We start from the raw sequence: 288,358 nt of genomic DNA, 5'->3' as shown, positions 1-288,358 counted from the left end.
GCAGACACTAGTGCACCTGTGATGAATAATATTTGTCAATACTATGTTTGTTTTTCAAACCTAGCTAATACTATCATTACCTGTTGATGGTTTTTTGGGAGCAGCATGTTTTTTACGTTGAGGTGGTTGAATTTCTACAGATCTCTGTGTTGAATCACTTGGTTTTCGGCTACTGCATCTTGATCCCTATATAACGTAGAACATGCATACATTATAGTCGTATTTCAATCATTAAATAGGTGCAAATTTGTATCCAGTTACTTTTGTTGGCGTTTGTCGGGAGTCCATATATGACATGGCTTTTTGTTCCGGACCAAAAGTTGACATAGTCAATATGGATGGTGGTGCTTGTTGAGGAGCTGGTCGGTATTTAGCTCTTGGGATCATTACAGTAAGACTTCTATCTCGTTGTTCTAATCCACTTCGCATAGTGCTGCCCCCGTGACTAGATGGAGAAGGAGGTTTCATTTGGGAATGGACGTGAGCGTGAGTTTGTCTCTGCATGTTTATAACCTATTCATATAGCCATAATGATTTAATGTGTTCCATATTAATTTATATGACACTTACTTGTTTAACATATGGAGGAGGTGTATGGTCAATGCTTGTTTCACTACCTGTATCGACACTGATCATTGCTCTTTTGTCACCTCTTGTCGTGGCTATCATATTTTTATAACGTCTAAAGCCTATTACTGGACGCTGAGGTTGGTATAAGCCCACGACAGACTCTCTGGATTGCTTTTTACAACAAGCCATTAACAGACATGCAATAAGAAGCGATAATAACATCACTCCAATGGCAATCAGTCCCAATAATAAAACTGAAAATATCATGATATTGAAGAATATTATTAACTAATAAAAAATAATTAGTCAGATAATTTAACAATTTACCTTTTAAGTTAAACTGACAGTGTTTACCAGCATACCATTGAAAACATTCACAAATCGTTTCATCTTGATTGCTTAAATAGCATGTTCCATGATAGTTACATAAGTCACATCCAATAAGTTCAGCTAATGAACAAATTATAAAATAGTTTAAGTCAATGCGTTTATTAAAAAGTATAAAAAAAAACTTACATGAACAAACTCTGCCAGGAAATTGAGTGTTATGTGAAAGGTCAGAAAATCCATCTTTGCAGCTACATGTATACGTCCCATGTAAATTAAAACATTGTGCATTATCTGAACAGTCGTGGAATTTTGAATCACTACATTCATTAAAGTCTAAACATAAAACATTTTAAGTTTTTGTTATAAAATTAGTATAAATTATTTATAATTGTTTACCCTCTGCTGATAATTGTTGTAACTGGTCTCGTGCAACAAATATGTCAGTTCCTCCTAAACTATAGTTTGTGGCTCTGAGTGATTTTTTTGTTGCTTCCCACAATTTAATGTCTTCTGCATTTTCAGATAGCTTAAAAAATATATATTTTAACAATTTAAAAAATAGTTAATTAATCAAAAATAATATTATTATAAATGAAATATTACTTGTATTATATATGATACGACTGCTTTATCACTTTTTCCATCAGGTTCAAAACCTCCAACTATAACACCATGATAAATATCTCTTAGATCTGACTGCATTGACATACGATTTAATCCTTCTTTAGTGGCTTCGGTCAGTTTTTGATATTGATTTGAACTAGGGTCATCTAATTGTGTGGAATATTTAATGGGCTCTTTACGGAATTTGTCCAATACTAACTTCATAGTATACGTATAAGTAGCTAGAACACATATTATAGATGCAATTTAATAAATGTGAAAAATATTATGATCATAGAACATATTTTTATCTTAAGACAAATTACTTACGTTTACAAGGTCTGTCCATAAACATTCTTGCAAAACCTGGTCTACACACGCATCGCATTATATTTTCTACTCTCTGACAGATTTCATTTTTAGACGCTTTGCATTCAGGTCGACATTCTGTGTCTGATGAGTGAGTTAGAATGCCACTTAGTAATACATCACTCGGTCCTATTTCATTTGTTTCATCAGGAACTTGTATTTCGGGTGGTATTCCACTGTTTCCTCCTTTTTTATCGGTCATAACTACTAATAATGTTTCATTTTCATCTGGGGGTATACTAATTGTTTTTGTTTTCGTGCCTTCCACTACTGGCGCTTGAAGAACAGGGTCAGAACGTATTGGTGCGGGAACTGTAGTTGTAACCGTAGACAGGACTTGCGTAGGTTTCAACAATGTATGAAATTCAGTTACTGTGTCTACTAATGTAGACGTTTGGGTTTTAGTAAGAACTAGTGTATGAGTAGAAGGTTCGAAACCATCACTTTGTAAAACTGTTGTTTCTGTTATAGTTACTGACAATGTTTGGGTATGTGTGACAAACCTCGTTGGAAGTGATGAGCCTTGATGTAATTGCTTGTGAAATTCATCCATGAACGATGGTCTTTCTGGAAGTTGTAAGATTGTAACTTGGGGTCTCATTTGTGATTTTTGCTTGGGCGTTGTAGGATTTTCAACTATATCTACATTAGATTTATCTTCTGGCTTTTCTTCGTTCTTGACAATAACACTTATAACACTATGATAATCAGTTGTCTTACTTGTTGGTTTACTCGGTGTTGTATGCGACTTTATAGTTCCAATAGTAATTGAAGTCAGTGCTGGAGTTTCTGTTGTGGATTGAACTGTTTCTATTTTACTCTCTGTACTTGAAATAGGGCTGTATTCATACCATTTAGTTGTATCTTGAGTGACAACGGTAGGTATTACCTGTGTTACAGGATCACTAAAAATAACCGTATTTTCTTTAGTTTTTTCTTGTAATTGTGATTTTATACTCGAACCTTGGCTGAAAACTTTACTTTCTGCTTTTATTATTTCAGGTTTTTCTTCTTTATAAGTAGGTCTGTATTCAGGTCTTGGATTTAACGAAACCTCCCACTTTTTAACAGGTTCAATTTTTGCAGTAGTAGACAATGGTTTTAGAATCATTTCTTCTTGATTATTATGTGGAATCGATGGTCTTCTATTCGGAGGCCTTTCAAATTGGTATGGAGGAGTTGTTGACGGTTTTGGTTTTGGACGATAAGGTCTCCTAGACACTTGAGGGTTTTGTGTAAAATTGTCATATTTTAATGAATGTGTAATAACTGGAGGAGGGGATAAGCCTAAAACTTCATTATCACTATTTGGTTTCACTATAGATGGCTGTGGTGTACTTCCTTGGCTGTCCAAATCATTATTATCATGCTTAATTGTCGGCAAAGGTGGTAATTTTTCATCCATATTCATCGCTTGTTGAATGTCATCTCTTGGAGGAAGATTATTTACATGTTTATTTTGTTTCATTGTGTTATTCGCCATTTGTTCATGAGAGTGTTGAATGTTGTACTGTAAATCTGGACGATTTTCATTCGGTACAACAAAATTTCCGGGCCTTAATTCTGTTGGTTCTTTGTTATTTACAGGTTGTCCGATCGATAAAGTTTGTTCTTCACCTTTAAAATTACCGACAATAGGTTTTCCAGTAATTATTGGGGTTCTATCTTCATCTGACTCACTGCTGTGTACTCCAAATGGTAATTCTCCGGGTCTCAAAGGCGTTTTTTTAGATTCTTGAGTTACTTCACCATCTTCGAATTGTAATAAATCATCTTCGACTGATAATTCAGCATCAGGTCGCCTTACAAATGAGTTAACTTGTAAGATTGTTGGGGGTGTTAGGTATTGATTGCTTGAGTTTTGTGGTTTTAAAACATGTACAGGTCTTGTTTTAACTTCTCCTGTTTCGTTATCATATAATACTACATGATGTGATTCTGAATCACCCACAGTAATACCAGCTGGAGAAACTGGGATATCAAAGTGCATTGCATTTGCTGGTATTTTTGATTCAACATTATTCGTTGGGTTTAAAGTACCATAAATTTCTAATCCCACGAAACCTGGATTAACATGATTTTCAGGGTATGGCTGCGGGTCATTAAAAATTTCTCCTTTTGGACCATGACCAACTGCTGGTTGATCACTGTATATTAATGCAGTTTGGCTACCATGTGGAATCACAACCTGAGCAACTTGAGATGGTTGTATATTTACTAATAATGGATCAACAGCAGATTGCTCCAAAAAGGATGGTTGATTTGATGTAATTATATGCTGGTTTCCATAATTAACTTGAGGTTGAATATCTGGGTTTTTCAAGACCAATGGTTGAACATCAGTTACGAACTTTGTTGGCCAAGGATCTGGCTTCCTTAGTGGTATAATATTAACTTCTGATTTAATTGGTGCATTAGTTAGCTGATATTGAGCTTGTACTCTGTTTTCTTGATATCGAATAGGTTGAGTATTTTTTCTATCAGTATGTGGTAATGAATGTTTTATATGCTCTCTCGCGATATTATTAGGAACTGAAATTTTATCTTTGAACTGTAAGGGGGGAGGAGGTGGTGGTCTCATACCAAAAGGTATTTCTTCTTTTTTTAAATTTTCCATTGGTGGTCTTGGACCTAAAACTGAAGGTTTACCAATAATTACATCGCTATTTGTCGTTATTACTTCACCAGGACTTATAGGAATTCCTCCTGATAATAAAGACGCCTCTACAGGTGGTCTTGCTGGTCCAACATGTGGGTGTCTTTGATCAGTGTCTGGATATTGTTGGCTTTCTGATCCATCAGAATCTGCTAGTCCACCTACTGGTATATAAATTGGAGCCCGGCTTGTTGTTTCTGGTTTCACTGGTTTTGGTGTTGATTTTTGTAGCACATGAACATTTTTAGTTTTTTGGTCATTTTTCAAATTATTTTGAATAATACCAGCAACAGCGCTGATAACCGGCTTAAGAGCTGTTAAGCTACTTCCTATTGTTCCAAAATCAATTAGTCCTCCAACATTAGTGTTATCTGGCTTAACAGGTATTGGATTTATAGGAATTTTTTGTTCCGACTTTGGTGGAGTGTTTTTTTTTGGTGGCTTTTGAATTTCAGTTTTTTGTGAAACTTTACTAACACTTGATGGTTTAATTGTTTCTTTAAGTTTTTCATTTGGTTTATAAGTGTTTTCATTAATAATCGGTTTTTGAGTTTCTTGAGTTTGAATATCATGAGTTGGGCTTATTTCACTTTGCATAGTTGGCAATAAATCATTCATAGCAGTGAATTCTATTCGTTGACCATTATCTAAAGTGGCAGTAGCAGTTATAGGTATTTTTTCATTTTGTACTGAAGAGCTTATTGAAGATAAATAATTTGCATTAAATATTGAAGTATTTAATGATTCAGTTACTATATTCTGAACAATTTTAGTTCTGGATTTAACTTGAGTAATTGATGGATTTTTACCGTCATTATTTTTCAATAATGTTGTAAAATAAGTAAAAGTTGTTAGATAGGTTTTAGTTGCATACAAATGAAATGGTAATTTATCAACAGTAGGCGTTGGCTGTATTTCTTCAATTTTAGTTGGTATTAGATACTTTTCCGTAACTATATCAGATGATACAGAAATATCTGATTTTACAATAGTGTGATCTCCATCTTGAATTGTATTAAAATATGTGTAAGTAACATAATACGTTTTAGTTACATCCGTTATCGTACTTTCTTCGTTTAATTTGGATGTATCCATTGTTGGCGTATTGTCTGTTTGGGTTATTATCACTTGTGTTAATATATCTTCTGTACTTACGACAGTATAATCAGGCCCATCGCTCAAAGTTTTGGTGAACGAAACTAAAAAAAAAACAAAATATTATTATTATTGTCATACAAATGCAAATATTTAATTATTCTTACCTGTGTTAAGGTAGGTGTTAGTGTTATGATAGGCAGGTTCAGATGGCTGTAAAGGAGTGAGAAACTCATGAGGAGCTGTCACTGTGTTAGCCACAGTTTTTTGACTTGTCATTACTAGTGGAATATCACCATCAACAATAGTATTTAAATATGTATATGTTGTGTGATAAATGCCTGTTTCTAAACTCGGACTAGCTGTTAATGTAACTTGACTAAGAGTTGAAGTAGGAGTAATTTTATTCACTTCATCGGTTACAACGTTAGATACAACCTTTTCTCGACTGGATACTACAGTAGCTTCTCCGTCCAGAAATGTAGTTAAATATGTATATGTAGTAAGATATGTCTTGGTAACAAATTGGTTATTCATGCTCTAAAATAAAATTTACTTAATGAAATAAAACACTGCAGTATGTTAAAATATTATTTGGAAACAAACTTGTTTGATAGGGTGGGGTAGCATCATAAGCATGTGATCAGTTAATGTGCTCGGAGCAAGTGTTATGGGTTTAGCTTGCGATGTAGGTAATACTCTTAGTACATTGGCTTGGCCTGGATATGTACTTTTATCTCCGGCAACGATTACTTCAACACCATTACTCATTTTTTTTGTAGCAAAATTAAAGCGCCTTTCGTCAAATGCCCTTTGTTCATCAACTGTAAAATGAAAAATAAAGCATTAAATCAAATTCATCTCAAGGATTATTATAAAATAACATCTTACCTTTGGTGTCAATATTATATTCTTGTGGAATTTTTGATAAAGTAAAAGAAGAATTTTCCCTATCACCAACATTATACAAAATGCTTTGGGTTAAGTTTTTGTTCGGTTTTTTTGGAAAATCAAACAGAAATACGTCCTTAGTGGGTAGAAAATTAGGCGTGTTTCTTTTTGTTCGATTTTGTGAACTCCAGATTTTGGATTTTACGACTTCCCGCTGAACTGGAGTATCAGCGGAGCCTTTCAATAAAAAATGACCGGTAGTTTCTTGATTTTGCTGAGAAGATGACTCAACAAGTACTGCGTTTACTTTCGTAGCTCTGTTTTCAATTTTTACATTTTTACTCACGTCACCTAATATACTCTCTAAGCTTTGAGTTTCTTCTTCGTTATATTTTTGGATTTGATCATCGTCAGTAGATGATAAAAGAATATCATCATATTCAGTCGCCATTAAATCCATTACTGATGAAGGCTCTACTTCACGTTTTCGAACGGTTGCTGTTTCATCATAATTTACAGTAGATAACACAGTACTAAATTCTCCCGGTCTTTTACCAGATACATATAATGTCACAACACTTGCTTCCGCGGGATGTATAGCGGGGTCTGGTGGTTTTTTGGTAACAATTTTTTTTTTCGATGGTTTAGTTTCATCTTTTGATGAGGAATCTTCATACTTTGGAGTTGGTTCAATTAACTCTTGAAGAAGTTCCTCTTGTGTAGAATCAATACTGCCAATTAAAGTATTTGCAGTAGTGACTTGTCCTAGTAATTGAGCTTGAAGTAAAGCAGGTAATAATAATGTATTTAGTTGATTATTGGTTTGATGGACCGTAGGAGTAGTAACTATTGTTTCAGTAATATATTCAGTTGCCGTTATAACATTTGTAGAACTGTCAATCACTGTTGTAGATATGACTTTTCCTCTAAAAGTTATTGGCAATACTGTTGATGTGGAGTGAGTAACTGTAGTCACATAAGTTGTGCTTTTCGTCTTAAACTCAGTTGTGGGTAACTGAGGTGTAGCCATAGCTGAATTTAAAGCTAATAATGGATTTACTGTTTGCTGAATTCCTAAGTTACCTAATAGTAGTTGTGACAACAATAAATTGGCTAATGGTGCATTAGCTAATTGTTGTGGCTGAATCGTGTTTACTTCCGGTTTAACTTCATATATAGTACTCGGAATTATATGAGAATAAGATGTTTTTCTTCCTCTTATATAAGTGGGAGTAAACGTTATACTACTTGTTGGTTGTTCATAAATAACAAATTTAGTTATTTCGGTAGCTCCATTTGGTAATGTTTCAGTAACTTCCCTAACAAGTTGAATTGTTGGATAACCATTTTTACCCGCTACAGTACTATATTGATGCGGTCCAAGTATCTCAATGCTGGGTTTAGCCGTCAACACTTGTTTGTATTCTGTATTTTTTCCAATAACTATAGGTATTGTTAATTCTGTTGGTATCTTATGTGTAACTGTGATTGAACCATCAAAAATAGTTTGAGTATTAGAAAATGTGTTTGCATCTTCTCTGAATCTCGTTCGTGTGTTTTGTCTACGAGCTGAAGGTGTATAACGACGGTTGTTTCGGACTGGTTCTGGTGTTGTAGTTGGATATCTTAATCTAGATAATCTTTTGGACGTAGTTGTTTCTTGTGGTACAGGTGGTCGCGTTCTTCTGAAATTCGATGACCTTGATGTAGTTGCTGGAGCCATTGTTGTTGGAGTCTTTTCTCGTAAAGTAAACTGTGATCTTCCAACATTAGAAGAAGATGTGGTAGGCGTTAATCTTTGTTGTTGTTGCTGTTGTTGTTGCCTAGATCGACTTGGCTGTCTTCTTGTTGGAGGAGGTGTTCTTATTGGTGCGGGAGTTTCTTGTTCCACATATTCATCTTCATAATAATAATCAACAGCTGTATTTTTAGCTGGTTGTCTACTTCTATAACTTCTGCTATTGTCATTTTTGTTTCCAAACTCTACTTGTCTTTTTGTTCTACTTCTTCTACTATTAAAGGGCCTGATTTGAACTTGGTTATTATTAAAAGTTCGACTTCCCCTTGATGGTCGCTCAGTTTCTGATACTGCATTTGACTGTGTTTCAACTTGTGTTACAGCACTATCTATATTATCGTCAAAATCGTCGACAGTTTTTTCTTCTTGCTGTAGTTTTTCTTCGTCGAGATTTGATTCACTTGTTACTTCTGGCTCTTGTTCCTTTTTACCGAATCCTCTAGATGGGAATAATCCATTAACTGGCTTAGGCCGATTACGTGTAATTAATGGACTTGGTGTTTTTGGTCTTTGAGGTCTAGGTGTAGTAGTAGTTGTACTTGTCGTTGTTCTTACTGTTGTTCTTGCCAGATTTCGTCGTGGTGGTTGTGTTGTTATAGAAGTTTTTTGTAACGGAGGTCGTCGAAGTTTCAGCAATGGATTATTTCCTCTTCTTGATGACTCTGTTGATGTTGTTGAAGGCACAGTAATACTTTCATCTTCCTCGTTATTAGAAACTAACAAAGTTTCATCAGGTACCAATGATGTGCTTACTTCGTTGTTATCTGGCACTTCTTCCGTACTTGTTGTTAAAGTACTTGAAAATCGATTAAAATTAGATGATACTGTTGGTCGTATTCTAAACCGTGATGGTGTTGAGGAGGTTCTTGTTATTGATTCTGGTAGTTTTGAACTTGTTTGTCGTTGACTCAAACTGCTTCTTCGAGCACCACCAAAACTAGACGCAGAAGCTGTTGCGGATATTTTCAAAGTCGATGAAGGTGTTCTACTTTTAAAACTAACTGAGGCAGACACTATTGGTGTATTAGCACTCTTAGACCTAGAATATTTTCGACTATTAGATGGTGATGGTGTTATTTCAGATACTTGTGATGTACTAGATTTTCTGACACCAGAAAATCGATTTCTGCTGGACGGTCCTAAACCCTTTTCATTTGTTTTCAACGCTGGAGTTGCAACTATTGTTGGTGTTATACTCCTATTTATAGTAGCAGCTCCCAAACTATCGGTAGATTTCTTTTTTGGTTGAAAAGTTGGTCTAGGTCTCGATGCAAATGGTCTGATAACGGGGAATGTTTTCTTCTTAGGTGAGTTTTCGTCATCTGTTTCTTCACTTTTTTCTGTTGTAGATCCGTTTTCCCCTTGTGAACTTTCAATTGTTGCAGGTGATGGTGATATTGGAATTTCACTTTGAAAGATTTCATTAAGTTGGGTAGAAGATGCTTTTATTTCTTGAACCGCAGTCGGTTGAACTCCTATTTTAACTTTAGAATCACTTTCAAATTCTTGTGTATATTTTCCATCAATAACTTTTCCAATTACTTTCGTTTCGTAATATGTTGTACTTATATCCTTAACACTTGTACCTTCAATTAAACTTATTAAACCAGTACGATATGTTTTAGTACCTAGAATTGTTGTCGAAGGTTCACCAATTTTTTTTTTGTCATTAACCTTGATTGACGATGTACTTTCAATAACTTGAGCATAAAGTTGATCAATATAAGTACCAAGTGCTTTTGTTGTATAAAATGTAGTACTTACTCCGTCGGCATCAATGATTTTACCTTCATTTAATGCCACAACCCCAGTACTTTTACCAGTAGGTTTTACATCGCTTGGTGATGTGTTTTTAATAATATTTGACTTACTTTCAAGTATTTGAACATATAACCCATCAATGTAAGTACCATAAACATCTGTGGAGAATAAAGTAGTTTCTCCGTTATTAACTTTAAGTGTTGTAATTGATGACAATGATCCTGTTGGTTTTAAAACTGTAATTGGTATACTCTTATTTAATGGTTTCCCTGGCATGGTTTTAATAACACTACCTTCACTTTCAGAATCATCGTTATTCATATTCTCTTCGGATTTTGTTGTATTTAATACATTAGTTACAGTCTCCAATCTACTATTTACTACTGTCTCGTTATCAAGATAAGACGTTGTAAAATAAGTAAATGTAGTGAAGAACGTTGTAGGTGTGGTTGGATTCAGTGTTTCCACGTCTATTAATTTAGTAGTAGATGAAGGTTTTATTGTGGGTGTTATTAAAATGCTATCAGAAACAGAAGATGATACAATATTAGTTGAAGTATCTTCTCGACTAGTTACTAATGTACTTCCATCTTTATATAGGGTAGTCCAATAGGTGTAAGTTGTGAAAAAAGTTACTGGTAATGTAGTTTCTTCGTTGTTTGAAGTATCTACTTCTGTTGGTTCTACTACCGGAGAAGCAACATTTGTTATAGTTTCAAATCGACTGACAACTTCACTAGAAGAACTCCCTTTATAAATTGTTGTGAAATATGTATATGTCGTGAAACTAGTTTGTAATTGATGTGTTGGAGATGATTCAATATTTTCATTGGTTTCAGAACTTTCCATATCTTCATCTTCGTCAGTTGAAACTTTTCGCTTAATATTATTTGATGAGATAGACTTTGTATCTGTAATCACCGATTCACCAATCACGTCGTTCAAACCTTTTTCATCGGTTATGGCATTGTAATTAGTGCGGTTTCTTGTTATTGTCATATCATATTTATAAGATGGTGTAATTAATGTTTCATTGTTTTGATCTTTCTTTTTATCAATTTCTTCTTTTGCTGTTTCCTCGATTACGGCTTCTGGATCATCCATTGGTTCTGGTGTTGTGTTCGGTACTTTTAATAATGTAGGTTTGATTTTATTTTTCACTACTGTGGGTTGAATGATTTGCGAAAATGGAATATTAGATGGTTTAATAACATTAGTGTATACTTCAATGTGACTTTTAAGGTTAGTCGATCCATCTGATGAAAGTGTTGTAAAGTATGTATATGTTTTTGAAAATGTTTTGACAATATTATCATCTAATGGAGGTGTGGCTAACTCTCTTTTGAAGTCTACAGAGTCTAATGTAGAAGCAAATAAATCATCAACTGGCTTATGCAGAAAAGCAGACGATGGTCTTCCCGAACCGACGCGTGTAGCTAATACTCTTGGATTTCTTGCTGTCTCATGTACCATTGTATTCAGTAAGCTACCTTCTTCTCTGTCAAAAAGGCCAGCTACTGCAGGATCTGTGGCCAAAAAATCTTTTTCTAAAGTGGATGTAATAATATTTGTTACAACTTCTTCTCTACTTAAAACACTAGTAGTTGATTCTTGGAAAAAGGTTGTTAAGTACGTGTAGGTTGTGTATAATGTTTTAAACAACAATTCCACTTCTTCTTCTTCTTCGTCTTGTGGTTTTATAGTTATAGGACTCATTTCAGTTACCATTTCATCGTTAGATTCTTTAATAATCGGTTTTTCTGTTGTTACTTCCTCTTTCATTGGAATAGTTGTTAACTCCGAAATCTCTTTATCTTCAGACTCTTTTTCAGTTGTAATTGTAATCTCCTCTGTTGTAGTGTATTTATTATCGTCTTCTTCAGGAGTAGTTGTAGGAATACTTTCAGTTGTAGTTGAAGGAATACTTTCAGTTGCAGTTGTAGTGGTCGTTGTGATTGTACTCATTGTATTTTCAGTTAAATGGGTAGGTTCTGGTGATAGTACAACCCTTGACTTAACAGATGTAGTTGTTAAACTGTCATCTACAGGTATAAAGAATGTTGTTAAATATGTGTATGTTTTATACAATATGTCTTCGGTAGATAAAGTTGGCGATACCGTTTCTTCTTCTGGTGTAGTGGAAATTTCTTCTTCAGATTCAGTTGTCATTTCATTCATATTTTTTTCTGTTGTCACCTGAGACTCGGTTGTTGTAGGAATTTTGGTCATCGGTATTTCAATTTTGGATGGCTTAGTTGTTTGTGATGGTTTTGATAACAACGTTGATACGGTTTGTTCTAGCTGTGTATATTTACCATTAATATACGTACCGTAAAAGAACGTAGTGAGCCTAGTAGTCTTACTATCGATAACATCCACACCTCCAATTGTTTTCAATAATCCTAATGCTTCTTGTTCATTGTTAAACACTCTTGTTGTTTCTGAAATGCGACGAGATAGCGGTTCTGTTGGTAAGGCTATCGTCTCTTCTGTTGTTGCGATACTAGATTCTAGTATACTACTATATTCGGATTTCTCCGTAGTAAGTTCTAATGTTTTAGTGGACAGTAATGTTACAGATTTGGTTGGATTTATTATATCTTCCGGTCGAAGTGTTGCTTCACCTTTAATGCTTGTTATACCTGTGGCTTCAGGTATAGCTGGAGTTTTGGGCATAAATATTATAACTGTATTGCCAACTGTAGTCATAAAATCTGCAAATCCAAAATACGTGACGGTTTCATATTTCTTTATTTCTACTGGTTTGAGCCCATTTCTAAACAAATTCTTTGATGATCTCAATTTATTTCGAAATGAGTCTTCACGCTTGGTTGTTAGTTCTAATGCTGGCAAATAGTCTTCATCATTATTTTTTACCGTAAAGGTTGGCAATCCATTTTTTGTATTCACCTTTGATGGTTTAATGGAATCAGGAGTAAAATGTTTTCTGATTGATATTTCCTGTCTAACAGATACATTTAATTTGTCAATCGGTTCTGGAGTGGTTGACAATTCAAGTTTTCTTCCTTTAATTAAATTTGTTTCTTCCTCTTTGGTATTTTCAAATACCTGTGGATGTCCAAGGTTATCTAATATTGTTTGCAAGTTAATTTCTGGGGTGTCATGTCGGTTCGTTGGTTTAATATTGTCATAAAATACCCTTGAACCAGTACTGACTATATGTGCATAACGGTCACCAACGGTGGTTCCAATAACGTGGGTTGCATACTCAGTAGTAACACCGTCCTGGACAAATGTTCGTGCCATGGAAGACAATAGTCCAAGTGTCGGGGATGTCTTTTTCTTGCCATTGTCGTCCACCAACAGGACAGTCACATCTAAACCATAGGGGGGTAGCAAAGTTAGAGCGACAGAACAGACAAGAAATTACACATACATCAGTAGGTACATAATATGATATTCATATATACAAAAGTAAAGCAGCAATTATTGGAACGAGTGAATCATATAAATATATATTTATTTGAATTTGAATTATTGTTTTTTAAATTATTTGAAATCAAAGTTAAAAAATAAAGAATTTTAAATTTCTAATTGATCAATACTTACATTGGTATTAATATATTTACTTTTTTCAATTTTTGACGTGATGTTTCCATATTTTTAAAAAATATAAGAATACTTACTTTTTAAATTATATCAATTTATTACATATTTTTATCAAATCAATACGTTTTATAGCATTTGGAACAATATGACATGAAAATATCTAGTTATTTTAGTGAAAATCAAACAAGCTATTATTTATTTAATTTTTGTTTATTTTAACATTTATTTTTTAATTAGGTTATCAATTAAAAGTTATTACGTTACATTTTGTTTATATTATAGTAATCGTAGGTATATTCACTATGGGTCAAGATTAAAATCTTAAGATAGGTGTTCAAATAAAATTGAACATTACTTGAATTATTACATGGTAAATATTATAAATATAATTTTTTTAAATAGTTTTTGAAGCCTCGGCAACTATTGCCATCAAAATTTTGTGGGAGAAGGGGAGGGGTACTTTTATATATGGTGAGAGTTAGCGACGACGTACGATGCTCGACCGCAGCACATATTAGCGACGGTGGCCAAACCACAGCGCCATACCAGACCCCTATTATTTTTATTATAGTTATTATTATATATTACATTTTAATAAATAATTACATTTTATCGTATGTACTTAATTAAAATATATATCCTTCAAAGTTTAAACAATAATTCTACTATAATGATACCTATTATGTACCATAAATGCTCAATTTCTGATCAATGGAACAACATTTTAACTGACAATGATAAAAAAAATACGATACTATTTTAAAACACTACAATTTCTAAAAATATATAAGATTTTAAGTACGTATACAAAAATTTTGTTTTGTTCGGTTATTACTTACGATATTATTATAATTATTATTATTACTCGTATTATACAAGTTTAATTAATTTTCACTCGTTCCATAAAATGGCTTAACGAACCTCTACCAATGTTATTATTATTTTCATAATTATTTTATAATTAATTTACATTAATATGTACAAACAGTTTTAAATCTGATAAAAACTTACCACCATCTCTTTTGATCCTTTCAAGATTTTTATCTTTTTCATTGAGCAATATATCACCTAAAACATAAATACCACCAAATACATAGAATATTAATTAATTACTTTACACAAATATTTATATTTCTACTGTTATTCGTCATTGTGGTGTACCTATATTTTTGTAAGTAACGTAAGCTGTAAAAGTTGTTATACCTATATGGTTTTGCTTTTATTGTTTCTAAAATAATTACAAGTATACAATTATACCTACTTTTACTGATATTAATTAATTATGTATTTTTAAATTTATTTGCCAACGATTGCTTTCAAATAGATTTTAATTTCATAATGTCCTTTACATGTGTAGGGGCTTAGGCTTATATTGCCGTATTAGTTTAAGTACTAGACAAGTTTTTAAATTTAATCCTTTTGCGCTTCCTATTTGAATTCCATATTGTATTTTCCTAGACTGAAAATAAGAACGATGCAGTGTGTTGGATTTGCATATGATGATTTTCAGTTGGGAAATCGACAATGTCACAATAATATTCATAGTAAAAACTAAAAAATAAGTGCAAATAATTATTTGAAATATGGAACACAATATAAATAGTCATGTATTATGTATACCGTACATTTAATTTGACTAATACTGTAGGCTCCATGAGTAAGGTTTGGATAAATCCATTACGCCCCATTATCAATGAATGATACAATGAAAAATCGCCAACGAGAATATTTTGTTTTGAAACATTTTAGATAATGATGTTAAAAGAAAAAAAAATAGGTGTCCGTTGAGAGTTGATTTGTGGCTTAATACACCAATGCATGTTGGCCTAATTTATTTGGACCGGTAATTGCGCTGATTATTTTAGAACCGTAAATGGTACTTACATTTCTTCATAGATTGTTTATTTCTTTATTTTTTATAATATCTTACTAATAAATTATATTTCTTTCCCATGTTGAGCTACAATCATTTTTTTTAAAAAATGTTAATTATTTTCGTTATAGAACGACATAATAATAAATATAATATTATGTGACATTTATATGTTGAAATAATATCTTTTAAAAAATAAGAAATGTCCCATGAGTGTGGGGATGAAATATGGCAATCTTTAGGATACATAAATAGAATAGGGACATGAAAAATTCTGCAGTTGAAAGTAATGTAGATACGGTTTTGATAGGTAGGTAGGATATGTCAATTATATACGAGTATAATATAATACATACACGTTCTCAGGGGACGATGTAGAAAAGGTACTAATGGACATGACAGCGGATTGGAAAGGCCGATAGTTGAAATAATGAAAATAAGTTCATGTGCCTAGGGAGATTTTAATGCAATAATTACCAGGGTGGCAGGGTATAATTGTTCTATTTTTGGGGGGAGGAGGCAAAGTACTTATGAACCCATACGTCGATGGTTCCAAATTAATATTGTTCTGTAAGCAACATTTTCAGTGAATAGATGTATGATATGGCAGCTAATTGAAACCTAAATACTGATAAATAAATTATTAATTATACGAATAATAGCATAATATAGTGGTTTCTGGCAGTAAAAAATAAGTTATAATTATTTACTATTTTGTCAATCTAATGATCATCACATTATAATATTCAATTTAAATTATAAGTATATTCCGTCGTTTCTATGTACATAACCAACTCGAACGGGTTTTAGAAAAAAAGTTTAAATTGAAAAGTGGAACTAACGCCATAGCTCTGAAAGTCCGAAGGTAGGTATCTAACCTTATTTAATTTGGCTTTAGAAGGAATCGCAGGGTTCATTGCATGATATGAATTCATCACTCCTAAGGCCCTAACTTACTAAAAAGTATCTAGGTACCTATTTTATGAATATAGTTACTAAATACATGGAAAACAACATATATTATGTAATATTTTTTTTGTGCACGTCAACAATGCTATATGTATAATATAATATACTATATACATACCTATATGAATAATATTATATCAAGGAAGCTGGACTGCAATTATATTTTTAATATTTATTATGCATATAACTAAAGAAATTAATTAATTTTAATAGTTTCAGTAGCTTATCTGTACTTAAATGGCACTAATTTAAGTAGGCGATACTGAAAAAATAACGATGATCGTTACTGTAGTGAAATATTTTGTATTATATACCAATTTTAATAGCAAGCGTATACTTTGAATTAAGAACTGTATTTATTTACGGAATCAGTATTCGATCGGAGTGGCCAAAAATGGTCACCAACCTTAATGAGATTTGAGCGCTCAAATTATCCTTTATAGAACGGTATGTTTCGTTCGTCACGCACCGGTGGTGCCAACGATTTCCGGGAACTGGGTCGAACGGCGATGTCGTAACGACAGAATCGAGTCATGTTGAATTGAATTACCATAAAATAACACTATACCTGTCTATACCTATATTTAACTAAGAACATTTGTAAGTGCGTACACAAAATAATAGTAATTTAGGTGAGAGAGCAGTGAACGGGGGGCAATAATCGGTTTTCCTAGGGGTTTTGCGTGCGTAGATACAACCTGCAGCACCATCAACAGCCGCCGTGTTTGCCGTTAATTATGACGTTATCGAAATGATATTCCACCGTTTAACGACCGTTTGTGAAAGAAAACACACACACACATGTATCACACACCTCGCTTTATGCCGTGAGCTTAAATATTCAAGCAATACTTTGTTAATTTATTTAGGTCGCATCTGGGTCGGGCCGCAGTGGATCATAAATCGCGAGCATTCCTCGATCGCCCTTCCCAAGAGCCGGAGCAGGAGCAGCCAACCGGTAGGGTCATTCATAAGATTGCCAACGATTTAAGCGCCACAAGTCCTTCCATCGACCAACAGTGGACAATATTATTACAATATGTTATGTTACGTGCATCATATAATGTAATAGTGAGGAGTCATTGCAGTGTACGCCGACGGGCTAAGTTTCATCTCCGACCTATAATACAATATGTATAGCCGTCAGCTGTAGGTAAATAGATGTGTAAATCGTAGTAAAAACTTAAAATCGTCGACAAGTATTACAGTAATAATATTATAATAATATAATATACGACGCCTAAAATGACTAATAAACTCAAGAGTCGTGTTAATATCGACGACCGATATGTAGGTATCTTGCGCCGAATTATGCCGAAGTCTTAAATAATTGTGCTGCTGCGAATAACACAACATTCGTCTGTAACATATTTTCGTTTTGTTTTTGATTTTAGTTTTGTCTGAAAATAAGGAAAAAAGCAATCATGTTCGTATACGATAGGTTTGCGGTACTCGAACAAAAATCAACGTCAAAACCTTCGGGACATCACGTCTCCGACCAAACTGTGATGTCTTAAGAAAATCACGGATCGAGATCGCCACCGACTTAATATATAGATATAACATTACATATTATATAATAAATATATAGCTGTGCAATACAATTTTCTCGAATCGTACGTGGTGTATAATATGATAAATATTTTCTTGGGATTTTCAATATCCGAACACCATCAAATTCCTCATTTCTTCTACACGTTTCACGGTTTGTTTTTATTTCAGTCGACTAACAAACAATAACATTGAACTGCCAGTCTACGTCGTCTGCAAGTCGCGCGTACTCGTGGTGTCACGTCCTAACACCATCGCGACAATGTTTTTTTCGTCTTTCATCAAAACAAAAAAGAAAAACTTTAATTTAACGCCAAGACTCGGCCAGAGGCTAAGACTACTCTAAGAGACGCCGCACGCAAATCGAATGTATACACTCTGCGTGTGGCCTCCGGTAATATTGTCTCTGGTCCGTGGTTATTTATTTTTGTTGTTTGGTATAAAATGATAAATGTTTCTCTGCAGCCTCAGCACATTGATCATCATCGCCGTCGGTTTATGTGGGTTAGTGTGCGACTGCCGGCAAGCCGACAGTCATTGCAGCAGTGTACCCTTTTTTTAGCAGCGGCGAGTGTGCAATACACGCAGGTAAATTATTTTAATATATGTAGGTATACACAATAATATAATAATATATATGTTGGTCGGGGTACGCGAAATCGTTATCGGCGACCGGTTCGTGTTGCCAGACTCTTCGTCCGCCAGGTTATTATATTATTATTATTATGCGTCCATCATGCGTTCGTGTGTATAATATGCAGTGAAACAACAATAATAAAAATAATAATAACATACTTTTGGTATTATCATGAATTATATGGCCGCAATAATAAATAGCCGTGTACGGTGGAGTAGAGGAGGCCACCGGTTGATTGTTGTGGCCCCGTGGGTTGGATTAGGATAGGTTTGGTTAAGTGTCTGACGACTTACTGCAATCGAGTCTTCCGATCCCTAGTCCAACGGATCCGGAAAAAAATATCGCCATTCACTGTACAATACAACTCCCGGAAATGCAAGTGACGAGTTGGTCCTAGGCTGCAACAAACGTCGGCACTCGGCACCCGTATGTATGACTGACCGTTTGAGTGTACGAGACGTCTTCGGCCTGACAAATTCAATCTAACGAGTGGTGACGACAAATACGTATCGTCTGCAGGTTTTTTCAGATTCTTACGAACAGCAGTGGCGAATTCGGAATTGGTCAATATAATAAAGATCAAATGGCTAATACTTTTTTCGTTTTTCGAAGTTTTTGGTAGTGAAGTATTTAACATTTCATTTGCCATGTTTAGATAAATCTCAAGAAAAAATGTTGAAGGAGAGCAGAGGTATAAACTATCGTGACACTATGAATCATTTTTTCAATGTCTTGATTTATCGTTTTTTATAAACTTCAAGACTTCACTGATAGTTCCTGTAGCGGCACTGTAACAAATTCAAGTCCGAACTAATGTATTGGGACATCTTTGATATCACGTAATATTTTCAAAAACATGTCCTGTCCAACGTGATTAACTTGTCCTAACCTAACCTAACTGCATATTATACACATTACTCCGACCAACCTATATATTCACAATGAAAATCGAACACACTAATACTGACTTTTTCTTGTTTACTTTTCGTTATTTTGTCTTATGCGAAATAGTCACGCTAGAGGTGTACACTATCATACGTGTGACATGTGTCTCACAAACAGGTTCTTGTTGTTTTATTAAAATCGAATGAAATATCATGTCTTGTGGACTGTGTATCCATGTAGTATATTATATAGATAAGTATATTTTGGGTCAAATGTTTCAAAAAAAAAAAATGTTTAGCACTCGTGAATCAGAATGCAAAATCTTATTTATTTTTTCACGAGTAGAAATAATCGTGACCTATGTTTATTCGCAAACCGCAAAATTATGTTCATCTACTTATACAAGTGATTTGCTGAATATGAAAGTCTTATACACCAATATAGACATATAGTATAATATATACCATCTATATACTATAAGTCTATAACCAGGTATAAATTACCTACTGTGTAAAAATAATAATAAGATAATATTTATAATAATCTGTCTTTTACCAACTGCTTGGTATTAAATATGACCCAAATACATTTTTTTTCGATCTAAAACAAAGATTAGATTGAATAACGAAAATCCGATTACAACCAAACTATACTAATCAAAATTGAAAATATTAAAATCACTCTACAAATTATGATTGCACTAAGTACTTATGTACCTACACGTAATATGGCCCCATCAGTCACAATTGAATAATTCAGATGGACCACATGTTTTAACGTCGTCAACAGTACCTAAAATAAATGGACGGCAAACTAACCAGTCATTGCCTCCGAGTAACAACAATAATATTTTGTTGCGAATAAAGTGGCTGTTAAATTTACCGTGCTTTGTGCAACGGTGAAGATGAATTTATCAAAGGATGACATCTATGTATGAATGACGGGTCGACCATAAATGGTGGTAACTGCGCTTACACGCGTGTATGTGCAAACCACCTGTGTTTTCTCTTATAAAAATGTTCCGCTTTTTGAAGTATGTTTTGGAATATTATATCCATGTTTGCACAGAGTTGTATTCATGTTCACGCTAAAACGTGCGAGAAATGTGTGCAGACTTTCCCGTGCATTTATTGCAATATCGTTTTGAAAATATAAACGTTATACAATATAGTATAATATACATATTATTGTGTTTTATCAAAACATTTTTTTTTTTTTAAATAACTTTTATTATTCATTTATAATTTTAATAAATAAAACACGTTTAAAATAATTTTAGTTCTACAATAACAATTGTATTTCAACATTTATAAAAGTAAATGCGTTGTAAAAGGCACATATTAATTGACTGTTGAAATATAAGGATTTATTTTGTTAGATGTATTGTTGTATACACAACTACGTTATAATTTCGGTGGTTTAAGATCATTAAGTCTTATGAACTAGTTGAAGTAACTCAAACGGAATAAATGAAAACTTTTAGCCGTATCGCGAATTATAATATAGTAAAATGATGTAGAAAATAATATATAATAATTAATAATGCATTGTTTAAAGTAACCTAAACAATTATTTAAGAGTGATTTTAATTTGAAACGAGTCGTAATATAATGACCTACAATCGTAACGTCGACAGACGTTATTGCAGTCGATATTTTGATGAAATAAATTTATAGAAGCTCGTGAGTATACAGTATATTACAAAATATAAATTAAAATAGTACATAGGTATCTATTGCACATTAAGTGAAGCTATACCAGCTAGGTAGTCAATAAGTCAAAAATTGCATTTGTAATTGAAACTTTTACTACGGATTCAAATTACGAATGTTTATTAATATATCAATAATAAATGTACCAATACGTATACTATTACAGTCGTTGTATTATAAAATTTAAAAAAAAAAACCATATAAGAATCACACGATTCACAGAACAATCGTAAGCTATATGCGAAAAATTAACTATACCAACACAATGTGTGTCTTACGAGTCATATATGAATAATGTAGCCTAGAGTTAAATCATATTATATCCTAACGATATTAAATTTATGTATAGTGTATAAGATTAAACATATAAAATAATTTTTATCTTAAAACGATTTTTTTACTATTTGAGTTAAACATTTTCTATTTATCTGTCTACCATCTCGCTACACCAAACTGTTGAACTCGCAGACAATTACATCGAAATTCTCTATTATTCAACAGTACCTACATTATTCGATTGATTCATTTCACTATAATCAATCACGACAAATAATCTAATCATTATTATCAGTGGCGGACCTAGGATTTTGTTTGGGGGGGGGGGGGCCAATATTTTTTTTGTTCATTTCAGATAAGATATTTGACACTGGCTGCAAGTTATGTCGTTTTACGTCAATCTAATAGGCGATAAGATATACATTACAAAATTAGAAACCTGAATTTTTCGTGAATTGTAATTATAAGTTTTATGTCACAGTTATATTCTTACACATCTTATGGGCCAAGGGGGGGCCCAGGCCCCTCTGCCCCCCCTTAAATCCGCCACTGATTATTATATAGGTGTACTGCCTAATTGATTTTTTCTTTGTCGTATTACGAGTTGACCAGCCCACAGATGTAATCCGTGTCACATTAAAATACATAATTTCTGCACCTCCGAGGCCCACTTGTTGTGAAATTCTTAGTAAAAAATGTACCATTTTTAATAATTTGAAAGTTTTGAGTCAAAATTCCCCGGAAATCCGTCACCATCGTGTAATAATAACATGTACCTATGCATGTACACACACGCACGTTTGTAGGTATATCTACTATCTACATAATATTATAATAGTTCCTGACACCTATGCACATTCTCTTTACTCACAGCCGCGTGAGCTACGATTAAATCCATTACGTGATTGAATAATATTTTAGAGATACTTGTTTTCAACCGCAAACGCCCCGTGGAGTCATAGCCATATATACATAACTTATATGGGTGTTATTACCGTTCGTTTGTCATTTTGTTTAACGCTTTTTCTTCCTACACAATATATAAATAAGCTTCTTCGTTAAACCAATACTGCACAATACATAAGACATTAAGACATCTATGTATAACATAGTATCGTATACCTAAGTATGTTTAGAGTGTTTAAACGCGTCCAACAGCCCCGACTATAGTATAGGTCGTATACTCAGGTACGTATATTACACCGACGAGATATATTAAGATGTACAAAATGTTCTGTGTTTAGAAGTAGATGAGTTCATAATAGATATGTACTAGGATTTTCTAAAAAAAATTGTCAACTTTTTTATTATTTGAGCGACTTTTACAGTTTTATGTAATTGTACTTGAAGTATTATCGATTTGAATTGTTGTGTGTGTGAGTGCGTGCGAATTTCTTTCTGTTCTTGCACGAGTACTCGAAGTTAACATCAGATGTCTCTGTAGGAATTGAAATTATCCGGATGTGATATTTACAATGCAATATTATGTACCCGTGGTTACGTATTATAAACATTTTTAAATGGTTCATTATGTAATATTAGCCATTTTAGTACCAATGAAACCTGACAATATTTTATTATAATGTAAATTATCGTATAATGTTAATCCGACATTAAGATTGACGATTATTAAAATTCAATTTTTTTTCGTACTTATATTATTTTTCTTTTAAAACGTATTGGTATTGGTATTGGTACCTATATATAAAAATGTGATGTAAATTGTTAATTAATTTTTTTTATATACCCACATCAGAATAATAGTCATCAAAAATATTATAAAATAATTGTATGATTGCTATAAATTATTATAGGGGAAGTATTAATGTTTATATGTCGTTTGGGAGAAATTAAAAAGTCGATCTTTAATAAAATCATAGATACATATATTGCATAACAATATTACTATGTAAAATACTAAAATATATGGTCCAAAAGCGCCGAAATTCAGTTTTAACTACCTACCTATATTATGACATTTAACATGTGTCAAAGGTAATGTTAAACGGGTGTACTGTATAGTCGGATTATTAATTTATAGCAAAATATAGAATAATTTAATCGGACATGTGGTTCCGCAGTGGTGGTGGACATTTTATCCTTTTATGTGGTTCCGATTTCCGGTACCTTTAGGGTATTCACATAATATCATTTTATCATGTTGTGTCTGTGTGGCAACGGTTGATAACGAATCTTCTTCTCCCGCTCTCAGTAACTATTTACAATTAAATAATGGTTAATAGTCCTGGATTTGATGTCAGGATTTTGGTGACGCCAACGCCAGCGTGTTCCACCTTTCTTTTCTCCTTTCATTCGAATTAAAATTTAATACAACACGTGCCTCATCTCAGCCACTATTTTAATGCTCACACACACATAGGAGGTATACTTATGGCTATTGACCACGAATTAACCCGTCGGCCGTCCAGTCACGTGTCACGATTAGATTACACGGTCGATTAAACCCACGGATTACAATAACTATATACATAGGTATACGTATATGCAGTACACTGAAGTCTGCTCAGCCGGTAAGACGCTCCAAACATCGTTAGTTCGCATGTCGCCCGGAGACGCACGCATATTATTAGGTATATTATATTTTATTCACTATTCGTTCGCAATGATAATAATATTTAGGCGGTAGGTGTATAATATTGTGATTTTGTCGGAATCCGATTAAACACTTTCTACTTTAATTCTATTCCTAAGATTGATATAAAAAATGTATATACATATTACATATATATTATACACAAAATTAGTCGCTTATAAATATTCCTGCGGAATTGTGGGTCTTCTATAATTTGTTGAAACAAGTTATTTAAATTAAATTTTTTTTCTCAATAAGTCATACCATATCAATATATTATAATATACGGTGAACAAAAATAAATAAGTAATGTGCTACCTAACCGTCTTTTAAAAATTCGAAAGTAATGGGAAATATTTTAAAGGACGTAAATTAGGTTTTTATTTTATGATTATTGTCTGAAATTAGGTAAAAATTATCTGACCTTCCTGGGACTCATGAGAACTATTAAAAACGTGTGCGTAACAAAAAGAGTCTACATCCACAGTTTTAGGTTAATTAGTTGTAATTAACACATTATGTCCAGGGTTAAGTATTTGTGAAACTAAACCGAATTATTTATTTCATTATTATTATATAACACTGCATACAGCGTTCATAGTAGCACATGGTAATATAAACATTTATCCTCAACTTAATAATCAATAATTCAACGTGTTGAATCTATTTGTATTTTACAGAACCCGTACAAAGTTCCTATTTTAATCAAAAACATCCAAATTGAGACATTTTACCTGGTGCACTACCTGCAGTAGTTGTATATAACTCTGTAACGGATAAACTGTGTAGCCATTTTTATCATCTTTTCAAACACTGAATTAACATTTTTAACAATTATTTTAGTTTTAATTTTTTGATGCCTATAATTTTTAGCCAGTGCATAATATATAGAGATTACATTGTATAGTAAATTTAAAAACATATTATTTTTTTATCCCAAAGAGTAAAATAGGTATTGTATTTGCTTGGATTAAGTATCCCTAATAAGTACTAATAATTATGAATAAAATATGTTAATATTAAAAAATTTCGATTTTTGGAAGTTTTTCATTGTCTTGGCTGAAATACATAATATTATTAATAATAATAATATGATGTTATATTAGTCGCCTAGTCGGTTTATTACCGACTAAACGATTTATGAAGTGTTAGCTTATATATAATACAGTCGAAACTGTGGTTATCTCCTTATATGAGTCCACGTAATGGTTTCATCAATACTCGCCGACTGTGTCAAACGATTATCGTCCAGCAGTTTATATTACATAATTCGCAGTGTTTGAATAGATCGTGCCAAATCGTCTTATTATAGGTACAAAGAATTTATCGAATTCCCGCAGCCATTTGACGTGCACCCGAAAAACCAAAACGGTGTCTGTCATGTAACGGATATTTACATATTATTATATTATAAAATAATATGATGACTGTCGATAGATTATATTACACATATATACCTATACTGTTAACAGATGGACGAGAAGAGTTAATAAACCATTCATAAATGTAATTATCCAATTATTCATGGCTAGTTACTAATTCACAATATTATATTATACATCTAGTACCTAGCCAATAATTTCGTGTTGAACGCCGTCCAAGTTAATTATAAATTCGAATTAAATTAAAGCTTATTAATTTACAAATGCGTTTCCCGTCGTACTCACGAAAAAACAATACATATGCTTGCGTTTGTCAATTTACATTATTTGATTTGCCGCCTGATGGCACGAAATCATAATAACAACATTTACGAAAGTTGAGTCACCGCCCGTTGTATGACCTGCATCAGATTCGTTAAATGTGGTATTTTACTCCTTAGAAATTGAAAAAAATTGAGTAAAACGTATAAGCTCGAAGAGACGTCGTTTTCGTGGTAAACTCGGAACGATATTCGCTGAATATTCTGACCTTAATATAGTGTCCTAATTACTGCGGCGATACTTCGTGCATATAGGTTGAAGTAACTGACAATTTAGAGTACTTAGAGCGTTACTAAGTTCAAACATCTCTCAGATTAAGAATAGTACTAACCTATTCTTAATCTGAGAGATCACAATTTACTACAAAGAATCAATTATTGTACATCAGGTGTATTATTAATATTTCTGATACGTATAAAATATAATCACAAACCAATCGTGAAGACTATAATCAAAATAATATTTATCACTTACATTAATTGAACTTTGTGTATCACAAAGAGTGTCCAACATTGCCTGCGCTAGCTGTTGGATCGCTCGCCATCAATCATCATTCATCGTGTCTGTTATACAGTGAAACCATGGATCACGTAATACATTTTCAGAGGCGATAATTTTTTTTTCCTATCGGTTCACCGACAATCACGCTCCTACTACCCCGCCCGACGGCCACGGAAATATTGAAAATAAAAATACGTTTGTGCGGACGGAGAGGGAGTCACGACCGCGGCCAATTAGTGGAGCTGCTACCTCCTCTCAAATGCCTTTCCTGCCTGCACATCATGTCACTCCGGTAAACTCTACGCGTGGGTGTGTTTATTATATGAATAAATAATTATTATAATTGTTATTAAAGAACCGACGATGACAGGGGAGAACAAGTGAGGAACATTTTCCGATGGGTGTTTTGCGGTCTGCGCACGACACGGCCGGCGAGAAAAGCGCTCATCGGCCGTTGCGTAATATTATCATTATTATTATACGTCACGCCATTACCGGTCACGATGCTGTGCACACATTTTTGCAGTCATCGCTTATGAATAGTATTTTTAATAATAAATTATTGACATAATCACAGCTATTATAGGTATTGCACAACGTCGTAAGACGCAAGAGCTGTAAGTACAAACCGGTATTATACTTGGACAATTTAATATTGTAATAGGTGTATTATCCAAGCCGTATTATTTTGATTTAATAATTGGCACTCTTGAAAGTTTTTTGAAAGTAGGTGGCAAAGGCGGATTGGACTGTAACTCAAAACGGCTTATACTTATTATTGGAAACAGTTTACACGATATGGGTTTAAAGCATTTTCACATTATATAATATAGTTTTACGTCTTGTATTATAATATGTCAACTGCCTCTGTGGTAATACTATGCGTTTTATCCAATAGTCTGAATCAAACAGCATATTTGTTATGTTGACTATTGTTCGACCCACGATTTTTCACACTTCGAAAATGTTATAAAGATCACCCCACTCGACACCCCGACTGCACCACACGTCTACGGCTGGTTATATATCATATTGTGGAGTGCAGTTGACAAGATCATCTGCACTGATGAGACTGATGAGAGTACTACTGGCTACGCATTTGGTAGGCACTCTGTACCGAATCGCGGCAAACAATCAAAATGGACACATAAAAATAGCACCGATAACACCTATAATTATATTAATAATAATAGTGAATACATCTTGGGAATATTTTGAGTTTCTATAACAGGTACTTTGAGGTAATAATAATAAAGCCGAATTCGTCAATATATAGTAACTGCAGGTATGATGTGGATCACTTTTGGGCGGCCGACCTGGATTTTACTTGATTTAAATTTGTTTTAATTAAAAACAATGCGCGGAATCCATGCATTAAAAATAAAATATTTACTATACACTTTCAACGCCTCAGTTTTTTTCTTCAAATTCCTGTAGTATGACGTGTCCAGTGGAAAGGTTATAGATAATTACGTTCTAAACGATTGTCTGCGATTAATGGCCAGTTTAGGCACTTTCACGGTCACGAGGTCAAGATAATACTTGTAGATAGATAGGTAGGTAGTTTTTAATAGCACTATTCAAAAGTTTAAATTAATGTACGATTAATATTCGCGTGCCATACACATACTTGAACTGTTTTATTTTTATTATTGTCGTAACGAATAAATCTTATAATATTTGTAATTGGGTACAATTATTGCCATATAAGAGTGGTTAGCGAGTGGTCAAAAACGAATGCTTCTATGCGTACAGTGAATAATTATTAATACAAAAATACACGAGTGTACCTATCGATTTTTAGCACAGAAAAACATATTGATATTATGTAATTGATTAATATACCTATATAAACGAGTTTGGTGTCGGCTTTTTTTATGCCAATAATAATTCGTAACCGTCGTAATTACTTAAGCTGCGTTGTAATATTATACAGCCATAAATAGGTAGTCTGCGGTGTTCGAATAGTTTCAAAATTAGCCTAACGATATGGACAGCAAAAAATTGTTTATCTCGTAATACATAACTGTCTGACTTTGTACCAGTTATTGGGATATTAAAAAAGTTTTAGTTCTAATAATAGTCATCATATTATTTGTCAGGGATATATAATATCTAACTGTTATAAATGCTGAATACGACTATAAATATTGCTAAAAGATGTTTATAAACTATAAGCAATATGATTTTTAAAAAATGAGTGATTTATTGGCTTCAAATAACAACTTTTGAAAATATAGTTTCCAATCCAGCTGATCGACCCGAATATTATTAAGTCATCTTCCTTAAAAATAATAAAAAAAATATCGAAATCTATGACTATTCCACGAGGCTTGAGAGTTTTTCTGGTCAGGCAAGTTTTTGAACTAAAAACAAGTCAGCTCTGACACTCGTACACAATCAATAATCATAAACGTCTTTTCCTATCGAATTTTATTTTAATGGTTCAATATATGATGACCACGAATTAAAATTTACTATTACAAATGTGCATTGAAATGAAAAACAAAGAAGTTTTTCTTATTATCAAACAATAACACCACGTACGCCATTCGTCCGTCGGGAAATGTGTGCAATTTTTCTTTATAATACAATATAATATTTTATTATTTTTCGCTCAGCAGACACATTGGACTATTATTATTATTACCATGCGGATAGACATAGACAGACGGGCCATAAACGATTTAGCACACAGTATTTTATATTACACATATATATCATACCCGTCGGATACGGAACGGGCACGCGTGCGAACCCGTGTTATTAATTAAACGTATTACTCGTCTCTCTCGTCTGTGACCGCGATTTATTTTCTGGTAGGTTCTTGTGTTGGGGGGGGAGGGGGGAGCGCATAACCGCGTGTTGGAATCCAACCGGTTGCGCATTGTGTGCCACCGTCGTAGATAGTAATAAATAATAATAATAATTTATAGGAATTGAAAACGATAATAATAATTACAAATTTATTACAAATGTATTCGTCTATTATAATATGCATGGACAAAACCCATGGGTGGCCGATTTAGGTAAATACTATTATTATTACAAATTTTCATCTGATGTTATTCGTCAGTAATAACGTAAGTGTAGATTTAAGATTGTAGTTTACACTTTACAACAATGCGGCGATTTGCGATTCTGAGTTGTATTTCAACAAAAACTATAAAAAGTGAATCTGCACATTCAATGATAAGACGAAGTTGGGTTCACAAGAAAAAAGTAATAACATCTTAACCTAAAAAAGAACGTTTACTCACTAAATTATTGCTTTAATGTAATTACTGAGAAATTAAAAGATTTATGTCTATAAAGTCGTAACTCGTAAGTAATATATTATGCACGTTTTATATACAGTCCATAAAGAGTTGCTATGTACACAAAACCTATTGAACTTTTTTACAGTTCAAAATCGTGCTTTCTAAAAACCAGTAACAAATAACACGCATCATTATAAAATCAATCACCGGTCAATTTGATAAATGATTGAAGACGGAAGGACATCTCTATGCACTTATTCCGAGAAACACATTCCAGCATGTTGCTGTATTGCCTTAATAATATAATATGCAGTTATTTTCAAAGAAATGAGTGTACACATAACATATATATGCATGTTATTATGTACATCCGAATATCAATGACCTGAGTATTCGCAGAACTTATGATACGTAAGATACAGTTTTGACAATTTTAGTATTTATTACTAACCATTATTTGAGTAATAAATTGTTCTGAAAAGGTTTGTTCGTATTTCATATCGAATATGATACAAATCACAGTATTGTGTACATTATAGGCATAATATATGTATACATAAATAATATAAGCTCACATAATATCATGAATATACGTTATAGATACGTCGTCAGTGAACTTTAATTCAACAGTATTACTTAATAACATATCATATTATGTAGATATGACTGATATAAGTGCTTCGCAATTTGAAAATGCCAATGGAACTTTCTATAAACCTCTAAGGTATTTTAAGGACATTCACTTTGAAGCTTATCAGCTATTACGTCGAAAACAAACACACGTGGGATTTCGAAATAATGTATATAATATTTAAATAACCAATGCCTTCATATAATATAAAATATAAACGGATAGCACACCGATACTGCCGTTGTGTTAGGTCCCAATACAGACGATATTGTAGGTTGCATAAAATATAATAAGAATAATATGGTATTTACTAATTATTCAGTTCAGTCAAGAATATAATATAGCTACCTACCTACGCCATACTGAAATAGTTCACATGCATCTGATCCCCAAACACAAGAGGTCAGTATTTACAAAATTATATTTTTTTCTAATTACATTAACTAACTACTTTCTACAGTTGTAAAATAATGAAAATAAAGTGCACCTTATATGCACAATAATCGCATTCATTCTAGATTTAATAACACATAAATAATACGATGCATTGTTACCTGTGGTCCGTAATTTTTACATGTGTTTACTACAAAGCACACAATATATAATATTGTTTCTAAAGCAATTAGTTTTAGAACCGAAACTACGCGATAACAACAAGAATTATGCAGAATTATTAAAATTCTTGTGTACTTCCACGATTTAAAATTATTACACGGCAATAACATATGGAATACATTGACCTTTCTTAGTGTACCCATCCATAGTGCCTTACACAATTAAACCGCTTTCCTATAGTCATAAAATACTTAATTTGGCTTACAGTATCAGTTAAGGTCGGTGGTAGTACTTGGTATAGTGGGTAAGTACCTATACATAATATTATATAGGTGTAACAAGTTTTAAATAACTACAATAATTAATAGTTTTAGAGCGCAGTGCTCATACAATATTTAAATTTTAAATTCCATTTTGATAGTGGAGTCGTTTATCTGCGAACGCATTGCATCAAAAGTGGTAGGTATGCAGTGGCGGACCTAGGATTTTGTTTTGAGGGGGGGGGGCCCAATATTTTTTTGTTCATTTCAGATAAGATATTTGACACTGGCTGCAAGTTATGTCGTTTTACGTCAATCTAATAGGCGATAAGATATACATTACAAAATTAGAAACCTGAATTTTTCGTGAATTGTAATTATAAGTTTTATGTCACAGTTATATTCTTACACATCTTATGGGCCAAGGGGGGGGGGGCAGGCCCCTCTGCCACCCCTTAAATCCGCCACTGTAGGTATGCATGAGAACGTAAACATACGAAAGTATTATAACGCTGACGTGTAAAGTAATAATCTATGCCCAAGTTTTGTACATCATATTACAAGTCGAAAGGATAATGTATTGTGGGTATAGGCACTTAAGTAGGTACATATAAATTATGTACATAGCATACGGTATGTCAATGTCATTATCATAGAATCTGTACCCTTAAAAGGTTTATAGGTATGATAAGGTCTTAAGCGATTTAATCAACTGAAATATCTCATTTCGTATTGATTACTATACATTATATTATACATTAGTGTATTCGGCTATTGAATTTATGGTTTTTTTTCAGTCAAAACGTACATAAAATGTTTACAGTTAAGTTTTTAAGTCTACGCCATATATAGGTTTGAAATACATAGAACCCACCCACGTTCGATTTTTATTTGAAACTATCCACATCCTTTAAATTATTATGTTCTCTGAAATAATCATAACTAACATTATTAATTTATAATATAGGTAATGCAATTTATTCGTAAATAAGTATATTTCCTTCAAAACAGGTATGATTGATCACTTTCAAATTGAAGGCCACATTCACCTATAAACACCACCTGCCATAATATCTTCGTGTGCGACATGCTGTCCATGAATGGAATAAAACCAATAACCAAATATGGCAGATTTTCTTTTAAATAGTAAATTTAATAAGAAATGCGCTGTACCTATATCATAATAGTACTGCATTACTAACGAACAACGATGATGGATAATTATTATGATAGGATGTCAAATTTGTTTATTCGGGTAGGTATCCGTATAATTACTAATTAGAAGTTTTAAAATAAACAATATACAGAGATAATAGGTTAACCTGTTAATTAAATAACGGCATAATTATATTATTATCCATTGCAAGGTAAATTGTCTGTAATTATTGTTCCTTGTCACTTTCGACATTTTGATTTATCACACGTGTATTTCGTAATTTTAATTACTTTTATTAGTTCATATTATGTACATCATTGATCAAAATTTGGTGAGTACCTATTCATGTTTATTAAATATTTACTGAAATTATATATAATTTGAAAAATTATCGTATTCATAAAAATGTTAGTTCATCAAGTATAAACCCTTTCAAGCAACAATCATTAAACTGTAAAGTTCTGTTGGCTAATACAGAAAAACAGTTTTCTAGAACTTGGAAACTAACTTGGCGCTTCTAAACTTATATTGTCGGACAAAACCCTGTTGTTATGATGGCTACGTTACATAGTCAAAAAGAGCATATTATTTGGCTAAGAAAACTGCCTTCGAGTTGTAGATAGGTACTCGTAAAGGAAAATCAATATTGTGACTGATCTCGAGTTAATTTAATAATGTGAAGAAATTGTTAATTAAATATGGGTTTAAATGCATTTCTGTGGCTTGGTGAGGCGTGGTCGTTGCTAGCACTCAGATAGTCAGATAGATGACCACCCTGGTTTTTAGCAACTGTATAATCGATATATACATGTTAATATGTTATATAACTATTAACATGTTTCAAAAAATGAAAAATTGCTACAATTGTTATGAAATAATGGTTATAGCATTAATCAAAAATAAGTTTGATTCATTAATGTCAATCAAATAATGTATCAAATTATATAAATATAACTAAGATTTAACTAATTAAGACCTAAATCATTGGATTATATATTTTTTTCAATAATGTTATTGCGTGAAAGGAAACTACGACAACGAAAATTGTGATGGACTGACTACAACTTAGACGAGTATAGTGGTACCTATACCTATAGGTATCGAGTGAGATGACTGCTATAATATTATATTGGTTATAATAAAAGATATTTTGTACACAAAGACAGTTACACATTTACATTGAGGAAATCTAAAAATAAGTTTCGTTATCATTCAACAGATTGTAATCGAAACACGGGAAATGTTTTTAGTATTTTTAGTGATATTGCACGATTGATTAAACCAATAAAAATAAGTAAGTATACAATCAAGTGTTAAATAAAAAGAGGTTTTTTTTGAAATCATTAATGTCAATATATCGCTGTATAATATATCACTACAATGCATATACATGATGGTTTAATTTTCAAAATAAATTATCAACCTTAAATTAATATCCCGGATACGAAAAAATGTATATTTTAATAGGTATGTCTTTTTGGTTTGCATTATAGTATAATTAAGTAATTATGCGTGTAAAAAGTCGTTTGAACCACCTATAGAAACGATTTAAGAAAACATATAATATTGTGTAGCACAAATATAAAGGCACGCGTATAACTAACACAAACAATATTGGATAAGCCATTATATCCAGACTTTGTTTAAGAACTTTCTACAGGTAGTTAATAATCGACGATGTCTTGTTGGAATTTGTCGGAAATTGTTTATTTATGATATTTCGTTTCGAAGAACTAGTTGTCCCGTTATCACGGTTACGAGACCACTTCGGAGGTAACCTTTACAGAATATAGGTACATCTATATAGGTATTTTTTTTTCCAGTTTTGACCGCACCACTGCAGTTAAAGGAAGATGCTGTTAACGGTAAGAGAGGTTAAGGGCAGGAGACGAATAAACGGAGGTAAGTTGTTGGTATTACTAGTACAACCGTGTGTGACACGCAAACAGCCTGCAACCAACCGGTTACCTCATTATTGGTTTTAAATTGTCAACTGGTTTATGGTGCATATAATATACGTACCTACCTACGGGTATTTTTATTTTTAATACATTTTTTTTCCTGAAGCTGAATCTCCATACATTATTTGATCTGACCGCGTCGATCTCTTGCAAATATATATATATATTTTAATTAGTATAAATAATAACATACATAATACCAGCCGTATTATAATCTCAGGCACCTGTCAGTTACACTACGGCAGCTGACCTCTTGCATCACCCCTCGCATATCGAAAGCATTTTTGAACGATGGTTTTTGGATTGCGACAAGCGATCAGTGAATGAGGAAAATACTGAATAGTAATAATAGGAAGACTGCACGGACAAGACGACGAACGGCGTTCGGTTGAGATTGACAAAATGTCAAAACATTTGACGTCCTTTGGTGTAAATATTAAGTAATATGTTACAGGCTAACATTAAACAAATCAAAATATTATTGTTTTCCTTAAATATACACCCAAAGCCAATCAAATGTTTTCATATTTTGTGAACAAATTTATAGAAAAACAATGGCGCAATCTTTTAAAATCTCAGAAGATGTTTTCCCAATTTTGTCGTTCTTATATTTTAGGTACATAAAAATAACTAAAAAGTACCTCGAGGCTCGAGTATAGGTATTATAATAATATAATACCTATATATATATATATATATATAAGTGATCCATGTAAAGGGTACAATTAAGGTTTATTTGTAAATTAATACCCAGACTGTGAAGAATTGTTTTAGTTTTTACTATACACAGTTGAAAGTAAAACGCTTTTTGAGATTAGCTCGTTTGGGATTTTATGACATCTATATTTTGTTACGCATTTATTAGATTTCAAACTTTCCATGGACCTACCGTAAACGAGTTTTAATTAAAATATCCAAGCACAAAAGATACTTTATTCAAATCTATAATAATTGTTTTTGAGCAATTTCAGGAATGATTATTTTGAAAGTCGTATCTCAAGTCTATGTATTTTTTATGAATCCAACTCACACAAAATGAAACTATACCATACTTGAGCTATTTATAAGAAATAATTGTAAGTAATACTACCGAAAAAATATCATACCACAATGGTCGGTCGAATAACAATGGCAAATCAATGAAATTATATCTTACCTGAAACAAACAAAATTAAAAATTAATTAAATACATTATTTTGTTTTTTTTTTCAAAACATAAAATAGTTTATTTAAGAGATGATTTAACTCTATATAACAACTGTTTTCAGTCACGTTGATGACATTAAACAAGTTGACAACATTATTTATTATAATAATTATACACTGATAAAACTCTTTTGTGAATCTAAGATTGTATAAATTCACGTTAAATATAGGATTTTTATTTCTATGTACCTATATACAGTAAACACATTTTTCAAACAATAATTATTGAATAGTAGAAACTCAGGTGGTTTTCACCTTATTGTTTTGTGAAATCAAATAGTCTCACTATTATAGTCTCAGCAGCTTAAGCGATACGAAATCTCGTTAACCTGGGTGCAGATATTGACACCATGACGATCGTATACTCGTATACCATACCGTGTAGGTGCTATACCTATCATCGAAATATAGACGTCTATACCATAAACATAAATACATAATGGTAGGTAGGTATAACACAAATGTCACGTTTTTCGTGTGAATGCAATTATCTACTTGACGAGACAATGGTGTGAAAAAAGCGACCGTATACGTATATCATGTGTTGATAACAAGCGATGACAAATCGTTTTTGAAAAAAATAAATAATGTACACTGCAATTACTTTTGTAATTATGTATGAATGTCTGGAAAAAAAAATGATCAATAAAAGCAATGCGCAGAACTAAAACAGTATAACGTCAAAAAAACCGTTCAATTTCCATCCAAAATTTGTAGGTGTGGCATTACTTTTATGTATGAGAGAAAAGTACACTATAGGAAAAGAAATAATAAATTAGTGAATGTTTATTCCTATAGGAACCTATTTATCGATACAATTTCGTGTAGCTTATCGAAAAAATTCGTTTATAATACGTTTACTTACGATTATAAAAAATTAACCAGTTGCCCATATAGTAGCCAAAACATAAAATACATTATCGTCGATGTATTTAAACTATACGTTGATCAGTTTTATCACAAGTATATTGATTTTCACATGTTTTTGGAAAGTAGATTTTCGATAAAAAATAAAGAAATCAAGGAAACATAATTGCATCATGTGAGATTCGATTGAAAAAAAGAACTAATAATTATACTACTCCTGCAATGGACGTTATTCGCTGTTTAAATATCACTTGATATGATTGCGAAGCTGCTCGTAAAATATTCGTAGACGATTTAGCGGTAAAACTCGTAAAACTGAAATCGCGAATACTGTAGAGGTACCTACATAATAATATATTATAGTATAAAATATATATATATATTAGGTATACCGCGATTTCTATACCGTTATTGTGCATGGTTCACGGATTTTTTCCAATCTCACTCTCTCTCTCTCTCTCTCTCTCTCTCTCTCTCTCTCTTTGTAGTATATCTTACTCACTCGTACAATATAGACGCAATTTAAAATATATATATATATATATGTATATACTATATAATCTAGGAGACGGTACATGTACTGTACACAAAAATATATAATTTGAACGTGTGCTTAATGGCCCTCTTTTCAACAGTCGAGTGAACCCGCAAGTACAACCTAGGTACACACAAATGTTGTAGGTTCAATGTGATATACATTATAAACACGCATATGAAACATGTATGTATGTAAATGTTTTGTTTGAGACGTGGAACGTAATCTATAATAGGTATTATACAATTTTTTTACGGCCTTAAATCATCACTCGTCAATAATTTATTGTTACCCTCATGTACGAGCACACCGCTTAAATCGACATAATATGAAAGTATTGGCCCCAGTTATAGCAGGATAAGACAGTTATTTGGATATTTGGCGCCCTAGGCAAAGTTTCGATGTTACCCTTGTTGAATATTACCGACCATCCCTCAACCTTAGAAATATAGGTCAACGGCAACCATTTGGAAATGTTCATGTCTCTAGATGGACGATGGATGATGGACGATGAACCTACTACCACTTCTAGATTCCTTATCAATTATCACCCTGAATTGGATAACCAACATCTGTATAAGACATAAGTTGTCTTGCACGACTGTCACACGCGTATTATTACGATCGTGAAGGAGGCGCAATCGTTGTATACGCTCTTAGTTTTTTATTTCGTCGATCATTTATAATGACGACGGACTGTAAGTTCGAGATGTTTTTTACACGTCACAAAACTTCGACGGTCAAGTGACTGGTATGCACTTGTAGATTAAGAAACGTACATAATATTTAAATATTATAAACTTTAGGCTGATTGGGTTTGACGGAAAATAGTTTGGAATCACGAAACACGTACAATAATAACTATATTGTGATATTTTTCCGATACTTTACTGCAGATTTCTAAAATAATTTATTCACCGAGGGTCTGTATTAACCATCAATTTATATAGACTAACGAAAACGTTAGATTCAAATGAGTCAAAGAATGGTTACAACGATCGATGATAGTAATGACTATATATTATCTATACATATTAGTCATTAGTTATTATTATTCTGTAATATAGGTACCTATATCAGGTGGTCTGGAGTTTGTGCAATATTATTATCATAATATATACTGCCATGTACGTCGTATATGAACCATATCCGTGTTATTATTATAAAACATTTACGCAACTCGAACCTTCACGTGGCAACGACTTTTTGTCGTTCACTTTGGCGTAATAAGTTTCCACTGTTTTTCGTCCGTTCCTTCGTATACACGAGTATACAGCCTAACCTAACATAATATTATAGTATATTAATATCTGTATATGAATTCATTATACATAATATGCAATTATACGCGTTTTTAGGAAAATCGTATATTATTTTATATTTCTGTAATAATATCATGGTGAGTCGCGGTCGTGCATATCATACAACCGGCTGAAATGATTCACAGAAATCGCAGCTTTCAGCCTCATGGATGACAGCAGACATCGTTACAACTGAGTGTATTCAAAGTGCAGAAACACGTGCATAATGTACGTGCCGGACTAACAACTCGAGTTAGGTTCAATCCGAAGTATATTGCGTGTTTCAATACGATATCATATCGAATTACCATAATAATAAATTGGCAAATACAGGCTTATCTAAAAATTGTGTACTCGTGCAATATTTTACGATCTGTATCGATCAAAGTCAAAGCGTATCTCTGTTTTCGAACACAAGACTGCAAATACACGGTTGTTATTATGTAGGTATTCGTAAAATGGATTTGTCATACTATATATAATATATATATATATATTTGTTGTACTAGGAGTTGTACAAACGTCCGATTTGTATAATATAATATCAATATGTATTATGATGATGACGAGTATACGGAGCCATACGGAAACCGGAACTGGAGTATCAAAGGGCACACGTATTCTTTCACGCATATATTATAATATAACATTATTATTACTAAATAAAAGGTGATCCATCTGAGTTTCTCCACTCAATATTTTGAAAAGTTTCAACATTTTTGAAAATTAACCGAAACAGAGTATTTTTCGGAGTACTTGTTTCGATACATTAACATCTTATTTCGAACGAATATTTTATAGTACTTATAGTTAATATTTTATACACATCTTATAAGTATTTAAGGAAGTTTAGATGGGCAGAGTGTAAGTGGTACAGGGATATAAGTGGTATACCCTGAACAACGTTGGTAGCTACTTATCTAAACTTTAAATATTTATAATTCAATAATTATATACTGATGTCTACTCGTGCAAAATTCAATTTGTATTGATCGAAGTACTCAGAAAAATACCTTGTTTTGAAGTATGCGTTTACAAATGAATATTGTCGTTAAAAACAGTAAATAATTAAAAATAATAACGATAACAAATATATTTTTTTTTCTATGTATATTGTGTACCAATCATTATAATTTTTGTCGGAAATTGGATTTCCGTTCGTTGACTTGGACAGACATGACGCTGCAGTGACAATATAATATTATACCAACTGCAGCTATAATTATATTATTGTGCCTATATCTACAAGACGTACATGCCTAATGCATTAACGTGTTCAACTGACGACAATCCCGTTTCTCGTCATCTACGTTCGACATATTATCATCATCGTCATCATATTATACCTCACCAGGGCATAAGGCACGCGCTTCCGGCCGCCGGTCAATCGTTGTTATTGCGCTTCGGCCACCGATGACCGTCATCGGCGGTGGCAGCTACAGGTTTCTTATTATTACTATTATTGTTGTCGCCACGGCATATATATATATATATAGCTGATGCAGCCGTTGACCCTCCCCTCCCCTATACTTTTATTATGTATAAGCTCTTATACGGAAAATTCGATATAATCGTCGCCGTCGACCAAACGGAAAAAAAACGGTAATAAAACACGGGTATTAACCGTACATAATATTATACGCACATACGACCGAACGGGTATTTATTATTTGCCCGTGCGGCTTAATATAATAATGTATAATAAATAATAATAATATACGACCGGAAATATTTTGCCGTGACAGACGCTAATGCATAAACAGTGCAGATTCTCTAATTATTTGCAACGCATGCGCAGATGAAGTGGTCGTTGGAGGTACACACTCGCGCCTTTCGGCATTTAGATGTCACCTATCCTCGGCGCAAGACACCTCTATAACTGGACACGGTGAATTTTTACCGAAATAGCAAAATGTACGTGAGAGTGAGAGAGATATTCTGCTGGATCGACGTCACAGATATCCAATATACATAATAATAATATTAGTACTGGCAAGACACATGATATTTTATGTATAACATACTTTGTCGCGGTTTTTTATCAGATTTTTTTTATCATTTGGTGTAGCACTTTCTCCGGCAAAATGCACGCGGGTAGAATATCATATTTTATAATAATAGGTATGATGTGTTTATAATGTTTATATATGTATATATAGGTGGGTACGATGAGGCACCTTTACACGTCATATTGTATTCTGCGACATATATATTATGTATTCAGATATAAGACTTTTACTCATAAACATTGTACTATCAAAAGATTTGTATAGGTAAATTTGTACTTAACAATAAAATATTGAGGTGTGTACATTTTTATACTCTAATTCTAATATATCATTATGTTTATATGTACAATATATTGCTTCAAAATATGTATTTATTATCATTTACGATGGTCACACCGACGGTGAGAGATACAATCGCGATCCACCAAGTACATAGGTACTTAACATGCTTGTATAGTATATACGTAAATTATACATTATTTGTATATGTATTCGATTTGAATAATTATTAAAACGAATGTTCTGCTGATTTTATCAATCGGAGGCTGATTAAATTATTATTATTATTATTCGTTTGTTAGACGCATTCACTTTCTTGCACGCCACACCCGTGTGTTGATGGTTTTCACAGGTTAGACATATTATAGTATGTGTAATGTATATTATAGACGTATAAATATATATAAATAAATGCGCACACGGGCTTAAGTCGAGTATATTCGGTAAGGACTTACAGGTACACGGACATAGTTCTTATACCGCATACGCATCACACCACGACAGACGGCCGCGGTCTTTGGGAAAGAGAAGAACGTGCGGTTTCCATACGAATAATATATACATAGTATGTGCATTACATACATATACTATTATATTTTAATATGTCGTCTGTACATTGTGATAATATGAGAAACTCACAACCGGAGTCGGTCAAATCATCGTACATTACACATGCGATTTTCGGGATGAAAATATTGTCAAACGATCGCATCCACGTATATGATTGTGTCCGCATACCTAATAATAATATTATATATTATACGTTTCCGCGAAAACCCGTTTCGAAAATATACATCGTCGTCTGTCAATTTCCACGACGGCGTCCCGCGCGTATACATAGTATATAATATAGGTACATAATATATTATACAAAGGCGAACTACTATAGCTGAGCTGTGTGACTCGGCTATTCGCCGGTTGTAAATAATATAATCCGTGGCGATGCGTTTCTCCGATACGATTCTGGCGGATTATAATATACCATAGGTGTATACATGTACATCATACGCATGTATAGTATATTATATTGCGGGAGCAGTCAGCGAGCGGCGGCGTATATAGAAAAAAAAAATCTATAATAATAATAATAAAAAATTTTTAAAAAATTACACGGCATAATAGAAATCGCCTATGTGTGCAGTGTCCATTGTATGCGAATCCAGTCACGACGGAATCCTTGTTTAACGGTTGTCAATGGTGCACGGTTGTGTGTGTGTGTGTGTGTGTGTGTGTGTGTGTGTGTGTGTGTGTGTGCGAGAGAGAGCGTGGGTGTGTGCTAGTGTGCGAGTGTGTGCATTGTATACATAATAAACGCCTTAAGGAAATGAGTCAGTGGGTCGTCGTCGGCGGACACTGTTTACGTTTTGGCTCTCCGATATACTCGTCAGTGAAGTACTTATAATAATATACTTCATCGAGCCGCAGAGGACCGGGGAACGGGTTTTTGGCGGGCGGGCGGACGTGTTATGGTCGTAAGTCATATAATGGATAGGAGGACCCCCTCGACAGGAAACTGACCACTGCGGCTCCGAGTGTGGTTAAAAACGCATTAAATGTCGCTTTGCCGATTCACACGCGCGCGGGCACATAATCTTGTTATTATTATGTTGTATAATAAAAGTACATTTTCTGATGTGTGTTTTCCGACCGTAAATACTTAAATCGTTAACATAATGTATAATGTTATTTATTTATTCGGTGTCCGCCAACGCCGACGACCTATGTGTATATTTGTTTTAGGTTTTATGGTTTTTTTTTTTACTTATATGGTCAAATTGTTACGTACCTATAAATTATGACGCTTTGAAAACCGACGAACCACAATATTATTGTTATTGTTAGATTATTATTATGATAGTTTTTGTACATATAGGTGCCTACTACCTGTTACCAATTTTCAACATCAATAATGAAATAACTTTTATGGTTATGCGGTCGTATGGCGATAAAAGTACCAAAAGTATCACTATATATAATATGTACACGTTTGTAATAAATTGTCATCACGTCTATTGTATTTTAATCCAGCGTTTAATTGAATTATTCCTTGTTTTTTTTTTTAACAAAATGTGACGAGCCATCAATCTTTTTTATGGTATCCATTAAAATTGATTTAAGTCGTTCTAGAATAATTGTGTTAATACTATTATTATTATTTTTTTGTAAAACGGTTTGGTCTGCTAAGTTTTTTCAAATAATACCTATTAGGAAACGTGGGTTTTTACGATTACCTACTTCAAAAATCTTTTTGATAATTTTAGGCGAATATTTTTTATTGCAGTATAATAGGAATAACTGGAATGTTAGTATGTATGTACGAACAAAAATTGCCAGTAATATGAAATAATAGTTAACTTTACAATAAATTTCATATAAGTGTTAATCTTTTTCGAACATTTAATTTATCTTCAAAAAAAGCCAATAATAATAATAAAAATAATTGGTATCTTATAGGTACTCTAATATTTAATGAATCTCAGGTACTAATTGCACTAAGTACATTCAAACATTTAAATCGTATTGATATAACATAATATATGCTTTCAAGATTATTTCGACATACCCTACATTAACGTGTACTATATTATTATGTTTGAAGGCATTAGTGGTTTCCACGAAATCAATATAATTTGATGTGATATTTCAATATTTGTTAAGCTTACTAACATGGTATGTGGATGTCTTGAGAACGGCAGTGGAATTGATAAGTCTACAATAATGACGTACAACTGACATTTGTACCTTCCCACATAATATAAGTACGTGTTATAACCAATCTATTATATTGTCTATATAGTACTTACAATTTGTAAGTATATATTATAATAGTTATTAGTTATTATTATAGTTTGTGTAAAAACCTTTTTCGAAAAATGTCCCAATCATATTTCTCGGTTGACTGCATCAGTACAAATTTGTACTTTGTTAATAATATATATGTAGGTATGTTACAGACAAAAAATAAAAAATACTATAGTATGGATAGGTACCTACATACTATAGTTTCGACATTATGACGAATGACGATTGCCAAAACCTACTATCCGCTGATGCGCAAATAGATGTAGGAGAAAATTTAACGGACAGTAGAGGGACCATCAGGTTGAACCACTACAGCTAGAGTGCATTCGTATTGCACGTGCAATGTGCATCGCGCATGTCTGATACAAAATTCATATATAACACCACATTATATGTATAGCGATCTCTTGTATGAATATAGGTACCTACTATATATATATATTGAAATCTCGTGCAGTTTTCGCAAGCGCGGGTTGTCCTTGCCTCGCGCGTTTCCGATGATGTGATATTAATTAATTATTAGATTAAACACGAAAGCACGGGCAATCAATCGGCTCGGTGATTATCAGACATAGAAATATATAGTATGGGCAGAAACGGCACAGTGCAGTTGCAACTATAGTGCAGTGAGCTTTATGTTTATGCTAGATGTTATATTATGTCTATGTATAATATGAATTCTTCAGTGCATTACTATAATAATATATTATATTTTATAATAATACGAGTACTATATTATTTTATAACAGGATTTTGTATCGGCGAAATGTACCTGAACGCGTGTATAAAATGTAAAATATATAACATAGGTATAGGTAATATATGTGGACTAATATATAATAATCAGATGCACGCAACGGACGATGAGGTGATGGTTGCTGAGCGTGTGTAGGCGATGGGCTGAGAGAATGAGGGAGAGGAGAGAAGTGGACCGATATATCGTGTTGATATGGCCAATCAATTGGATTCGACACGGTCGCGCAGTTGGTTTTTATTCATGTATATAAGTTTTTTTTTTTATTCACGTTCACTCTGCTCACGTTATATTACTCCTCAAGAACCGTACACTCGAAATATTATGATAATAATATAATATAATATGTCGAATTACTACTCGGCAATTGAGTTAAACTGTTTCGGACGAATTTAAATTTCTGCATAGAGGAACAAAAGTAAAGAATTCGTATTCTGACTCACACTGTATACATCTGCGGGACGAGTACCTATGTATATATACACGTAATATAATAACATAATATATTATTATTATATACACACTCTGAACCGTTGTTGTTGGTCGCGCGCGCAAATTGATCGAAGCGGATGCGAACGCGAGCCAGGTAGGTACTTATATGTTTACACATACCATTGTCGCATGGTTATATCAAAAACCAATGTAGGAATGCCGTTGACATAGATCGGCAAACGAATTTGCGGACGGCGGCTAGTCAATGAGAAATTTTTGTTGCCCATCAAAAGTAACGACTTCCGCGACGTATATTTTGTATTGATAATATTTATTTTATATGTACACAATACAAGACTATAGGTGAATAAAAGAAAAAAAATTAATTATACGAGAAGTCAAATACTCAAATGTCAACATCTGTATTTATTTATTCGTAAATTTTGTCTGAAAAGTGAAAACTTAACACTTGAATTCGTTTTAATAATAATTTTAGCTCGGACTTCCATTGTACGTCAAGCGACAGGAACTATATATATACTGTCACAAATCACAATACTATAACGATATAGTTAAGGTTTATTTCGAAATCGAAATATTAAATAATCAACTATTGTATGAATAAGAATTTATGATAAATATTCAAAAATAATTGTTTCTAATTATTTTAGATTCGAACAGGAATTACGTTGTGTCATAAAGACGATAAACAGTAAACAGTTCTCTGCTTTCAACTCGTAACCATAAATGTCATAGTTTCTTAACTCACTACGCCTTCTCTCTTCAAAATAATAAAGCTTTGTGGAAAATATTTAGAAAGTTTAAATTAAATAATACCATATTATGCACCATACCGTCATATATATTATATATATTAAGTTTGTTTAAAGATCCGTTTATACGTTTTCAAATAGGTATTAATAGGTATACGAGCAACTAGTAACTACTAAGTACTTAATTAACTTCTTAGGAAACTATAATTTAATAATAACATCAAAAGATAATAGATTATTCTTATTTATAAATAAAGAACAAAAGTATAATTTGGCTTTTAAAAGATCGGTGTTTTGATGAAATGACTTATATGGGAACTATTTTACGTATCTAGGTAGTAAGTTTACGATTTTTTTTAAAGAACATATAAGATCGACACATGGTCAAAGTTTTTTTTATGTAATTAACAAACCATAATTTTTCGCATTAAAATATTATTTTTATATTAACCGAAATAACTAAAGTGTTATAACTACTTAAAAGTTGAAATGTGTTAAAAAAAATATTGACTAGTGACTACAAAATATTTGCTAAAATAAATATTTATGACTTTCGTACACAAATTCATGAGCAAGTTGCATTTTCAAATATAACTTTTGCCTGGTGAAGTTTCATATACTCAAAAATAATTTTTTTTTAAGTTCAAAAAATCCCTTAAAGACATGTTTTTACAACGAAAAAATTTGAAAGTGTTTAATAATATGATTAATTGTGGTTAATTTCGTTCATATTGGTTATGTCATTAACAGATAAAAAACAAGTTATACCTACGCTCATATTAATCAGTGTACATCAGACTGAAACCAATACAAATCTAGACAATTAATTACTATTGGGCGTATAAGGAAGCATACTTGGTAAACGAAAATTGCCAGTGGCACAATTTGATTTTATTGGAGTGTGAAAGGAATTAATTTGCAGTACCTACCTCAGCTTCCGAGAATTATTTTTTTTAAGGGAGAATGTATAACCAACTATTGAAGGTCTACTCGTCGAAGATCTTTAAAAAGTGTTTTTTTTTGTACGTCTGTCTATCAAAATGTCATTATCATACCGACCTTGAAGTTAAAATTACAAGTGATTAAGCAAAAAAAAAAGGGTGCCTTGTTAATAATATAATTGAATACCTACACGTTTTACTCGGAAATTTACTTAAGTATATTTTATAGACCAATTTAGATGCGTATTCACCGTTTGCATTATGCATTTTATATCATAATACCCACATAATTATATAGTAATATAATATAATTTATATTATTGAGCCATAAACACGGAAACAGGTTTGGAATAACTTTCGCAAAATGCAAAAAAAAGTAATATTCAGCATACCTAATATTATAATATTTCTGATTTAAAATTCAAATGTCCCGAACACAGTTTGTTACTGAAACAGTGAAATATTATATTCCTACGTCGTCATCTCTGCATGCTGTTGAATGCGCATAGTTATTCGCATATTTCTCTCGTTGATTTATAAGGTTCGATAAAAGACGTTTTAAATGCAATCGTGTTCTGTTTACCGTGTACCTAACACGCGTATTATTGTTATAACTTATATTATAACGCTGATCAATATTGTTTTACCAATGGTCGGTTTTTCTCGAATTCCCACGTTGTCTGATCGATACCTGCTGCATTCCTACGTATGCCTTCCTATTCTAGCTAATGTAACGTATCGCGTGTAAACACTGTAACGGTGGCGGCTATATTATGCGTTTATAAAATACAGTTTGGTTGCCGATAGTTCCGTTTCGTATGGTAGGTAATAATATCGCTCAGGTTATTCTGCTGGCGTCCAAATAATAACAAATTGACTCAAATGTTCGGGTGCTGCAAACACGCAGCCGCGACGGCCTGCGTCGTGCATTCGATTTACAGTTAAAGAAAAAGAAACCAAACAAGCAAATCGTCGAGTCGAGTTTATACTCAAAAACATCTTATGCATGTATTGTATATATTATTACGTCGTTAGCTCGTTAAAATATGCTAAGTAAGTAAGTGAGGAACGAGCAGGACTCCGCAGGAACTGCTGTTCGTCTCAGAAGGAAACGTCTTAATACATACATACATATTGTATGCGATGACCATAACCAAGGTATAGTGTCGCGGAAGCACAAGCACAAGAGTTTTTCGTACGGTCGCAAGTCCACATCGGTCATGGTTCGACGGTGCAACTCTTCGCACCGTCGTAATTGGCGCGGTGACCAACGAACGCGACGAGATATTTTATCTTGTGGTTCGCGGCTGCAAAATATATCCTACATAGTCATATACATATTTAACAAATTGTATGATGACATTCATATATATGCGTGTGCGTGTTTATTCTACACTTGTTTTCTTCGCAGACGAGAAGGAGCCGAGTGGGCATATTACAAGACAGAATTGGCCAAGAAAAACTGTAATATATTAGGAAGTATGCGTAATTTTCGTTTTAGAGAAGTACTTTTAAGCGTGCATCGGAGTATTATTTATATAGGCATTATATTATTTATTTATTTTAAACATACTATTTGGAACATTAAAAATAATTGTTTTTTTTCTTATGTATATAGTATACCTATGTTTAATCTAAATTTATTTTTTAATTTAATAATTTAAATAATTTAATGTATAGTTGCGTAAGAAATTATTAAGAAAACGGTGCCAACTGTTTCGTCAGTTTCCCCTAGGAGGAAGAATAATACTTTTTCACCCTCTTGACTCTCTGCAGATACATCGCCCATGAAAGTATCTCTACGTGATGTGATACGAGCAAAGGCACTCTGGAAAACTATCACCAGATCACAATACTATATAATATCCTCAGAATTCATAATAGTTTTTTTTTTAAATAATATCGACTGCGATAATAAAATATATTATTATAAGTGCCTGCAGCACGGATCGGTGCGGCAGCGGTCGTGGAAAACGGTATACAGTCATGGAGTTTGTTGGGCTGCGCGCGGGGAGGAGCAGGTGATCGACAACTGCGAGGTAAAGGAGTGCAGACTGCAGATGCTGTGCCCGTCGACCGAGAGAATTTCACGGATCGGCTGGCGCGTTCGACGACATCGTTTGCCACCGGTTCCGTAGTTTGACCTTTGATCATCGCGCACTCGGCGTCACAGTGTTCGATGCGTTTGTTGAGCAAAAAAATAATTATATTATCTAAATATTATATACACGACATGGTATCTATCACAGAAATCTGTGTACCTATGCAGATCGATCCACACTATCTCATGGCCAGAAATGTATTACAATTCCGAGGGAGGGGTGGAGATTATATTTTTACCATACATGTATTAGTAATGCTACACCTCCCCACGTCACGTTATTAGTCGACAAAAACTAAAATAATTTTTATTATATTATCATCATTTTTTTTTCTTATATCGTAACAGGTAGGTTACGCGTAGGTTACGTAGGTACCTATAACAATATTATTTCATAAAATAGTTAAAAGCAAATAGGTATATTTAAAAAAAATAAAGATTTGCTTATTTATGTATATAAGCTTTATATTTACAATTTTTTGTTATTGAGTATATTGGAGAACTAGATACTGTTGATTCTGTTAAGAGATTGTTCGATTTTTACGAACAAAAATTCACCTAATCATTGATTATTTTACCGTTTGGTGTTGTTTTTATCTGCAATTTTTTTAATTTTATTATGACTTTAAAACTTTCTAAAGCGAATAATATGAAATTATATTACATATTTTATACCTGTAGGTTTGATGGTTATAAAAATATTGGTGAAGCACGACTGACGGATTTACCCACTGAAAATCTGTTTGTAATTATTGAAATGTGTTGTGGAATTAACTACTAGGCACTATAAATTCTAAATTGCCCAGTAATATTTAGAATACATGACCTATATATGTTGACAAGATTTCCGGTATTCGTCATCGAGTCTCTCATAAAAAAAAAACACTTGATTGGCATCCAACTCCAAGTGTATTAGCCGTTTACTATTTTTTTTTTAGTAAATCTGTGTACCTACGTATCTCATATATCATTTAATTTATGTACGAAATCGATTTAAATTTTATTTCAATAGCTACGGGTCGTTCCCATTTGTATACTGTCGAACATTCATTAATGATTAAACGAGAAATTATGAGAACTATAACTCTACCGGAGAGTAGATGCGATGCTTTCGGTGCGTTATATTATAATAATATATTCCACTGTTATCAGTTTGGCACACTGCAGTACGGTAAGCTAATTTCCCGATTCTATTCAATCGAACAATATATTATGTTATATAGTTTGAATACGAGGCGAGAAATGTTGGAGAATAGTTCCTCAAAATATGATGGTAAATTATTAGTATTCCAAATACATGTCCCGTTTTGAATCACATGTTCGCATTATAAGGAAATAACGATGAGAGATATTTTAGTTTTTGCCAAAGAATTGAATAACACACATACGTCATACCTGCGTAACGTTCATATTTCTTCTATAATATATATTAAACAATAGTTTGAAAATCAATTCATAGCGTATATATAAGAGGAACGTAGTAACATTGCATATGTTATATTATTTTATATTATAAAATGTTATTGGCCAACAATTATTATAAAATTGTCTGTCGTTTAAATCAACTTATTTTTGTTTTTACTTATAAAAATGATTTTTAACTGTTTGACTTCACACTACCGCAACTTGTGAAACGAATATTTTAACCGATAATCATAATAATTAGCACGTTATAACCGATCGAAAACTTTGATTGGCGCTTCCAATGACCTATCTTTGGATCACATTACGTTTTTATCAAAAACAAAAACGCTCCTCACTATATATTCGGCGCTTTGCTACGTAATATTGTTATTAGGTGTTATCATAAATTGTAATCACATAGGTTGTGAACGGAGGCGTGCGACCGTACAACTCGAGGCGGTTCGGTTTCCACCGAAACGGAAACGGGTAATAATTTCAGAAACGGAAATGGGTAATAATTCCCGAAATGCGAATAGGTGTTGGAGGAGACCGACTGATGCAATATTACGTAGAATATACCATCCGAGCACTCAATTCATGTTGAAATGACAATATAATTATTGTGGTCTTTTGATGCAAGTATATACACAATATTATGCTATTATGAAATGTATTTAGTATTATATACCTACTCACCTTAAGTGATGGGTATCTAAATAGTATAAACTCAAAAGTCCATTATATGGCTGAAATCGATTTAGCTATTTTGGAAAAACTATTAATTATACTCTCCAAAATAATACCACTGCCCTGTATCATCACCTACTCTTCAACTATGCCGCGGTCCTTCAGTAATTACTAACTATGTCCGTTTAGCATATTATAATGAGAAAATCCGAAATCGTATATTGTGTTTTATACTTATAAATATTATTATGTTAATAAGCTAGTATAAGTGAAATCTTCGTTTTCATATTTTTTGGAACCAAGCCACGGGATTGTTGTTACTATATTTACTATTACTCTATCCGTGTACATTAGCTGTACCTACCTACAACAGACATTCCATTCAGTTTAAGACCACTTCGATAACATTATACATTACACATTGCTATGCCCATCTAATATATAATTTCTAGGCACCACTTCTCGTTGTCTGGATGATATTCCTTATATTATTATGTAAACGTGAAATCAAAAAACTAACCCCATCCCCGAAATAGTAATATCCTGACATCCTGTCGTGCACATGGTCCACGCACTAACAATATACTAATAATATTACAACACTCGACATTTGGAGTAGTTAAGTACATATTTTGTGTTGTGCAAAAACGTTCTGTGGTTATTATAGATTTTGTGTTCCAACTCATTTTCCTCGCGCTCTTTAACGGCGGCGGTCCGCGGCGTAACGGAAAATGTGTGGACGGGATTATTCGCAAATCGCGGGACGATATTATTATAATAATAGTTCGTGTTCACGGAAAGTGGCTGCGGCGAGTTAACGGGTTAGCATCGTCGTATAGTATTTACTAGCATTATGTATATTTATAAGCATAATATAGCAAAACTGCCGATGCTCGACCGCGAAGAGATGACGAGACGCGCGTGGCATTCCATCATCGACGGCTGTATAATAATAATGCCTACGCCGATTTGTTGGCCTGCATAATTTTCACTCCGTGTCGCGATCTACATTTATATTATGCAGTCAAGAGGTAGAATGTAGAATAAATATATGATAATAATTCATCACATGCACTGTCCGTGTATTTACCCTCCTCCTTCTCGTCATCGCCACGACGAGTTATGCCTAACCTATATATTATTATACCCATTATGTGTATCTACAGGTACTTTAAGATCGGTTCATTCTTAAACTTTTTTCAGGATGAGTCATCGCGGTGCACACTTACTGCAACAGCCGCCCCTTCACTCATCTACACAAAAATCACGTCGAATCTATTCGGTTTAACTCTATAATAAGGGCCAAGTGCAAGTGACGTTTTTAAACAAACATTTTATTGCGACGTGCAGTCGATATGGAACATTTAATATTTATGTTACAATTATAATATCGCCGGTTTCGTGGACGTGCGACCGAAAACAATAGCTCTACTGCTATAATTATTCAATCGTTTGTTATTGTTCGGGTTGTTGCCGTATTTCAGTGAACGCCACCATTGGAGTTTTCGTTCAAATTTTAACCGTGTACAAACGATAAATTTCCTCGATAAAAAAACGTGATTTATAAATACGTATAATATTATATTGCTTATGCATGCGACTCGACTAAACGCGCGAATCATAAATCCGTCGAAAACCACCAGCTGCATATTATTCAATATTTTATCCTGTGGATCATAATATATGTATAAATATATTAATTTTATTGTCCTCGTCGTCGGACTGTCGATCATAAAAAACTCGTTTAATATTATGTTCGTTATTTATTTATTTACTATGATTTTATATATTTTTTACTGCGAAATTATCGCTATTTTTTTCATCGCTATACAAATTTGTTTTATTACACACCGTGGTCAGATTTCGTTGAGCTCGTCGTGTCACTCGTAAGAGCCGCGATAATTATTGTTTGGACAATCCGGGTTAGTTTACAGTTGTTTATAATGTTTTCGCATAAAACCGCGATGTAGAGGAGTGTCCTGCATACATGCTGCAGTCACGGCGGCACTGGTTACCGATGGAACGCGTTTCAAAAAAGAAAAAAAATTCTGCTTCCAGAGATTTGAATAAAATTTGTTCGTTTAAACGTAATCGAGTATAACGACAGAATCGCAGCCGACCCACTGATGATGCGGTGACCCGCTGCGTTACGTCTCCGCGGGTGGTGGTCTCGAGCCAAAACCGTGTGAGTGTGCAAGTGTGTTTTTAAGCGCGTGCGTGTAATCGATGATTTACTATAATTATTATTTTCAGCGGGTCTCGTCTGAATCATCCACGAATCATCGTCGGTCACTGGAGTGCATAATAATAATAACAACAACAACATCATAGTAGGACGCCACAACGTCTCAATCGACGGCCGTGTAATAAACACACGCTGTTTGAAACGGACTTCTCGGACGGCGTGTTTTTTTTTCTAAGCGACGATCGTTATAACTTATAATTATAATAATAACGAGATATCGGTTGATCGGCGTGTACCTATTGTAGAGGTAGAGGTACCAGATATACGATTGTTTTTCGACGGGCAGCTGATGTGCATTCGTCGTCTTCGTTGTCGTTGTAGTCTCGACGTCGTTGTGTAATTGCTGAATCCAATCGCTCACCACCGACTGACGGTATAGTGTGCACCGATGAGTACCGTTAAACGGTGACGTTACTAAAAATCACTAGCAAACAGCCGTTTTTTGTTTGGTTTTGTTTTGTATTTACTTGTTGGTTTTTTTTTCTTTATGTTATTATTATTATTATTATTGACAGACAGTGTGTACCCGTGGAGTATTATTACACGGCAAAACGCGTTTTTCGAATGACAGATCGATGACTTCGGCAGAACAGCAGTTTTCTAAACACGGAGCCTCGCGCGTGCAAAACGATTACTTGCCGCCGCGCCACAGAGACACCGGTCGGTCGCAAGCCACTGCGGGCGCAGTCATATAGTAATATTATAATATAAGTACCTACTACACAGGCTTCAGCGTAATAATTATCCATCACAGTCATTAAAATAATATTTTCGCTATTACAGTAAGACCGTCGCGTGTCGGTACCTACAAGATAAATACAACGTCGAGATGTATAAGAGCGCGAGCGTGTGTATGTCATGTGTGAGTTCGCAGGAAATCCGTTAATAAGATCAGTCGATCGACTTGTGGATTATAATATATATTATTATGTACGATATGTTACGTGTATACACGTGCAGAGCATCCGGAAACGGAAGAAACCGATAAAATAATAATAATTATTATTATTATTGCGGTTGTAGTACTATTATTATAGGTACCTATGACGTCTATTCTCGACTTCTCGTTGAGCTTGTCGCCAAGAAATATTATGAGATTTCGAACAGCTAGTATTCGTTACTAAACTTTTAATAATATATAATATGTAATATGTAGGTACCTCCTATACTTCGACGACCGGACGACTGGACATTGATCGATTTTATGATAGTCGTGGGTGGTTTTAAATTATTATAATCTATTAAAACATTTTCCCCAGCAAATAATATATCATGTATGCATAGGTCGTTACTCGTTAGTATGAATTTTCGTTTGTGTGTCTGTCAGTCTGCACCAAACGGTCCAAACGTATCTCACTCACTCTCATTCTCTCTCTCTCTCTCTTTCTGTCTCTCTAGTTGTATACAATATAATAAGCAATAATCGTGTACACGTAGTTGATCATATTTATCGATATTCTATAAAACTGAAAACGTTTACAGTAAACTTACATTACAGACCCCGTCGGCTTTGCGAGTACATCCTACATAAGTGAACGATGATATTTGAATTCACTGAGCGTTTTATCGATGCTCGTTCATATGTATACATATATATATATAGCTACTGAATCAGTCACATGGCAATTGGTCTCTCGTTACGCACCGGTACACTACCGTAATATACCGTATAGTCGATTTGCTCGTTGAAAAACACATGGGACGGAAAATTCCCGTTTACCGCGCATTTTCCGACGTGAATTTCAAAGACCTGTGTCCACTCATCGGGCACGCCGTTATTATTTGTTCTTCAGACGAAATATGTCAACATCCGGACCACCGTACATAATGCGCGCACGGTGAAATCCGAATACATGTACATTTTACGTGTGAGGGAAACGCGTTTCGATAGCCACGGGAAAAAATGTGAAATAAAACTTCTCTGACATCGGTCGAGATGGAAAAGGATAAATAGAAAAATAATTACACGATTGATTTCGGGGAAATTGTGGTTTATTCTGTCTACCTAACAGACACTACTATACCTATATGTGCGCATATTTGGAATATTTGCATAGAAAATGTGTTCATGATATCTAAAGTAATGAACAAGAAATCGCATCGATATTAATACAGGGCGATGCTTGAACCGGTCAATATCTTGGGAGATACAAGGAAATTCAAAATTATTTATTAATTTTAAATTTGAGAAATAAAACATATGTAGGCGCTGATAATCACAGAAAAACATAAAATAGAATGCAATTGAACGCGTAGTAGAATAAATTCACTGAGATTTTACCCGTGGTTTGCGATAAACTCATTATGTCGTGTACACCGTACATACCTATAGGTACTCGATATTATACCATAATTGCCGTGTGTGATTCTGACACGACTGAATTTTTGTTCAAACAAATTGCACACACTCGAGCTTACGCACGCATATCAATGGGCCTATTCCTATAAGTTTTCGGTGAACGTTGTGTGGAAATGCCGGATGTCTCGAAGTAGGTCCCGAATTCCGATAACCGGTTGGTGGAGAGAACAGAGAAATCAAAGCCTTCCGGCAGCATCGCCGACGATGCCGCTGCCGCCGTCGCCGCCAATAATTTATCACGTGCCCGACTCGGTGGACGTTGATCGATGTCCGCAAAAAGGGCTATCTACGCGTATCGCCTGCTCGTCTGAGCGGCAGCCCGACGAAAAACGAAACAAAAAAATCCTTTTACCGCCGACTCGTCTTCGCAACGGGTCGGTGTTAGCAGTTCGTCAAAACATGCGCCGATGAGACCTATCCCAATACATATATTGCCCACTCTGCGATATTGTATGTGTACCAGCTGATACGATATACTGCAGCGCACGTCGACCGTTATAATGATAATATATTGTGGACAGTGTGTTGTTGGTACCTATATAGGTATCGTCGTCGAGCATTGCGCAGAAATACACGGTACGGTACGAAAACACTTGAAAAATAAAAACAGAAACCGTTTGGCCGAAAATGAAAAAAATCTCGTGGAAAGTCGCATGGAAAATTGGTCATTTGTTTTTGTCGACCAAAATATTATTATAATAGTACTGGAAGGTAAAATAATATATGTTTTCATCGTCCGATTGTTGGATATTGTGCAAAGTCGCATTTGCGTTGGCGGGTTTTTGCCGCACACGAACCGCGAGAGGGTCGGTCGTAGGTATTTCATTAAGCTGGGCCAGCAACAGAGCTATCAAAGAGATTGTGCGCTATGGCCATACATGTATATACACATGATGCGAAATAAGCACTTTTTTATACATGCATTATTGTTATTGGCTCTACAACAGCAGGTTTGGATGGGCGTGGGGCCATACACACTCGTATATTATTACTATATGCTCGAATAATAATTGTGTGGATCGGTATCACGAATTATTGTTTTTCAATCAAATTATAATGATTATAATTAATCGACGCAAAATTAAAACGCGCTTTCCATTCAATCGGCTGCACATTTGAATATCGCATACGCATATTGTAGCTGAGGTACTTGTATACTATGATATTATTATATATAGGAACCTCGTACTGTTGCCGATAACGATCTTAACAATGTTACCATGGGTAAACTTGGTCAGTTGGTCGTCGATCTTGCCTATTTATAATATTATAATATAAATTAATTTGCTATCATATAGAAAAGCCTCGGGGCACACCCTATGATTCCATATGACTTATGAGCATTGAGCAGTCATACTCACGATTAATTGCAGGCATACGGTGTGCAGGCGTGTTCTCTTTTCGTATACGTATCGCCGACGAATTTCACCCGACTCAAACGTATAACGGTTTTATGATCTTTATTATAATATATAATATTATATATATTGTATTATTGCTTTCGGACAATAATATTAGTATAAATATAAAATATATTATATATTTCACAGTATTAAAACACACACAATGGTTTTGTGGGTAAAATAATTATAACGTGTGACAAATAACACAATAGTCAACGCATACCTAGATAGTAAATGTAATATTGTAATATAACATACAATTTATGAGTATAGGTACATAACCAATTAACCTTCACTAACGGTGCTTCAGACGGTTAAGGATTGTAAAAATTAAAATCAACTTGGTTTCCCAAATCCTTTAAGTGCCGCCCGAAATTATCCTATCCCATTAAATACCATATCTCCCGTTATATGGTATATTATATTGATCTATAGTCCAAATCCGTGGAGACTTCAATATCTTCCTAAGGCTATTCGTGCTTAATTTAGAATATTTTTTAATGCACAGGCGCCAGACTTGCTGTATACGAGTGGTTTGAGGTTTAGATCCCCCTCCTCAAAATTGTTTAAAAAAACATTTTAAATTTATATTGGCTATGACTTATGATTTACACATCTTTTCCAATTTTTTTCGTGTACCTTTCGAATTATTCATCTCACATAAATAAGCAGTACCTATCAATACATTCAGTATAATAAAATATACAAATAGTTCTGTTATCTAGCCATACTATTACAGTGTACCAAAATAGACCAACTTTCTTTAATTTAGATTAAATAAACATAGTTACTCGTTAGTACTTCGTAACAGATTTTTGGAAATATTTATGGTTAATGGTAATTCTTCACGACCATCTAAATATACATACATGACTCGTGGGAACTATGTAAAATAGTCGGTACATTAATTGTGGACATGCTGTGTATCTCGTGTATACGATCAGAAAAAAAACTCAACGTTTCGTTAAACTGCATCCATGACTATCTTCGCTGTTTAATTTATTATCCTTATTTATGTATATATTTTTTTGTCGTTAAAAACTAATCAGATCGATTCCGTGGTTATGAAAACGTGTTAATTTTAAATCTCGTCGTTTGTTTTCGCGGCGGGCACAACACAAACGAAAAATATGAAAGTTTATTCAAAAAAGAGTTAATTACCGTTATTAAAATTATTAATGGTAAAAAATATCTCTTGGATAGTTTAGAGATAATTATTTCATATTATAATAAAGTTGTATACTGCAGTCTGCAGGTAATTATTATACATCCATTATATCTATACATTATGAAATAGCGTCCGCTCTGGGTATTTACACTGACAACAGTTCATAAAACACTGTTTATCGAAAAAAAACCACCTTATCCAGGAAAACCATGTCATCGATGGTACATGGCAGCATCCGCAGCGTATATTAGGGGAAACATATTACGGTGTATATATAAAATACTATATTAATATACCTACTAACAGATAGAAACATTATAAATATTAAATTATCCGCAGCCGTTTAATATGAATAGGTATAGGCATACGAAGCCGAAATTTATGACCCCCGAGAACCACACGGTTCTGACCGCAGCACCGTTGTGCCAAGTACCTATATCTTCATCGTCGCCACCACCGATGCGTCTCATTATATTATTATTATAATAATATTATGTACGGGGGAAACACGGCGCCGTAGTGTACCGACAAACCGGTCCGGTAGTTAAAAACAGTCCTACATTATCGTCGGATTGAACAAAATGCACAAAAATAAAATAAAGAACTCACCGTTGTCCTTACGATTTTCGCGTCATTTCGATAACGGTATTATATGCTAATGACGCATAGGTACCACGAATATAATTATACCAAGAATTACTGCAACTGGACGATTTTAGAGAGCCAATTTTTATAATTATATGTTTTTAAAATATATTTTAGCAGTTGGGTAAATCACTAGGAGATAATATTATATAAAGTAGATTAAAATGTATTGAATTAATTCCATGCGAGCTCGTATATCATGAGATGGGGGGAGTAGTGATTTTCAAACAAATGTCATTTTACGAACGACTCATTCCGAGGAAACTGGTCGAAAATATGATTCACGAGCCCTGCTGACTTCGCCACTCAGCCCACCTAATAAATCCGTTTGATTTATGCTAACATCGAATTTTTGGTCGAACACGCATCGTTTTGAGCACCTGCATCGTTTTGAGCATCTGCTTGGGTTGAATAATAACAATATAATTGCTGACGCTGTACGATTTCGGAAACGTTTCCGGCGTGTACTTACTGGACTATTTTATACATATTATGTTGTATAGGTACACGCAACAGCTGTCAACTTTCGATAAATCAAACTATTACTGCAGCGGATCAATATTATAACGAAATAAAAAAGATCGCTTTTAAATACATTCATAATAGTTATAATACGGACACTTGTGTTTTTGGTAACCTAGTTGGAATATTCCTACATGAAATAAAATTTTTTTCATTCTGTTTGAACTTATAGTATCGTGAAGTACTATTATAATTTATAGATTTAGCTGTATATTTTGTTTTTTTCATAAGTGTCTATATACGTGTGGACTCAAAAACAAGAAATTAAAACCGTTTTTACCTCCTGCACCCTTCGGTATAGGATAGACGTGTCCTGAAGCAGAGGTCTTTTAGATACTATAATAATACATATTTTATATAAATTACATTAAAATTATATCGTAGCCCGTAGATACAGCGGTGAAAGCGATACGTGTACTGGCGTGAGTGAGTGCGTGACAATACACTGTACCCGTCTTCGAGTCTTCGGGTGTTTAAGACTCGCGTAAAAGTCATCGTCGCAAAATTCAGTATACAATATTATAATTACTAACCCGTTTTCGTTCACCTCTAACCAATCTACCTGATATTACTATAATTCGCGAAAGCGGTGCGTTTTCATCGTGTCCTGTTCGGTCGTGGTTATAGTATGTTATGTGCACGCACTCGCGCGAATATATTGGGTGAATATTTATTATAATGATTTGATAATCTCCGGGCCGGCTCATTCGGTTTCCCCAATAGCCCTCCACTCCACAACGTCTTTACAATGAACTATATTATTATTTTTACTGTCGAATTTATTATAATAATACAATATTGTTGGCCCGCTCGGAACTTTTTTTTCCCCGCTCGCGTCCCGCCGAATTCAAGCGAGGTTCGCGGTTCGACTGAACTCTGTTTTTATACATTATAATAATGTTATATAATAGAGTATAAGTATTATTTATGTATATTAAGCATATTTTTTTTATTTTTTTATTTTTTTTTTTTTTGCTATCAATTCGTTATAGGTAAAACTACTAAAACTATACATAAACGAGTACTCGAAACTAACAGTTTTTAGTGAAAAAGAAAACGAGGGAAAAAATCACAACGCGGTGTCGGGTCAAAAGTGTATAGAATAATATATATTATATATACATTATAAGTATATATTTGTTTAAAAATTATATTTTTTTTTATTTTAAATTACAGTCCAGATACTGTTTAATATAACTATTCTGAACAGGTCTTGTGGTAATAACGGAACGGAACTATTATTATTAATTGCGCCACTTACGCTATTCGATGAACTATAAACATTTTATTGTATATTGCCGATTTAAAAAAAAAATCTAGATTTATGCTTACTGACGAAAGTTTTTATCCAAAATTGTAATCACTTCTAAGAAGTTAAAATAATATGGGTAACAATAGAATCATATTATTCACCTAGGTATATTTTTTCATTTTTTCAATTTAATTTAGTTTTTGCAAATAACTATTGTTTATTATACAATATTATAAAAAAAAATTAAAAGATCGTCATAAGTCATAACTTTTTCAGTGAAACACGTATAGTGGTCACTATAAATACATTTGCCTGATGGCGTTATGTTACTATACTTATTATAATATGGATACTAATTTATGGAGAGTTACATTATACATGAATCCTCGAAAGGATTTGTTGAGACATTTACATTTTCAGAGATAAGACCGGGTAATGGCTGAATAATTTTAGCATATTTTTCATATAATTATTTTGATAAAACGTCAAGCCAGGTATAAAACATATGATTAATCTCAAATTTTGTTTTGCGTTGTTAAGAAGCGAAATTCGAAATAATTCAATGCTAATTTTTAAATCTCACAGGTATCACTTTTTCAGTTACCTTTTTAACTGTTTTATTTTATTTTTTTGTTTTATCGTCACAAGCCAAGACAAATATATTACACTAGGCTATAGGTGTATTTTCAGTGTGACTGTAACGCAAACAATAATAATAATTGTTCAGATAATCACTTCGTATTAACACGCGACCAGCTATGTTTTTACTGCATTGCATGCACACACCACGGGAACAAAAAAAAAAAACAAATAAAAAAAAAATTATGGTCGTTGCTGGTCATTATTCTGTGCAATCGTGCTACTGTCTCTAGTCTAAACGCTCTTCAAGTCGTTTCCCGGATGGCGTCCAAAAAACCGCGACGTCGCATCAGCGTATTATTATCATACACCTATTATATGTGACGTAAACACAGTCGTCATACTGGGGCCGGGGGTTCTAATACACTACCATCGTTACTATTACGATGGGCACTAGTATAATAATAAAATGGAATAAAAAAAATTTTATGTCGACTACGCGTATAATACTACCACAACGGACGACGTACACTATAAAACTGGTTTCATTCGCCTAATTATATTCTGCCTGCCGCAACAATATTAATGCGAGTACGACTGTGCGTATATTATATAGGTATAATATGGACGACGACGTGTGCGCGTTGCTCGCCGAATGGCAAAATGGTGAATAAACAAACAAACAAACAAACAGACAGACAAACCGACGGACGAAACAACCGTTACCGGCAACACCTTGACCCACAAGAATAAAATGTAAAACGTTTCCTCTGTACTTCGTACGACGTGCTTAATTGACGTAAAAACACACACAAATATAGTCACGCACACAAGCACACACACATACGGTGTTATGATGGGATTGGTTTCTGTTCGCACGGGCAACGGAAACGAAAAAAACAATTTAAATTTTGTGACTTTTCGCGCGCGGACTGATTCAAGTGCAACTAACCCCCGCGCCCACTCCTACACGTTGCACGCCCGACTAAATGTTGTACACGACAGTGGGACATAATATCATCGGCACAGTGTATTACGGCCATTGTTGTGGGAAGAAATTATATCTAAATCTTTATCGGGATAAGGATAGGTAAACAATCATTAATATAATAAATTAATAACATATAGACGGTTATCCAGATATAAAGATAAATTAAGTACGACGAATTAAAAAGTATAAAACGATAAAAGATAATTATTTTGTTTTTAACTAAAGCGTGTAGATCGCAAATAAAGATCAATAATTATAGGCGTTTGTTGAACTACATGATATACCATTGTATCTATAAATTACATTAGCGAAAAAGAATGTCATGCATCACACAAAAATGGGACTCTCTGGCTCTGGCCTGATTATTATAGTATATAATATATTATTATAATGCATAATATATAGGATGGTTCATCGAGCATGCGAACTCAAATTTTTGCATTGATGATGAATTTATTATTTACTGTGTTATATTAAAAATTTCACTTTTCGATATCTCTGCGCCTCGCCGTGTTAACGATTATTATTGTAATATTGGTCGCCGACGCGTATCACGCATAATATTATTATCATAGGTACGGTCGTACGGAGCTGCGCAGCAATGATATCGCGTACCCGGATCTAGCTGACAGCTTTTTTTTTTATTAACCCTTTGGGTGATCGGTGACGGCGGAGCAGGTTTCACTTTCTTATCGGCATACAATAATAGTCATATATTGGTGTATATATATACATAATACGATAATACACGTGATACCGCCGATACCGGTTTGAAATTCGCCCGTGCGAGTATATAACACAACTGGACACTCTGACAGCGGAGAAACAAACGAGACGCGGCGCTATGGTAATGTACGTGTGGTATGAACGTATAATAATACATGTGTGGGAATATATTATTATCATATCATAAGGCGTATGCGCTATGGTATAAAGACGGCCCTATTAAAATTTATAATATTATAATGTATGTACGTTTCGATCATAACGCACCGAGCTCGAAACACAAGCAAGCGCTATAATACTTTAGTGGTTAATATTTTATTCCGTTCGCGGATTGCATCGTGGGCAGGGGTGGTCTCTTCAAGACATCGTGGGCGCAAGTGCGCTTTTCGAAACGACATCGCTCACGCCGCGGGTGCAGAAGGGAGAACATCATCACCATTATTATTATTATTATTATTATTATTATTATAAGATTCGAGGCTGTCAGCTGCGTATAATAATAATATCATTAGGATAAAGTGGGTAGGTAGTTGTGTTGTATAGGTAAAGGTTAGGGCGCGAGAGGGATCATCGTCGTGTCGGAGACGAACGTTTTCCGCTGCTCGCTGTGGTTTGTATCGATTGCCTCACGAACCGGGGTTGACGAATCTCGTCATAATCTCGGCACATCAATAAAATATTATACAGTGCGAGGTCGATCGACTCGTTTCGTTGCAGACACACACGAACGATAAGTTATTATTAATACCTATAATTTTAAGAACACGGCGCACCGTGGTTAGCGTATACGCGGATATACGATTCGAGAGACACGAACTCCGTTTTCGGTCCCGACGATTTTCCGATAATATTTTTTCCATCATTAAATCATATCTATATAATTGCTAAATCCATCCGGTCGTGCCATAGTACATTATTAATCCTTACGGTCGGCAAGACGCCAAAACGTCACTGACAGGGTCCCGCTATAGAAACTACCAGTCGTCCGAGAGGCTTATTACGTCTATTTAATTTGGTCGTACAACTATATGTTGTGGAAAACTTACGCGATGACTTTTATTTTCGAAATCGATTCTGACGCTTTTCCCAACCACAACCAGACGAGTCGGCGAATTCGGTCCGACACCGTGTACAAAAATACTATAATGTAATATTTAGGTACAGTTATTGTCATTACAATATTTTAACGAATATACTAATTCTATTTTATACGATGGCAGTTCGCATATATACTATTATTATATATTTCAGTACACATATATATATATAAGTGTCCCCGCGGTCGAGTACCATGATATACGTATATTTATATACGACGAATCAATTTCCAGCGGTCCGCTGAACCCAGTAATGACCGACGAGGTTATAATATGACATAATATTGCGTTGTACACAATAGAAACATATTTTATACTATTTCGTCGAGTGCGTGACACGAGTATTTCGTTTCAAACAAGTCGTCTGTAGTGGCCTATACGATATCACGTGTATTATGATTATCGTACACCATGTTGTATTATTTGATTCAAAATTATGCATAAAATAAGCGATCGATCGGCACTGTTTTTAATTATTGTGAGCTATAATAATGAATAATTTAAGTACAGAAATATCTAAATTACAGGTAGGTAAACTGTTAAGTTGTGTAAAGTGCACTGCAGGCTATTCTGTGCACCCACTTGCTTATGAGAATAATAATTTTTCAGAAATTCAAATAAAAATAATAGGTAATCAATAAGTCATTTAAACAGGCAATTAAAACATAAATATTTTATACTCTAATGCAAACAACAAACAAGATAAACTTTTTTTGCGAGTTGGACATTTAAAAAAAAAATTGAACAGAATATGGTCCGCATAATATATGTATGTGATCTGTTGATTATTATTGACTTCAGTGATAATAATAGATTTAATTTAAATATTTTATGTTTGGCTGCAATTTCACCCAAGATTAGTCATTAAGATATTAGTATAATATTTCGCCAAGAATTTCTTCAAATCGTTTATTCCTCTGATGTTTTTGCAGTATACCATATAATTATTATACTTTCTTACTGGATAATTCGTTGGACCTATATTATTCAGTGTAAACCATTTTTTTTTTTTTTTAATAACAATCTGAGATACGGCGCAATAATCACTGTGTTTATTAGGTTTATGGCAACTCTACCCACCACAACAAATTATACGTACACAATAATAGTTTTATAATGGTATATTTCACATTGCAGTGTACGCGCAAGCTGCATCCCTTATTTTGTGCGCAAACGTGTTCGAGACCAGATTAGAAATCATTTCGTCCGGAATGAAAATAATAACCAGTTGTGGCCTGCAGCCCTTATAATATACACATTATACACGTCTTGTGTATTATAAACATTCATAGTATAATATACGCGCAGCATCAACACGAAACATTATCACGGGTGGGACTTTCTCTGCAGTCACTCTTGCTTTCGTCGCGATCACGATAGAAAGTTCTAAATGCGCTACCGACCCGACCCGACCCCGACACACACACACACGCGCGTAGATTGTATATAATAATATATAATATATATATATATTGTAATGTATAGCAATATAAGCAGCCGGACGTTTCATCACACGTTTCGAACTTGACCTTACGACCGCAGAGGCGCTTGGCTCGTAATAATGCGTTACATATATATATAGCATAACCTATGTTGTATTGTTCGCACGATAGCCAATAAATCGACGTCGAAAAATACACATAATAATATAATAAGTGTGTTTGTGTGTGTGGATTATATTGTGTCGCTACGCTATTGTTTCCGCTGCGGTTTGTTCTACGGCGGTGGTGTTTATAGGATAAGATTATAGAATAGCTCCAAAAGCAAATAAAATAATAAATATTCCACAGCCCGTAGTCGACGAACCGTAGTCCGATTGAGTTTGCGTGAAAAACGCGCCGCGGTGAGTGTAATACAATATGCAAAATATTATGTGGTTTATGTAGGTACAAAATATATAATAATTGTCGATATTTTGTCACTCGGTGTCGTTTTCAAATCGATGTCTTCATCAATTCATATATTATAACCCGCAGCTATAAAGGTAATTGTGAGTGTTAAGCATGTTATATTTTATTTGATGATGATATCATATAATACGTTTCATGTGGTTTGTATCATTATTATTGTTGTATAATATATTCGTGAATGTTTTTTTTTTTTCTTAAAGTATTATGATATCATATGTTTTTCTTATAGTGTGTACAGGCAGGCCGACAATAATCAAGATGTAAATCCATCCAACGTTCTAAACTGCTCTATCTGGGATGAGAAAAAAAACAAAAAACCCGATACGGATAATATACTAATATACACACGATTGGTGGATGCTTTTATAAAATATACGATACAATATACAGGTATATGTTTATAGGTAACCGGGTATCAGTAAATTACGATGATGGATGATGTAATTACAATATATGTTCGAGGGAAAGGACGCTGACAATGATGACGGCCAAGAATACACGATGAAAGTAACAAATGGAATTTGATCGTCATTATATATTATGTTGATTTCGTTTTCTTGTTATTATTATTAGTAGGATTGTGTTTCACGGCGTGTAAGCATACGGACAAACGTGGAGATTTCTCCGATCAACGCTTGTTCGGGTGATGTACCAAGCCCGTAATAGGTAGGTATGTTGAGAAAAAAATTGTTAATGGTCACTCGGAACGATCAAGAGGAGACCGATATTCATTATATTTTACTACACACACCCACGTATAACTAACCACACATGGAATTCGACGAAAGTTAGACAACATTTTATGCTTTGACCTTCTTTAACGGATCTCTTGGTTTTGAATCATTGACCAATAATTATTGTTTATTTATTTTGTTATAAGTACAATTTTATTTATAATACTGTGTTCAAGGTGAAAACAACCACTATATTTTATCCAATAATAATAAACGGTTGATAATGCCATGAAGTGAACCTACTTAAAAAAGTTGAGGTGCCAAGTAACTACCAACATTTTATAACATACAATAATTATTGTTAATGTATATATTTTGCACACATTTTTAAACACTTATCATCTATAGTTATCTCTAAATTAGTTACTGCGATATAAAAAATTTAGTCAGTTGATAAAATATACTTATCATAAATTATTTTAAAACTAATTCATTACATAGTGTTTTAAATGTGATATTTGTGTGAAATAAAAGAAAAGAAACAAAATAAAATAAATAATGTAACAATGTACAATGTAAAATAAACAATTAATATTATGTTTATTGATGACTGCTTATATTACTGTCTGTATTTTATAGACATTAGACATTCTAATAAATTGAATAATATGCTCATGTCTCATTTTAACGACCTTATAGAAAGTTAACTCATGTTCATGATACCTTTATAATTTAAATAAATTAATATTTCTCTAAAAATATTATAAAAGCAACTAAAAATTATTTTCAAAACGGAATGCTCATCTAAATGTCTGATGAATAATAATTTTTAAATAAAAATTTCTGTAAAAAGGCATTTTATATAATATTGTTCAAAAACTATGTTGTAAAAACAGCTAAGTGTAATTAAAAGAAGAATGTATTGTTTGAAAATATAATAATATCATATTATATAGGTATGTATAATATATATACATGGCTATGTCGGTAAAATTTAAATAGCCACGTATGGAATCGTTGTAAAAAAAAATATAGAAGTCGTGGGCGGAAATTTTTTGTTTCGTCTGTGACCAAACATCTTCTGTGTGCAGCTTACGAGCAACGACAGCGTACCTATAGAAATACCTCGTTAACGTGTTATAGTTACGTCAATTTTTTTTCTGTTTTGAAAAAAATCTTTCGTATGGTATGGTAATATAATATATAACAGCTTATCCGACAACAGGTGTGTGTAAAGGAATAGGACATGTCTTGTCCACTCGACAATATTATTTGCACAGGTCGCAATAATTATTACTATTATTAGGAGGTTGCAGGTATAGCTATTAGTGTGCGTTATATATTTATAATAATATGTTATGTACGAAAACCCATTTACAGGTGCGGTCTGGCCGGGGTTGTGTCGTTATATAAAAGGGCGGGGCCGGTCGATCTTGTTAAACTTCTTACGAACGAATTTGCCGGTTCTTAATACGGCGATATAATTTTGTATTATGTGCACTGTACTACTGTGTGTGATTGTATTTTAGACGTTCGTGCGGAAACAAAAAGGCAACTGCCCATAAGCGGGTATACGCGTTGTCGTTTTGCGGGTTAGCCACCGAGCTAAACTTTCCACTGTCAATCGAGCCTGCTGACCATCTATCGACAGAACTTCATTAATAATAATAATATACCCCGAGAACGTCGCACGCCGTACAGGTATACCCAAACTATACCCGTATTCGTATTTGACGTATGTATAATTATTATTGTATATAGTACATATTTTACTATAGGTATGTTACGTCTAACACAATTGTATTTGGTATGGTCAGCAAGTCAACGCATCGTTGACACTGCAGTGAAGAAATCGCACGTCTTTCGCTCACTTACGAATGATATCAGTGTACGCGAGAAGTCAGATAGATACCGGCTGCAGCCCACACTTTCTTCGCAGCGCGAAACTATCGACATGTCTTGAAAACGGGTTGCATTCGATGTCGTGGTCGGGTCGCCGACGCCCGAATAATTAACTCGCGTTATGTGAAATCACGATTACCTGGCTGTCAATTTCAGGATGCATTTATACGAAACGATTAAATGAATAAATAAACGGTTGAACGATTGAACGCCGTACCTACTGAAAATGTGGTACCAACCGGCTACTATACCGATGTAAATATTATAATAATATTATCATATGCATAACGTCATAATAATATTATACGAACATAATATATTATACTATATACTCTGCTCGAGTGTCGGAGATATTATTAGCTTGCGTTTAACGATTTTTATGTAATCACTTTCAAAGTTTGTCGTATGCGCGCCAGCCGCCAAACGTACCTATAATGCTGCAGTCTAGTACATACCTATATGCATAATAGTCATTAAAATAGGACAATCCAGTTTGTTGTTAACACACTCGACAAACCTTGAAACACCCGGACCCCGGTATGATGTAGGTATAATAATAATATAATATTTATTAAAATACGATGCGTGTTGCGCAATGGCTTATCGGTTCAGCCATGCGCAAGTATAGATATACGTATGGTACAGGTCGGCTAGCTCCGAACGCGCTTAACCATTACCGACGAGGTCGCCCGAGTTCTTCGGTACTTATATTTTTAATATAATTATGTTAAATATTGAAGCGATGTTCAAATCTGTTTTCGAAACCAACCTCACAAATATTGTATTCATATGAATATAATAACACTCCGGGAAAGATGATAATATTACGTAATAACATAACACTGCTGCTATAATGTTTTATATTTTTTCCTTTTCTTGCCGACGAAGACGACTGCGACGTTTGAGGCGTCTATCGTAGGCGTTGATACACAACATAAAAAATGTATTTAATTTATAGGCGCGAGTGTTGAATATTAAGTTTGCGGTGTATGAGTATGCGCCTACTGAGTTTTCCAAAACAACATTTAATATCGTAACAGTCTTGTAAAATAATTATATTATAGAGTTGCAGAAATAAAACAGCTAGCAACATAAAACATGACGACAAGTAGCGTCAAGAGTATTATATTTATATTATGGTATGCATAATATTATCATATTATATTATGACTTATATTATTAAGATGAGACATCGCGGTGCCCGGCTGATGGATATCTTCAATGGGCGAGATTTGAAAAACCGTCAACACGGTGGGGTGATTATACTGTTTACCATCCGCGACTGTCACGACCACGATTTTCGCCCACAACATCGACTGTAACAACTCGTAAGTTTTGCGACGAAAATGTAGAGGCAGCCGCGAGCAGGCTTTATACCGCTCGAAGCGTGTGAACCAGTTCGGACGACGGCCACACGCGCGTTTCTGCGTTATAATAGTACTCGTACATATGAGTATAAATTTATGCAAATCGGTCGTCCGCGGTTTCTATAATATTATGTGCTTTTGATTCGAGTTTTTCGTGTGCCACCTCCCACGCTGTCACTTGTTTTTCATCGATCGCGGGGGCTTTGGTTTCTCGACGATATTATAATAATATTCAATAAGTATAGTACGTATATATTTACGCATCTCCTACATGGTTGTTTCCTTACTAGTCAGTACAGTCACTGACGACTTGTCCAATGTCCACGATACATTTGAAGTTTGTAGCAACTAGCAGCTGGTATATTATAATATTGTGTGTGTCATATTGTTATTAAATAGTTGTAGTAGGTACATATAATTTCTTTTTTCTTCTTATTTTTTTCGCGCAGTCCGAAAGTGAAATGAAAAGTGATCTGTAATAAACACGCGCATCATCGTGTTATGGACATGTGAAAACCGAATTTGTTCACACGATTTTGCAGCGCCACCGTTTTTCCGGAAAACTATTGAAATTTCGTCGACTTTTATGTTAAAATATATTATTATTATTAAACTGTTGCAACGATAATAATAACATACCTATCGTTCAACGACGCCGCCGTGTAGGTATACGCTTTCGTCTCGGTCCGGACAATAATATTATGTCCCCCGCGGATCTCTATCTGACACGAACAGCATAATTGACACGCATAATAATAATAATAATAATAAAATATAATATATAAAACACGTCGTTTAAACGTAGTGTGTAAATTGTTTCCGCTAGTCTCCTCTTACAGCGCATCGATTAACCACGCCGAAAAATATGTAATGTCGTATATACACGTCATTATTACAATATTATATTACATTGTGTAGGTACCTTATAAACTGTACGGTATATATTATTTTCATCTCGCTCAATTACTGAAATCAGTTATATTCAATTACCTATACGGCTATACAACAAATAATTATGTATGCGAGAAAATCGATCATTTTTTTTTCAACTCGATGTCAACGTGTAAATATTATTTCATCGTGTTGTCACTTCCAGTATATGTGGGCAGCTGTGATGTATATTATAACCTATTTACGTAGGCATAATAATGACATATCGTTCTAGAAAAACCGAGTAAACACAGCACTGTATGCACACTGCAACGTGCAGTACTGTATACTAGGTCTCTAATACGCACAATATACGATTTTCCGAAGCTTCTTTGCTCCGAGATCCCGAGTGATCGGAATTCGATTGACCGTTCACGATATAGTATAGATTGCAGTGTGTGACCATTTTTCGAGTTCTGGTTTGAAAATCGTTTAATTTTTTAGAAAATCGATAGTTAGCAATGACCGTCGCTCTTGTGACTGGACAACTATTATTATGATAATAGTAATAATAATAATATATACTACACTCATGTTGTCATCTGTATATTATTATAATATAGTTAGAATACATAATATGTATTAAATAGGTAAGACAGCCGACAGGTATAGATAGGTAAACTGAATGTTGTTTTCTTTATTTCACAAATTTCAAATATTAGTCATGACATGTTTGCATGTATATAATATACAAATAAACTCGAATGACACTGTATATGTGCCTCTTTAGTGGAACCGTGACAAGAAAACCATCGATTTGGAAAGGAAATATTATGTTTACTGTGACCCCGCCGTTTTCGGTTAAAGTATTTTTCAATAATCGATTCGCTGTTAAACATCATCGTGAGACGGAAACGCCCGCCGTTTGACTATCATATTTTATACGACGATAATGATAATTATAATACGTTTATTAAAACATTATATTATATTATGCGACACGAAGGTAGACAGACAAGAATTCGATTATGGCGATCGCATCAAGGTTGTTTGGCATTTACACATTGAACACAGAAAATCGACCGCGGGTATCGTCGTTCACTTCAAATGAGGTTTTCAAAAGTGTATATTATCTAATTTCAAGTGATAAATATTAAAATAATAATATAATATAGTACCAACAAGTCATTACACTGTATGACGTCTAACCGGTATCTAATGGTATATCGATATAATGCCGTTTTCCTTTCACTCTCGCACCCGTTGCATACAATAATAATAATAATAATAATAATTATAAATGTATATTATGAATCCATCATATATACGCCGTTACGGGGCTACGATATAACATAGTTTTCGAGTGACGATATCTTATCGTTTGTTACAAATTGCGATTATGATTAGCTGTCGGTGACGAAAATCGCACATGTCTGCAACCCGCAGTGTATTGGGATAATATTACATTGTGCCTCGATGGGAGGTAAACGCGACGGAAAACCACACTAAATCCGGCGGACGTTCCTAGTTATAATAATATTGTGTGCGGTAGGTATACGAGCAATTCGTCAAACGACGGCGATGACGATTGTTGTCAATGAAGTGGTTTGTGACGATTAACTCCTGATTTACTGCGATTACGATTTTATTCATCCCGTAACGATCTCAATCAGAGATACGCACACTAAAAGAAAGAAAAAAATGGTTCACAAAAATGTAGGTCGTTCGCGTACCTATATATAATGAGGCATGTATACTATATGGAGGTTACGACATATTGTTAATTGTCAGGCGTTCGGCGATCGACAATAATAAAGAAAAATGTTATAACGTCCAAACCTAAAGCACATAATAATAATATAATGTTATTATCCACTATATATGCACCGCTGTCGTGTTTCATATTTTCGTTTAATTGTATTAAAGACACGACAGCGACAGCGACGACGAGGACGTTGTGTAACACAATTTTTGTTTTCTATTCGCAAACCAATAATTTTGTCATCACGTAATATGCGAAGAACCGACCGTAATATACACGCGGGAATGGTAATTATGGTTCGACGTTCGCTGGTCGTAGACTTTGAAAAAACCGCATTGTCGGTTTGTCCTCATGAAAAATTTCGTCATGTGTATAGGCGTACTATATTTATACGTCTTGTTATGTTTCCGAAATTCCGTCAAACACTGCCGGTATTTTAAGAGTGATATAATGTTATTTAGACATTAAATAAATAAATAAATTCTCATAATCGACTCACTGGCCGTTATTATTGTTATAATCCTATGAATATTTACAGTTCTCGTGCACGTTATTCGTCTCCGCATAATATTCGAACACCGTGCACTGCGCTGCAAGACGGCAGCGCCAACAACACTTTTGAAAATGGATCTGACACCATTCCGCACATTTTTCGAAAACGATTAATTTGTATATCAACATTATATGCCGCCCTATATATTAATATATTATTTATTTATATATATACCGTGTACGCTACGAGACATCAACATAATATTATATACTAGTATATATATATATGTATAATAAGACTTACACGGGCGGCGTAGAAGTTCTTGTGGGCAGTCCTCCCTGCGGGCTACTATAATATTATACTACACTGGTATAATATGGGTATATGCACTGCTCAAGAGTATGTTATAATATATAAACTATAATATTTTATATTATATACGTGTACCGCGATGCGTATACATTGTCCGCGGTCGGTGCTTATAAACCTAAACATATTATTATACACATTTATTGGATCCGTTTCGGGAATATCTGCATAATTTCTAATATAGGTACATACTTACCTACATTATAATAGTGGACATAAGTTGGGGAGGGGTCGTGGTGTGCAGTTGCACCCCTTGGATTTAAAAAAGTTCCAAAACTGGCCGGTTATACGGTGTACACAAAATAATACACCAATATGTATATTGTATATTATTATATTAATAAAATATTTTATAATATGATTAATTAATAACCCTTCGTTTTCATACTTAGAATGCATCTATTATACAATTTATTTGTTTTAATTTTATTATTTAAAAAATATATTTTTACTTTACTTTTTCAAATACATTTTAAAACCTTTGGGAGTTCATTCGTGCCTATGTAGGTAAATTTAAAAGTTAAATTAATTAAAAACAAGAGAAAATTGGTTTTTTTTAAGTCAGGAGAAATTTAAAAATGGATTTCTTAAGATCTTGCACCCCAGCAGAAACTGAAACGACACCCAAGAATTTCACAACTGCCAATTAAGTATAATAAGAATCATATGACCTGTATTATATCCATTTAAACCTATATGACGTATAATATATTTAGATGCAAATATTCGTGTGTAAGGTGAGTGTTATCTAAAGTCCGTGGCGATCGAAAACTTCTATAATTTGATATGTTACTTGGACCTGTATATCGGAAAATATAGGTACACCTGCAACTTTTCATATATGGTATATGGTTAACACGTGTCTTCGGAATTTTGTCGGCACACAAACGTGTATTTATATATACTATATAATACATATAGGTGTAATATTATTTTATAGAACGATATAGGTATATAGTCGATATTATAGGTATTTATACATACACATATATATATATACCAGCTCTAGTATACCTATACAGTGTTTAATCCATATATATATGCTGATACGCGTTGAATATATATATTATATATATATATAATATATATACCTATATATATGTTTCAGTCGCCGCCGCCGCCAGAAAGAACGATAGCGCGAAAATCGAGTGTGGTCTGACTGGTTTTCGTATCTGTGTGTATAATAATAATAATAATAATAATAATAATAATATATCTAGTAATGGCTGGTAGTCGTGTATAGTATTGCTGGGAGGCTTCCGGCTCCGGCCGGCCGGAGGAATTGTGTCAGACTCGCCGTCGTTCGTGGTAACCCACGACCATACGCCGCCGTCATCCGGCGATTATTTCCCCCCTTCTCACACCCGTCGTTGTGCCACATTGTCTTCACGACGAAACCGCCAAATCTTCTTTCCCGGACAAATCTGTTCCTTCTTCTTCGTATTATTATCATCGTTATTATTATTTTACTGCGTCTCGTTTTTTTTTATTCGCTACGAATCGCATTGACCGAGAATCGTCATATCGTCGTAACCCATCGTAATGCTCGCCATTCAATAGAATCGTGAAAAACAGAGTATATATATATTATATACATATATACCTATAGGTACACTTATTGTAATAATATTATTTGCGTGATTGTAAATATACTGATAAATATTTCTAACATTTTAAACTTATATTTGACCTTTTTCCTCTCTATATTCGTTATTATTATACATTTTTTTGGCAAGACTTTCGAGATTTACGGTTCACCGTAATCCGTATAATATTATATTCCCTCTGGAGTTACTTGGTGGTTTTTTATTTTATTTCAATTTATGATAGCTGCTACCTACCTGTAGGTACATTTAAATTTCGAACGACACGTGTGTTATTTGGTCGAGGTGTCTGGAGGGGAGATGAGAGACACCGTATACTAACGAGGTATATGAGTTCTCACAAAACTGTCTAACGTCTCCGACGGATTTCACCTGGAACCGCTATGGCTGGTCGCGCCAACAGGTTCAGTATCTTTTACATCAAGAATACAATCACAAAAAAAACCAATTGGGTACATTGATCTGTTCTTATTCATTTGATAAGTATTTTGGAACGTGATTACGTGAAATTTGACAATAAAACACTATGCCGATTACAAACAGTATATATAGGTATAATAACGTAATAACGTTATACATTATATAAGTAGTAATAATAAGTAATAACTAATAAAAATGTATTATTATTAGTGTTGCGATGATATTAAACACAAACTTAAATTTCACTACATTAATATAATTATGTTGTACTATTACATTGAAAAGGAATCAAATGAATAATTTGAACGTTGTATTGCAGAAATACCTATGTCCTCTTAGGTGACGAGTAAAAAAATGCAATTATTTTGGTTCTCTAGAGTTGATTCCGAGTTATTTATATATGCCACCAAATCGGTAGTATGAGAATCATTGAAATAGCCGTCGGGAATAAAATATGCGCAACCACTTTCGCCGCCAACGGGGAATACGATTTTTAAGCACGAAAAACCTATCATTGAAAGACGAATGCTATTATATTTATGTACATACACACATGCCTCAATTCGTGTTTAAACGCAATAAACTAAAACCATATTCATACGAAGAAAGTATTTATGTGATGAAAAAAAAAAAATGCGAAACAAAATGCGGGTGGAGGAGGCTGCAATTACGTTATATATACGCGAAGACTTCAACGCCCTATCGCAAATAACTCTTCCTGGATTATACGCAGCTCACACTCTCATTTTGATTAATTAATTTCGATCACTATTATTTGGATTACAATAATAATAATATTAATAATACAATGAACTTTTACTTTTCAGCACGTGACAAACACCGACGGCGCTCCTGAGAATGAGTTTTTTTACATACAACACACCCGCTAGTGATTATGTGATAATGGTGAGGAGATAAAGCAAGTGTCATCTCTTCGATAATAATCTAATATAATATAATATATATGGTCTGTTAACTATTATCAAATAACAACTATAGCCAGCTCTATATAGTGGAAAAACAATAGCTGAAAACGATCGGTGTTTCGCAAACAGTATATTATCATAGAAAAAACAACCGTTGTTCAATATTATATATTATGATCGTATAATATTATGCTAATGACAAATTTAATATTATTATTTGTACACGAATGAAAGTATGTTTTTCAATTTACGTGTTTTTTTTTCCCCCATTGTATTTAATTTATTTCAAATAGTATCCGACCTTCATCGTCTACTATTCGCTATTGTTCGTCCCGCGTGTGAGTATATATATGTATCGTTTACCATAGCGCCCCGGCGGCGCTCCAATAGAATACACCGAACAATGATAATAATATACCATTTCGAAAGAAAGGGAAGACGGAAAACGAGTAAATCGCGAGTAAATAAGATGTATGGATTTGTACTTTTATACGAATTTTATCGGATCAGAGAGTTTACAACAGAAATATAATATATTTGTTACTACAAAATATATCATCACTTATTCGGAAAACAAATAACGACTATGTGACTTTTGGTGACTTTAACGCTAGAGTGAATGACATCATGGCAGGCGCATTGCGTATCAAACAAAATATTAACAAGTATCATGAGTTATATTATGATGATTATACACTTTGTTTGATTTTGTCAAAAAACATTTTTTAGGAACAAAATTAGAGATTAGACAATAATTTAAAAATGTGCAAACGGCTAATTTGAACACAATTTCTTAGCATTTAAAACAATGCGCCAAACAAGTCAGTATAATGACTCAGATTAAAATATCTAAATTAATTAATATTTCATTACATACATTTCTGATTAATAATAACTGTTTTTATAGTATATTCCAAAAACTAATTGGTATAGTACAAGTGTATCCATCCAATATGCAGTTAATGTCTTAAAGCTCAAAGCTGAAAAAATAGTGCCATATTTCAGTAAATTAGAGGTATTAGAACTTTTAAATATTCAAAACGAGCAAACATTTTTTGTCTATAGACAATGAAATAATGTGAGATATTGACATTAAATATTATGTTGATTTATAGATTGCTGCACAAATTAGTCATTACTAATTATAAGTACATCTATAGTTAAAAATACAATTTGAACATTACTGAAATAGACTATATGTAACCGAACCAATAAAGTTAAATAATTACTTAATTACAATAAAGTTCACTCACCTTCACTTAAAGCTAAACAGTCAAAAACAAATAAGCTGGCCAGTAACAGGGCCAGAGTTCTGGCGGGCAAGAGCTTCTTGCGCCTCGTAGCCATTATAGCGCGTTCGTTAATTTCGCGGTAAATCCAAATTCTAAACTGACACTACGACGATAGAGTAAACAGCGAGCTCGTAATCCTTTGACACGCCGAACATTTCGTACAAAGTTCACAACATATTAATCTTACGCACGCCAAAAAAAAAAAATAGTAAACTTAAAAACAGTTAAAGGGTTTTAAAAAAATACTAAAATTAAACAAAATACATAGAACAAACAAAACGGACTGAAACGATATAAAATATAAAAATCTTAAACAAACACTGTCGGGAACAACCGGAAATGTTTAAACTTGTATATGCACGTAAGAAATATACGCGTGCGTTTATATGTGTATTAAATCGTAAAATTGTCGGCGAAACCACTGTGTTTCACTCACGCGATTCGGACATGGTGCCGCGGTCTGTGCCAACGAACGAATGAGGTTAACCTCAATCCACTACCGCGCGCTGGCACAACAGATCTTTCACCACGTTTCCTTCTTCTTCTTCTTCTTTTTCTTCTTCTAAACACAGCGCTATACTCGAACTATTACTACTATTACTACTACTACTACTACTACTATTACTACTACTACTACTACTACTACTACTACTTCTACAACTACTATAATAATATGTCTATATAGGTACCTACTATTATACTATATAGTAGTCACTATACTACCGCCGCCACTACTTCCCTCCCAGGAGAAGGGCACGAAATAACAATAATAGTAATAATAATAATGTTCCATCTATATTTCTAGTCGTCGCGGTCGTCGCCGCAACAGTGTAAGTTGTAGTCCTATAAAGTCACCGTTTCTGTCATTAATTAAAAACTCACCGCCGCTGACGGTATTTGCTCGTTGACCTCTGCTGCGATACGTCGACCAAATGACCCGTAACCGAGCACACACATATCCGCAGTTATGCACACTTGCACACGAACACATTCACACACTCATACGTGCGCGCAATTGTTCAAATCAAGTGCAGACTGCCCTAATGCGGCGGTGATGACCGTTCCGGAAGATCCCGCGGACGACCCAATGACCGCCGCCGCCGCCGTCGATGACGGTGGTTTGTTGTCGGTCCATAACACATACGACCGTGCACGACCATAATATGAACTAAGACTGAACTAAATACATGCGTTTGCTGATAATATGACGGTTTACTATGATAACGCAATTTGTACCTGTTATATATTATACTGTGTATGCATACATTGTGTGTGTATGCCGTAAGGGTTAGTACTGCTTAGTAGTAAACTCTGATAAGTACCAACCCGATGATATTTTAAATCAATTTTCAACAGCCCGATTCGTATATAATATGTGTAGATATAAATAGGTACGCTTACATGAAAATGCAACCAGATATTACCAGATACGCCACGTAGACATTTTCTACGGTTTAATGTTTTACACGATTTCAGTTTTGAAATTACTCAAAATGTGAAACATTCATTTATCACATTTTGTATATACAGTAGAGTACACACCTATGTATATAATATTATATAGGTGCAATGACCATTTTAATATTATAATGAGTAATAAAACGAACAAGTTTTTTTGGAAACACGGCTATATAAGAATGTTGTTGAACGACATTTACCGTCGTAAATTGTGTCCGAAAACCATGGCCGTCTTAAAGAGGGGAGGCAAGGCGGAGATAGCTCAAAGATGACCAAAATTACCTTTTTTAATTACTGTTTTCAGTGGTTATTAAAGCTAAATATCCCGATTACGGCTTACGTATTTGTACAAAAATGTCATAATAAAACGAGAGCTAAAAACATTTGGCAAGAGTAGTGATTTCTGTTCCTTTAAAGATAAGGAAGCAGGTGAACTGCAATTTGCAAGATTAAAAACCTAGTTGTACACGGCTGTACTATTATAGTTTAAATTACTAAAGTTGGTACATATTATAGGTATAAAAAAACTGATACTAATATTAACCTCCTTGATAAAACATTATAAGTTGATTTTTTATTCATTTTATACAATAAATGCCATTAACTAATTTGTCTAGGTGAACCATTCATACTTTTATACCTATATTATTACTTTGTTTCATAAAAATTAATTTTCGTTTGTTTTTCTATTCAGTACTTTTATTTTTTATTTAATTATAATATTTAAGAAGTAATTTATAAATAGAAACATTCATTTGATGTTATTTGATGTTTTTTAATACCTACGTAATTCAGTCAAATTAAGAACATCAATATTTACAATTGTTGACTTTTGTATTACTAAAAAATACATGCATAAATTACAGCTATATAAACCATATAGGTACTATATGTAATTTTTGTAGCATTAAAAGTCCATATATATGTATTATGGATGCAATTAAATAAATAACCAAGGGTGACGTATTTTCTTATCAGAAAAATAGAGGATCTAATAAAACGTTTACCCGACTTAGTTTACTTAAATTTTATTATAATATATTAAATAGTTTAAAATAATACAAATATAAATACAAAGCTAGATACATATTACAGAGTATTTTATATTTTGAATATAATCACAATAAAGTTCGAAAATCGGAAAATTAAAGCCTATAGGTCGTACGAATAACATGTAACTACCCGAGAAACAAGTTTCGTACTATCCAACGAGACAAGTAAATTTACCTATGTCGAAATATTTTTTTAATTGCAGCAATAGAATTTATAGGTACCAGCCACAATAATAGTCATTATACTGGCAAGAATGGAGTTTTTCACGAGTTTTGATGTCTCATAAGTCATGACGAATCACGTGGCGACCTATGTATCGCGAATCACGTCGTTTTAGATTTTAGTATACGATGAACAGTTTCAACAAGCAAGAGCTGCATACTAAAACGTACCTGTTATTTTGTTTGAAAATCAAGTCCTCGTCGCATTGTTTATTTCGTACGGGACCGTTCGGAATGCGATCTCGTTTTCAATTAGTATTTACTATTTTGATTATAATACACGAACAACGTATAAATAATATTTTGCATTCCCAGACATCCATAGGCGTAACTACTGGCTTGTGGGTGATGAGGGGCTAGATAACAATACCACCTTCCACCCCCAAAAAAAAACAAAAACTAAAAGGCTGAATAGTTTTTATAACTTGATTGATTTGTTTATTTAAGTCACCATAAAAATATATTATTTTGTTAAAAAGTATTTAACCATCAAACATAAAAAAAAAATCGAAAATTAAAATCAACTACACTCAGTAGCCCAGTAACAGGTGCACCTTCAGTGCCTGCAATCATACATAAGAGGATGTCAGAGAAATATTTGTTTTCTTTCTCAGACCCAAGCTCAATATAGAGAAAATTGCTTTCACATAAAATCATTTTCAAGAAATCTTAGGGTAAAATCACTACTTACAAAAATTATAGAAGATAATATTTTTGAAGGTTTGATCATACCTTTTTTATATTTTATTATTTTTTTGACTTTATATTGGACTTTCAAAATAAATAAACAATTTGTGTATATAAATTATATTTAAATTGTTTTGAGACAATATTTAGAAAAGTCATTTTGTCATACCCTCAAAAATATATTATTCTCTTTTTGTAACTACTGATTTTACACTAAGGGATTACTTAAAAATATAAAAACATGATTTTAGGTGAATGCACTTTGTCTATGTTCCCGTGGGTGTTCGGCATAAAAGACAACAAACAGTGTGCTGATATATTCTTAACACTCTGATCTTCACATATACACCATATCCAAAATTGTATTCATTTTCTATATATAATTCCTATCCGGTTTGACTAACAACCCAAACCACCTCATTAGAGATTTCAACTCAAGTAACATCCCCAGAAATCCACTTAAACAATTAGCTGCAATGGTGCAGCTGACATCTATTAAATCCAAAAAATTAATTAATTCTTTATTGACATCAGGCATCCGCTTTTTTTATTATCTAATTCATGCTAACGCGTATTACCTATTGTCCACTCATAAGCTTAATGTAAAAAAACAAACATTTATGGATTGTACATATTATTATATAATATTTAAAAAATAGATTAAGAAACATAGTAAAAATGATCAAAAATATTTTATTGAATTGAGCTTTGGCTGTACTTTTTATAAATTACAACTATATAATTTGGTGCATATCTTCACATTTTTACACGATATTTCACAGACAATTTTCAAATTACCAAGTGTTTTATTCATACAACCATTATATTATATCATTGCATACACATTTTTACTGCTATTTACAATTTAATGTACAACTGCAGGTAAACATTCCTATAACGGAATATTAAGCAAATGTATAAAAAATAATAGTATCAAATATAATGTATATGTAATAATAATAATATGTACTTGTGTGTATATTGTATATAATAAATGTAGTAATAGTTATTTCATAAACTTAATGATATTACACTATTATTACTATTTATTACTATAGTCTATTAATTTTGCAAGAAACGCTGTTTCACAATAACAAAAAATGAAAAGAATATTGTTTTAATTTGATTCATGGTAAACGTATTCTCTATTTAATATTATATTATATTATTATTATACGACTTAAAATACAAACAGAAAGGTTAAGACTGAAACTGTATACCGTATGATATCTTAACTAAAACATAATAATGTTATTCGACACTTTAGTAATAAAAAAGTTGGTTAGTGAATTGTCACTATGCTGTACAGTAGGTTTTAAGTTGGTCACAGTAATGGATAGTGTTAAATTCGAGTTCAATCTTAAATTATGTAAAACTATTGTATACGAAAAACGATTCTGAGTGAAGACAGTCTGTCAATTCTGAATTCAAACTCTTATAAAAGATTATTGTGGATTTATGCTAAATTTTTTATTTCCACTTAGAAACACTTACGAAGGACCTAAGAACTATTACATTTTCAAATGTTTGACCAAATTTTTCTTCGACTTGAGTTTAAAAAAAACTAATAATAATCGAACATTTTATATACCTGTAAATAGTTCAACACGAGTCAAAATATTTTGAAAAATATATGATGTATAGACGGATATAAACATTCAGTGCAAATTGCATGTATGAAAGGAATATTTTTTATAGCAGTTACATCAAAAACCAAAATAGATTTTGTCGAAAACTGTGTTTTCTTAAAATTTTAGTTTTTTCTTAATTTTTTGTTTGTTTTCCCTGCGGCCTTTGAAAATTATCTGGAATTTTTTACTTTTAACCCCTTCAAGATACCAACTAGATTCACTTTCTTACCAGAAAAGAAGCTTATGAAGACAATCGAAGCATTTTTACGGCCTCAAAAGGTAATGACGACACATAAAAAAAAAATAATACACATCGTTGTAAAATAATTTCATTCATTGCTCAGATCACAATCTAAAATTAAAACAATAGGTTCTTACATTTAGGTTTATTATCTGTTATTTTTGTTTAATGCATATTTTGAATTTCAAAGAAAGAAGAACATATTTTATTTATTAACATATACCTATACATAATACCTCAGTATAATTAAGATTTTAATACTTAAATCCGTAGGTATTAAAATATCAAAAATATTTAATTACTGTTATTTTTCATTATATTGTGCGCGGGACATTATTAATTTTGGTTTCATTTGGAAATAGAATTTTAATCAACGTTATACAAATATTTTATTAAATATTATTATATTTTAGTTAATTTTAATTATAATGAAATATTATATAGTACAATAATAAATAAAAATGTGTCATCGCTGCAGGAAAGACTTAAGCCAATTATATGTATATAAGTATTAATTATATTATACAAAAATGAGAATCGTTTTGTATGTTAATTAAAACTACGCGTGTAGTATTACATAATACCATGTAAAACAAATTACTATTTTAAAAAATGTCAAATAAAATCATTCTGTTTTATAATATTTATATAGATAAATAGTCTTATTAGTACGATTGAAGTTATTCAAAAGGTATTAATATCATGTATATTTAATATTCTGAGTATAAATTTATTCTATTGTAAGAAATTATTAAAGAATGGAAAAACCCTATTATGAGCACCTTTTGTCAGTATCGATGACTACTTTTGATCCTAATCGAATAGTCCATCCTAGACCATAATTATTCCATTAGGTAAACACCGAGTGACAAATTCTGCAAATCACTCGAATAGTAGAATACTTTATGGTGTTTAGTTAAGTATTTCAAAGTTTCAAAATTATGGCGAGAAAAGTAATAGATGAAGTAAAACAAAACTTAAATTCAAAATAATGATCAAATTCAAATATAATATTTTTAAATTCATATTTCACAATGAGCAAGCAAAATATAAGCTATGCTTAAAGTTTATGTTTAAAGTATATTCTATTTAAATCAGTACTAATTATATGACAATTATATGGTATTATTACCAATACATTTTAAATAGTCAATTATTTTTTATTATACATGAAATTTGCCTCGAGCAAACAGAAGTTAGTATAACGTACATTAAAAATCGAATATAACGAATAACGATATACGTTTTAATATTTTTCTTTTTACTAAAAAAAATATAATAAAATCAATATTTGATAAATTATAAAAAATTTATATTATTATATAGTAATAAGGAAATCAGTTTCACACAGAGTATTACAATTAATAAAATTGTATTACCTATAATATTTGGTTTGAATTATTAAAAATATCTATACCTACAAGGACCGTCTGTTTATGAATGCATTGACCTTATTTGTTTTTAAAGATATTGAGCGTGGCCTTAATATTCACTAAATTCAATCGAAATGAAAGTAATGCACACCCAAGACATCTAAATGAAAAAATAAATAGTTATCTTTGTGAACGGTCGATTTCATTAGTTCACAGTCATAACATTCATTAATTGGGTTAGAATTAACAATAACTGAATACCTACTTCAGTCAATTGTATGTTCACACTAAACATGTTAATATAATTTAAACTAGTCAAATGGTTCAAACTTTGGAGTATATTATAAAATACTGATCAATGATCCTTGTGCAAGGTATATACATTTATATTGCGGTTAGCTTCAAACGCCTACGTGAATAATATTTACCATAATTAATATGGTTTGTGGGATATTTAAACATATTATAATTCAAAAACATAATATCATGTATATGTCATATGTTGTACGACTACTGACCTACCAAAATAATAAATTTAGAAGACTTAGGCGACGGCGGAGCGCAGGTCGTTCACTATGGTCGAATTGGAAACGAGTTAGCCAGTTAAGGTACAGGTAATCTAATCCCGCAAGCATATCCTGCACGTGAAAAACAATTTTAATTTGTTAAACTTTGCCTTGCTTCGTTCTTGTTTCTTAACATATTTAAGATACGCTCAGAAAAAATTTGGAGATGTCGTCCTCAATGGACTCAAATAGGGTTGAATTTCATAATTAAAGTTTTATTTTAATAATATTGTAAACGGTATTGTCACGTATATTTTAGGTGCGTAAAATAATACTTAGGTAACATAATATTATTATCATCGCGTACGTCGGTGGCGTATCTAAGAACTTGGTTTGGTGGAGGAGGAAAAATGTCCTCTAACGATTTTAACTCGGATCCGGAAAACTGTGACCGTTTGGGCAAAAAGTACCTACTTATGAAACTTTCCGAGGACTAGAAGTTCTTATCATGACGTTATACCATTTATCATCATAATATATGGTTTTATGTGGACGGCTTTACTTTTTTACATATTTTTTATTTATTTAGGTTGATATTATTATAAGTTAACAACAATATTAAATATGATATGAGTTTATTAAATCACGAGTCTAAAAAGTGTACTAATTTTTACGGATGAAAATATAATAATATAGTCGTCACGTGAACGCCGCGCCGAGTTCTTCGACATAAACCACTCTGCGGTGCCGTACACAAGCACGGCCAACAAGAATAATAATTATTCAGAACTTTAAAGCTGATTTTCCTATTATAATAGCGAACGCAATTCGCTTAGACATGTATAATATATATATATATGTATACATATACAGTATTTAGCATATTATTATACTTACATAATATACATTGATTGTGGGCAAGTTGTGGTGTGCCCGATGACGACCTTACATTATATGGATTCGTTACAAATAAATAATAACGAAACCAGTAAAATTGTATTATACATATAACGTGTTTTGTATGGCCGCGGTTGTAATTTTCTACATTATGTATATGTTGGCAAACACATATATAATAATACACTTGACTAATATATGTATAATGAATACAGGTACACATTATACTCGTTGGTCTGTATACAGTGTCAATTAAAAATTTAGTTGGCTGGCGCACACTATGCAGCCCGCAGTAGCCAGATATCCTGCTTCTATACCTACGCGTTCCCACGAATCATTGTTTGAGTTCGCAACGAAATTGGGTCGTAGAAATTATTGGCCCGAAATTATTGTTTTCTACCATTTCAAGCTCATTCATCAACAAAAAAAAAACCAACAACAACAACAATTCGCGACGGATTAACATCATATTATTATCATCGTCACGTTTAATGGGGTGCCGCTTATAGCGATAACAAATTAACAACACTGCAACACTGCAATAATACGAATTATTATGTAATATGATATTATCATTATTACTATAATATTATTATAATATATTGTTTTATAGGGGTACACACTTTTTTGCTGTGGCCGTTTGATTTAGCTCATCGGTATGCACAATCCTACTTATAATCGACATAGTTTTTATTATTATTGTACATTGTAACTATTTAACTTTTATCACGACATTTATACTCGTTATATTTTATAACATCATCACATATAAATATTCAATTCGGACGTTCTGTGTAGAATTATAATTATTAATAAAGAACAGATGTGACAAGCCTGTAACACGCGTCGCACGTTTTCCACATTTTAACGGCACTCGATAATATTTCATTGCAATATGCATTATTGAAAATTATTGAAGATTATTGGCGAAAAAAGTTTACTTTTATTTTTAAATAATGATAAAGTTACTGTTAATAAAATCCTAAAAGTTTGAAACTCATCACTTCCAGACGTATTTCGTACGCTGAAAAAAAAATGGTTAATTCCATTGTCTCAATACTCAAGTCGACAGACATCAGTGACAATTTATTTTACACTATAATGCAATTGGATCAAAAAAATACTAACATAATAATATATACTTGATATTCAATGATTATTCAATAATATTATACATATAATAACATGAATCACATTAAAAATGTAATGCGAAGTTCAGTTAACAGTTAGGACATGTTAGACAGAGATAATATACAAATATTTAAAAAATATACCTCAAGTTTGTAAATTTTCTTAACAAATCTCAAATGCAAGCTTCTTTTTCGGGCTTGCCATCCTTTATGTAATATATAATACTAAGATATTTTGTATTTATTTTACACTACGAATGGACAATTTCAAATCAATTTTTTATTCATTTAACTGAAATCTAAAGTATAAATTAATTTGTCTTGAAACCCAGCTGTGGAATTCAATGGATTTTGTCCATGGAATATCGGAATAACACTTAAGATAATTCGTAATTTTTAAATCGATCTTATATTAATATGTACATAATACCTATATTGGACTACTAATGATCATTGATAAGCAGGGCATTGGGGAAGGTACGTAATTTAGTTTGTCAGATCGGTTTATGTTAACATAAAGTTTGTCACAGTATAGAACACAGCAATTGTGTTTAGTAATGATAAATATTAAAATATGTAATTAAATTGGATTAAACCAACGTTAGTTCATAAAATGTCTGAATGCTTGAAATACGATATTATAATTAATGCAATAATTCCAGCTACATACATTATGAATTAGTTATTGTTCGTAAAACCAAATAATAAAAACATTCTATTAAAACGTTATTCGGAAATATGATAGGCTTAAGAATTAGGATACAGTAGATACAATATTCAATTATTGTTTAAACGTTTTAATATTAATTTATACGCTTAATAGTTTTATTCATATGCAACATGAAATTGACAATTGAACAAATTATATTTTTCTGCTTGTCGTTTTTGTTATTATTGTTAATACACAATAGCTTAATATTATTTAATGCATGAATGCACCAACGTAGAATTCAACGATTATAGTCGATTGGTTTTTAGTGTCACCAAATCATAGGTAAGTATTAAGGTTATACTACTGTTGAAATTGTATTACGAATAAATAAACTTTTTTGTAGCAACTTTGCGTCACTATCACGATAGTAAACTTTCAAGAAACAAAAAATAAAAATATAACAATATGTAGCATGTAGCCATGTAGGTTATGACATTATTATATATTAAGTATACCTATTTAATGAAAATTTAAACTAGCAGTGTTTGAGTTATTTTAGAGGACGTTGCACTTACAATATAAAACAAATGTAATAAATAGTCTATAGTCGGTTCTTATATACCTCGTACGATTTAAAAATAAAGTTAGATGTTAAATTAATAAAATTAGTTGCTATAATTTTAATATCATCAAAGTCTCCATATATACTTTGAACCTTATGTCGCACGGATAGATATATATTATATACATTCATATATATATATTCTAGTTCAGTATATTATACTATATATGTAATGTTTAATACATCGAAAAGTAGGTACTCGCTGTATAGATGTATCCGTATTTAGATTGAACATTTTTTAAATAAATCATGATTGAAGTAAAAATTGTGGTTGCGCATCCTTGATGAACGCATAAGTGTACAATATATTCCATATGTGCTACGACAATAGTGCACTGATACTACATGATGACGTCTCTATCGTTACCGCAGTCGATCATTTGCGCGACGCTTGGTTTTAGTATAATTTTTATTATAATAATAGTAATTATAATTATTAGTATTACACAGTGTAGCAATATTATAATGTCTAACCCACACACATACATTATTATAATATTATATAGATAATAATAATATAAACGACTATACGAGTAGTATATTATACCCAATATTAACAAGATAGTGGTTTTTTCCTGTTATCGAAACCCGCAGACGGAAAACGACCGCTATTAAAATAATTTTTAATAACGTCGACCAACCTACTTCGTTAAACATCGTCGGGAAATTTCACTCGTAGTATTCAGACGGTGCGCCGGCTACGAGGAAAGCCAACCATATATAATAATAGTCATATGCGTGTGAGTGTGTGTGTGTGTGTGTGTGTGTGTGTGTGTGTGTGTGTGTGTGTGCATATGTATTATTGTTAAAATGTTAATTGGACAGAATTTGCGGTCGCAACCATAATGGAACTGGCGCGAAATGATAATTTTCATGTTTGCAATGATATTATTATGAGTGCTGTGTATTTACATAGGAATTTCATTATAATAATAATAAAATACAAGCAATAATATGTAATATCGATTTACAATGTTTTAATTGTACGTACCTATATATCATGTTATCATATTACTGTGGTCGCGGGGTCCACAATGGTGCAGTGGTAAACGTATTACTTCAGCCGTACGCTTTCGTATCGTTTCGACACCTGTAAGCATACTGTATACATATTACATATTACATATTATATAATATATATAAGGATAATATTTAGATTAATATGTATATTATAAATTTTTGTGTGTACTATTGGTACAAAGATCCGACAAAGACAATTAATTCCGAACCATTAATGATATGGAAAGGAATGTGATTTTTTAGGGAAACATAAAAATATAATATTGAATTAAATATTAAATTATTATTTATTATAATTATTATACAGTTATTATTTAATTATTATTTATTATTATAAAATATTACAGCTATTTAATATTATACACGAGACGTGGACAGTAAAGATATAGTTGTCGATACCACAGTAATTTGTTAAGTCGGGTTCTCAGGATGATGATAGTTGTATAACGCGATAGTTATAATTGTGGCAGTTGAAAATATAATTTATCTAAATATTTAATTGATCAGCATAGGCGTAGGCTTTTGAAAAAAAGGAATCTTGGGTCCCACCTGAAATTGTTTTTTGTGTAAACATCATGAAGGGATTTTTTAAAGATAATTGTAAATAGGTATTTTAAAATTCAATAGGTATTAACTTTACAAAATGTTATGGAACAAAATTAATGTAAACGGATTGCATAATTGTGGACAAATTAAAGACAGTTTCATAATTTATACTATTATATAGGTACAAACAGTTCAAATACTTCAGGAGATTATCATTTTAAATTTTTAAAGTTTTTAATGTTATCACACGACGCAGCGGCAGTATCATTTAAATATAATACACATGAACCATTAGAGCAGCGATTCTCAACCTTTTTGAGTTCGCGACCCCCTATAATGTCATCAAGATGTCCAACAACCTTTTTATAATGTAAGCATTAAAAAATTGAACCAACTGTTATTATTGTATTTATTTGTGTATATATATTTCACAAAAAAAGGTATATTATGTACACTTCAATGAACGTTTTTATCGACTACCGAACTATCCAAATATATATATATATATATTATAACACTTACTATTAATTATAGGATTTTAAGTGAAACAATTTTTTTCCCACATGGATTGACGACCCTAAAATAATTGTTGGCTACCCCCCGGTTGAGAATCGCTGCATTAGAGAAATCGTCTATGTTCGTGATAATATATAAGGTCTTCAAGTTGTATGATAAAAATAGTTGACAACCATAAATCAACATAGTCTCCACCGTTATTTATTAAAAAATATATTAACAATAAAAAATATTATTGCAAACAATAACGGTGGAGACTATCGATTTATCGTTGTTAACTATTTTTATCACACAACTTGAAGAACTTATATATTATCATTTATCACGAACATAGACGATTTCTCTAATGGTTCATGTGTATTATATTTAAATGATACTGACTCTGCGTCGTGTGATAACATTAAGAACTTTAAAATGATAATCTCATGAAGTATTTGAACTGTTTGTACCTATATAAATATAGTAGTATAAATTATGATACTGTCTTTAATTTGTTTACAATTATGCAATCCGTAAGATGTTATATTAGTTATGACAAAATGTAGCGTATCCCTTGAATAATGCGCAACGAACTCATTAACACATTAGTAATGGTAAGAAAGACATTTCTAACTATAGTATAACATTATGACTGCTTTCTTCAAGGCTAAAGATAAAATGTATTAAAATTTAATAACTATATTCATGTTTGCAGCATCTTGCAAGTATATTATAATGGTTATCCTTCAAAGGTAATTTTTTCTTTGAATAAACTTATAAGAATGGGTACCTATCTCTTATTCTCCTCTATAGTATAACAAGATTAATTTGAATATTGATACGGGCATACGGTTTTGTATTATTATAATATGGTCACAAAGGAGAATCGATTATTTAGGTACGTAGGTACTGAATTAAATTAAACATTTTTTTTTCTGATCTTACTTACCTATACTAGAATTGTAGATTCAAATGATTGAATTTGTATTTCAAAGTAATGTCAATACGTCAGTAATTTAACGTTAAGTATCATAATATTTGACATTGAATGTATATATGCTATTTGTAGGTAATAATAGGTATTATGATAATATCATCATCATATTATGCACCATCATATAGTATCATTGATATTCGTTAGTGCAATTAAAGTGCATCCTAAATTATCATTAACATTGTTATTTAGATAATTGATAATGCCTTAAATCATAATATTATGTAAAATTTTGCTATTAAAATCTACAACCAAAATTATGTTTTAAATAATTAATCATTCGTTGTTTTGGTAAACATAATAAAATAAATGTTTTTATTTTTCATTTTGAATTATACGTTCGAATACACATTCCTCTGCAGTGCATGTACAATATATTAGTAAATTCCACATTATTATTATACGCAGAAGGCAGAACAGTTCAGGTAAACGATTTATTGTGTGTTCGTTTAAGCACATTTAAATTCTATCAAAATACACTTAGGCAAGTTCGTTATTGTGTTTACTTTGTTTGTGTTTATTGAATTTAGAATTTAACTACTGGTTTGCACAACTCCTAGGATCTGTTTTAATCAACTACGGAATATTAATACCTACATATAATATTGCTCTTACAACCGACCCTTTCAATTTACCTTGAAGTACATTTATAAATTATGTAACTTATTACATTGATTGGAATTAGCTTTTATGTTTCAAAATATATCGTTATAATTTAAAATGTTATTATTTATTTTTATACATTGTTTTAATTTTAACATAATAACTACTATAATTTCAAATTAAACAATACGATTTCTAGGTTAACTGATAATTATTATTTGAATATCTGTCGACTGTCGTGCTGTAAGTTCTTCACAGTTTTTGTCAACTCAGAAATCACGGAAACAATGTTCAGCGAATCCGAGAGACCCAGTACTGATCGTAATTAATTACATGTCATTAATCAGAATTCAACAGGATCAAGCACTACCAACTCGACATAAGACCACCGCTCCAACGCTGCCTTAGACGTGGACGCCCTCACGACCTAATTGTTTAAATAAACGCTAACTTTGCCACTACTTACTACTCCATAATAATTATCGCACTTTGCAAAACTAAACATGTACAATATTGTCATTACTAGATATATATAGTGCAGACTAAGAATATCTTACTGTTGTTTTTATAAATGAAAAAAAATATGTCGTTTAATTCGATCAGTGGGTATAGTAAACAGTGTGTTTATGATTAATAGAGTGTAAGATTTATTTTTTTAAATAGCCGATTTGTTAGATGTTTATCATCACTGTTGACCTTTTAAAACAATATATCAATCAATACTATTTTCATCGATTAAGCAGAGGGGAACGATTCTACGGTCTCCAACGTTACTGCTTTTTTTTTTTTTTTTACAAGAAAACTTCATTTATTACTCTGCCGTGGTGACAATACAATAGTTCATTATGGAAATTCTTTCGATTTGATCATATCAAATCCTAACATCAGGACATTCAAATTGGATAAGCGTTTTTAACAGAAGTCATGCCTATCGCAGCGGACACTCCTGATGATGACGATGACGATGACAATGACGGAGACATGCAGGTTTGGTTTTACCGATAATAAGATTGGCGAGATGATCAACAACTCGATTATAAAATATGCATTATAATTACATTAATACCTACTTTACAGTTAATTTAATAAAATAAATGTAATTTTTCAAATAGTATGAAAAAAGAAATATTTTTAATATTATTTTTCCGGTTGAATTTAAAATGCTCCAATTCTAATTTGTTAATAATGTAAATTAAGTAAGTGCAAAATAACGTGGGAAGTTGATATATAATCAAAAACATGAAAGTTAAATACGGAACTAAATATATATATATATATATGTGTGTAATATAGACATTTGCTTATAATATTTGCGGTTTTTAAACACCAATTAAAACAAGTACCTAGTTCAAAACAATTCTAAAATAATTATTTCTATAACATTATAAAACGACTCACTTGTTTTTATCAACTATTAATTTAACCCACAAAATAAAATTTTCTAAATAATTATAAAATTATATGAAAATTATAAAAATTATTATTATTAACAATATTGGTTATTACTGTAGCTCATAAAAAAAGGTATTAGTAATAATACAAAGTATTTTATTTATAAAAAAAATGCTTGCTATTAAATATTAAAAAATTTTTTTTTAAATTTTTCATGATTTTTGCCCTAGCCATAATTATTTGTTAAATGTATAAACTATAACCAAAGAGTTATTAAGATAAATAAATAATTTTTTTTTAGAGACGCGAGGTCGATGACATTTTGCCAATATATTATTATTATTAGAATACTAAAATTATGATCAACTTTAATATCTACGCCTCACTATTATGTTATTATTAAAACCACTAAAAAATGTGTGACTTTAAAATTACATTTTAAATCCCGACCGATCAAAATAAACCAAGCTGTAATATAATCAAATACAAAATTAATATTTACCGCATCACTAAATGATAGGCGATTAACTATGTATGTACAACTATACTACATATTATTAACATCTTAAAAATGTAGTCAAAAATAAATCAATAAATAAATTAATGAAATATTGAAATTTTAGGTGCATAAAGACATTCATTGTGATAGGTAGCATCGTTAGAATAATATTTTAAAATAATAATCTCATTTTATAGATTTCATCAATGCAATTAGACTATGTAACTATGTATGTTCTAAACAATGTTTCCATTATAGATAGGTATGAGATAGCTGTTGTTCTGGCCTAAAGATAGAGCATAATGACCGCACCAAGACAACACAATATATCTTATTAGTAAAATAGCATAGAACATAATTAATATTAAAACATTATGATAGAATCAGAATCTATAGACACCCCGATGTTCATCATACACACATCTCTCATGTTTTAATGACGTGCCGTTCTCTCGAGAATGATCGATAATAATCTGGGAGGTAAGACGAATTATCAGATAGGTACTCGTATTATATTCTTAAACACCTAATAATAATAATTTATATTTGTGAAAGTAAAACACATTCCGGAACTAGTTTCTTGTATGATACATATACTTATGCAGATAGATGAATAAAAACTCTGAGGTGACTCAACGATAGTGTGTAAAAAGAATCGCACATAGTAATATAATTATCTGTGTGTGTAAAAAATTATTAAAACGAAATGATAAAAAAACGACCACGTTGGAGTGAGTCATTCCCAACGTTTGTGGCTGAAATTGCCAAGCAACGATAGCGTATTTTGTTCGCAATAGATTTCAGCGGGTTGGACTCGACTGCGATAAAATCGTAGCGTCGATATTAAATTCTCCTGTGCTTAATTTAGATTACAATTGATGTATTTTCTGTAGCATAAGTCCTACCTCCCAATAATAATGACCATCGGTATCATAATATTAGTTTACTCTCCGGCAGACGCAGACCAACCGTTCGTCTGTAGAATATGATATAATGGGTGTTTTCGCAGGGTTTATTGTTGGCTGTTTTAGCAGTTGCAGCGTGGCCGTTGACGACTGGGTGGGGAAACGTGCCGGGTGGTAGTCACGTGCGGGCACTGAACGAAACGAATTTCCAAGAGACGATGGAAGAAAATTGCTGCGTCCTGGTGTTTTTCCACGCTGAATGTGAGTAGAATTCACGTAGAACGTTCCGAAAATCAATGTGATACCTTGCGACGTAATAACACTGCAGGACACATTCTCTAGCGAAAACGGTCGTATGTCTTTTGTAGGTATAGGTCTGAAGTGGTGGCATGTTTACGTATTTATAAGGCGGGTAATGTACTAGATGCTAAACATCTTCTACCTAGCCCACCCACCCCTCAAAAAAAAAAGATGAATTCTCACTTAAATCCTACTAAACATTGATTAGTAATGTACAATTATATTATACATAGTCGTTAATCGTTAGTGATCATATTATCCTGATAATTAGTGTATAGTATCCATATGAATATAATGTGTTACGCCAAATTCGTGAAATTGCCGAGTTCACGAAATCAGCAAATAGCCGTTGCCAATCGTTGAATACTTGAAATCGGCATTTACAAGGGCATAATACCTATACTACCGTCGTCTGCCGATTGAGTGCAAAATGGATGCGTATACACAGGTATAATAGTTTAGGTACACCGTATAGATACTGTTCATACGTCCTGTCACGACGTCATAATATATAATGTGATGTGTATATTATTATATATAGGCAACTATACCTATATAATACCTGCGACGAATGTATCATTTTTATGGGAGTTCCCACGCGCACAAAAGCGTTAACGAATAGAAATCCTCCTCTCGGTACACCAGTGGTATATCCGTAGTGAAATTATAGCTTTTTTCGTATGTTATTATAATATTAAATTATAATTGTCAGTGAGGTACCTATATACTATTATAGTATTATAATATGATGTGTTTAATAGTTATTATAATCGAGTAGTCAACTGTTGTTACGCGTTCGGCAGACACGTCGATTATCGGGGTTATAAGATAAAATCGAAACGATGTCGCAGTAAAATATTAGAAAGCTCGTCGTTTAATACGTTTTTATTGGCGCTACGGCCGTAGAAATCTATGCTTCGGAAAATCATATACGTTTTGTATTGTTAACAGGGCGTTCTAACTTATAATATTATGTTATAATAGTGTAACGTTTTCTACAAAAAATCTATTAATAGGATTAACAATTATTCTATTGTATGAGTGTACTGCGTGTGTAGGTGCAATATGGTACATATAATATAATACATCTATACATGTATATATATTTTGAATACAATATAGTACGTTGATACAAACGAATAGTACCCACGTAAAATAGAAGTGGGTACTTATTAAAGTAATGGCATTTTTCGGAAACAACCTTTGGATTTAATGAAAGCAATGAAATTAATTATTTAATAACAAATTTACAAATCGTACCTATAAAGTTTAATAAAAAAAAGTGGAGTAAAAATAATTCCATACCAAAAAAGTATATTATAATTTTTATTACGTGTATTAAATTTAAGCTTTGAGACCGAATTCGTCGACAATATAAAATTAGAACGATTTCACTAGTACCTAACTATATCTAAAAAAAAAACACATTAGCTGGCTTTACACGAATATCACGTATCTAAATTTTAAATTGTATTTTGAGCAACAAAAATTACATTCATCCATGAAAACGTTTTTAGTTCTTATAAAGAAAATAAAGATTGCACACCTACCTTTTACCAATCTACCTGAATTGTTGTGTCATTGTATTACTAATACATCCATGACTGTTGTGCCAGCTCTCGAGTTATTGTGGTAAGAATCGTCTAGTTTATCAGAACATTTAGTGCGTTTGTACATTAAAAAACGTACATCAAATATATTATAATATATACGTATACCTGCCATGTATGTGTTACTCTAAAGCAAGTTGAAATGTCATTGTACAATTTTAATGACAACTTCAAATCGATCGTTTATAGAAATGAAAATAGAACAGGTTAATGAAAATATTCATTTTTTTTTTTTTAATGTCAATAAAATAAAACTGTCCGATTATATTATTTTATAATATTATCACTGAAGTATTTTCACTTGCTCGGAGCCATTATAATAATATAGGTATGCGTAGTGATTAAGAAAACATATTTCATATAAATGTCCAAGTGTAATTATAAGAAAACGTATACACACAATCGGAATGCAAATAGGCAACGCAATAATATTATCAACATATAAATAATTTCCCACGAACAACGGGCCTTGATTGATGTGACTCTCTCTTGTGGCCCAAGAGTTCATGAATAGGTAATATCGAAGTTGTTTTTTTCTTTAAATATTTATTGCGTAGTACTGCTTTTCTGATACAGGTATTATTAGAATATGGTTGGCCACATAATAATTAAGAAGAGGTTATGCGCATGAGGTCAAAATAAACACTAACACTTTTAGAATGTCTCATCTACACTTCGTTACCGTCGAGGTCGGATTCGACAATATTTGTTATCGTGCAGTATGTTGTGGGTGACTGACCATTATTTTGATGCATTCGTGTCGGCACCATACCGCGTGTCATGCATGTAGAAGATTTACAATAATATTATATTTTAGACCATAGACGTACTGTGGTGATTCCTACAAAATAATATGTTAAAATGTCACATTATTGGAGAAATTATTATGTTTATCTCGTTTCTCCAAGTATGCCGATCACCACACAACATTTCATAATGTGCTTAAAATTGTGTGAAAGGATACGCGGCTTAGGCCTTACATTATGTGTTTGTTTTGGGCTGTGGCCACTATAATATAGGTATAATCTCAGCTATTAAACTATTTCACGTAACAACTTTACCGACCGAAAAAAAATCCATGATACTTAGACAAGTTTTTATTTTTATTATTTTAGGGTTTGAAGAAATCGATTTTTTTTTAACTTGATAGTTTATTACTTATCACAATTTTGGGTACTTACTAGCACGAGAGATGAAAACATAATATTGTACATTGGATTTGAAGAAATAGTTGATTTTATACAGGAATCATTAGGATGGATTAGTTTTGGTAGAGAGCGACGACAGGGGCGTAAATGGAAGGGGGGGGGGTATGCTTCAACTTTTTTTTAAATTCCTTCTTTGGCCTGCCAACAATATATATAAGCGCCGGTATACCTAAATATTTCATATTATTTATTTATTTATTTTTATACTTTTTAGTATTTAAAAATAAAATATTTTGTGCTAATGTGTTTTATTTCAAAAAATATTCAATGTGATCCGAAAATATTATAACTGATCGACAACCAAGAGAAAAACGATAACTAAATCAATATTGTCCATGGCAAAATATATCTAAAGCCAGCCTGAGCAATAATGTAATATTAAAAATGTTGGAGCAGACACGTCTTGATAAAAAGCTATTCGGCTTCTAGCGCCGAACAATAATAATATATTGATTATGTTTTTAGACAATAGTCCAGAGAGAAAACCCTCAATTTTTGCGCATTGTTTTGGCCTGAGGGGCTCCCTCCAAGATACCTCTAATCTATAATCATCGTCCGTGGATTGTTGGAACTTTATAATATTGGCTACTCGTTGTATTGCAATAATAAAAAAGCTCATAAAATAAATAATAATATAATTTACATTAACAAAATAAATTATACAAATATCCTATAGTTTTTGTTCAAACCCCCTCCCCCAAAAAAGGTACCTATGTGGTTTCATAATGATTTGAAATGACCTGAAAAAACTTTGGCACAAACAAAAAAGTTGAAAAGACACCCCTACGAGGGTGGACTACAAGTAATAAAGAGCAGGTGGAAGTAAATATCACAATTTGTCCCTAAATAACGAATGCAATTGGATGGGGAGGAGGTCGTCGAGCGAATACTCGTAATAAACTAGTATGTGTGTTGAGAGACGGAAGTAGGTTATCTATGTTTCAATCCGAGCCACAAACAGGTGGACATTTCTTTGCTAGACACACGTTGTCATACCACAGTTTATTGGAGGGGTAGAATTAGTATCAACAATAATGTTTTTGTTGAAAATAATGTCGGTCATGCACTCGTGCAGGATCAAGAAGACGTAGCTGACACTACGCGTAAGTAGGGAAATATATTTTTTATATTAATCCATTTATTTATTTTAGCGGCTAAGGGCATAGCTAAAGATTTTCAATTCCGACGTTATAATAATAATCGTGTTTCTTATATTTTATATTGTAAGACATCATGAGAACACACATTTTTTAAATACTGTAAGCTCCAACCACTATTATGACTACTACTATGTACCACCCTTAGAGTAAGTATACCTACCATATGTATACTTTGGGTAGTATGGAGAAAACTTCAGGACGAGTTTCTGTTCAAAAATAAACAACAATACACTCAATAGATAACAAATAATTATCGGAAGACGTTTCTACTTTTTCTTCGGGACAAAGTGTGTAGCGACATGCGTTCCTCATAGTCACACGACACAATATTTGTTTGAATATGATAAACGAAGTGTTCTAAACCGGCGCTTCCGAGTTGGGTCCTGAGTACTAGGGGCTAATCGCAGTTATTATACTAGTTGGGTCCCGAATTTTTGTATGTACTAACTAGTTCTTGAATATCAATAATAATAGTAAGTATATGAAGAATTGTATAATTTATATAATAGTATTTGATAGTTAGTTATATATAATATACATGTATATATATTTTATTTTAAATATTAAAAATACTAAAAGCCAAGCATAAAAATAAATATTATATAACATAAATAAACATAAAATAATTTTTTTGAAAAATCACATGTGAGTTGGTAAAAATTTAGTATAGTGTAGTACTTACCAAAAAATATTCAAGAACTAGTGTTGTAGCTAAAATAATTCAGGACCCAACTAGTGTAGTAACTATAAAAATCCTGGACCCAACTAGTGTAGTAATTTTAAATCTGGGACCCAACTCGGATGCAGCCTTCTAAACAACTCATCAACCCATAATTGTAAATTTTAATTATTCGTTCCAATTGGCCGACTACCATATACTATGCTCATAACGATATTAGAGTACATGGACTACACTATATACGCTATTGCTTAGTCTTAGCGACGACATCGTTAGAAATAGATACCAATTTCAGGATAAATGAGATAGGACCTGAACTGTATCTTTGATATTAAGCTTGTCTCTGTATTACACACACATACTATCAAAATGGGTACAAATAAACTTTAAGTTCTATGTTATCTTTATCTAACATTCTAACAATCTGTCTTCTATTTTTCACTCTGATATCAGTTAATTTCTTTAAAAGTCAATGAGTGTAATGCAGTCTTGCGCAGGGTGTCAATATTGCGGGCCGATAAAACCGGTGTTTGCTGAAGTCACCGCCGCGTTGCAGAGTGACCATTGCATCGTGGCCGCTTCCGTGGACTGTACGGATGACCCTGATTTGGCGATACGGTGCAACATCCACGTGCTGCCCTCCATGCTGTTCTTCTGTAACGGTAAACGGAGAAATACGGTGCAGTACCGGGGCAACTGGTCGGCTGAAGATATGAGACTGTTCGCGGTCGAAACGTCCGCCGCTGCGCACAAGCCCAAAAAAGTACGTAAAACCGGCGGAGTGGCAGGCAAGAAATACAGGGGTCAAGGCCAAAAGCAAAAAATTTTAAAATTTATAAAGAAAAAAAAAAAAAAGGTGTCTTGAAACAAAAAATGAAAACTGGCTGATGGAGTGCATTTAAATTTAAACGCGGTAAACAAGGATAATCACATAGCTAAAATAATATGTAACACGTGAGCAACGGTTTTTTAAATCAAATATAACTGCGTATCTATAGTGGTTACAATTTTACAAAGTGGGTAAATATACATTTTGAAAAAATCACCTTAACCCTGCGTAGGTCGCGTGCCTTGATAGTACGCCAGTAGTCGCGCGGATTACAGTTGTAATCCATTATTTTTTTATTTTTTTTTAATAGGTTCTAAGTCTATATTGAAAATTTAAATTATTGTTATATACTAAGTACATATGGAAAAATATATTGCGATAAAGAAAAAATTAAAATTAAAATTTTTTTACCTTAGAATATGAACTTTAACTTAAATGACAATAAATAATAATTTATTAGAATTTGTTTTCTTAAATTGTAATGATACTCAATGTAATTAAATTTTTATAATATTTCTGTATAAACATATTAATATTTAAGTATCTTACATATATTTTAGCTCTCTATATTAATAATTACAAAAAAAACAAGAGTACTTTATAAATTACTGTATAAACTTTACTTATAAACTACAGAAAAAAAACGGGCGTGAAAGATCGTACGGCATACACTGGTAATCCAACACACTTTGAACTCCGATAACAACGACAACTTTTGCGATCAGCATTCGGAAACAAACTAATTATATTAAGCAACATGTTATTCGAAGGTACTGAAAAGAAAAGATAATTCTATCGGTTTTCAATATACGAAAAAACCATTTATTTTTAGATGGATTACAATAGTAATCCGCGCGACCTACGCAGGGTTAACGCGTTCAATATGTATAAGTGTGACACTCTGCTAGATGTCCTGTTGACTACTATTTATAAAAATAATATTGAAGATCATTTTGTTCTATGACTGTATTATGAAGTGATACCTATCGGCGGTGATTATTTGATTATGGTACATAGGTTAGCTATACATTTGATGGTCAGAGAACAGAGTGGTTAGCGGTCAAAATCAATTTTAGTTCTCTATCTTATTCATGTACAGAACCTAAATGTGATTTAGAATACTTGTATTGCCTATGAATATGTATTGTCTTAGACTATATTATTAGCTGACCAACCTGTCGATAATGTCTGCCAAAGCTTTTGAACACACACACACTTGCAATCACTTTTTTGTACACAATATAATTTTCAGGAATTTCAATTTTGAATAACCTCAGCAGATAATTTTTGTATTCCAATTTATCTACAATACTTGTTGTAGTTATAAGATTCATTCCAAAGCTTTAATTTTTCAATTTATTTTAGTGTTCCTGTTGCGTTATATTTTGAACAAAATACAAAACACCGTGCATCCTACGTGATTTGAATTGTGTCAATCAAAATACATCAATAAAAATACTAAGTAATGTCATCACTCATCAAATACCTGTATAATGCAATAAGAAACCATACAAACAATATAAACCACTGTAAATAATGGAAATATGCGGCAGGTTATAATTTTTAAAAATACAACTTGTCACAAAATCATAAACTAAATTTCAAAAGTACTATTATTGTTATACCAACAACAGCTGTAAAAAATTTAATTACTGATTCAAATCTGTGAAGCAGGACACCGCAATTATGTACCTTCACGTCGACGGCAGTATATAATTGTGTAAGAATAATGTTGGAAATATAGAGTTGTGGTGGTTTCATTTCAGTAGTGTGCGACACATTTTATGCGACAGTAATATTTATTTTAGAAAATATACGTATTCTGTTCATTTATTATTTGTTATCAATTATAAAAACAGTAAATTATAATGATAATTCGATTTTTAAAACTTCTTTTTCGTTTTGAATTCGGCATTATGAACGAAATTCGTTACACTTTTTAATCAAATTTGGAAAAAAATATGTAGGAACGTACATATATATATATAAAGTATTTATTAGTATAACTGACAAAAACACATAATAAAAACATGGGTGTGAAATAAATTAAATTATTATTACTTTTGTAAAACTGATTGTGGCAAATTTGTTCACATGCATATATTATAATAAATTACACGTCATTGTAATACCACACTGTCTATATTATCGCAGCTCTATAATATTGTACACATGTTCGACAATAATAATTATTATTGTTCTTTTAAGTCAAGTGAAATGTTAATATTAAACGTCTCGTTAGAGTTTTTGATTACTTCATCAATAATTAGGTTTATTTAGGGGTTTGAATTTGAAATAATTCAATGAAATTATGAAAAATAAAAATGTTTTGTATATCTCATAACTCGTGATATATACCTATATGATTAATAACAATTAATTATTAATGAGTTTACATATGGCAAACATATAAAACTCGTGGTCTTGAAAATGGTTATCATATGTAAATGTATTATTTCAATAAGTATTTTATCGCTTATCAATAATTGGACCTATATTTTTGCTACGTATTTTTTAGCCAAATAATGGCGTTAAGGTTTGTCATTTATATAAATGCATTGCAGCACCTAGGTACTTTGAGTATTTGCATATTTCTCTTTATGTCTCTCTCTCTAATATAAATAACAATAAATCATAACTAATCTCTATAAAATATAACAGTTAATAAAGTTTTTATAACTATAAATAATATTAAGTAACAAATTTCAAATAATTCATTTTATATTATGGTCCAGGAAAAAAAATTAAGGAGGCATTGAAAAACTACATAACGCAGAGAAAGAAGTCATCGTGTTGTTGGAAAATGTAGAACTGCAATTACATCTTAGGGACACTGAAATAATCAACATTTTAATGATTTTAATGATCTTAAAAACTATATTTACCCAGTTAATTTTTGTGTGTTGTTAAACTTTATTTTAATATATACTAGCTGAAATCAACTTGTTGCCATAAGCAACAATAACCAATATGCACAATTTTTACATTATTTGTTTACACAGTTAATTTTTGTTTTATACGATTAAGATACTTTTAAAAATATTCACCGATTTGAAACACCCCTAATATATATAGTACTTGATAACTGGAGATATAAAAAAAACTATTTCATTTGAAATTTGTTTTTATTTTCCGAACGAATGAAATATTTCAAGAAAACAAATGTCATGACATTTTAAATGTCTATAGCTATACTCAGCGTAAAATGTCATCAACAATAAACATAACATAGTATAATTTATAGTCGTACACGCCGAGAGAAAAACGCATGCTAACATTGTGCTGCTGCGTGACTCGCGCATATCTCTTAGCTTATAATAATAATAAAATATACCTCTATATAATGAGTAGTAGGTAATGGTAGTAGTATAATAGTAGTCTGCATGTATTATCGGCGAGTATTTTTTCTCTGCCTCGTTAGACCGTATAGGTACGTACAAATGTATTAAATAATAACGCCACTGCTATATACAGGTACTTATTGTTTCGGCTTGACAGAACGCGCACGGACCGTCATTCATCCGTTCGCCAGTGGTTTTTTCGTCCATTGTATGCGTGTAATATGCAACCGGCGACATTAAATCAGTCCCACTGCGCAGAAGCCGAGCGACCGACGATGTGTGTGGCTGGAAAATAGGCCACGTCGGCTTTTAAACGCCCGCTGAGATGTGACTTCGATTTCGAAAAACTTGGTCCGACGGACCACGGATACCCTTTATGGGGGAGCGTTATACTAATATCGGTGTATAATGCTTGTTGTGAGAACATTGCGTGAATGAAACGACTATTAGGTACCATTGCTCTATTGATAAATAAATTTATACTTCGCGGTGCGATTGTCATGCTAATATTCCCGTAGATATAGAATGGTAAACTCGTGTTTGAAAATATCATGTTTTATTATGTTTGGCCAGGGACAAAAAAAATAACCTGACGAGGGTTTTGGCTCTATACATTAAAACAATAATATTTTATGAACAAAGGAAAGCGACTGGAATAAGCAACAAAAACAAAAAAGGGGAAAATAGATTCCACCTATACAGTTGACAGGTACTTTTGAGAATTAGTTATTTTTTATACGAATTTAGTCACAGTGAATTATTTAAGATAATAAATCGACATTGATAAAATTATACAGACTAATTGCAAAAAATTTAAGAATATCGAATATATTATAGTAACTGTTTTTTAAATGTTAATGCTGTATAATGTAATCTGCACGTTTGGTATAATAAAACACCTACGTAACTACCCGTATTTATCTTTAACTAGTGTATTACAATTTAATTGGTCGGATAATGAAATAAATAGGTGGGGAAAGGAGACTGAGCTTCACTCACCTTGGCACAAGCCAGAATATTGTATTATTATCAAGACTATTATTTTGAAAGTTGTAATAAATCATTGTAATTTTATACATATATACTGATTCTGAGGTGGAGCTCGGGTCTACCCAAAAGTAATCGTCAAGGTTAAAAATTCTTGACGATTCGTTGCTAATTTTTTTGCAGTTTAACCAAATCCGTTATTTGAACAACCGAGAAAATTGAAAAACTACATCTTCAGAGTTCAACCTTATTTTAATAACCAATAGAATACTAATATTTTGGATTAGTTTTCCCCAAGAAAAAACCGGTAATTTTAACACAAAATAAATGTGACTTATTGTAAACAGGATAAAAATGTATTTCTAATAATACGAGTTTTTAACTACTTTTATAGTCTTATCAATTCAAAAATAAATCGCTTTACGATCATTGTTCTCTTAGTTATAAATCAATAGGGTATTGTCGGTCAATCTGACATAATTACTATTAATTACATGATACATAATGTTAAATATCAATGAGGCTAATTTAACTTCTCGGCTGGTCCATATTTTACCACCTAACAAAACAAAACTATACACTATTCTAACCGATTTACTGATTATATCAATGACTCATTATCTAATTATAACAAATTAACGTCTCTATTTATTCTGATTCCACGTCCTTAATGGATCGTGTTTGTTCAACGATTATTTGTGTATTTGACCTCGGAGGCCCGCTGTGCATTTGTCTGCGATCTACAATGCTCGTAAAAGGTATCTACCGACCACGTTGCTCTCTGTAAATCTATTCTATAATTTACCGGTCGATATCGTCTTATCGAGATCACAATAAGCTTTACGCGTATAAACTTTCTCGTGACATATTGCTTATGGTCATACAGTTTCATAACCGTTTCAAGTGCAATTACAAACATTTATAGGTAATACGAAATTTGTAGTTTATTATTGTTATCAATGTACCAGATTATAGGTACCTATATTTGCTATATCACGTTTTCTTGTTAAATCCTAAAACGAGGAGTGCAATATTTTTCTTGCGTATTTACTATTTTCACCCTGTCCCGTTGTCTGTAAGAATGTAGGAAGTGTCCTCTTACCTGTATACAGAAACAATTGAAACAACTATTTCTTAGAAATTTCCACGAACAACCACGTGGAACTTAAATTAACGTAATTCAATTAATTCTTCAAACGACTGTGCTGTAAATCTCAAGACTTCTCATTCAGTCGGATGTGTTAGTATTCAAGTATAAATAACGCAAATATTCGAGTACACTCGAGTGCTTTACAACACAAAACGAAGTGTTTGTAGTTTGGACAATAGTACCACAGAAGTGCTAGGTGCCTTGAGCCTAGTTAGGTAACACATATATATCCACATTATAACATTATAATTCCATTAAACATTTAAACTATAATGAAAAGTTGACGGTAACGTTTATAATAATATTACGAGTTTTATTTAATATACTATTACTGATTAAAATTATATTGTACAGTGTAACGTATTACTATATTAGTCACATAGAACTTCCTATACAAGTGCCACATTTAAAATTTATGTTTACATCTCCTTACTTGCTCGTGTTACTCTCTATTGCAATTTCCTACTAATATAATAATTAATTGCATTAAGCAGAATTGAACTATATCATCATTATACCAACGTGTACATATTGTATCCAGAATTAATATACGATGACTAATCCTGTGAAGAAATATCGAAAAATATTAGTGATAAATCATTTGTTTGATTTTTGTTAATTTCAATAGAACCTTCAAAATCTCGATCAAGTAGGCACACAATAATATACGCTATACAGTACTCTACCTGTACATATACGATATACCTATGTTTGTTGTTGATGTAGTGCATTTTGTCTGCAACCTTCAATGGCGTCACCAAGTTATGTCAGAACGACAATAGTTGGTCTATATTGTATTGTAACTAGGCGAAATTGTTTTTCTGAGCTCTCTAAATAATCATTGAAAACCAATTGTAGACTTTTTTTACACTACAATTGAAAGATCAAAAAGTAAAATTCAACTAATCATTATATTATTTATTTACAATTAATTAAAAGTAGGTTGCTCACCGTGATGTATTTTTTTCTGTATTTTACTATTGGAAGATATTGACAGACAATTGCATTTTATGGCGTCTAATGAAAGTAATTCAATAGAAATAATACATCGAACTCATATTATGATTTATGATACAATTTTCTCATTCGCTTAATATAACGTTCGTAGAATAATACATATTCGTTTTTAGATAACATAAAAAATTAAAAACTAAATATTAATTTGATAATTGGACATTTATGAGAGATGTTATTTTCACATAGTTTGAATGAAAATTTAATACCTATGGCTTGAAGTGGATTTATAAAACAAAAAAAAACTTTGATTTCATTATTTTTATTACTGGGTTTCAGCAGTTTAATTATTTGTTTTTTAGGATTTCGAAATAAATAATTTTTAATTAAAACACAGTTTAAAAATGTTATTATCAAACAATGATACAATTTATATTTTCAGATTTTAGAATATTATAATTCCAAAATATCCTGATAATAAATTTCATTGAAAATCAGCACAATTTTTTATTAGGTAAAAATGCAATTATATTAGTTATACCTATCTGAGTTATTAGATATCCATTACATATTTATATTGTAATAAATTCATATATATTTTTACATACATTATTTTTAAAAACTTTAAGTACAAAACTAATACTCAAGCTACATTTACTTTGGGTTTTTTCATTTCTTTGGTTAGTTATTTTAGTTTTTTTTTTATGTGTTTTTATTTTTTTTAACCAATATTTTAAATTTCAAGTTAATATACGTTCAAGTTATACTACGTTCAATGCAATTATATTTAATCTTGACTAATCTAAATTAGTTTAAAAGCTACTAGCTAATATTATTATTATAATTCTTAAATAAATATTAAAATATGTACTTATATATTATCTCCTCATAATATTTAAAGTTAAAATAAAAATTAATTTTTTTCTCAAATTTAATGAGACTATATTTTGAAACAATTTTACTGTATGTTTCATGTACAACCAAAACGTCAAAAATGTTGAAAGGTTTATTTTATGGTTTTCTATATTTTTTTATAATTTAAAAAAAATATATATTTATCTTAAATTTAATATAAATATTATAATTGGGTAGGTACCTAGCTATCTATGACAGTTATTGTAGTTCACTATCTGGACAATCGGGATAACCTCGAGCTGGGTCCAACATTCCAAGTATGGCATAAGTTGGTCCCCGATGTGTTATATTGAGTTACCCACTAGTTTTTTTCCTATTTATTTATTTGGGAAAACTCGAGTTGGGTTATGGCAGCCTATTAGCTTTACTCAGGAGATATCACGTGGAGGTTGGCTGGATGGTCATCAAAAAAATATAGTTTCTTCATTCTTGTTACTCTGATCTAAATGATTATTCAATATGTTTGTTTCATATTATTTACAATTATATGTAGATTAATTTTATTTTTCCCACAATTTAACTATGAATTTAGAAAATGGCTCATTATTTTAAAAGAAATAAAAATGTCCAGGAAATCAAAAAATTGATTTTTTGTTGAAACGTTTAAACTATTCTACCAATTTGTTACCTAAAAGTATAGACTATAATGTAACGTTATGAACATGTAAAATAATATTTGTGAAGGGAAATCTGATTAAGTAAACAATCGATACAATTTTTAGATGATACGTTTTTTTCAAAATACATCTGAGGATGTTGGTTATTTTAGTATTGACAAGATATGGGTTTTTCTCCCTCATAGAATACCGGCGTCAATGTGTGTATGAAAATAAGCAGCAAAGTCAATTTTGATAAGAATTCGGAGTGAGCTCTTTACGATTTTCACAGTTCAATTAATTTTTGAATTATTACATCTAATATTATTAGTTTTTTCCTAGTATTTCAATTATTTATTTATTATACTAAGCTCAAATTTTTTTGGTCACGTTTAAAGGCAATTCAATTATAAAACAAAACAATCCAACAACTGCACTGCTTCACAAAAGGTAAACCAAAAAGACACTTAAGATAAGGCACCTATAACATTATCTGAACTTTTATAATATGCCTTTGATAGTTGTTGTTACATTTTCACCACCAACGTAGCACTAAGTGAAATCTGGAAGTTTTATTTCAAAGGACACGAGTTGTTACTGGGAACCCAATTCAAGTAGTATCAAATTACTAAGTCATTTACTCAACAAGTGATTAATTTTAGGGTGATCAAATATCTTGGAACACATCTCGAGTTTTCCGAATTATCGTGACAAATATTAGTGAAAACATATTTATTTATTAGTTTTTGAATTGATTTCAAATGTTTATATCAATTCATAAAATAATGAATTTAACAATTAAATTATATTTTACCGCGAATTTGAAGATTGGGTGCACTCTTGATTCTCATAAGACGTAACATATATTTATCATAATGCAACATAGGTAACTACATATCCTAATATTATTATTAATTACCTACCTACGTCCGCCCGCCTCTGATAATCTGTGACACTGGCCCAGTAGGTATTGAAGTATCGTCATCCTAGACCTGTGAAACCTTTCAATATTTTTTGTGGATAATTTTATGAAAAAGGAATATATTGTAGTATTAGATTACTTTTATACTATCATTATTACATTTTGGACATTGGGAAATTCAGAGATTCGAGGTTTATTATAAAAAAGATTAAACACAATTTCAATAAAATGTAATATTTCTTTAATAGTTATAAGTTTAAATATTATGTTATACTCGTTTTATAAACATTATTCACTCCAAAAACCGTACACGAATTTCCATAACCACGTTATTTATTATTAGTAGGTACCTAGTACCTATAGTACTTGGTATTATCATTATTTTATGTATAAAGTATTATTGTTTTTTTAATTCTGCGGTAGAATAGGTATAGTAGCATCTGAGAAAAAAATATTACTCGGAAATTCACGTAAGGCTCAACCTATTTTTTTTTTTAATTTGGTTTAGAGTAGGTAAAGACGTAGAGTAGGTTATCAATTATTGTAATGATGATAATTATAATAAGAATCATACCTAATAATGTTATTATTGAAGTATTAACAAAATAAATTATGACTGTTATTTCCACATAATATATTTATGAGTAATGTTAATCTGCGGAGTAAACAAATACTTTTTTATAGGGAATGTAAAATTTACTTAAATCTAAAATGGAATACAATCAACTACACTAAAAAATCTGTAATCACTAAAATGTATACTAAAGAGTAAAGGTACAATTTGGTTGAAAAAGCACTGGTAAGAATGTAAAATATAAACAAATTAAGGGTCTTACAACGAAGCGAATGATTTTAAATAAGAAGAGTATAATATAACTTCTGATGAAGGTCGCATTTAATTCACATCTGAGTCGTTGTGGTATTCTGCATTTAAGGCGTTCTGAAACAAATTTTAATGAAGGTATAATATTAGAATTTTCGTTTATGTGAAACAAAATAGGTAGGTATTATAACAAGAAATAATATACAATAATGAAACCCAACACGGGCTAACGGAATCACATGGAACAAACAAAAACAATATTTTAAGACAGGTTTTTAGAATGAAAAAGAAAATCTTTCATATCAGACATATTATTTCTGTATGATATATTATTACAACATAAACTATAAAGGTGTTAGTCATTTTTTTGTTTGTTCAATAAAATAAATAAATTATAAAACATTTTGACCGTCAAAATCTATTAAATAATATACTTTTTTAAACAATTACATATAATAGTCACAAGATGACTCAAACACAAGCACAATTCCAAACTATGCTCAAACTCACTTCAATACTATCTCACCGAAACTACCCCCAGTCTACATCAAAGGCGAGAGTAACTTTTCCAGTTTTACCTCAAACTTGTAGTAAATTATTTACTCTACAGAATTCATCTGTAAAACCACACCTTCCTACCCGATCATCCACACTAATTTCTATGAGCATTATCGTTTACTCATTAAATATCTAATCGAAAACAGTTATAGCTTTCATTCATATCAGCATATGATAAACGTTTACTACGCGTAGTGATTCGTAACCTTCACCTTTTCACTTCAAGTGAAGATATTATTTCTTCTCTTTTGGAGGTCATTGGACCACCCGCGTTCATAATATAAAGCGATTTTCCTATAAATTACCGTTGCCACTTTTCTTCTTTAATGTTAAAAAAGCCACCAAAAACTCAGATTCATACAAAATCGAATTTTCGTTGCATACCAAAATAGTTGTCATCCATCCAAAAAACCACCTCACTGTTATCGCTGCCTATCTTATGGGCGCACTCAAAAATTCTGCAATCACGTTCGACTGTGTATCAGATGTGGGGAAGAACACAGCTCTGCCAAATTCACTACGACATCAGACACCCCATATGTGCACTATGCGATGGTAGTCATCCAGCCAACTGGCAACTATAAAGGCTGTTCAGTGTGTAAAAAACTTAAATCTTCAAAAAGTCATACTCGACGAGTAGTGTCACTCCTGCACCCAGAACCAAAGTTAACTTTCCTAAGCCTACTACAAATCCCAATTCCGATGAACCACCGTATGCTCAAGCTACTTCTTCCAACCAAAACTATCCCCACTTTCATTCGTACATCGAAACATTATTTTCTTCTTTTATCTCTGAGTTCACTGCTATCATGAAGCCCATTCTGTCCTTGTTTACAACTTTAAGGTCAATTATAATAATCTATACCATTGTACGTATTTCCATCAATATTGTTATTATTTTATTTTAATTTATTAGCTAATATGATTAGATTCATAATTGTATACACTTATGACTTATTTATCTTAAATTACTTTATCTAAACATTTATACGTACCTATACTACCTAATTTATCAATATCTATCTATATTGTGTTTACATATTTTATTTGTTTTGAATTGTACCCATCTTTTATTATTATTTTAATTGTGGAGCTATATTAATTTATACTAGCAGCTAAGAAAAAAAATGTCAAGTTGATAATATGGCGTGTAACATAATATAAAGATACAATTCCAATTCTAATTCAATTAAATTAAGGTAAAAATGTATTAGTTGTAATGTAATTCTGATTCCATACGTATTTCGAATTAAAATTATAATATAATATTTAGTGTGAATGTTTGTATAAATAATTGAATATTTAAACTTATGGTAAGTAGTGTGATACATAAGACGATTAATTCAATAATAATTTACATTTTTAACATCTAGAAAAAAACAAATTTATTATTTATATTCATGTTTTTTTATTTCAAACAACACCTATAATATTAATATGGAATAAATATGATGATAATTAATTGGAAAGAGTTGAAAAAAAGTTACATTCATTAATAAATATTTTCTCTAAAATTTTCCTCTGTACATAGGTACATAATATAATAATATTATACATTTTTAAAGATTATTTTCAAAGTGAACATAAAGCAAAATAGAGTGATATATTACACTAAAGTGTTTACTGATATTGATGTCAGTTTAATTTTTTAATTTTATTTAGAGTTAACTCAATATAAATTGAAATCCCTTGAGCAATTATAACATGTCTAGGTACGAAATATGACTGACGACGGTGGCACTCCGTTTTAGAATTTCGTGCGAAATACAAGCACGATGTGGTCGTTTCTATCTTTCGTTCAATTTGATATTAAACAAGACTGCACCACAAAAGTATTGAAAAATATTTAGTTTTATCAAAAATATGTTTAAAAATCCAGTTATTATTGCAGTTAGATGTATCATGTGATCAACCAATTTTTATTTTTATTATTGTACTGGAAAAATATACTTATAAGAAACTCTAAACATATTATTATGTTGTGTTGTTAAAAACCAGTAGTAAAAAATAATCTTGTATTTTTATAATTAAGTTCTCACGCGGCTAAAACAAATAATATGTATCATTTAATTAACTGGAAAAAATAAATACAGAATATCCTATGTAATTAAAATTACTTAATTTTTGTAGATTAAGAACATCGACCTATATGAGTGTATAAAGGTGAAACAAACTACCAACGTACACGTTTCAGATCAATGTCGACCAATCCCAGTGGGTGCTCGCGTCTCGTGTTCGAACTTTGCCATGTTAATATTATTTAATATTATATATAAACTATATGTATTATACGTCCAGTTTTAATTAGTTTTTATTCAAACGAAACCTATTTTGATCCACCGTCGCAGTTGTCCATTGCACATTAATGCATAATACGTCAGTAGATGACACAAATTCTTACAGGTACCTTGTACCTACACGGAATCACACAACTTCACTCTTAGGTCATAACTTTTATAACATTATGACCTCTATTTTATAAAGCTATTGAAAAATTATGCGATTACTTTTTCGTCTTCAAATCCAATTTATGGTCATAAATATGAATTCAATGAAGTCAATCAATTTTTAACAAATCACAACATGTGGCTTGTCATTAATTCCATCATCCTATGATATACGTAATGGAGTCATGTAAAATAAAATATGACTGAAGCGGGTCGATTTTATTTTGCACAATAACAAAAGAACTCAACCTCAACTATAATATTATTATTATGTCTTGAAGAAAATAAACGATGGCATACCTAAAATCGAATTTCCGTTTAAAATGTTGTATTTTTGACACTGCATTTACGTAAACATTTACACTAATATTACTACGTGCATATTTTTCCCTTCCATCAAGAGTGCCAGTGAATGCCACCGTAGAGAGATCTTTTTACTTAGCGTACCTTTCGTAGTAAGAATATGTCTGATGCAATTTGTAACTCTATTAAACACGAATTGTCAGAAACTTGGTGAATACAAAACATTGATCATCAAACAAACATTTAAATAAAATATAAGAACTTATACTACTGAAATTCTCATTATTTCTACAACTTATGGAATCATTTCGTGGCCAAAAATCGATTTAATAATAGGTTAATTGGAAAATAAGAAAAATGAATAGAATAAAAAATTAAAAACAAAGCCGTGAGGATTTTGACGAAAGCCTATAAATTCAGATAATACATTATACCTACTTACGAACAGATATGCCACTATTCGTTCGAATCGCTAATGAGATAGAAAAATAAAAAATTGTGAACACAAATTAATATAGCCCTGTACCTAATGTACAGGATTTTCGTTATGAGCTTATTATTTTGTCATAATATATATATTTTTTACATTGCTAAATGGTATTATAATAAAAATTAAGGCAGCGCATTGCCTTGCAATTTTAAACTCAGAAATTAGCACATAATAGTATTAAATTACAGTGACATTTTAAATGTAATTTTAAATAAAAATATGAAGTACGTTTCTTGCAGCAAGTGGGGAGGGATGCAAAACAACAACGAGATGACTATGTACATACTTTCGCGAGTCATAATAATGACGGGACTCGTTTCGTAGAGTTGTATACGGCATATCTTATTACCACAATGAGTAAGTATGATTTAAAATTCAATTGCAGTAAAAATTATTATACGACGGTAAAAACGCATATCCTTTTGCGTCTAAACCGTTACGCTGCAATGTTTCTCTTTGATTATCGCGGGGCGGAAGATGTGTACCGTAATTGTGTTTGACACATGAAAATAAATCACGAGGAAAATATCGATACCCAGTTTGACTCTAGGGATACAAGATTTAATTTAAACTTCATTGACCAATAATATGTATTTTACTTGTCGTCAACACTGCGATATAGATAGTGTGGTATTTTTAGATTTTATTTTGTACAACCTTAAAAGGTTGTGGTGTTTTCAAATATCACGTTGAAAACCCAAAAAATAATATTATAAAACACGTGGGTAATAATATCGTGGCAAGTAATATTATATTGCGACGTTTTAGAAAGTGTATATAACTTAGGTTGTCTGGCGGTAACTTTTACGTGTACAAATTAACATTGAATGACATACGAAGTAATATCGTAGGTAATACAGAGTTTTTGGACAAATAATATAATGTAGTTATGTTCTCTATTTAAAATCCCATTCTTACATTTAGTTTAGTGTAGATAATAATAGTTCAAGTTGCAAGTATATAAATGGTATGTTATATAGATTCATTATAGGTATAATAGGTATCGTATTTTGTAGAAGTTATTATGTTAATCTTTGAATAAATTTTAATTTGGTATTATGCATTAGTCATTAATCATTATAGCCTATAAGTACATTAATCTTAATAAATATTAAGATATACAAATGATAGGTATTAAAATTTGATAATGACCCACAATATTACAACTCACATAATCGAGTATTATTATTATTGCATTTTAGACAAAATATATTGTACTCCTATAATAATATAATAATTCATATACTTATGATATTGATGATTAAGGAGTGTTTACGCATTGTATATTTGTATAAACATTTTATTGTGGATTTTTAATTAATAATCGTTGAGCTAGAAGCACCTATCAACTAATGAAAATATGTATTTTTTCAACCATAAATCCGTAAAATATTGATGTTTTTATGTAGATAATATTAACTCAATTAAATGATTATTAAACAACGACTACAATATTAATCAAAGAGAGGTAATATTTTCTTAAATTTGTTTTTTTTTTATTGGATTCAATTTTACATAGTTAGTACTAGTTGTATTGTGTCCATTCAGCCATTCGGGATCATACAAATATTAAATTATATTTTTTTATAATTTATCACAAAAAAAAAATAAACATAACATATAATTAAATAATTACTTTTTACAGTAGGTAGCTTTAATCGTATTTTAATATAATGTGTATGAACTATGAATTGTTATTTATCTGTGACAATTCAACTATTCGAACCATATCATGTCTGATTGTAAAACATGAAAATTATGAAAGTATAGGTGCAGAAGAAAATAACTCATTCTAAAACATAGTTTTATAGTTTAGTATTGTATATCTCTCACTACCTAAGTGTTTTGTCATAACAATCTGAACAAAATCATCATAGTCATGATTATATTATTTAAGGTACCATAGTTAGTAGTTAGTAATCAAATAAACATTAATTTGAAAGTATTTATGTGTACATGTATTATACTCCGAAAACAAAACTTGAAATGCTTGAAATTTTTTACTAAATTATTTAAGAAAACATTATATAATATTTCAAGTGAGGTCAAATTTCACTTATTTTTTTCGAATTTCTATCTGGCTAAAAAAGGTTTTATTTGAAAATTGCATTACAGAAAACCACCAACGGTAAGACACCATTATCACATCTCATTTATATGTTTTCTTTATAAAACGTATTAATGTATAATTTTCATTTTTCAATTTTCATAATATACAGTTAAAATATCTCGCCCACGTTTTAACGGTTTCTAATTTATTCGACGAAAAAATGATCAAACAGGGATGGAAGAAAGTGGACTAAAATATCATCGGTACACAAGATTAAACAAGATGACATAGGTAAGTGTTTTTATCGAGTCAATATCGTTGGAAAAAAATATTGACAAAATATTAGTTTTATGATCGTCATCCATAATCGTTTACCCCATATTTTATGTTAACTTATAAACTAATTACCTAGATCGTGTAATACTAAATCTATCGACGTACTTGCAATATTTTCAAAATATTTATAAGTTTTATGAAATTATTAGATCATTTTTAATCAGAAAATTTTTATTAAGGTAAAGATTGCAGTTTTACTATCCCAAATATTTGTTACACACAACTAGATGCTTATGGTCAATATAATAATTAATTATTATGTTTACCATAAGCATCTATAAAATAATAATATATTTTAGGTTATTTAGACTATTAGGTTAGTTAGATTATTTATACTATCAACTGCTTTATAAAAATCCAGCCAATATAGATTTTTTAGTTTATTATGACCACAGATAATCTTATATAAATCGTTAAATACTTTCAATAATTAAATCAACTAAGAAAACAGCGATTTTGAAATAGTTATAGTGGATTTCGCATTTTATTATAATGTTTAAATAGTGAAGCCTTCTTCTCTCTTATGTATAATTATTTGAAACCAATCAAGTTTGCTCGTGCCAATGAGATTGTTACAGTGTTAGACTATACAATTTAATATGAAATTAATATACCTCAACAAACTCAATACACTATACACATCAAATGTATATAAGAACAGCGGCCGAAGACAAGTTTATGCTCGAATTCAGTGGGTGTAGCGAAATTAACGGTTTGAATATCATAACATAAAATATGTAGGTATATACTTTCACTAAAGACTAAAGACGAAATGTAGGAGGCGCCGCACAAAACATAACATATATGAACATAACAGTGGATGGAAAAGCTGCTACAAAATCTACTTAACATATTTTGACGTCTGAGTACCTGTACAAAGGGTGCTCAGGCACCCCCAAATCACTCCTTCCTAGTTGAGCTCCTGATGTATTATATTTTATTATGTACGTATTGATTTTGAAATCCGTAATATTATTAATATCTGCATACTATCTGATTCTTAAAACTTGAACAACATCTTGTGTGCACCCATTCGACTAATAACTATTATACGATATAAAGGTAAACATTTAACAATAATCGGGAAATAACATCATAACAGCACAACGAAGACGATCAAACCAATCACGGCTGCCGTATATAATAGTATAATGATAAATTCGAGCTTCAGAGGATCGACACAAGCGTTACTACACACAGGAGGTGTTCTTATTTGCATTAAAACCGTCTGTGTTCGCGTTTACGACGAAACCTTCGAGATTTTTGCATCGTTATCGTACAATATTACGTGCCTAATGGCTAATATGCATACAACATAATATTATATTGTCGTAAACGTGCGCACATGGTAGCGAAACACTCGAGGTGTACACGTCGACGGCCGGGGGCGAGCACGAGTAACAATATAGTATATACCATGGTTATGGTGCAGTATACACTAAATGTATGCGAAGGTAAGGGTGGCTGTGCGTATAATATATTATACATTATACAGTCGAGAGAATTTCGAGTGGCGACGAGAGCGCGTTTGCTGCAGTGACTTGTGAATAATTGCAGTCGACGCCCGGTCGTTCGCGTTGCAATTTAAAATCATTATTATGTATTATGTATATAATATCGTGTTATTCCTCTCCGCGTTCAGTTTTTTTTTTGTTTTTGTTTCCATAAAGGAGTGAGTAACAATCATATTATTATTTTATGGTAAAAAAAATCGTCCATTTGTATTTACTCTAGAAAAAAAAAGCCCGCACCACATAACAAACGAAAAGGATATTTGTTTCCTCTCACGTCCAAAGAAAAAAAATTATACAAACAAATATACAATAATATTATATATTATATATATATATATTATAATAAAAGAAAATAAATTCGATATTTTGACTAATCGCGCGTAAACTTACACCGTACAGTGAGACGACAACCGTTATTATTACACTATTTGTGTGCATACGCACAACTTACTGTTGCCTACACATATTCCAGTGCATTCGATATCGTGTGCTCATGATCACAAACACTCACACATTCTCATTCAGTAGTCTAATAACGTAACGCGTTATTATACACACATCTTCACCTCGTTACAAATGTGTGCGGGTGTCTGTTTTTTTTTATGGTTCACCATATTTCAATACGGTTCGTTTAATATCACTTACACGTGTATTATTACACTTATAACTCGTATAAGCCGTATTGTTACCATTTGTACGTGCGTCCATATTAAACTGTATATATATATATATATATATATATATTTGTTATTTATCATATTATTGTGTATCGTTCATTTCAAGTGGAAAAACGATTTTCCCGACTATATAACGACGTTGTTGTTTTCGTACATGACGAACGATCGGCTTTTGGCTCCGTATAAAATATAATATATATATATATTATAATATAATATGGACACCGGCGGAAACCTATTACACCGATCCCCTTGTAATGAGATTTTTCTCTTCAGTAGATTATATTCTTGTAAGTATAATATTATATTGTATGTACGAGTATACGGCCACTTCCTAAAGTCCGTCTGGTGACGCGACCACACATATATAGGTATATATGGGCTGAACACAATCCTACATAATAGCCACTATATATATAGTCTCGTACGACGAACCGAATAACACAGATTACCATCACCGATGATCTGGTAAATTGTTTTCAAACCATCCACCCCTACGGTACACTACGATTTTCTTGGATGTACTTAAAATGCCATTACACGTACAGGGTAAAATTATTTGTCTTCGGGGATTCAGATAATATTTCAAGTCGATTTCCCTCCCTTTCCCAACCACCCACGTCATTTCGTCCGGAAAATACCTATATAATAATATTAAAACCTGTATAGAATATATACGGATGTATTTTTATACAGAGAGGAAGTTAAAATATTCAAGAAAATATTTACTCTCTGGCTTGGGATCGGGATCCGCGAGTGGGAATGTCTGAGAGTATTCGAGTCCTGTGACACGTCGTGGGCCATCGTCAGAAAAGTTATTACACAAGTACTTTGTTAAACTTTGATGTCATGTTATCCTATTACTATAACACTGGCTCAAGCGCACAAGAAATGTTGAACCAAAGTTTAAGTTTAATTGTTGAATAAAGCAAATTAACAAGGCAATTTTTTTTTTTGGAAAAATTATCATTAGATAGTTTAGGAAATTAATTAAACAGGTTATAAAATTATCAAAACTATAAAAAATAAATGGTTTAAATTTAAAGTGGTAGGTAATGAAAATATTAAGGGGCTTTATGTATAACTATTCACAAACGTCTAATTTTTTTTTAAATGACAATAATTCAGCTTCACTTAAATTCACCATCGCTGGTGTTTCGCAAGTAAAATTGTCACCCCAAAATATCTGGTCGTTTTATCTCGAATGTCACAATTCATCAAAATTAATTTTTGTTCACTATAAAATTAATGGTGGTCATGTTTGTGCATTACTGTTTACTTGTTCTCTACAATGTTGAATTCCTACGGACTGCAGTACTGTACCCACTATACTAGATGTAATTGTACCCGTGGTATACCCATTTTCTGATAGTATCGGACCAACCAATCAAACGTGGGTTTCAAAGTTTAAAAATCAAACAAATTCTTCAAAAATGACAATAATTGTTCAAATTGTCAACTGTAGGGTCAACCATAAGGCGATCCAAACGGGATTTTAGATCATCATAACTGGTTGAGGACAATCGTAATACAATTGAGCATGCGGTAGTTTCCATTAGCCTATAATATGATAATACCTAACTGTTGATAGACGTCCCTCGGGCCCCGAAAGCGAATTAATTACGGGAGAACTCCGTGATAATGGATACCCAGTTATAGCAGCGTACGTCATGCTGCTGCTCCAAACCAATTCTCCAGAGGGGCCATAAGATATTATTTATACAAAATGTAACAAAATGAATATTAAAGTTTCAAATAGCATATCACTGTCACAAGTGTAAATGCAAAAACCATTTTTTTTTTATTAAATGTACTTACTTGTTCTTCACACTAGTTGCTAAAAGTTGGCAAATGTCTTCTCCCCCACTATTTATCCAAGAAATATCTCAACGATATTCCATAGTTAATTTTAAGACCCCTTAAAATAACGGTACCTAGTAACCATTTCTATCACCACAAAATGCTTACTTCAGATCGAACTATAATACTATTTTATATAGTCACTAAAGATAAAACAATAAAAATATTCATTGGTCTCTAATCTTAAACGGTTAGCTGAAAACTCAAATCGACGAGTCTTATCTTCTCATTGAAAAATGTAAACTAACTGCAGACTATACTCGTACGGTTTCATACATCTAATCAGCACCCGAAAACTCTCCACACATAATGATTTATCATTTTATTACTGGTCGGGGAAGTCACCTGACATTAATCCAAGTCGTATTTTTCAAGTCATATTATGTACCTAACTATTATGATTTTGGCCAACTTTTACACTATAGCCATGCTTTTAATTGTTACCATTTATCAGATGTTGTAACGTTGTTTGTTTTTCTTCTCATAACAGTTTGTATGCATATAATTGACTGCAAAATTATATTTGAAATCTAGTTTGTAGTTTACAAGGTTATGATTTTGATTGCGATTCAAATTTATTTCCATATTGAAATTTCCGTTCCACGGTTTGGTTACAGCTTGTAAACATAATGTATTATTATAATACATGCTTCAAATATTCAATTGTACTCTAAGACGCTTAATTTTCAAAACGCATTTCCCTACAACAATATTATGATCATAATAATTGTTGTGATTTCTCCAAAATAATAATAACTTAAACGCTACTGTGCACTGTTAAATATTTAAGAAGACATGATAAAATTGACCCGTATTGAATATTAACAGTGAACTACACCAACAACCGTTTTACCTACTCCCTAACGGTCAACAAATTATGCAAATTAGAAAATTAATAGAGCTACTGCGGATAAATCGGAAAAACTGTGCGTATCAAATGAGAAAAGTTACGGATGTGGATAATACAATAGGTACCTAATTAAATAAAACAAAATAATATTATATTTTTAGAAGCAAACACGACACTTCCAGTGTATTACACCTATAAATCAATTAAAATATTTAACTATACACTGTACTTTATAGGAATAGATATGTATAATAAAAAGCGTTAATTGTAACAAAACTATGGTTTTTATCGCTGACGTTCAACAAGTCTATAATCTTTAAATACTGAATAAATGCATTTGATTCATTATGTATAATGGACAAGTAGTTAACTATGGTAGAGAAAGTAAAGGCAGTTGAATCGAATACAAAATTTAATTCAGATTAAAAAACAAGTTTGAAATGGTACGGTACATACAATACATGTATATTGTATATTCTGTAAGTCAACAAAATCCACAAAATATACTTGATAAACTTAAGTATTAATAAAGATGATTTAAATGTATTATTCATTTGTCGTTGACATTGAACTAATATACACACACAATATAAACCAATTGTAAAAAAAACCTTTCTCTGGTTGTTGTAACGTACTAACGTAATGTTACATCTGCATAACATTCAGGAGAAATTAGGCAACTTTAAAATCTAATACGACCATTTACTTTTAATAGAGTTGGAAATAATATCATACATTGTTTGCATTACCTAACATTAAGTAAGACTATTGTAATCGTTATTATTATAATTATCTTTAATTTTACTTATTACCAAGCAAGTTAAATAGAGCATTTACATTCGACTATAATTTAAGACACTATACATTCAATTTATTAAAACGGAAAACAATCAACTGGATCAAACACTTGTGGTGAAACCTAATCTAAAAATGTACATTGTACATGGTATACTCAGCCACTCAGGGTAGAATAGTAGCTATTGTTGAGATTCGAGGTTACACTACCAATAAAATAAGTATACATTTATATTTAATTTTTAAAGCTGAGGGATATTCTGTAAATAACTTTTGACTATGGATTTCTAAAATAACATATTTATATGAGGTATAATACAATATAATATAAAATAACTATATCAACTAACAAAACTTAAGTTGTTAATGCGTAACTCTCAAAGTATTATATTTGATTGTAATTAAAGTTTTTTGTCCTCCATTAAAGTGTTGAATAATACTTAAAGCGATTATGCTTAAAGCTTTTAACTGAAATATAACATCCATGGGTTAAATTATTGATAATTTAAAATAATTTAATGATCGTTTAATTTACTGTATAAACTGTAGGAACAGTATTTTGTGCCATTTAAACGTTTAATTTAATTAAATATTATCCTCAGAGAGACCATTAAAAATCAGAAACTAGCTAATTGATCAGCAATACAATTAAAAGAGATTTGTTCATTGTTGCACATGAATATAATGTATATTACGGTTATTGATTAAATAATCAATAAAGAAATTCTTAAAGAAAAAGTATACTCAGCTGCAAAAAGATATCACTACTTTGATATAGTCAGACTTTTTTGGATGAACTTTTTTGGGTCTGGGAATTGGCTCTTTTTTCAACGGTTAGATTTTTGTCGATATAATTTACACACCGTATTCTATAAACACATTCCTAATACGCATTTATATAAGACTGCTGTTTGAGTGGCGTATAAAAATAGATAATACCTATTGACCGGTACTACTACATAATATTTCACAAATATTTACAGAATAATATGGTAATATAAACTTTTTGATTATACAAATAATCGTTAAATCGAATAATGGCACCTACTGTAATATTAAGTCTGAGACACTAAACTATAATATTCAAGCATGCCCATATCACCAGCTGTAAATGGACTCTCGACCATCATAATAATATTATAATATAATGCTAAAACCTTCGAGATAATATGTTAGAAAATAATTAACGTGACCTGATTGTCCATAATAACTCTTAATTATAATAATAATATACCAAATGATGATGTTTACCTGATAGAGCGCCGGATCACTTCGGCGTCCGAACCTTAACCTCAGTGATGGAGATCTCTGGTTTTTGCGGACCATGCGATGTTGATTGGGATCGATCAAAGAGTTTCCCATGGAGTCTATTAGATCCCTTTGCAACAACAGTTCGTACAGATCTTTGGCGTCTGAAACACAATGGTTGTTATTGATTGCGTTCATAGTATATTTTTTTTAATTTAGAAAATTGTACAATTTTAAACATGTAGCACAATAAGCATAACGGAGATCATTGCTGTATTGTTAGGGTGGGAGATTAATCACCCAAACGACGACAATCTTGCATGAGCTAAAAATGGATTAAAAATTATAATATATGTGTGTGATTACTGGTTATTTATAAAAATGGTCTCGTGGCCATTTCCGATTTGGCCATCAGGCAGGGTTTTCGTGAATGGTGATAGATAATGGGGGAGGAGGGGGGGGGGTTAATATGATTTTGAAAGTAGCATAACTTGGATATTTTATCAACTTAAGAAACACGAAGATCAGTCAAGAGGACTTAGGAGTGTATAATTTGAAACGCATAGAGGATCATTAATTATATGAGTCTAATTATTATTTTTAATTAGAACACTCGTATTTTTGAGTGTTAGTATTTTGAAAGAGCCTAAAATTAAATACCATACATCTATTATACGGGTTTAAGCAGAAGATTATAAATTTTTAATTTCGGTTTTGAGGAGTATTTTTCTAGTACGATTTCTAAGGAGATTAAGTCATCTGTTTGATTTTAATTTTAATACTGTTGAGTGGATGCAGTGTTTTGCTCATGTCAGACGTTTATCAAAAGTTAGACCTAATAATTTCGCTGTATCAAATTTTGGTATGGGATTGTTATTTATGTTTATCGACTACCAACGGAAATTGACCGTGATGAAAAACAAATGTTGTGTGGTCTGATTTGTGCGTTTATAATGTAATATAATATTTGTGAATTATCGTGAAACAGCGTCGTCGTGACGTTGATGTGAGCGTGCTTATTTCGTCGCTATACTCTCGCAGTATCGTTACAACATTATTATTTTTATCAGCTGACGAGGTTCTTCTTTGGCTGCATAACATAATTGTTATTATTTGTATTAGTATAATTATATGGCGCACGTGACGTGGTGGTTTGTTTGTAGTTACTTTTTCATGGTTGGTATATACCGGAGAAAAAATATCGCTTATATTCGACAAAGTAAACAAAAGTATCTAAATCGTTTTGAGTATAGAGCGCTCCGATGAGCTGCACGCTCAGCAAAATCGTAGATAACAATAAACGTGTACGAACGATCCGAAGAATAATATAATATAATACAGCAGAATATTCAGGTCAGGGTCAAACTCGCAGGAAAATAAATAATAATAGAAGAAACGACAATTAAATAACGACTACCGTATTTCAAGTGTTTCACAGTGTTTAATAATTTTAAATTAATTTAGTTTTGAAAAAGTACATTTATTTACGTCGTAAATATTTCACAAGAGTATTTGGAGAACATTTGTAATTTTTATAACTCAAAATAATTGGGTAGTTGAAATATGTTTCCTTTTCAAATTAATTCAACTATATAGGTATCGATGTCTTACGTAACACAAGTTGTTTATTCATTTATTATGCATTAGGTATTATCGTTGATTGCGTATTATATTATAAGTATTGTTGTTTACTGTTGTACTTTATTTACTATTACAATAACATAAAAGGAGAGAGGATAAAGTTTGAATTTAATAATTACATTTTTTGTTATAATGAACGTATAAACTATTTGTCTTAGATAATAAATAATAATATATTAATTTTAATAAATACAATTTTAATTATGATATATTGTTTAAATTTGTATTATTTCTATCAAGAGCTAAGAGTTGTATGTTTTGGTTTTTTTTATTATTTTTCTGTAAATGTATTTGAGGCATATAACTACATTTAGTTCTGCAAAGTTGAATTAGCTAAGAACTTTGTAAAAAGAAAATCATCATATTACTGGTGACATTACAGTTATATGTATGGTATTTCCATGTGGGACACCTTGTGGTATATTGTTAATTTAAGCAAGTCAAAGTATGAGTTAATACCAAATAACCAAACAATACTATATTAAACTCTAAAAGGTCAAAATTAACATGGAGAACATTGTAACTTAACTATGTTAAAAATAAGTTCATTGTTTTTTTAATTAATTATTACCTGAATCAGTCTTAATATAGTGAGTAATTATGTAACTTTAAACTGTATTACGTTATCAAAATATTTTTTTAAAAATGCATCCCACGACCCACACTATTCATACCTATTGAACGTTGCTGTAGTAGTTAGGCTATCAGGCGACGGTCACACATTTGTGGCTACTAAATTATTAAATCCATTAACATCTACCTATTTATTTTGTATTTAAAACCATTGTACGATTAAACAGAAAAATGATGAATAAATTAGTTGTAACTAGAAACTACAGCTATTATAGAATTTTAGTTATGTTTAAATATAGTCAGTATTTTAAAAATTAATTGAAAATAGTTCAATTGAATAGTTTAAAAAAAATATATTTTAATTACTAGTTAATGCTTTGATTTGTAGTATATTTTTGTTCCCAGAAAAATACGAGTACCTAATAATTCGTAATTACAACTTAAAATTACATTTTGGATAAACGGAATAATTGTAAATATAATTTTGAAAACAAATTTATTTTATTAAACATCGATAGCAGTGTTGTGATTTTTAATTTTTAAATTTCTTTCTTATATAGGTCGTAGGTCTGTAATGGTGATTTATCCGTAAAAATACTCTTGTAATTTAAATTTAAATTACTACTCACAAAGAAAAATCTTTACCCCGGTCCCCTAAAAGGCCCATAAATAGTTGGCTGTCTGCATCTACAACTTAAAGACACATTGGTAATTAAAAATTAAAAATAACCTTACAATTTCGTTGTTAAAAATAAAAATTTGTAATTACTAATTTATATTAATATTTAATAAATAATTTTTTAGGACATAATAAATAATAATATTTTTTTATTTTCTGTTTATTTTAACTGTTATGACAGTTTTTGATTTTAGTATTAATTGCTAGTCCTAAGTCCATTAATCAAATATGACAAAAAATACTTATCCTCAAAATTCCTAGAAATCATTTAAAATAAAAGAATAACTAGGACAAGGAAAATAACCAAGTTTCAACTCTGGATTACTTCTAACTACGTCTATAATTATTAAGGTCTAAAATGAACCTTGAAATGAAATACAAAATATTATTATATTAATAATTAATAATAAATAAGCCATTTTGGTCAAAAAAAAAAAAAAAATAGAGAAACGAGAATGGTGTACAACTTAACTATCGAACCCTCGCACAATTGATGCATTTGATTCGATATGTCTATAGGTATGTATGATTACTGAAGAACCAGAATATCGATATATTTTAAATCTATCCTTACATAAAGACTTAAAAATTCAAACAGTCTTAGCGTGCACAAATTCATTACAAAAAATACTATGCCTAATTAATGGCTTAAATAAATTCACAAACTCCAGAATGTTGTCCAAATTCATTTCTGAAAAGTGGTAACCCAAATAGAAGAGAAGAAACTGGATAAGAAAGTAAACAAGCCTAAAATTAATGACAATTTACAAATTTACGTAAGTATTAGTCGATGGTTTTTCACCATGTAAAATATAATGTAAGCTTGAACTTTATTTTTTCTTACTATAACTATTACATTATTTTAAATAATAAGAATCATATCTGTTGGATTTTTTACTGGTTGTTTGCTTAAGCTTTAGTTTGTTGGATGTGTTAGAGTAAAAACAAAGTGTATTAAAAAAAGTCTATTCATTATTTGTAATTGTATTGTTTTAGTTGAATCTATGAAAGTTTAAAATCATAAAATGAATTCAACATGTTAGGTACGCCTAACATCAATTTTCAATTTTTTTCGAAATATTTAACATAACCAAATATTTGAAATTATTTTTTAGCATCTGCGAATAATTAAAAATATTATGTAAAATGCAAAATAATAGTTATGAAAATTGGAAACAAAATTCTAATTGTTACACCATTAGACGTTTGAAAAGATTTTCACTATTAAAATAAATATTCGTATTTGGAACTACTAATTTTTGAAGACACGTGTTTAATATTATTACTATTGTCATTTTTTTTTTTTATTGAAATAATCCTGGTAACTATGGTCTTAGCTGTTTGTAGGGGGGATCGGTTGGTTTTCTAACATGTATTGTATTGTGTTGATTTTGTTGCACCCATCCGGGAGCTATCAGCGCTGGCCTTACGTATACTCATCAGAGCGTTTCCTCAGATTGAGAGTACAACCGCGCTTCAATAAGAGTAATAAGACCCATTATTATTATTATTGTCATTATTAAGTGCTGTAAAATAATATCAGAAATCTTTGTGTACTCACTCTCGTAGTCCATGTAAGATGGAGCAGCTGATATTATTGTAGAGACTAGAAGAAGAGTACACACCACGGCTGCGATGGATTTCATTTTTATTTCAGTTAGTTTTGATCTGTAAAATAAAAACAAAAACAATATTTAGATAGGTATTTTATGATAAATTATAAAACTAACGTCGTAGTACTGTCGATTGGAAAAAAAATAGTGAATTTTATCACAGCAAATCGACAATTCCAGTATGGACTATGCAGTACTAACGAACCCTGTCTGTATAGTTGTATAGGTAATAGAAACTTGAATAAACTGAGTAAATTACTATATTGTATACGTCATATTATGTAAAATTAGAAATTTACTCCAGAGAATAATGAAAATGTTGGTTTAACTGGTTTAAGCATTGTCATAGAATACATTTACTTATAAAGTTATATACCTATAGGTACACGACAATCTAAAAATAAGGTTCTATGTGTATATAGGTATCGAATTAAGAATATACTCAATAAAGATATTGTATGAAGTCATATATTTGTGTGCATATAGGAATTTTAATATTTTCTTTTTAAGGTATGCCTACCTATGTAGTTACATATTTCATAAAAAATTACTATTTACTACTTTCGGATGTTCTATCGAATTTTATCTAATTTATGTGATAAATATGTATTGTGATACATTTATTTAGTGGTTTTGAAAGTAAAATTACATATTAAAAAAAAAATCAAAATCATAACGATTAAACTGGAAATATATTTTAGGTATATATTTTTGAATCCATGAATCTATTCTCTTAAAACGTGTATGTAAAAAGTCAATAGTATCAAGTAATATTGCTTTATATTTATTTCATACAAAAATACAAACAATTTGTTTTATTTTTTATTGAAAATTATACTTCTTTTTTATGTGAACTCTTTCCCCGGTCTGATTTTGCGTATAATAGAAATTATTGAATTTATATTTTAAATTAAAATATCATACTTATGTGACAATTATCTTTTTTTTTAAACAATCGAAAAGCTTAAAAAATCTTACTGTCTCATGTATCACGCAGTTGCAATTACAAAGTATATGTTTTGGCTAAACGTTCAGGCCATACAAAAAAAAACGTTAAACGTGAGTTGTTGTTATTTTATCAACGTTCATGGTGTAACTACTGGTGTAATAGATCATTATAAGTTATAACAATCACTAAAACAATAAGTAGTTTCCAATTTAGTTTGTATTTTACACATTTTTGACCAAACCATTATGCACATAACAAAGTTTAAAAGCGCATAAACTTTTATTTAATATTTTTCATGTCCATAAATAATGCTGAAGCTATATTTTATGAACTATGTTCATAAAAAAACTTTAAAAATATTTTCTGTTTATCTTAATAGGATTCATACGAGTTGTCACACATTTATGATATTATTTACATACACAGATACGTCGAATATTTATACAATTATATTTTGTATTTTAATGATACAGAATAGACGCTCTTGCAACAATAAAAATATAGATTATGTGTTATGTGTAATTATAAAACTATGGAATTGGGTTACGCATTCAGTTATGAATTAAACTATATATTCTTATTTTCTAACTTCGAATAGTCAACTAAAACTAAAATTGAATTATATTTATAAAAAAATTGTCTGAGAGATTTTTATTTTTTAACTACATTATTTAGTGAAAGCTTACCATAGTTTTAGTACAATCACAAATATTTTTTAAGAATAAATATTATAATACACAAATTATTTTGTTTTGTTTCATAAATATTATTTGTAATTCGTATTATATAGCTTATATTTAGTAGATGGAAATAATTATATATTTATAAGTGGGATTAGATGCATAGACATTATTAGCTATTTCCATGAGTAAAAAAAATGCATGTATATTACAGTGTAGACTCTGTAAATTAAATATAATTTACGAACCTAATGTAATTATGTTCTAAGAGACTAAAAAGTAGGTACCGTTACCTGTGTACTACTGCCTACTAGGTAAAAATTATATTATATATTTCAAACATTTTTCTAAACTATGAGAAATTTGAAATACGACCAAATCAAATATTAGTTGACTATAGTCTATAAGTATTACTATACTTGCTGACAACCTAAAATTAGGAAGAATAAAAATCTCTAAGATCTTAAATAAACCAATTTCCGAAGTAGGAACGTTGGACAGGTGAATCACAGTATTTATCTTGAAATAATAAACTAGTTCCACCCCAACTGAAATCAATCATTTTCAATGTGACTTTGGTGTTTTTAATAATCCACATAATATATCGACGTCTATAAAACCATATTTTATTTATGATATTACGTATTTTGGTCATATCTCGCACACATAAATTGTGTAAGTTTTCCCCCAAAATGACGTGTCACTTTAACGAAAACTGCAACAAGCTTTTAAAAATAGGTTTGTTTTAATATCGTCCATAGATCGTGTTCAACTGATTTATTATTTTGTATTCATATATTATTCATATTGTAATATATTATTATATTCAAGAATAAAAATAAAGTAAATATAATGTGATAGCGGATATGAAGTTTTAACACCGGTTCATAGCAAGGCCATTGGGATTTTGGCCGGATTACAGATCTAAATTTCTTTTCTGGATAAACTACCTACCAGTGACGAATACGAAAAAAAGAAAGTTATTTTAATCGATGTCGTATGGTATTTTTGCTTTTACAAACACCGTATGGGCGTGCACTTCAGTATAAACACCAAATGAGAGAACAACTAGTACAAAGTAATCCAATATGTATAGTAATACAATATAACACCAATTTTGGTTGTAAAAGGAAAAAAAATGACCTTATCATTTTTCCAGAATTTATAAACTAATTTGTGCAATATGGTTTAGTAAGGGTTATCTTTTCCCAATGTGTATTTTTGGATTAAGTTGTTGTTGGTATAAACAGTTCAAAGTTAACATATTTTATTTATTTTATTGAGACACAACAACGGTGTCTAAATATAAAAATGTATAACGGTATTACACTATTACATAGTTATTATTTGTATGTATTTAATAGTTAAAAATTAAAATAAAATGTCTATATAATAAAACAAAAATATAAACATCAACGACCGAGTCAGATTCCTAAATTAAAATGAATACAACTGAACCGGAATTCTAGCTCTTAAATAATTTAATTTCTTTTTTTACTAAACTTGTTTAAATGTTTCGAATGATTGTATAATGAATTATAATGAAAATCTTAACATTATTTCTTGAAACAGATTGTCAGAAAACGAGTTTAGGATAATAAATATGGTGACCATAAAATACTCGACCTATTGAAATAAATTTATGTAGAAAATTTCGTGGACGTGGAAAAATATTCTTGAAAAAAAACTCCATAATTTGTTAGTTAGGTATTCATTTACTGTCTTGTTTAAGTTACACACATCTATAGAATTGAATTTGTTTTAAATTTAAATTGTATCGATACAAGAAGTGAAAAACTTTTCACATGTTTCTTAACTCAGCCGCCTGGTACTTATCGTGTTCAACGCTTTTAAATGGAGTATATAAATATATATATATATATATATATCATATAATACTGCGTATAGTGTCTTTTAACGCGTGAAAGAAATCGTTATTAGTTTTGTCGACGGAAAATCCATTGTTTTCATACTATAAACATTTACGTCCGAGAAAATAAATAAAAATATTGCGACGTTTTCGATGTGTTTGCGCGTCTCTGGATGATATCCGACTTTTACTATAAATAATATATATATATTGTAAAACGTTTTTATTTTAATCGCCGAACGCCTTTGTTGTGCGGAGACGACGCCATTCGTGACAATAATAAAAAAAAAAAAAAAAACTTAAAACGTAACTCTCGTATTCACCTCATTCTGTGGAAACTACAACGATAATATTAATTCGGTTCGATACCTATTGAAAACAAATGCCATGTTGAGGGGGGTTGGGGGGGAGGTAAAAAAGAATTGTCTGAGAAAAAAAAGCGCCATGTAGGGGTGAGGAAAAGTATAGTATAATTATGTTGTGGGCGTCTCAGCCATATGTGTATAAATTTAACACTTCAACACGTTAGCGACGTACTGCAGCGAAATCGAATTGTTTGTTTTAATACATTTTACCACTGTCCATTTATTATTAAAACAAATATTTAAGACAAATGGTAAGTTTACAGCCTGTCAAACGTGTTATTTCGTCGTGATAACAATATTATAATATTATATTACACTCACATAGTCACATATGACAGACACGAGACACGTAAGACTGTACGTTATATACTAACATTACAATATTATGTTACTTTAATATATTATTAGGTACCTGGGTATGTTGTAACAAAACGTCTAAACCGAAACGATTTTCAAATTGAATGTTTCAATGTCGATGGAAATTACTGTGAGAACTAGCAGTTTAACCTATGGATTAAATATTTTGATCACAGAACCGGCATATTGTGTTTACCAATTAGTTAGTATAATATTACACATACTAAATTAAGATATCACTTAAAAACATGTGATGAAAAAATTAAAACATTCAAACAGTATCAGTGTCACTTAAGACACGAGCACCTATAGGTACTATAGTAACATTTGAACATACTCCGATGAATTAGAAAAACCAACAATTATATTTAGGTATACCTATATGTACAGGAAATCCGAACAAATGGAAGAAACCTCATTCCACGTACTGGATAAAAATCTTTCGTAGCCATCGAGGTAATAATGTAAACTATAAAGACACTTAGACACCTCTTTTGAAACTATAGAATACAAAATACACGGAGATAACATTACAAATATTAAATACTGAAAATCTCAGGGCAGTCAAGACTATTCCGACATGAATAAATAAAACACAAGTGCCTCGTGACATTTATTGAATACTTATATAGGTGCCACTTAGGTTGGAATTGTAGTGCACAAACGGGCTATCAAAACACGTGAGGTTACACAGCAGCACAACTATATCCTGCAGTGCACCACCAGCCACACACAGCTGAGTCGTATATTACATAATATTTTATGCACGTGTTCGTATACTCGAAGTCGCTAATCGAATAGAGATCACGGCCCAGTCCTTTGTGCCTTCTACTGAGAAATTAATGCGGAAAACCAGTAATTAAGCGAATCTCTCTGCATTACGTGTGTAAACATTATTACTGAATGTCACGGGACGGGCGGGTTGATTTGAACCGTTTCTTACCCATTTTTCCCCGGCCGGGTTGTTCAAACGGATTTCGGATAAGCGCCGATATGATGATATCGACGGTATCTTCCGATGACTTTCATCTACGCACATTATATTACCTATATAGTATAGGTATCACGACTCTGCGGCCTGCGGGTGACTGCATCCTCGTAGAATTTTACGACGTGGACATAACATTGGACTTGTTGACCGCCGATATCGTAGTGGTGAGAGCTCGTATAGTGTATATTATTATAATAATACCTGCTGACCTATACCCAAACTTTACCGATTGCATACCAGCCGCGGTCGACGGATACACTACATTTGGTATTATTATCTAATATCGCGCCGGACGATTTTTAGGCTCGCGATCCACAAAGATCGTCGGACACGCAGGCGAAGAAAATCGAAAACTAGTCGGGCGACCGACCTGTTTTGCCCGCGCAAGTATATCGATATCCCTATAATATCGTTCCATTACACATATATTTCGTTTATACGCCGAGCGTACATAGCTATATACATATACATACGCAGGTACGCGACTACTATAATATACTCGTCGTGCGGTCAGAACCGAATATACCTATATATATAAATGCATCGTATACCTGACCCCCATACGTAGGTACCATATATTATATGCACTCTATACCGCGGTAATGACGGTGATTAAACTCGTACGTGGTGTCAGAAGTGTTACGTGAGAGCCGTCCCGCACGTCGTTGAGATTTCGACAGAGACAATATATACATGTATACTACCCAACAGGTATATATGTATATTGTATAAGTAAGACTAACCAAGGTATATGTGTAAGTAAGACTAACCAAGGTATATGTGTAAGACCTACCTAGGTATGTATAGTGTCTGCTGCAGGATGCAATACACTAAGAATACACACCGACGACATAATATATTACTATAGGTATCTGCCGGTCCGCTGCAGCGTCCGCGTTTATCCTCCATCACTTTATTGTTTATCGCAATACTGTTCACGGTGCCGTCCAGTCAGGGTTTACGATTGATTCTTCGAGATCTACGTTTCAACTGGTACTATGAAAGATACATCTTCGAAATAATAATATTATATACATTCCGAAACGAACCTGGAATCGGTCGACTCGACGTAAGTCTCTCTTCACATAATCCTAATAATAATGATAATAGTATCTGTCTATCTTCCCACGCTCAAGTACGTTATAAATTAATAATTATAATACTATGCTCACAAAAAACCACGACGTCTTCCAAACGGACAATTATTGTACATTTTATTCGTTTCTTGAAGTAGATTATTTTCTTTTTTTCATGTCGCAGTATGTATATGATTGTAAAAATACCATTAGGTACCTTGTTAAACAATCAAAAATGTCGAAAAATATTATTTTTTAACTATACCTACGACATAAATAGTATAATATGTATTCTCTTATTATATTATTGTCACTATTCCATCTTGCCGCACCGAGAGATACCCCAACTAGTCAACTATATTTTGTATTACATTATATTATTATACTCTCAAAAATATAATTGAATTTGGTGCTGTTCAAGAGTTTAAATCAATCCAGCTTTTATTTACAGAATAAAAACCAGGTCAACATAACCCTTTTAATTTTGATGCATTGAAGTGAGACATAAGATACAGTTGTAGCAGTCTGTGTACAGACACACAAATAAACAAAATATAAAACGATTTACACAATAGATTTTATTTTGTATTAATGAAAAGTATTGATCAGCTTTGTGTGTCATTGTTACAAACTAAAACACAATTTTTTCCTTCTTATTATTCAAATAATCCTTTCTTGTAACTTGTTATAAATTGTGATACAATATTATAAATTATAATATTATTTCAAGTTTTTGCCTGTGATTAAGTTCTGAGTATATGTGTTGAAAAATTAAATCAAATTCGTATGGATTTTGCTTAAAATAATATAATAATATAATATCGCTCCATTAAATAATATTACAATGTGAAATTGATTAAAATATTTTTTTATGTGGCTTGAAATTCTAACGGGATTAATAATATCTATTCGTACTTAAACGTCTTAAAGTCAGTTAATATAAATTAATTTCTTCAAATTAATGGCTGTTGTTGTATTTCAATTTTTATGTATTTCAGTTTATGCAAATTTAATATAAATTATAATATAGATATATGTTGTAAAATATTTTATTACATCTTAGTTAGTACTTTTTTATTTATACACATATTATATATATATTAATTTAAGTTTTTTAGTAAATATTCACAAAAAAATAAAAATAAAAATGTTGTAACATATATTTCTTAAACCCATATGATGTTCGATATATTTCATTTCCGTGCAACGACGAAATAACACATTATTATAATCGTGTACTGTATATTATAATAGTATACTGGTTCCAGAAAATAATGTTATGTATGATCTCTTATTTTTGCAACAAAATTGAATTTATTTATTCTTATCCAATTGGTACGTAGTATTCGACAGTATACAGGTAATTATTGACGGGAGGAAGGCGATGAAAAAAATAACTTTAACGATTCGTGCAAGCGCACACGACACACGACATTATAAGTTTTATTCAAAGACCACGCGCTAGCCAGTCTCTTTTTTTTCCTTGGACTTATGGTTATTATACGCATAGTTCCACGAGACCTATCGCACACCACTCGTCGCTCGTGTGTGGACAAAAAAAAGTCAACTTTATGTCATGTGCTTAGTTTTTATAACCGCCCAAGCTTTGCGCGTTGATGGAATTTTTATATTTTCGGCCTTTGGATAAATATTATGACGGAAAACTTATACACCGAACGTTATATGAGGCTATTCCGCCGATTCGCATTCCGAGGGTCTCCTTTATTACAAAAAACATACTTCCGATAATATGCTAACCAAGTGCCAGTGGGCCCCATTGTCCCTATCTCTAAGGCTTTGTCGGTAGACATTTTTTGGTTTTTTTTTTTTGTTATGTTGTTTTTGGTGCGTGTAATGAAAAATGTTTTTTTTTCTCTTGTTGGACACACATAAAAGTTATACTGTTGAAAATAATGAAGACCTTATACACACGTATAGAATATATGGGTTGAAAACATAAAATATGTGATATCATTTTGAGTTTATTTCATTGTTTTTCGTACTATGCTTTAAAATGATTAAACATTCAATATACTTGAATTTTTAAAAGGTTTCAAAGAAGATAAGTGAGGATATAACAAAAAATAATTTATTGATTTTTGTATATTTAATGTTAATTTTTTTAATGATTTTTATGATGGGACGCGTAAAATTAAAAAATTTTATTTGAATTTAGAGTCGTACATGAATACGGTTAATATGAGTATAATATGACACTGTTAATTATTATTCCTATTTCTTGAGAACCATACTAGTACTACAATATTAATCGTAAGTCGTATAAATTGTAGTCCATCGTGATATTCTAACCTAAGATCTAGTCGAGCTAATCAAGCATATTCGAACTCCTTGTAAGTATAGAGTCTATGTTGTGTGTTAATATAAACTTTATAAAAAACAAAAAATACTTACAAATAAAACTAGATTTTGATCTAAAAATCTAATTTTAAAAATATTAATTATACCTAAATTTAAGATTTTGTACCATGCTCTACTCAGATATGTACACACCAGTTGCCAATTGTTCAATTACTTATAACATCTTTTACTTTTTTCCTTAGTGTTGATATTTAATTTTTTTATTTAGAATTTTCTTCTTACTATTAAATAAATCAAATATTAAAGTTTAAATAACTGTTTACATAAACGTCTTAAGAGTAATTCAGGGGTTCATGTGTTCAATACTTCCCAAAAAAACTAAAAATGCAGCTGCATACGCTTAACACCTGTTATTTATTTATGGTTTTATTTGTAGGTACTGTCTATTTATTTTAAACCCACTATACAAATTCGATTGTATATTTAACGTGTATGACTTAGCTATAGGTACAAATATTACCATAAAAGAAAAAACTAAAACGTAGGTAATCATAAAAAATCTGGCAATTCCTTCTTTTATATGACATTGAAATTCGGTTAATTGGACCACATATATTTAACATAATCGCTAGACTACTTATTTTCAATGTAAAATGGATTAGAAAACTGGTATTAAACACCGGATACTTAAAATCAAAACTTATTTAATTTAAATATTGTGGCAGTCAATTTTATTATTTATTAACTTATAAATATATGTGTATTTAATACATATTAATAAGACAAATATGCATCGGTCTGATGATATGCATAGTGTAAATCTGTTATCTGGACTAAAACGATGGAATTCTACACATTACATAATATATGTGCCACTTCGGTGGATTTCTAAGTCTTTCTATTTTTTTTTTTAGACTGTAATTTAAACTATAACGAGGTTTTCTAAAAATCCTATCAACTTTTTCCATCTCATGATTTCTTAATAAACTATGTCTAATATAAGTTTGAAAATATCTGCAGTAATAAACCTTCAACGTAATTTGCATAATTTATTTTTAGAAACCAATAACCAACATATTTTGATTACCTATAGTCACAATAAAATTGACATAATCGTATTAATTTTGTCCTTAGTGTCAAAAAGAATAAGATAGATTCGGTTTCTCTATCTCAAAAGGGGATTAAATAAAATAAAATAAAACTGTGCATTGTGCCATTGTTCAATGCTTCCAAAGATGTTGTAAGAGCACAGTATAATACAGAGATTTTGGTATTGTCAACTGCAATAGTGAGTATTAAATAAAACGATCCGTCTTGTTAACAAACTCAAAAGCGGGAATATGCTAAGGATAAAATTGAAAACAAGCTATATAAAAATGTGTACAATATCTGTAACTAACTTGAGAGATCGTGATGTTTTTGTTTAAAAAAATGGTCTATTCATTGAACAATGTTTAAATTACCTACTTTATACTAATTGTATTTAGAAAAAAAAACAATACTTTATCAGTGAATCGTAATAAGCAATTTACGTACTGTTCTATGTAGGCCTGATACGATTTAATACAGAGATTTCATTATTTTCTACGCTTTAAGGTATCCCGACAATTAATTAGTGGTAATTGGTGAAGCAATGATATTATAAAATATTATAATGTTCCATTGTTTTCACAACACATCTCGACCAAATTTAAATATTTTAATTACCGGTCAATATATTTTTCAAGACTTAAAATTACCAGCACAAACTTTTAATAAAATAAAAAAAAAGAATAAGACATATTTGAATTCTGACATTTTTCCTTTTGATAAAATATCTCCTAGCATAATATTATAATATTGGCCACGTAAACGACAGATTTGAATTACTCAAATTATTACACTTTACTGTATGATATATTTAGTTGCACGAATCACATTATGTATAATATTAGACATTACTGTTATAGCACTACTACAGTACTACAATATTATTATACGACTACGCAATATTACTACCTAATACCCTATAATATGATAATATTGTTTAACGTTTAAGCTGTCCAAAATAATTTCCGCTCAACGCTAAAGAGTAAAATATATACTTGGGAAATGTACTCGCGGTAAACTATCACTTAGTTTGCGTCGTGCAGCTCTATGTATATATATATATATATATATATATATATGTATCATTTTCGAGTCCGGTAAAATGATAAATTTTCAACGGTCTGCCCGTGTGCAATAATAATTTCTTTGTTACGATGCACGACCAATGCGATTTTGGTCGGTATTTTCCGTATCGTGGTGGTATATAATATTCTATAGGCATTATGCACAGAGCATAATACCCTGGCTGCAAATATTTGAGTGGTTTTAATTATTGCAGTTTTTTTCAATTTTCTTCAAAGATAATTGTATTATTTAATTTTCCGCCCTAAGAGACAATTATTAATAATGATAGATGTGCACCAGTAATTGGATCTGTTGTAATAATTATTATGTTTATGCAGATGTATTCGTTTATTATGAATTCTAATAATAGTAAATTCTGCATTTTATAGTTCGTTACCTACATTGTCAACGAAAAATTTATAATTTCTTGCTACTTTATTAAAAATTAAAATTAAACTTAAGTCACATTTTAAAACAGCAAGTGATTCATTTATTTTCTATTTTATGCTGATGATAATACAAGATCATTCCATCTAGCACACATTTTATTCATTATTGGCGTTCATACTCTGTATAGTTATTATTTTTTTTTGTAAAATTTTGATGTTTTTAATGTTTATTCTTTTTTTTTATGCATATACCATATTATTATAATAATGTTAAAGAGTAACTTGTATTGTTATTGGCATTGTCACAGTTATTAGTACCAAGTAATTTTGTATTTTGTATAGTTAATAATGTTTGATAATATTTTTTGTTAATTATTCGGTTACACTGATACTGTAATATTATCAATATTAGTGTCATCATCATATTATTAATGAATTTGGTTATTTGCAATTGTATGTCATAATGAATCAATGTTAATAGATAATATATTATTTTCTATTACTTATTTACCTTGGAAATGGATCAGGATAGTCACCATTGTGCCAATGACCAAGTGCGACGTATATATATTATTGAATATCCAAATGAGACATATATACTAGGCTTGCTAGGGAAAATTGTAAATAAGGCTTAGTGGAAGTAGTACACCGGTGTACCTATGCGACGTATATTTTGTCCACGTGTTTTTTTGCACAATAAATAATGCTGCATGGGGGCCAATTTATGTAAAAACAGTTCAGCCCCTACACTAAAAAAAGAGGCCAATGACTAATGTCATTATATAATATAATAACTGGATGGCTCTCAGGTTAGGTTAGACAATGTACTATTACTAGGTACAAGGTAACTACTTAACTTATTGGTATTTATAATATAATATAAACTTTAATATAAGATATTTACAGCACAGAGTACATTTAATTGAATATGAATATAGGTAAAATGAATTAATTAATTTTATTGTGGTTACTGGATTATTTAGGCGTTTGATGTTTGATTTATTAGTTTGATTGTTCCAACACATATAGTACTAACATAGACTTAAGAGTAAAAGTAAAATTGTCCAGAGAAATTTTTTTCTGATGGTTGATCATTCAACATAATTTTAACAAAATACGTTTTTTAATATGCGATGTATTAATAACGTCGAGGATATTGTGCCCTCAAATAGTCAAATATGGAAAATGAATGAACCTATTTGCAAATTTTACCCATTAGTCTCGTTAAATTAGAATAATGCGACAGTGACTTAAAAAAAAAAGAAATAATGGTAATGTAGGTACATCTACCATTAAAGAAAGTCCACAGTTTTAAAATATATATTTAACTCTTACCTAAGAAATAGGTAGTTATATGGGAGTTACAAAAGTAACGTTCTGAATAATATATGGGAATACATTTTTTTTTCTCCAAATTTACATAGCATATTTAGTATATAGTTAACTTAGTTAACTGAGAAACTAATTAATTTTATTAGTATATTTAAATTAATTTTGTTGAAAATAATTCATTTAATTTGTTAAATTATAGGTATAAGACATTCAATCGATATTACATATGATGTAATACACAAATTCATATAATTATTAATTTTAAAACCTCGATTTTATTGTTTTTAATTATTAAAATATCAATCTATAAAATTACTTTTTAAACAAGCCATTGTTTGATGACATGTAGATTATCTACCTAGTACCTACCTAATTACATTTTTTAACGAGTTCTGTCGATATTAGAAAATATTGTGTTACCTACATGTGGAATAATATAATACAACTGAAGTACATTTGTATTTTATTTCAAGACGAATCTAATATTATTTATTTTTAAAATAAGTGTAATATCTATATTCAATATAATAGGTAGGTACTGAAAGTTTTAATCAAATTACATAAAAATGGTATTGGCTTTTAATCTGGTAGAATGGTATTTTTTATAAAAGACCTAACTCTGTTAGTGAAAAACACGAATACCGTGCGTTTTTCTTTTTACAATTTCCTTATTCTGATTTATTTTAGAAAAAAATACGTACATTATATAAATGATCAAAATTGAAATTGAAAGGTACACATTTAATTGAAAGAAAAAATTTAGCTTATTTCACTGAATACAAATTAAATTTAAAAATAAATCTAAGTTTTACTCCATACCTATATTATATTATATTGTACTTTTTTTTCTATCTCAAGAAATACATACTATAATTGACTTAAAAGTAGATAAATAATGGATAAACTGCATGGCTATGTTTTTATACAGTTTTGTTTTAAGAAAAATAATGTTATAACATAATCGATAAGGTTGATGCAAGCGTTTTTTATTCAACTTAAAAGGTAATATCTTCTCATGTCTGCATAAAAACGAATTTATATAACAAAGAACTTTTAAAATGATGTGTGCATAAACGAAGTGTAAATGCGATATTTATTGCATCTGCAAGTATCTATCGAACAGTTCTAGAAACTCTATTGAAACATTTATACCATAATATTATACATATCCATTTTTCTTTCGTTCAACCTATGTAGGTAATCGTAATAAAGCCAAGTCAGCGATTTTTATATTGGCCACTTGTCTTGTTTCGCACACCCTGCCAAAATATATTTTTCCAAAAATACACGTATAAAAGTAGCCCACAAAGTTCTGAAACTAAATAATGGCTTCTTGCAGCTCGACCCCTCCACTGCTCTGTTTCTACAAGAAAACGTGTACGCAATTGTCGACGTCCGGTGCACTTTATATCAGTCATAAGTGTGTATTAACAAACGCGTACTGCAGTTTTGGTTTCCGGCATGCATGTTTGAGTAAAATACAATAAAAAAATCGTGAAAGCGTTGAGTGTGCAGCTTTTACGGCCGTCAATAGAACTCCGACGGACACCCCGCAAAATATAGCACTCGTCATTCAGTAGGTAACAGCTAACGGGAGGAGTAATTATATAGAGGATAATTGAGAAAAATAATAAGACATTTATATTTTTATCAAGCGTCAAGTGACGATCGGTTCCTGGTAAAGATATTAGTCTATTAAGTCTGTTCTATCCGACCCAATGTATAAGGTTTTTTTGGTTTTGATAAATTCAATTTTGATCCTAAAGTTGTGAGATATTGACTTTTTATTTAAATATTCCCCTATAGTGAAAAAATGTGTAATTAGACCCACTTTAATTGAAGTAGCGTAATAAAAAAAACACATTTGTGTTATGCCGGCATTATTTGTGGTTAGATACCAGAGATCTGCTGATGGGACGGTGAATGGCGGTTGTACTATTAGTTTTATTAAAAAATTTCCTTTGACATTTTGGAATTTTGTTGCATATATTTTTTTTCTTTTAATTTCTTCTTTGCACTACCACTTTTATACCTGTATTGCCGCCTTAGATGTTTTTTTAATATCGTTTATTTGCGTTGAATACCCAATATAAACAATAATACGATGAATCATTACGAACAAGAGTTTATATTAGTATATTTAATGAAACCATTGTCGATGTGCATTGTAATATTGATTATTTTAACGTTGTATGTCATGAATATATTTTCTACTTTAGAATCAGTGATGATGAATTACAAAGTATATTGTGTACTAAAACTTACATGAAGTATTCATAATTGATAAAAGTGTTCATAATTCAACTATGAAACAATAATATGGTGAGATAAAATTAAAATTTCCATATTTTCATTATTTTATTGTGGTTAGATTCACAACAATATAATATATTGTGTATTATATTTAACTTGCTCTTCAGCTATTTCTGTAAATCGTCAATATACGTTTCTGTAGTTGTGTGTCGGATGGGGATGAATATCTTTAAACCTGATGACGTGTATAACCTCATCCGTAACCTCCTTTTCGTTTTCATCCTTCAAAACTAGTCTGTTCCAATATTTTACGCGGGTTTTATCATTTTCCAGTGGATTTTCTAATGAAAAGCGCGTTAGCCAAACGCAAACCGAAATTACGTGACGCGCACTCGACCAAGAGAAATTGCGATTGTGTGCACGAAACAATAGACACGTGGATTTTTTAATTCCCTGAAAAATGTTGCTGAATGAATTTATCCGACGAGAGCCCGTGCCTAACATGAGCACTCGCGTATAATATGTGTACGAAAGTGCCAAGTGACTACAATACTCGTGTGCGACTCGGTGCACATAAATTATTAAGGTAATAACAATTTAATACGAATCTAACGAATTTCCCAGTTTTTCAGTGTCTCATAAACAATGTTGTAAATTTAAATTGCAATGTTTGAAGTACCTACTCAGGTCCTCAGAGACTGACCGTGCATGATAATAATAATTAATATTACACAGGATAAGGACTTAATACTTCAGCAAAATCAAATTAAGAGTTAGCTTTGCCTATTCAAACAAAAGAGTGGACATACCTGCATACTCTGCACTATACTCTGATCCATAAGTCATAACGCATGAGTAAACGACGCTATGCAGTGTTATACTAGTGGCGCTGCCTTAGTAGGGATATCATGATTACATTTTCAAAGGTATTGTTTATTGTAAAATAATACGATTTTATGGGACACTTTACACGCGTCTCGAGTTATAGGAGTAATGAAACATTTAAAATCAAATCGTATTTATATTTATATTTTCACACATGCCATATTAAAGCTTTTTACCTGTGGTGGGGCATAATACAGACAGTGTCGTAATTTGTTACTAATTTATTTTTAAAACTGACACTGGATGCTAGACTATGTATATCTAAAATATTTATAGGTAGTGATTATTAATATTGATTATTTTATAATAATAACGACGATGCATATGATGTTCGAGAGTTCGAGACTAAAAATATGTGTAGGGTATACAAGTGGTATAATACACCTGTTAATGGTGACTAGATAATTATATTTTACTAAAATGCCTGGAGTCAGCGGATCATACAATTACTATTGTTCACAAAATCAAAGCGTTTTCAAATGGAAATTGGCCCAAACGATTACGGAAATATTCATAATGTATACATATAAAATATATAATTTTAATACAATTTATATGTTCTACGTTAATATATTAAATTTTCATTACACTGAAAGCTGACAAAAGAGTAACCGGGTTTTAATTACTTTCTTTGACGTAACAACCTTCAAAATAATACCCAAATATACCAAAATTCCTACGTTTATACTTATTTCGGTTGCCTGGCACGTAAAACTAACCATAACTTTGTAACATTTTATTTATCGAACTGTCTGAACAGCAATTAACTATAATGGCTATTTTCATACACACATGTACATAAATTGTGCACCACAAAATCATAATGCAGCTGGAGGAATAGTGAAACGATGTTAATCACGTACGCATTATTGTCCCTTTTTGTCGTTTGTTAAATTCGTTTGGCATGCTGCAGGAACCATTTTGACAACCACGAGAGCGCCAAAACTTTGAGCAACGGGACGTGAATTAATAAAACTGAAAACGATGCTGCAAATTATTTATGCGCAATTAATGATAATAATTGATGTAGCTTTTAATTGTCTGGACGACCGTCAAGTCGCCATCGCGTATACATAATACATTTATATTATGGCAGGTACTTTAGTAAAATGGTATTTTTTTTCACATATAATTGTGCTCTCGTACATCTTTATTTTATTTTCCACACAACAATTCAATTAGCACAAATTGGGATTTTTCTCTTGAGTATATACGTTATACGTACGTATATAATAATTACTCAAGTCTTGTTCGTTTAGTTCTACCCGTCATCGTTTTTTAAGGCGGTTCACATAAAACGAGCAAGCCGAGAAAATTTATTTTTGTATTATACTTACTTTAAAATAAATAATAGCTTCAGGGCTGGATTTAACCTTAAATAAGGTTAAATCTTAGGAACAGAAAGACTTAGGAAAAAAAAATATTTTTAAAAAATTGCTTACTTATCATGTTGCCTGTTGGCTGATTATAATGAAATAACCAAACAATAATAATGGTCTATAACTGTGGTAGTTAGATTTAGATATACAAATTTGTAACTGTTAAGTGATGTCCACGGTCTACAAATTTACACGAGAGTCGATGACGGGTTAGACTTTTACAAAAGGCAAATTAACACCTCCACAATAGTTGATAACCCGTATACAATATTGTATTTCTAAAAACCCACATTTGTAGTTTAGAATACCAGCTGTCTACCAATATTTTGTATTTCTCAAATATAGATCAAGAACCTAAATCATCCCATATTTTGGTTCCAGGACCAATAAAAAATGTGTGGCCCCCTGGCTAGTTCACCTAAAGACATCTATCAAATATCTATCGGACCTGAATTATAGTCGTGCTGTGTAATCAAGACCCACGTGTGCTTTGCGGTCGTATAATCGGTCACGTGATCCGGTTAAATAGTGGTGTACAAAATAATAGAGTATAAACAAGACGTACAATAATATTGTGCATAATATAGCTTATAACAATATAGTATCATTTCGAACGAACAGCTTCACAATAACACCAGGTAAGACGCGATAATAATAGTTACATAAGTACCCATTATATTGTTCAAATGTTCTTATTGTTTCGTCTGTGCACCGGACGCCACCGCGGGGCCGGGATTTGAATTTCGAATGTCCAGCCCTCCGGACCGAGTGCTGCCAAGACATCGAACAGTTGTAATATTATTATTATTATTTAGTAATTATTATTCTGATCGAAACACAAGGCGCGGTGATAACGCGTTCTCGTCAAGAGCGCTTTCTTCGGGTAGGTAAGTACCGGTCGTTGTACACAATGTAACAGCCTCGAGTACATAATATTTTGTGTCGTGCGCAGAGCGTGTATCGTTTTTGTTCGTGAAACGACCGTGTGCTTTTTTTCTCCCAGTTTCCTTTTGTTTGTTCGATAAAAAGTGCTTACAGAAAACTCGTATCACTGTTTGATTCTTTGATTATTTTGACCGTCGCCAGCTGTCAACGAGTTCGTTGTCCTACTTGCGCAGGTAGCGGATTTACTGAAATTGCCGTCGTCGCGATATTAATAATGTGTGACCGTGCAAAGTGCTCGCTGCGGGTACCTATACTTGCGGGTGTTACGATATGAACTTTTGATAAAGGTACCGGCTATAAAGCCTATTCTATAGGCTTCCCGTAAAGCTCATTTGTTATGAAATATAATATTATTGCGAGCCACTCAGCTGAGGTATTCGGACCGCTCTGAAAATCCATCCGATGATGATAACGACCGCCGGCGCCTTCGTCGTAATGTTATTAATAGGTACCTATCACTTTAGTGGTGTGAAATATGGCTGGTATGATACCCGTTTCAACCAAAGCCTATTTCCACCAAAAATTAGAGGGTTCAATACCGTTTTCAACAACATTTTGAAAATCAATAGTCTTAATTTTTAGACGATGTATATGTATTACGTGCCGAGTAATACCTTCTATAGTGCAAACTAAATAAATGGATAATATTGTTTCTGACAACCTATACTTTACTTTGACATAATACTGTATTTTAAAAAAAAATTCAACTATAAATTGTTAGTAAAATTATTTATTTATTAAGATATGCCATAATACCTACGTATAATACATTTAATAAGCTGAACCGTTTTTGTATTGTCATTTACATCACATATAAAATTGTTAGAATATGGCGCTATTATATGGTTCCTAAAGAATATTGGGAATATTTATAATCTCCAAAGAACATAATCTTTTCAAAAACATTCATTTTGGAGAAAAAGAGGAATTGAACATTTGTTGTTTCGTTCAAAAATGGGCCATGTGTAAATAGGGTTACCGGTTTTTATTATGTTTCTTTTTTTTTTGGGGGGGGGGAGGGGGAAATAAGGCTATGAAGTTATTTAATAAAATATTTTATATTTTATAAACCAAATACATACACCTAAGATGTTAATGTGTTATGGAAAAAAAACGTAATTACTCTCACAGTAGCAAGGCACCATATCTAGTGTAATCTTGATTCCATATATAGACTGGTAAAATGTGCGAATCTACAGCAGTATTCGTCCAATTTATTTCCACCGTTAATTTAGGTCACTACGTAGAATAATATAATATGGACTTCATTCGCACGTTTCATATTTTATAATCGCTTTTACAATCCCGTCTACATAGATAACTAGACGACTCTAGAGTTGTGGTTAACGAATCCTATTTGGTTAATTTGTTTTTTGTTCAAAAAATTAACGTGGTTGAAAAAAAAAATAATTATAACTTTTAAAATCCCGGTGAGTAAAATCATAAAAGGTACACAAAGCCGGTATTACTACATATTTTGTTCATCAGTCAATCGACAAATACTTTCCTTTGATGTTTTCTAGTGCGATACCAGTATACCTGAAGTATGAAATGGCTAGAATTATGTTTTACATACATGTCAGTATTTATTTTTTGTGACACCAACATTTCCTGTCTATATTATATTTAAGGATATTTGGTTAGGCAAAAAATATTTCTTTTTGATATTTTTGCAGACGATTGCACTAGTGTTTGTGCGATATATTTTTCAGAACTGTAGCACCGATATTGATTGTATACAAAACCTCTTATTATTCCGGTAGGCAGTACCTATGGATAAACAAATTATACTAAAAACTTTCGGACTACTCAACTATCAGGTAAAATAATCTATATAAAAGTTATTCAGTTTTTATCGTAAAGAGTGTTTAAAACTTTTATTTACGAAAAAAAACTTTTCGATTCAACCTCGCTTGCCAGACAGCGTGTACAGAGTTTTGATAAAAAATTTCTGAGTACGATTCTCGGCAGCTTATAAAAAAAATCTTTTAACAATTCAATTTCGAACAAAACTTTTACTATCGTCTAAATTTTTTAATGTAGGTTTATTTATAACTATTATTAAACATTTTTTTCTTAAATAATTGGTTAGAAAAACGAGGTGACCAGATTGCCCAGCCAGAAAATTTAGATATACCTATAGGCTATAATATATCTTACATAAACATCAAGTAGTAATTATTATACAAACTGCATTACACGCAGCAATGACTTCCAATATACTCATATAATAATAAAATATAATATGAACGTTTGTCAATGACCTACATACTATTGTTATGATGGTTAAAAATAATTATACAGATAAAGACTATAGATTATTGTAATAATTATTCGTTTGTTTAGAGAATATTAACACATAATATTACAATTAATAATATTTGAATTGCGTAAGATAATCACACTCGCAATAATGTCTTCCTTGTGCAATATAATTTTATTTGAGTAATAACAATACTTCTGCACTGCTTAAAGTTGGACGTGAACATTATTGATGACCAAGAGAGGTGTAAACGATTTGTACGGGATTTTGTGTGGGTATTTTTTTTCCTACTCCAGGGTGTTCATCCTATATAGTATTATACGCACACTACGTGGTTTATCGCTGATGTCTATTTCTTTTTTATTTATTTATTTACTTTTTTCAGTGAAATTGGGTTTTGGCTTAGGTATGCTCTTTTGCACGTGTCAAAATAATCGGTCAATTTATAACAATACATTTTCACAATGTATAATAATATTATTATAATCGCATAACACTCGATCGTTATCGTCTGGAGGGCTCGTCCCGCGACGTACCTAATGCATAAAAACATTACACATCAGTGTGAAAATATTCGTTTTTACGCTCATAGCTAGGTAGGTATATAACGCAGAATGAAAATTTATATCCATATGATATGGTATAATGTGATGTACGCGCAAACACATAACATAATAACAATGATAGCTGCTGTGGCTATAATATAATATATTATATATACACGCCATCACTGGACGCCACCATCACGCCGTCGGTCATCCCCCGGAGACGTCTGCTGTGAAAAATTAATGGAATCTTTGGCTTTATCGGAAGCTCACTCCGACAAGGTCACGTGTTTATACCGCACGCCTGTATAATATAATTTACGCACGTACAAGGGCCGAGGGAGGAAAATTGCGAGAAAAAACCTCTTTCGAAACTTTGCGCTCGACTGTCCTCACCATCACGCCACTCACAGTTTATTATTATATCATACTGCATTATATTATACATTGTACAGGCTAGAAATGCGTAAGTGACTATGATATATATCAAGTTATTAGGTTGTTTAGAAATGAAACATTTTTTATGATTGGACTTGTCGCTATTACCTATATCAAAATAAACCAATGATGTACATTATTGAGGATTCTTCGATAACTTTTTTTGCGTGTAATTAAATAAGACTCGAACTTTAAATAATATATAATATATTAATTATTGTAGGCAGGTGTATACCTCAAATCTCCATTATATCTACGCATTTCTCTTTTTATCACTGTGTTACATTCAATTCAGATTAAAGGTTTTAGGTATAAGGTTTCAGGAAAAGGCAAGAAATAGAAAAAATAGAAACAACCGTGGTTTTAGAAATAGTAGAATCACCATTTGTATTTGTCTGGGCACAAATAAACTATGTACCTTATTAGAATAACAAACAACATGATAAAAATACACAAAAAGTACAATTCACTTTTTGTCACTTACGGCCTTTTAGACTTAGGCGGGATGCGGCCTTGTGTACCTCCTACCCTTAAAGCTTTGCCCCGCTGCTACCCCGTCTCCAAGGACCTAAAGTCGGGGCGTTTGTACACATATACATTCCTATGTGGCCGCACTGAATAATAGTATTGGCCTACATTCCTCTTTATTATTTTCATACTGTATATACTATATATATACATATAATGTATATAAAGCGGGTACAGGTAATAATATAATATAATATTTTATATTGCGGCCACCATCGCGTAATGGGACGGACGGTGACACGGAATTCTAAACAAATTTTCGTAGGTAATAGGGTCGACGACAACGATGACGACGGTGATGATGATGATAATAATAATAATAATAATAATATGAGATTCTGGAGAGTTTTTTTCTTCTTCTGGACATGTAATAATAATATAATTTTCGTATTGGGTAGATAGGTGCATGTTTGGTAGGCGTTTGTGTGTAATACGTACATAATATGTTGTCACTGTAGGGAAAAAAATTCGTAAATTCCGCGGGGAACAACAATATAATAATATTGCACGATATAGAATATAATATGATTTATGACACGGTGGCATTTTGTCGAACAACGTGTAAACAATATTATATGCCATGTTATTATTATAGCAGAAGGCATGTACGAACATAACACTAACGTCGTTTTAAAAAACCACCAAATCAGTAAAATCCATGAGCAACTATTTTATAAATTTGTCTCCGATGGAACATCGTATACATCTGTCCACTGGTGAGAACATAAGTATGCATAAGTAAAATAATATTTTAACTGTTAAACGGAGTAGGTAATATATACTTTTATAAAGGTTGTTTATGGAATTGTATTTATGTCTTTTAAATAGTGAGCGTGTATAAACGATAACGTCGATATATCAATGTAGACAAAAATTATCGTGCACTATGATAATTATGGTGGTAAAACAGTAAAAAAAATATGACACAAAAACTAAAGAATAGACTAAAATTAATTTGTTCACGTGTATAGTTATTATTATTTTATTTGGTTGTTTTTGTAAAAAGCTTTTAGTCAGTGACAATGGCAGCTTGACTGTTATTTTAAGCAAAACAAAATTATGATTATAGCAAGAAAAAAATACAAATATCATATTACATAAGTACCTCAAAAAACCACCTTCCAATATGAAAAAAAATATTTTTTTCGGTGATCACTATTCTTTTCAGATTTAATGTTGAGAATAGAGAAGAGGTTGAAGAGAATGTTAAGAGATCAAAATTATGGATTTAATATGTAACGAGGGACAGTCGAAGTGTAAGTATGAGAGGTCATAGGCGCTTTCAGTGAAGTTTAGTGTGTTCGTGTGCAAAGATAAGAATCATTTAATCTAAGTTTATATGCATAATTACTAATCAGGGTACATAATAATATTAAACCATACTATATTTCAGTATATATTTATTAATTGAAATAACGAAAAATAGTTCAACTTTAATATGCTTTGTGTGGTTAAGACAATTAAAATTATAACTTGGGAAGGATAATAACTCAATGTAGTCTCGTTAAATCAAAATATATTCAATAATGTATAACTAATAAATAGTCATTTTCATTCAAAGTTATAATGAAATATGTATTTTTTAACATTTATGATTTAATTTGATGCAAGTTTACTTCAATCAACTTTTTTGTACATATTTTGTATCATAAAAAAATGTAATAATATAATATTATATATTATAAATGTTATAATATGTATATGAAGTTAAAATTCTATTGCCTGTAATACAATTATTTAATCAACCGTTAAATTAGTTTTTTTTTAATCATAATTTTATGTAAATAGTCAAAGCAGATAATTCATACTTTTTTCACTGAGTCTTGTGGAAAAGTAGATTGTTCCTATATAAATTATAAGGACTACAAGTTAAAAGTAAAAATACGAATAAAACATGTCGAAAAACATTATTTGTTTTTGAATTGTATGGAAATATAGCAGCTTATTAATATTTTTTAATACATTATATATTATTGAAATTCTTAGTTTGTTTAAAAAGCATACATATTTTAACAAGTTACTCAAGTTTTATTAAAAAGTTGATCCACATATTTTTATTAAAATAGTTATAAACTGCTTTTTATTTTAGGTTTTAAGTTTTATAGGTATGATAATAATATTATATTATAATATTAAGCTTGCAGAAAATATCAAAATGTAATTTTTCAACTAAATTTTAAATACGTGTGTAACATATTGAAAAAGTGTTTATCTCTCTAGACTTTAAAGGTTTCAGAAGATATTTTTATATGATGGCATTTTAATATTATATACAACCCATAATACAAATTATGAAAGATTGAGTACCAAACTATTTGGGATAATTACTGTCACCAACAAACAGTACCTCATCTGAAGCTAATTATATTTGTACTCAAATCTTAATTAATCATGTATTTCAAAAGATAGACGTTGATACGTTATTACTTAAACACGTAGTTTATTAGATATTTTATATTATACTCTATGACATGAATAATAAAGCTGACTCTGCTCAATTACTAATTAGTTTACAGAATAATTTATAATTTAAAATATATATAGTGCACAATATTCAATACCATAGGTAAATATAGATTCCTTAAAATAAATGATTTGTAATTTTAACGTTATTAATTCAACTTTAGGTAAATAAGTGTTCAATGTCATTTGCACACTTTTTACCATTTTTTTTATTGATTTAATAATAATAACTCTATAGTTGTATACCTTAATATTTTATAATCTAACATTATATATCAAATTGAATATTATATTATTATTCTTGAATTTAAACTTTTTTTTTTATTTCAACACGTTTTTATTGTGTATACAATACACAGATATACACAGATGTTATAACATCTACGTGACTTATTAAATCTGATGAATTTTAAACAATAAATAAAATGCTAAAGTTGCCGGCTGTGGAATTTTTAATGTTTAAAAACTAACGTATGCAGTTTTACTTATTGTCATTATGATTTTTATAAAGCGACAAAGGTCTAATTATGCAGCATGGTTATTATTTAGACATAGTACGAGACATGCATTATAATGTAAAACTCTGTAATCCTCTTTTTATATTAAATTGTTATACTATTTACGTGGTAGTGTGACACACCAAACTCTTACTTGCTTAATACAAAAAAATAGTTCAAGAGAGACATAGTTTATACACGGATCAGAAAAATAATGAAATTGAAAGAATGTTGTTATTTTCAAATGTTATTGACATGATAATAAAATAATATGTACTTTGTAATTTTTATCAATGCTTTAAGAAATTATTTTATTGATTTATATTTTTAAAAATATAATGTGTCAAATATTGTATTATTGGGTTTACAATTTTTAGCAAGAACATGATTTAATACCATTAACTAGATAAAAAAATGAATTAACCTAACAACGACGAATTATAAATAGGTACAATTTCTTAATTTCTTCTTCGTTTTTATTAAGTTTTTCCTATGTGCTTTGGAAAACTACCGAAAACATCGAAAGATTACCAATATAATCGAATAATACCAATTTAGAAAAATGTATTTACATTCAACAGTTTAAACTTTGGTTCTTATTATTGCTTATGGCCGAAAAAGTGTAAACTGAAAAAAATAACATAAACAACTATTTGCAACTACCTACTAGACTAGGTCACGATTATTATTTTTCTCTTTTATTATAGGTGTATGCCGCATTATAATCGACGAAATGTGATGATAAACCAATACATTTTTTTACGTAACTTAGTAACTTAGTAAACACTTCGAATACATCTATAATAATAAAATATTTTTTATGGTCATTCATGAAATGAATAGCAATATGACGTGTTATGTACATATGATGTATTTATAAAAATGTTATAGTATTACGACACACAATAATAATACCCATCATCCTATATTATTGTAATCCATGTTTCAACATTCAAAATACTAAGTATAGTATAAAAACATAAAATATTCAAATCAATAGCAATTCTGCAGAAATAAAATTTAAAAAAGACAAATGTATAGTACCTACCATAGTTACAATACCTACTACATAATATTATACACAATAAGGCCTTTCGTGTAACCAACCTATTGTTTTATTTTTATTGAATACAAATATAACACTAATAACATAATTCTATAATTTTTAGTTTTGGCTTTTAACAAACATGTTTTTATTGTCCTTGTAAATCACAAATTATTGAAGTGCGGTGTACCAGTACGAACAAGCAAGGTTGTGCTTTTAACGGCTAAAGAAATAATAAACTATTATTTTTGTTCATGTAACGGATCATTAATTGTATAACTGTAAACTGTATACCATTTATATAAAAATATCCAACGTCTCTCTTACTAAAGTGTTGTTAAGTTTTGTATAGTTTAAAATATCACTATGATCCGAATTTAATTTAATTTAAATTTCTTATTTTAAAATGTTAATCAATTTACATGTTTGGTAAATCCTTTTTTTAGTTTCATACTTGCATCTTTTGTTTGATTAAAAATAATTATACAGAATTATAGATTGATTTGTACCTACAGTATTTCAAAGAATTATAATACTGTTTCCGAATGATTTATTGGAGTATTAAATGCTTTACAAACTATATAATATTATTAGCGGGAAATAATTTCTGATATAATAAAATATGTTTTCTTGTTTCACGTGTCATGTCTTTTGATCTTCTAGCTACACCATTTACTTAGCATTTAAATATTATCTACAGAGGGTATTCGTTAAATATAATATATCCAGTAAAATACATCAGACGACTGGTAACATGATTCAAATGCAAACCAATATATTTTAAACTATTCTATAATTAGATTAATGAAGGTAAAATATATACATATTTTTCGAAAACAACAGATTATGAATCGTAACTCGTCTATTCTTTGTCTGATTATTGCATGTTATACATCAACAGTTGCATTTTAGATTTTGACGCTGAACGTTCAGTTTAAAATGTGAATTGGTGACTGGTAAGTATTAATATTAATTTTAATATAAATATATATAATTCCCATAGAGAAAAATTGTATAAACATTTATGGCTTTTGTTGAGTTTAAATCAATATACATTTTTAAAAGAGACAATTTAATTTATTAATTCGTAATAGATTTTTTTTTGCAAAATAAAACATTCCACTTTTCAGGAAAGTTTAGTGATAAAATTTATGTGCATGTCATGTTTGGGTTGTCAAATAAGTTTGTAAGAGCCTATTTAATTGTGAGGCTTATTTATCGGATGGAGTTATTTTTATTTGTGTCGATAAGTAATGGATAGTGGAATCATAAAACAAGCCAGTACATTTAAAAAAAAAATCAAATTTTAGATGATAGGTAGGTATGTATTTTATTTATTAGTAGTTTTTATATTTTTATGTAAGTATTAATTTAATATGTGTCAAAAACAGTTTAAAAAATATCGATAAAATTTGGTATTCCAAAAATGTGACCCTTATTTTCACACTAAATTACAACGTTGTAAATATTATCGATTTTTATTTTAACTGTTGTGTTATCATTAAAATTAATTTTATCTATAGTCATATTCCTACAAAATTGTACGCTTTTTTTGTATGTACCTAATGTAATATTAAATTAACCACTATCTATTGATGGCTTATTGAAAAAAAGTTTATTAAGAATGCTAATATTAGTACTGAAGTAAGTTTTATTCGACATTAACAAAAACAAGTTCAAAATGTCAAGATATAATATTTTAGAATTAAATTTTAATCGAAAAGTAATATTTGCAGTTTTTATACCGTTGCGATAATAATGATAAAAAATTACTTGCCCGTCAAAAGGTTTCATGAGGTATACTGTCTAGCCGTTTAATTATTTTTTATACTTGTAAATAACAATGCTTATGCGTAGGAAATTCGTGTAACTCGGGTGGTTAGAGAATTTATTTACAGAATCAAAATAACTGTAACAAACAACTTTTTGAATAATAATCCAGGAGGCGAATTATGTTCATGAGCTTGCGTTCGAACGAGAAAATCTTTCCTATGATGTGTGTTGCATATATAATTATTAAAAACACACAACGACACAACTATGATAAGCTCAATTTATTTTTATTGTTTCATCTTCGAAGTAACGGCATCGCTGGTAGATTTAAATGAATACTCATATGTTACGAACCACTGTATATGAAGGTTATGTCAATCCAACCAGGACGAATATTGTAGGTGGAAAAAAATGTCAAAACGATCTCTCCGACGTATTCTCCAAACGCGCAACACTACGTACACTGCGTTTCGGTGTGTATGTATATGTTTCGTACTATTATTATTATGTTAGAATAAAAGGCGCCTCTACACGACAATAATATGGTAAATGTATTATTATATTGTTGTAGCATAATATTATCGTTTACACCGTCACGACTCACGACTGGCGAAGAGCTTTCAGTTTGCGGACTATATGATAGTCTCGCCCGTGTTTAAAACAATACATATATGTGTGTGTGTGTGTGTGTAATATACGACTGTAACGGCAACGGCAATGGTTTTTTTTTATATTCAGCAGCAGGTGCTTTTTCGGATACGGGCTACCAGCTGCGGTAAACTCGGTGATAATTTAAAATGTATTTTATACCGCTAAGACTCTCTTTCTCCTTCCCTCTCTCCCACTTTACTCTCCCAGCCGAGGCCCCTTTGTCGAGTTAATGTAATCCACGAATAATAATATTATGATCACTCGTCGCTCCGTGTCTAACACCCACGCCCTCTCCACCTTTCGATAGCGACCACGGTGCATATTTCTTACTTTCGGCGCTTTGGATTCCCTGTGCACCCCGTGCAACAGTGCAAGCGTAAACCACATAAAGCAGTATCACCAACGACGGATCTCCTCCTCTACTCACCTGTATGCCTCTTTAGCATTTTCATTACGTCGTCCATGGATTGAGATTTTAACGAATTTAATGGGAGGGAGAAAACATTTTTAATTCTCTACAAAATAAATTACTTTTGTAAAAAATTGATGGTTTTTTTCGTATACCCCTAGCCTTCGTGAGAGAAAAATATTTCGTTGTTCTTCAGACAGACAGACAAAAGGTAAGTTTCATATTCGAACTGAGTTTTTTTTCGAGATTGTTGACAGAAACATCTGTGTGCATGAATTCGTGGTGTTTTATTGTTGAAATATTGTAATAATTCAATAAATTTAAATATTTTGGTCGACGTGGCTACAAGGGTTTTAGCTTAGTCCGGGTCCGCTTAGATGCATTGCTGGTATTTAATCATACGCGTGTTGCATATTATATGAACGTTGTACCCGACCTAGGAAACTGATACATTTTTCAATTTTATTTCTTCACAAAATAACATATCTTTTTTTTGATTTCTTCTATGAAAATATCATTTTTTTTATAATTATTTACTTAGTTTATCATAACAACAGTGTACTTTACACTCACAGAAATGAGAATAAACACACATTTTAAGATTTCGATGTGTGATTTTACGATGTGTTGTATTTTTTTAGGAAATATAATTAACTGCTTCCAAAGTTTGTGTATCAGACCTTTTATTTGATTTATTCCACGCGTTAAGGAGCACGCATATTAGTAATTATAATAATGATAATGTGCATTATGTGATGCAAAAAAATTGAACGTATAAGTGTGCATAACTATGTTTTTTAGATATTTCATATTTAAATCTAAAATATGTAGATACTTTATTGTAAGAACCTAACTAACTAAGCCATAATTTTCAAGAGTATATCCAAGTAATTTTATTTTATAAAAAAGCAACAGAGATTCGGTGAAAAAAAACCAGTATATCTTATAAAAATATTCAATATTCAACAAAATCTATATACAAATTGGCAATTTAAATATGTTTTGTGTACTTTATAATTTAATGCATTTATTCAAAAAACATAAAGGCAATATATAAAATAAAAGTGTTTGAAGTTACAACCAATCCATATGCATTTAAAAATATTATTCAATAATGTAAAGATTGAAATCGAATTCTATAAAAAGCACGATCAAAGAAATTAATATACAATTGGAGAAGATATTATTTTAATAGCGGGTTTATCTTTGTGAACAGCTTGTAAACACTCAATATTAAAGGTATTTCAAATGTTTCTTTGCAAAATAAAAAGTTGTTTATTCATAGAATATAAATATATTGAAATCAGATAACTTTCGTTCAAATTAACACTACATTTATTATTAAAAATTAACTTTTATATATTATAAATTGTATTTTTCTAGTGTACCTATTTAATACTTATATCGTGCATTTAGATTTATCTCAGAAATTAGTGTACATAACATTGTAAGCTAAAAACGATTGGTAAATATCAATTATTACAATTATACTAAATAGATAAATATGTTATTCAATTAACAAATAAAACATTGACACTTATTTGTATCGTATAATGCCATAGATTGTCGAATTATGTGCCAAAAAGTATTGGTATTCTACGCTTACAGTCGGTTATGGTCTTTTCGTGTTAACTCTGTATTGCATCAATATCAACTTATTGACCAACTCAACATTTTATATAATAGTTAAAATTTAAAATTATAATTTTGGAATTTAAAATCGAAGGGATTGGCAATTTTCAAAATGTATACGTACCTACACATTCTCCCTTTAGTCTTACAAATGCATTCTGGTTTTCTATCACAATTTATTCATCGAATAATTTATAAAATGGTGTTGTAAAAACACAATGAGCATTGGTATATACTTTTTTTATTTTCTACGAGACGTATGCATAATTTGACCGACCCCATTCGCATATAACTATTGCAAGATCGAAAAAAATACAAAGGCGGGCAGTATAAACGAATAGTATGAGATGTGATTTTGAAACTTAAATACACAAAAATTGAATACTACCTATAGCAAAAACTAACAACAGACGATATAAGAGCTTTAATATCGAATTAAATATTATTGTCTCTTATATATTTTATAATCAAATATTGTGCTTATAACACAAAAGAAACATATTAAGACACATCAAACAGAGCTATAGCGTATGCATAATATCTATATTAAATTCAGTGTAATAAATCTGACACGTGATATTGTGATTATACTGAAGTATTCAATATTATTCTCTCCATTTTTTTTCTTCAGTTTTTTTGTGTGATTTCTAATTATTATAGCAAAAATATTTTTTTCATATATAAGTGTATCGTGTATGTAAGTCTTGCATATTGTATACTTATAAAATATAGAGGTATATTATACATTTATACGGGTCAGCCGATAACGCATGTAGATTAAAAATATAAAAGTATCTTGAGTTATAATTTAATTAATAATTGCTTGTTGTAAATAAAAATATTTAATTTATGTTTGTTTCAAAATTTTAAACGCTCATGCTGGCAGGTGTGTGATTTTAGTTTATTTTTAATTTGAATTTTTGAACTTAGTAAAAACAAAGTAGACAAGACTGTGTGACATTATATGTGCGCGTATAATGTATAATGTGCAGGTGTCACAACTGATTATAAAATGGTGTAGGAGTCACCCTAAATTATATTCCACGTTGACCAGAAATGAGAGGAAAGTCATATTGTCCTGCAATTTCATCACGTTTTATATTAAAAACTATGCGAGGGATATCCGGGTATAGCTCAGTAAGTTAGAGTATAGTGCCGATTAAAGGAACAGATAGAAAGGGATGGAAGAAAGGCGACTAGCGTACGCAAGGCCGCTGTCAAGCTAATCTATTGCACGAGTTAAAATGATGACGGTTAGTGTTTTAGTAAAGATAACCCATTTTACTACTTACTCTTTTTCAGTGAATATTCACTAAGTTAAACGCGGTGTTTTTAAATATTTATAATAGTATTTTTAACTTACTTGTTTCATAGAATATATTACTGTAATGTAAATATGATATGATTTATTCTTATAAGTCATGTCTTATGACTTATGTTATGACTTGTATACAACCTTAAAGTTTAGGAAACTGTGAACTAGACCACTCGTTAATTTCTAAGTGTTGAGTTACACGGTTCGCATAACTTGGGAAGATGTTGAACGTTGATTTATGATTATTATTAATAGGACTCAATATGACTAGGTGAGCATTAGTTACCTATTTTACATCAAAGCTAAAGTTTAAACGTAATCATTTTCTCCACTCCTCAGATATCTCAAAGTTAGTTTTCTCTGATAATTGTAATATCTGTTTACAATTATTACCTAATGGGTTGTAGTTGATAACAGTTAACTTGTGCTTCCGTTTTCTATTAAATTGATAAATATTGTATTAACATTTAAGGATAGTATATTTACAGTAAGTACCTAGTACATATTATAAAATATTACGGTATGTAAGTAGAGTCATTGATATTTTATATTCAATTGATGATTTTATATTAAAGTATACTATTAAAATTATTAAATAACATGTTATATCCTTGGTTTTTGGATAACATAATAATATAATATGTTATGCAATATTGAGTATCAAGTATAAGTAATGCATAATAATATTATTATGTACTATCTGTACTAGAATCAATGTCTAAATACACGAATTATAATAAAAAGTGAACTAGTCCCAAAGAATTGAGACAAAAATTGGAGATTTCATAGTAGAAAATAGATTTAATACTATAATATATAACGTATTTTATGTATACATTAATCAATTAATCGCTTATTAAATACTTCTCCAGTATTATAATATTTATACTACAATAAATAATATACAGCTACATAATATACATTTTTGGTGTTGTATTGAGTTTATATGTAACTACATAGCAAGGATAACGAATTAAAGTGGTTTCAGATTTTCTCCAAAACCATTTATCTTTTATGCTTAATGTAAACGTTTATCATCTAAAAAATATATAATTCAATATTTGTGTAAACATAACACAGTATGACGTATTTTGATTCGACATGACTAAACATTCTTTAAAACAATAATATATGGATGTTTAATATTTTAATATTATGTTCGATTACATTAAATTTATTTTTTCCAAGTATAAATTCACAAACCAATAAAGTCATTGATAATCTTTTTTTTTACTACATAAATAGTATAATTATTGGGAATTGCATCACAATTCAAATTTACATCACAATTCTGTTGTTAATTATAGTACTTCTACATTATGAAAGTCAAAAGTATCAGAATGATAACTTTGGTATCTATTATTTCAATTAAATAATTTATTGATCTCTTCAAGCTATAGTTTGAAACTACTATTTTAACTAATCATGTCGTTCGCAGTATCATCAATGGTATTTTTTTTAATTGTTTGTTAATTTTTTTTTAAGTTCTGTTGTAATATGTAAACTTAATGTAATAAATTACGATTGTATAAAAAAGTAATTATTATTCGTTAAAAATAAATATATTTTATTTTATTAAAAATTTAATCATTCATCTGACTATATCTTAATTTATGGTATAAAAATACACACTGCCAACATTTTACCACAATTAGCATCACAATTTTTCAAAACAATTTTGAAAAACATTTTTCATTATTTTTAGCATTATATTATTATACCATAGAAATATAGGTTTTTATTGACCCATAACTATGTTACTAAACTGACAGTATTCATGAGAATATAAATGGTGTCATAATCATTCTAGATGTTATTATTTCTATTATTATTAGATCTGTTCAATTCATAATTTTTATATTGTTTTAAATTTCCGTAACAATGTGTACAGGAGTAGTTAACATATTATTATATTCTACTCACATTGTCATTTACTCAATTTACTTCACTCATTACCAAATGGGAGTTTAAGTGACGTTGGATTTGATTAGGACTCGTGTATAATACTTGTATAAATTCAAATCAAGCATTGTATTCGATAGGGGAACCTAATGATTATACCGCTGTTCCGTTATTACAGTGAACTCGGAAAATGATACATTTAATGTTGCATACGATAGCTATATACCCAATACTAGGTGTATTATATTATATATAATATATATACATAATACATATATGTATGTATTTATACACTTAAACTTAATTGTTACAACACCATGGTAACTATACTAAATTCAAACAAATGGAATGACGTACCTAATATCGTATAGGTATGTGTGATATAATACGCGATATCAATTCAATAACGTGTGTATAGGGTACTGGATGCCTTATATATTATAATAATAATAATGCATCATATTAAAATGTTATGTACATCGTGAGAGTTAATTTAATTAATTTTAGTGTTGCGTTAAATTTTAATAAGATATGCTAATATGATATACATCCGTCAATATTACCCTATATAATTTCTAGGAATCTGGAATAATAACTAACCAAATCAATAATATCAAAGCCGTGTTTCCACGACTCGTGGATTAATACTCGTAAATGCTATTGGCACATCATAATTTTTCCCTCGAGCACATACTCGTACATCTAATACGATATTTAATGTAAGCTGATATTTAATAATATTATGTAGGTACTGTACAACACCGATATCGGACTAAACTGATGTTTGCCACGTGTCGTTACGTAGTTACGAACTCTCGAAAATCCTATTTTATACCTTCGATATTCTAAGACTTTTGCAGTTCTATACATCATGTCTGCTTCGAACATTTTACCACGTGTTAGATTTAACTTAATGTCTACACGGCAAATTATCATAAACCGGGATTTTTATGATTATTTAAGCGTGAATAAAAGACTTACCTACCTAACAAGTCTGTTAATAGACGCGGGGGGTATGTGCAGTGACTGTGTAATATGTTACAATATAATAATATAAATGTGTATAATACTGCCGACGTACGCCGCCAAACACGGTTTTTGTTCGTGAAACGGTGATGTATTGTATGGAGACGAACGACCGCGACGTTGGGATTACAAACATTTATTATGTATATTATTTTACATATTAACGAGTGGCGTCGACGACAATGACAGAGCTTTATTGCTGCGATTATTCGATCTGAACACAGCACAAGCGCACATACCGAGTTGTGCAAACATTTGCAATACTATTATCTTTCGTTTTAGGAAATTTATTTTGTTACTTTTCAATCCCTCCAGACGTGCACCGCCAGCCTCTTAAATGCACGCATCCGTATCCCCGGCATAGGTAACACTCTTGAATCCCCCCATCGACCACGTGTAAAGAGAGCACGTGAGAATGTTTAATATAAGTGCGTATGATGATAAACTATTGTACGATAATATATCATGTATATTGTATACACAGGTAACACTGTTTGCATTTGAGACACAAAACAAGCGTCATCATAATGTAATGGGGTGATTATTAATTATTATACAACGTGTAAGGTTAAAAACAAAGAAAGTTTGGAACACTTGATAAAAAGTTTGCTGTATACTGATATCATTAGAGTTCAAAAATTTAAATTTCACATCGCACAAGCGTCAAGCACTACTGTATAGACGAAGAGGAGAAAAATGTATAGGACTTGTGTAAAGTATTAATAAGATTTGATTATTCAATAAAATTCAGTAAAATCAACCTATTCACGTTAAAAAAAATCACTTGTATAGGATTATACATGAACAAATATATATAATACATAACTAAATATAATAATATACATTATACATATTATAAATTATTATCTTTATTTAGATAGATATTGCAAGAAACTTGGTTAGTAAAAGTCTTGTGCCATAATTCATGAATTTGACCCTCATACAAATCAATTGTTATAAAAATCTTTTTATAGAAAGTTTTTGTTAATAAAATTGTTTCTTATAGAATTCAAGTATTTTAACTTATTATTAATTATAAAACGCGGTATTACCATTATGGGTTATACGCTGTCACATAGGTATTACTGTATTAGGTATGTATCAACTGCACTCCTACTATTTTGACTACTTGAATATGATAATTATATTTATATTCATGGCCAAGTTGATTTGAACAATTTATAATATCATGTCATTGAATTTACAAAAGAGTTTACCTCATTTATTGTAGGTATATAAAAAAAATAATAATAGTGTTCTCTTATTGCATATCGATATACTTATTGGAATAAAAAACTTTTGATTGTTATTCAGTAGCACACAAACATTATGTATTTACTATTTTGACTGTCGATAGCTCAGATTTTAAACAATATTTTAATATATATTAATATATTATATTTATATTATTTATTAATTATTTTACCTCAAGGAAATAAATCCATAAGCTTTTATTAGCACTCCGTGTTTCCATCTGAACATGAAAAACGGGATGATGATTGTATAATAATAACACATACTATAGGTTAGGTACACTCGGAGTACATATTTGAAACAAAAGAAAAATTTTAATTTTTGTACAATTTTTACAAATTGCCAAATTGTATTCATATTTTTTTTAGTCTAATTAATTACTGATGCGTTATTTCTAATATACTAAAATTTTTTTTGTTGGGATATAAAGAGATGTAAGCACAACTTAAGACTTTTCTAGTAAATATTTTTATAACAATTACATATTTTTGTTAAAAAAAAAAGCCTTAAAACGATTTATTTTTATGAGACTTCATTTTAGGAGACGCGACTTTATGACACAAGACTCTCGAACACTTGACTTGGTACCATGTGTCGAAGTCTGTATGAAAGTAAACACAATGACATATACCTACTCCACGTCACAACAATAATATTTTATACGTTTGTATATAATAACTCGCCGCTGTTCTCAAAGCTTTAAATAACTTATAACGGAGACGTTTCTTAAAGTGCTCGAAGCAGACTTATAAACTAAGATTTATGAATCGTTTTCTTAAAAAACATTAAAGATTATTGTATTTGTTTTGTTTTTTTCAGAACGTAAATATCGGAGTGCTGAACGGATCACTGCATTGGAAAATCGTATTAGTGCATTATTACCATTAACATTAATACACCATTATGTACAATATACGACCGACCATGCAATATTATTTGTGTTGATTTCATAATAGGACTACATTGGTTCGAATTGGAAAATTCATATCAGTATATCCTGAGTTCTGATTAATGTTTCAGTATGTCGCTATAGATGAAATTACTATGAATCTGAGAGTTCGAACACACATGATATATTGCTTAAATTTAAACTTTTAACATTGATTTTACAATATTTGGAATTCAAAATATAGTCACATAAATGTAAAAAGACAAAAATTTAAAAATAAATGGGTGAAGTGCAACACAATAAAAAGTTTCTCTACCTAAAAAATAATATCGTGATTATACTTAATCAAATATTTGTATATAGTGTTCCAGGTACCTATACTTTAAAACAATATTGGGTAATATTTATTTGAACTCCTCTTTGTGTACAAAAAATATGGTTTTTATGAAGTTTATTATATAGGAATAATGGGTGAATTGTACGGTTTCACACTCCAATAACGTTATTTATTGACTTAAAAACTTACATACTATATTAAAATAATTTTGGACACATTAGCATGCTCTAATTTTGTTCATTTCAAAATTAATTTTTTTTTATTTGATTGGAGTTATTTATTTTCCTGTGAATAAATATAATAGTATAACTAACAGGCCAAACAAATACTGAAGAGAGCAAATACATTAAATGAAAATTAATAAAAAACATAAAAGTCCATATAGCTGTCAAAATAAGTTTTACGCAAAATAAACTCCTTTATGCTAAAAGCAACAAAATATTTCATTAATCAATTAAATAATAAAACCAAAAATATCGGCAAAATATATTATGGTATGTAAATATTTTTATCAGAACGAGAGATCATAATTCTGATGTTATTTTTTTATAATAATGAAGGATATTACAGATGACAATATATTAAATATCAGTGTATGGCGTATTAAATTAAAAGTAAAATTTCTCCAATTAATTGTGTGTATGTCAGTTACTGCCACACATATGGGTACTTTAAATGAATAAAAAAAAAATAATAATAATGAGAAGATGTAACACAATTTATTATTATTGTCAAACAGTTTTCTTGCAAGTTGCTGTTTACAAAATATAGTTTTTCAGTATTTGAACTATTGTAACTATTAATGATTTATGTTATGTTTCAATATTTTTGTATTATTTGAATTCGCAATAATTGCATTCTATATATAATGACGCACGAATCACATACAACATACAACATAATAATGCTCTCAATTATTGTTGAAATTATTATATTTGAGATTATTGTTTATGCATGGTTTCAGCTTTCATATTTTCATAGTGATTCATACCAGTCTTATAAAATCACAGCACAAATAACTTGATTTGGTGAATACATATTGTGACTCTTCTATAATGTTCTCGATAAAGTATAATCCCACAATAATATAAGATGAATACCATGAATTGTATAATGAGTAGAATCCTACACAGAAATCGATTGAGTTTGAGATACGGGAAAACTTGAATGGCAGATAATGAAATGTCTATACATAATATTATGGATCCGTATTATATTATAATAAACATAAATTACATTCAACTACCGATGAAGTTTTGACTTTTGATTTTGAAAAGGAACGTCAAATAAAAGGTAATACCCATCGCAGTATTGATGGTGTTTAGTATTTTATATAGGTTGGCTACGTCGCAATTTTTGTTGGAAAGTAGTTTGGTACCCAAATATTATCTCTCGCACAAATGACCAACATCTAGCCAGTGTCCATACTAACGCAGGTTTCAATAAATATATGGTTGAATTATAATTCGCATGAATGTTTACAGTATAATAATAATGTGTATGATAAACAAAAACTTCTAAAAACCAGTACGAATTTGATATGGTTAATTACAATTTTTTTGAACTCCCTGCAATTATCTACTATTATTATAGGTACTAGTTTTTTCATCTATACACCAGTACCTAAGTACTTAGGTACACATTTATATTCTTATTTTTTCCATCAACGTGAAATATGATTTCACGAATTCTATCAACTTCCACGCTAATAACCGTCTGCCGTATACCAAAAAGCTCACTGTAATATTATAGCTACAGGAAATTCTGTTAGATCATCAAACTTTTGGTTAATTAGTGTCAATTTAACAAAGCGGCAATATCGAGATTAAGTGTTGTCACAAACTCACAACATAACCCATAGGTGTGTACTGTGTATTAAATATGGTAATCAATAAATAACCAAATTGAACTAGGAATCTTGTGCAGTACAATTTCCATTAAACCGATGACATTTGAGTTTTGAGTATATCATAATATCAATAGTGGGAACTTTGTTATTTATACTGCAGTGTATAATAATATGGTAACGACCGAAAACATTCAACACAACTAACAAGTAACGCTTCCTAGTATTATGCGTTCGTTTCAAAAGCCAACGTTGAATAGTTTAACGGGTCTGATGGAAAATTCATAAAGTTGCATAAACAGATAATAATAATAATGATACAACGTGGCATATGTCGGACTGGAGAGAGTAAATCTCATATCCCATCTGGTGTATAACAACCGACGGTTGGAGATTTCAATAGGAATAATCGCAGTCGATGTGATGTGGCCCAAAATATTGTCATATTTAAATGGCTATACTTGGACGAAAGGAGTCCAAATGGGATTGACTGTTGAATAAATTTTTCTCGTGTGTGTGAGCGTCTTTTGTGTATGTTATTATTATTAAAATGTGGACTTGGTCCTCAGTGGCTAACGATTTTCAGAGACGTGAAAGGACGCCGGGCGATGTGATGTGTGTCCACCGAATAAGCACAATATCAATATAATATGTGTGATATGATTTTCATAGGGTATGTATAATAATGTTTTGTATGTGTAGTGTGTATACAATGTATGACTTTGTTAACCGGGTCTTCAATTCTACTTCGATTTCTCAACGAATCGATAAATAGAAGAAAAAAAACCCACCCAGTCGTTAAAATACTCTACGTGTCTGTGCGCTATGTAGGTATATAACATTATAATATATATTATACGGCGACCGAGTCGTCAGTGCCCGCCCAAAATATAGGTCGTTAAAAATATATTATACATAAAATATGACAGGAAATGTATACATTTTATAATAGTTTAAATAAATATTATTAAAATATACATGTTATATCATATTTCTCATCGTTGAGTTAAGACTCAGAAACACATAATACGACTGTATAGATTGCCGGTCGCCGGATCGTTTTCGCCAAACGAATATGGTTGATGTTCGAGGAGTCGTTTTTTATTTTTTTTTATCGAAACCTGATCTTTTGTAATGCTCTAATACGGTTAACCAACACAAAAAATTATTATTCAAATATATTTTTATGACAATACCCGCACTACTTCATACTTGTATTCATATAGGTAATATTATAACATTATTCAGGACGAATGGAATAAAACAAAAACGTTTATTTTATGTACAGTGTGACTGCGGTAGCACTGTAATAGAGGGATCAACGTGTGACTAAAAATTATTATGTATCTAATTAATGATTATATTGATTCTTAAGCGACCCTTAGAATTTTTTACAGACAAAATTTGGGACTACTCGAGTATTAAAAAAAAAAAATCACACTCCACTCATAATATAATAAATGCCGCACGTTTACAGTAAAATAATATAATATATAATACGTACTTGGCCAAAACTGACTAATGTACCACATTCAGACCGTCAGCAATAATGTATGCCGTGTCAATAACACCGGTGAGTGCAGCACTCGTCGTGCGCTTTCTTCAACAATTCATCACTTTTTATCGCGAGTCGTCGACGTTTTATTATTTCTATCTGTATATTTTAAATATTGTATAAAGACTTGTCTGTATCGTGTGCATACACTTTTTGAGACGGTATAGACTACAGATGGATTAGGTACTGTTGAAACGAGTAGATTGTATTTGTTGTTTACAGTTTACTACGCATATTGTAATGCGTTTTACTTAGACGTTTTCTTTTAACAAATAACTAAACAAACAATTGTTAAACTCTGCAACTTACAAACATTTTGAATTTACATTGAAAAAAAAAAATCAAATTTCTATTAGGTACTTTTTTAATAACTACAACTCTTGGATGTACCAACGTCCAACATGCTTTATTAATACATATTATTTCAACAATAATAACGTGTTTTATGGAATTTAGAGTAAAGTATATTATTTAGAAAATTCAATAATAAACGAATATTTTATACCAACATTTTATTTCACTTTATTTTATTTCATTCCTTATTTATAATTCGTATAACCAATATTATACTAATGTCTTCGTTTGATATCAAAGTGACAAGACATATTATTATAGACTCATATTTTCGAACATTAGTTTAATTTGGTTTAATTTATAATATAAAACAGTTCCATAAGCGATAGCATCAAATAATAAATTTACCATCTAACAACCAATCTAATATTATGTTTGAGAATAAATTGATACGCCAATTCGCCAATTGAGAATAAATTGAAAAAAGTTGTATTACAATTTCACTTGCACAGATACAAATTTACTCATCTATTATTTTATTTAGATAACTCTTATGCCTGCAGTTATCTAATGTTAATCTTAGATATTTTAATCACCGTCAGACCTAAGTAAAGTATTAATTTCTCATATTTCTCACTTTTAAAACATAATGTTACAAATGATAGACTTTTAGATAAAATCATAAAAAACAACCGAAAATAAAAGATTAATAAAAGAGGTATTATTACGATTTTGTCCATTCGAGTTTTGTTATTTCTTCGTTATTCTAAAATTAACGATTCTTATCAATCTTAAAATGTATACTTATATAATTTATTTAATGTGATTGAATATAAAGTTATTTTTTGTACTTTTGGGTGATTTAAAGACATTTCAGTTTCTGAGGTTCTTAAATTCTAAAATAGTACAATTTGGATTACTTTTATTCGATTTATCTCGAAAATTGGTACTGATTTCACAATGACGTGTGTGTATTTTTCATTTTTGCAAAAGATTAGTTAATTAAACAAACTTAAAAGTTGAATATACAAGGTTAGTCATAAATAATTGTTATTGGAATCAAAAAAAAGCTTTGTGTAAATCAACGTTAATTTTTTATGAGCGTCTGAAGTTAGAACTTTGACATAATTCATCAAAACAACAAAAATCACTCTATATATCATTAATATTGCCAATGGGTAACATCCTCTCATGAGACTCACACATTTTATATAGTCTTACAGCTAATATTCATAAAAAGCTTGATAAATTTCTTTATTAAGTACTTATTGTGCCTATACATTATTGTGAAAAAAATATTAACGTAATATTATATTCTATTGAAAATTTGGTTGATCATAATCTTAGATACAAAAAATAGTTAATATAATTAATATATAATACTAAAAATAAAAGATTATTAATAATATCATTGATATTAGAATTTGAACATATTATAGAACTCATTACGTTTAATCTAACTCTGTCAAACTACTTATATTAGCCAATTTAAATTCTGTTTATTTATATTGTCTGATTTTACAGAATTCTACATTTAAGTTGAATAATTATAAAAATATTTATTTGAATAAAAAAAATAATTTAATATTTAGTTCTTCAGTTACATTATTCTGAATCCATTATAATTGCTATAAAATATTCTCAGCATTATTCACATTTAATCCGAGGACGACGATCACGATTAGTTTGTCACCGAACTGACGTTTCGTATATACAGCCAGGACCCCCATGGTAGGTACATCTAACATTGTAGATAAGGAGAGAAAAAAGGTAACATTTAACAACGGTGCGTTTCACTGTCAGAAAACGGTGTCGGAGGGAAATCCTTTACGAAAGCAATCACACACGATACAAAGTTAGAAAAAATGTGTTCAATGTTTACAACGAACTTATAAGTTCATCCTATTTTGGGCATATCAACTAGTGCTAACAAGAGTTTATACTGCACCTAACGATCAAATGTCAAAAGAATTTACTTAAATGCATTCCTAATAATTAATACGGAAAATGTGATAGTAATCGTATTAAGTTTTGATTTAATTGTAAATTATTTATTATTATGAATAACATTACTTGTACCTACAACATGAACATTGTTACATGTACATTTTTATTTTTGTAAATCGTTGAAATATACAGTGGAGTTATAAGACTAAGTAGTTTTAAACAATAGTTTGATCCACTTTAAGGCATCACACATAAATAATGATCATGTCAGAGTATACCCGATTACCAATACAGTCACATCTGATGATGGCAAAAATAGGTTTAGAAGTTTAAGTCTTAAACTCGTTGTGTTTCAAATAGCTGTATACAAACACATAATACATTTATAATTATTTGATTGTTTGTATTAACTATAACAGTTTTATTCCACACGGAATTGTGTATACTAAACCTGCACTTAGTTGTCATAGGGATTGAAGAATACGGATCGGATATACTCGCTAATCAAATTATTAATTAATATCATCAAAATACCATGTAAAGAAATATCCATAGATTAGCAACAATGAAACTTTGAAATCATAGAACAATAATGAAAAACATATAGTATGTGGGATTGTTTTTTAAAAACTAATCACTTGTATTGTAATTTTTAACACAAATCTCTCATCTTCTTGTATGTTGAGGTAAAAAGTTTTATTATTTTTTTTTTTAAATTCACTATTTCTAACTTGTGTTTATCAGCTATTTAATATGCCCTCCGTGTTTATTGGTTCGACTCACTAACAAAGATAAATCCACGATTCACGAGTTAAGCTGCTTAAGGGTTATTGGAAATACATTTTGTACACGCTTACGCATCGGTAATATTGTTATTTTGTTAGATACTTGACACGATTTTGTAAGCCTATACAAGAGAGTGAATTTCGAGTTAAATTCTATCAAAGGCTTTCATAGGTCAAATTAATTATTCTAGGTGTTACAGTGTAAAATTGTACTGCAGTGGGCGGAAGGCGGGATGTAGCTTCATTAAGTGATAATTATTTTGATCAATTAAAATTCTTAAAACTGAATGTTCGTCAATATTTATAGTGTTAATAATATATAAAAATCAATAGTTACAAAAAGCCATAATTGAATCACCCAAGATATAATGTGGTTTAGAGTAGAGCTCAAGAAAAAGTTATTAATTATTAATACAATAAACGTTCTATTATAATACTGTTAAAAATAAGTTTTCCGTCAAAAATCTCGTGTATTTCTATGCTTATCTTAAACAAAATCTGACTGTTATCGAACAGGATTGACGTTAACTATCAAAATTATTCCGGCTGTAGTGTGGGTAATTTATGAAAAAAAATCTGTACAAAAAACACACGAACACACATTTTTTGAACAATTCCAACTTAGAAAGATGCGTCGTGAAGTGAAAAAGGTCAACCGAAATGTATTCTCTGACCCAGTAAATCGTTTTTGAAAATATTTATTATGTTGCGCACTCGAAGCAGATACCTATATAATAATATATTATTATTATTTATTACATATAGATACCTATACTATAATGTATACGTGAACGTCATCATCGCAGTTACATTTTTTTATGCGCATTTTATACAATATACCTACGTGCACGTTCTAGATAGTGGAAAAATCGCGCGTTACGACGGAAGCAGTAAAGTAGAACGTGGATGCGACAAACTGGTCGTATTCTGCACATTATTTTATATTATATATTGTATATTATTATACAGTGTAGTGTGTCTGGCCACGCGGTGTTGTTGCGACTTCCGTTGACTATCGCGACCAAATTTGGTCCGAGTAACCGTTGATGCCACACAATAAAAATAACATGTATGATAACCGTCCGTTTCCGTGTTATATTTTGGAGTTATAGCATATTAAGTGCCCATACAAAACACAGCAAGTAAACTGTAACGTATGATAATAATATGTGTTCCTAGTTTTTCCTACAGTATAAAATTCCCCCATATCTCAGTTCCTGTAAGACAAAAAATACACCAATATAGATACACACGGGAATAAAATAAAATTTATCATTTTCTAAACTGTACGAGACAGTGTATCTAACTGAGGAAGACTGAATGACGTAGTATTATAACATTTTAACATAACCTTCAATATCTAAAATTTAGACTTTTGATTTTTATCTAAGATACGAATAGAATGGACAAAAAATTTTGTTACATTCAGTACAGATTGTTAAAAATTGGATTAAGGACGTTTTTCACGTAATATCAAAACTATCAAATTTTAACCACACCAACACGTATTTAGAAATTGTTTGAGGGTAGGGATAAGGCGTTGAATCACGAACATGAAAGTGGGGAGGGGTGCCTCGCTCTTTCTTTGGGGTTCTGGGTTTCCGATGCTTTCCTACTATTTGCTGTATATAAGCATATACAGCTAAAACTTGTTCGTTCGTAGAGCCCTTTTGTTGCTAAGAAAATTCTAAGGAACCTCAAATATTTTGAATCCTCATAAAATATACATAACCCGTAAACAATGATGCATAAAAGATTTGCTTATTAATTTGTCTCTCTACAATATTATAATCATAAACGACATAGACCATAAAACTACATTTCAGTTGTCAATCTTGAGTCTGAATAAAATGGAAAGGAAATTATTTTTTTCATCAACATATTGTCATTTCTGTGTATTAACAAAATATCTGTGGACTTATGAAATAACTTAATTAAAGTTGTTTTGTTCTTATAGAAACTTATACATACCTACATACCTATTGGTGTATTTCATTCGTTTTAGTATAAGAACTCGCGTTTGGGTTATTTTTACCTGTTATGTCTCATATGGGTAATATATTCACCCTATATTTTACGACGTCTTTGGTTTCCCCGAAAACATAAAATTTAAATTAATACAGAGCGGAAATGTGACGGACCTCAATGAACGTCATGTGCAAGCGGTCGTGGCGACCACAGACTCGCTGTGGCCCTGTTCGGAATTGATAGAGCGATGGAAGTGTTTCGCGATAACCGATGATTTCCAGGGGACGGCAGATGTTTCAGATAGAGGGTTTCGCCAACCCGCGAGTAACTGTTGGATGTATTTATTTTACGATCGATAAACGTAGGTACCTAAATTATAATATTGTTATGTTCATGCGCTGTGTAGGAATACGTATATCTACTTATGCACTATAGGCTTATATTTTGGCAGAATAAAATGCATACAAGTATACGCAGTTACTACCACGGAGAGGGCACTCAAGTTTTAAATCGAGATATGAAATTCATTTTGTATTCCGCAAAATGGATTGAAAAAAAAATGAGTCTACAAAGTATGCATTATTTTATTTATTGGGGTTTTCCACAGCAAACAAAGTCAAAACAAATAATGCATCACGCGTCTCTTAATATTGGCTGTTCGACTGCAAACATTGCTTTCAACGGTAATTTTGTAGAATTGATTTCGACATATTATGTAATCGAAGAAAAATACATTTTTGGTTGGAGCTCAGTTCAAAACTGTTTTTAAAATTCAAGATTGATCTTTTCTTTTGAAGTTTTAAATAAGATGACAGTAAAAATGGAATATAAAAATAAATTCATAGTAAATGGTTTCTTCAAAAATGTAAAAAAGTGTTTCTTCATTAGATGATAATAATATATCCATGGATAGTTTGAAATAAGCAAAAATGCGAGTACCATATACTACATGGATATAATATATTATGATATTAACAAAACACAGTAAACGTTATGTTATGGATACCGCAGTGTCAGTGATCGCGTGGTTTATGGTTCACTTGTTCATTATGTCGAGAAAAATTAAAAATAAATAATAATGCGTAGTAGGTATGTGGAACTACAGCGGTCACGGCACGGCGGTATAGATAGCCTCGAAAACGAGGTACAATCCCGCTAGACGGACAAAAATGCAGTTCGAGATCAACTTTGGAAAAATGCCTTAACGGTGATGGATGAGACCCCTATAGAGCCGTATCCTGTTCTCGTTTGACTGACTGTGAAAATATTATAACGTGTCGAACATCGCCGTCGTATGGTTTTCCGAGACGTGCCGACCTACCTAATTGATCGTTGTATAAAAAATAAACGCTTATGAAATTACACAAAAATATATGTAATATAGTCTTTAAATATTTTATAGGTACCTTAATAATTCATTTATTATTTAGACATTATTATGTAATTTTAATAGACATTAATGTTTTGTTGATATTCATTATTAATATGTTAAAATATCATTAAAAAAAAAAAGAAAAATTTTAATATTTATTTTTTTAGCGAACATCAATTTATTGATATGCATGAAAAAACAGTATATTATAGATGTATTTTAATGTACGAACAAGAAATGACAACAATAATTAAATCAATACTCTGTGTAAGTCTGTCATAGTTTTGGAAAAAAATAATATGTAAAATATAACATGCTTAGTTAATTAAAACCACTGTATATTATTTATTGATAGTTTGTATAAATATGTTATTCTATCCTACATTAGGTGATTAAATAACATTATCAGAAATATACTTTGGGCCTAAAACACATAACTAGTATGAAATGCTATTATTTAAATGACCAATAAATGATTTTCGAATTACGCAAGTTAGCTTTATGAAATTGACAATAGTTAAAAATAGAAAATATTATTAAAAAATGTATTTGATATTTTGATAACAATTAGTTAAGTTATATATGTAGGTATAATTAAAACTTTACTGTAGTTTGAACACAATAAGAGGGAAGTATTATAGTAGCTGCTAAGCAGACTGAAATATGATATAGCTTGCAGGTATAAGTATAGGTACATACAATAAATAAATCAACCTATTCAAATCTAAAATCTTCATATAAGTTTAAAAAGTAGTACAATGTGTTTTGAAGTTTTTGTACGTCGTGTCATCAGTGTCAACGTGAAACAATAACTTAAGAATGAATAGGTATGTATAAATTATAAATATTTAAAAATTAGTAGATTCGTTTAATATAAATATTCGAATTAAAGTAGAAATTCACTACCTATTTCGGATCTAAATATTTATAATAATGTTTAATTAAATTAAACATTTTTATTATACTTAAATATTTGTACCTCCATACAAACAAAATAAAATATAAATCTACGTTTTATATTATTTATATTTGATTGTATGAACTGTGAACATTTTATACATGACTAATTTATTTTGCCTGTAACACAATAAAACTTTTTGTTTACACCTAAATTATAAATTGCAAAGTTATGAATATTCCACCCATATGGTCATATTTAAAAATTTGCTAATATTAAAAAAAAATTTAAAAACTAACTTTAACATATTAAACATGTTTGACAACTCTATATGTTTTGATTTTTATTGAAGTTTTATGAAAATGTAATAATATGTTGGTAGGTAGGTACGTTTATTGTACTGCATTCGTTTTGACCAAAATATTTGTTATTTTGTACATTAAATTAATAGTTTATTGACTATATTCGTACACTGTACACTTGTCTTTTGTCAGCAATTAAATTTAGTATTTTGTGCTACACTCTATTTATTTTGATAGAATTTTATTAATTACTTAAGGCTAAAAATAAAATGATTTGTTCTTTATTAATCATATATTCATGATATTTTTTTAAATAACTTGAACAAGTGTTTTTAAATATTATGCAAAAATTCGAATGTTGTTTCCGAATTCAATGGTTTAACTTATAGACATTTTTTTGATTTTAGAATAACAATTTGAATACTTCCATAAATATTATGATAAAATTAAAACTTAGTTTTGTTGTGTCCATATATTATAAGTAACTGAATAGGAGACTGATTTTATATTTTCTTTATTTTTTTATTATTAGTGTCACAATAAAATTCTTAATACTTAATATATTAAAATAATATTAAACACGCATAATAAATAGATACTGAAATGACACAATTATTAATTTTAATAATTAATTATTTTTACAAATCAAAATTATTCTATATTTTATAAATAACCTAAAACAGTTTTCAGATAAAGTTCAGTTCATATCTTATTTTTACGAGCAGTTACAGAATGTATGTTACAAACTTCAATTGCATTAATTAGACAAGAAAAATTAGAATAATTATTTTAAATTAGCACAATAAGCGCAAAACAATATTTAATTATAATATAGTTTCGGTATTTATAATTTAACTTAACACCTGCATACTTTTAAAAAGCTCGAAAATCACAGTAGTGCTTATTAAATAACTGAAAAGTATAAACTAATTTTCAGCGATATCAATTCGACGTTTATGTACAAAACACGCTTTGTGTTTAAGACTCGTGTTCAGAAATTTTAAAACGATATTTTCCATCATAACTCATAATAATACGTGTTGGAGCTTCAATCTATGAATTGTCAGAATTCAATTTTTTTTTATTTAAAATATAAATATTTTATGCTTATTGGATTGGACTCAAATTTAAAAAAAATCAGAAATTCAGAAATTGAAAATAGTTTTAATACATATTTTTTTTATTCTTATACCTTTTTCAATGTTTTTAAATATGTTTTTATAGTATTTTTTAAAATGAATTCAAAAATCAGAGTTCGATTTGACCTGAACATTTCTTTCAAATAAAAAAAAAATGATCAAAATGTGACAATTCTACGAAAGCTGTGGTCGTTTTTGTTGTAAAATTATTTTTGATCGTTTAAATAATTTATTTTATTTTTTCTTAAACTTTATTGCCACCGTATCACTTAAATAAAAATTGCCTGCCTGCTTTCCCCTTTCAAATTAGCCGGCTCCGACTGCATTAAATGAAACGGGGTGTCGTGTATATTGTGAGTGCGTTTATTCGAGGGTGACCAAACAGTTAAGAACGGAATCTGTCACGGGTCGTCTTTAGGTAGCAGAACACCCACCTCGGGTGTGGTGTAAAAAATATTAAAAAATTTCGAAAACTGAAATATCAGAATAAGTGGCAGAAAGCCAAAAAAACGTAAAAGATCTCTTACCTGACTAGTTGATGACACGGGAGACTTCGACGTAGTCGTACGAGGGTCGTGACGATCGGCAGCAGTGGAATGATACAATATTATAATACCGTTGGAGGTCCGCCCGATCGCCGTTACGCACGCACTTATATACCGAGTCGGTTGGCACCGGGGACGGCCAAAAAGCGTAGCGGTCCTGCGTGCCAGACCTGTCGCCGGTGCCGCCCACACCGACGCGTCGACAGTCGGCCACGGGGGTTTTCGGGCTGGAAAAACCACGAAACGTCAAACAGTTTTTTTATTTTTATTCTATCGGCCTAATAAACCCCGGTCTAGCCTAATTTCCGTGACAAAATTAATTAAATGATATCGACGACGGTGTGCAAAAAAATGTGCATCAATACAGTATATAATTTATTCTACAGATTTAAAAATCTTAATGACTCCAAATCACACGTTTCATCAAATTTATTATACATTTTTAAAAAAATCAACAAGATACGTGCATAGAAAGCGGGTAGTGCGGTGAACTGTACACCCACTCGACTACCCTATTCGGTCAGAAAAATGTCAAGGAAATTGTTCATTTTTGGACAGTATATTTTCATATCTCCATTACGCAGTACCATACTAATCGTTTTAAATTCTTTGTAATAATTTATAATTTTAGAGTTTTATGTTCTATGTACGGGTAAATATCAAATATTGAACTATGTTTAGGTACCTACTTTTGATGGTATAAAGTTTTTTTTTTTTTAACTATAGAACAAATTCACTTGAAATATTATTGAGAATTGAGATTAGTGATTTAAGTTTCATAGTTAGGTTTGGTTCACAGAATCCGCTTCTAATATTAATTTTCACTTAAACTTACATACCGGGCAGGATGACAAGTACAGAAACCAGGTGTTGGACTAATTCCACCCATATAGCGTAATTGAAGAGTGGTACATTCATGTATTAGAAAGCAATGATCAATATTACAAAATTCGGAGAACAGCTCTTAAATGAATAAAAATCAAAATCCTGTACTTGCTAATATTTCTTTGATATTTTTCATAAGTTTTTCTTGCGCTTGGCAATATTTCTGAATTCTGAGAAAATCGGTGATTAGTCAACCATTGCAGGTTTAATTATTAATAATCAGTATTAAAGATACTTAAAGATTTTTTTTGCACGTTTGTCAACCCTAAATAGTACACAGCAAAAAAACATAATTTTTTTTGTTTCATATAGTTTAACAAAATTTCAGTAATATTCAAACATTATCTTTTGTATTTCTGACGTAATAGACCAAAATAAATTTATGAGTGATGTATAATATCATATCAGTTTAAGGATTACAATTACGGTTAGAAACTGTAAGAATTTTTATAACTCATACCTTATTATTAAATGGAATAATAATTGTAAATGTAAAATCATTTGTGGGGTTAAATGATTTTAATGGAAACTGAATAATTAATTGTATTTACTCAGTATAACTTATTTATTATTTCATTCTTCAAGTCTACACAATCCCAATTAAATATTAAGCTCTTTCTAATTCATATTCAGTTTATAAACAGTGTTTCTTTATTAATACTACAGTATAATTATTTACTAATTTAAAATTAAGTAATCTAGTTGATACATAACTTTATACTATTATCATTTATCACCATCTATTTGAAATTGATGAAATTTTCTTAATATTCAACATCTTCTACAATTCATTATATCTAATTATTAAGACACTTAATTCACTTTTTTTCCACTATATATTGTTGTAAATTAACTCATAATTCATTACATTTATATTTCAGTAGACACAAATGCAGATGCGTCGTATATGAATAGCGTGCATTTGTGATGAGAATAATATTATAATTAATCGATGTGCTTTTTTATGGCGATTTTAAATAATACACGTTACAAGTGTGCCTAATTTGTGAAATTCCGCAATATTATTAATATTTTTATTTATTTTATTATTTATGTTATTTGATTAAGTTATTATTATAAAAATGTCAAGTTTATTATTTTTAATGTAATATAAATAAAAAGTACAGAAAAACAATGTAGGTACCTGGTACACTCTATTATCACTAGTTGCAACTTGTAGCATGGACACGAGGAAAGGCATATCCGCTATGATTAGTTGATAATATTAATTCCCTACCACTAATCAATTTATTGTAATAATATATTAATTTATTAATAATTAGTCTCATAAATTGCATTTAACATTTTTACTGGAAACATATCGTAAGCAGTTAACAGACCTCTTCAATAATCATAAGTCATTGATACAGTGTATACAATAAAACAATGTAAATAATACTCGATTTTACTAAACGGCATATAACCATCGATTTTATACTTAATATGCATACTATTGAAATTTTGTTTAATCTTAGATAGGTATATACAATGTATAAAATGTCAGATATTGCAAATCAGTTATTCTAAATGTATTGATGGAGTATAAAAATGAAAGATACTATGATAGCAGACAATGATTTAATGACTGAATAATAGATCCCCATTACCTTTTTCAATGTTTAATATCTGATGACTATGAATTATACTTCTAAAAATTAAACAGTGCATGTGTAACCCCCCCCAATTACAAAATCAATTAACCAACACTGATTCCGAATATTATTATTTCTGTTTTTTCTGATGTTTTCAATTATTGCCAGGATTCATATTTGTTTTATTTCTCATAATTTTATATCTGAATACTAAGAATCAAATTAATGTTCAAAAGTAAGTTAAAAATATTATTCATTTATTTTTGTGTAATAATGCTTTCAAAACGCTGAGCGACTACGATTTCCTAAATTTACATTAATCTTGAACAACTCAACTTTATTATAACGTTTAAATTTCAGTTTATGTTAAATGTTTTAAGAGTTATAACATTTTTATTTACCACATAAAAGTAAAAAACTATTTAAAAATATATCATACACATTCATTGTTTTGACCATCAAAGTATATAACTATTACAGAATAAACTTAAATTGTAAAAAGTAAATTTAAAATTTAAATACTATATAACTTTCATATTACAAGGTATACGAGCTTTACGTGGATTTTATAGTATAAAATATGTCTAACTTTTTTTATTATTTAATATCTTTTACAGTCTTATGAAAGTTCTTTTGAATGTTTAAATAATTATTTTACATAACTATTACAATAACTAATGTGTGATCAATACTTATTTCACATCAGCTAAGAACCATATAATTGCCAAAACATAGGCTTCGTGTACCTAATACCCCTTTGTGCACTGTATTTATATAGTTAATATTTGTAATAACAATATTTTTTGAATAACTCAGTTAATTGAATTAGTGTCTCTCAAAACTCTCAACAATTCATATCATGCATACTAGAGTATGGTAGTGACCCACCTGCTACACACCGACTCAAGCGTGGACGTCCTCACGCTAAAATTTTATTTTAATTTTAATTTTCTGCTGATTTGTAAATAATTTAAAACGGAGCTGTTAGCACCTTTTATTACTAATATTATAACTAATAATTATTAGTAGTTAGTTATTACTTATTACACAAGCTACCAAGTACTAAAAATTATTTTGATTTTTTTCTATTGGAGTACTCCTATGGCAGACACAAGCATTACAAAATTAACTTAAGTCTTCAATCATTTCGAAACTCAATAATTAATTTCATTGTTCTATTAAACAAACATTTGCACCAAAATATAATTTATTATATTTTGTATTAAAAAATGTCTATTTATTTATAAAATTACTGTTTCATACATTTAACATTTATTTTTGAAATCAGCAACTAAAGTATCTAATATTTTTAGACAAGCAACACACTTACAAATTGTACTCCGAAAATCAACACACGATGCTTATATAGTTATATTTGAATCAACTAACGAGATAAACACAATATTATTTTATGTTCTTAAGCGTGAACCCATTTCTATAACAATAATGGTAACAATAATCATATAAATATGGAAGTACATTTAATACAATGCGTGCTTTAAATTAAATGTCGTTAACAACGGTGAAAATAATAAACTACTCATATACATTCACATAGCTACATATATTTTGTGCATAAATAAGTGCAATTCGCCATCAACGCGCTGTTAAACTACTTCTGCATTAGTGATTTACGCTTCTGCTTTTTAAGATATTACATATATAAAGCAAGGTACCTGCATATTGTCATATTCCACAAACAATAAAAGTAAAATCAGTATAATGTTAAATTACATTATTATGAATAGACATATACGCCTAACTACGAGTATATGTCTATTCGCTAAAATGTTCACAAGAACGATTTATTTATTCAACTCTATACTATGGTAATCGTGTAGAATCGTGACATTTGGAGTCAATAAGAAATCTAGTCATCACGTTTAAGGTTTTATGAAACACTTTTTAAAGGAACTATATTGTCACTTAAGAACTGCCAGAAAAATAGCTCACAGCCTCAAGCAATATTTAAAAGAAAGACACACAACGTCAACCAAAATGCATCGGATCCGTGAGAAATCTTTTTATTCGAAATTTAATATTACGTCAACCATTATCTAAACGTATAGGTTATAGAAATACAAAAATAAATAATTTAAAAAATGTTCTAAACTAATCAACTTTTACATACTTTGATACAAACGCTTAAAAATCTAATTGGAACTTTCAAAATTATTTAAATATAGATAATTACCTTTTTTTATTATTATTTTATGACCTCAACTGCATGGCTATTAATCGGTTTTTTCATGTATGGGATAATATGGTTGAATCGAAACACGTGTACGTATGGCAAAGATTTTTTACTAAAAATCCCAGATGGTCACCCATCCGAATGACACACCAAGCCACGATATACAATAACGTATTATGTTTTTAGATATTTTTCTTACTTAATTGTTTTGTTATTAAAATATATATGCGATTCATTTAATACTAAAGTAAAGTCTTGTATTAGTAACAGCGATGTATACAAATGTTAATATTATTATTAAAACTAATGATTTTAAAATCTTGCATATCAGAATAATATATTTATTAAAAATAAAAATTGAAATCAACTTATAGCTGTAGTGCTTACTGCTTAGCTATAATTTTGATAGGTAACTGTGGAATTGCCCATACGTTAATATAAACTAGATGTTTAAAAAAGATGCATAGCTATTTAATATAATTAGTACAGTTTTTATCTCGGGGAAAAATATCTAATCTACAGTTTAAATACTTAACAATATGATGATTTTTTTTTATTACTTGCCTACTTTATGATTAAAATACGCAATACATGTGTAGGTTGTAGGTATTTGTACCTGAGAATGATTACTATAAAGAGGAGTGTTTTAAATTGCTAATTTTAAAACGTTTTTAAAGCAATAAATATGTCTTCAAAGAGAATAAAATATATATTTTATGGTTTTAAGAATAATTTGTACCCAACCGTCCTAAACCTATAATGCTGATTAAATGTAATGTATGTGATTTAGGTACGGTATCATTTAATACAATTCCAGAAATATTTAAATTATATTTATGTCGACAAGACAATATGATGTTGAACATTATAAGAGTAAAAATAACATGATGTCTGGCTCATTATACAAGATATTAAATATAAAATAATTATTATAAATAAACAATCACTTCGTGAATATTCACATTCCACAGTACTTCAAAATAGATTTATTGGTGATTTATTTATGCATACAAACTGAAACTTTTTTCCAATGCTCACATAAATTAAGTTAAAATGTATTGTTGGTGTATCGTAAGAACTACACATTCAATCATTTTAAAAAATTTCGTCGATATTTCTTAAATGTGTGTTTATAATAAATGTAATTTAAGTGTTCGAGTTTATTTAATTGAAGTCCTCAGATTATCTTAAGCATATAAAATAACACAATTTAAGAATAAAATAGTTTTAAACACCCGTTGTATAAGGCTTTTAACTTTGAATATTTTGGATACAGGGTATTTGTGTGTCTTCACGAGTTATAAATGACTTAGAAATGAACGAGTATCGTTTAAGTTAAGTTAAATTATGTCTAGAAGTAATCGATGTGAACAGTTAAATTAACGTCAAAGTAACCAAAAGAAAATAATTGTCATTAGGTTGCCATTGAAGAATATTCACTTAAAAATAAATATTTTACTGGCACTACGAAATGTTTTTCAATTCCACACCCTTAATAACTTGTACGTGACGAGCATGCTATCTTTTGTACGAATGTATTATTGTAAAGTTTGTTGTGACTTGTAAGATATTATATGTCTGACTGAAGTAACAATACAGATCAACGCTTATAAATTAAATAGGATTTGAAGATTACGTTAATTGTGTTTTCTTATATTTTCAATCCAATATCAATTTCAAAATACACAATATAATCATCAAGTTATGGTTTTAAATAATATTTCAATATTATTGTGGATCTTTTTGGAAAACCAATATTAAAATAATTATACAAATACAAACACTATATTATCATTTATCATTATCTATTTAAAAAAATATAATAAAGTTGTTTTATTCTTTATAGTATAATGAAAATATTTTGAACTACAAATTGTTTGAATTTTTTGAAGTTAATTAAGTACTATATTTTTTTAGTGCCCACTAATAATATTTTTTTTAAAAAACCATAAAATTAGTATTTTTTGTAAATTGCTATACATTTTATATTTTATGAGCTTATTGTATTGGTCAAACCCTATAATATAATCATAATACCACAGAGAAAACTAAAAATAATAATTACTAAAGAAAACTTTCGAAAATTCAATATGAAGCACTATAATGGATACGTTATTATTCAAGATTTTGTTTGAACTAATTTTTATGTTTGTACGATCTTAACTTGACAGTTGCCCAGGAACAATGCAATTATTGAAAAACTAATTAATAAATATGTATATCTTATGTGTATTAATTATTGTAATTTATTGTCTTAATAATATCGAAAAATGATAATCAAAAATAATCAACATATATGGAATATGATCAAAATAGTTAATATTTTTGCAATTGCACTACTATTTTTTATTATAATATAATACTATCAACTATGTGTAAACAATAATGATTGGTAAAATGTAATAATGATACAAGAATACATAAAATGTCATAAATGTAGCTAAATAGTCTATACGGAGCGCCGTCATGGTTTATGTATAATTAAATAAATTTAATATTTATATTAGACAATAAAATATTTTAATTAAATAAAATTGTTGCAAAATTCCGTTTACCTCTCACTCATTTCACATTATAACATTTTGAATTACTAATTATTCATGCATTAAGTATAATGAATAGTTGTATAAAATTAAAAAAAAATATTTTGGTATGAATTAAACTACTCATACAAAATATTTTTAAATTTGTAATATTATAAAATATCTTCAAGAATTTATATCTCGGCGTGTTATACCAGAACAATATTTACATAACTTAAATTAATTTAAATTATCTAAAATTATATTTAATAGTTATATTATATGAACTTTGTGTGTCCCACACAGTTAGAAAAGAATAGTTTAATATCATGGAAACATTTTGGTATTTTTTTTAAATAATTGTACGGGTGCATAATGTTTTTTAAGTATTTTCTTTTATTTATTCAAAACAAAGTAGAAAACGTATTTGGATAGTGTAAAATATTCATGCATGAACAATACAAGTACTGTATGTCTGTCGATTTGTATTGATGAATATTACAATAGTTATTAGATTTTGTAAAAATGAATTTAAAAATGATTATTTTTTGCAGAGGAGAAAATGTCCCATTGGAATACATTTAAATTCAAACCTATGACATTATTCATATTTCAATTTAAATATTTTTACAACATTTGCTTTTCAAATGTGAACTTCTATACATTAATTATCGTCAATATAGGTTCTTATATTTTTAATTGGTGTAGCAAAATTCTTTTGTCATCAATTTTGTTGTTTCATTTTGTTTTGATGAATATTTCAACATGAGTCGAAGTCATTTCAGATCTAATTAAAGTTAACATCATATATAATTTTACTATATAAATTTAAAGAACTCCTAGAAGTAAACATACGTAGGTGCTATCAAAAGAGAAAATTGTAATATAAAATGCAAACAACTTATAAACTGATTAGTTCTTGATCTAAATAACTTTATATTTAAGAACACCATTTTAATATCATAGTATTATACTATAACTTTATTTATCATTTAATACTATTAGGTATATAATATTATGGTTACGTTTATTTTGTAATTAACATAATAATGTCACAATATTCACTTAGCTAAAAGGTAAACTTTTAATTACAAGCATTAGCATTACATAAAAGGTGGTATGTAATATATTTTCAAATGAAGTTTTAAAACTTTTTTTTGATAATGTTTTTAATATACCTATTTATTCATCAATAAATCAGCTTAAAATATTAAAAACCCCTTTAGGCGCTAGTTGTATATACTTGTATAACCATAAATATCATAAAAACTTCGGATAAAATTAATATAATTGTCTGATATTATTATTCTAACCTCAATTAAACTACATAATATATGATTATCAGATTATCACATATAATATAGGCTTTAAATCGAAAATTTTTTTTAGATTTTTATTTTTATTTTGAACATTAGAAATTGGAATCGAATCAAATTTTCCTATTTCGAATACGGGTTTTTATATTTCGAGTAAACGTCCGTACATGCTCAAGTATTGTAATATCAATATATCTAAAATAAGTGCACTCGCTATAACATAATAAGTATCCTAAAACAAAACAAAGAATTGCAAAGTAGTACATTAGTAAAAATTTAGATTAAATAACAAAATAATAGAATTAAAACTTACAAAATACAATTTTAAGATATGATATTAGTAATGTACACCTGCTGATGGAAAAGCACAGATACACAGGATACAATTCTCCTAAACCTATTAAACAAATCAAAAATTTTCAAATGATAACATTTTCTGGCTATATGATTAATATGGTTAATGGTTATCGTAACCATATGATGTACGATGAAATGGAATATCAAACACAGCACAGTTAAGCGGTTGATTTTTTCTGATTTTAATTTCGGGTATTAAGAGGAAGTTACACGGACATTTGTTGTCTCCGACCACCGTCTTACAAGTGAGACATTGTAACTAGTAAGTACAGATAATTTACAGTTCTTAAATACTCATAAGTCATAACTCGCTTTAAAATAAAAATATTATAAAAATTCTATGCTATACCCTAGATAATAATAAATGTGGTCTGCTGAGAGTAAAATTTGCTATGTTAAGCTCTTGTAAAACTGAAACAAAAAATGTCCGTGTAACATCTTCTTAATGGTTTTTACTGGTATTCAAAACCAGTGTTGAATACCAATAGTGACTTAAGAACTGGGGTTTAATTGTTAATTACTATATAAGGTAATGTAAGTTCTAAATAGATATTTTGTATAGGTTTTAATAACTCGAGTGACTGATTTCAACCAATATTATTATATTATAATGAGAATTAGTTATAAATTAAAATTATAATTAAATGCTTCTTTATTTTTTATTTTATTTTCAAATCATTGTGTCTCAGCTATTATAATATATTGTGTACTCAGAAGTTAGGAATAGAGTGTGACACTTTATCCATTCAATATCTTTCTCCGTATACAATGATTTATCATTCAATTCAAACTCATCCATTACAATGGCTTACTTATTGATGATGTACACTCGAAACCTGCTATACAGTAGAGCGAGTTCCTTGGTTTTTTTTCTAATTTAATGTTCATTAAATCACTCCGAAACCCCCAGCGCCTCCACTACTTTAATTCGCAAGGTTGAGACGATTATTCATTCGTAATTAAATTTATGCCATTTGCTTTGTCCGTAGACCTAACACCGAGCTTTGAGTGAGTTATGATGAGTAGGGAGGTGGAAACTTCTGGTTTAGAATAAAATATACACCTACTTTAAACAATAGTATTAAATGTTGAATTTCACTAGGCGGACGTCTGTGTATGTATACATTTAAATATTTAATATTCTAGGCCCTCTTTAGGTTAGGTTAGGCCCTCAAAAGAGTAGGAAAAAACTAACATAAATATTTTCTCTTCCGGCGAAAACTGTGATGCCCTATAAAGAGTACGGTGAACCGCTACTAGGCCACCAAGGGAATTGAAAATTGCGTCTTCTTTACCACTTTCAACTGGAAATATGAATAGTAGTATAAGATTTATTAAGATAGCCTGAACGGAAAGAAATGTGTGATCACATATAATATTATACTTAGGTACTTGTTAGTTTGTTATTATTTTTTTCCGTGTCTACCGTTTTATTATTGAAATTATTGGAATCGTTAGTAGTCTCTGACGGATGCCGTTTGATATGTAAATATTATATTAATATGATGAATCATAACTCATAAGTTCACTTAAGTGCTAGAGAATTTTGCAACAAACTGCATTTGTCGATTTTAGCTGCTACCCTAATTTCATCGTATCCTCTTTTAAACGTTGAACGTTTACCTAGTTATATTTTACAAGTTCATTGTCATATATCTGGTAACTGTCTGGTATGGATGTAAAACTGTAGGGTAAAAAAAATATTATTATTGGTTTGATAATTAATTATTATATCATACACTATGCACACAAATATGGAGGCATTTTAACGATTCATAAAAAAAACGTAATATGTTCATTGTAATAAATTTAAAAAAACAAAATATCGCTTAATTTTTCATGCAAATCAGAACTTTTTTATTGTAGTGATCGGATATATACATTCTTTTAAAATTCTTAAAATACGAGTCAGAAAGAGTGACCAGAACCAAGTTAATGAGAGACGTTTTTTAATCACGAATCACTGAGGTGTTTAAGTGGTCTACGATATACTCATGAATTTCAATGAAATCTTGCGAAATCTTGCGAAATAGAAGTAGACCTTATGTCAGTGGTCACCAATTAATGTCAGTCCACGTCTCTCCATGAACAATTTTTATCTGACTCACAACAAAAATATTTTTTGATATCGTATTGTAATGGACTTTAGAGATGTTGAAAGCTGACTGGTACTCAATACTGGTTTCAAGCCTTAAATTTTAAGCTAAATTATATTGTGTTTTAAAAATAAATATTTTAAAAACACATCTTCATCCTATATTAATAATGAAATCTGTGCTTCGGTTTCAAATGAGTGTATTCAATGTACACAGTATTGATGTTTTTGTTCAAACGATGCAATTTTGTCATTTTCTAAATCTTATGTGTTTTTACTAGTCTGTAAATAATGAAAGTCAGTTTCATTATTTTGTTGACATGGCCTCTTTTAATAAGCTGGCTGTTTTTTTTTTAGTATAGAACAAATATTAAGCCTGGGTGTGGCAACATTCACCAAACGCTTTAATTAAATGTAAGTGACGAAAAAACGTGTATAGGCAATAATACACTAAAGTAAGTAATCCTATAGTCTTAAACGGATTTCGGGGACATATCAATTCCATGTTTAAACATGTGGGTATATATATTTTTTTTAACAAAAATTCTAACCCAAGTATATTTTGTTTCATTAGATAAGGTATACAATTTGGATGTTTAAAAGTTTTTTTCTTCGTTTATGACGTAGATTAGCCACTGACATCCATTTAATAAACTATAAAGTCATAACACATTTTAGGACTGCAGCGTTAATAATTTTCTCTCAAACGTCCTATACATGCACACTGTAGATATTGAGTAAAATATTGCTGAGTTCAATACAACCACTATATAATAAGTAATAACTAATGTTATTTAGTTGGATTTGAGTTTTATATTTTAACACAGAACAATTCGATAAAGCCGATAAACTGTCGAGTAATAGTGTAAGTCGATTTAACGTTTTCAGCCGATCAAAAACAATCGCTAAGTAAATCGACCTGTAAATGAAAAAACTTGAAATTGAAAATTGAACTTAAAATATCAAATCCTATCTTTGTAAATCAAACAATCATCAGTTAAAACAATTGATCAAGATTTTGTAGACACAGCTACGAAAAATGTTGTTTAATTATAATAATTGTTATTCAATAAACCGTTATATTTTTACACCGTATATATTATGAACGTTATATATTTAAATTAATATCTAAGGATATTTGCATTAAGGTGTTATAAAACGTGTTTCATGATTAATAATAAGGTAACTTGTTGCTTTTTCAGCCACAAATAAATGAAAATATATATACCCAATTGTAATAAATTTTCGCCATTTATGCTAACTTAAGGCAGACTATTGCAAAAAAATAATGTGAGTTATTTAAGCAGCCGCATATACATACCCCTGAGGATATATTTAATTTCTTTCAAAATAGTAATTATCAAAAACACAATGAAAATTACAGTTATAAATAATATTTTGTTTTGGTCATAAAAATATTTTACTGAGTACTGGTGAACAAAAAATTCAAAAAAAATTAAAACACATAGATATAATTTATTAATATGATTTATCGCTTAGATCTGTCCAAAATTTAAATATTATAGCTTCAATATAATAACACTATGCAATTATATTTTTACATTAAAGCATAAATATCTAATAAGTAATAGATATATTTAAAGTTATAATTAGTAACTTAATATAACTACACAATTGTATTAAACATGCACTTCTATAGAAATTGCAAATTATTATATACTGGTGTTTTACTTTTACATTTTGTGCTTTTATACTTTTGTAGTATACCTATACTATACTTCCGCATAACTTTTATTGATATATTTAATAATTAGACATTTAAAAACACCTACCTAACAACTTAGATAATTGGATAAGTAACATTACTAATATCTAAAGTAAATAATGTCATAATCGGATATTTTTCTCCCAATAGTTGTCCTATTTCCTAATTATATTGGTATTTTGAAACAAAAGTCATTTATAATCTATCAAATACATTTAATTCACAAGAATATTTATAATATTTTATGTATGGATCTATAATTAATGTCATCAAATCAATTATTGAAGTTTGTATCGCATCAATGTAATTTTGCTTTTTAGTAAACTATTATAAAAAATACAAATAAAAATAATACAATTATAACACATTGTTTACACTGAAAAAATTGATATAATTCATTCAGCACACTCTAGGAAATAAAATAATTTACTCTGGATTAACTGAATGCCTACAGATGGCACTAGTTATTCACCGAAAACATTGGACTAGTATGTACATTTTGTACAAATATACTAATATAACAATAAAATAAAAAATATTGACACGTTTCAATGGAATATTTTCCTTTTTAATAGCCTTTATAAACAATTTAGCTCAATAAAACTATCGCATATATAATATTTTTACTTTTAAGGTAAATCTTTGTTTGATTAGGTACCCTCTTGAAGGATAGGTATTATATTGTATTAAGTATAACAAAATACAAAGTACAGCCGGCTTAAGTTTATCGTATGTAATATACAGTATTATTTAGTTATAATAACCATTATTTTAAGTTAGTCAGTGGGTGAAATTAGCAGAGACAATAATGTATGTATTATTACTTAAGGAAAATGCGGTAGAGCACGTACATTTTGGCTTTAGTCGAAACGAGCGCCGTCCGGAGTGATATCCAAACTAAGCATAATAATAACAAAATTTATGTCTGTAACTCCCTTTAATATTGCATATTACTGAATATTTTTATATGTCTGATTTCAATAGATAATTTAAAATCAGATTAAAATTATTTTCTACCACACGCAGGGAAAAGCTAAAGCTTTATAATAGTTAGTAAGTAGGTATAAATTATTTTTTAATATAGAACGGGCACAACAACAATAACAAGCTTGATTTTATGTATTATTATCAGGGCTGTAGATCAAATGCAATAGAAAACAATTAAATAAGCATACAAATATTAGTAAAATATTTTTTTTTTAATTCTGAATGGAGTGGTGAATGTATTGATTTTACAATGATTTTTTTTATGAGCGTTTGAAATTTATATCCACCCATAAATTAAATATTTCTCCTCTATCGATTTTTGATATTTTGTTGTAATTCAAAAGCGAATGAATAAGTGAATGAAATTTTCTCCAAATATTTATTTTATTATTTTTTATACATAATATAAACTATTTTGATTCTTAATAAGCTTTTTATAAACAATTGAAATGTTGACATTTTTTTTCTACAAATGTCAATGAATTCTATTATTACAGGGACTTAAATATTTATTAACAACACAAAATCACAATGTTTTCTTAATCATTCAAAGTTAAAATGTTGATAAAATTTATTATCCAGAACACTTTCAAATTATTTTGTATAAAAAATGATCAACTTTTAAAACTAATTAAGGATTCAAAACGTAAAACGTTTCACATAAACAGTTGATATTGTTACTAAACAATCTAAAAATATAGAAACAGAGTTTTTTTATAGGTATTTTAAGTTCGAATTTGGACGAAATTAGATATTTAAATGAAGGACAACAGTTTCAATTATTTTCTAGTTGTAATTAAAAAGTATTATTCACGGCCCGCAGTACCAGCAAGTAGCAACTTGTAATGTATATTATTTTATGTTATGCACACCAATGACATTTCCAAATGCAATATTTTTGGCAAAAATTAATTTAAACTAACGCATATCACTAACCGTTAAATTAATTACTTTTATAGCAAGTTAAATATATCATAAAATATACTTGGTGAATAGTGATATAGACATCGCTCAGAATCGTTTATCGTATGCAATGACTTATCATTGAATTCAAATTGAACATAAACATTAGATACAGTGACTTACTTTTTAATAATGAGGTGCATTCGATACATAATGTTATAATGTTTAGCAGAGCAGTTAGGTACCTACTTTCCCTGTTTTTATATGAGCAATTTGAAAATACTATTGAATTATAAGAAAAAGTTTATTGATTAGACCGCTTTTTAAATATTCAAATTTCAAATTATAAAAATAAAACATTTATAAAAGCAAATAGCATAATTTTTGTGGCTTATTTATAAAAAAAATACTGAAGAGAAAAATACGTATAAAGTAAATTATCTAGATACTGTTCACTAGTTATTATCTAAAACATTTTTAACAAACATCAAATGTTTAGTACCATACATAGAATGCACTATTTTAGCCACTCACGTGCACACACGATAAGAGTCTGAATTGTTTGATTGCATAGTGGAAATAAAAACAACTTATACAAATAATTAAACCATAACTTGGGAGAGATTATTAAGATTATTTTTTTATTAATGTGAACATTAAACAGGTTTAAATAATTATTATTTGAGAACAGTATCCCTAACACAAATACAAAAAATACTTTATAATTAACAACAATACTTTATTTTTCACCTAAGACAAATAATTTAATAAATAGTTAAATTGCATGCGATATACAGTGCGTTCCACTTAATGTGATCACTTTGGTAGTTTGGTGCAGGTTATTTTGATTCTATTAACCGGTTGATTCTATAAAACATTTACAACATTTTTTTCATGATTCAATCTTTTTATACAATTACATATTTATTTATAATTACATATTTAATGTAACATACATAATAAATGACACAAGTACACGACGCACAAAGATAATTGAATAACATAATAACGTACAACAATATACTGTCATACTAATAAGTTCAAAAATTAAATAGGTTTAAAAAATTAATCAGTTTGAAATACCATAAGAACCTTAAGATTGTTCATAAAAGTGATTCAATTATCCGGTACTTAGTGATTCGAATAAAAAGTCAATTTAACATTAGTAACATACAATTTGGTTTGGGATTTTCATTTTTGATTCTAATGAACGGTTGATTCTATAAACCACTGATCACATTAAGCGGAACTCACTGTAGTTGTGCAACTACAAAATATATATATATGGTACACATTGCACTGTATGCATATTTTAATTTTAACTGTAATACCTAAGTACGAAGTATATAAATAACTATCACTTAGATTCATTTTGATGGAAGTTCTATTTTTATTCAGTACTTAATTATTAATAATGTCAAATTGTTATTATTAGTTTTTGAGTGGACGATTTCGGCTTCGAAATTCTATAAAATAAAAATCTACATACGCATCAACCAATGATACTTGTTTACCTTTAGTGTAAGACGTAACTTTGAATTTCCAATAATTTTCCCACCATTTATCAGTAGGAAAACTAAACATGGTTCCAAACTTGTTAGCTTCGATCGATACATTTTTGAAGTCGTAATCACCCTACAAATATATGTAAAATAATAAAATAACAAAATGTTAATAAAAATCAATCGAATAAAAAAAACATTTGATTTAGATATAGGTCGTACCTATATCTCTGAATTTAAATGTTGAAAGCTATTTCTACATAAAATATCATGCAATTAATAATTGTTTAGAATTATGATGGTCATTTAATCGGAACAGGAAATCCATATCACACAGCATATTATAATCCAATGTTTATAATACACAATTATTCATTTAAAATCGTATGCAATCACGCATCTGCAGGGCCGGCGTTAAGTAATATTTGTGCGAGGCCGTTGTTAATGCAATTGACGTCTTCAGTTTATGCATAAATACATCCTGAAAATGTTTTCTTGCCACGCCAAAAATATCAAATTCTTGTTCCTACAATCTCATACTTAAGGATCGCACGACCCTTTAAACCCCCTATCCCGCCAGCCTTGCTCATCTGCCTGGTGTATGGGACACCTATACCGTGTAAAAAACGTATTCATGAAATTAATGTTTTTCGATTATTAGTTTATGGATTTTGATCACAGCATATTTATTTATTTTGCAATCATTTTTATTTGTTTATGTGTATATCATTACATTTTAGAGTGGGAAATTTGCTTTAATAATAAACTTTTCGGTAGAGTCTGGAAGAAAATTTGATTTAGTGGGTATTATGGGATCAATGATGACAATAAGTAATATCTGTAAGGGGTAATGGCTAATGAAATGTACTACTTAAATTCATTAATAAATACAAAGTAATTTTTTTTATTTCTTCACTCAAAAGTAAGGCTTCTTGTTTCTTATTCCTACAACTCCGTACTCAATTTTAAGTGGCTCTCGGCACACTATTTCGTTTAATGTTTTTTGAGTTATTTTAGTTTTCATGAGTTTTCTATGAAATAAAATTATTTGAAACCAAAATATTTACCATAATATCAACAAACGAAATAATTATATTAAGATAATTTTATACTTAAATTATTAAATATACATATTTCATTCAGCGTAAAAATACTTATAACTCATAAGCAAATTAATGATTTAACTTTTCAATATGAAACTCTAATGCATTTATATTGCATAATCGGATAATGCGATATTTAAGTTTGTTGTATTGTACGAGTCACAGTTTTTTTATAAATAAAGAAAACTTCTTTTCTACATGAACATGTTCATGTTCTATGGAGTTATAAGAACTTATGGATACCGATAACAATTTGAAAGTTTTTGAGAGAAAAATCATTAAGTTTTCTTTAAAAAGAATATTTTCCCACTATAACAGAGAAAAAACATTTTAAATTTGTATTTAATTGTATTTATATTTTTTTCATACACCAATGTACCGACTACGAGAATGTGTTTCGATGAGTAATGGAGGGATCGTCAAGAAATTAAAAGTTCCAACTAAATACAATTTAAATTTAAATACAAGTTTTTGAAGATAATCTCAATAAATTGTCATTAAATAAGGTGTTTAGCATAAATTAAAACCATTTTATCTTTTAAACAACTGAATCGAAGTAAGTTGGTGTTATACAATTTGTAAGCTACGAATTATATTTTGAAGTAGATACTTAATTTAAATTTTAAATGAGTACTTACATAAACAGGACAAGAGAGAGGCTGATTGTTGAAGGTTTTAAAGTCAGTTAAATCTGTAAGTAAATGCATTTTTGAACACACATCACGAACGTCATAAGAAACCACATTGATGCAATCAATGAAATGCGTCTTACACTTGGACACAGAAAAAGTTGGCTAAAATTAAAAAAAATTAGTTTGATGACTCACAGATACATTAATAGAACGTAACACGAAGGGAATACCAAAATCTAACTTAAAAATAATAATTGTTTGTCTATCTTTGTTGTATTCTTTTAATTTTTAAAAGTAACTATTAAAATATTATAATTTACTTGCCTCTATTTCAGTAATACTTTTATGAAAGATAAGATGAACAAATAACATTTGTTTTTCGTGGAACTGTTTCAATGAGACTTCTTCGATCGATACGATTGTTTTGTTTAGGCTTACAACATCAAACTTGGAAAAACGTATTTCACGTTTCAATGATGACAATATCGTTAACGAATCCTGGTATAAAATATGAATGTGATAATTTTTAATCGATTTTAAATTAATAACAATAATAAATAGGTATGAAATAACTTACTATTAGTAGAATCAAAATAAAAATTGCATACGAATAGATGAATAGTAAACAAATACATTTCATCTTTAAGAATTAAATGCAATTTTGCATGTAAATAAAATGAATTGTCTTTTGGTTTACTCTATTACAACTGTGATAGTAAAACTGAAATGTCTGAGTTAAATTATTTAAGCTAGATATTTATACATTATATTTGCTATGTATATTTACTTGCTTTTATTTTTATCCAGAAATTTTATTTTTCCCGGAGTGGAGGGGTTAAAAAAAATTGTTTACAAATTTTATCTGAAAATGATTTATTAATGAACATTTTGATACTGTATCATTACAAAATGCTTGATTATAATAATTATTTAGATACCCTTGTAGTCCATCAAAAATATACGATTTTGATATAACTTTAAGATAACATTGTGTGAAAAAAAATTCTATTCATATTCAACGAACAATAACAGTGTACAAATAATAAAACTGAGGAAAACATCTGTTATACAGTCGCTGTTGAGTGTTGAGTAGGTACATATATTACAATTAATAATGTTTTCAAATTTATAAATACCTAGTTTTTATAAACGTATAAAGATAACATTTTTACGAAATTCATCTAAATTATTTTGTGGTTCACAATGTATAAAGTTTTTAAATTTCCCTTCTAAGTTTTATTTTACCTTACATAAAAGTAAAAATAGGTAAAAATGGTAACTTAAAGTCACATTTTTTTAATACTTTTAAAGTTCTAATTTTGTCAATATTGGATATTCATATTCAAACATATAATAATGAACTATATTTATCCTGTAACAATGTAATGATATTCGTTAAATTTTGTTAATACGTATTAGAAACGTATAACAAATATTACATCAATACTTTATATCGTATGAAGGTAATATATTAACTAAGTAATCCATACGACACATACCAATTAATATTATTTTAGGCTGGTTGTAAATATTTGAAAAGTAAATACTTTATAATTTATAAACAATTATTATGCTTATAATTTATAATTATAACTAACATATTATTATTCATTACAATATAAAAAAGGGAAAATGGTTATTAAAGAGTTATTCTCTGCAGATAACTTTACTAATTTCACAAATACAAAAAATACAATACGAATGCAATAACGTTTTATTTTCCATCTAAAATATTAGGTATAATAAAATATTTAAATTTTATCTCAAGTTGTGCATAGAAAAATGAACTATAATACCCAAAACGTATATTATAAAAAATAAAATAACTTATAGTATTGTTATTACATTTTTACTTATTAATTGTTGACTCTCACCTAATTTTAAAAAATAACTAAGAAATAAATTTTAGATTTTGAGTTGATGATTTCGGCTTCGAAACTCTATAAAGTAAAAATTTAAATTCACTCGAGCGAATTGTTTTTTACCTTCAGTATATAGTAAAATTTTGAATCTCCAATGATTTTCCCACCATTTTTCGGTTGGAAAACTAAAGATGGTTCCAAATTTATCAGCATCCAGTGTTATATTTTTGAAGTCGTAATCACCCTACGAACGAAAAATAAAAGATAAGTAAAAATCATTTTAATTATGAACAGATTATTTAAATATAGTATAGGTAGGTATCTATTAAATCAAATGTTATAGATAATTTATTTTAAATATTGAAATATTATGTAACTTACAATTATGAATATTTAAGATTATATAGTAAAATTTTAGGTATTAAAAAAAAAATTGCTTTTACAATAATCTATTTTAAAAACACTAGCTTCACCAGATATAGTTTTTAGAATACCATTTTGTACAACAAAGTATTTTGCAGACAAATACATCAAATACAATATGTGCATTATTACCCTGCAGAATAATCTGAAATGTTGTCCATGTACTGTTTAAAAAAAATGTAGGTAGTTTTTATACAAAATGAATACTTGTCTACTCCTACCTTTTTTTATTATTAAATGTCTTCATAGAACATCAATCTCAGATAGATGGTGGTATAATACATAATATATTCTATAGTATCGAAAAAAATAATGATTACAAATAATAGAGTTCCAATAAGACTTTACATATTTCCAATAAATTAAAACCAACTAATCTTTAAAACAACTGAATTTTAGTAATTATTATGAAATGTTGTTCACTTAGCAGTATATTACTTAAACGGTTCATAATTTTAAATGGCACTTACCATTAAAGGACATGATAAAAACTGGCTGTTTGATGTTTTATCGTCACTAAATTGTGTAAGTAATTTTAATTTTGAACACACGTTCTGAATCTCATACGATACAACATTGACACAATCGATGAAATGTTCTTTACATTTAGATACACTAAAAGTTACCTTGAATTAAAAGGAAAAATTAAGTTTGACTACAAGTGCATAAATAAACAAGTTTAGATAGAATTAAAATCGAAAAAACCTAATCTCGGTTTTAAAATTATTCCAATTTTTCCATTAAAAATAAAATATTTAAACCTTCTATAAGCAACTTTGTACATTTAATACAATTACGCAAAAAAAAAATATATATACAACATAACTGATGAACTAAAGGAAAAAGTATTAAGATATATACAAGATGCTACGTACAATAAGCAAATGTTAAATGTTAAATAATAAAAGATAAACCATTTAAGCTACTGCCCGTCTCTGTCATGTTGATAGTCAAACACAATGTCGTGCTCATATTTTTTGAAAGGGGGGATATAAATTTTTGACTATTCCCAGACCACATTATATATTAGATACATACATTCATTGCTTTTTTATATATTTTACCTATAAATGACAAAAATAAGCCAAATGGTGGATATGACACCCTCAACCCCCCCCCTCGAGTCAACAAGACCCTTTATTAAATTTAATTATCTTGTTAATTGTAAATTCATTAAAACATAGAAGTACCATTTTATATGATACTATTATTATTATAGTTATCTTTTTTCTAACAGTTAAAAATATGCCATTATGGTAGCAATAAGTTTAGATGACTTAATGTCAGGGAAAATTTAATAAATAAAAGATGGATCATTGAATTTAAATTTAATACATACATTACCTACAGTAACTTACTCTTCAATGATGAAGTACTAGAGAGGTTACCACCCTTCTATCTTTCCTGTTTGAGAACCAATACAGGTAAACCGTATATATTCACATATACCTCGCATTTTATTTTATACGTGGTTTACTGCTTACTTATTAATTATTCCTATAATTGTTATGCAACCAATATGCAAATCTATAACTATCATTTTTGTTGACACAGCAATAACCTCATCCAGCTATGACATAAATTCTACAACAAAAAATCCTTTCAACCGAAAGAGTCCTCATAAATTCCCCTGGTACATCAGCAATACAACCTAACATACACCTAATTCCAACGATAACAACACTTGCATCCTATCATTACATTAATCTACATAGAAGAAACTTGAATCACTCAAACCATCTCAAATTCAAGCTAGGCTATGTCACAAGACTAACAACCCTCCCCGTCACCTAGAACGAATGGAATGTGGTCATGCGACCTCGTTAATATTATCTAAAATATATACAAACTAACTTAAATTAAATTGAGTTTATGTTTGGAAGTAGTGTCAATAGACTTCTTTCTGTCACGTTGTAACATTTAGTAAAGATCGTTCACTTATTTACCTATTTTACATATTATTGTGTATACCGTTTGTACATTTTCTCATTTCTATTTTTTTGAAAAAAAAATGTATATATATTTATACAATTTACTTGCCTCCAAATCTGAAATACTTTCGTGAACCAAAGCATGTACAAATAGCATTTGTTTATCATAAAACTGTTTAAATGTTGCTCTCTGAATCGTTGCAACCGTTTTGTTTACGCTGACAAGTTCAAATACGGTAAATCGTACTTCGCGTTTCAACGATGACAAAACGGTTGTCGAATCCTAAAATAAAATAAGAATGCAATAGCTTTTAGTAGATTTTAAATTAATATGATGCAATAACTTACTATTAGCTGAATCAAAATAAATATTGCATACAAATAGGTGAAGAGTAAACAAATAAATTTCATTTTTACGAATTAAATACAATTTTACTTGTAAATAAAATAAAATATTTCTATGTAAACTCTGATTGCAGCAGTAGTAGTAAAACTGAAATGTACAAAATGTACAACCTATGTTATTCAAATTGTGTAGGTTTATAATTAATATATCATATCTATTTAATTTCACTAATTTATATTTTTGTTGGTGATCTCTTCTCATTGATAAACATCACAGAAACTATATTTATTATTTATATATTATTTTTACAATAGGGATCATTGTTCATTTTTTGATTTTATCAATTAGTTAAATTCGTTTGAATTAAATAAAAATATAGATTTTTGATATTGTAATAAAATAATACGATTCATGTTCACTAATGAACACTGAATTAATTTTTTAAAAAAATGCATTAAGGTAAAATCTGTACCCATATATTATGTACATTATCTATACATTGTTTATGCTTAGTTGTATTCAATAATAGGTTTTTGGTTTATTTTTTAACCTCATTATAAATTTGTGAATACAGTGCCATAATTTTTTACGAGCACCTGAAGTTTGACATTGGATATTCATCAGTAAATTAACAAATTCTCATACAACGATTTTCTTACTTTATATTGTTAATCGAAAACTATTAACCATGGGTACTTGGAATTTTCATCAAATGTTTATTCTATCCTTAGACCTTCTTTTTTTAAAGTAAGCAGAGTCCCCCTACTTTAATTTTTCCAAGTCAGCACTGAACTCCTGTTTAACAGTGAGTTCACAGAGGCACATTTCGCACCTGGGTTCGGATTCTTCACACATAAGATGAGAATGTGGAAGTCCAGTATGTCGACCTACTCCAGTGACTATGGTCTCCTCATGTCGTGTAAGCCTGATTAGTGAGTAGGGCCATTTTTTAGTTGATGGTACTTAATATTTGCTTGAGTTTATTGTTTTTGTTGATTTCTTTTTCCCATAATATATTCTGCCACATTGAATGATGTTTGATTGTAAGGCCATGGATTGCATCATCCGATCATTGTATATTACGTATGAATTTATTTTGGTATCCGGAGATCTTGCCACTTTCATCGCCAATTCATCAGCGAATTCATTACCTGAAATGCCGATGTGGGATGAAACCCACATAAGTTTGATAGTCTTGTAGGCTGTGAAGTTTATGTTTTGGATGCTCTAGGTTACATTTTGTGTGTATGTTGGCTATTGAAGTAACTGCGCTCATAGAGCTTTATATGAAGACTTTATCGTAATATATATTTTGTTTTTTGATATTTGCCCTTTCAATTTATATTTACATTCGAGGGAAATGGTATTTTGCACCAATTTTAGCACTTGTAATTTGTGCCACTAATTGGAACATTTACAGTGGCGTACATATAGATAGAGAAGGGGATGTCTTTAAAATTGTATTTAGATTTAATAATTATTATTCGACATTGTTTATTTATGAAAAATAATTTTTATATTATTCTATATAACTAAATATGATATTTTAGATTTTTAGTAAAAATGAATTCAACCTAACGTATTACTAATAAGTTATAGTAGAATAAATTACACGCATGCATTAATATCAAAAGGTTTCCGATATAATATTGTTATGTGCTTCTAATAATAAGTAAGATAGAGAAGAGAGCTTGTCTTTAGATTTATAGATTTCATCCAATATATTGTCTCAGTAAAATATTTATAGTACGTAAAATAATATTTATTTTATAAAAACTATCAATTTAGTGTCAAAATATTAAACAATTGAACAGCATGAAAATTAATTTTTTATAAAAACAATGGACAGTAATATTGGTGAAATTATTAAAAGTATCAGAATTTTAGAGACAAACATGTTTAAATAATAAGAGTGTTCATAAGTATGGACCAACATCGTGATTTGTAACATTTGGAGTTCATATAATTTTAATTGTAATAGGAGTAGCTATTGATAATTGATACTAAATAAGTTGAGTCAATGTTTAACGTTTTTATAAAAACGAAATAAAAACATTTACCTTTTAACATTATAACAAAATAAAACACACTATAAAATAATTCACAAATTAAACTTAACTAAAAATATATTGATATTAAAAATGCAAATCAACAATTTTTATTATTATTTCTTACAGGCATATTGAATCACAACATTCATTAGTGGTTAAGGTATAATTTATCAATGCAATAAACACATCTTTAGTGAAAATGTAATAATTATCATAATATTATAATATGTTATGTTATATTTTTTTGGTGTTTTCGATTTCGGCTTCTATACTGTATAAAGTGAAAGTCAAGATTTGTAGAAGCAAATTCTGCTTTCTGTGTATCGTATAATATAACATTGATTTTCCAATAATATTCCCACCATTTTTCAGTCGGAATACTAAATATAGACCCAAACTTATCAGCCTCAATCGTCATGTTCTTGTAACGGTATTCACCCTAAAATCCAAGCATCAGAACACTTGTTAATTGAATTGTTGGGGTAAGTTTTTTATGGTATTTAGTGCGTGGCGATTAAATGTGAGCCAAATGTATTCAACTATAAAGTTTGTATTAGCATTATTTCATTTTATTATAAAATCACATATTTAAATATGGACTCTTAATGCATACAATACCCTCCCCCCACCACCTTTTAACCCCATTAGGTAACAATACTTTTTTGGCAATCCTCGCGAGCATAGCTTACATGCTCGTGATAATTTGTCACATCTAACCATTAAATATTAACAAAACCATTTGAGATAAACTACCAACTGAGTTACGTTTAGAATTAGTTAAGAAATGTACTTCACAGTTTCTCAATTGTACTTACCACTATTGGACATGTAGTTAAAGTTTCCTTAGTATTTTTAAACACAATAAAATGGGTTAGCAATTGTAATTTTGAGCACAATTCACATATTTCATAAGATATAACATTTATACAATCCACGTAATATTCATTGCATTTAGAAATACTAAATAATGCCTATAAATAGAAAAAACATAAACATATTATTATTGTTGAAGTGAAGTATAACTAGTAAATGATTGCTTATTGACTAGGTATAAGAAATAATTGTATTTTGTATTATTGCATTACCTAACTATTAACAATACAATTTAAAAGTCAATACCTAATTATTATCTTTGGAATTTATTCAATTAATAATAATTTACAATTCCAGAATATAATATTTGCAGTACATTTAAGATATATGTGAGTATTTATCTTAAATACAATATTTCAAACGATTGCTATCATTTTACTAATGAGATTCTTACTCCAGATCGTTGAATAAATGTAATGGATTTAATGCATAAAATATTTAATAGTTATATGATATATTATTAATATTATTTTTTTGAATATACCTTATACGAATTAATTTATACAAATAATCAAAATGTACATCACTGACAATCGGGTCAACATTTTCAATTTTTATTTTACTGGATTACCTAGTCGCTGTGCCTACTAAACTATGGCAAGTAATAAACATGATGGGGCATGTGGGAGACTATTTGCACCCCACAGGTTATTTTTAACTCTGGTTTTCTATGGCTCAAGTTACTGTAACTATTAAATCCTAGTTAAACCCATGCCCGTGCTGCTTATAAGTAAAAAAATATTATAAATTTCTACGAGTGTACACGTATGACTGTGGTCATTACTTACATGCATTTGAAAAACTTTTTCATGTACTACAGCATGCAAAACTAACACTTGCTTCGAAGCAATTTGTTTGTATGAACATTCGTGAACTGTTCCAACAGATTTGTTTTTAAACTCAAACTCAAACCTGGTGAAATGAGTTGCACGCTTCAACGGTTGAAATATTGTAACCGGATCCTGTTAACAATAATTTATTGTGGATCAAGTATGATTATTGATTTTAAATCAATTTGATATTAGTAAAACTACAGATGATTATAACTTACTACGTCTTGCAACGTAAGTATAAACATTGAACTCAAATAAGTATAAATTAAATATACACATTTCATTTTTATAAGTTAAATATATTTTTTTTTTATGAAAAAAATAAATCAAAGTTGAACTTATTTCATGCAGCTACTAAATGATACTGTTTACTTTAAATTAAATTAGTTTTAATATCCACTTCATTTTGTTGAATACCCTTGTAGTAATTATAGTAATGATGGCTTACCAGATTACTGAAAAAATGTTTATTGTCATGGGTTTATTGCATAACAATAATACATTTATTATGCTTTTGTTACAAAACATAATTTAATGAATTATAGATCACATTATGTAAATTCTATTACATATTATACTTGTTTAAATAATTGTTATCGTAGTTCATAAAAAAATTGTTTTTACCTATTATTCTATGATACGTATTATTTGCATAATGTTAAATTATATGTTTAACCTACCTGGTATTTTTTTCTTTATTTACTTATAATTTTTACAATCTATAATTAAATGTACACATTTTTCATTTTTTTTTTTTGTGATTTTATCATACAGAATTCACCAAACATTCTCATCCTTTTTTCTTCTATTATGCAATTACCTATTCAAAATCTGATTTTTGGAATTCTTAAATATAGCCATATAGGTAGATACTTAAAGACCATGTTTTCAATCGTGGATATAAATTGTACTACTTAAGAAGTGTCCTGTGAAGTTAACATTTTGTTTACAAATAAGAACCTTCCTTTTCTACTGTAATTTTTTTAGCTCATAATGTACCTGAACATTTTAACATAGATGTCAAAATCAAAATAATAATAAGCAGTTTTTTAGTAATTTAACTTTGTGTACTAAGGTTCAAGTTCTTTATATACATTAATATTAATCCATGTCCATTGACATTTATAATTTTTTTTTAAATGTATATATAAAGTAAAATAATTATAATCACTAGATTCAATATTTGGTACATCTATTTTATAATTTCGCAAAACCATTTTTAAGGACTTTTATCTTTAGTATAAATATTTTAATAACTGTAAAACTTTTCAAAAAAAAATTATCCACCAAACATTTTTAAGTAAAAATGATGCTCTCATTTGAAAAACAGAAATGTATATCACCATATGACATTGGTAAAAAAAGAACTCAAGAATTTAAAAACAATAAAATCGAATTATATTTTTAAAAATTCCGAAAAGCAGAATTATATTTTATATCCTAATAAAGGATATACATTTTTACTGACTGTGTTATCAATGTTATCATCTAAACTTATAATTGGTTAGCAGTATATTTATTTAATTACATATTAACGTAAACAGTAAGTTAAACAAAAGAAAATAGAAGAATATAGTTTATTAATAACTACTGATATAGTGATATTGAGGTGTATTAGTGGCATTTAGTGCTAGCAGTTTAGCTTCGCTTGTCCTGCGGGTGACCACGTTTGAGACGACGTGATTGAGGGTGATAGGCGTGATTTAAATTAGTTTATTTTATTATTTAAATACTTAAATATAGTTTACTAATGTAGTTTTAGTTGCCTATATTAAAGGGGCTCTGTAGTTTGCTTCTGATGGATTTAATTCAACTCAGTATGGTAAATAATAACTATGTACGTGAAATTATTACACCACTCTTCTAACACGTAATCCTTGTGGCTCGTACATTATCATTTATGATTAGGTGTATTCATTATTGTTTAATCTATATTTATGAATGTAGTAATTGTTATAATTTTTAATTAAATAAAATATTTAAGGGTGACTCTAAAGTATAAATAAAAAAATAGTATTTAAACTACAGAGCACTTGTACGATTGCGAAGATAGCTCCAAGCTAACAGGTTTTCATGTTGAAAACGGATTTTACGTCATTAACTAATTAACTATGTTTTAAGTACTCACTTTTAACAGAAGTAATTTTTAATATTTAAAAATCTGTTTATGAAATTATAGAAACTAAAAAAATATAATTTGTAAGTTCATTGATATTATATTAAAAAACAAATATTGAAATTAGCTTCAGTCAAAAATTAGAACATAGTTAACAGTTAATGATTCAAAATCCCTTTTCAGTATTTCAATCCGATGCGGAAGTTCTAAAGTCTTGTCGCTCGAAGCATCATACTTTAATATCGTTTTAAGTGACTTATACAAATACGACCACGATTATCTTTACATATACAATATACCGGAGCGCATGGAAGATTATAAGTTTCCATATACTCCGATTAAAAATAAATCATTCTTTAAAAGATTAAACCTATTGGTGATACGATTTACACACATTAATTAATACTTGTTAATTGTTACATATTATAGTCACCAAAATAGAAAAATACCGTCAAATCAATTTGCCCTTACTTTTCTCCTTATAATACAGATAAACGTGGTCTTCTTTAAATCTACAAGTTCTCTTATCCATGGGGTAATAATTATTTTCTAATCAACACCAAATCAATATCAACTATAAAGTGTTTTATTTAAATTCCCCCATGTAAAATGTGTATTCTTATTATTGTCTTCTTTGTGTCACACAATATCCCCCAGCACTGTCTTATAAATCTAATATCTATCAAAAATACAATTAATTATGTCTTAACATAAAATTAAAATAACAAAAACCATTTTTTTTTTTTTATTTAAGATGAATAAATGCTTATAATATTATTTCACTGTACCTAAATATGTTAATTTCATAATATGTTTTATTTATTGCGATATGTTAATTTTTATCAAAAATTGAATGAAATTCGAAAAGTTTTAAATGCTTTCCAAATATTATGTAAGAAATTGATAATTCATGAAACTTATAGATTTGGATATAATTTGCTCATATAAATTAAAGATGATACCCATCTTAAAAGAAAACCACTTAACTGTATGGTGTTTGAACGAAGTAAAATATTTTAATTTTACTGAGGTTATATCTTTAAAATTAAATATGCAAATAATAGAACTATGTATATTTGAAGCAAATATGTATAATAATAATATATAAATGAATCTTAATAAAACTGCAATGTTTTTAATACTTATAAAATGCTTTGATGGCATCTCTAATGCTATATATGAAATTGCGATTCAACTCAATATCCAAGTACAAAATATCTCAACTTGAATATCCTTGGAAACAAAACCCCACTGATAAAGCGATACACTGGTGTTACCTTTGGATATTTTCCGAGACGTCGTGGACGTCAAGATATTTTTACTTTAATATTTTTATTTCTATTCTAAAGAATAAGACATACATTATCGCATCACATTTCATAACAATAGTAAAAATGTTTCGTCTGGCACGTCTATCGTTTTGGTGTCGGCTACAATATTATTTATTTAATACATTTTATTATATTGTATACGAGTATAATGTATATTAATGTACCTACTATATATTATGTATGTATATATAAATGTATACATTATATGTATTTACAATGTCCAGTCGCTAACCTTGACATGAATACCGGAAAATCCAAAAAGAAAAACTGAGAAGCAAATTACCTTTACTTTCACCCGAGAGGCGTCAATCGGGTCCCGACGACGATGATTGCGCAACGGCCTCTAGATGGGGTATGGTCCGTTGAACGTAACTGCCACCGCAGCCGAGATTGTTGTCACTGTTACATACCTCTGATACAATTTTGACGTTAAACCCTGTCCGACTGTTATTATTTAAAGATAAAAAAAAATAATAGTAAAAAATGGCCAATTTGATGCTGTAACCGTCGACACAATATTGCAAAACAAATAATCCCGACGGATACGTCTTGTCAATAATTTCCCGAAACGATATCTTCAAACGTACTAGTAGATCATATAATAACAACAACATGTAGTTTTTATTTTGTCCCTAACCCTCCCCCCTCCCTCAAAAACATTTCAATAACAACAACAAATCGATTTTGTGCATGTCTAAACATAAGAGGACGTTTAATAATAGTAAATTACCTTTAAACTGCATATGCAGAGTACAGCAGTTGCAACGTCATGCGGGAGAACATATCAAAACAACCAAACAAACGACCGCGACGTTCGATTTCGTTAGCACCATTTAGAATTATATCATTATAGGTACTTGAAGTGTTTTTTTGATTCTCGATTTCTGAGAAGGTGTGTTGTAAAAAAAGCGGTTAATTTTTTAAGAACGTTTTCATAAAATATTCCGATTTCGTCACAGCTTGCGAATTACGGATGAGTCGGTCCAGAAATACAATATTAAACACAACAATAAAACAATTGAATAACAGTAAACGGTGACTTATTGTGTTTTAAAGCCCACAATAAAGAGAAATTTCACATTTCCGGACGGCTGGGAAAAAATTCAAAGAAAACTCATATTGACTGGTCACTATAGGTACATCGTTAACGGCTATCTATAACAGTGATGTTACACGCCTACGATATTCATCATAAACGTTTCACTGTTTCAGTTATAGGACGGTAGTGATGCTATTAAATGTGTTTTGTGCAATTACTGCAGTACAAGGACTGTCTGTCCAACTTAAACATTAATATACCAAGTAAACTTTGTCTTTCATTTACGTGCTGTCCTTTGATTGTATTATTTTGTTTATTTGTAAATGTTTGTTTTGATATGGTGGATATTGATCATCAGTTGTGTGGTGGAATTCAAAATCATTTATGGGTAGGTGTCTTACATTTTAAATACCATTGCTTCTTTGTAACTATATTATATAATTATTATTGATATAATAATCATCGTCAAAAATGTAATTACAATTTATACTGTTATTAATAAATATTAGACACAAATGTTTAAAAGTTAAGTTAAAATTCATTTTTAATACAATTGAAGTATCAAGGGTGCTATTGGTCTTTAAATTTTGTGATTTTTTTTTACAGTAAAAAAACATAAAACGTTCGAAGTATTTACACTTATAACCTTTTAATCTATGAACACAAAATGTTATCTATTAAAAATGTATTTTTAACATTTTCCAATAATTTTAAAAATAATAAATAAATGTGATCAACGCTTGTTTTTTACATGTCAAAAAGTCTACAACAATTAATACAAATTATTTTATCGTTAATATTTAATTATCGTTGGACTATTCTAAATATTCTGTATGATTAAAATTTTATTTTTGTGAACTCAACATCACCATTACAGGCAAATGCTTATTGGTGACGTGTAACCACGATACGTACGATTATAGGTCATCTTATTTTTTGTATATACTCATACTTCATTGGTTACAAAATAATCAAATATTATTAGCTAATAAAAAATATTTTCTCTCTTTTACATTTTTCAAACAGTTTTTATATTACCAAATTAATATAGAGTTTACTATCCGGTGTTAACACCGATTTTGGTGTAAAATTGAAAAAAAAAAAGTATATTTAGTGCTTGACACACAGCACATCATCACTCAGATTATTACAAACTCCGAAGGCGATTAACTGTTTTTTAAATTAATCAGAGAACATTATGTAAATCTATCTAAACCGTTAATATTTAATTTTCTGTGAAACTAAACATCAGTCGAAATCAAGCGAAGATAATAGTAAGATGACAAATAACCAACAGAATCAGTGCCCTAATTTTAAGTTTTTCGTAAATTTGCGTTACGACTTAGCCAACAGTACCTTTAAACTCGTTCGGTTCCATATCGGGTTACAGTGGCTATCATTTTTCAAATGTTAATAGTTGTAATTTGCTACATATTGCAATATTATAAGTAGCTACCTATAGGTACACATTAAAATCGACCAATCATAATAGAATACACATACAACTGTTTATAATATATCATTAATCTTTCAGAAACGAAAAGGTGATAATAACAGTTCCGGTGCACATAAAAAAAATACACCACACAAAGATGATTTACAAGATCATCGAAAAACCCGTTCACGCAGATACCGTCTCGACGCCGTCTGCGGGTCAAATCAACTACCAAGAGGAGCACACAACGCCACATGTGCCTCACGGGGCACATGGTAATGGGAACATTGGAAACCAGACGGTAGCGACGGCTTCAAGGTACCGCGAACGTGGTCAAGAATGGGCACCCGTTGACCAACGCGTTCGTGGTTATGGTGAAGATCGTGGCCATTTACGTGACGGAGATCCTTCGAAAGGGACGACCACACACGGTGTCCGCATTGAAGGCGCCCGGCACAAATACTACGGCGATTCAGCCGACCGCGGACCGCACCGCCACGTCAACTCGTACAAGTATGGCTCCCACGCAAACGGCGCAGCCTTGCAACAACTCCAACACCAAGTCCACGGCCCACGTCACTTCATGTCCGGACATCACGTCAATGACGTATGGTTCGGAAAACAGGCTGGTAAAGGTGTTAAGCACATAGGTGATGGTCACAAGCACGGCCACTCGGTCGATGTGATGCATGGACACTTTGGCGACGTGTTGCGAGTGGCGGGTGATCATGATCACGGCGGCGTGCACTTTAGCGAGCATAAGCCCATGCACCTTGGGGACCACAGAGGAGTACTCTTTGGTGATCATCAACATGTATACTTCAGCGACCACAAGCACGGGAACGTCAGAGATCCTAAAAAGATCGGGCACCTAGGCCATCACAATTTTGAGCACATCGGTGTTCACGGGTTCGAACACTTCGGCGGTGTTGGTCACGGAAACTTTGGAGGTGCGTGGCGCACGCAAGACACCTCTGGTCCAGGTGTCCGTGCACAAAACCAGCGCGGTCGGCCGACTGAACCCCTGGGAGCCAACCAGCATATTGACAACCTTCATAGGAACGTTGTCAATTTCGGTAACACCGTGATAGGTCAATACGGCCACAGTGCAGCCAATGCGGATTCACCCGGCCCGAACGCCGCTTATCGTGAACTCGATGAGCGTGGATTTCCACGGCTGCTACACGATCACAAATTCAGTAACCCCGTTTACGGACATCACAGCACGGGTGGTTATCAAGTACAGGAAAACGTAGCAGATTTCGATGGCATGATTCCGACCGCGGTCCCACAACCACATCCGGCCACCACCGCACAAGTATTCCAGGTTGACCACAACTACCCTTCTGTGGCGTCGGGTATCGGCGGTGGTGATACGCTGGATGGGATGTCGTCGGTTTCCGCCATCGCTTCACCGCCGACCGTCAACAGCGTTTATTACACGCTCGATCCAGTCGTGCCCTACAACGACGTGACACTGCAACCGCAGCGTGAAACCGTTCGACGGTGGAGTGCAGAAAACCAAATAGTCTCGAAATGGTTATAATTAGGCTTAGGGTCCAAGGTGTTTGCTTGTTTTAGCATATCTACGCATTATTTATAGCTTTTTCTATAGCCAGTGCTTGAGAACTGGGAGACATTTTAGAACGGGGATGCAAAAGTGTATAAAAAAATGTGCGTATCTGAATATGAAAATGTCTTATTGTTTGGAAGGGGTACGCATAAGTATTTTCTACAAATAAGAAGGCCTCCGTCCTCCCACATCTGCTTCAAATCAAGCACTGTCTTTAACTATATTCTGTAAAATATAATTTCGTATAAATGAAAATGCCAATATCTTACCAACAATTTGTAGATATTATGTGATTTCTACATGATAGTATGCTTTGCTCTCCTTGGCTACCGATGACTATCTCTATTAATATATGATTTTGTTTTTATTAAAGAATCGATTTTAAAAAATACATTGATATGGAAGCGAAATAATTGTGAGAAAAAAAAAATTAATAATTCAAAATACAAAATACAAATCAGTAAAAATAATTTTTTAAGGCATGTTCGCTGTATTTTTAGTGCATATTTCTGTGTTCTTTAGAGTTTTAAGTTCTTATGATTAGATTATAATTATATATATTTATATCAACTACCCAATACATTTAAATACGTGCTGTTCGGAAGTTAAAAATGGTTATTTGTGGTTTTGTATTTAAGGCAATAATTATCATAATACAATAACATGACCTTGACAAGTAGACCAACGTAAGCCATCAATAATCTAGCGTGAAATCGATAATATTTATACGCGCACTTGTTTAACGGCGTGACAAAACGTCTAGTGCAATATTTGCGTTAACAATTAAGATTAGATGTATAGTTTGCCTGAGTTCCAGAAAATGTTTTAACTCCGGAGGTCAGACACATAGATATTTCGTAATTAAACACTGGACAATAGTACTGGAATATAATAAAAAAACTCTGATATAACAATAATTATTATTCTTTCAATTTTCTACGACCAACAATAATAAAATATGTTGTATAATATATGTACACTGCCGAGTATATTATTATAAAATTGTATTTCTATAGACTATAGTGATACAAAATATGTTACATTTGGCATAATGATATTATTATTGTACAGATATAATATACAACAAGAATAAAACAAAAATTTGTCACGGCAAAAGAAGTCGTTTTTCTCGAATTGTATCTGTATGTGCATGTATTTTTTCTAAAGAAATAATTCGTATACAACGAAGCAAATATAATTATATGATCACTATTTTGTAACAAGTCGAAGAAATACACAAGTCAATAGAGTTTTTTGGTGGAAGCGTGGAGAAAGTACAAATGGTGCAATATTTAGACGATCTTTAAAATAAGATGTCTGGTGATGTCACGTATGCACCTACCTACAAGAGTCTTCAAGTAGGTAAGCTACAACTTTAAATCCCAACATGAACAAAGCACAAGATAAATATGAAATGTTTACACTGAATATCACATACTTAGGAAAAGGACTTATTTTAGTAACGAAAAAGTACAAAAGTATTTGAAAATCATAATACGAGTATAGAAAAACAAATATTAAAGTGTATATAATAATATAATATATATAATAAATATTAGAAAAGTACTTAATATTATGAAGTTCGATGATTTATTTTTAACCAAAGAAAACTCATTATATTGTAGATAATAATAGATATAGGTATAGGTATTAGGTATATAGGTATACGATTTCGTAATGTTTTGATATTCGATACTTTTTAATTCGATCTTACATTGTTACGTGTTATTGATACAACAAAAATATTTTATAATAAAAGTACACTTCTTGGTATTGTTGTTATTATTTAAAACACAAAATAATACATTTTCACATATATCACACTTTTATAATTTTATTATTCATTAAATTGCATGCCAATACTGTTTTTGTACAAAATATATGTCCTTAACAAAAAGCAAAAAAATGTATTGAAACATAAGCTATAATAAAAAGAGACTGTGTAGGTAGGTTCTCGTTTGGCTTCACTCGTGCAAGACAGTGTGTTTTATATTGCTTAGATAAGAATTTGTATTGCATTTTTTAATGCTAATAACACTGCATTACGATTTTAATGTAAAATTACAATGAATTATAATTTGGAAATATCTTTACTTAAAAAATTATAAACTAACAGTAGTTCAATGACCTATTCGGTTCTCCGTGCGTATTTATTCTCTTAGTTACCTGCCTACCTGCTGGATCAGGTTAAATTAACCATGAAAGTAATACGGATAATTATTAATCAATTGCAATAATAAAATAAAGAAAATTGTATTTAGGTTATAGTTATCGAGAATAAGATACAATTATAGAATATAGATACCACGTTAAAAACTCAAAGAATATCACGAAATAGATTTTTAAATTAAAATTGCATTCTTACATAATAATAACGAAATATTTACTATAATATTATATAAATCAAATTATTTTACAGCAAAACATGTCAATGTTTAAATGAAACTTTATGAAAATGTGTTTAATAAGAATTAAACTATACAACAAACAAGTATCTCTTTATTTATTACTTATTTTAATTATAAAATTAAACTTCAAAACCTTTCGAATTACAATAATACATTGTCGAACTATTTTATGATTTTTGTATTTTATTTTGGATTTTGGGTGTGAAGATAAATTTATTAGTTTTACAAAGAAGTATGTTTTTTTTTGTGTAACACTCTTACATCATCTTTAGGTTCAGTAAAAAAAGGTTCAACCTTTAATTTTTTGAATAGTATATGGTAGAAAATAATATCTAGCTGGTACATTTCAAAAGACTCAGGAAAAACAAATAAAACAAATGTGGGCAAATGGGTATCGCTCTGCTGTACGGTAGATGTCGAGTGGGTCACTGTATTGGCAATGCTAATTTGGATTCATTGATAAAAAATCATTGTGTACGAAAAATTATTCTGAGCGTTGACGGTCTGTCAGACTATAATACTAAATATATTTTATAATATAATTGTAATTAAAGTAATTTATTGAACTATCAGTAATACAATAAGTAGAATTAATTTCTTCTGAAAAAATTGCATTTGAAAAATGTCATTGTGTATATAAAACATAAGAGTATAGGTACCTCAAAAGTTTCAAATCCCTACAAATAATATTTTTAAATTACAATTTATCAAGTAAGGGTAGTGTAACAATTGGGTGACTCCTCCCATCACGTTTTCATGTAAATATTCTTTCTAATATTACATATTCTTATTATCAATAAAGGAACAGATTGTATACCATATAAAAATTTTTAAAAAAAAATTACAATAAAATGACTTCGATTTCAAATATCTATAAATAGCTCAAATATAATATTATATAATATAAGAAATTTTAATATAAACATATTTTGATGAAAATTTCATGTATCAGTTAATGGTTTTTGAATTTAACCAAAAACAAAACTTATTTTGTTGAAAACTGCAGGTTTTGTGTCACATCTTTTTTTTCTCTAATGGTTTTAAAAATACTGGAATATTTAATTTTTACCTCTTAAAAATAGCAATTGGATCAAATTTCCTTCTAGAAACTACTCCCACAGTGGAAAATCTAAGCATTTTTCTACTACTTTTTGTACGCATACAAATAAAGAATAAAAACGCACATCGTTGTAAAATAAATATACATTTGTCGCTTCGCTCAAAATCTAACATTACGGAAAATGGAATTATTTTTGCCCAAATTGATTTTGTTTTTTTATTTTACTTGAAAAAGAATAACTGTTTTAACTTGAAATTATCTACATATATTTATGTACAACCAATTTTTAGACATAATTTTCAAAATATTTTGTACTAAGTATTTATAAACTTTAAAATTTTCGATTTCTCTTATTTTTGTAATTTGATTTGATAAAATATTTAAAGTCACGTTAAAAAGTTTCTTAGAAACTTCTTAGAGCAAATTATAAAGAGTATAATAGTTAAATTATGAAATATCTTTAGAGTAGATAGTAATGCACTGTCTCTGGGACTTACAATCGATTTTGTGACCTACTCAATAACGAGTTACATTCGAAATCAAAATTAAATAAATATTTTACTATAGTTTTGATAAAAATGTACTATGTAATTATTTAGAGTATACGTTTAAAATGCTTGTATTAGTAAATTTGATGGTGGTGAGGGGTCAGTTGATATTGAATATTTAGCTATCTTCATAATATTATCAGGAATATGTATATGTGCATATTATAAATACCAAAACATACGATCTATGATGTGTTTTTGTAGTACAATGCAAGCGTAACAAACAATAATACTGATTATAGGTATTAAGATAATAATTTCCTATAGGTATAGTTGATAATCCTGTACGAAACGACCCGATAAATCCTCTAATATTACACGTAAGAAACTTCTATGGTGCACAATCACGGTGATCTTCTGCATTTAAAAAAAAAAAAATTATTATAAAATTTAGAAATAACAAAAAAAACCATTTCTTAGTGTGATAAACGTACCGCAGTATTATGTTATATTATATCTGCGCATGGAATCCTACCTCTGCAGCAGCTGCAGCCGCGGACTGTTGTATGACGTAAGGTGCAACAGGCGTCCGTGGTAGATCATCCCCTCTAGACCTTTAAACGAACCGGAACAAAATTGCCTACATAAAACAGCACGCGCTACCGTACGACACGTCTATTATTACCGTGCGGTGTTTGTATTGAGAGTGTTTTTTTAGCCCCAAAATCTGTTGGTCTCCACAGACCCACGTAAGAATATAATCGTAACGAAACGTCGCCGCTCCACGTTGTTTTGAATTGTTTTTTTTTCTCTCTAACCGTTATCAGTTCGTTGATGGTATTTCTCTAAGCGCAACCAAGTGTCGTCCACCCATAGGAGATGGTCAGTAAAATACTACATTTATATTATTTAATTTTTTGTTTTTTTATGCGTGTCCGATTTATTTTTTATCCGCTTAAATACATCGACTGCGCGGGCTGTTTTGCGCGGACACGTGCTTCTCTTAATATATTATTAGGAGCATCAATACGTAATATTATTATTTTGATATGCAAAAACTCATTCTCAACCATGACAACAAATATGTATAAAAAATATCCATACTCTATTGTTAATTTTTTTACTTTTTAATCGCCTAGACGGAAACTAACCTAAGTCCCAGATCACGACATTTTTTTTAAATTACCTTTTTAAGGGTATATGCATGTCCCGAAATCTCAGGTCTATCAATAATAATAATGAGTTATCATAGTTTACACTAAAAGCTAATACAAAATAAATTAATAATAATAATAATGCGAGTTTTGTCAACCAAGTTTATTTTTATTTTTAGATATTTAAAAAACATTTTCAATTGATGCCATCTGATACTCTTGTATAACTCTTTACCTATACTTTATTTTCATCATGGTAGGTTAATCACGTTAAAAACAGGATATTACGTAGACATACCTATAGTTTAAAATAGGTTTTTAAATTTTAGATAGTATAATTTTACTTAATTATCTCAGTTTTTAATTTAAATATCAAGTTTAACTATGTATTCTATATTGCTATACCTATTGTATGTATTATTTATATTTTTACTGTACTGTTTGCCCTCTTCGGCGTTATGTCATAAAAAATTAATAACAAATAATATTTATGTTTTGATTAATATAGCATTTCTACTCAAAAATAAAATGTAGTTTAGCTATGTTTAGAGGAATGATTATTTATTAGTAATTTGTAACGCAATCTAGGTACGATAGACAGGTTGCCTATAATATAAAATAAAAAGTTGACTTAAAAGTTTTCGGGGACAACTAGTTAGTTAATCTTTTTTTGGACTTAAATTAACCACGATAATTATAATGTTACTTATGTTACCAAGTAATATTCTTCAATCTGGTTAAATTCAGCACGATCGATGAAATGAAATATCAACTGTTACACATATTGTGATTTACAATACAAACGTATCAAGATAAAAGAAAAGGTTTTTGAAAATATATTCTGAAATGCCTGGGAGATATTAATGAATAAATTTACAGACCTTAAAAATTCGGAATATCATAAGCTTTTTATATTTTTTTTTTAAATACCTACCTTGGCAAATATAAGTACGTTTTATTCAATCGTAAATACGTAAAGCAAATATTGGTCTCAGTGCCTTGCCATATTACACCAATATGGGTTACTACTAAATATTTCAGATTTTCAAGTATCTAATATATCAAGTATTGATATTTGATTTCCTTCTTTTCTAAAAACATATAAATCATAAGATTACGAAGTTATTAAGCCCGTATTTGTAAAAACAATATTTTATTATTAGATTTATCAAAATTAACCTGATCAAAGTTTTCATATTTAAATGCCAAAAAAATGACTCTAAAAATACAGCTAATTATAATTTTGAATCGATAACTGAAATAAGTAACTATAATTTGTACGTATAGACTACAGTTCATAAAACATAATTTGGAACTAACTAATGACTATAATAACTAATAAATAATAATCTTCGAAACCATTCTAGTTGAACTTAACAGGTATGTAAATAAAACAGAATAAACTAGAATATGTCTATCTAAAATATGAATGTGTTTGTTCGATGTTTTTTTATTTTAAAAACGAAGCTAATAACGTGACAATGCATCCTTGACAACAAATACAATTTTAATATATTATGTATATAAATATTATGTGCGATTGTATTGTTATTTATTGATTCATTTATCTTGTGTTAAATAAATCAAAATGTACAGTGTGAGGTTTACACTTAATAAAATATGTAAAAGCAATAATTGATAAATTCATCTTTAAACAATATTTGCTATTGTTAATGTTTCAGCTTGTCGGGGCGTTCATCTTTACTCTATTAGCTTTAATTTGTTTCGGCGGTTCTTTTGGCGAAGAAAGGTGAATTGGTCGTATAATATATATTGAAATATTATTTTAGTGTCTACCTGAGATATTCTTTACCGGTGCCTATATCTTTACACACGTGGTAAATAGTATTCACTGAAACTTCACCGTTTAACGTATATTTGAAACAAACCAATCCTTTCGGGCCTGTGAGCTTCTTTAACAAATCAAACAAAGGAAACATATATTATGCCAATACAGAGGAATTGTGGCATTTAAACTAGTAAATCGTAGTACTTTCAAGTAATGTTATAATAATAATGTCTCTAGTTCTTTAGCAATTATTTAAATGTATTTTTTTTTTCATAATTAGTGAATACGTTATACAATACCTACTAGCATAGAATCATAATATATTCTAAACACGACCTCGATACTTACTCGACAACTATTTTTAAATCGTGTGGATGATTATATCAGTGCCGGATAAAGAATATTAAACTATACAGATAATGTGTTTAATAATGAGATTGGACGTCCGGTTTTAATAGTTATCTAGGACATGGGGACTTCTCGACGGGTGGAGATCTGTCACCTTATCACCATTCGGGAGGCCATAATACCCACAGCGGCCACGGACATGGTGGACATGGTGGAGGAGGAGGCGGAGGTGGTGGTGGCGGTGGCCACGGAGGCGGCGAGCACATTCACAAGGGTGAAGTGATACACAGGCACGTGCACGAGGGCAAAGTGGAACACATCCACAAGCACGTGGGCCACGCCGAACACGACCACAAACACGCCGGACACGCGCACCACGACCACAAACATACGGGCCACGCGGGCCACGACCACAAGCACCACGGTGCGGCCGAGCATAAGCATTCACATTACGGCAAGGCCGAGCACGGTCATAAGCACGTGGGTTCTGGAGCTCACTCGCACAAGCACATCGGTGCCGCTGAACACTCGCACAAACACCACGGACAGGCGGAACACGCGCACAACCATCACGGACAGGCTGAACACGCCCACAACCACGTGGCGCACGCGGAACACGGTCACAAGCACACGCTGCACGCTCAGCACGGTCACAAGCACCAAGGCTCCGCTGGCCACACTCACAAGCACCTTGGGCACGCCAAGCACTCACACGCGCACGGTGGACACGCGGACCACAACCACAAGCACCACGGACAGGCCGAACACTCCCACGGGCACCACGGCAGCTTCGGGCACGGGCACGAGCACCATGGCAAGTCCCAGCACACGCACGCTCATCACGCTCAGGCATCGCACGGCCACAAGCACTCGGGTCATCACGCGCACTCCCATCACCACGGCGTCGACGGTCACGGGGGCGGCGGAGGCGGCGGAGGAGGTGGAGGCGGTCACGGAGGTCACGGTGGCCACATAGGGTACCTCGTAAAGAGGAACGACGGCGTGGTGCCTGCGGAGGGATTGAGCAAGTACTATAAGGCACCCGTAGTTGCGGTGCAGGAAACGTCGCCAACGGCATCCCCGAAACTCGAAGGCGTACCGTTGGAAGAAATGTTCAGCAAAGTGGAGATCGCCGATTACGGCGGTACAGCTGGCACGACCGAGTGAAGTGAGTGAACGCGATCAATAATTAACTTGACGCGATCAAACTTGTTATTCGTCTACGTTTGCCACGATATATTATCCATTGTTAAAATAATACTATAATAACTATATACCATAAGAATGTTATTATTTTTTTTTTACTTATAAATATTATTTTATTTATGTATACTTTTTTTGTGTTATTGACATACATTACCTAAATATAATATATTATATTATTATATCATGTGTTGTTAATATTTATCTTATCATATAGGTAGTAATAATAATAATATGTACATGTTTGCATCACAAAAGGATAATAATGCTAATGTTATACAATATTTTGTAATGTAAATAAAAATAACACGTTATTATACGCGCCGTCTCGATAAATTGTTATTCCATCATATAGGTACAAAAAGTAAATTAAACGCAGTAACGATCGAACATTGTGTATAATATGTGTAATATGTGTGTGTGTATATTTCGCTAAAACTAGGTTTTCGTAGCGTGAAGGAATGTTTTTTGTCGTGAAAACATTGCGCTCGTTCGGTTTCATTAAACAAAATTAGTCAAGGGTGGTTTTGAGTTGTGCAATATTATAACAGGTGGAAATTGGACCCAATTAACTGTTGTAACTCGCGTTGGGTGATTGCGTAACGCGGTATATTACTATCAGAGCTGTGGAAATGCGGATTTTCCGTCGGATACCTACTGCTGCGTATTGTATAAACGACAACGTACAATAATAACGACAATAACGATCTAACAATATAATTACGATAAGTACGACACAACATCAACAACAACAGTAACAGCTACGTCGACATAATAATAATAATAATAATAATAATAATAAAAATAATAATAATAATATTAACAGTGGGAAATTACACTATTATTATAATAATATAATATACATTATACACAGGTAGTGGAGATGCATCTGAGTGTTCAATCCATCTTGTTGAGAGTGTAGCTCAATATCTGTAACTCGTTGCTTATGTTGTTGGCCAGCTCTTGCAGTTGAAGTTTCGAGTCCAACACTTGTACGTTCTGCGTGTACGGGTTATAGCGTATTCCGAATTGTTTCGGTATCGTCTTTGCAAATTTTCTGTAATGTAACAAACAAAAAGGCACATAATATAAGACACTTGAGAAGTAAACGAAAATGCCTGCTGGGTGGAGTGAATTGGGGCGAATGGTCTGGGGTCATAATTATATTAATGTAAACGCTTTCATATTATACGCTGCTCACATAAGTTTGTCCTTGACGTCGTCGAAGCTCTCGGCAACGAAATACAAAGGCTGATACTCGGTGATCGGATACTCCTGGTCGCCAGTCACCTCGGGATCGAAGGGCTTCAGCTCCGGTTTGTCGGACAGCGAGTATTGAAGTTCACCGATCGACGACAGCAGTCCGGCGCCGTACGCTTTCAGCTCGCCGTTCTGACGGCACAACCCGAACTCGACGGTGAACCAATAACACTGCAAAGCGGTGCACATGATGTTATACATGACATTGCATATAATAATACATTTAACGTAAATTGATTAATAATGTACAGTATGTTATTTAGCAAGAGCATAATTAATCCCCTCTTTTTTTTTAAATGAATGTATTCAAATTTTCTATTTAATTTGTATACCATATTAAAAGGAATATTTTACAGGTTACAGCGGTACAAATTTTTTTTTTTCATATGAGAACCAACATAATTCACTGCACATTTTTAAGCACGTGATTGTTTAAATTAATTGATGAATCTAAATTTAAATTAAAATGTTGAGTTCTTTTATAAAGTATTATATATACTAAAGATAATTTATGTCCTTAAATAGTTTTGTAAAAATATAAAATAGATTCAGTTTTAACTTTTAAATCTAGAATTTATTCCGCTCTGACAATTTTTACAGATCAAAAAATATTCATAGATTATTATTGATAATATACTCTGATCTTAAAAATCATCATAGCCCCTGTGTTTTCCAACCCAGTTATTATGGACAATGAACCTAATAAAAGTTAAAAAACTAAAAAGCTAATCGTTCTAATTTCTATTTAAATGCATCAAACATTTCAAAAAAGTCACCTGATTGAGTTTCTTATACCTTACAGGAAAGAAAGTGATTGAAAACAAAAATTTGGTATCGTCACTGGACAAAATAAGTATTTGAAAATATGGACCTTAAACATATTTAGAAGCTCCAAAAATCATAATTTAAATAAATTCATTATTAAATTATAAACCCTGTATAATGTGTATGTATGTTTGTTTGTGATAGTGCGTACAACAACGCATGAACGACCGTGTAACGCGCGCACGAATATTTTTGTACGTCATAAAAGAAAATTAATATCGCAGTCGATACGCCACCATTACAATATTACGATATCGAATTCTTATAATATATATATCACACGTAAAAACTATACATATATTGTGTACGGTTTGATCGTTACGCACTTAATGTATATAATATAATATATATATATATATATATTTATATATTATTGTTATCCACGTACATTATATTATACATTATAATCCTATTATTATGATTCGGTCACAATAATAAAGTTATATATGTACATACAGTATACACACACAGTAGGTAGGTAATGCACAGTTGGCTAAGAGTTTAAACATGTCATGCGGATTCGATGGGAAATAATAATTTTTATTATTTTTTCACCCTATTATAATGAAATAATTTACAATAACAGATTTTATTCGAGTGAGATTGCTAACATTTTAATAATAAATAATTGTTTGTTAAGGTATATAGGTATATAATAATTTGACGCGTGTGTAAGTGCGTTTTGAATTCTTTTTTTGCTCGAGTAATTGTGACCATGAAGAAATATTTTTGGTTGTTTTATGTAGGTGCGACATACGTGATTGTATAATATGATAAATGCCGTTTTCAAATATGTTTAGGTCTTAATCGCTTTAATATACCTGAGTCTTATTAATAAAATGAATGAAATCCGAATTGGATCGTAGGCGATGTCGGATTTATATCATAGAATTAAAATTAACAAATTTTGACGGTATTCCAATTCATAAAAAAAATTAATGCGTGACTGCAGTTATTAAATAAATCTACGTAAGAATTTCAGCGCAACGAAACATAGTTTTTACGGTCAAGTGCATGAGGTGTACAATGTATATATATATTATATGCACAGACAATGTGTATTTGCATTTACCGTGGCCAATTTTTTAACGTAATCATCGGGGGCGCCAAGCGACGCTAGTCCAATTTCTTGAGAGAATTGTGCAAAAGCTGGGTTAGCGAACAACGGTACGTGCCCCAATAGTTCATGGCAAATGTCCGGTTCAGGCGTGTACAGTGGTCGACTGTGGTGTCTGATGTACTGTGTGGAATGGAATACTCTGAAAGCTAGTCCGGCTAAGAAGTCCCTGGACGAAAGAAGCCCTCCAACTGGTCTTAAAGTGAATCCGGTACTGTCTGCAATAAATTATAAAGCTTACGACAATTAAAAAAATAAAAGAATTCATTTAAGTTTTCATTAAATTTTTTTTTACGAAAAAACAATAGACATTGCGTATTATGATGTTTCGTGATGATAATCTACATTAGTACATTCTACAGACTGCGCTATTATAAAATAATTTTAAGTTTTATTCTATTTTATTATTATTATTATTACCCTTAAGAAAATTGGAAATGTCCTCGAACTGCGGTATGCAGTCCTCCCTATAACCACAGTTTTCAACTAACAGGGGAAACACGTGATTATATTCATTGCACGCATGCGTCGGATACAATTTAGTTAGTTCCCTGAACACGGTACCCCAAGTCTTCACTTCTTCTTCGGTGTACTCAATATATGGTAATGGATCTCCGCTGTAAATGAAAAGTTTCATTTTTTAAAGTACGGTAATTTACTTGTATGTATTAATATATGATGTGAAATATCCTTGAATGATACTTTAATTCGTTTTAATAATTCCGTAATTTTAGTAATTTAAGTAATTTGTTGCTGTTAGTAAACTATATAAATATTACGCTGTCGACTACATACTGTCTATAATTCAACGCAGTGTCAGCCAAATACTTCCTCCTCAATCTGTACACTGGATCTGTGAACCCGGGATGGTCGGCGTTCAGCTCAGCTCCGTGCGATAGAATCTGATTGGCGTACTTGTCCAGGTCCCTGATTCTTAACGGGAACCATGGTACGTAATCTACAAAACAAACGCCGAGATTAAAATAATGCAAAATTCACATTTCAAGTGGGGCCCATATCCCTCCAACCACCCCTTCCCACAGCCATCCCAGAAACACTTACTGGCTTCCACTTTGCTGTCTTTGAGGTTGTTTCTGGATACTACCGAACAGTATGTCATTGTGCCCTTCAATATTTCCACCACCTTTGGGACGTTACCCCCGGGCGCACATTCAACGAAAAACTCATACTGGTCCGGTATCCTGTCCGACGACCGGGATTCGATGTGCAACAAGTTTACGTTGTATTCCTGTAAGGCACATAAAATTCGAAATCACTGTCAGTCTTTTTGTTGTTATTATTATTATTATTATTATTATTAAGTAACTACAATCTAATATAATATGTAGATTGTAGGTTAGTTATTTCCACGTATTAAAAATGTACAAATCTTGAAATACATTAAATAAGAAATCACACATTTTACACTTCTTGTTTGATCATTGTCATTTATGCTTCAATATTCGACAATAATTTTTAAGACCTTGCCTACGTCAAGACTTACTATAAAATATAACTCGAACAAACAAGTGCTAAGTGGTATACACTTTCGATCCATTAATAGTGTTATTGTTTGTTAGTAGTCAAACATTAATCGAACTAGTAAGTTAATGCAATTTGAAATAGTTCATATAAGCTGTATCTAAATGCATTTACCTTAAAGAGTTTTAACGCCTTGGCCAGTGTTCCAACTTTATCATTTCCCGGTGAAAATATCAGGGTGATAGATTCTTCATCAAGAGGAGCTATGTATGATCCTTTGCGTATCTTAGGTGCCTATAATAATATTAAACGTTTTTTTTTAGTTATTTATTTCTATGACAGAGTATAACTAGAAATGAATTATTTTTAATTATTACAACACTTTTCCATGTATACCCGTACGGCGTATACTCGTTTCACACATGTTATATAATTGTATAATTATATATGTTAATAAGTTACATCTTAAAAATTAAATCCGTTTAATAAAGGTCTTTATGTCCCGTATACTCATAAATCATAATACACAATATATTTTGGAAACAACAATAATGTTAAATAATTTTTAATTTATTGTTAAGTAGCTACTTATAACTTATTCAAACAAAATAATACAATAATCACTACTCAGTATGTAATAAGAAAATATAGGTAATTTATTAATAGTAATTTTTTTATGTCGTCATCGTTTCGAAATTCTACCATCATTGATGTTCAAACATATGGATATTATAGTATGTGTTATGTGTATATAACATATATGACATATATGGACAATTAACGTCGTATTATAGTAACAGACCTATTTTTTTTCCGCATTCTTGCAACAAGATCAAATTTTATGTTTGTATGTATCAATGCATCATACGAAACCAATTTCTCAAATGTTCAAAGTAATATTACAGAACTAATTTATTGGTAATTTTTTGTATATAAAAATTTAAAAAAAAAACAATATAAAGGTTAACTTAAATAATTAACATCTGCATTTTGAGCCAAAATCAATAATTAGTCCTGAATTGTAACATATTATTTAAATTCATTATTACCAAAAACGTTATAAAATATTTAAGATTTTAAATTACATTACATATTATACAGTTCTTACAACATAAAAAGTAAGTAAACAGTAAGTATCAAAAAAAGTATTATTTTTAGTATGAAGTACAAGCTATAAGGTAGTATGAGCCAAAAGGAATAAACCATACACAAAAAAAAAAAAATCAGATTATAATTGTACATTAGTTTTAATAGAATTATCATAAAACTACTAACGTAGAGTAAATAATTTCACTCTAAACAATTAACAAACCAAGAAACAGCAATAGCAAATAAAATGTAATAGCTGTTAAATGTTAATGTTTTTAAAAGACAATAAATATTATAAAAAAAATTGAATTTGAAATGTGAAATAATAGTTGTATCTATCTGTATCAAAGTATAATATTGTTCAATTCGATAACTTACCCCTAAGGTATTTTCTATCACTGCGGCGTGTCCGTTCATCGCGTATAAGTATAAAAGTACTATAGGATAAACTTTTAAACACGAAGTCTGAAACCTATCTATTCAAACGACGAATAGGTAATGCTTTGTAATAATATGTTAAAGCTAATATATATAAACATTCAAGCATTAAACCCGTTTTCATAAGCCAATTTTCCCCACTCAAAAACAATGTGACGCAATATTTTTATTAATTTATATTTTTATAGTAATCATTTAATTGATGGACGTGATCATAATTTCGTTCTCATTCCGAGAATAGCGTGATTCCCAAGATTGATGTTTATTTGACACACATAGTTATTATCTAAATAAAAATATGCATATAACATGTGTAATTATATATTCTATGTCTCTACAAGAACTACATTATGTTAATTATTCAAGTTGATTCAAAAATGCATGATAAGTGAGCCCATATTTTTATGTTTATAGATAATATGTATAATGTATTTGATGTTTATGTTGTTGCGAAAAATTAAGAACTACTTTCACAGTCAATCAGATGTCTATGATAGCATGATGCAACTAGTAGGTACCTCTACTTTATTGGTGGTATTTCAAGGTAGGTATTCTCTGTTAGTACCTATACGAAACACGGTAGTCAACTTATAAATAATGATAAACCATTTTTAACCATCCATAATTTAAGAGCGGTTCATCATCATAATTCCAGACTTGTTTCTTATATCATGAATAAATATGTAAATTAATTCATTATAATATAAATTACATTTATATAATTCAAATTTATAAATACATGTTTTGATTATGAATTTAAATTTGGTTTTGCGTGAAACAAAAACGTATAAAATCATATTAAGAACCTATGTTTTTCTAAGCAAAACAGTTTTTAAAATTTCAAAAGTTCAACATAACTCATAAGTTGTGATAAAAGTAACGTGAAAATATCAGGAATTCATTAAAATAAATGTTTATATACGCTTTAGAAAATAGGAGACTATTAAAGTTGTAGGTTTGTTGGTCGTTTCTCGTTCAGTATTAAAACAATTTCAAACTAAATTTTCCATATTTGTATTATTCATCAAAATTACTTTTTTGGAGTACCACTAACTACTACAGTAACTACTGTTGCAATAAATAAGTAATTCCATCATTTGCATAAGTGTAAATAATGATTCTAATTATTAATTCTTAATTTTTTTATGTAAAAATGAAAATCTCAATCTCACTTGATGTGTGTAACAAAAAAACTATTTTTCTACATTTCAATTATTATAATTGTTTCAATATTAAAAAATATTTGAACAACATAAATATTGGGGGTAAAATTATTATTGTTATTAAAAATAAACATTTTATTAAAGACTGACAAATAAGTAGCAGCTAAAAGGAACAATTCCTACCAAACTATTACTTTAACTTTTAAGTAAGTACTTATTATACTGTAATTTACTATAATTTTCATATTATTTTTCAAAAATCAGAATTAGATATAAAATTAATAAATAAACATTACTGTAACTTTTTTTATAATTATTTAAAATCAAAATAGGATTTTTTTAAAACATGATTTTAAAGGTCATATTTCACTCCATATTTATTAATTTTTGGTGCATAGATGCATTTTTTTAGAACATATTTCGTGATTTTTTGTGCATCGTATAAATCTGCGCATAGTAATATTGACTAATATTCTTAATAGCCGTATCGAGAATATCACCCAATATAAAGAAAAAATGGAGAGCTCGCTCTTCTGTTGTAGGTGTCAAGGGTACTTCTTCATTAAATACGTCACTGCAATATTGAATATGCTAATAATTTTGAATTTAATGATAAATCAATATTAGAATGTATTCAATGAAAAACGATTCCTTAAGAAGACATTTTACATAAATAATAGTTGTCAAATATTTCTGTTCCTAATTATTTTGAGAAACTCGTTTTACTTCATATCATCCTATAATACCTGCGGTAGGATTTAGTGGATTTTAGACATGCTAATATAAAATATAAAAAAATATATATCACCCAGTTATTAAAATACTTCACTAAACTACCTGCTGGATGACAAAAATATTTCACTCTGTGACAATTATATCGTCTGATATACCTACATATAGGTACAAATTAAAATATTCACCGCATAAATTTAATATGTTCTACAATAATTTATGTGGAGGAAAATATCCTGCGTATATCACAGTCAAGAATAACAATAGTTTCAGTTATCAAATAATTCATATTTTTTATGCAAAAAAAACATACCAAAACATAATGTTTAATGATAATAAATAGTAAATAGTATTATGCCAATCATTTGTTTAATGCTTTAAACATTTTAAATTGTAAATGCAGTAGTCTGTAGCAGGTCATGATCGTCCAAATTTAAAACCTCAAAGATCAGTGGAACGAAACAAATACTATCTTATATACATTTTACTGTTTACTTGTACGTACCATTATAATTATAGTATATAAATATAAATCGGAAAAATTTAATTAAAAATGATACAATGACAGTATTTTGACCATCATAACATAATATCGACGTCATTTGAATGTAATTTCTAAATTAACATTCACTATGAGTAATGGTACTTATATAACTAATTATCCTATTTATTATTTTTAAAATAATAATTTTATTTCTATTGTTAATTTAATCAGCTATCGTACTATATTATGCAATTATTATTTGATGCAACAACGGCATATTTTGCTTTAGTATAGTATGATTTAATTTCTGAAGATTACTGTATCCGACACAGTTTAAGTTCATCCAGTCGTCTTATACTATCATAGCAAATTGTGATTTAAAAAAATTGAATTCATACAATTAAGTTTCTTGGCATTCAAAATACGGATGTATCTATGAATTTTTTTATTATTATTGTTATTTAACTTCAACGCTGACGGCGGTCATTACCTTTATAAATTACATTTTATAACAATTTGATTATTTCTTTCATTAATTTATTAACACTAAGGGGGTATAAAAAATTAATTAATTTTATGTAAATTATACACACTGTAATTTTTTTTAAATTATATTATCTGGATTAATATTGTAATATGTTGTTATTTCAATTATTTTTCATAATATAGACTATAGTGTATGTGTTTATCTATCAATACACATCTACTATTGCCATATTTCCGTACCTCAAATGTGTTACCAAGTTGATATAATAATTTCTGAAAATATATATTTTTATATTTATTGTTTTAAATTATAGATATTTTAGTGTTAAAATTGTCTGTGTCTACTGCCCAATACCAAACGTTCATCTTTAGTTTCATTTAATGTCATTAAAAGTATTACCGCATGACCAGTAATAACCGATTTTTTAAATTAATGATGGATTATACAGCAAGTTTAACGACCTGCTATATAAAACTGAAAAATACTGTTATAGCTTATAGCTGTAACTGACACTAACTGCGTTAAAAAATAATTTTTATTGCAATAATAGATTTTAAACTAAGTAGGTACCTATTAATTGTTCATAAATATTAATTTCTATTATTTGTAAAAAAAGTATTAAATATTCCGATTAAACATAATTGATTGTAATATTGTATTAGGTATGTATTTTAAAACTATTTTATTATTTTTTAACAATTCATACTATGTGAAAAGACAATGTTCTATCAGCTATAATATTTTTTTTTAAATATATAGCCTATATTATATTCCTACATTTTAATAGAATATAATATGTATCTGTGTATGTCTGTATTATTAAAAATATGCAGTTAAGCCTTACTATATGAAATGGCCGGTAAACTGTCACTTTGTATGGCATATTGTTTAAAATTCACAACAGACCAAAGTAATTTGTCTGCAATGCAGACACTGTACGGCCAGGTAAAATGTTCATTTCAGATCTCGAACATTATGTACTATTGTATACATAAGTCATAAAGTATTTAAGTCTATAATATTACATAAATATAAGTAAGATAACATATGCATTGTATTTATAAATAAATTGTTTAAAAGTTTAATGAGATTTAACATGATTTTATTTATTTGATATTTAAAAGTACCTAATTTAAATACGTTATAAATAATATATTATACCGATTAACGAAACAAACCAAAATAATCAAAGTTTTTTTTTATTTACAGTTAAACTGGTAACAACAAAAATTTCTTGGTGATATTTATTTTAAAATTATTTGTATACGTAAGTACATAACATTAGTTAATTGTCTACAGAATGTTAAGTTAATTTAATTAAAGATAATTTATTGATATTAAATCATTGTTAATCATTCGTAAATTTCATTCGATAATTAGCAATGCCCTTGCAATTTTCATCAATTTATCAATCAATGAACTACATATGATTTATTTTTGTTATGAATTATATCATGTAGGTCATTTTTAAAATATTTGTTTATAATAATATAATTTACATGTACTGTTATGCATTCAAAAATAACAATCGCTTATTAGTTGTTATTAATACTCAATGGTATAGGAAAAATATTTATAAATTTAAATAAAGTTATACATTATTATGTGTATATTGTAAAAAAAATATATAAGTATCCAATTCAATTTTTTTTTCTTTTATATTATAGGAACACAGACTTTATCTTTTGTATATTTAATATATACTTCCTATAACACTAAAACTCGATAAACATGTAAATATATGAAAGAAATATTTTGTATACTTGAGTATAGTATAAATTTAAGCTGATTTTTAGATAAATGAAAACGTTTTGTTTTTAACGTTTCAACAATAAAAATAATATTAAACCTTCTATTAATATGTAAGTACCTAATACCTACACTATAAAGTATTCAAATTGAAAACAATGCACATGAAGATTGAATGTCGTATCAAAAATAATAAAACAAAAATTAAAAACAAACAAATATAAATCTAAAATAGTCATAAAATTCAAACGTGGAATGAGATGCATTTTAGAGGGGACATTATACTATAACTGAACGAATGATTCAGATGAGATTCTCATATGGCACTCCTTCCGATTGCATCAGTATACCTCCACCCTTGGTCACAGAAAGTTTTTTGAGGACTTCAGAAGATCCGTTCATATGCCAAAATAAAATATTAATCATCGTCCAAAATAATATGAGTCTTATACATGATAAATATAATATTATCCAAATATGTATTATTTATACAGTTACTTCAAATATTTACGGTAAGCAAAAATCAGTCACAAAATAAAACTGTATTAACAATATAATATTTAATTCACACTAATAAATTATACTCATGTACATTGTACAGATAAAAAATTTAGGCAGTAAAATAAATCTTTTCTTTTTATTATAGAAGCTTATTGATTTGCTTATATTTTATTAATCCGATAATCTACTATAATGTGTTTAATGATGAGATGAATGTATATTTTATTATTTCATTAATCTCACGCATAGTTCTACTAAATATACAAATCGTATCGTATAGACAGCATCGGCAACAGACTATTTTATTTTAGTTAAACATGTGTTCTTCTACTAATAAACGATTATGAAATAGATTATTATTATTATTATATAAATAATATCACGCAAGCAATATTGAAACATTCACTCTTTAATAATTAATTGTTGTGTATATAAAACTACATTAGATCATAGATATTGAGACATTGTGTAGGTATTTAAAATTATCTTTTTGAAAAAATATCAATGTATGTATTGGTACGTCGTACGTATTTAATCAATGTATTTGAGTACCTATATATTATAAATAAACAGTTATTATAGTATCCATCGCTTATATATTATTGAGATTATTATTATACCTGCAGATACATTTGATCATAATTAGTGCTCAAAAATGTCATTGCATGTTCCAACTTACGAATAAAGTATCTTTCCACAAATAATGAGTGAATATTCCAAAATAATTTAAATAATTATAAGTTAATTAAGCCTATATTGAAAAGCTACATAACAAATCCATAATTTACAATGAAGGTATATGCTATTTATACGTAATGTATAAAATACATTTGATTCTGCATTTTCTTAATTGGAAGGATGTATAGTATAGTATATTAGTATATATAAAATACACAGAGTGTAACAGAAAGAACTGACTATAATGCAATCACTTTCATTATAAACAATATTTTGAATTTTTTTTTTTATATATAATTTATAGTCACTTGCTCTACATGTGTAATATAAAAAAAAAATATTTTTATTTTTTAATACTGAATATAAAACATTTTAAATTTAACTAAATTTTTTTTTGAATAAGTTCAAAATAGCCAATTTTTGAATCTGATTATAAGAATAATTTTCGTGGTAAAAACATTTATCTAAGTCAATAGTAGTTAATTTTTTAGATTTTTTTAAAATATCAATATTTTTTTTGATTGAATTCATTTGGAACCGAATAACTTTTTTCAAAATATAATTTTAGGGAATTTGCTGACATGAGTATATTTCTTAAATTATTTACTACTCATATAATGTTAACACATTTTGTCCTACGTTAAGGTGACATCACTTTTTTTTTTTTGGTCAGGTCTATCTGTTACACCTTGTATATACCTATGTAATATTGTATACATATATACATTACAAACCTGTGATATTAGATTGGTAAATACAACCAACACAGTTTGGTTATTAAGAAATTAAAAAATTAATAATTTACGATGATTTCATTGAATTTTACAAATTTCAAACATTTTTTATAGCAATCTCAGTTAGTTTTTAGTACCTATCAACAAATGTAGGTATAAAATGTGTTAATTAATTTGAAATTCAGCAGTTGTCGTTCAGAATGTAGTGCACAATTTTAAGTGCTGTTTTTTTATTGTTATATAATTGCATCCTTATACCAAAATCTATAAATCATATTTTACATGAAAAAATATTATAGTAAAATATTGACTTTACATCGTGATTTATACTGACTTTCCAATTAATTCACTTACAGTATAGAGCACTTTGTTATTCAATACTTCAATGTTATTATACGAGTAATAAGACCTACAATTTGTATTGTGTATATTAAGTACGAATTCACAATTGCGTTTATGTACCTGCAATCTACATATGTATGTAATATGTTACAATAAAGGAGGAGAAATAAAAATTCACGTAATTTAACGGTGAATGATTTAAATATTCATTTTTAATTGAAATGAGAATATTTGTGTATTAATTATCGCAAATTGAAGCAAATTTTATAAATGGTTATTGATGTGTCTATTTGTATTGTCTACTTGTTTAGAAATTTTAAGGCCATTGACATTTTGAATTGCAAAATTCACATGAAAAACGTCAGCTGGAATCACATTTTTTTATTTTGACAAAATACTTGAATAAGTATTAGATGTCTTTGGTGAAAACATATTTAGATACCTAAGATAAAAACATGGAACGCATGCCATTTGGTGAAAAGATAAAACGCAATAGAATATAATATTATAATAAGTATGTATAGGTAAATATGTTTTTGTATGAGACCTAATGAAAACAATAGGTACACTATTTACTTTTTGGTAAATATGAAAACTATAAATTCGTGAAGTACTAAAATACACAACATTTACCAATTTGTTTGGTAATTGACCGATAAATATCGAATAATTTTATTTTTTACATACACTTACCATCGTCGATGGATTAAGAAATTTTCATTTTTTTGTTCATTTGCCGTTACATACAACTCTACAAAATGTATAAACTAAAATTTAATTTTAAAATAAATAACAATTTTGTTGAGTAAAATTGAATACAAAAAACAATTTTAAAATTGATAAACTAGGTAGGTACCTATTTTGTTCTTATACAGGTGTCAAATGATATTTGTTAAAATCGATTATACAAACAGGTATATAATCGACAATCATTGTTTTAAAAGTCACTCATTATTGTCTATAAAAATAATAAGATAATAATTTAACTCGTGATTATTAGCTATAATTCGTAATTATTTAAATTTAATTTCTAAAACACTACCTATACTAATATCATTCTATTTTATAGTTATAATATTTATAAATCAACACTCAACCAGAAGTTATTCTATTAAGTGGTTTCAAAATATTTATTTATTAGTTTTTATAAATATATTGTAATTCTATTATTATTGTAATTCCTGCAGTATAAGAAATGACTAAACATATGTTTCAAGTTTCAACTAATCATAAGTTAACCGAATAGTTTCAAAATATTGAATTGTTATGGATATTTTATAAATCAATTACATTATTATAGCCCTTAATAAACACATATATATGCAATATGCACGTGCGTGTAAGTGTTTATATCAGCGTGTGTGTATGTATATACATATTTCATACCGATATCAATGAACAAGCGACAAAGACGAAAAAGACATTACTGGGATCTATTTGGATGTAATGTCCTAAATATGTAAACCGGTTAATAAATTAGATAAGTTTATGACTGTGCAGGCGCTAAAACCGAACAAATTGACGACGCCGATTACCATAATCCGACAATCACTTCTAAAGAGTTTTTCCCTCTGCCTCCGATATCAGTTTCCAATGCGTCCCGTTCTTGGCGTAGGATTAAAAATTTTTATTAAAAATCTGGTTTTTGGAGTTCTCACATTAGTGTGGGACATTCAGGATTTCATATTTATTTATTTTTTATCATCTCGCACAGACATTTTTATTCCTCAATTATGTAGGTACAAATATGATTAGCATTTTATCTATTGTTTCAATAGTAGGTATATTAAATTTATTTATTTTTAAATATGTAGGTACCCAGGTGTTATTTTTTTCTGCCTCGAAAGTCGATGGGCGTTGAATCTCGAAGACCACTAAACAAAAGGACTGATGACAAATGAGCATTACTACCGTGTCCTGACAATAGGGCCACGTTTTTTTTTTTAGCTTATTTTTTTATTTTATTCAAATAAAGGAAAAATAATGTTCACGTCATTCTTCAAACAGAATAATAATATTACAGCTGTCTTGTTGCTATGATTAGTCGTTGTATTATCCTCAAATAGACCACGCGCATAATAATTTAAAACGATCATCGTAATGGACTTAACGTCCGTTTTGTTGTTTCAGTATCGTCGGTCACCAACGATACTACATATTTTCAGACAAGACAACTTAGTGGCCAACAGTATGGTCTGGACTACAATTTACAGAATCACTCGAAATATGAAGAAAAAATTGCAGACCGATCAAGAACACTATTCGAGTAAGTTCCATAATATAATTTTGTTTTAATATGTAAATATTTTATAGTATTCTTATTAGTTGTTACTGATAAATAAAAATACCTAATTTATGGATAAATGTAAAAAATAATGAAATGATATATTTACAGTTTTCCGTATAATTAATTTGATCAAATTCGTCTTCACGTGATATTGAATATAATTATTAAACTGTATTTTCTTAGTTGGAATAGTCCAAGAGTTTTATCCAAAGAAGAAATAAAAGTTCAGTCGAAAAGAATTGATGCAAATTTAGAAACTGAGAGAGTTGAGAACAATGTTTGGTGGCCGTGGAAAAACTATGACGATTGGTTGAACGGTAGGGGATTAAAATCAGAGCCAAAAAAACCTGAAAAGAAAATTCGAAAGGAAAAAAAACACAAAAAAAAGAACAGGAAAAATGAAAAAAAAAAGAAGAAGTCGAGACCTGGTAAAAAACTAAACGCCACAGTCGAAATCAGTAATCAATTTTCAGGTAATTCCGAAGACAACGAAATCGTAAAAAAAGAATCGATACCCGAAATACTTTACAAAGCATCACCAATTGATATAATTTTAAGAAATTCTTCCTTAGTTCCAACCTTGGTGAAATATACATCAAGAAATTATACTTATGGTAAGTTTGCATTCGTTAAATAAATTACATGATATCATGATGGAAAACAATTCATAATCAATATGCATCATTAAGTATAACGTACCTATATTACATTTAATTTTTAATTCAATTTGTATTTCCAATAATACATTATAAATTCAATAAATAAGTAATTCAATTATGTTCTTAACACATTAATTAATTTTGGGTTTAACAAATACTATTTTTATACGTTGTTTTATACGATTAAAGAATTGATTTTTCATTTCATCCATTATGGATATGATGTAAAAGCTACAAACATTTCATATTCATTTAAAATAAATGAAAATGGAATTACTGGAATATATTGTTAGTTAACCGTTATATAGCTATACAAATTGTTTATAAAGGAAACATTTGACCAATATTTTAATAATTTTTGACCCGTTTATGATTAAAAAACATATAGATAACATTTCAAACTATATAGTCTGTAATACTATTAATATCGAAGTTATTACAATATAAATTAAAATTTAATATCACCGATAAACGACGCCAATCATGCTAAAATAATATATGCAATAACAATAAGATATTTTATAATATACTCGGTGATTTGCTAGATCTGAGCTATGACAATTATTATGGTGTTACCACGTACCTACCTATATTTCATGATTAACAGATAAATTCGACCTTTATTATACGTAGGTACGTATATTATCATTATTTTCTTTCAAATATTCAGTACCTACATGCTACTAATAATTAAAAATCGTTTTACTAAAGTAAATTGTTATCCAATACATCAACTGTTTTGACTAATTATTGTGTTTGTATTTACGAACCAAACCATAGCATAAATATAAATATTAAAAATTTATATATTTTTGGTTATAACTTGTTTTTGAAACGACATGTCGGTATTGCGAGAATTTGTTAAGACGAAATACTGATCTAACAATCTGAATGATTTCATGGTCGGCATATTTCATAATAATAATATATTATTAATTATTATATACAATCTAGTTACAGGTATAATACAATTACAAACAACAACTAATAACTAATAAAAAACGATAAATGATAAAAATTTAAATTTATATTAATATACTAAATCAACCACTTTTTAAATAACAACTATTATTTACCGAAATGTTACAAGAACATAAGACGCATATCGCATATGACTACCAAACTACGTATAATGTATCAATAATTTAGTATCGGTTTGGCCGTGGTCCGCAATATACCCAAACACGGTCAAGGCCTTCATCAGACACTCTAATAAATGTTTTCAAGTCCCTATTGTAATTATATTTTAAATTAAATTTTTTTTAATACACGCGTTCTGATAAAACTACTCATGATCTTAGTTTCAGAGACTACGACATTGTTTTGCGCCTTACTCGTTTCATATAGATAACTTATTAAACGTGTATTAAATTTAATTTCGTTGGATTTTATAAATAAACAATCCATTTATGCTCCAGCGGTGCGTAGTTAACCGTCTATCGGGTGTGTAGTAATAATATTGTCTAACCTTTATTTTCTTAATGTTTCGTGCAGATGTAAACGAATGCTTGACAAATAACGGAGGTTGTGAAGGACTTTGCATCAATACTCCGGGATCGTACAGGTGTCATTGCCCACCCGGCTTTATGGTAGCTGACACCAAATGCGAAGGTAAACAAATAAATATATAATAATATTATGTAGGTATAAGGTACACAAAGCTTTTAAATAATTTTTCAAAACGCTTCAAAAATATTTAATGATAGTTTGTGTGCATTACGTGTTATATTGTTTTAATTAGGTAATAATTAGATAGGTAATCTAAAATAATAAATGAAATAACTATGTTATATATTATATAGCCACCTAGACAATAATATTTATAGGCACACAGAAGTGACAGAACTACAGAAGTACAAAACTGTCTCATCAGTAATTATTTGTACTAATAAACATTTTCGTAACTAGTTGATGTACCTATTTAAAAGCCACCAGCTACGCATTTATTATAATTGTTGGTATTTTTTGGTTTCTCTTAGATACAAAAAAAAATATTTGTATTGTTATTTTCGTCATCGTTAGAAATCTACAGACTGTAGAGATATCCAATATATTATATTTATACTCATTTACCTATTATTATCAATTATGTGCATATTTTATAAGTCGATTGTTAATTTCCATTAAGTGTTCATATAACTAAGTCTTAAGGTAAATGCAGGAGAGGTGGGTAGAAGAGTGTGTATAATATTTTATGAATAGCATGCGTATGGTCGGGTATTACGAAAACAAACGTAGCGACATTCTGTAGATTTGATGTAATAATAGTATAATACATTGTTTTTGATAAATACATTGATATCGGGTTGAGATTTAGACTTAAAACTATTTTAAAATAAACACTTTAATTAAGTATACATTAAATACAGTTGAGTACTAAATAAACGAGATAAATAATCGATTGACACACAATATCTTTTAGTGCTTAAATCAATACAGATGTTATGTCTTACAACCGACACGTCTTGTTATAGCAGCTATCGCGTATGGTGCATTGTACATTCTATACCATAATATTATGCACATATAATATATATAGATGTATCATACAATATGTATAAATGATGGTCGTCCCACGCGCACACTTTATGTATCTATTTATATACGATATACCTATATAATACATCGATTACACACGCACTTGATGTTCGCCTCGGCGACAAAGACTTGCTCGAAAACGCATTCGTAATACCGATCACGCTTTCAAACGTTGTTTGTGCGGTGACGGTGGAAATCTGGATATATTATATTATGAGGTATAACCTATAGATTATAGTATTATTGTTATTTATAATTTATAAGTACACAGTACCTACTGGCAAATTTACGTAACACCGGGGTTGGCCAAACTTTTTCACCCATCTCTCAGCGCACTACCAACAACGAAATTCCGTTTTTTTTTCATAATTTAAACTCGTCCTTTTAAACGGGTTGCGTTTGCACCAGATTTGTGTTTTTAAACAGTAAAATATATAAATGGGCTCTAATCCCCACTCTCATTAATCAGACTCAAGATTGACAACTGAAACGTAGTTGATGTGGTTAAAATTAGTTTGTTATCGTATTGCATAAAACGTATTTTATCTAATTTTCCACGATTACTGAATATTGACATCAAATAAAATAGAATTTTGGTAGGTATTTCGTATTATAGGTAATAGATATAAATATAGATACTGCTCAGATTATGTTAAAATATTGTATTGAATTATGGTGTACACTTTTCCAGTAGTGCAATACAGAAATACGAAAGTAATGCATTTAATTATTTTATCTCTATGTATAATTCACGTATGGCTGTATTTTTATAATATTTTCGCTCAAAACGAGTATAGGTTAAGTACGGGAGATTTTTTTCCCTTTAAGGGCTTGCGCATGTACCTATAATAGTAACAGTTTACTTTCTATTTTTCGTGTGAAAACTTACAGAACCCCGTATGTTTAAGTATAATATTTCTTAGATTGTATAATAATATAATATCGGATCAGTTTCCGATTTTTTGCTTTCCATCCCGTATCTGACCCCACGGCCCCTGAATGCGTATTATTGTCAAGTGCCTATGAGTACTCATATCTTGTGCCTGACACGTGTTGCAGACATTGATGAATGCTTGTTACGCAACGGACACGGGCCATGCCAAGGTTCGTGCACCAACACCTGGGGTGGTTATAAGTGTTCGTGTCACGGCATACCGGGCACCAGGCTGTCCGACGACCGGCACACTTGCGACGATGTGGACGAGTGTCGGGACGGCACGGCCGGATGTTCGCACCAGTGCATCAACACTGTGGGATCCGCGTTCTGCGTGTGTCCGGACGGATTGCAGTTGGACGACGGCTGGAAAACTTGCGTGGACGTGGACGAATGTTCGGACCCGGAGCTGCAGCAGTCGTCGGACGTTTGCTCCGAACGCGGTTTGACGTGTTTGAACACGTCAGGCTCATATAAATGCGTGTGACGTAGAGTTCCTAAGCATACGTCATAAATTACGCTATATTGTAGATGAATTAACGATGCTGTACGATGCTATATAACCACATTAAATAATAATACAACACTACTAGCACGTATTATCTAAAACTCACCAATATTAATTTACTAGTCATGAGTGCTATTGTTGCAGTTGTTGTTGTTGTCTGTTGGCTATTGTTATTAATTATATTATGTAACCTATTGGTCCCATATTGTTATTTTTATAATCATTAGCTTTTACTATTTACACTATAATTTGTTAATTTTTTTACGCTTTTGATACTTTAAAATTGTATTAATACAAATGTATACTGCATACAAGCACTAGACTTACAATTCAATGACTAACAATTACAATTGAAATAATAATAAATATAATAATTAAGATTGTCACAATATTTATGAAATGTATTTTATTTTTAACCTGTTATTTAATCTGCAATAAATGTAGGTATGTTTACATAATATACGTTAAACTATTATCTTTAATCATTAATTAAACCATCAAAGTGTCATAAAATCGAGTATAGACGCGCATACCTACTTATTTAACATATTATTTTGTGTATCAAATATTATTGAATGAATGTTTTATTGAATTTCCGCTATATATTTGAAACCCTGAATATCCTGACTCAATTTCATTCATTGAACTCTGCTCCGTTACATTAATAAAGTCAGTAAATTAATAAATCCTTTTAAGAAAAACTTCAATTTAGAAGATCAGTTGAAGTCGATTTAGGCTAATAAAATTGTCACTATTGGTATAATACTATAACATATTAAGGTTTTATAAAGCGTATAATATGTAAAAAATTATAAGATAGTGATAAGAAATCTATAAAATTGTATCAAAAATTAAATACAAACAAACAGTGACATCCACTTGTATAAATATGAAATTTGAGCCTGGTGAGTGGCTTGGTGATTGGCCGCAGTCACTAATGTTTGCTTTGGTCCAACACCGTCCAGAGAAGCTGGCACGTACTACGTTACACAACAAACCGTAACCCCTCTCCAACAAAAAGCTAATGATCAATCTCAAATACCAATTGTCCAAAAAAATCAAAAATTGCACCTTGTTGAAATGGAAAATATTTCGAAGATAAACAGACAAACAACTGGCGAATAATTAATATTCTATGCTTCAAATTATGTAATCAAAAGTACCATCATATTAAAAATTTAATATTTTTTTGTGTTATTAAATATAAAATCAAATCATTTTTTATTAGTATAAAAATATTCATCTCATTAAACAATCTCTTACTTTAACATACGAATAATGGTTATGATAAAAATTAGTATAGTTCAGCATATTATTCTTTTTCATATATTGCTTTTTCGAATGTCTCAGTTTGTTTCTTTTGGTTTACTGTTTTCAATTTCAATTACTGCCCGATCTAAACAATACATATTCATTTAAATGATATATTTTTATTTTATTTTTTTTTTTTTTTTTGACTAACTGTATATATAATATAATATATGTAATTGTATAATATATTTATACACGTGTGTGTTTAAAATGTTTAAATTGATACCTTTGACTTCAATAGTGAAATTACATATAGCCTCATTTTTTGATGCATCCATAGCCATGTACAATACATTATACAGTCCCGGGCCCATAAGCTGACCAGGTTCCTAAACCAATTAAAATGCGTAAATAAAAACAATAAAATCCTCATGTAATCATAGTATGCAAGTATGAACATTGCACACACCATCGTTTTTGCCACTTGTGTTACGCCTATGTTGTCCAAAAACCGAGGTTCCGGCCATGATACGGGAGTGGCGTTCTTTTTTGAAAAATCCTCTATTACCTCCAAATACAAAGGACAATCTTGTACAGACGGAACTTCGTCATCTGCAACAACAAAACGATTGTACAAACACTACAAACTTAGATCAATGTTAAATTATATACTAATTCCCTAATTAAGTATATGTATATGTTTTACCCGTCACTCGTACAGTAGTCCTACATGATGCGATATCCGTGTCTTCGTCATCTCGAACCGTGTAGGTAATTATATATAAACCTGGTACCAAAATTCTCGACGAATTTTTATACCAACCGGAACTTAATGTACCAAACCTGTATAATGTACATGTATTAAGTTTGAATTTAACCGAAGTTTACATCAAGCAATTTTTATATAATTAAGTATTTGAATATTATAATATCGAATAATACGTAGTATACAACACCTGTTCCAATCGTAATTCGTGTTTGGTTGTTCGACTTTGAAATTTATAAATTTTTCACCTTCCGCTAAACTAAAGTTCTTGTCTGGTGGACACTTAATATAACATTCCATTTGGTACATCTATTATGTCAGCGTAATTATTAGTAATATTATTTAAATTATTATCCTACTATTATAATTTATAATAATAAAATATAGTACTAACAGTCATCGGTGTCGTTTTGGGAACACATATTGGTTTTACACCGACCCAATGTCCATTACTGCAATAAAGCTTGGTATGTGAAGGATTTTCGAACACATGCCCTTTGATACAATGGTAAATCACTTCTAAATATTTATTTTTTGGATCGACAATATTTTTATTCCTATGAAAACACAATCGAGATTGTATTAATAATGCTAAAATAACGATTTTGACCCTCTGAGCAGCGCAACTATGACATTAATGCAATCATGCTTGGTAAATAGTAATACATATTTCTAAGATATATGGCAAAACAAAACAAATTGCAAATAATACCTACCTAAACTTAAAGTATCTATAAAAAAACTCATTTTTAAACATTTTTTTCATACTATCACCTATTTGAGAAACCTTGAAACTTTCAAACCTTAGTTAAAAAAACTGAACATCTTATACATTTTTGCTAAAAAATAATTTACAAATTTTTGTGATTTTGGTAAATTTTGTCAAATCATTAATTTTAAATTCTTATAAACAAATTTTGCCTAATCTTAAATATTTTTGAGCTGCTTTATATAACTTATGGGAAACCTTATATAGTTGTATTACATATTAAGGCTATTAATTTGGCATAGAAAAAATAATTATAAAATCTAAAAATAGCTCAAAAGGATTTAAAATATTTTTAAAATTATGTTATATATACAAAAATGTTAGTATAAATAGTTGGTGAAAATTTCAAGTATATATACGGTTATTTGTTTTTGAAATACGCTGAAAATAAATCGATTTTGTTGAAAACAGGGTTTGCGTAAAAATGTCTTTTTAGAGACGCTTTATAACGCTTTTCTAAACTACTGGATATTCTTCATTAAAATTTTTAACTCATGGATACACTAATTATATTCAACCAGAAAAGATACTGAAGTTGAAAATCAAAACATTATTTCGACTACTTATCGTGTACACCGATACAAGGAAAAAACACACATCATTGTAAAATCAATAAATTAAATTCATTCATCATTTCAATCTCTTAAAAATTACAATCCTTACTTGGAATACTTCACCACATGAGCATATGGCAACTTAGGTGCCCTCAAAAAAATTTTCCCGTGTCGTTTTCTAAACAAACAACTTAAATCATAGTCTCCTACTGAATATTCTCTAGCCGAGTCTCTAATCATATGTTTCGGAAGTTGAAATGTACCAAGCCCTATTTAATGGATACATGTAATCAACCAAATCAACAAATTATTTGTATTATTCGTAATAATATTATTTAAATTTTACCTGATGTCTGTTGAAGTGTTTTGGGTGTTTCAATATCTACAGATTTATTTTCCAACCGCTCTTCGTTATTCTGAGTTTTTCTTTTTGTGTCGAGTTTCAATATACGTCTAAAATGATTAAATATAATATCATAATGATATAATCCAAATCGTATGAATATTTTACAGAAATTATAGTACATCTGATTAAATTATTATTTATTTACAACATTATCAAATAATGACTTATGAATTCATAACTATGCAGTAATGCCGTAATGCAATAATGCAGTATAGGCAGGTAGGTACCTACCTGAACGAAAACCAACCTTGTGCCGAACTGATAATATTGAAGTTGTGACCTGCGACGTACATAAAAAGGGTATAAGTATGATAATATTGTATAAGTATAAAGTTGTTATTCAAATAGGATAGTATATTATATTATTCACATGTTGACAAATATTTTAGATATTATATGTTCCCCGCTGATTTTTTTATCCGTGTAATCTAATATTAACGTTATATTGATACGCGTAATAATAATAAGGAACAATAATAATAAAATACATCCACTTACCGGAACTAGTAGGCCGTGTACACGAAGGCACATGTCCGGACCATTCTCCTTCGATACACGTGTGCTTTGTTTGACCTGTCAAAACGTACCCAGCATCGCATTGGTACACCTCCACAGCCCTTCTCCAATTTTTGGATGCCGTGAAAATCACTTGCCCGTTATCTGGTCGTGATCGGGGTTCGCAGTCCAACGATTCGGAAGAAACAAATGTAATGACTACAACATTAAGTTTAAAAAAAAAATCAAACAAGCTATACACCTACACAATATCTATAGCTATAATAAACGCAATAATGATACTCTATGCAATAATATAATATCACCGAAATATTTTCACTGCACTACCGGCTACTGCACTCGCCCGACATGTCTATATAACTTATGACGATGTTTTTGATTTTATACTTTACTCTTTTTGACGACCAAAACTGTTGTACAGCGTTAAAATATATATAAAGGGTATAAAATAGCATGTATTTATTATTTAATTCCATTATATTTATTAAATATTTATGAAACATTATCCGATATTTTAAGTGATAGTTAATGGACAAAACAAGATAATAGCAATAATAGCAGATGTGTGGATATTAAAATATCGATGTCATGTACATAGGTATTAATCTCTTAGTTCTGTCGTTGTACTCCCCCACCCCACTATGTTATCAAGAACGTTACATGCGAGTGTATATTTTTTTGATAATTTATATTTTATACTTAATAATATATTATGTTATAACTTATAATATTTTGATATTACGATATGATGATATGATTTAAATGTCATAATATTATGGAAACATGTCAGATGTAATATTGCCACATACCACCTAATAAATAATAATTAAATTAGTAATACTTTAGTAAAAATGTCATTTTAATTAATTATAACTATTATGTATCAGTAAGAGTAAATAGGTAATAAATAGTAAATCCAATATAGACTAAAGCCTTTATTTTTTTCGTTAAAAAATTAATAATCTTTTAGGTAAAACATAATTTGAATTCCTATTTTGAATTATAAAATAAGTTTAGTATCCTGATTTCCCTTTCCATAATAAAATATTTGCACGACATTATGTTATCATTACCTACTGAACACAATGTGGAAGAATTCAATAAGTACCCACCATCTAATTTTAAGAATACCGGAAATTATTTTAAACTGAACATATGTCATTCCTTATCAAAATATGATCTCACTTACGACTTACCATTTTGAATAAACAATATAATTCATACAATTTTGGTGTTAAACAATAAAAACAAGCTGACGCCTATGTGGCAGACAAAATTCAACATAATGGGTAACGATGTAACGTATTAATTAAGTCACTTCTACATTTACATCTACATTATACATTTTCTCAGAACCAACAATAATATTATCCATTTTTTTTTTGTTTAAAATTATAAATCTGCAATGTGCATGTTGGTATAATATCATTGTATCAATAATTCGAGACCGAACAACCGTGTACTCCTTTCGCATGCCATTTAATAGTTACGCGGCAGAGTGTAATGCAATAGGATGTTGTTGTACGGATTCACAATTTCAACGATGAACGAAGAATATAATATAAAAATCATACGCTTCACAAAATTAGAATTATTTTTTTAATGTATATAATATCATTAATTTTTTATCTAACGTGTGGGTGTATTCGTGGGTTCTACGATGGGCCACGTTATTAATTACTTAATCCAACTACTGATTGCTGCAGGTACATTTTTTTTAAATATTAATTAACTTTTACTCCGTGTTTCCAAAACACTAATTTTGAACTATTTTTTTGAATACCTGTATTTTTATGAGAAGCTACACTTTTTTTTAATGCTGTCTAAAATTGTTCATGTCTATTATTCTTGTCTCGTCAATAAATACAAACGTTAAAGTCTCTTTTATCCTCTATGAAATTATTCAAATTCTTAAACTATACATTAAATATACACATTACACACAATATCTAAAAAACATTGGAGGATTCTTCAACTAATACCTTAAATGAGAGTATTATTATAGTCTACTATATTATATTAATCCTTAATATACTTTATAGTCAATCGTTTTTGCAATATTTTTCAGTATATAATATAATATGTCTATTATTTTCTATTATTAATTTGTAAATGTGAACAAGAAACTTTATCACGAGCATTTTATTTCATTGAATTTGCCTTGAAATGTAAAAACTTAAGATTTTATTAAGGTGAACTTTGATAATTTAATAATTTGATTCATAAGCCCTTCTCAAATTAATACTTAGTACCTAACTAGTGAGTAAGGCTAGGTTAGGTTATATTATTGATATTAACACTCATCTATTAAATACAACGATAATATAACGATGTTAAATCAACTAAAATTGTACAAAGATAATATGTTTATAACATTTAGGTAATTCATTTTAATTTGTTTAACAGTGACTAAAAACTTTAATTTTTCATTATCTTACTCACACTCGTATTACTATTTAAATAACTGTTAGGAACGATGATATTAATACTCAATAAATCAATCTAACTGACTGACTTAATCAAAACTTAATGCAATGTCAATCAGAAATCAAACTATTAGTTTTTACTAAAAATAAATAACATAAGTTTTTAAATATATAATTTTACCTGTTTTTGCTAATATAATAAATTCGATGACAATTCTAGTAAATTCCATATTTATAATACACCACTGTGAGAAGTTACTACTTGAAAAACAAAATCAAACAACTGGTATGAGTATGACTGACACGCATGATACCTTTCTACATAAAACCACAAAGAGCCCGTCTGTCGGGATTTAATATCATTTCCATTCCACCATCCCCACCATACGGTTTCTGATCAACAAAACGTACCGTCCAGACGTACACGACATTTATTTTAAATAAAATAGGTACACTTTGAATAAAAAAAAAAAAATAACAGTCCAGTTAAAAACAGTGAAACTAATATAGCTAGAAAGTAAAATAATTAATTCTAAATAAAACATATAGGAAGATAAATGTAAGTAAAAAATATCTGCGATGAATATGAACAAATAACAATAATATTTAACTACAGTCAATCCGTAAATTTAAATCTCGTAAAAAAGAAAACATTTGAATAAAATAAAATTACAAAAAAAACATAAACACACACGTTTACAATATTTTGTACAAATCTAATAAAAGATAATAATAAAAACATAAGTCAATAAATTATGTGTATTTCTCACTATTATATAAGCAATTGTCAAGTTATAATAGTTTATACTAAAAATTAAGAAGCACTAAAAAAAAAAATAAGTAATGTCAATAAGCTTTTCATTGAACATATTTTATAATTTTGAGTTCATAGTTTGTATTAACTCCTAAGTGGGTTAGTTATAGAAAGCGTACAAAGGTCTTAATATAATAAATAATTAGCTAAAAACAAATCTCTTTAGTTGATTTTCTCAAAATCAAATTTTATATAATTCAAATAATTAACATAGCTTATATTGAATAATATGAAAAAATAATACTACATCCCGCTGCACGAAAAACTAATAATTGATTGAATCTGCACAAAAAAAAGTTTTAAATATTATTAAATTCCACTTAAAAATATTCAACAATAACTATATGAACTATTTTCCCTTTTAACACTAAATAATGAATATTAGTACCATCAGAGACACAAGAAACGTCGATTTAATCAATCATTCCTGATGGTATAGCATTTTATAAAACAGTTTATAATTATTTATTATTCGTTAGATATTACTTGAGTAATATATTATCATATTATAAAGTTAAAAATACATGAAATTATTAACTAAAGTTCTTATTAAATTAACTAAAAGCCTAAAATCACTCTCGTCGGCTAAGTACTTTAAATATTATAATGTAAGGATTTTTTATTTTAAAAATATAATATACATGCATTGTTTTTATAAATAAAAATATTGTCTTATTATTATTATTCTCATTCTTTTTTTCTTTTAACAACTATACAGGATCTGCCATCCTTGTCTTATACCTCCACAAGGGCTCTGTCCCAACCTCTCCTTCTCTCACAACAGCTATTTTCGTGTCATTCTCTATTCTGTTAATCCACCTCTTCTTCGGGCTTTCACAATCTCTTTTTTTCTACATGTATTTCCATAGCCACCCTCTTCCCATAACGCAACTTAACTATGTCCACCATATTTTGATTATAATTGGTGCCACTCCTACCTCTAATAAATAATGACCTCCAACTGTGTCTTATAAAATCTACATGTCAATCTCAATGTCATCACCTGGTCACACAAAATACCTGACACTTATCTCCATTTCATCCATCCACGTATAGTTCAGATTTCATTTATATGAATATATTATTCCTTTATGTTCTACATTGGTTCTTATTTCAGTTATCACAAATAATTTTTCATATTTACCCATAAGCTTCCACCACTTGATTTTTGGTCCCTACCTAACTACTCTTTCCTCTTGTTCATTATTCTTCTATTACACCACCACTCTAAGACCATCGATCTATGGCGTGTTACTACATTTTTTTCTGGAATTATTTTACAATATATGCGCTTATTTAAGTAATCAATTTTAGAATCATTCTACATGTGAAGCATTTTGCACTTACTTCATTTAACAACTCATTATCCAGAATCAGTTTTAGAATTATTATTCAATCACTTTTCATCGTAATCTCGAGCCCTTTTATTTTCATCTCCACGTTTACTATCATACCTACTCCATTCGTAGTACTATTACACGAGTATATTATTATCTCACAGTGTTTGGAAAGAATGAGTTCCAAAAGAAACGAATTTGTTCATTTTCCAAAGGAACGACAAAGGAAAGAATTCTTTTTTTTAAAGGAACTAGGAACGGAACGAATTCCTTTTTATAAGGAACTTTGCAAAAACTTTTATCTCATACAATCCTCTGATATACTTTGATTTCTCGTCTTTCTACTTAGTTTGCTACACACAACAAATATTCACCTTTCTACTATCCAATACTCCAAATAATTCTCTACTTTTACCTATATGTTCTGACATTCTACATATCGATACTAACTTTGTAGCTCTCTCTCTCACAAGTCAGCGTGGTATCAGTAGCTCTGAGACCATCAAGCACGCCATCGGAGTTGGACGGGTTCATGCATATAACTGGTGCAAGGGCCACCAAAATTGTATCGCTGATACATCCACTCCATCAACAATGTTATTACTTCTCATAGTTTGTCTCCAAAAACATCTGATAAGGGTCAAACCCCTTATAGTTTCAGACCTCTCATACTTTTTTGGCACATTTTACACTGGATTTTAATCTAACACTAACAAGTTTTAATCTCATCTTAGGCATTAACATAACCTAAGAACATTCTGATGTCGTTATACAGGGCAATTTATAAAAATGTTATGAAGTTCTTAATAATTATGAACAATTTATAAAAAAAAAATTAAAATTCTAAAGAATATTACATTATCTAAGCGCTAATGAAGAATGGTTTTTGTTCAATGTGTGTCAATCTACAATTTAAAATTAGTATTGATAATTTGTTGACAATCTATAACATTTAAAATTGTATTTCTAATGTCAAATTCTTAAATAATAAATAAAAGATATTCGCCATCAAATTTTAGATTGTAATTAAATATATTACTTTTTTCTTTCTTGAAAAATAGATTTTAAACTTTTCTGTCTAATTAGCCAATTGTTATGCTGGTGACTCGACTAATTTTAATTAACTCAACATTTATTTCTCATTTATTGTTAATGAAAAACTATTAAACATTATTATATTATTAATTATTATAAATAGTGTTACCATTATTATACGCGTTAAGGCAGAGGCCATGGTAACCCGGAAAAATCAACTGGTCCACCGAGTCCGGCGTCCGCTTCCAAGAGGCTCATTATGACGGCCATAGCGGCTTCGTCGTTAGTACCCAAATTAGACAACTGTTGTGGAGACGGTGTCATTATTTCACCTAGCATGTTCTCCGGGTCACCTGGAATAAAAAATATATACGTTTTACAAAATTTGAAAATGAGTTCGGTTGAACTTTGAATACTATTGGTATTGGTCGAGTTCAACAGATTTACGCTGTCCTGGATCGCGGTGTACGATGAAACTGTATCTCCACTGCCGCCGTCACCTCCATTACTCGACAACGTGCTTGGTTCGTTGAGCATCGCCAGCGGTGAACTCAGAAACTGTAAACGGTCATTGTTGGACTCCTGGTAACAGTGGACACGGTAAGTATCTTATAAGTAATACAACTTATAAAAATATTATGACTAATAGAAAAACTTGGCAAGCCTATTTTTTACTGAACGAGAGTATTTATTATTTTCTACATTTTGATTCTTTGGAAATTTCAAAAGTCTGAAATATGCTTATGGTTAGGTTGTGGTCTGGTTAGTAAGATTAAGACTTTAAACCCAAATAATCGCTTTGCCGTTCTAGAAATACGATTCGAATGCCAAATATTGAAATACGTATACAGATAATATCGGTGTTTCTGAGTATTTTATAAGTTACGACAAAAATAAAAATGTAAATTTTTGAATATTGAGAATAACTATTATTTGTTTAATATATTCTATATTTAGTGTGAATACAAATTCATGTTTAATGGAAATATTTTTAAGCAATGTTAAATTATTTCACATGTATCCCAACTTTTTCTTATTATATATGTTATTATCTGTGTAGATTGTAGGGAGTTCCATTATAAATTGGAAATTAAAATTAGTGATAAAGAATAATCAGTTTGTTTCATTATTTTATAGTATTTTATTAATTATTTTAACCAGCTCAGCCCAATCACATTAGATAACTAATTATAATTTTCCATTTCATTAATAATTGTTTGATTTATCGTAGTAAAATAAATAATTATTTAGATTAATTTTTGAAATACCCTTAATGAAACCTCACCTTTTTATTTATTTATTTGTTAATTTTATTTGTATGAAATTAAAAAATTTTAAAATTTAAAATTTAAAATTTTTGTATTTTGCTTATATTTTTTAATATATTATCATATTTATGAAAACTGAACAGTTATTTCTGCGAATTCACCATTAACCTCGTTTACGTTAGTCGTATATTTAATGTAATTGTGTACGTAAATTAGAATCAAACTACCACACAGATTTAAAGTTCTTACTGTTTATTGTTTGAAGTAAATTAAATTGTTAGTATCGTTTTAAATTTCTAATATTGCAAGTCAAATAACTTAAGCGTAATTCCATAAACCTAAAATCGTCATAACTTCAAATTTAAATCCCACCACCAAATTTGATTGCATCATTATTTTTTTCGAATACAAAAATTTATTTAACTTTGTTTAAGCTCCGATAAATACTAACTACTTTTTCTTTTGTATCCTTTAAAGAGTGTGGAGGAGAACTGTCGATATCACAAGTTGACTTCTTTACATCCAAAGTAGTATCAACAATGTGCCTTCCGATTTTGTTTGCTTCTATATGTGAAGTAATCAAGTTTTGTATTTCTCTATTACCCAGCTGCTGTTGGCTTTTTGACAACTGTTGTTCTGTAAAACTATCATAGTTGTTTTGCGATTGCCCCTGTGAAGAGCACTCTGATTTGTTGCTGCTATCAGATTTGAAATCTGATCTAAGAATAAAAAAATCAGAGTTTAATCTAAAACCAACATTCAGTTCATTGACAGTTGATACCTAGTCAAAATGTTATTCGCAACAATAAATTCTATATCTTTAGTCCAAGGGTTCCGAAAACTTTTCCATTCACTCCGTAAGCTTACAAATGTTTTGTTTTTAGCCCGAAATTTATAAATCTATAGGAAACAAATATTATTTTAATTTTTGAAATTCAAAACTTTAGGTATTAAATTTTGCAAGCATTTACCTCTGTGTCTTTTGGCGTACACTCTTGAAGTGTTGCTTTATGGACATCTACAAGTCTAGCAATATCATCTTGATGAAAGTATTCATACATGCTGGTACCTAATAATTCTTGAGGCAAAAACCCAACTATATATGTGACCCTGTAACAATATCAAGTGCTCAATCATACAAATGTTTCCCATAATTCATTATGCACGATTTACCTTTGATCCACAGACAGAAATTTTCCATCGATTGTGTGTTTTGAAGTGAAACATGGCGGTTTTACTATGTCCGATAAAAGTGAAGAGGAAGCCAAATTATTAATTATTCTACCAACAGCTACCAAACACGATGTATTGTTTGCAGATCCAGTATCCGCTCCAACGCCATTACCATCATTGTCTTCTTCTAATCCCAAACTTTTCCCAGATCCATCCTCACATTCATTCATCTGTGTCCAGGGTTTTAAGTAACCAGTACACTGAATTACATTGTATCGTTTATCTAAATATATAAATAGATACTATTGTTTATAAGGATCTTATTAGATACACTTTGTTCTAAAAACTGGCATTTTGGTTAACTTGGTTTACTATATGGTACCGATCTCGTCATTAGACTTATTACTACTTTTTACCTACTATTGAATGCACAGCCATAAAATATATTTCATATTTTTATACCTGATTGAGTGTACTTTGATCCAGTAGTTGTGTCTGCTTCTTCTTTTATATCATATACTTTACACTTCATTCGACAAAAGAATGATCTCCTAGCTCCACTACACATTTTTGACAATGTATTCATCATTTCAGCACGCACCGGTAACATTGCTGTTGCAAAAATAATTACCACCTGTTATGTTCCCTACTCGTATATAATAATTTTATCAACATCAAATAAAATAGCAGAATTTAAACTTACTATTAGCATTGATATATTTATCTCTAGGACCAAAGTCTGAACAGGAAAGTTGTTCTTTCACTTTAGCTACATCTTTTGGATGGATATAGTCAAAAACATTATTCCCAACCAAGTCCTCCTATATTAATATATTATATACAACAATTAACCTTGGTTATATGACATTTTTAATTCAAATTGCAGACTTACTGGTATATAATTCAGAACCTGAGTCACGGATTTTGATATATAAAGTATCTTTCCATGATCACAACTCACAGCGAGAACAAAACCTTCAGCAGCCTGAAATATATTGGTATCGAAATGTTTCAACTATTAACTCAAGTGTTGAACTAAAAACTGTCGGTTAGTATACAGTCTACGCTCTACCCACTCTATACGAATTTAGTAAGCAGTCTGCCTAGAATATGGTCTACAAAAAAATTTTCGTTACTAATAACTATATAGACTTACAATAAAACTACCCATATAAATATAATGAAAGAGAGTAAATGGTAGCAATTAAATAAAACAAAAGTTATTTTCAATGTTTTAAAAAAATTATTATTTATAAAATATTGGTAAAACTATTAATATTTTTGTTTGATTATGATTTTGATTTTGACTTACAACAATATATATATATGAGTGAACATTTTAAGTTGTAACTTAACGTATATATCACATGGATATATAGTATAATTATAGGTATGTATCAATATATACACCAGACACCACTCACTACACCAAGGTAATTGGTGCATTTGTACAAATATCTAATTATAACCAGCCTATATATTATATATTAATATTTTAGAGTAACAATAAATAAAACTAAATTGTAATACTGTTTTATAATAGTGAACCGTAACTTAAAGATAACCGAACATAATATGCTAAAATCACATATAACTGTAAGGTGACAAATAACAATATTTGTATAAAAAAAAAGGTGGATTAGTGAATAGCGCTCTGTTGCAGTACATTACTTGTCACGTAGTGGGCCCCTGTAATGGATGTGTTAAATTTGAATTCAATAATATAAAACCATTGTATACCAAAAACAATTCTGAGCCAAGAAAGTCTGTCAGCCTATATTACTAAGTGTATTTTTTGATATTATTCCTATAATTAAACTACCTATAAAGTGATTTATTGAATTTTATTCTTCTATTAGTAATATAATTGGTTAAATTAATTTTTACAAAAATATTGAGTTTGAAAATGTCATTGTGTGTATAAAATATAGTGATGTATTAAATGTTTGAAGTTCCCATGAATAATGTTTTTAAATTACAACAACATAAAAAACTAAACAAATAACTAACATAATTATTCATTGTTTATGTTTCTATATGACTTGGTAAGTGACCACTGACCGTGGGTCAAAAATCGCCCTGTTTAATTTTTTTTTGAGGACAAAGGGGTATGATGCTCAAAGTCAGGACATATGTTCATCCTACAACTTCTAAGTAGTAAACTTACGTGTGTAATTAAAGTTTTCAAATCTTGATCAGATAAAAATGAAGGCTTATAATGACCTTCAGTGTATGAATTAACAGTGCTTCGGATTGTCTTCATATGTTGCACGGCCATTCTGAGCACAGACAGTTTATCTAACTTTCGTGGCATAGTATGACACATTGGTATCATACTAGCTAGCTCGGTAATATAAGAGTTCATCTTGTCTCTTCTACGCTTCTCAATTTCACTGTGATTATGTCTACAATGAAGAAACATACTCAAATTAGCTGTTAATTTATAAACTAATGTACTTAAGTCATATTTGTTGTATATACTTCTCTAAATTAACAATACCTACTTATTGGATAAGTTAATTCTAATTTTTTAGCATAATGATGAAATTAACATATGATATTTATTTTTATTTGCAGCCTGTAGACTTCACAATACAATACGATATGCGATCACTGAAAAAATTAAAACATATTGACAAAATACACTGAAAGGCAAGATAGTAGTGGATTTTACAACATGAAAATATTCATATAAAATAATGATGTGAAAAGGGTTTGATAAGTGACCTTTAAGTTTAAATTCAATGATGACTGTGCCACAAAGATATTTAGACAAAATCAAAAAAAGCATCTATAGTTGTAAAGCAGGTAGTCTACGTATTTGAAGATTCTTATTTCAAATGTAATTCACATAGCTTTATGAAAGAAAAATCCAAGGCATATTATTTAAAGTGAAAATTACACATTACTTTTTGCTATTGTCATTTCGAACAGACCTTGAATCATCATTGTTGTCATCGTCAAAATCGCTACCACTATACAAACATAAAAAAAAACGAAAACAATTAAATAGTTTAGTATCAATAATTTTAAAAACATGTACCTATTAATTAAAATCGAAATTTACTTTGCTACATTTATATAGTACCTTAGATTATTCTACATTAGATTTGTATAAAGATATAATTAATACACTAATAACCAATACCGATAACCAAAACGTTCGTTTAAATTACTTCTCTTATTTTTTTAAACATAATAAGTACTGAGATGAATATTTACGATTATTAAATATAAATCCCATAGGTACTTAAAAATATTAAATCTTTTGTTATATTAGTTACATTTAAAATAAATATATTTGATTTTAGATGGAATTTATATAATTGTCAATCGAAAAATTGGACATCTTTAGTACAATTTCCAATCAATAGCACAATATTTTTCAAACATTGTATCAATTATTTTATTCTAAACAAACAAATTAAACTATATTTATACATATATATATATATATGTATACATATATAATTATACAAATATTTTTAAGCATATTCTATTATTTCATATTTGGATTACCTAGCTTATTTAAATCTAAAATCGAAATAAAATGTATTAATGTACAATTTATAGGTACATAATGCATAATACAAATTTAAAGTTAAAATTTTAAAAAATACATTTTTATTCAAATGAATAACGACAATGTTACAAATCAGTATAAAATATAGTTTTTATATCACTAACCACAGTAAATTTACACTCATAAGCTCATTGATCATATAAATAATTTACCTATGCAGTTAAGTAGATTTTTGTATTTGTAATTTATACAACTATTTAATTTTATAATTAATTTGTGAAACTAATTCATGTAACACCAATATTATAAATGTAACAAATTTACATATTTTTGAATTTATGTTTAGTTCAAATACTGGTTTTAAAACATTTAATGAGACAAATCCGATTAATATAAAACTGTAATTTAAAGTTTAATAGCGTTTTTAACAATTTGTAATTTTTTAACAATTAATGAAATATTGTATAATTAGAGATTAATAAATTAAATAAAGTTTAAAATCACATTAAAAGTTATATATGTTAATACATAAGATGTATTGAATGATTATTTTGTCTTTTAAAGTGGTGAATATTTCTATGCATTATCAGTACTTACTGTGCAGATCCTTTCCTTTTGTTTTTGTAATGTTCATCTCCACTCAAATCCATACTTAGATCTGCTGTAGACGAAGCCAGTCGGGTACTGTCTTGCATGTTGTATGAACTTCTAAAAATGTTGTATTATTTTTCTTCTTAAATTATTTACAAGACATTGATTTTTTTAGGAACATTCAACTACTTACTCCTTAATAGTTTCAGAAACGGGTTGTAAATTAAAATAAGCGAGCTGTTCCATGGGACTGTCATGGCTCAAGTTATCGAAATTCATTAAATCACTATGATCGTGTAACAGATTATTACAATAAGAAGCAAAATCCGAATTTCTAGCCATTTTATGACTAGTTAAATTTTACCAGAAGTTAAAGTTTTACGATATAAGTGCAACGTACAACTGACACCTGTAAGTATCAGATCCAACAGTCCCAAAGAATCTCTTCTGCGAGATATTCTAGGGGGTGGTTTTGCGCGACGTGATCGAGCCTTACCATTGGTCGACGACAATTGTTTACGTCATTTGTTAGCACGATTTCAATTGTACATATATAAATATATATTCCAGAAACCAATGAAGGAAAAAATATTAGAAACCATTTGAATAACTTTGTAGATTGTAATCTATGCGATGCATTAAAACAGTCACTCTATAATATTGAATAAGGTCTATAGTAAGACTTATTAGAATAATTATGATTAACACATGAATAATTATTTTCGTGTATTTAATAAATCCAATATTTTATTTTATATATACTTTGAAAATGTTTAATTCCTTAAAATCTTTGTTGTTAATAATTATGAAAATATAACTTTTCCAAAAAAATGTATAACTGTATGAATATATGAATAATGTTGACTTATAAATTAAGGATTCATTTATATTTGTAAATAAAATGTTCTAACATTTTTGTAAAAAAAATATTACCTAGTGAGCATTGTTTATATACATAATATTATTATAAGTACCTACATATTTTTAATTAAAAAAATATGCTTTGTACAAAAGTAAGTAGATTGACAAATATATAAAATAAAAATAAAATAGATATACATACTAATATTAAATGTTAAAAACTCTTAAATGGTTCTTAATAGAAATAAAATTATCGGAAAAACTTTTTATGTTTACAATCTATCTACGTATACAAGGATGTAATATTACATAACTCAATATTATATTTATGTTTAAATAATTGATCGTACCGTGAATAATGTCTTTTTCTCGGCTTCATTTTAGATCCTTTCCTGAAATATTATACAAAATTAATATTATTTATTTGTTATTGTTTCATGTAAATGATACCTGAAATTGAGGTAACACCTTTATAAGTTTTTGTAAAATTCGAATATGAAATCCGTTTTTAACTTGCCCTAGAGGAAATTAATAATGTCCACCCTTTTTGTCTGAACCAGAGATTGCTGCCCTTCTATTGTTACGCACACGGAGGGAAAAAATACAAAACCTTAACAATATACGTCACTGACATTATATTTGTTTTTAAATATTCAGACGTAACGGATATCTACTTAACCAAATAATTAGACTGTACAGCGGGAGGTACCTATACCTGTCAAATGCATCCTAATAACATATTTTCTTACCCAAAATTACAAAAAAAATGTATTACTATACCTATTTAATAAATAATAGAGGATCTCTATACATACAATTGTATAGATATTCATTCTCTAGTAAATATATTATTGAATATTGATATTGACCCTTCACAAATTAAAAATATTAGATATATTAAATTTAACAGAACATATTAAATAAGTAAATTCAAGCTAAAAATGAAAGTATTTCATCATTAATAGGATCACCCATCTATAGAAATGTTATTATTTATTTAATACAATACAATAGTATACAACAATTAGTACATTTTATTTAACGTATAAATTATTTCTATCATACTTAATGACTATTATGAGAAATGTAAGTATCGAAAAAATTATGAATAAAGTAAAATAAAAATACAAATAAAATAATAATAAAGTAGGTACACTTAATAAACATAAAAAAAATTCCAAATATTCAAAATATTTTATATTTTTGTACAAAAGTCATTGTAATTACGGAAATCAACTGTAATTGTACTATTTAATCTTTACAAATTACATCGTAATTATTACAATATTGTTTTTACATATATTTGTAATATTATGTTTCTTAAGAACTATATCACTACTTTTATTTTGAAATCCATTACTAAGCTACCTGTTGCCTGTTTGGATTATCAATAAATCCGTACTCCAATGCATAACCCCACTACCCACCAGCGTATACTTCAAAATGTTAATAGTTATTTGAATATTTGTACATGACTATGTGGCACGCACTATCATAGATAGAGTTAACGGTAGAAATTATTTATCCGGGTATGTGGCATGTGTTAAATAAAAGATTCAGGTATATAAAATACAGGTTACTAAAAAAAAGAGAGATATTCGTAGGTTAGGTTCGTTGAAAAACTTATGAGATTACTGATTGAATATGACATATATTTAGACATAATAACAAATAATAATATGATAATAGGTACCATATTATGGACCTGTACAGTTTAATATACCTATTAATACAACATCAGGACGATAATAGATCAAAATAATATTACATAACCACCAACCAGATTCAGATTGATCCTGCGAACTACCGAGTACCGGGCAAATATCGGTGGGCTGAACAACATCTATATAAAAACGTAATTATGTAATGATATGTATTATAACAATATTATGTAAGTACTAAGTAGCTGTATATAATTAATACAACCTACATCACGGTTGAAAACGGAGTAATTGTATACAAAAGTATACACATTTAGAACGAAAACCAAGGGAGCAATATAAACTATAATACAATTTATAAATAGTTATGTTAGGTATATTTAAATATGTAATGAGTTTTAACGAATTTGTAATCCGTTTTCTAGATTTGGTAAAAAAAGGATGTTATTTTATTCAGCAAAGTGATAGGTGGAAAATATTTAGACCACAATGTTTTGGTTATCTTTCTTGAGCCATAAATTTGAATTTAACCGATAAACGTAATATTGAGACCGTTGATTTATTTATCTTATTATTGGACTATAAAGTAACGTTTCGGGGTCAGTTTAACTTCACATATCCATTTCTATATACATAAAGTATAACTTATAACTTATAAGTCATAACATCATATTACTGCTGTACAGGCAGGCACGGTAATAGTTCCGCGAGAGGGGGTATTTTAAATGAATTAACTGATTAATCTTACATGACTTACATGACCATGTCGAGAAAACTTTTTTTTTTAAACCTTTGGTAGGAGGGTTAACCCAGAGGATTAAGATAGGGCGGGAGAGGGATCACAAAAAATCCACCCTGTACACTTTTTCTGCATGGCTGCATATAATAATTTGGTACAGATATTCATCCCTTCAACATATATAATATATATATATGTGTGTATTTATCTCTATGTATATATATATATTATATTTTATGTAAATATCGACATAGGTACTCGTAGTTAGACAGAAACGGGTAAAGCTTGTATCACCTAAAACGAGGTACGTAGTACTTTTTTTGTGTAAAAGGCCATATCATATTCCCATCTTGGACGTATGAATATTAATATAACCTATGAACTATACCACACCTACGTCCTACACTGCACTCGTATATCATCATAGTGTGTATATATTATGTGAAAAACGTTCACGAGTATATGGGGAATAAATGTGTATAACTATAAAAGAGTAGTAGAATTCATTAATATGGCAACGAAATAACTGATCAAAAAACATCCGAATTGAGAACCACTCAGTCGCACTTCAAACGTCCAAACCTATAAATGATCACGCATATTCACATTTTTTGACAAAAAGAAACAAATACATCAAGTTCTAAATCTGAAATGGAAAAAACAAAACTGTATTCAATAAAAATCAGAATTCATAATATTGCATGACACGAGTAAGAATAGATCGGACCCTTGTGCTCTTAACTATGAAATATAACAAGAACCAGGCCTATTAAGTAGTCATTGACATTTTTAAAACTGTGACTAAACGTTTTGCCATATTATAATATGAAACTTTAAAAAATGTCAAGTAACGGCAGTTGAAGTGATTCAATATTTCAACCTCAAATATATCATTTTCATAAGGAAATTATAACACGATACTTATAATAATACAATTATTATTAATTATTTTGATTTTGTATTAATGATATTCAATTTAAAGGGTTCTGAGGATTTTGATGGACTAATCATCCCCCCCCCCCCCCGACGACCCGCAATATCCATCCGCGTCACTACCTCTTCTAGTCCTCTACCACAAGGACATATGCACACCTATGATAATGTATCGTATATACTTCAAGGATAATTCTTGGTATGGGATCACCTGTTCTAGTTAATTACTTGTGGTAATAATTTTCAATTCATAGTTGTAAATTTGAAAATAATATCAAATAATATTTTTCAACATGACTTTTTTTTTTGTATAGTTAATATGTGTGCGATTGATGGTAACTAGTTAAGAGTGAATATAGTGAATATTTAATAAAGATAATATGTTTCCGTTTGTCCATTCCTGAATAGTCATATGAAACCCGGAACAGATCTCAAGTTAACACGTTGATGACAAAAATATTTTTGACCATCCAATCGATAGTAATACTAATATCTGCGCACCAACGCTTATGATAATGGTGTGCATATTACATGCGAATAAATTATGCGCTACTCACCAATTTCTAATTATACAAGTATATAATATACATCAACAATAATAGGTATAATGCGTCCGTTATCAGCTTCTGCGGCGACGTATCGAGCAAGCAACACGGGAAAAACTTCGGCGGGGCGGCGGCGGCGGCGGCTGTCAGCGATCGTATTTATGTGTTCATTTTTTTGTACTAGACCAAAACTCAATAGGTGTATAATCCAATATTATAACACCTAATAATTAATAAAAAAATAAACGATCACGTTTCTGCCGGCCTGGCGTACTTATTATAATGTATAATAATATTATCGTTTGGCGTGGAGCGTACACGCAATAGGCCTATGTACACACAAAACATGGTACCCACTCGAATAATATTGTGTACGACGACGAGAGGTCTTCTCCTAACACTCGCTCACTTATCTAAATCATTTTTCGTCCGCGCTCCGTGTACCGCTGTCGTCGACTCGCTCATCACAACAACACAATAATATAATATTACATTATAAATGCGTTTATATATATCATATGTGTATATGTATAACTATATTATAAGTACTGTTATCGGAGAGTAATAATTACTGTACCGACGATCAGCGTTATCGAGTTCGTTCAAATTCGTGTTTTTATTGTGCATAAATATTATAATAATACACATTATAAGATGTGTATAGTGTATACTGTATAATAAATAATAATATAACGCGTGAGAGTTTGTAGGAACTTATAATAAACAACTTGATAATTTTCCTGCGTTAACGGCATAGATAACAACTAAATAACTTAATAACATCATAATTAGGTACGATATATCGATATTGTGATTATAATTAAGTAGGCATAATATATTAGGTGCCTATTGCGGTGCATTACCCCTACATAACTTTTTGTGGTTTTTTTACAGATATTAGAGAATACACAGTATACGTATGTAATCATTATTCTTAAAATAAGAGTATTATACCTATGTAATGGAGACTGTAGCGATTTATACGCGTAAATCGCTCGGAAGGTTGGAGTTGAAGAAGCTACCCAACGGTAACACTCTTTTAAAACTGTATAAGACAATATTTTATGGCTGTATAAAATAATATTCTATAACCCGGGGTAGGCAGTATATGTTATGCAAATTCCATAAACATGGGCAGACTGTCATAGCGTACGCAACTACGCAAGTAACCGTATTGTATTTGTTTTACTGAACTTAAAGCGACCAAATAAGTTTTTTATGATATTCGTTGTATAGTTTATTATATGATATTGCATCATAAAGATGTACGCTGAGTAGGTACCAGACGAAGGACCTGTATTACTCTGTGAAACATCTATGAGTGTTCTCAAAAACTAAAATGTTTTCTAAAAAGTAAAATAAAATACCACTTGAAATAGGATAAAGTTAATAAAACTAAAAATTATGCATATAAAACTATAGGTACTACAACTATAGTTTAAAATGAAGGATAACATAAAATCAATACTTCACCGTCACTCTATTTGTATTGTTAAAATTGAACTTAATATATATTTACAATAAATTTATTTCAACAACTGTAATATGAAATCATATATTTTATAGATTCAAAAAAACTAGGAATATACTAGATACTAATAAACATTTTTATCCTAAATATTTAAATAATTACATTTTCATTTCCATTTTTTTTACCTTGATAGTTTTTAATGTTTTCGGTTTATCTAATACATTTATAAATTATAACCTAAGTAATAATAAAAACTATGGGAACCAATTAGTATTGAAAAATATAAGTGCGATGAACTATACCTCTGTAGATGTTAAATAAAAAGAAGAATTTACCGTGAAACGAGTAACTCGGAAGAATTTGTCTCGAAGAATGAAGCCATAACCTTTAGAAGATTGGTCATTGGTATAGGATAAAATTATAAATTGATTGTACATAATATATACATATAGGTACAAGGTACATAATCATTAATCTATATTAAATTCATTGGTATACGTATTATATTTTATATTATTATATAGATAATTAATGTAGCATACATTCATATAATATACATTATACATAATAATTCATTATGATAGTAACTATATTTAATAACAACATTAATATATAAATATTTTAATAAAAATAAATACCCTGTACCGTCATAATCTGCAAATCCAAGTACGCCACTGTGGGCATAGTATATAGTTACGTCTTACGTATAATAAATGTATAATACATGGGTACAGCTCCCACGCAGATCTATGAAGCTACATAAATAATTATCTTTATTATTAAGAAGATGTTTTTACATTCAAACGTTATTACGTTAGGTCCAAAGTTGACGTGACTATTATTATTTCGTCGCAATTATCTGGAGGCGATAAATCGCCGTCTTTCTCTCGATTGATAAATACCTAACAACTCGAACGGCGTACGATAGTTCTTCGACGTTTATATACGTTTATCGTCACCGCGAGCACATTTCAAAAGATATCATAATATTATGCTCATCAAAAATACTTACCTCTACTTGAGTACTTTTCTACACATACCTATTGGCTATTATATTATATACTAACGTTTACACTCCGTTCATAATAATAGACATAAAAATAAATAACACTTATGGATGGGATTTCAATGAGTTTAATTTTGTATGCATTTTAATAAAATATAAAATCCACAAAGTCCATTTTTAATTTGTTGTATTCCTTTTTTGAATTTCTTTTATGATCGAGAGAATTATTTTAATGTATTTCCGTGTATAGTACAATGAAATTTAAGCTACTTTAATAAATTTTTACTAACTTTGGGTTTTAAAATAATTGTATACGCATCGAATAACATTTTAGTACCTAATACCCGTGTGCTGGTGTGCTAATAAATATCGAATTCCGATTATCTGCATTCTACCTAATTTAATTTAGCCATCTCGGTAGTAATAACTCCTTAAACTGGAAACCTCTACCAAAACTTGAAGATCCGCAAATCACAATATTATAAAATGCACCATGATCAAAGTAGTATTACTTTTACATAATATAGTTCATGATAATAAACCATGTGACTTGCAAACGTGTGCAAGTTAGTTGAGCAACAATGCTTTTTAAACTGCAACACCGGCGGCGATGGCCAAATTATCCTTGCCACATTTGTTTTCGAATTCAAGCATAACCATTATATATTGCTATTAGTGATACCTAATTACTGCCGGTACCTGCATACAACTATAACTTACAACCTGAAATTGTCCTATACTCAACTTACATAGTCATTACTCATCATAGGCCATTATGGCCATAGTCTATTGTGTAGGTTCACGAGAAAAAAATATAGGAAGGCACGGTTTTGGGGATGGATCCAAAAGCAGATGATATAATATAATATATACAATATGGTATTCACGTACACAACGACAAAGAGATGATCCGAATTGTCCGATGCAAGTCTGCGTACGCATTATTTCCACAATGGTGCTAATTGGTGCATGTGTGTGGTGTGTACAATGTTACTGTACTACTGTCCGTTTTATTTTGGAGGCGACCTGCAGCTAAATCCACTGCGTCCTTTATTTAATCCGATATATTAAACGTTATTGTCGTATAGGTAGTTGGTATTTTATACCTATATTGAAAATTGTTATGTATAGATGGTGCGTTACGTATTGTATAATAAGAATTGTGATCGACTGATCGCAACGAAATAATTGGTCAGATGGCAGTTGTACATAACACGAGACCGGAGACTTTATATAATATTTTATGTTATTATTTATTATTAAGTTTTTTCAGAGCATCATTTCGATTTCCTGCAGTGTTTCCCTCTTTCTGGTCCGTTTTATTTCCGAGACAGCACATAATAATTACGTGATTTTTATCGACTACACAATATATATTTACTATACAGTATACGACATATATTATATAACTATATAAGCGCTGTGTGGACTGAAAATTATAGATATAGGACATTGAACACAGTGTAATACGTACTTACATTAAACAGGGTGTCCCGCTGTATCAGTATCACCATATTTATCCCCGTCGACCGTCTGTAACTTTATTTCGAATTAATTAATAGGTAGTTTGTTTGAAAAATTATTATTCTATTCTATGAGCGTAGGTAGGTATACTAGTTGCCTCCTGGAGTTGAACGAATTTCTTCCCGTTTATATACCTACGAGTTGTCCCCTTAAATTGTATCGTAAACAAAAGTAATTTGTTGTACTAGTTGCTTCGTGGCCTGCAGGTGACTAATAAATGTACAAGTGGTTTTTAAAATCTTAAGACGGTTAAAAAATTGTGTAAATGTAAATATTTATGACTTTAATTAATATAATACCAAAATGTTTTTTTATTGACTAATAAATTTTAATATTATTTATATAATTAATGTGTATAATCTATGCCTACGGCTGGTATTTTTTAATTGTATACATATTTCTAAACTCGTAAAAAAGGTATTGAACAGTTACAATTTTAGTATGAAATTCTTAATAAACTAAAACATAACCAGGACGTTTAATATTATAAAAAGACAAGTATAAATGTATCTATAAGACTCGTGTTTATCATTACCTATTATATAATATTACCTATATTAAATATACGTTGCTTAATTTTTTATAATTTTAACACAATACATTATTATGTATAAAATGTACATAAATTCATCTATTTACTTAGTATACAATATAGTATCCTTGGTACTTAATTCAATATGGGAGGCAACCCGTAAATAATTACGATCTACTTGATGCAACTATAGTACCTATATACTACAGTATATTAACGAGGTGACAAGACGTTATTTAAACACCCTGTAAACAATATTGATACATGGGTAGAAAGTTTCACTTTGACAGACTCGTAAGGCAAAAAAAGGGAAGCACGCGCAATGGCGACGACCTATGAAACACAGCAGGTATATTATAGTAATAAGCGCCTCGTCGTCGTCGTTCGGTGGTCAGGTGGAAAAATAATGAGCTCTAATTTCCCAGTATATAACTGCAGTATGCGGACTCATTTCGTGTTTCGTCACAGGAAAAAAAACAAAAACATTTACCTTACACTATATAAATTGTCCCCGTAATGATATAATGATATATAATAATATTGTGAGTATAGTAATTACTAATTATAGCAAACACGTCGGCCGCGAGAAGCCCTAGCAATAGCTGGATACAATATTAGTATCTACCCACACGGCTGCAATACCTACTATTATAACCTGAGCTATTAATATTAATTGTAAGAAATTAATTGCAAAAATGGCCGACGCTCTTTATTATGTGTATATATATATAATACATAAGCAGTTGCAGATGTATATTAATATAGTGTTACAATACGACGACGGTTGTTCCGACTCATTACTGATTATTAATTAACGTTTAACAAAACAAAACATTATCGCAAGTGCAGCCGCGGCTTGTATAATAATATAGCCTTCAAAGCTATAACAATACACCGTATATACACCCACAATATAAGAGATGAAGAGGGTGGTTAGTATAATATTATATAATATAATAAAAATTGTATGCGAATACGGTTCCGATGCACCACGAAGGTTTCATTTTAAAAAAGAGTTACAAGCCCGAAAGCCATCACAATCGATGTTTACACAATATAATATTATTATGTTATTTATTGTGGACCATTGGGTACAGGTAAGTATTTGAATAACTTAAAAGTTAAAACAGTACCGTGGCGAGTTCCGGCAGTGATCGTGATCAGTGATCACTGATCACCATTAACCATTAAACTTAGCTAAGCATGCGCATTGCGCACCAGTCACCTGCCGGACCATACTCCGATCCGCACTCCAAGTTATGCATTTTAAACAATGGATCATACAAAGTAACTGTTTACCATTCAAATTATGATTTTTGGGATTTTAGATTCTGAGTGAAGCACTATGATTGAATTGATTTTACAATGATGTCAATTTTTCTTTGTGTAAGTGTTATTTGTAACTGGTACACGTTTTATATAGCAGAAAAAATGCTTAGTAATAACGTAAAAATAAAAGAATAAAAAAAAGCTTGTAAGTTTTATTTAATTATGTTAAGTTTAAGACCTGGATAATTCCCACTATTTATAAATACTGGAAAATGTTATCACTTATCAGATATAAATATAAAAATTACTCTATTACCTTCATCCAGGAGTTCTGGGTGTTCTGGGTGCTCTCGAGGTCAAGTATGTCAAATATGTTATCAATAAGTTAGATGACCTCGTCAGGAACACTTTATAATCAAACAAATTTTAAAAAGCCTGGCTCAAAGTTGACTAACTATGCAGTTGTTAGCTAAAATTAGGTGACACAACACACAAAGTACCTACATACTCAAAATACGAAATAAAAAAACGCACTAATCATAGACAGTCTTGTTGTTGATCGCAGGATTCGGTAAGTATTCAAAAACGGGTTGTTGCTGAAGTAAATGGTGCGTGTGCGCTATGAATGTGTACGGCTAACCAGATAATGGTAGGTGGCTTAAATGAAGGGTTCTGCTTTTTCAAGGACTATCTTTGTGTTGGACATCAGATCCCTTTTTCGATTTCCCGTTCTTTCTGTCAGCATAGACGAAGGACATACGTTATTGGCTACTGTAAATAATAGTTGGACTTCAGATGCGTGACCGCATTATGTCAGTATAGATACAACTACCTTGCGGAAAATTAATAGATAACTATGTTACAGCAACCGCCGTGAATCGATCAAAATCGTTCTATATTAATTATTTATTACGATTTCATATCATAATTATCAAAATGTGATATAAATAAAAATACTAAAATAGTATAAGTAGGCACCTACCTGTATTATTTTAGGTGTACACTGTAAGTAAGTACTATAATATTACTAAAATATTGACAAACTATTAATTAATCCATATTGGAAAAACTATATTTTACTGTAAAAAATGTATTTAGCATTATAGAAGTGAAATGATTAAATAATACTTATTGCGCATACCTAAAATAAAAGTTTTAACGTTGTGCCCATAGTGGTTAGAGGGGGAGGGGCATAGGGACCATTACCATCATATTCAATTTATCTACAGTCGTTGCATATTTGTATCCATGGAGAAATAGAATTTAGATTTGGATATAATTAAACGTGTAAAATAGTACGTACCTATCCCTATTAGATACTTTAAAAATTATTATTTTTTAAATCATATTCCATTTATTATAAACTAAGGTTTTTTTTTAATTGTAAAAAGTAGAATATTATGAATTATGAAGAAGCCTAAGGTATTTAGATGAAAATTAAATTTGACCCCCCCCCCTCCTTAACTTGACCAACCAAATCAGCCACCGCAGGTAGTACCTTAGGGTTTTAGTAGTAATTACTAATTACTAATTAGTAAGTACTTTAGTCGCAGTTAATCCATTTTCACTTTCACACGTAGTCATGCAGGTACAAATAAAGACAAGTAAAGTATATAAGGTAGATACTTAAATAAATAAATATTTATAAATAATTATGATATATTTTTCCCCGCCTCCTTTCCAGAACATTTTTAAAAGACCCGAGGAAAAATATTGCGGAAATACTATTATTTTCATCTCATATGCAAATATTATGTTTAGTATTATTATTATTATATCCTATATCGGTTATTATTAATAAATAGGCAATAACGACGTAATTAGTATATCTAATCACTAAAGTGTAGAATTTTATTCACTGAAAAAGTTTAGTATATAGTAATATAATGCTCTATAAAATGTTGAAATATGCTGTATAATATGCTCTATTGCTCTATACAATATAATTACCGAATGATTATACATTATCAATATAATATTATTATGTGCTGAGATATCAAAATATGCATCAAAGTATCAAAATATACACTAAAAGATCAAATAGTATAAATAGACTTAAAAATATAAATTATTTCTGCACTATAAAATATAAATTCAACCAAGTATAAATTGTTTAAATAAAATTAGGTACATAAAAAGTGTTTATATAGTATAACAATTTTAATACAGTTATGTGTTACTCAAAAGCATAACCTTATTAAAGTGTATGAAAATGTTTCATGTAGGAACCTATACAATGTTGAATGTACATACCTATACCTATACCTATCACCTTCTTCATTAAACTTTTGATTTCTGTATTAAAATTAAAATAATCTTAAATTTCCCAAGTAATATCTTCTTATTTTATTTTTGATTTAAAAGTCATTATATGGGCATACGGCTACAAAATGTACAAATGTACATTAAAAAATCAAAGTATGAAACAAAATTTCAAAACATGAACTAAAATAACAAAAATATGCTTTAAAAGGAAAATAGTTCAAAACTTGCAAATATATGCTACATAAATATTTTTTCTTTGTATTCTTAAGGGAACAAAATTAATTTCTATCCTATTCTACAACTTTTATTGCTAAAGGAAAAAAAACATTCAAATGCATAAACCTCTGCCCTTTACTAATCACTACCTAATCAAATTGCTCAAATCTATAGGGGCCGTATAGTCCAAATCACAGAAAGAAGTCTTCGGAGTCCGACCGATTTATTTCAAGTGTTGTGTATTTATTTTATTAAATAAATAGAAATCATAAAATCTTCTAATACATATTTTTAATTTTATATTACGTAATAATAATATAATATATAGTCGTCTACGTCATCCCTCCCCTAGTCCCCTCATGCACAACAAAAAATAAGAAACCATCACCAATCATCTTATTTTAATTACCACAGATCTCGATATTTAGTTTTTAATTTTCTCAACGCTACCAAAAATCAAAATACATAATTCGATATACCTCAACTTTACTATGAATGTACAAAAATCGTGTACAATAGCCAATGGGCATAGGTATAATCCTGCAAGGTTATTTAGAAAAAAAAATTACCACGGTCGTATAGCCGTTATTATAGGTATAGGTACGTACATACCATGTAACCATGTATTGGCGTTCCTATATTATAATATTATGTAGTTAGCTATGTATGTTACATAAACATAATTTTTCAATAATTCAAATAATATTAAGTAGGTAGTTATTTTAGATAATATATTTACATAAACATTGCAAATCAAATTTGTAAATCAAATGCAATGACTACTTACCTAACATGACATTATAAAAGAACACGATTCAATGTTTCAATAGGCTCATCAATATATATAGATACTAGGTATACATACGAGTACATTAATTCCACACGTTAGTAACAGAATATAATATAACGTCAATTGTCTACTGTCGTGAACATATCTTGATTTTATCTGAAAGGTATGAAAGAGTTATTGAGGGTTTGGAATGTTTAAATGTCATTACGGAAATGTCTAGACGAAATAATCAAACCCGTTACCCATAATATTTTACCATTTTATTAAAATCCATAGACAGCAAAATATGAATTCGAAAAAATCCGACATGATCATTACGTAAAGGTCGTAAAATGTAATTTAATATTAGGTACCTATTATACTTAACTAAATATTAAACCTTGTTTTAAACAAGTTATTTACATATTTGTACATATTTGTTAATTCTATTCCATTCACCGTTTCAAAAAAACAGTTAGTAAAATTACTTCACATATTTAATAGACACGATTACACGAAAAATAGAAGAATATGTAAGGTATATTTTTTATTGTGTATGCCTGTGTGCACGAAATACACGATAAATAGTCGAAATAATGATTTGATTTTCAACTTCAGTAACTTTTCCTGTAGAAAAAGGACTCTATAAGTTAGTGTATTCAGGAGCTAAAAAAAAAATTAAGGAAAAACAGGAGTTTTTAAGCGAGTTTGGTTTTCAACAAAATCAATTTTGATTTTTGGTGCAACTCTTTAAAAAAAAAAACGTAGATACATACAATTTTTACAGTGGTTTTATTAGCATTTTCCACACACTGCACAATTTATAGACATGTGACATTTTTTTATTATTATTTTTTTTTTAAAATTATGTCGAGGTACTTTTCGCTAGGTTTAAGAACTTTCAAATGAAAACAAGGTTCCTCGTTATTTTTTATAAGTGGAAATGAAAAAAAATTAAGCCGTAAATCTACAATGTTTTTTATGAGCGTCTGAAGTGAGAATTTTGACAAAATTCGTAAAAATCACGGACATTTTGTTCATCAAATTGAATTAGAAATTCATTAAAATGTTATTTTTAAAACTAAGATTTGAAAATATAATACAAGATTCCTCACAAGTTTGTCTACAATAAAAAAAATTTTCTACCAAAAAGTCAAATTTAATTTTTATTTGTTCAAAGTTTAAATTTTTAAAACATATTGGATATTCACTCAAATTCTCACTGAACGATTTTGTTTTGTTGTAATTCAAAAACGATTAACAGAAGATACTTGATATTTACACTAAATATTTATTTTTTTATTTTCCATACCTACTTGAAAAAATTATTTTGATTCGTTTTGAGCTGTTAACGGACATTTTCAATTTTTGTTAGTTTCTTTTTCTATAAATGTCAATAAAATATTATTCATTGGGTCGAAAAGATTGAAAATTATATAAAAAAAACTCCTTACACATTATTAAAATATCAGTTTAAAAATATTAAAAATACATAGACAAGATTTTCTTTTTATAAGTATTTAAAATTCAAATTTTGAGAAAATTTACAGATTATTTTGTAGTTGAAATGTATAACATTTTCAATTTTTATATCTAAGAATTAAAAATTTAAAACAAGGTTCTTCATAATTACTTTATTCTGTAACCCAAAGCTCTTAAAAATGTATAATCAAGGTTTTTTTCATAGTTATTTTAAGTTCAAATTTGGATGAATTGAAATGGACATTAGAAGAACCAAGAATAAGTACTTGAACCTGTTAGGTAGTCAGGTAGATGTACTAACTATTGTCTATCATTAAATTTTATACACACCATGACATTTTCAAATGCAATTTTTTCTACAAAAATTACTTTAACCTTTTGTAGTACCATAGAACTCATGTAATAGTAAAGTAGATCACAATATCATAAGATAAACCTGCTTACCAAGTACTTAGTAATATTATAAATTGCCCGTATACAATGACTTTATATCTATCATAAATTGTTATTATTTACTAACTATTTAACTTGCGTACAACATAGTAGATAAATACCTACCTCCCTAATCATGAACATATTAAAACTAGGAACTATAGGATTATCAAAAAGTAAAAGTTAGGCCAACGCCTCTGTTACAGAAACGATTATACCTCAACGTTTTTTTATAATCGTGGTTACAGGCTTAACGCTTATAAATTACAACCATCAAATTTTTTTTATTATTATCAATTTTGTTTTTCAAGATATTTAATTAGTTGACAGTTGTCATCATTGAGTATAAATTTTATTTTAAACTTTTAATTTTTTAAGGTTTCTTACTTTTGATGCTTAGATCATGAAGTACTATGTATATTTTTTTTTTTTTTTTTGAAAATTTTTATTGTAAATATAAATAAGATGTTTGACATATTATTAAAATGTTTACAATAAAGTATCTACCTCCTTTAAGCACAATGCTTGTGTTGGTGGTAGAGAGTTACATTACATAATAGACAAAATTATATACAAATAAATCTAATTCAAATTACAAAACAAATAGAATACAGTAACATAATACATTTCATAATTGATATTCAATGTTTCATATCTTATTCCACACATAATTATATAAAATTTAAAATTTATTTATTTATTTTCTACAACTATCAGTGAAAATAACCATGAGTTCAGTTGTTTTTTAATGCACGTAATTCTAAGATTCCCAATTGAGTAGTAGATAATTTTTTTTATGTGTAAAGGCATTGCATTATAATAATTAGGACCTAAATAATCAATAAAATGTTGACCAAAAGATTTTTTACAATAAAATACTTTGACATCAAAGGCCATCAATTCGCGTTTTTTTCTCATATTTTCCATAAGAAAAAAATTTTTATAATTTTTTATTATGTGCATAATAGATACCTTTTTATATACACTCTCGACCGGTAACACATTCAACAGCTTGAAATTTTCACTAGTTGAACCTATTAAATTATTTCTACCTAAACAAATTCTGATAACTTTTCTTTGTAATAAAATTAGTGGTCTAACCGCGTTTTCATTCAAACCTCCCCATACCAACAAACCATACTGAAATATTGCCTGGAATAATGATAAATAAATTATACGCATCACGTTCACAGGCAGGAAATTCCTTAATTTAAAAAAGCTAAACGATAATGTACGCATGCGCATAACAATAGTCTTTACATGCAAATTCCATCTCATATTATTATCAAAAATTAAGCCCAAATATCTTATACTAGAAACCATGTATATTTTATGACACATGTTGTCATTACAGTTATCTCCATTACCACAAAAACAGAGTTTTAAATCATCATGATTGTTCTCTTCTTTGTTTATTGAAAAATTTATAAAATTAGTTTTATTATAATTAATTGATAGTTTCCTATGATTTAGATAGTTAATCACTTTTTTTAATTCTTTAGTTGCTTTTAAACGAACATCTTTCCACGACACACCGGAAAACAAGATACATGTGTCATCCGCATAGGTTGTGATTTGTCCATCAATTTTTAAATCACATATTGAATTAATGTATAATATGAATAATAAGGGGCCCAGGACACTACCTTGTGGTACTCCACATTTAATACTCAATGCTTCACCTGAGGAGTTCATTATTTGCACAATTTGTTTCCTGTTATCCAAATAACTTATAAACCATTTTAAACTACAATTATTTAGACCAAAACTTTGTAGAATGTTACAAAGTTCGTTATGATTGACCGTATCAAAGGCTTTAGCTAGATCTAAAAATATTGCCATTGCTTTATTGTTATTGTCAAGCGCATTATATATGAATTTGCTAGCACTGTACAGTGCATTTTCTGTACCCAACCTGGGTCTAAAACCAAACTGGTTTTTCGACAGTAAGTTATTATTTTCCAAAAACTCTACTAATCTATATTTTATAATTTTCTCTAATATTTTTGCGAAATTGCTTAACATTGATATTGGTCTATAATTATTCATGATCTTTGAGTCACCATTTTTATATAATGGTTTGACAATTGCAAGTTTAAGTTTGTCAGGAAATATACATTCAGTAATACTTAGGTTATATATATATATGTTAAAGGTTCAATAATATTTGTAGCAATAGCCTTTAATGTTTTCACAGATACTCCATCAAAACCTGCAGCAGTTTCATCCTTCAATTTATTTATTATTTTTATAATTTCTTGATTGTTAATTTTCTCTTTAAAAATCATGTCAAATGAGGCTTTTGTGCTTGGTTCATCATAAATAAAATCCGATTTTTTTATTTTACATGCAAGGTTACTACCAATATTTATAAAAAATTCGTTAAACAGGTTTGAAACTCTCACCGGATCTTCCGAAGGAATTATAAGTTCATTGTTATGGATTAAAGTTTTAATTGCATCACCTTTATTAATTTTAGACACTGTGAACTCTTTTATTAATTTCCATGTTAATTTTGGACTATATGATATATCAGTAAATTTTTTTTTATAAAAATTATTTTTTGAAGTTCTTAAAATTCTAGTGAAAATATTTCTGTATTTTATATAATATGAACGCAAATTATCATTATCCGGGTGTTTTTTTACTTTTAAAGATAATGCATTTTTTCTACGTAAAGAGCGTAGCAGACCAGGAGTCATCCATTCCTTTATATGATTATTTTTCGCATTCGATTTTTTAAATGTTGTCACCGAATTTATCGCACGAGCAATCTTATCCATAAAAATATTATAACAATCATTAACATTAGTGATAGCTAACTCTGACCAGTTTTCTAATTTTAACAATTCATTTAACTTATTATAATCTATAGTTTTGTATACATTATTACCAAGTGATAACGAAATGTTATTAAATTCTAGAGCAATTACTGTGGAATAATGATCAGAAATATTTGTTTGTATAACACCTGCCTCAACTCTATTATCTACATAATTATTACATTTTAGAAATATATGGTCTAAACATGAATGCGAACATCCCAGAGGAGTCCTAGTAAATACATTGATAAAAGAACTAAAGCCGTGTGCCGATAAAATATCGAGATAATCATTATTAATTAAGTTACCTAAAATATTAATATTCAGGTCACCAATTACCATGTAATATCCATTTAAATTACAATCAGCTTTTAAAATACTATCAATTGAGATTAAAAACTCTGCTATGTCACAAGACGGAGATCTGTATACACACAATATATTAAATTGAGTATCATTAACTGTTAATTTTAGTTTTAAAAAGTTTGCCACTAAATATCTATATTCATACATTTCTACTTTTAAATTTTCCTTTATAAATACAACTATACCATCATTTTGATTTCTTTTAAGTGTCGAAAAGTGCAAATTGTAACCAGGAATCTTATAATTACAGTTATCTACTGTATGCCATGTTTCGGTAAATATAATAACATCTAAAGTAGAAAGGTTTTTTTCACTATTTATATACAGAACAAATTCATCAAAATGTGCATTAATGCTTCTAATATTACAACAAAAAATACTTATGAACTTATTATTAATAAACTCATACCTATCTATGAATTCCGTAAAAGATTCGAAATAATTGGTTTTATAATCTAGATAATTATTTAATACATTAATATTATTCATGGTATAAAGAAAAATTATTAAAATTGACAATTATTGTAAAAATTTAAAATTATAATAGTTTGGATAGATCTAAGTCGTCCTGCACAATATAAGCTTTAGAGTTTTCATCTTTTTTTAAAAATATTTTTAGGTCTTTAAACCATACAAATTTGAAATTATTAGATTTTGCAAACATTCTAGTCTTATAAAATAAATCTCTATTGAACGCTGTCAGTTCATTATTAATGAAAATATTACCTTTCTCCCAGTTTTCATTCAGGTGTTTAGTGTTTAATTTTCTTTTCTTGACATAATCCATTAATTGATGTTTATTTTCTGACGAATTTATCTTTGCAATAATTTTTTTCGGTCTATCACTATATTTCGAATACATCCGGAAAGCATTTAATACTGATAGCTTAACACCCAGTTTAGTAGCAATATTTTCGACAACTTCCACACAATTTTCATTTTTTTCTTCAGGCACTCCAATTATCTCCACATTGCTTATGATTGCAATTTGTTCTAAAACATTAATTTTTTTGGTCAGACTGCCAATATCAACCTTTAATTTACAATTAGTTTCTTTTAGACTTTTATTTTCTTCTTTTAATTCTTTTATAGAATTTAGAACCTCCGATAATTGTTTACCAAAATTATCAAATTGATTGCTCATGAATTTAACCGACTCATTTAAATTTGCTAAAGTTTCATTTGAGCCAACAAAAGAATCTTCTTCTTGCGTAATAACCGTATTAATGATCGTCGACTTGCATTTTGCACAGCACCACTTCTCTTTATTTGCTCCGGCTAATTTTCTGAAGTTAGCTTCTCTCATTCCTCCACATGAAAAATGCAAATATTTCTTGCATTTTAAACATTTTATATCATCGCCTTGAAAAATGTCTTCGTTACAAACCGAGCACAACATAATGAACAGTACACTTAAACAGTAGATAAGAGAGCGAATATCAATACGAATGTCGACTATGCACATTGAACGCACGTATGCAACTGATATGATTTAACTATTTAAGAAGCAATGTCAAATAATTACGGTACAGCTTGCAAGATGAGCCACAGCCCATCAATTCCCTTTTCCTGTATGCACACTAATGGAAATAGCACTGTAGCCCATCCCATATAGGTACTATAATTATATACAGTGTCTGTCCAATGAGAGAAGTAGAGAATACAACTTAACCCCAAAAAAACTGTTCTTTTGCGCATTTACCCGCTACACGGCTACACCCTACCGTAATGGTAATAGTCTTGATGGCACAGTGTAGAGCTAGGATGTGCAGAAATGGGGTGTTCTCTTTTTGGACAGAGTATAAATGTATATTTATGTATTTTACTAAATAAGTATTGCAAGTGAATACATAAATATAATGTTGTGTAAACCAGATAATATGTTAGTATATCTGTAACTAAAATGAATATGTTCAATAAAATACACAACCTGTATAATATCGATAATCTAAATTAGTATTTACTATTTGGTATTCTATGAAAATACATCCCCCAACCCTAACATAGATGTAAGCTACGTACAATAATGAACTATATTATTATGTATTTATGTACATTATGTTATATCATAATCCTACATTAAAATAATGAAATGTTAAAAAAACTATATATTTAATTAAGACATAATATTTTTTTGTGACATTGATTTGTGTTTAAAAGATTACATAAATTATTTAAACACAGATATTAAACCAATAATGTTACTTAAAATTGTTAATATCAAATATCCATAGTCTTCATGCTTGTAGAACTGGTCTTGCGTTTTTTCCTTGCAAATTCACATTTGTTGTTGCATATCCCGTTCCACCCTAATAGTAATACAAAAAAATAAACCATAAAATACAAAAAAAAATTAGTAATGTATAATCCTTACCCTTTGTAAAGGTATGATATCTTTTTCTGTTAATTTATCTCCATTCAAAGGATGTAGCCAATCTTTTTTAATTAGCTTCTCAAAACATTCCATCGTAATCACATGACCACTAGAAACCAACAACAGCATAAGTTAACTTTATATTTAAAAAAACACTGCCATAGTGACATATTGTGTATAAAGTGATTGATATATACGTTGTACGAATAACAGCTGCAGGTACAGCATTGCTTAATATGTCATGTGTCACTGCACACATATAACGATTTTCACGAATTGCCAAAGATTTTTTATCACTTGGGTCATTTACTAGTGTCCACTTAACATCCACAAAGTTTTTTAACTTCAATGGTCTGCCACTCATTGGACAATAAATAGTCTTATCCTTAAAAACAGAATACATGCAAATAAAATCTAACTGCAACATTGTTTGAAAAATAAAAATACATTTTTTAACAACAAATTCTGCATAATGTAATCACCAGATATCAATTAAAAGAAAAAACCGAGATTTAATTATTTTCATAAAACCCAATAACTTGTGTGTTTGGTTGACGGTTGTATCCCAGAGTCCCCAGTTTCAAAAATGTCCAATTCATGAAATGAACACTTTTTTCAACTAGATTACATTATACAAAACTTGATGAAATAAATAACTGGATTAATTGTAAAAATGCACATAAAATCAAGGGGTTAAAGTGATTTTACCCAACAAATGAGCTATAAAAAATAAATATTTTATAGTGATATTTACTGTGATAATAATATAGGTATATATAAGTTATAGGTAGTATTATAACTATAACTTTTTAATAATAATCTAAATTGTAATATTATATGTTTTTACTGGTTTTGACATAGGCGCTTTATTAGCATCAGGTGTTTCCGATGGTACCCAAAAGCTTGGCAGCTGCTTATCCAAACCATTGGCCATGTTTGAAATAGATGATACATTTTTTTCTGATCGTTTCTGAGATTTCATTTTGTAAATATCATTTTGTCTTTTCACCATACTTTCTCTTTTAAGAAAATCATTGACTTTGGATTGCTGTTCAGCTCTGCCTAGTTCAGCTAGTTCTTCTTCTTCCTTGTGTTTCTGTTTCTCGTACTCCTTCAGTTTTCGACAGTACTCAGTTTTTTTAGTAATCATGTATTGCAATAAAGCTTCTTTATCAAATAGATGGCCTTCAGGTCTACATAACAAAATAAATAGCATACATTTTACCATAAAATTTCATTTTTAGCTGATGATTGGCAAAATTTTCATCACTTATATTTAAACTCACGAAACAATCGGAGTTCTGCAGGGTTGTAATGTCAATGAACAACAGTCAAAGCTCTTAATGGAATCTTTACCGACACGCTCGTTTTGGGTTCCATAACCAGACTGAGAAGCATCTTTTTGTTTCTCATGATAAGTGTAAACAGCACCTGCTGTACAATTCCTAGCATGTCTTGTCATCTTAACCAACTGAAAATGTAATAATGTTATACGTAAGTTGAAAAACAATAGCTAACAAAATTAAAAAGTACAATAGGTAATGTTATTACTTGCCTATCACTAATCAGAAACCAAAAAACAACTATTCAATGAGCAGATAAATAATTTTTGAAATTACTTAATAGTTGATTTTTATATAAAACGTTTAAAAATTATTAAAATAAAACATTTATACTTGGTAATTAATGAGTATTATATGACAATTTAAAAGTCAATTAAATTCACAAAGCAGTCTAACTGTCTAAGTCCCCTGTGAATCGTTAATAATTATTAATTCATTTTATTTATTTACGAAAATCATAAAACAGAATATCACTCTATCACGGTATTAGTCAAAACGATTATCAAAATACAAAAATCTTTGTTGTTACCACGTCTTGCCATCGGCACACTTACCTTAGTTAGTGATTAGAATAGTGTTGCTACCACATTGCTACCACCACAGTTTTATTACTAAAAAATGATGAGAGTATGGAAAGCGTAACACCAAAGAGGGGGGTTTTCGAGTACTCGATTACACACGGTAGTGCGGAGTAGCAGGGTGCCAGGGTAAGATATATATATGTATAGATTATTGTATTTTTTCCACGGACTAACATCTTAGCATTGAACTATATGATAACTATCATAATATAGTCCAATGCATCTTAGTCCTTGATTTTTTCGTAAATGCGGCCTACACAACTGCGAGATGTTGTTATACAATAGGTCTTGTCTTGAAGTATGACCAGGATAAGGTCTACACAGATATATAGAATAATATAACATAATATTTATTTTCTACATCTGTGAAGGTCTATGATTGCTATTTACAATTATTTACAAGATAGCCCCTCAACCCTCAAGACTCTGTTCTTTTGATATGCTGGGTAGAGGACATGATCGTGATATAATAAAGATACATTGATCGTGCTATGGAGTAACCAGCTGTATAGCTGTATAAGTAAAATATCTAAAACCGTCGTAGTGGGTAGTTTGTACCACAATTAATGGCATAATAAAATATATCTTTTATCGTAGTTCAAACACAGCAGCTGATAGAATAGCAGTAATGAAACATTTTGAGCTATATCTACAACCGTGGCCGACAGCCACCACCCTGCATTCCATCTATTCTGTGCCCTGTGGTATAATTATTTATTATTTTGTTTTCAAAGTGGATTGATTCTTACGAAATACAAAAAGTATTTGGTGGAGGGGAGGGGGAGCTTGTTTACTGTAAGTTCGGTAAATTTATAAATTTGATATGAATCGTTTATATTTATTACTTGTATCTTTGTCCGGTGTCCTATTATGTACCTCTAAAAATATAATACTATATACATTTTTATGTAGAACAGTGAAATAAGATATAATTTTTTACGTTTTATGTTTTTTGAAATGAGTAACAGATTAAAAAAAAACCCATCTAAGAATAATATTCGGAACAAATTCACTATACCAACCCTCTCACAATTGAAACGGTTTTAATTAATAAAATAATAGTTTTTGGTAAACAATTTTTACACAAACAATTTAAGCATAAAAAAATTGTAATAGCGAAGGGAGGGCTGGTAAAGTGCATTTAATCTCAATTTTCAACATGCTTATGTCTCTATTTAAATTATAATATCATAAACATATTATTTATAATGAACTCATGTTCATCACATCTATATGATATCTATAAATATAAATATAATAACAGATCAAAGTTAGTCCTTAAAAGATTATTTAAATACTAAAAAATTAAGTAATAAAATGTATTTCAAATTATTAATTTCACCGTTATTTTCAGTTCTTTTAAAACCTTCATGAGCATTCTATAAATTACTTTTTAAAGTTCTACTGAGTACATTTTTTTTATCTATAGTGATTAAAAATAAAATACCTAACAAGAGATCTTTTGAAAAAATTCCTAGAACTTTTTAATTCATTCAAAAATACTGCAATAATTAAGGAAATTGTTAGTATTCTATTCTATATAATATATAACAATATATTAATATAGGTAGGTACTATTATTTGGTAAACATCAGCAACCAACATAAAATTGATTTCAACAACAAATTTTAACATTTTAATACTGTAGAAATTAAACCATTAAAAAAATTATTCCAAATGTGTAATGGCATAATAATTTTCACTTTAATAAAGAGTAAATACAATAAAAATATATGCAGTTTACAGTTATAAACAATAATTTATGTAAATAATAATATATTTCACTAATTAACAAACAAAAAATATAATTTTATCGTTATGTGAGATACATAAAAACCTAAAGCATAAATAATTAAAAACAATAATAACAATTTATAATACTTTCTTAAAAGTTATATTATATTATAAAAGAATAAAAGCTAATAATTAGTTTTATATTTCTTAATCTCTATCATTATCACGTGTATATTAGGTAACTGTGCTTTGTTTGGAGCTAATAAAGCTTTTTGAAATCTATGATAATAATCAATTAACTGTGAAAATGCTAATTGTAACAGAGAAGCACCCGTTGTTAGATTAGGAAATGAAGGCAATATCTCTTTATTGATCTCTTCTAAAGACATCTTCCAGGTAGAAGTGAATGTTTTAGTCAATCCTAATTGCCTTGACTCTGAATCAATATCTCGACCATTCTCTGCATCTATAACAAAGTTCATCATTCCACCAAAATAAACATGAAGTACTTCATCAACATAATCTTTACTTCTTGCTGAAAGCTCTTCTTTAAATCTATCTACTTCAAACGTACTATCTCTAACACGTTCCATTAGAATTCTCAATACCAAATCATAATTATTAATTAAAAATATTAAACGATCTTTACGAGTCTTAAACATAGTGGCAAGGCGTAATACAAACCCTAAGACTTCTTCAGTTAGGCTACAAATTAATTCAGGTTCACATTTATTGTTTTCACTGAATGAAACTATAGCTGATACAAGTTCGGCATATCTTCTCATAATGAAGTGAGGCTTCTTTTCTTTATTAAATTTAGAAATATCATAATCTTTAACACTTTGAATATGTCGTTTAAGTATAAATCGAAATCTGGTCCCAATCATTGCAAGAATTGTATCCCAATACTGTGCAAGCCCAGGAACTAAACGATTTTGACAAAGTGTTTGATAACGCATACTTAACTGGCCACATAAAAAAAGCGCTAATGCATCATAGCAGTTTTCAACAAAATGTTCTAAATGTTTAATCAAAAGTCCTAGAGTTTTACCCATGATTTGAGAGAATAATCCCTGGGCAGTAGGTTGATCTACTTTGAAAAACTCGCAATCAAATTTATATTCTCGACAAGCATTATCTACAAGAGCATACTGGACCGATCTAAATATTGCCTCAAATGATAAATTGGTCAAATTATTTTGATGTGGTATGATAATTGAATTGTCAATTTCATTGAGAACAGATGCTCTGTTTCCGATTGTAAAAACAGTATTTTTTTTTATTGATTTTTGAAAAAGAGTACGTGATGTTGTATCCTCCACTGCTAATAGATCATCCTTCGTAGCTGCTTCTTCAAATTGTAGCTTCTGTAAGTAACTCAAGTATGATTTAAAATAAGTAAAATAAACTTTACTTAAGGCGTCGACATATTCATTATAAATTTCTTGAGCAGATATTGAATCATGATTGAGCAGGAACTCAAACAGGAATTTATACTCAAATAAAGTGTTTTGTGGTATATGGTAATTTGTAGTAGGTTTTTTAAATTTATTTATTTGTTCCAAAATAAAATGTCTAATTTTTGATGTAGCAGTAATTTTTAGTTTTTCATACACATCCTTCACATCGTTTTGGGATTTTACATCTTTGAAATTTTGTTCATCAACAAACAATATTTTGTAGTTCAGTACAGACAAATGTGTTGAAAACTTTTCATCTGTCACTGAACATGTGGTTATGACTGAAATAAGTGTTTCAGACACAATTACATCTTCGATAAATTGATGCATGAGCCCTTTGAAGGACTGTCTATTACAGAGTTGTTGAGCCATAAATATTGATCTCTGCTGTAACCTAGTAATTTCATTTGTTATATTTTGTAATTCCTCTTGAAAAGTATACAATACTGATTCTGTGTGTTCCAATACGTTTTCACAATGATTCAAATGTTTATGTAATGTCACTATTTGATCTCCAGACTTAATATATTTTTCCACATCAAGGTTCTCATGATTTTTCAAATCAGATTCTACCTGCTGAGAATAATTATGTAAGTCGGTTTCCGATTTAAGAATTTGATCCAGTACATTGTCATCTAACTCAATATATTTCTTGTCCATATCAATGAAATAACGAAATTCAAAAAATTATGAAAAATTAACAACTAGGTATGTAAATTATTCAAGCGTAAACACACATTATATAGAAAAAAAAGTTAAACATTTATCAAACAATTTTAGTTACGATATGGATAGTTTAGTTTTCGATGACAAATATAATATATTAAACAGTAAACACTTGACACCGTCTTAAAAGTATAGAACAATATAATATATACGAGATACGTGGAGATCAGTGAACAATCGTATAGAACCAACCACAGTACCACACTGCTGGCACTGTCAGCTTGTCACTGAATAGTAAATAGTACTGTACTATTGTCTAATGAGTATTAAGTGTCAAGTATACATAGACACATAGACTGACCACTAATGACTAATTATTAATGAGTATCGAGTATTAAACTATTGTAGTATTGTACACTGTCTTTACACTTTTTTTTATCTTTCAAGTTGTTATCACGGGCTAAGATATCTTTGATAATGTATGAGGTATGACACATATTTGGTACTCTATGATTGGTATACGGAATATAAGTGGTACACTGTTATTAAATGATGATGAATATAGGAAGCGCTAGATGCGCACATGCTACATAGTACATTTGCCGAATACCGACGCTTAAGTCGATTGATATTTGATGTTGAATGGTGAGTAGTGACTAGTGAGTGCTCATGACTCAACTACTCAAGCTTCAATCCCTCACAGTGGCTAAAGTCTTTTTTACATTCCGTCCTGACTCTCTAAAGGCAAAACATTATATTAGCTTTAAATACATTGTATTAGCAATTTGCTTATTTTGATTTATTATATTAAATTATTTAATTATTGACCTATTAACAAATTTTTTGGCAATAGATCTTCTATGTACCCACTAACCTACTAAATAAACAGGAAAAGTGGCAAAATCTTCCAATTCTCAATTCATACACACTCAACATAAATACACGCTAAAAGTACATTCTCGTACTCGAAAATATTTTATGGCGAAACATTTAGTCTAGTATTTTAATCTTATCTTTAAATGGGCATTTGAAAATGCTAAATCAAATTTGTATAGAAATTCGAACATAGTATAATATATTATCCATAAGCTATTAATAATTGGTAAATTAGTTGTATGCAGGATAACATCATATTATAAAGTAGGCGATTTGATTATCATGGACCAATCGTTATTTAAAAAACATTTTTGGGAATATTTTTATACCTAATTTTAATTCATCAAAAAATATAAATAATATAATGTTATTATTAAATAAATAATATTTTTATGATTGAATGTGTATACTAAATCTAATTTTTAGTAAAGCTGTAGAAATTACAACAATAAAATAAACAAAAGAACAAAATTGTCCGCCTTTACAGAAAAAAAATGAGTTTTTATCTGGGGAAATTTTATCTGTGTCGATTATATAATAAACTTCTACAGACCGTTGTAGAATTTATTGACAATAGACATATTATAGGGACATACTTGTAGTCTTGAACTAGTTTACCTCGGGTAGATAACTAGATTACTCATTCTACATAATTCATACAATTTAGTATTTTAATATTTTTATGCAAGTTAAATTTTTGTCTGCCCAAGTTATGCATAGACTACAGACACACAGTTGTATTCTTGTCTATTTTTGTGCAGTGTTTAAAAAAACTTTTCATAATACTATGTCCCTAGATATGGGGAAACGGATGACGGTCTTCGAATAAATCGTGTTGGAAATCTGATACTTATTGGCTATTTTAGTATTTTACATAAAATCTTCTGTTACCTAATAGTAATGCCATTTAATTTGATATGGACATTTTTGTAATGTTTCTCTAAGAACGATATAGTAATATAAGTCCGAGATTCAGATACTAGTATTGAGTATTCACATGTTAATGTGTTATAATGGACTTATTTATTAGATATACAATATTGACATAAATAAAGGATCTTTTAAGTTTACGTTTATTCTAAAAAAATGTTACCTATAATTTGAACATGAGTTTGTGATAGATATATATTAAAACCAAATTTATATTTTGTAAGAACTATCTAAAACAGGCAAGAAACATTAAACAATGAATTATTTAAATAATATTGCAAGTTACAACTGTTTCATAATATTATAAAGAACTAAATACAATTGAAGAAATTAAATTGCATTTTATTAAACTTAAATTAAAAAGTACAAGACCCTTAATTTATACTATTATAAAATAAATATAATATAAATAAATATTATATACCATTGTGATATCTTAATTTAGTTTTAATTATAAAAATTGTATTGGATCATTTAATAATTATGACTATTATTTGTGGCACATCCATACTAAAATAAATTGTTATGATTAATGCAATAAATTAAACAAAAAGTTTTTGGAATATAATATTTTATAATCAGTCAAATTTTTTTAATATCTAAATACAACATCAACAACTTTTTACCTACATAGACTTTGAAATAATATAATATAAAAAACATTTATAAATAATTCAAAATTGGTACTTTGAATATTTTGTTATTTCTAGATAAATACAATGTACCTCTATAAATTATTTAATCAAATAACAACGTTTTTTCTTGATAGAATTTAACATATCATTGTGCACTTTTCCAGTAGATGAAAAATAAAATATTGTCTGATTTTCTTTTAATAATTTGTTTTGTACCAATGAATCATCATTTATTTTTTTGCATTTTAAATCATTTATTACATTTTGAACCTTTGGAAGTTTATTTTCAATTAACATACAATCAACCTCTTTATCTTCAAATTTTAAATTAGATAATTTTATTTTCTTTACATTCTTTGGTTGAATTACAATTGTATTTGAATAACACTTAGAATCAATTTTTGATATTTTGCTTTTGGAATTAAATTGCTTTAAAGATAGTCCGCTTGAATATTCAGGTGAACTATCATCAGATGAATCAAGCCTTAAATCATTGATTTGATGTCTTTTGCGAGCTACACGTTTTGAATTATCTCTAGCACCTTTATAAGAATTTAATTTAGATGTACTTGGTTCATATTTTGTGCTGTTTGAGCAATTTATTACATTATGGCTCACTTGTTTAAAAACATGTTTGTTTAATTGATTATTTTCCTTCATTGTTATATTGTTATCAACTGCTCCAATTTTTAACAATTTCTCACACATAGCTCCAAATGCAATTATTTCTGCATCTTGGTCTTCACCCAGACGTTCAACATAATGATCTTGAGTAGACAACTTAAGATCAATTTTAGGAGATGTAGAATTTAACTGTTCCAATTTGTTTGGATCATCAACTACAATTGAATCATTGTTTTTGATTTCTGGATTTCTTAATTCATTAATCAAAGGCAGTGGTGAAATTACAGTTGAATTGTCTGAATCTATTTGTTTAATAGTATGTGTCTTAGAACTATCTAAATCTATATTTTGTGAAAATGCATTTAGTAGTTGGTAAGCTTTTTTTAAATGTAATTCCATAAACTGTTGGGTATTTATATCTGACAATTCTGTATTTGTACTAGAAATATTACCATTCATTTTTGCTATTAATTCAAATAATAAGTTTTCATCTTGACTATTCAAAATAGTTAGACCTGTATTTGACACTATTTTCTCAATTATAAATTTACACTCTGCTTCGTTTAACTGACTTGAGCCATGGACAATATTGGTTTCAATTATTTTTTCGTCAGAAATATCATCTGAATTGGTCAACATAGTAGATGTTGTAAAATTATTTTTTTCATGAGCATTAGACAAATTCAATTTATCAATACTGTTAAAATTTTCAGAGGAATGTGAAATATCCAATAGTTCATCTTCATTATTAAAATTATTTAGTTTCTTGCACTGGTGACCTACCACATTCTGAAACATAATTTGACCAATTATTACATCAACATCATGTTTAATATTATATATTTATATTCATACTATAACATTTACGATTTACAATAGCATTTTCAAGAAATTACAGAGTAAAGATTGTGAACAAACCAACTAATAACTTCAGCACCTTGAAAATGTAACCTATTAATACTTAGAATTTATAGCTAAATACATAACAATAACACATAATTAAAATAATAATTGATTTTAAGAGAAGTCACTTATAATTTTATATAGGCACTACAGAAGAACTTAATTGATCCATTTATAGACTGTAATATTTTATATGTGCTGTGTAAGAATTTAGTTTTATTACTTCAGAAACCACAAATTCTAAACAATTATTACAATATTAAAAATCTAATAATAATACGTAGTTATTAAACAAATATTTATACATTTTTTAATAAGAAATAATGGGTACTCATTAATTATTTACTATATTATCGTGTTATTTTATACAACACTTGCTACCTAAAGAAATTGGAAGTTTTTATTGATATTATTATTTGTAAGTTATGACCATTTTTAAACTGTACAATTTAAAATGATCATAACTTACTTATAGCAAATTAATATTAGTAAAATCCTCCAAGATGTCCTAGATAATATTTTTACCTTTAAATTTTATACGAGGTAATTTACTCTAATTTTAGAAATTACAAAGTAAAATGTATTAATGTCATACTAAAATTTGCCATGTTGCACATTTTTGTAAGACAGAAACAACAAATGCCCGTGTAGCGTCCTCTTAAGAGGATGTCAGAGCAATGTTTATTTCTCTCTCAGACTCAACACACAACATATATAAATAAAATTATTTCACCTAAAATAATTTTTTATGATTTTTGAGTAACCTTGAATTAAATTCACCTACTTTAAAAATTATAGAGGATAATATTGTCGAGGGTATGACATAATATAGGTTTTATACTTAATTATTATTTGACTTTCAAAATAAAATAAAAATGGTGTTTAAATTATTTTGAGACAATATTTAGGCAAATCATTTGTCATACCTTCAAAAATATTATTCCCTATCATTTTTTTAATGGGTAATTTTACTTTCAGCTTACTAAAAACATGAAAAAAATGATTCTGCCTAAATGCAATTTTCCAATGGGCCAGAGAGAGAAAACAAACAGTGCACTGACATCCTCATAAACTATAACCTTTCAATTTTTTTAATATACTTACAAATTTTGACTGTCTTGGATTTTAATCAAATATGGTAATTGAATGAAAAAATCTTAATTTCGAAAACTTCAAGAGTTTGTAATAAATAGGAAAACATCAAAATGTAACAACTAATTCTAAACATTTTTTATGGACAATAATTTAAAAAATATTAAACAAAACCAAAATAACTTGTATAGATTGTTTAATTTAAATAAAGTACAAAAAAAAGATTCATCAAAATTCTTAAAAACAATTTTTAATTTTAATTTTAAAGTTTCCAGTTAAAAAAAAATTAAATATACTAATATAAATTTGTTTAGTCAAATAATTTGTCCAATAGATACCTCACTTATAGTAACTAATATATTATATACTATTGTATTAATTAATTAATTTCATTTTAAGCCCAATGGCTTATGCTGCCGAGGATATATATAAAAAAAAAATATATATTATATACTACTGACTATTACTTACTTCGTTTGACATAATAAAATCAGTTCAAATCTGTTCAAATCGTGTAATAATAATTGTAAGTTGTTAATTTTAAATTAGTAAACTGTCAGGAACTCAATAACTTATAATATACTATTTAATAATATCTTATTATTTTACAATCAGCTATCTGTCTCCAACAAGGACAACGGACTACTTAACTGTCGGCAATATAGTCTATTGAGTAAAACTACTAACTTGAAACTTCTCTACGGTCTACAACTACAACTGTCAACTACTATAAGTAATATGGAAATCAGAAGATGAAATAGCCTATGATAGCAACCATTGATTATAGAATATTCTATAATCAATGATAGTGTGGTGTCTACCGGTGCTGCCAAAAGCGACGGTGGTCGTAACGTGACACGGGCGCCGGCAGAACACTACGTTTACTCCTGGATCAGAAGGTTTTTTTATATGAGGAAAATGCGCAAAACGTTCGGTGGTCGATTAAATATTTTATTGAAAAACTAAGACAGGTTAAACTAAAAATGGTCGTTTCGCTCGGGTCGTCGGTCGTAAGAGCCGAGACGTTGGGCTGCTCGAGTCGATTCGAGAGCGTAAAAGTGAGTGAGGTCGTACGGCAAAACGTGAGCGGCTTCGAGCCCGTAACGGCGAAAAATTCGGTTCTCGAGGCGGGAGACAAAATTGTAGCGAGACGACCAAAGATAATACAAATAAAAGTTTAACAATAATTCACACAGTGAATAATACAAGGAACATAAAAATAATACAAGTATAAATCGTTTACACAAAACAACAACAATACAAAGGTAGGAACGAATGACAAAATGGTAACGACAAAATAATTACG

The 288,358-nt window shown here is 29.9% G+C and overlaps 14 protein-coding genes and 1 long non-coding RNA gene across 22 annotated transcripts in view; 5 read left to right on the top strand and 10 right to left on the bottom strand.

Annotated features, from left to right (window-relative positions):
- The window catches only part of LOC111033359 (mucin-16-like), a 78,544-nt gene extending 1,656 nt beyond the window's left edge, over nucleotides 1–76,888 (bottom strand). Inside the window, exons 1-14 of the mRNA XM_022314048.1 lie at nucleotides 76,795–76,888; nucleotides 14,655–14,711; nucleotides 6,515–13,411; nucleotides 6,230–6,447; nucleotides 5,791–6,163; nucleotides 1,834–5,727; nucleotides 1,504–1,745; nucleotides 1,297–1,426; nucleotides 1,087–1,233; nucleotides 898–1,020; nucleotides 571–824; nucleotides 262–513; nucleotides 81–186; nucleotides 1–16 (exon numbers count right to left, since the gene is read on the bottom strand). The exon at nucleotides 1–16 is cut by the window's left edge and continues 111 nt beyond it. Coding sequence (XP_022169740.1) covers nucleotides 1–16; nucleotides 81–186; nucleotides 262–513; nucleotides 571–824; nucleotides 898–1,020; nucleotides 1,087–1,233; nucleotides 1,297–1,426; nucleotides 1,504–1,745; nucleotides 1,834–5,727; nucleotides 5,791–6,163; nucleotides 6,230–6,447; nucleotides 6,515–13,411; nucleotides 14,655–14,711; nucleotides 76,795–76,888 — 12,803 coding nt within the window. The remainder of the gene's footprint in view (nucleotides 17–80; nucleotides 187–261; nucleotides 514–570; nucleotides 825–897; nucleotides 1,021–1,086; nucleotides 1,234–1,296; nucleotides 1,427–1,503; nucleotides 1,746–1,833; nucleotides 5,728–5,790; nucleotides 6,164–6,229; nucleotides 6,448–6,514; nucleotides 13,412–14,654; nucleotides 14,712–76,794) is intronic.
- Nucleotides 60,113–66,360, top strand: LOC111033360. Its single transcript, XR_002604404.1, has 3 exons — nucleotides 60,113–65,228; nucleotides 65,384–65,661; nucleotides 65,728–66,360. It is a non-coding gene; the product is annotated as an uncharacterized LOC111033360 (long non-coding RNA).
- Nucleotides 76,889–91,886: 14,998 nt separating the features above from the next.
- Nucleotides 91,887–99,562, top strand: LOC111033361 (protein disulfide-isomerase-like; the record flags this gene model as incomplete). The annotated part of the gene is made up of 3 exons (XM_022314049.1): nucleotides 91,887–91,949; nucleotides 93,863–94,019; nucleotides 99,213–99,562. Coding segments are annotated over exons 1-3 (570 nt in total), but the record flags the coding sequence as incomplete, so codon positions are not given.
- Nucleotides 99,563–108,631: 9,069 nt separating this feature from the next.
- LOC111033374 (short neuropeptide F) lies at nucleotides 108,632–176,538 on the bottom strand. The gene is made up of 4 exons (XM_022314068.1): nucleotides 176,411–176,538; nucleotides 126,815–126,921; nucleotides 122,364–122,524; nucleotides 108,632–109,349 (listed from the first exon to the last, which is right to left on the bottom strand). The coding sequence occupies exons 2-4, from the start codon at nucleotides 126,897–126,899 to the stop codon at nucleotides 109,305–109,307; spliced, it is 291 nt and encodes a 96-aa protein (XP_022169760.1). The 5' UTR covers nucleotides 126,900–126,921; nucleotides 176,411–176,538; the 3' UTR covers nucleotides 108,632–109,304.
- A 15,828-nt stretch (nucleotides 176,539–192,366) lies between these two features.
- On the bottom strand, nucleotides 192,367–198,869 carry LOC111033356. The gene is made up of 4 exons (XM_022314044.1): nucleotides 198,807–198,869; nucleotides 198,568–198,741; nucleotides 196,998–197,153; nucleotides 192,367–192,640 (listed from the first exon to the last, which is right to left on the bottom strand). The coding sequence occupies exons 1-4, from the start codon at nucleotides 198,867–198,869 to the stop codon at nucleotides 192,437–192,439; spliced, it is 597 nt and encodes a 198-aa protein (XP_022169736.1). The 3' UTR covers nucleotides 192,367–192,436.
- Nucleotides 198,870–201,012: 2,143 nt separating this feature from the next.
- LOC111033375 lies at nucleotides 201,013–202,829 on the bottom strand. Its single transcript, XM_022314070.1, has 4 exons — nucleotides 202,780–202,829; nucleotides 202,517–202,690; nucleotides 201,671–201,826; nucleotides 201,013–201,294 (listed from the first exon to the last, which is right to left on the bottom strand). The coding sequence occupies exons 1-4, from the start codon at nucleotides 202,804–202,806 to the stop codon at nucleotides 201,085–201,087; spliced, it is 567 nt and encodes a 188-aa protein (XP_022169762.1). The 5' UTR covers nucleotides 202,807–202,829; the 3' UTR covers nucleotides 201,013–201,084.
- Nucleotides 202,830–207,249: 4,420 nt separating this feature from the next.
- Nucleotides 207,250–210,443, top strand: LOC111033372. Its single transcript, XM_022314066.1, has 2 exons — nucleotides 207,250–207,435; nucleotides 208,582–210,443. The coding sequence occupies exons 1-2, from the start codon at nucleotides 207,371–207,373 to the stop codon at nucleotides 210,026–210,028; spliced, it is 1,512 nt and encodes a 503-aa protein (XP_022169758.1). The 5' UTR covers nucleotides 207,250–207,370; the 3' UTR covers nucleotides 210,029–210,443.
- A 4,219-nt stretch (nucleotides 210,444–214,662) lies between these two features.
- Nucleotides 214,663–218,574, top strand: LOC111033367 (histidine-rich glycoprotein-like). The gene is made up of 3 exons (XM_022314060.1): nucleotides 214,663–214,893; nucleotides 216,848–216,915; nucleotides 217,413–218,574. Exons 1-3 carry the CDS (start codon nucleotides 214,891–214,893, stop codon nucleotides 218,467–218,469), a joined length of 1,128 nt encoding a protein of 375 aa, XP_022169752.1. The 5' UTR covers nucleotides 214,663–214,890; the 3' UTR covers nucleotides 218,470–218,574.
- Nucleotides 218,575–218,819: 245 nt separating this feature from the next.
- Nucleotides 218,820–224,804, bottom strand: LOC111033366 (protein henna). The gene is made up of 8 exons (XM_022314059.1): nucleotides 224,657–224,804; nucleotides 223,364–223,483; nucleotides 222,770–222,956; nucleotides 222,503–222,665; nucleotides 222,128–222,324; nucleotides 221,663–221,925; nucleotides 219,707–219,936; nucleotides 218,820–219,562 (listed from the first exon to the last, which is right to left on the bottom strand). The coding sequence occupies exons 1-8, from the start codon at nucleotides 224,693–224,695 to the stop codon at nucleotides 219,403–219,405; spliced, it is 1,359 nt and encodes a 452-aa protein (XP_022169751.1). The 5' UTR covers nucleotides 224,696–224,804; the 3' UTR covers nucleotides 218,820–219,402.
- Nucleotides 224,805–229,623: 4,819 nt separating this feature from the next.
- LOC111033365 (vacuolar-sorting receptor 1-like) lies at nucleotides 229,624–238,719 on the top strand. The gene is made up of 5 exons (XM_022314057.1): nucleotides 229,624–229,843; nucleotides 233,717–233,852; nucleotides 234,057–234,487; nucleotides 236,027–236,143; nucleotides 238,130–238,719. Exons 1-5 carry the CDS (start codon nucleotides 229,630–229,632, stop codon nucleotides 238,489–238,491), a joined length of 1,260 nt encoding a protein of 419 aa, XP_022169749.1. The 5' UTR covers nucleotides 229,624–229,629; the 3' UTR covers nucleotides 238,492–238,719.
- Nucleotides 238,717–245,531, bottom strand: LOC111033364 (sushi, von Willebrand factor type A, EGF and pentraxin domain-containing protein 1-like). The gene is made up of 11 exons (XM_022314056.1): nucleotides 245,382–245,531; nucleotides 242,757–242,972; nucleotides 242,490–242,538; nucleotides 242,199–242,305; nucleotides 241,962–242,121; nucleotides 240,924–241,086; nucleotides 240,720–240,838; nucleotides 240,470–240,606; nucleotides 240,233–240,375; nucleotides 240,050–240,152; nucleotides 238,717–239,908 (listed from the first exon to the last, which is right to left on the bottom strand). Exons 1-11 carry the CDS (start codon nucleotides 245,428–245,430, stop codon nucleotides 239,859–239,861), a joined length of 1,296 nt encoding a protein of 431 aa, XP_022169748.1. The 5' UTR covers nucleotides 245,431–245,531; the 3' UTR covers nucleotides 238,717–239,858.
- Nucleotides 245,532–245,599: 68 nt separating this feature from the next.
- On the bottom strand, nucleotides 245,600–260,145 carry LOC111033362 (protein cycle). 6 transcript variants are annotated; one of them, XM_022314052.1, is made up of 16 exons: nucleotides 259,693–260,145; nucleotides 257,583–257,645; nucleotides 256,153–256,194; nucleotides 254,948–255,058; nucleotides 253,737–253,802; nucleotides 252,995–253,232; nucleotides 251,720–251,812; nucleotides 251,531–251,648; nucleotides 251,290–251,439; nucleotides 250,828–251,110; nucleotides 250,626–250,764; nucleotides 250,436–250,554; nucleotides 250,106–250,373; nucleotides 248,803–248,968; nucleotides 248,556–248,739; nucleotides 245,602–246,296 (listed from the first exon to the last, which is right to left on the bottom strand). In XM_022314052.1, the coding sequence occupies exons 3-15, from the start codon at nucleotides 256,179–256,181 to the stop codon at nucleotides 248,570–248,572; spliced, it is 1,950 nt and encodes a 649-aa protein (XP_022169744.1). In that variant the 5' UTR covers nucleotides 256,182–256,194; nucleotides 257,583–257,645; nucleotides 259,693–260,145; the 3' UTR covers nucleotides 245,602–246,296; nucleotides 248,556–248,569. The 6 variants fall into 6 exon arrangements, with proteins under 6 accessions (XP_022169743.1, XP_022169742.1, XP_022169744.1 ...); XM_022314053.1 differs by lacking the exon at nucleotides 257,583–257,645 and having other exon boundaries at nucleotides 259,693–259,903; nucleotides 260,038–260,137; XM_022314051.1 differs by lacking the exons at nucleotides 256,153–256,194; nucleotides 257,583–257,645; nucleotides 259,693–260,145 and adding an exon at nucleotides 255,135–255,637 and having other exon boundaries at nucleotides 245,600–246,296; nucleotides 253,764–253,802.
- Nucleotides 260,146–275,957: 15,812 nt separating this feature from the next.
- Nucleotides 275,958–278,207, bottom strand: LOC111033370 (nitric oxide synthase-interacting protein homolog). Of its 3 annotated transcripts, none has more exons than XM_022314065.1 (6): nucleotides 278,106–278,207; nucleotides 277,495–277,679; nucleotides 277,056–277,401; nucleotides 276,406–276,593; nucleotides 276,209–276,317; nucleotides 275,958–276,143 (listed from the first exon to the last, which is right to left on the bottom strand). In XM_022314065.1, exons 2-6 carry the CDS (start codon nucleotides 277,668–277,670, stop codon nucleotides 276,072–276,074), a joined length of 891 nt encoding a protein of 296 aa, XP_022169757.1. In that variant the 5' UTR covers nucleotides 277,671–277,679; nucleotides 278,106–278,207; the 3' UTR covers nucleotides 275,958–276,071. The 3 variants fall into 3 exon arrangements, with proteins under 3 accessions (XP_022169757.1, XP_022169756.1, XP_022169755.1); XM_022314064.1 differs by lacking the exon at nucleotides 278,106–278,207 and adding an exon at nucleotides 277,760–278,096; XM_022314063.1 differs by lacking the exon at nucleotides 278,106–278,207 and adding an exon at nucleotides 277,764–278,096.
- A 1,680-nt stretch (nucleotides 278,208–279,887) lies between these two features.
- On the bottom strand, nucleotides 279,888–282,440 carry LOC111033369 (vacuolar protein sorting-associated protein 52 homolog). The gene has a single exon (XM_022314062.1). It carries the CDS (start codon nucleotides 281,984–281,986, stop codon nucleotides 280,052–280,054), a length of 1,935 nt encoding a protein of 644 aa, XP_022169754.1. The 5' UTR covers nucleotides 281,987–282,440; the 3' UTR covers nucleotides 279,888–280,051.
- A 1,867-nt stretch (nucleotides 282,441–284,307) lies between these two features.
- On the bottom strand, nucleotides 284,308–288,352 carry LOC111033373. Its single transcript, XM_022314067.1, has 2 exons — nucleotides 287,524–288,352; nucleotides 284,308–285,846 (listed from the first exon to the last, which is right to left on the bottom strand). The coding sequence occupies exons 1-2, from the start codon at nucleotides 287,533–287,535 to the stop codon at nucleotides 284,533–284,535; spliced, it is 1,326 nt and encodes a 441-aa protein (XP_022169759.1). The 5' UTR covers nucleotides 287,536–288,352; the 3' UTR covers nucleotides 284,308–284,532.
- Between the last annotated feature and the right edge of the window lie 6 nt (nucleotides 288,353–288,358).

This window comes from Myzus persicae, unplaced genomic scaffold (assembly GCF_001856785.1).
Source record: "Myzus persicae strain clone G006 unplaced genomic scaffold, MPER_G0061.0, whole genome shotgun sequence".
NCBI classification, from domain to species: Eukaryota; Metazoa; Arthropoda; class Insecta; order Hemiptera; family Aphididae; genus Myzus; species Myzus persicae.
This window is presented reverse-complemented; position numbering and strand designations above follow the sequence as displayed.

What these genes read in the sequence shown, in the direction of transcription:
- LOC111033374 (XM_022314068.1), bottom strand. Translation starts at nt 126,899, where the DNA reads ATGAAATCCATCGCAGCCGTGGTGTGTACTCTTCTTCTAGTCTCTACA. An exon ending in ATCTTACATGGACTACGAGA is followed by an intron (nt 122,525 to 126,814) that starts GTGAGTACACAA and finishes ATTGTGTTTCAG; the next exon opens with ACGCCAAAGATCTGTACGAA. An exon ending in GTGATCCGGCGCTCTATCAG is followed by an intron (nt 109,350 to 122,363) that starts GTAAACATCATC and finishes AATTTGTTTCAG; the next exon opens with AACGCCTTAAATGCAGAATA.
- LOC111033356 (XM_022314044.1), bottom strand. Translation starts at nt 198,869, where the DNA reads ATGAAATTTATTTGTTTACTCTTCACCTATTTGTATGCAATATTTATT. An exon ending in TTATTTTGATTCAGCTAATA is followed by an intron (nt 198,742 to 198,806) that starts GTAAGTTATTGC and finishes ATTTTATTTTAG; the next exon opens with GATTCGACAACCGTTTTGTC. An exon ending in TTTTATCATGTCCTTTAATG is followed by an intron (nt 192,641 to 196,997) that starts GTAAGTGCCATT and finishes ATATATTTGTAG; the next exon opens with GGTGATTACGACTTCAAAAA.
- LOC111033375 (XM_022314070.1), bottom strand. Translation starts at nt 202,806, where the DNA reads ATGTTTATACTTACGTTGCAAGACGTA. An exon ending in TACTTACGTTGCAAGACGTA is followed by an intron (nt 202,691 to 202,779) that starts GTAAGTTATAAT and finishes TATTGTTAACAG; the next exon opens with GATCCGGTTACAATATTTCA. An exon ending in AAAAAGTTTTTCAAATGCAT is followed by an intron (nt 201,827 to 202,516) that starts GTAAGTAATGAC and finishes TTCTATTTATAG; the next exon opens with GCATTATTTAGTATTTCTAA.
- LOC111033372 (XM_022314066.1), top strand. Translation starts at nt 207,371, where the DNA reads ATGTTTGTTTTGATATGGTGGATATTGATCATCAGTTGTGTGGTGGAA. An exon ending in GAATTCAAAATCATTTATGG is followed by an intron (nt 207,436 to 208,581) that starts GTAGGTGTCTTA and finishes TTAATCTTTCAG; the next exon opens with AAACGAAAAGGTGATAATAA.
- LOC111033367 (XM_022314060.1), top strand. An exon ending in GGTTCTTTTGGCGAAGAAAG is followed by an intron (nt 216,916 to 217,412) that starts GTGAATTGGTCG and finishes CGGTTTTAATAG; the next exon opens with TTATCTAGGACATGGGGACT.
- LOC111033366 (XM_022314059.1), bottom strand. Translation starts at nt 224,695, where the DNA reads ATGAACGGACACGCCGCAGTGATAGAAAATACCTTAGGG. An exon ending in AGGCGTTAAAACTCTTTAAG is followed by an intron (nt 222,957 to 223,363) that starts GTAAATGCATTT and finishes TGTGCCTTACAG; the next exon opens with GAATACAACGTAAACTTGTT. An exon ending in CATTTCCAATTTTCTTAAGG is followed by an intron (nt 221,926 to 222,127) that starts GTAATAATAATA and finishes AATTTATTGCAG; the next exon opens with ACAGTACCGGATTCACTTTA.
- LOC111033365 (XM_022314057.1), top strand. Translation starts at nt 229,630, where the DNA reads ATGATTCAGATGAGATTCTCATATGGCACTCCTTCCGATTGCATCAGT. An exon ending in AGTTACTTCAAATATTTACG is followed by an intron (nt 229,844 to 233,716) that starts GTAAGCAAAAAT and finishes TTGTTGTTTCAG; the next exon opens with TATCGTCGGTCACCAACGAT. An exon ending in CGATCAAGAACACTATTCGA is followed by an intron (nt 233,853 to 234,056) that starts GTAAGTTCCATA and finishes GTATTTTCTTAG; the next exon opens with TTGGAATAGTCCAAGAGTTT.
- LOC111033364 (XM_022314056.1), bottom strand. Translation starts at nt 245,430, where the DNA reads ATGGAATTTACTAGAATTGTCATCGAATTTATTATATTAGCAAAAACA. An exon ending in CATGTGGTGAAGTATTCCAA is followed by an intron (nt 241,087 to 241,961) that starts GTAAGGATTGTA and finishes GTGTTTTCATAG; the next exon opens with GAATAAAAATATTGTCGATC. An exon ending in GACTACTGTACGAGTGACGG is followed by an intron (nt 240,376 to 240,469) that starts GTAAAACATATA and finishes TTGTTGTTGCAG; the next exon opens with ATGACGAAGTTCCGTCTGTA.
- LOC111033362 (XM_022314050.1), bottom strand. Translation starts at nt 255,283, where the DNA reads ATGGCTAGAAATTCGGATTTTGCTTCTTATTGTAATAATCTGTTACAC. An exon ending in TGAAAACTTTAATTACACAC is followed by an intron (nt 251,813 to 252,994) that starts GTAAGTTTACTA and finishes AATATATTTCAG; the next exon opens with GCTGCTGAAGGTTTTGTTCT. An exon ending in GTACGCCAAAAGACACAGAG is followed by an intron (nt 250,555 to 250,625) that starts GTAAATGCTTGC and finishes TGTTTCCTATAG; the next exon opens with ATTTATAAATTTCGGGCTAA.
- LOC111033370 (XM_022314065.1), bottom strand. Translation starts at nt 277,670, where the DNA reads ATGACAAGACATGCTAGGAATTGTACAGCAGGTGCTGTTTACACTTAT. An exon ending in AAGCGCCTATGTCAAAACCA is followed by an intron (nt 276,594 to 277,055) that starts GTAAAAACATAT and finishes TCTGTTTTTAAG; the next exon opens with GATAAGACTATTTATTGTCC. An exon ending in ATATCATACCTTTACAAAGG is followed by an intron (nt 276,144 to 276,208) that starts GTAAGGATTATA and finishes TATTACTATTAG; the next exon opens with GGTGGAACGGGATATGCAAC.
- LOC111033369 (XM_022314062.1), bottom strand. Translation starts at nt 281,986, where the DNA reads ATGGACAAGAAATATATTGAGTTAGATGACAATGTACTGGATCAAATT.